This window comes from Callorhinus ursinus, unplaced genomic scaffold, assembly GCF_003265705.2.
Source record: "Callorhinus ursinus isolate GAN/ISIS: 27379988/994484 unplaced genomic scaffold, GSC_fseal_2.0 scaffold5, whole genome shotgun sequence".
NCBI classification, from domain to species: domain Eukaryota; kingdom Metazoa; phylum Chordata; class Mammalia; order Carnivora; family Otariidae; genus Callorhinus; species Callorhinus ursinus.
This window is the reverse complement of record NW_027397067.1, coordinates 73,779,583-74,067,940: the sequence shown is the minus strand read 5'-3', so window position 1 is coordinate 74,067,940 and position 288,358 is coordinate 73,779,583. Positions and strand designations below refer to the sequence as shown.

The 288,358-nt window shown below is 42.7% G+C and overlaps 4 protein-coding genes across 26 annotated transcripts in view; 2 read left to right on the top strand and 2 right to left on the bottom strand.

Annotated features, from left to right (window-relative positions):
- The window catches only part of TG (thyroglobulin), a 256,066-nt gene extending 187,758 nt beyond the window's left edge, over positions 1–68,308 (bottom strand). The window contains exons 1-27 of the mRNA XM_025870539.1: positions 68,155–68,308; positions 67,201–67,323; positions 65,380–65,488; positions 63,940–64,037; positions 62,606–62,809; positions 62,078–62,237; positions 54,634–54,740; positions 53,790–53,933; positions 53,443–53,628; positions 48,305–49,399; positions 47,285–47,872; positions 44,405–44,644; positions 41,272–41,409; positions 40,821–40,898; positions 40,141–40,253; positions 38,065–38,167; positions 36,841–37,035; positions 33,015–33,227; positions 31,334–31,488; positions 28,911–29,067; positions 27,240–27,464; positions 20,095–20,244; positions 15,393–15,563; positions 9,879–9,995; positions 9,252–9,367; positions 5,909–6,011; positions 966–1,157 (exon numbers count right to left, since the gene is read on the bottom strand). Coding sequence (XP_025726324.1) covers positions 966–1,157; positions 5,909–6,011; positions 9,252–9,367; positions 9,879–9,995; positions 15,393–15,563; positions 20,095–20,244; positions 27,240–27,464; positions 28,911–29,067; positions 31,334–31,488; positions 33,015–33,227; positions 36,841–37,035; positions 38,065–38,167; positions 40,141–40,253; positions 40,821–40,898; positions 41,272–41,409; positions 44,405–44,644; positions 47,285–47,872; positions 48,305–49,399; positions 53,443–53,628; positions 53,790–53,933; positions 54,634–54,740; positions 62,078–62,237; positions 62,606–62,809; positions 63,940–64,037; positions 65,380–65,488; positions 67,201–67,323; positions 68,155–68,308 — 5,434 coding nt within the window. The remainder of the gene's footprint in view (positions 1–965; positions 1,158–5,908; positions 6,012–9,251; positions 9,368–9,878; positions 9,996–15,392; positions 15,564–20,094; positions 20,245–27,239; positions 27,465–28,910; positions 29,068–31,333; positions 31,489–33,014; positions 33,228–36,840; positions 37,036–38,064; positions 38,168–40,140; positions 40,254–40,820; positions 40,899–41,271; positions 41,410–44,404; positions 44,645–47,284; positions 47,873–48,304; positions 49,400–53,442; positions 53,629–53,789; positions 53,934–54,633; positions 54,741–62,077; positions 62,238–62,605; positions 62,810–63,939; positions 64,038–65,379; positions 65,489–67,200; positions 67,324–68,154) is intronic.
- Positions 68,309–79,010: 10,702 nt separating this feature from the next.
- Positions 79,011–152,173, bottom strand: PHF20L1 (PHD finger protein 20 like 1). 13 transcript variants are annotated; one of them, XM_025871147.2, is made up of 21 exons: positions 151,889–152,169; positions 149,675–149,793; positions 132,325–132,496; positions 132,095–132,179; positions 128,554–128,642; positions 128,239–128,328; positions 123,601–123,814; positions 122,903–123,031; positions 117,407–117,489; positions 113,625–113,877; positions 111,325–111,513; positions 110,867–111,073; positions 104,885–104,941; positions 103,601–103,708; positions 94,007–94,171; positions 90,552–90,733; positions 89,458–89,557; positions 87,679–87,874; positions 83,854–84,220; positions 82,451–82,616; positions 79,011–81,084 (listed from the first exon to the last, which is right to left on the bottom strand). In XM_025871147.2, the coding sequence occupies exons 2-21, from the start codon at positions 149,755–149,757 to the stop codon at positions 80,942–80,944; spliced, it is 3,078 nt and encodes a 1,025-aa protein (XP_025726932.1). In that variant the 5' UTR covers positions 149,758–149,793; positions 151,889–152,169; the 3' UTR covers positions 79,011–80,941. The 13 variants fall into 13 exon arrangements, with proteins under 13 accessions (XP_025726932.1, XP_025726935.1, XP_073749325.1 ...); XM_025871150.2 differs by having other exon boundaries at positions 122,903–123,028; XM_073893224.1 differs by having other exon boundaries at positions 82,451–82,613; positions 122,903–123,028.
- Positions 152,174–162,791: 10,618 nt separating this feature from the next.
- On the top strand, positions 162,792–200,415 carry TMEM71 (transmembrane protein 71). 7 transcript variants are annotated; one of them, XM_025871141.2, is made up of 12 exons: positions 162,797–163,086; positions 164,506–164,577; positions 166,199–166,259; positions 167,011–167,090; positions 168,034–168,246; positions 169,765–169,937; positions 182,202–182,375; positions 186,157–186,232; positions 189,656–189,717; positions 189,819–189,879; positions 196,630–196,907; positions 198,758–199,252. In XM_025871141.2, the coding sequence occupies exons 4-11, from the start codon at positions 167,068–167,070 to the stop codon at positions 196,862–196,864; spliced, it is 1,017 nt and encodes a 338-aa protein (XP_025726926.1). In that variant the 5' UTR covers positions 162,797–163,086; positions 164,506–164,577; positions 166,199–166,259; positions 167,011–167,067; the 3' UTR covers positions 196,865–196,907; positions 198,758–199,252. The 7 variants fall into 7 exon arrangements, with proteins under 7 accessions (XP_073749322.1, XP_073749321.1, XP_025726926.1 ...); XM_025871138.2 differs by lacking the exon at positions 167,011–167,090 and having other exon boundaries at positions 164,506–164,587; XM_073893221.1 differs by lacking the exons at positions 167,011–167,090; positions 182,202–182,375 and having other exon boundaries at positions 162,792–163,086; positions 164,506–164,587; positions 198,758–200,415.
- Positions 200,416–212,479: 12,064 nt separating this feature from the next.
- On the top strand, positions 212,480–287,614 carry DNAAF11 (dynein axonemal assembly factor 11). Of its 5 annotated transcripts, XR_012378351.1 has the most exons (13): positions 212,480–212,611; positions 221,877–222,044; positions 225,996–226,073; positions 233,021–233,193; positions 235,365–235,567; positions 241,300–241,491; positions 244,185–244,262; positions 249,786–249,851; positions 253,394–253,463; positions 254,399–254,494; positions 273,890–273,975; positions 280,515–280,764; positions 287,485–287,614. XR_012378351.1 is itself a non-coding variant. In XM_025871523.2 (12 exons), the coding sequence occupies exons 1-12, from the start codon at positions 212,602–212,604 to the stop codon at positions 280,690–280,692; spliced, it is 1,398 nt and encodes a 465-aa protein (XP_025727308.1). In that variant the 5' UTR covers positions 212,480–212,601; the 3' UTR covers positions 280,693–280,912. The 5 variants fall into 5 exon arrangements, 4 of the variants coding, with proteins under 4 accessions (XP_025727308.1, XP_073749318.1, XP_073749319.1 ...); XM_025871523.2 differs by lacking the exon at positions 287,485–287,614 and having other exon boundaries at positions 280,515–280,912; XM_073893217.1 differs by lacking the exons at positions 225,996–226,073; positions 287,485–287,614 and having other exon boundaries at positions 280,515–280,912.
- The last annotated feature ends 744 nt before the right edge of the window (positions 287,615–288,358 follow it).

Below are 288,358 nucleotides of genomic sequence, written 5' to 3'. Positions count from 1 at the left end.
AGCATTTTCAGTAAACACCTTGTTTGAACTCTCAGCAGCATTCAAATCTGTGGACAACCTTCCTTCATCTTCCCACCCTCCCCACCACTGTTTCCATGATGTACACCCTCCTGGGACTCCTCCTGGATGTCTGGACTCTAATTCTCCATCTTCTTTGAAGGTCCTCCCCATTATGTAGGTGTTCACTAAGGATTACCCCCTCCCCCACAACCTTTTTACCCTGTACCCTCTTCCTAGGAAATCCCACCCAGACCCACAGCTCTGATACCACCTCAATGCTGGGAATCCTTGCATCTCTATCTCCCACCTGGACTCCCACTCTGAGCTCTGGATCTTTGTACCCAAAAGCTTAGTCCTCATCTTGTGAATGTCTTAAAGGCATTGCAAACTTGGCACACTGTAAATGGGCTCATGACCTTCCCAAATCTCCCTTCCCCAGCAGCAAACCCGACATCTGGTATCTTCCATTATTCACCACACAAACAAGCTATCCAATCAGGTGAACAAGCTGGATCGTCAAGAAAGGTCTTTGACACGTTTCCCCTTCTTCGGTCCTCTGGTTTTGCCTGCTGAGGATACCTTGAATCTGACCCTTTTCTCCATCTCCACCGCTATCACCCCAGCCCCCGCCACTCCCCCTCACCTGGACTGCAGAGGTAGCTCCTAAATGAACCCCACATCTGCTCCAACTCCCCACCCATTACCTTCTGCAACCTCAAGCCAATGCTTCAAAATTCAAATCTGATCATGTCATTCCTTCACTTAAAACTTTCAGTAGCTTCCCAATTATTCTTACAATAAAAAGCACCTGCAGGGCTGCATACACTAAGTGGTTACCTCATGCCCGCACCTCCCCATGCAGTCCCCACATTGCATATCCTGGCTTTGGCGACCGTGCTGGTTCCTTTGTCAGACCACGGGTCCTGGGACTGGAGGGTCCCGGTCCTCACTGTCACATGAATTACCTCCTTGCACCTGGGCAAGGATGAAGCCGTCACAGCACGCATCACGGTCACATGCCCGAAGACAGAAGAGATGAGCCCCCGTCAGATCGGCTCCTGAGGCTGGGAACACAACGGGCCTGTACATTCCGGAGAGCGTGTTTTGGAAACCCGTTTGCTCGAAGCTCTTCTGACTCGTTGTGGTGAACTCTTGGCCTAGGGGAAAAGGCAGAAAAAAATTTTTTTAAATATCTGAAAACCTTTCAGAGTTGACCACAGTTTACTGGTCATATGACAGTGGACCCTCTGGTTGGGCTAGAGGCAGTGTGAAGTCCAAGATGAGACACTCTCTACACCATGAAACTTCTGGATCGCCCGTGCATGGAGAGCATGGAGCTCCCCAGGGTCCTGACCCCAAGCGAGCAGACCTGGACAGACGCCCACCACACCTCTGATGGACTAAAGAGGGGTGTGTGGCGAGGTGATATTTATTATTATTTTTATTATTGCCAGAAAACATTTATTGAGCTCTAACTGTATACACAGACACAGTGACACATGCTTTGCCTACTTGACCTCAATTTGTTTTCACCGCCATGTGAGTTAGGTTCAGCCCGTTCTGCTACCGTGTGCGTTTCTGTGGTTCAAACTGAAGGCACATCGGTTGATGTATGGTTTTCCCAGCACGTCACTGCCTTGTGCCATCAAACAACAGGTGAATGCAGCACACACAAACACCGCGGAGGGCGGCAAGCTACAAGAAACTCGCAACTGTACACAGTGCTCAGCGGCCCACGTTCTTCCCCTGGCCCCAGACTGGCCACCTTCTCTGTCTTCAAAGTGACAACTGCAATTTTCCCCTGCCTAACTCAGCTGACTGCCCCCTTCCCAACAACCTCCTATGTCAAGCTCTGTGACTCTTTTACAAGTTACTATAACATTTCTTTGTGATGGATTCAGTATGTCCTTCTTAAAAATTCTGCTAGCATCTTAAATAGGATTGTGATCGCTGTTGTCAGTCCTCTGGCTAAAAATGGTGAGGTTTGGGTTTTGCCTGTCCCTAACTCTAGTTTTCCCATAAGCCCTGTTATTTTTAGAGCATCATTTTGCAAAGAGGAGATTTTTCCAGGGAGATATATATGTGTCTATATATATATATATATATATATATATATAGTCAAAATATTTTTTATATAGCCAAAATGTCTGTCCTGTTATTATGGCCGTTTCCCATGTGAGGACAGAGAATGAACGGTCATGCCTAGGTTGACACAGCTGGTGGGTGGCAGGAGGGATGTAGAGTCTGTGCCCTTCACCACCCGGACCTCCTCTCGACCCAGCTGTTCACCAGGGTTTAACCGACTCATGCACCTGGAAGTTGTGGAGAGGCTTACAGTGTGGGACCCAATAGGATGGCCTGCAGAATGAGACAGACTGGAGGGCAAATCCCTACAGCATCTCAGAGCCTCAACTTTTCCATCCGTTCAATGGGGATGATAGTATGTGATCCTCATGGATGTTGAGTAGATGAAAAGCTAGACCATACATTAAAAGGCTGAGCAATGAGCCTGGGATTTAGCTGATGCTCAGCAGATATTGTGCAGGTCTCCAGAAAGCTGTTTCTTCTCCTCCTAACATTGGCTCCCTCCACCCTTTCAGCCTGACTGTCCTGTCACTGACTATGCCTGCAAGGCCCCAGCCCATCCTTCACCAAAACCCAGCCTAACTTCAAGGGTCCATCTCCCCGATTTTTCCAGTTAGAATTCATTTCTCTCTCCCTAGATCTCAATGCTCTATCATCCTTCACCCTGTCTTTAAGCTACTTGAGTCAGTGTCTGCTTCCCCCACCAGCTTGAGATTCCCCAGAGCTATGCCCTGCTGGCCAGCGCTGTGGTCACTGGCCATATGTGTCTATTTCAATATCTGTCTCAGTTCACCGAAGTTCATGTTGCAGTAGCCACATTCCAAGTCCTGGTGGCCACGTGTGGCCCCTGGGTATCACTTTGGACAGCAAAGTTTCATAGAACATTCCCATCACTGCAGAAAGGTCCACGGGACAGCCCTGGACTATAGGGCTCTCTCTCAGCAGCCCCTGGCATCCTCCACATTGCCCGGCACGGAGGACCTCCTGCCCTGAGCAGAATCCTCCTCTTCCTTCGGTCTCAGTTCCAATATCCCCTCCTCTGAAGCTCCTTCCCTGACCCACCTTCCGCAATCAATGTTCATCTTTCTTTTCCTTTTTAAATTGTGATAAAATATATGTAACATAAGATTTACCATTTTAACCACTGAATGTGGATAGTTCAATGGCATTCAATACGTTCGCACTGCTGTGTGGCCATCCCCACCATCCAACTCCAGAACTTTTGCTTCATCCCGAAATGAATCTCTGCACCCATCAAACACTAGCTGCCCATCCCCTTCCCCCAGCCACCCCTCATAACCACTGTTCTACTTCCTGTCTCCGTGAACCTGACTGTTCCAGGAAGCCCATGTCCGTCTTTATCCCATGGTCCTGTTTCAGCCTCATCAAAGCACCTAAAACCCTCGGAAGTGATCTTATTGCTGGATCAATTCCTTCACCAGTCGGTGATTCTGTCTGGTGTGCTCACACCTGCATCCACAGTGCCTGCCAAAGTGCGTTATCACATGGCAGGTACTCAGTAAATAGTTATGAGAAGCGCCAATGCTGAGCAGATCCACACAATGGTCAAGTCCTAGATAATGGAGCCGGTCTGGGGGACATTTCAGAGCTGGGCGAGGTTGTGCCCTGAAGTCCCCGGTTCCACCTTGATGGAGCGGCAGAAAGACACTTCCTCTTTCTGGACCTCATCTGTGAAACGAGGGGGTTGGGCTAGGCAATCAGGAAGGAACCTTCCAGCACTATCTTCCTTCGAGTCTGAAAAATCACATGGCTGCTCGTCCATGTTCCAGGCCACAGATTTTTAAGTGGGTGTAGACAGGATGGACCTAGAAGATGGATCAAGGCGTCCTGTCTTCCAGATCACTTAAGGTCAGGCTGTGAATGCGTGTGCCTGCCTACCTCTACCATGTGCCACTGACACAGGAGGCTTTCAAAAACTGCATCTAGTCCTCTGCACCGGTGACATTTGATCCCTATCTCACAGCATGTAAACTAAAGCAGTGGTTTCCTGAGCAGAGATGGTGCTAGGAGGTAGGGAGGCAGGAGTCTGACCCTCCCTTCTCTGCTTGCTATCTTAGGATGCAGAATGGCTGAGTATGTGCATTTTCTGCTTAAAAAAAAAAAAAAAAAAGCAAAAAAAAAAAAAAAAAGCAAAAAAACAAAAACAAAAAAACCAAAAAAAAACAAAAAACGAAAACCAGTTCTGCATTGATTTAGTTTGGCAGCGAGGGAGCTTCTCAATTTCCCTTGCAATTTTTCCCAAAGTATAAACTTTCAGGAGATGAGAACAAATAAGAAAAAGCACTTCTAAGGAAATGGAGCTGACTTTTTCAAAAAATGTGATAAAAGGCCAAGGATTGGTTTTAAAGAACATTTGGGGGAGTGGTTACTTGTTTGATTTTGGTTTTCCTTTTTAGAAAAACAAAAATCTCTATGCTCTGTTATTATTTTTAAATGGTTAAAATAATAACAATAATAATTGGAATAAACACTGGGGCAGGAATTCTAATTCCCCTGGCCACAGATGAGAGAAATCCCAGTTCTGCCAGACGCTCCCAGGGGAGCCCTGCCCTCAGACAGAATGGAGGCCTTAGGTGAAGGAAGGGCCAGAGACAACAACCCGCGGGCGCTTGTCTCCGCCGTGGGCTGCCGACCGCCCCCAAGGCTCGGTACCTGGGCCGTGGAGCCCTCTCTACGTGCTGCCAGCTCTTTGCTGCCGTCTCAAGCTGCCGGGAGCCAGGCCACCTGAGCTACAGACAGTCCATGCCAACACCCAGGCCCTCGGTCCGATATGCCGGGCTGCCATCCTTCCACGGCCTTACCTCGGATCATGAGGAACTGTGTCCACCAGACGAAAACCGTCTCAGAAGTCTCCTGCCCTTGCCATTTACCCAACATGGTGCGCTGCTCTAAAAGCACAGGTAACCTCCCTCCAAATCTCCCACTCTCCTCAGTTCACTTGTGACTCTGATTTTACTAGTAACGAAATGGAAGCCCAGAGAGCGTCAAGGACCTTGGCCACAGCCAGTGAGTGGCAGAGCGGGGCCAGTGCAAGCAGGCCAGCTCCAGCACCCTCACCCTGAAACGAGGGAAGGAGGGCCCGGAGAGCAGCGACCAGAGAAGGTTCCCAGCTTGTGGGGAGCCTAGACGAGGCCCAGGGCTCGCGCTCCCGGCGCTGCTGGCCCTTCTCTTGGGCCTGATGGAGAGAAGGCAGGAGGCGAGTGGGCCAGGGCCGATGAGGACAGGCTTCCCTGTCCCCACTCCGTGAAGCCGTGCAGGGGAATTCAGACTCACTTAGGTTCAAACCCACCTCCCCAATTTATTAAGAGTATGACCCTGTGAAACTCTTCTAATCTCTCTGAGCCTCTGTTTCCTTATCTGTAAAACAGGGGCTATGAACCCTTTCTTGCCTTCCTCCGAGAATTTCTGTGAGGGTGGGCGAAGGCTGTTTGGGGAAGTGAGCTGTAAACTGTGGGATATGATCCACCCTTGTTACTCAAAGCATGGCCCTGGGGCCAGCAGCTTTGACATCTCCAAGAGGTTATCTGAAAGGCAGAATCTGGCCCAACCCTGATGTATTGACTCAGCTTCTGCATTTTCACAAGCCCCGCAAGTAGTAGACATGCACAGTGCAGCATATTATGCAGGAGGCCCTGTGCAGAGTTGGTGGGGTGGGGGGTGCTTGGAGATTTGGACCATTGTGAGAAGGCCTCGGGCTGGGGGCAGTGTGGCCCCTCCCTACACGTGCCCTGCTAGGAAGCAGCCCCAACACCAGTCAAGTTAAGCCACTGAGGCCCCAAGCCACCCAGCTCGACCAACCTACCCTTTTTCAGATACACAGCCGGAGAGTCCCCACTCCTCACCGTCACCTGACACCTAAGGCTTCCGAAACCGGTGGCCTCTGAGTTCCCCAATGTGTCTTGAAGCTGGAGATGGAAAGAGGCTGCATTATTACTCATGATGGCCAATTCAATTCAACCAACATTTATCCAACGCTAACCATGGCTAGACACGGGCTACAAAGATAAAAAAGAGAACATTCCTGCCCGTTTGTTTCTCCCAGTCTTTCAGAGCACACGGACATGTAAGCAATAAAGTCCAGCCTAGAGGGTCAGCTGCAAAGACACATAGAATTCCAGAGGAGGTCATTGTAGAAGAGGGAATGATTCATTCTATTGAGAAGGGGGCGCTAGAAAAGTTCCCCCGAAAAAGTGAATCTGGGTGGGTACTGACATATGAGTAGGAGTTCATCAGTTGGAAATAAAAGGAGGATGTTAAGCCAAGGATATGGCAGAAATGAAGCCAAAGAATTCTGTGGTATTTTGAGGACCAGAGCCTGTGGTTCTCAGAGACGAGAGAGAGGCAGGAATCAGCTCATGGAAGTCCTTACAGATGTGGTTTGTATCCAGTGAGGCTCAAAAGAAGTTTCGTAAGCTTGGAATTGAGGTCAGACGTCCAAAGGCCTTGCCTTCCTCGCTAATCTCCGATCTCTCTTTCTGACTCTTTCTAGCACTCCTGCTGTGTGTGTGTTGAGGGGGGGCAGGATAAATCTGTTTTTATCAATTTGTGTTTGGTTCCCAGTGTTCTGCCCTTCCCTCAAAGCTGCATAACTGAGTTTCCCGGCCGAGGGAATCTTCGAAGGGCAGGCGCTAAAACAAAGCTATCTGAAGGCTCTGCCCTTCTTCCGTTTTAGAAGACCTGAGCTCAGTGGGAGGGTGACAGGCTGGGGAGGGGAGAGGGCCCTGAGAGGGGGGAGTCCTGCACTTGTGAGAAGCGCGTGGGTGGCAGGTCCCAGACTAGAGCACCCCGCCCCCGCCCCGTGTGTGGTCAGGCCTGGAGGGGGAGAGGCAAGTGCCAGAAGGACCATACCCCTGCAGCCTACACCCAAAGCACGGGGTTCCTGCCTTGGTCGAGAGTCCCTTCCACACCCCAAACCTAACCCGGGCACAGGCGCGGGGGAGCCTGAGGGCAGCACCTGGCACCATCGCCTCAGCACTGGGTGGCGTGGACCTGTCACATCACTCACGATCCATGCTCGACACCCGACCCCCATGCCTCAGGATGGCACTGAGAGCCCCCGGTCCTGCAGGGAGCCCTGTGATGGCTGACACATCGCTAACAGCCAGGCTGTTAGCGATGCTGACAACAGTGTGACAACTATCGTAACAGTCACTGAGCTCGTTCTCTGAGGCAGAAACCGTCCTGTGAGCTTTTCTATGTATGGCTTTACTCAGTCCTCACAAGAACCGGGAGATACAGGTGCCACTCACGACCCTGTATCGTAGATGAAGATTCTGGGGAACCAAGAGACAAAGAGCAACCAGCAAGCAGTGGGGCTGGGACCCGAACCCAGGACAGCCTGGCTCCAGAGGCACCTCCTTAACATGCCCTGTGACAGGCTGTCTCTCCCAGGGTGGGGAGTTGGAGGGAGAGTTCATTCCCTTTTTGCCTTTTTTTTTTTTTTTTAATGAAGAAGTGTTTTATTTCTTGTAGACTAAAATCCATACTTACTAAGCAAGCAGTGGTCAGGGCATCAGAGGCTCAAATGACCAATAATCCAATAGTTTTGCTCAGAGAAATGCCAGGTGCTTATATGCGCTCAGTAAATGTCGGCTATTTTTGTTATTAATAATTCTATAAGCCGGATCTGATCCCTTAGGGAAAGAGAGGAGTAGAATTTCCTTGGGTCAGAGATTCCCAGTGTCTTGGCAGCTGTCCAGGGAGCAGTGTCACTGACTGGGACCTTAGACCCCCTCGACCACAAAGTACCTATGGGAAGTGTGGACAGAGGTGTCCCATCAGCAGAATCACACTGACACAGACCAGCCAAGGTGAGGTATCTGGAAAGCCCAGATAACAAATAAATCCAGCTGGTCTGCGTTGTCTAATGGCGTTAATGCTTATGGGTCCCGGCTCGCTGTCACCAGCCTGAGAGCCTAACCTCCCTCCCCACCCACCCGCTCTATCTCCCCCTGATAGATCTTAAGACAGGCCTCAGTCATGACAGCAAGAAAAAATAAAGGCACAGTCATCTTCCCCAAAACATTTTAACCTTTAAACTCAAAGGAGCTAACGTTGCCTCGATGACTGTGTGTTTTGTGTTAGCTTCTCCAATCCTCACCAGAAGCCTGTGAGGTCAAGCCTCCACGTTACAGACGAGGAGTCTGAGGTTAGGAAGTGGCACATGGCCTAACAGCCCCAAACTGACAGGCTTGGGATTCAGTCCAAGACCCCTCCCTGTCTCTTCTCTGGCTCCTGCAGCTACAGACCCTGGCTCGAATCCTAAAATTCAGGGGTCCACCTTCCATGCCCTTTCTGGGATGTCACTTATGAACACACACTCACACCCCTGCACAGGTGCATGTGCAAAGGGCATGTGATTCACCAGTGTTGGTGATGTTGCAAAACTGCTAACACATCTACATGTCCTTAAAAATGGGACATAAAGGGGCGCCTGGGTGGCTCAGTAAGTTGAGTGTCTGACTCTTGATTTTGGCTCGGGTCATGATCTCAGGGTTGTGAGATCGAGCCCCAGATCGGGCTCCATGCTGGGGGTGGAGCCTGCTTGAGATTTTCTCTCTCTCTCTCCCTTTGCCCCTCCTCCTGCTCATGCTCTCTCTCTCTCAATACATAAAATCTTTTTTAAAATGTGAAATAAATTACATACATCAGTAGAATGGATTGGTATGCTGCCATTAAAAAGAACAAGGTTCATTTTAAACATACAGAAAGTTAAGCATTATGTGAGAAAATCAAGGTAGAAAAGAATATGTATTATAAGCTATTAACATTTAAACAAACCAAAAAGGATGCTTATAAACACATAGACATTTTCTAGAAGTTTCCATGAGAAACTGGAAGAGTAAAACGAGATTTGCATGTGGCTAGGAGCTGGAAAGTTACGACAACTGCTTCTCTCTGCACCCTCTTCTGTCCTGATTCATGGTCACAGTGAAATTGTCAGCCTTGGCCCCAGGCACAGCCATTTCATGGGGTTCAAACTAATATTTAACATTTTCTTTTTAAGCTATAATCGTGTTCGCTCAGACGGACAGCTGCATCCTGAGCCTTCGCCGGCCCACTGCGGTCTCCATTTCCCAAAGCCCGATGTCCATTCAGTCAGAGCATGTCTGACCCTGAGCCCCCACACAGCTGCCAAGACTGACCTGAACCAAAGTCGTGCAGGCGATGTTGTCACTGGTCCAAGCATAGAAATTGCAGGAGACCTCTGATCCCGCCGTGGACACCGTGAGGAAGCTGCAGGCCTCGTCCAAAGCACAGTCTGTGGACAGCACGGGCACCTGTCTCTCTCAGGTGATACTGAGGACAGACGGACACATGCCCCCACGCCCTGCCCCCAACACACCCAAACACACACTCGGTCTGTAACACGGACAACGGTGAGCTTCCTAGACTGTAGGGTTATGATCTCATAACAATCCTTGTAAACCTACACGCTCAATAAATGAGAGTTTTTTTTACCCTTCTCTGGGTAATCTTGCTGTTGCTACAGCAGATAGCTCTCGAGACCAGGACAAATAAGGCTACAAGGAATCGATGTCTTTCATCTCTGCTCCCTTACGTTTGCCACTGCGTTCTTGGTACATTGTGGATGCATTATAAACCCTGACATGAAGTCACAAGTTGGATGTACATTTTGGGAATCAATTGATTTACCACGTGTTCTGATAAAGTGTAATTTTTCATCACGGTTCCAATGGTTTTATTCGATTTGTATGCCGAGGTCAGCAGAGCCTATTTCTGCATGCGCCCATCTCCCCACCACCCCTTACCTATGAAGCACTGCAGCAGGGGGGACTCAGAGCCAGGAACTTTGGACACACCCACCGCAGTGACATTGGCACCGAGGATCACTTGAGATTCTGGAGCCTTCTCAAATTTCTGCATCACTGAAAGGAAAGCAGATTGATCAAATCTGACTCTAAAGGGCAGAGGGCCTCTACAGAGAAGCCAGGAAAAGTGCCAGGTCAAGAAAGCCTTCCCAGCTCTTGGTCCCACAGAGGTCCCCAGGAGAAGAATTCCCTTTGAAAATAGTTCCAGCACGCTACATCGTATCTGATGCAGAGAGCTACGTGTTATCATGTCTCCTTCTGCTCCCTCATGGTCAGGAGGTAAGGAGAAAATTTAATATTATGTTCGTCCTTACAACTCATTTTTTCTCATTGATATGGATTTTCCATCCAAATTTATGTTTTCTTGTCCTGATCGTCGAATGCTAATTATCTTACAATTATTTTGTTGAAAATTGAAAATTTTCTTTCCATAAAGCAATTTTTGCTTCCTTCTGGAAAGAGATAAGTTATCTTTTTTTTAATTATGTTATGTTAATCACCATACATTACATCATTAGTTTTTGATGTAGTGATCCATGATTCACTGTTTGCATCTAACACCCAGTGCTCCATGCAGTACGTGCCCTCCTTAATACCCATCACCGGGCTAACCCATCTCCCCACCCCCTTCCCCTCGAGAACCCTCAGTTTGTTTCTCAGAGTCCATCGTCTCTCATGGTTCGTCTCTCCCACCGATTTCCCCCCCTTCATTTTTCCCTTCCTTCTCCTAATGTCCTCCATGGTATTCCTTATGTTCCACAAATAAGTGAAACCATATGATAATTGACTTTCTCTGCTTGACTTATTTCACTTAGCATCATCTCCTCCAGTCCCATCCATGTGGATGCAAAAGTTGGGTAAGTTATCTTTTAAAAGACAAATAAAACAGGCACAGGTGGGTTCACGTCAATCTGAGACATGTCCTGTGGTTCAGGCATTTTCATGATAGCCCTTGCTTAAGTGATATATCAGCATCTATTTCTCTAGCTACCATCAACATGCCTGAGTTCTTCTCTGGTAGGAATAACAGAGACACATGCTCATGGCACTAAACAGGGGAAAAGAAATAAATGTAAGATCTCAAGACAATAAGACTCAGAACTCATTCCTCACCAAGCGAAAAGTACTGCGGGTAACTCTCAAGGAATGAGACTCATTTTTGAAACCAAAAAAATGTCCAGGGTCATCAGTGGTTTGCAAATAACTATCAAAAACCAAGCTCCAAAGTACACCACCATTAGTTTTTTGCAGATAGAACTGCAAGCATGCACATAAGCACGCATTCTCATACACCTCTATTGCTGTGTAAAACAGACTTGTGTCTAGACTGGTTTTTATCATGTCAATAAGTTCAAGACCACCCAAAGCAATCTCTTCTCCATTTTCATAATAAGTGCAGGAAAAAAGTTTATTCCTTCTGGGATACATTTGGGAGAGAGGATGCTAATACAAGAGAAATAGCATGTGTTAAGCCTTCACAAATTCTGATATAGAAAAAAATTCTAATTTTACTAGGGATTCCTTCCATGTTGTTCACTGAAGTTGCCAAGTTCATGGGCTCAGCCCACACTCAACTCTTCTGTTCTCATCTTTCTCTCTCTCTCTGTCTCTCTTTTTATTTTTTTATTTTTATGCCCCTTACTATCTTGTTTGTAGAGAATGCCAGCGCCAGTCCAGCAGACACCAAGCCATATTCAGCTCTTTGTCCCTAAAGTTTAACAGGTATAGGCAGATGCTCACAACCTTGTAGCAGACTAAACAAAATTTGACAGGCCTTTCAGTTTCCAACTGAAGTCTTCCCAGAGGCTGAAAATGCAGTCAATTTAGCACTTCAGTTAGACAAACTGCTGGTTCTCGCAAAAGGGACACCTTGGTGACGAAGATCTTCATGTTATAGCATTCTGTGAGGAAGCTCATTGCCAAACAGAACAGAAACAATCCAGGCGCTGAACTGCCAATAATTCCATAGAATATTGTGTTGGCTGGCAGATTTCTACAGTCTAGTTGTGCAATTTCCCACGTGCCACATTTTGACTTAGCAAATATCTTGGGAAAGCACAGAGGGTCCACATGAGAGCACAGTCACATTTGATCACGGCTATTTATGTGCCCTTCTCTTTCCAAGACAAGGACAATGTTCTGAGAATATTTGAACACCCACTAGCTGGCATAGTGACAGAGATACTAGGTCCCTGTGCATTGGATAGATGCACTGAAGAATGAATGAATGACCGCCAGGATCATTGCAGCCCCAGAAAGCCTGGAGAAAACATTACAAAGATCCCAGCATAGCCCTCTGGGCATCTGACATGCTCTATGAAGTCTTGGGCATGGGTCAGCAAGAAGCAGAATTAGAAAACTGGATCTGGAATTAAAGGAAGATGAGCTTACAATATTTCCAGCAGCCAAGGTCAGTGAGTGAACGACTCACTCTGTGGGTAAACTAAGGGTTTGCTACCGGCAATATAGAGAAGATGGAGGGGAAAACGCCACAAAGGGACGTAGCATGTTGGGGGGGCATGAGCACCAGCTCACCGGAGTCAGCCCCCGGGCGAATCCCGCCACCGCCCCTCACCGGCTCTGCGTCCTGTCGCACATTTCAATCTCTGAGAGCCCAGTTTTATGGTTGCGAGGATAAAATTGAAGAGCACGGAAAAACTGGTACACGATAGTAATCCAGTAAGTGCCGAGTCCCTTGGCGCCCTGGGGGGACACCTGCCTCCTTATTAGAGCCCATAAAACTGGCTGCGGGAATTAGGGTGGTGGGAGCCTCTCCATCCCTGGTGGCCCTTAGGAAATAATTTTGAAGAGGCCCAGATAATTACAGGAACTCATTCATTCTGCCGACAAGTGCCAACGACCATGGGATAGAACAAAAAGTAAGATAGGATCCTAGCCCCAAAGGGTCATATTACCTAAGGAGGCTAGAACCCAGACAGGAGGGTGAGGTATGCGATTTTACTTTATCCCGAGAGCAGTACAGGCCCACTGAAGACTGGTAAGGGGCACTGCAGAAACAGAACTGTCTTGCAGAATGACTGTCCTGAAGCATCGTAGAAAAATTGTTGAGGGGCCCACACTGGAGCCGGAGGACTAGGGTGGGCCCGGAGTAATGCCTGTGGGTGAAAACCCAGGCCTGGACACAGCGGGTGGAAAGGAGGCAAATCCCCGCCACCCCCAGGTGATACAGCTGACCTCTACCCTGGGCTTTTTCTGGAGGACAAAGACCTCAAAAAAAAAAAGGAGTGCAGGCCCACTCCCAAAGAGGAAGCTCCTCTCAAAGGCTAAATCGATTGGATTCCAAGAAGGGGGTTACTGACATCCCAGTGGGGACCCAGCTTCTTAACATGGAAATCCTCCTGAATATCCAGAGAGGGAAACCAGCAACTCCGAGCTTTGCATAAGAAGCCAGAGACCGTGAGGTCCAGTCCGGAGGCTGTTTGTCAGCCAGAGCCTCGGGAAGGCATCACCGGAGTTGACACGGCTGGGGTGTTGCTCATAGACACTTCTGGACCACTGATGAAGCTGTCCTTTCTGCTCTGGACAAGCACAGCGCTGAACAAAGCCTGAAACGCTTTGCCAAGTGCAGATTCCAACCCTGGGCGCTGAGGCATTCATTCAGAGGGAAGCAGAGAGGAGTGGAGTTCAAAGGCAAGCATTTAGGTGATGATCCCCGAATAGCTAGGAGTCCCCAGGGCCTAGCCACCTGCTCCCCACCGTGGCCAGCAACTCCCTCACTGGTGAAGGGCACCTAAGGTCAGCCTGCCCGGTGGCCTAGAGCACCTTCAAGCTTCAACGCCCCGATTGCTGTTTCTGTCCAAGAAGAGGAATACCGGAAAGAAGAATTAGACTTTCCTTGGACTTGCAGTGTATCCAAGGGGACATGCACGCACACAAGCGCACACACACACACACACACACACACACACACTCAAGATTCGTTAGCGCTTTGCTGAGGAAGGGAATGATTACTCTGAGCATTGCAAAATGAAAATGCCTCACTTGGATTTTCTCAGGTGTCGTATGTGATCAGCTGCCTCCACTTCCCTAGAGAGCAGGTAGGCTACGCACATGTGTGTGTGTGTTTGTGTGTGTGTACAAGTGTGCATGTATGTGTGCAGGTGTGTGCTTCATAAGGGAGCAGATATATCTAAGCAGAAGCAGATTGGTGTCATGGAAAGAATGGGTTTGGGGGTCGGATACACACCAGTTCAAATTCTAGGCATGTTATGTCCTGATTAGTGAGGAAAGTAAGCCATGTAGATATTCTCTGCCTCAGTTTCTTCAGCTACATGATTGGGGAAACTAGTAGCAACCCGTCAGAACCACTGTGAAGCTCACCCATGACTGCCTGGCCCGGGGCCTGGCCTGGCACATAGTAGGCCCAAGTACATCAGGCCCTCTCCTTACACAGAAATCTGAGAGCCTAGGGCAGCCAGCATTGGCTCTGCCTGGTCAGGCGTGCAAAGGTCAGCCAGACCTCAGGCAGGAAGGACTGTGGGATGGTCGGGCAAAGCCCTGAAGACTTGGAGAGGTCAGAATGAGAGGAACCTACAGATTGCCCCTATCTGCTCCTTGCTTCACCGAGGAGGAAACGGGCCGCTAATATTCCTGAGGCTTCTCATCATGCTGACATGTTTATTATCTCTTTCAGTCATGTTCAGTCATGTCGTTGCTAACACGTTCCACTCCCCTGCAAGGCAGGCATGAACAGCCCATTTGACAGGTGAGGGAAGTCTTGAAGGTCAGTGGCTTGCTCAGACTACAGAGCTGCTAAAGGGCACCATTGAGATCACCATAGTTCTGACCCCACTCCTACTATTCTAGGTCAAGTGTCGGTTCACCCAGGGCTTTCCCACCCATCATTTCAGTGAATAGCTATGCCCGGTACAGGGTGGTGTTCAATGAATCCTCACTGTCCTCATTGGATGGCATTGGCCCTTACAGGGTCAGGAGGCTGCTGGGGTGACTGAGGATCAGAGAAGTTGAGCGACTGACTCTGGGTCGCCCAGTAAGTAAGTTATGGAACCAGGACTGGCATTCAAGTCTTCCCACAACATCCAATCGAGAGAGAAAAGTTGACCAGCTTATCAGAGGCACACTGCCCACAAGAAAGGGATACTCAGCTCATTAATTATTTTTAAATTCATGTCTCATACACACTGAAGTGTTTGGGAATGAAGTTTCCTGATGTCTGAAATTTACTTTCCAAAGATCAAAAATAAATGAGAGAGAGAGAGAGAGAAAGAAAAAGAAAGAGAAAATGCTAACGATTTTTGGATCTAGGTGTCAGGTTACTTGTTCATCCCTCTTTGAACTCCTACGTAGATTAAAAATTTCCACAATAAAAAGTCAGAGACAAATGCAGCTCACAGGTCTCTCCCCTTCTAGAAAGCCCCTGAGAGCCTGTGCCCTCTCCCCAGTCATGTGGCCGATTTCACCTCCAGCACCTACTCAGACACTGGGAGTCGGAGAGTGGAGACTCTGTCTCTGACCACGGCAGCCTCCGCCCATCGCTGTCCACGCAGAAGGCCTTCCCGCTGTCCCTGTCCCTCTGGCTGGCTCGGTACTGGCCGTCCTGGTCACAGCGCAGGCCCGCCTCACTCCTCTGACATTCCGTGACACCTGCAACCGAGACACAGACACCTCGTCACCAATGTGCTTCCGGGACCCCTCCCCCCGGGGTTCCCCCAGTACCCATTGTTGACATTCTATGTGCAAGTCACCGGTCTCACCCAGACACTCTCCAGCTCCAAACTCATCAGCGTTCCCACCCTTTGGTCAAAGGATGATGTCCAGGCGCCCTGTGGGGCCACTAAACCCTGAGATCTGGCTGCATGCATCTAATGGCCCACATGCCCCAGGGCTTCCACAGTCCACACTGCATTCAGTGCCAGGAGCGCTCCTTCTTCTTGGATGCACCGGATCTCAGACACAGGCTCTGTTCATGCAGTTCCACATCCTGGTGCTCGTTCTCCTCGGTCTTCAATGAGTTAACCCTTCACCGCTCATCAGCCCTTGACGCAATCCCTGCTTCCTCCAGGAAAGCCCCGAGTTGCCAACGTCTGACCGTTACATACTCCCATCCATCCACACCTCTCCTCATTGCTGCAGCACGGTTTTTATTTTCATTTGTCTGTGTGAATGAATGGTTTGACGCCTGCCCGCCTCCCCCTCCGGAGAAGCTCCAAGCCGGCAGGGACCTGATCTGGTTTTGCTCCCTAATGGATCCCAGGGTCTCGCTCAGTGTCTGACACATAATACAAGTTCCCCCACTGTGATACTGTGATTTATAATAAGAAATATATATTTGGGCTTCCTTTCATTTCTGGCACCCAGCCCCTGAAAACTCCTGGCATTTCCGAAGCGGTGAAAGCCATAAATGTGTCTTTTGTCACATTATAGAGGTCACTTTGGGACTGCTCTTAAGGATGGGGCCTGGTTGCCAAGACAACCACCCATGTGATCAGAACATTGAAACTTTCAGTCCCTCTCCCTTACCTCCGATCACCAATGGCCAGTGATTCAATCAAGCTTGCCTATGTAATGAAATGTCCATAAAACCACAGAACAATGGGGTTCTGAGAGCTTCCAGGTTGGTGAACGTGTGGAGAAGTGGGGAGAGCAATGTGCCTCGAGAGGCCCTGAGCATCTCTTACCTGCCTGTTTCTGAGTTCTATCCTGTTATCATAAACTGGCAATCTATTGAGTAAGACATTTCTGTGAGTTCTGTGAGCTGCTCTGGCAAATTAATCACACCCAAGGAGGAGGCGGTGGGAACCTCGGCTTTATAGCCAGTTGGTCGGAAATACAGATAAGAATCTGGACTTATGAGCCGCGCCTCAGTGGGGGTCGGTGGAGGGGGTCGGTGGAGCTTCCAGCTTATAGCTTGTCCATCAGAAGCCCAAGGTAGTAGCCTGGGCTTTCGACTGGACACAGGATGGGGACGGTGGCGTCGGTCTTTTAGGACTGAGCCCTCAACCTGTGGGATCTGGTACTATCTCTGAGAGGATAGTGTCCAAATTGCTTATGGTTCGTGTGGGGAAACCCCTCCTACACACACACGCGCGCACACACACACACACACACACACAGAGAGGAACTGGGTCCAGAAACACCCTTCTCAAAAAAAAAATCAATAAATACTAGCTGAATCCATGGAAAAATAACTCTATTCCTGTGCTTAAGCTATTTCTTCTGCCCAGAAGTCTCTCTTCTCCACCTGCCCCATGTTTAAGCCTCACTTGTCCAAGACCTGGTGCTAGCTGCTATAACAGCACATAACAATCATCTCCATTATATTAGTAATTACACACATTCTATCTCTATACTTACATTTCTTCTTTTCCTTTCAGACTCTAAACTCCCTGAGGACAGGGAATTTATCTCTACTTGTTTCATACATCCCATAAAAACTTAGCATAAAAAGGTACTTAATACATTTTGGACAAATGATATCAAAAGAGAATACCTTGACTTGGCTCTCCAGGGCTGGGAAGTAGGTAGAAAATGTTCTTTCATGCAGCCCAGGACTTGAGAACATCTAGCTTTCTCTCTTCTAAGACTATTAGTTATATGACTAACCATTGATTAATTACAACTTTTTGGTGGAGAGATTACAAAGGCTACTTTTTAAATAGGATGTTTTGCAGGCCACACATGCTATATATGAATTTAAGCATCAATAAGCAAACAAATAAACAAATAAATTGCTACTCAGTTATCAACAGAACCTCCAAAATCATCCAGTAGACTTGCAAGGTTAGGAAACAGAGGAGGAAAGTATTTGTGGGTGAGAAGAGTAATGTGGGTATCAGCTATGTAGAGGAATTGAGATTCTAAGAGCTAGCCTAACAGCAAAAAGAAACCAAGGAAATCCTATAGTCACTTGACATCACTTAAAACTTGGCAGACCCTCCTGCTTCATGCTTCTCTTTCATATGATTCCATCTAAGAACACAGATCAGGCAAGACAACAGGCAGAACGCTGATATTAATGAGTCATGGAGATGTTCTTAGATACATACATACCCAGAGTGTAGACCTGACCCTGGAGACTCATCCACTGAAATCTATTCTGTTACTCAAGGAGGATACCCAGGAGAGAGGTGATGATATGAGAGCCTTCCACTTCTGCATGGAGATACAATCAGAGCTCACCCCCAAAGCGGGATGGGGATTAATCTTATGGCTCACCTTAAATATTTTAATGGATTCCACTTTGTTGTGGACTGAATGTGTGTGTCCCCCCAAATTCAGATGTTGAAGCCTTAACCCTCAATGTGATGGCATCTGGAGGAAGGACCCTGGTAATTAGGTTTAGAAGAGGTCACAAAGGTGGGGTCCCCATGATGGCATCAGTGCCCTTATGAAAAGAGAAAGACACAGGAGGAAAGCCTTCATTCTATGCACACACCAAGGAAAGGCCGCGTGAAGGCATAGCCAGGAAGAGGGCCCTCACCAAGAACCTGACCATACCAGCGCCCTGATCTTGGACTTCCTGCCTCCAGAACCATGAGACATAAACATCGGTTGCTGAAGCGACCCCATCTATGGTAATTTGTATGTAGCAGCCCGAACTGATTAAGACATGCGTCATAACCATTGTATGGGTGAGGTATCATTGGCCCCATCTAATAGATAAGGAAGTTGAGGTTCAGAGAAGGAACGAAGCATGGCCTCAGTCACAGTGCCAGTAGGAAAGAGGGGGGGACAGTCTGGGTCTGCCTGGTGCCAAGCCTCAGGCTCCCCCTTGGGTCCTGCCATTTCTGTAGCACCCCTCCACGGCCACCCCAGAAACAAGGATCAGTACTTTGCATTGATCCCTTTTTAAGAAAGCATTCCTCTGGGGCGCCCAGGTGGCTCAGTTGGTTAAGTGTCTGACTTCAGCTCAGGTCACGATCTCAGGGTAATGGGATCGAGCCCCACGTTGGGCTCAGCGTGGAGTCTGCTTGTCCCTCTCTCTCTCTGCTCCTCCCCCTGCTCATGTCTTCTCTCTCCTCTCTCAAATAAATAAATAAATAAAATCTTAAAAAAAAAGAAAAAGAAAAACCAAAAAGCTTTCCTCCAGAAGTGTGATAACACTGCAAGGCATCTCAAACCTGTGACTGAATCAATGTTTGCAAGCTGAGGGTGACGTCTAGATGTCAGGGACACTCTGCATTCCTGGTGAAGAGTTTAATCTCCAGGAGGAGTATCAGACTCCTGGCCTATGAAATCCCTTTGGCTTTCTTATAGAATTATCACACTATTACCACTGCTCTCCTAAGGAAACTTACCAGAGGAGGTGACCTGATCTCTTTGGATGAATTATTTTAAAATTCTAAAATCTATTCAGATTTAAAGCATTGATGGTTTGCTTCACGTTAACATGATTTCAGACTGACATGGAAAGATGTACGCAACAAGTCAAGTTGTGGGTCCTTGCTAGGAAAAACCCAACAATACCCAGGTGACTATCAAGTAAGTAGGCCAAGTGAAATCACATGACATAGGGGAAGGCCACAGGTACACTCTGTCCTGACAAATTTGTCGGGCCAGAAAGGGAATATGAGTTATATACTTGTAATGACTGTGGGTGGAAAATATCTTCCATTTCTCAATCTGATAAAGTTGACTTACAAAAATCAGAAGTTTCAGAATCAGACAATGCCAAGATCAAACCAGCTACGTCACCTACTAGTTGAGTGACTTTGGTTAAATTACTGCTCTGAGCCTTAGCCTTCTTATCTGTAAAAGTTGGGCTAATGATATTTACACAGAGGGGGGTTTGATGGGATTTAACGAGCTAACATAGGTAAAAACATCTGGCCTAGATCCTGGCAGAGCACAGGCATTCAGAGGTTGGGCCCCTTTGATTATTTTGCTCTCTAACCAATGGTTCTCCGTGGTGGGCAATTGTGTGCCCCACTGAAGAGACACTCAGCAATGTCTGGAGAAAAGTTTGATTGTTACAACTTAGGGGGAGGGTGTGCTACTGACACATAATAGGTAAGGGTTAGTGATGTTGCTAAATAAACATCCTGCCATGCATGGGGCAGTCCCCAAAAGGAATGTTCTGCCCCCAAATTTCAATAGTTCTGAGGTTGAGCCTCTCTGCTATGTCCCCATTGCATTGTAGAGTTTCTTTTTCACACCAGGACCCTGCAGAACTTACAGTGCACGTGGCTGAAAGCCCCAGGGGAAATGGTCGTTCTGCCCATGGGACATGGGACGCAGGCCGTGCTCCCTGCCTGTTCTTGGTAGAATCCAACAGGACAGGGAATACAAATCTCCTTCTGAAAATAGCTTCCTTCAGGACACTTAACTAGAAGAGATAAACAGAAAAATGATGTTAAAGAGAAGACTCTTGCTTTGTAGTTGTAACCTCAGAACACACAGGGTATGCTAAATCCCAACAGCAGCACAAGAGCTCAGTTACTTAACCAGTACCCATTGAGAATCTGCTACATGCCAGGCTCCCACAATCAAGGCTAAGCTGTGGGAACCGTAGACAAGGTTCCTGCTCTCCAGGAGCTGACAAGCAAGTAGGATAAGGGGTGTCGAACAGAACTTCAGATATGGGTAAAGTGAGGCAGGAGAGGACAGCATGTTGGTGAGGAAGCCCTCGGAAAGGTGACACTTAACACCGAATGATGGGGAGCACCCCAGGCAAAGAACTAGGCGAGCAGAATTCCAAGCAGAGGGAACCGCAAAGACAAAAGTCCTAGGGTAGGAATGAATTTGGATTATTTTAAGGAATGGAAAGGAAAAAGCCAGAGAAAGCCAGCTATGAAGATAGAGCTTAATAGACAAAGGGAAGAATGGCATGAGGCAAGGTCGGAGAACAACCTGAAAAGTGAGGGTCCGTCCCTCGGTCACCATGGGAATGCTGTCGTAAGTGAGGGGCATGGCGGAGCCCAGCTGGGGGAACAGACTTTAGGGTCAGCCAGACTGGCTCAAGTCCCTCTCCCCACTATACCTAAATGACTTCGGACTTCTTGGAGGCTCCATTTTCTCCTCTCATGGGAATGCAGTGGTAATAATACCATCCCATGAGAATGCGGTGATGACGTACAAAAGGCACAGGTCATCATGCCAGACTCTTATGTGTGCTCAGTAAATGGTCATAATTTTTTAAGTTTTTATTTTAATTCCAGTTAGTTAACATTCAGTGTTATACTCGTTTCAGGTGTACAGTATTGTGATTCGGCTAATCCCTGCATCGCCCAGGACTTATCACGGCACGTGCACTCCTTAATCCCCGTCCCCTACTTAACCCATCCCCCCACCCAGTATTATCTTTATACTTGAGGGAGTCCTTCCTTGGAGCCAGCCTCAGTACCCACTCTGCCCAAACTAGACAATCTCAACAATGTAGCACCATCACCTTTGACTCATGTGGCCTCTCCCTATCGGTTGGTCATCAATGGCATCGCTCAGATCTGGGACCATGGTGAGGTGAGATGCCCGGGGCGCAGGACTTATGGAGGCTTTCACTGTCGGGTTGTTGGGTTTCTGATTTCCTCAGAAATACCAAGTGTGACCCTGAGAGTGAGGCCTCCGTGCGTCTTGCCCGCTAGATACCTCACTGGCCTCACCCCTCGCCTCCCAGTGCTACCTTGTTAATCTGCAGATTTTCGGAGCTTTCTATCCCTCTGACAGCCAGTCTTTCCTAATTTGCTTCCTCTAATATGACATGGGCTGAGAAACCAGAAACTCCAACTGGAGAGAGGCCTATCTCATAAGAGTTCCAAGTTAGGGTCCGGGAGCTCTGCTCTGAGAAAAGTACATGAACTTGGCCCACACTGAGTCTAAGGGCTCAGAGAAGGGGAGGGAAAAGGAGGTTCTTTCTTCTTTCTTTCTTGGTGCTGGGTTGTGTTCCCAAGAGATTGCCAAATGACTTCCAGAAGAAGTGAGCTGTTCCCCAGTGAAGGTGGGGCCTGGAAGCTTGTCCACTCTCAGGATACTTTCTCTGTGCCTGGCACCCTGCTGTGTGCTTCATGGACATGACCACAGCGTGCCCGCGAGTTAGTATTTTCACCTCATTTCGCAGATGAGGAGGCTGAGCCTTGGGACATGCATGCATGACTCCCTGGCACACTTTTCTGCAAAGGGCAGGGGAGAAGTAAAATTAGAGGCTATGCCAAGCATGGTGCCAGACTGTTTCAATGTGTCATCTCAAGGTCCTATGGGGAAGGTACCATCCTCTTTCTAGACTGGAGACAGCTGGGGCTCAAAGTCAAGGCGGACCAGGAGGTGAGGTGAAAGAGGTGGAATGTGAGCCCCATTCCCTGCAAACCAAAGCCTTCTCTCCTTCCACCAGTGCAACCACCTTCGCTTGACAAAGAAGCAAGCATGGACGTGTGGGACGTGGAGCCACTGTTGATTTAACCACAGCTACCTCAGTGTGCACACGCACTCGGCACATCTGAGTAAATCAGAAACTCGAGCACAGCTTGGAAACTGAGCAATGTGTTTTCCGGTCTGCCCTGAGGAATTAATACCCTCCCTCAAAGAGTGGGGTTTCATTACTCCTATGAGTCAGGTCACTGATCATCTCGAGTATTTTAACCCCAGGACTGTGACTATTTTTTCAAGTAGTCTCCAAATTCATTGCTGAAGGAAAACAAAGCCTTTTCTGCCAGCTCGAGGTGTCCTGCTTCCAAACCCAATGTGTGGAAGGGCCGAAGGGTGGAGGGGCTGAGGAAGAGAGCGGGAACTTTTGTCGCAAGCTCAGTAATTGGTAGGCCTTGAGACTATGCGCCAGGAACCTGTGTCCTGTTTCTCTCCACCTGTGCTGTCAAAGCCTTCCCACCCACAGGAACCCTGTGTAAGTCAGCATGAGGCAGAGGCTTGATATCCTCACCCCTCCCCTGGCAGGTGCTGGCTCTCAAAGACCCCCTCTGTCCACAGCAACAGGTTGGCGCTTATCCATCAATTAACTCCCCCCACAAACTCATCAGAAACCCCTTTGGTCTCAATTCCCTCCTTCACAAAATGAGACAATTTGGCCGATTTGAGTTTGAGAGCGTCAAAACTTCCAGGTCATGCTATCACTCCTGACAACCCGTCCCCATGGGCCCCCAACAATGACAGACACGTCTCTGCTGAAGAAAAACACCTGAGAAGAAGGATAAGAGTCCTTCACCCCTCAGCCTGCTCTGCTCAACCCCATACCCAGTCCTGTCACCCTCCAACGTGAAATCCTCCCCCGGCACCCCCTGCAGGCCACCCCTTGCGGACCCCAGGCTGCTCCCACCCTGGCTCCTGCTTATCTCTCTGCGCGTGCCTCCTGCCGTATCCCCACACACCCCACTCTCCAGCCATATAAGCCACCTGCACTGTCCCCTTACAGCCACACCTTCATGACTCCCTGTACCAATCTCCACTTCCGGAATGCCCTTCAGCACTGTAGTACCCTCAGCACGGGTGCACGCACACACACACACACACACACACACACACACACACACACACACACCCCACTTCTTGTCTGTTCTTACCTGAGCAGCGATTCCAAAGTGCCTTTCAAGACTTCATGCCGACCCTGCTTACCCCAGCAAGCCTTCCCTGACCGCCCTGACCGCGATGTCAAAGACTTTGACATTGACATTTAGCTGGCTTTTCATTTATCTCTTCCCCAACCAGACTGTGAGTTCTTTGAAAGCGGAGCTATGACCTTGGCCTGCCTAAGTATGTAACCTGGTGTTTAACACATAATTATGCTTTGAAGGCTTGGATGGATGGGTACACGCATAGATGGGAAGAAGGAAGGAAGGGAGGAGGGAGGAAACAAGATGTAACATCTTACTTTGGGGAAAAAAAAAACATGGAGAACTAGCTCTCTTAAAAGAACTTGTAGTGAATGAGTGAAAGTTAATGCTGTCCAGAATGGAAAATGGGAAATCCAGACAATTTCTCTGAGATTCTCCTTAATGGACCAAACTGGTATGAAGGCTGCCAGCAGGTCATTCTGAAGGGAAGTCACATGGTTGGCCTTGAGGCGAGAGGGTGAACATAACTGACCCCTTCAAAGCTACAAACAAAGCCCCTACCTCCCTGTGCTCTCCATTCCCTGGATGGAAGCTGCCATGCCTACATGCTTACATTCCCACTCACCCCCAAGTCACTGCCCTCCTGGGGGGATCATACAGATAAGCCCCCCTGAGATGACACACAGAAACCCTACTTCATCTCCACAGGACAACGCTCTGCTTGTAGCCTCACAGCGGTGTTCCAGATATGCCTCAGAAGGAAAAAAGAGCCAAGAAGAATAGATACAAGAATCCAAGGGCATGATTTCACTAAGAACCCCCTGTTGAGAAGAGTGATATATGATGCCGAGGACAAAGCATCTGGAATCAGCAGAGCTGAGTTTGGATCTCAGCATGGCCAATCAACAAGGCCATTTGTGGAGAGTTCACCACGTGTGAAGGGGTACACGCGCATTGATTACACGATGCTGTGCAAACCACGACCTCCGTGAAATAGATATTATTATCACTGTTTTTCAGATTACACTTAGTGAGGATAAGCAATGTCCCAAGAACCCACATTGAGAAGGCGCTGGAGCCAGGACTTGAACCCACCTGGCTTCCAAGAGCAGTTTGCTAATACTCTTAACTATATGTCCCTGGCTCCCTCATCCATACTATGGGATTAATAATACCTGACCCTCTGGACCAGAGAAATGCTAGCAAGGCCCAGCACATATTAGGAACTCAATAACAAATAGATATTATCATTGACACTGGAGAAAATCCAGAGCTTTCAGTGCTGCTTTTGTGAATTCCATTCCAGACCTTTCTAACTATTTGGAGTAAGGAGATAGGGCTGAATGGCATGATCAAAAATTCTTTTGAGTCAATAAAAAACTACAGCAGCTGAGAAATAGAATGTAGGTTTGTCTAGAGCTAGGATTAGCAAATTCCAGCCCATGGGCCAAGTGCAACTCACCTTCTGCTTGGCAAATAAAGTTTTATTAGAACACAGCCATGCTCTTCTCCCTACAATGGATGAGTTAAGTCACTGAGACAAAAACTGTATGGTCTACAAAGCCTAAAACACTTGCATTCTGGCCCTTTGTGGAACAAGCTTGCCAACTCTTGTCCTACAGCAAGTGTAGGCCAGGCAAAACCTTTTACTCAGTCCCATTTCCAGGCCACTCTGTGATTCCCACTCACTCTGAAGCCCTGCCACCCTGAGTTCTGGCCCCCAGTGCCCCCACCGCTTACCATCCTTCGGCCAATACTGTTGTGTTCCTAGCTCGGCTTCTCCCTCCCTCTTCCCTGTCAAGCTGGGATACCCATCTTGTTAGACATGAAATAATAATCTAATCATCAATGAAGTTCCCTAGAAAGAAACTCAGGATCAGATTTCTGGACCAGCACTTGATTTTATATGCAGGAGCTAGGCCATGGGAGAAAATGCAAAGGCAGAGCCAGTAAAGGGTCTCTCACCTGGCCCCTGAACAGCACCTGTCTCCCTCTCCTGCCCCTCCTCCTCTGGGCTCCACGCTCCAGGGCGTGCACTCAGGTGGGGGTCCTGGACCTCCTTCCCACATTACCTGGGGTGACTACAAAAGCAGATTCTTGCCACTGCTCCTCCAAATACACCCCTCCAATACACCACCCTTCCCCAACACACACACACACACACACACACACACACACACACACACACACACAAACACACACACGGCAGGAGAGCCCAGGGCTCTTCCCAGTAAGTATAAGAACACAGTGGTGGGTGTTCTGAACACCTCCATCACTCTGACCTTGTTTCACCCCACCTGGCAGGTGGCACCTTCCACTCCTGCTCCTACTTCTTATTCTTTTTATTTGGGCATCTCTGTGAGGTAGAAAGAGCATGAGACCTGGTCCCAGAGGACGTTGGGTTACGCACCCCCAGATGACTGGTTTCATGAACCTAAGTCCTTCCTTTGAGTCAGCCCTGATCTGGACACGACGGATGCATTATTTGATTTCATCTGAGCCTCAACCTCTTCATCTGTTAAATGGGCGAATGACGTGCCACCAGGGCACATCGTGAGTGGTAAATATTTGTGAAAGTGCATTATAAACTGCAAAATTCTCCGTAAATATTAGCGGGCAATGGGGCGGTGGGTGCATTTCTGGGTTTCTATGTTAAGATTCAGCTGCATCTTAAATCCAACGTGGAGTTTATAACTTGGTCTGGATTTCACAAGAGGAAAGGCCATGTAGTTCTTGTGTTGCAACCAATATAAATAATGGAAAAATAAATAACCAAGAAACATCTTCTCTTTCTGCAGCTCAGCAACAATGCTCCTCTGTCTCATGCCATGGGGGAGGAAGGCTTCTTGAGCGAGCCCTTGAAAGTAGGACACAGAAAAGACAGCCACCTCCTGATTCGCGGGAGCCACAAACATGGTAGGTTACACGGCAAAGGGAAATTGGGTCTAACCAGCTGACCGAAAGATAGGGTCAGTGTCCTGGATTGCCCAGCTATGTGTGACCCTTCCTGGGAAGGGTAAGACAGAGTCCGAAGGAGCTGTGACCGTGGGAGTGTTCAGAGAGCTATGGCCTTCGGCTTCAAAGATGAAAGAAGGAAGCCATGAGCCAAGACATATCGGCAACATCTAGACCCTGGAAAAGTCAAGGAAACAGATCCCCTCCGGTAGGAACACAGCCCTGTTGACACCATGGTTTTAGCCCCCCGAGACCCGACTAGGAATTCAACCCTACAGAGCTGGGTGATGATAAATGTGTATTGTCTTAGGACACAGAGTTTGTGGTGACCCGTGATGGTGGCCAAGGAGACTCATGCCACTGCCATTTAAGAAATCTGCAGCTGCATTCTTGAGGAAACCACTTCTAAAGCTACATAGGGGAAGGGCAAGGAAGGACATCCCAGTTAACCTTTGCCAGGAGTCACCTCCCCCGAGTGGTGAAGCCCTGGGCTGATCAATGGCCATTTGGACACGGTGATGAGCAACACATTGCCATAACCAGACTAAGAATGTTGGCGGGCATACAGGGCGGACATCAGCCTTCTCCCCAAAGACAGCACAGCCCAGACCCCAAGGTCCAAGCCTGGCAAGAAGTAAGAAGAAGGATCACTTCTGTCGTGTCCCCTGTGCCTCTGGTCTCAGCTACTGCCTGATGGGGTAATGACCACACGCCCACACAGGGCGGATGACTGAAAGGTTTTAGCTGAACAGCCAAATGAGTGATTCCCCACTCTGTATGGGCAGAGTGACCTGTCTCCAGTGCTCTGGTGGCCTTTTCCACAGCCTCACGTGTCTGAAACCAGCAGTCCCAGGAGAGGGGGTGGACCTACCGCACCCCAATGGGTCCTGAGTGGCATCACTGGTAGCCAAGACTCGGCGGAATCCTTCCAAGCACCCAAACCATGTCCTGGGAGAGGTGCCAAAGTGGTCTCCTTGAAGGAAGTAGATGGAGGTGTCTGCTGGGAATGTCTTGGAATCCAGATGAAGCTGGAACCCTCCACTCTGGATCAGATCTGTGAAGCGTCCAATGAGATCCTTGCCAACTAAGGCCTCCTCTGTAAGAAACAGGATGAGGCAGAAATGTCACTGCTGTTCTCTGCAAGGGCCGGGGGAGACCAAGGGACAGAGCCACCTAGAATGTCCGCACGGAAAGCAGTTGTAAGCATTGCCTGGTTTCTCATTTTACAAAGGGAGAAACTGAGGCCTACAGAAGGGGACAGATTGGCCCAAGCTTACACAGGATGCAGAAACATGACTAGGACTTTAACCCAGGTCTCTGGATCCTGTCATTTCTGTGGCATCAATATGATCCCCATTGGTACAAGATATTGTGTCTTCAGTCACTAATGTAAGGTGTCCCAACCTTTGGCAAGCTACAATCTCTGAGCCTCCATCTCCCCATCTGCAAAATGGGGCTGACAATGCCTCTCTTATAGTTGGTGAAGATTATAAGAACAAATGTGTATGCTGGGACCACTCAAAGAGAAGGTCTCATCTCTAGGAGGCAACGTGACCTTCCACTCAGTGGTTAAACACTGAAGAGGCCCCCAGCTGCTGATCCCTAAGTATTTCCTAGGAAGAGAGCAGAAGGGTGTCACATCTGGAGCTGGGACAGATTCCCGCACACAATGAGCATTCACGCTACAACAGGTTCTGGCAAGCCAGCCCAGGGCCTGAAACCACAGTTGTCAGCATGGACCCCAGGAATAAACATCTCCTCCTTTTGCAGCTTCAAACATACCTGAATCTTCCAAGCTCTTTCGAGAGGAAGAAGGACCCCTGATCCCTAATGCTGTTAGAGGGATATAATTGCCACAAGGACTGCACCATGACAGGGACTCAGTCTGCCCTCCGAGGTCACATTCTGGCAGCATTTTCCAGAAGCTTCCCCTTTGTAGAACAGAGGTCAAGCTGCAGCCAGCGTTGACCCTGGGTACTTGGCCACTGGATGGTAGGAGAGCAAAGGGTGCTCCCCACCCCCTGGTCAGCAATACAGATTATACCTACACTGGCTCACAGCACTACCACACAGTCCACTCTGCTCCTCCTTCTTGGATCCTTCTACTCTCTCAATTTATCCCCCACCTGCCCCGCTTGACACAGTGTAATAGTGAGCTTAAATAGTGTAAGCGGTCCGAGATGTTTTCTCATTGCATGTGTGCAGAACGTAAATTACAAACCAATTCAGATCCGCCAACCCCCACCCTCCCCTTCTGCACATCTGTCTCCCCATCTGTGCCCAGAAAACCAAGAGAAGGATTAGAAGCTATCCACAGAAGTGCGATCAGGTGATATCATTTGAGTTTCATAAGTTATGAGCAGGATGCTATTGATTTTTATATACGTTTTAATAATTGGCTCCTCTGGGGGCCAGGGCATAATTCTCATGCGAGAGCCTCACGGGAAAGCATTATAGGCGTCACTGGCTCCAACTGACTGATGGAGAAACTGAGCCTCAGAAAAGCTGCATAACGTCAAGGCCACAGGGTGGCCAAACATACCAATATCATGTAAATCAGGAAGAGAGGCCAGTGGGACATCCTTCAGCTGCACCTTCCATGTGACATTCACTCCTAAACGCTCCCCGGTCAGACACTCCACCTGCACCGTGGATCCGTCGCAGACAGGAATGGAAACGGGGGTCCCAAAAGTCTTTGCCTACATGGAGACAGACACCTTTAGTTCAAGAACACAAAGTCGGGGACGCCTGGTTGGCTCAGTCGGTTAAACGTCTGACTTTTGATTTTGGCTCAGGTCGTGATCTCGGGGGTCATGAGATTGAGCCCCGAGTTGGGCTCCATGCTGGGCTTGGAGCCTGCTTAAGATTCCCTCTCTCCCTCTGCCTTCCCCACTCATGCCGTCTCTCAAAAAAAGAAAAATATATAGATAGATTTTTTTTAATTTTATTATGTTATGTCACCATACAATACATCATTAGTTTTTGATGTGGTGATCCACGATCCATTGTTTTCGTATAACACCCAGTGCTCCATGCAGTACGTACCCTCCTTAATACCATCTGTTTTTTAAGATGTTATTTATTTGAGAGAGAGAAAAAGAGAAAGCACAAGCAGAGCGTAAGAGCAGAGGGAGAGGGAGAAACAGACTCCCTGCTGAGCAGAGAGCCTGACTCTGGACTCAATTGCAGGATCCCAGGATCACAACCTGAGCTGAAGGCAGACACTTGGACTGAGCCACTCAGGCGCCCCCTCCCCACCAAAAAAAAAAAGAAAGAAAGAACACAGAGTCAGGAGCCAACTTTGCTGAGCCCACACCAGGTGCCAGAACATGCCTTCTGTGACTTCCTTCTACCCTCCCTTCAACCCTACCCCAGAGGACAAGGCGCTACTACCCCACTCTCCCCTCTGAGGAACACAGGGGCCAGTTACCCTGGCACAAATCAAAGCTGAGTCCTGATCATGCTGGACTCCTTTTCCTTATTGCATTAGTATATTACTGATTAAAATCTGTCCTGACCAATTTAACTAGTGTCTGACTTTGTTTTATCTTTGACAGTCCTCACTGCCTAAAACCATGCTAGCCTATAATAGGCACACAAACATTTGTTAAATGGGAGAATGAAGGAAGGACGGAACAAACGAACAAGTTTGGTGTAATGAAAGTCTAAATGGACTTGGACTTAGCTCTGTGAAATCCTGGGCAACTTACTTACTCTCAGTGGGCTTTAGTTAACACAGTTACAACTCAAGGGTTACTGACGCTCGCTGACAGGATGCTGTAATAATTAGAGATCAGGAAAGTAGAGCTTCTAGCCTGGTGCCAGGAACACAGCCTGGGGCTCAATAATTAATACATATTACTGCTCGTGTTGTCAAGTACATTTCTTTGGATAAAAGGGGGCAATCTATGTTTCTATATGTCTTAGAATCACGACTCTCTGTATTTGGTTTTGTGAAAATGTATGTTCTCCAAAATTCTTAGCATAGGGGTTTAAACTGAGCTGCTCTATGAGTTACCAAGCTTTGAACAGAACAACTTATTTAACTGAATGACTTTCATTTTTTTAAGATTTATTTGAGAGAGAGAAAGTGAACGCACATGAGCAGGGGGAGGGGCAGAGGAAAGAGGGAGAGAATCCTCAAGCAGACTCCCCGTCGAGCGCAGAGCCCAACACGGGGCTCGATCCCAGGACCCTAAGATCATGCCCTGAGCCAAAATCAAGAGTCAGACGCTTAAACGACTGAGCCACCCAGGTGCCCTGAATTGAGGGACTTTTAAAGACTCCCTCTGTGAATACTTGTGATTTCAAATCACAGAAGCCTCTGCCTATTACAGAGCTAAAAACCCTGATATTGATTATTCACGGCACTAGGTCTGTCTGCTGGTATGCAATATCCTCCTTCCAGGGAGGATCCATAATGCCTTCTAGTGGGTTTGTCAAAGGCACATCTGGCACAGTGGTTCAGGGAGTACATCCTGGCATTTCAGTCTTCCTCCAGCTTTCCTCCATAGGTGGTGGTAGTAATCTGCGGGCGTTCACAGCTCTGTTCCCATGTCATCAGCCTGGCTCTAACATCCTTAGCTGTGTAACTCTGGACAATTATGTTAACCCTCCAGGCTTCATGCCCCTCATCCACAAAACAGGACTAATAATAGGATCCTCATGAGAATCGCTAATCCACACCAACAACACGCCGTGCCTGGCACATTGTGAGCGCTCAGCACACATCTGATTTAACAGCTTTATGCAGAAAGAATGGCCAGGGATGAGTATGGATTCCACCGGCGCCACTATGTGATTAGCCTTGGCCAAAGGACTTTCTCGTTCTGAACCTCACTTTGCCTATTGGTAAAATGAGAGAGAGTTGAACCCTAGGTTCATTGGGGCCCTGAGGTCCTCTGCCACCATGACTCTGAGCCCAGTCCAAGCCCCCAGCCATGCAGAATTTGGTCAGGCACATACCTGGATCTGACAGAAGCCACGGGCCACCAGCTCGTCTAATATGAGGACCTGGAAAGCGAGCCGCAAGCCCGCATAATCCGCGCTGCACATCTTGCCTGGCGGGAGACGGAGCTGGAACTGCCCTCGGGTCTGGAGGGTCTGCCACAGCTGGGGCCCTGCACGCAAGCAGCGGAGGTCAGCAGACACAAGAAATAGACCACTCAGATCCTTTTCTTTACTTTGTTTTTCTGTTTTTTTTTTTTCCTCTGCAAAAATCACCCTTCTTCATTTAGCTTAGAACGCACAAGCACTACCATCTTGCACTATCGTCCTCAGAGTCTAAACACTCCCTAGCGTGATAGCTTGTCTCTGAAATTAGCACCCTCACGGCAAGCTCAGTCCTGCCTTGGCTTCTAAAGCAGGCTGCTCTACATTTTGGGGGTCCTGGACATTCTTCTTGGAAAATCTTCCATATTATCTTGCATTTACACAGGGCCACTACATATGATTTTGCCAGTTAAGAGGGGACACCATAGACTATATGAAAGACATACTCAAAGATTGTTCAGGGCACAACCTACAGAGTCATACACAACAGCCCTGCACACAACACTAAGAGCTCAAGACCCATTCCCCTTTTCTCCCAAGTGCCTTGCTCTAGATCCTGTCTTGACTAGCCTGGTCTTAATTTCTGCTTAGGACACTTTGTCACCATCAAGGGGACAGACCATTTATTTGTCCAAATCATATTGAGTTTTTTCTGAATAACATTTTTTTTAGGGGGGAGAGGGGCAAAGGGAGAGGGAGAATCCTAAGTAGACTCCATGCTCAGTGCAGAGCCCAACGTGGGGCTTGATCCCACCGCCCTGGGAACATGACCCGAGCCAAAATCAAGCATCAGGTGCTTAACCAACTGAGTCACCCAGGTGTCCTTCTGGATAACATTTTCTATTCTAGAAATCTTTGCCACAAATACCGTCTTCTGACAGCTACCCAGAGCCTCATGATAGTCCCAGGATCTGGCCCTCTCTCTCAGACACCCCTCCCAGTGCCCTGGGTGGACCCAGTACTGGGTCCCAGCATCTTCTCCTGCCCAGCCAGGCTGTAAGTAACCATGGCCGGCCTCAGCCAAGGCAGATACACTCAGAGCTCAATGTTGCCTCACAGCCTCGTGGGCGTGCAAGCAGGCTCAGTGGGAGAGGAGGAGAGAGGATCTCTGCCGATATTCAGGGGGCCCAGACCCACAGCGATCAGAACTGATGCCCCCCTGGAGGGTCCAGGCCCCAGCTCTGCCAGGCATTAGCCATGGAACCTCAAACGGACCCAGGAGAGAGGTTCGTGAGTCAGCGTCACTCTCAGAGGCCAGACAAACAGCTCTAACTTGTCAACACCACAGTGACGAATATGGCCATCCGAACACCTACCTCCTGATTATACTCCTATATCCAAGAGATCCCAGGAGAGCCCGCAATGCTGGCAGTTCTCCCAAGAAGCAGATTGCTCCAGAGAAGCCCCAAATAAAGCTTAACCCTAGGAGTCTGTGAAGCACATCCGTGCCTTCTAGAAGAACATGCTTCTTTGGGCCCTCTCTCCTGCTCCTGAAGCCACCTGGCTTACTGTGGAAATGCTGCACTTGGGCGGGGGAAAATGCAGGTGCTCAGCCCTGAGAGCCGAGAGGAAGCAGGGTGCTGGGCAGACTCACGCTGGCAGGCCTGGGGCTGGGGTGCCCAGGATACCCAGCGTCCCTTCTCGAGGCTGCAGACCAGCGGCCCTGGCAAGAGGGCGCTCCGATAGCCCCAGCGGCACAGCAGCTGACACAGCTGGACGGGGGCCCCTCCTGCACCCGAGGCTCGCTCACACAGGATCACTCCACCAGCCACATCCGACGTGTTGAACGGCAGCGGGCACTGGGGGCCTGGAAGGAAAGAGGGCCGCCGTGGGAGCCACAGCCGCACAAGGGGGCTCTGACTTCTCCCCTTCCCCGACGTGTTGAACGGCAGCGGGCTCTCAGTGTCCCTGAGGACCCACTGACTCACCCTTCCCTCTCCCATCTTGTCCCCTCCAGCCCCTCTGCCTCCGCAGGGCTGTCCATCCCTGAACACAGCCTGCTGGCATAGCCCGAGCCCTTCCCTCTGCCTGCCCAGCTGCCTAGAGGGTTCCTTTTTTGACCCTGCATTAGCAGCTCAACATCTCCTGCTTCCTAACACCCTGCGTGGCTCTCTCAGGTGGACACAGCGAGCTCTCAGGCCTCCTGGGGTGGACCTCCATGTTGCCAATCCTCCCAAACTTACCATCTGCACTCTGGTCTCCCCGCCGCATGGAGCCAGGGCAGGAAAGGGGGTGCCTCTCCTCTGTTCCCCCAGAACACAAGCTCTGGGAATATATGTTAAATAAGTGGGCACACCAGTAAATGAAAGGACAGACACACTCAGTGGGATGCTTTCATACCCGACCAGAGTTTTAATTATCTGACTCTCGGGCACAGCCTAGCTGCATGCATGGGTCTGGTTTTGACAGCTGTGATCCACATGTGACTCGAGGGTGCTTGGGGGCCTCCAAGATGGAGGATGACCCATTCTGACCTCCAGGGCACAGCCCGGGCTTCTTTCTAATACCAACACTGGCATCTGGCCGAAGTTTTGCAGTAATCAGCCGTGGGCCTGGGGATTTGGTTCTCACCAAGTGCATGTGTCTGTGGGGATGGGGAGAGTCAGCCTGAGGGCTCAGGGGCCAGCCTGCAGGGCTTTAAATCCCAGCCCAATCATTTCCTTGCTGAGCCTCCTAAGCATGTTAACTAACTTCCCTGTGATTCAGTTTCCTCCCCCTTCAAACGGCGATGAGAGCAATGATGCCTACCTCCTAAGGATGATGGGCATCAAAATGAATAAAGGCATGCAAAGAGCTTGGAGGAGTTACTGGCACATAATAAAGTCATTAATGTTGGTCGTTATTATGAATAACAGCACAAAGACTACGTTACTGCCTGAGCTGGAAATTTTAGGATGTGAACTAACCCTTTCAGAACAAAGAAGGAGCATCTGGTACCCTACAAGGGTAAGCTTCCTATGACCATCATATCTGACAGTTACCACGAATTTTCGAGTTTGTGAAACTCTGTCATGATCAGCATTTAAGTGCACCTTACTCAAAATAAGCCCATGAAGTAGGCAGCCCTGACATCATCATCCTCCCTTTACAGATGAAGAAACTGAATTTTGAAGATTCAGAGGGACAGAGCCAACGCTTGGGCACAGGTCCTTTGAATCTAACTGCTACCCTGGTAGACAAGGGCTACGCTTCCCCCTACCGGCTGCTCCTCAGAGATGGGAACGCACCCCCCCGGCCCCCCACTGTCCTCTCCTCTGTGCTCCCTGGCCACCAGCATATCCTCTTCGGAGCCCTCACACTGACGGTTATAATGGCCCACAGATATCTCCAAGGGCCCGCCTCTATCCTGACTCAGGCAGAAGTCATCTCAGCGATGGGGAAAATGGAGACTCAGAGGAGCTAAGTGACCAGCCCAGGGACACACAGCTCGGTGACTGTGGGCTGGGGCTATCCTGCGTGCTTCCCCTGAACTGATTTTATCTTCGAAGCAACTCTGTGCGGGAGAACTGTTGTCACCCTCACCCCACAGGTGAGGTCAGTGAAGCATGGGGAGGTTAACCTTTCTGCTCTAAGTCTCAGGACAGCCAGGAGGAGCCAGGCATGGCCCCCAAGGCAGTGCTCTGAGCCACCAGGCTGAGAAGTTGACAGAGGCTATTTGAATGAATCTTAACAACCACTCGAGAAATTGCTACAGTGTTCCCTCTCCATTTCACAGACTGGGAAACCGAGGTCCAGAGAGGTTAAGGGACCAGCCCAAGGTCACCCAGCAAGGGAGTGGAAGAGTTGGCATTCAAGTCTGCCTGGCCCCCACATCTGGTTTTCTCCTCCACGCTCTGCAGATACACCAGGAGGAAGAACCTCTACCATTGAAGCTGGCTGTCCTGCTTGCTAGATGTGTGACTCTGGACATGCTCATGAACGTCTCTGAGCCCCAGTTTTGCCCTCCGTAATCTGGGGAGATGGGACTGTTCTATTTATCCGCATTGTTGGGAGGCAAAACTGAGCTAAGAGATGTGAAAAGCACCTTTTAGCAGGTAAATCTCTGCACACGGGAGCTCCTATCCTGGAATCCGGCAAGGCCATGTCACATAGAGTCTTCCCAAACCTTATAGGAGCTGTGCTCCCAGACCTGTTCCTGGATGAGACACATCAGTCTATGTCCTTGGTGCCAGACAGTGAGGGCCACTCTTAGACGCCGAGGAAGCTGGATGCTGACCGTTTCCGCCCTCACTAAGGCGGACACCGCACCTCCGCGGGAAGGTCACAGCAAGGAGTTCCGCCCATAAATACCCATAGGGCACCTTCCATGTTTCCTGCTTGGTGACAACTGCTCAGGGCCCCAGAGATGAGCATGACAGGGTCCTGCCTTGTCCAGGCCCTGGACAAAGGAGCATCCAGAGCTCGGGAGGAAAGGCGTGTGGGGAAAGGCATTGGCACACCACAGGAGAGGGAAGAGACAAAAGGGAAGGAGTCCCACAAAGAGAGGGAGCAGCTCTTCCTTCCACCCTGCTTTTGCAGGCTCCCCATCTCCTTCCAGATATAAAGATACATTTACAAATCCACGGCAATTCCTTTTACACATATAACCCACTAGGCCTAATGAAATGTCTCCCTAGCTCCAGAATGTTGCTGACAGACAACGAAATTTTAAAATAAAGCAATAAACCAATATGGGCAGCCAAGGAAAGGCAACTGCAATGAAATCGGAATCACAGCACAGTATTTCTCGATCCCACCAGATTCAATGCCCTAATTTGCAATAAATATTTTGCAGCATCTTCTTTACTGTCCTGAAATGGAATTCAGAGAGTCTAACCTACTTGCTCATATAAATTTTAAAATGACCATCATGTCCTGTGACTTGAGTATGTAGGAGAAATAAAAGGGAAGTAATTGAGAATCAAGTAATATATTTTAATCTGTAATCATGTGTTTTAATATTCTAATATATAGTTATCTGATAGATATTTCAATATTTGATACCAAAACAATTTTTTTGGACTAAAACTAAAAGTAAATCAATCAATGCCTCCACAAATTTCTGAAGCCTCCCAGCTGGGATGGACCCATCCCCACTGAGATCCTGCCATCAGGCCCCTTTCCTCACTCGAGGATGGGGAGACCGAGACCTGGAACCCCCAGCAGGCTAGCACCCCAGCTGCTGAGTTGCCAGCTCTGGGGATCCCTGTACAGACCCTCCTGGACCTCAGCTCCAAGGCTGAGCACTTTTAGGAAGTAGACACAAGTTTTGGCATCATGAGAATCAACTGCAAGCCCATCCCTCCAGCCCTTCCCCATCTCCCCTCCGGCCCCCACTCTTCTGGTGCCTTGGGAGTCCTTCCCAGCCTGAGTAAAGGAAGAGATGAGCAGCAGCCCCCTACGCACCAGCCCAGGAAACCCCTCCAGGGGTCACAGCTTACTCTCACAGGCTAGCTGGCTCCCGGCCACACGGGTCCCAGGCACCTCCTCTCCACTCTCCAGGACACACCAGCAGCTGCCCTGGGCCGGGTCACACTGCATGGGGGAAAATCCTTGGTCCTCTGCCCTGCACACTGGGGTATAGCCGGCTCTCCTGGACAGGACCCCACTCGAGAGTGCTTCACAGAGGCTCGGGCCTAGACACAAAGACAAGCCAAATGGGCCCCTGGCCCACATAGCTGCCACCACCCACTGCTCCCAACTGCCACCCACCGCCACCCACCGAAACCCACCCGCTGGGCCCTCCAGGGTCTGGGGTTGTCTTCCCAGTGGGGTGCGGGCTAGGCCAGGGCAAAGACTGGGCCTTGGTCAGATCCGTAACCCCCGTCCACACATACACACACACACACTTGCACGCACCCATGCACATGCTCTTTAACGTAGGGTCTTTAAGGAGCTTTAACAAGAGCGGAAGGGGGTTGTCGTGGAGAGTGATAAGGAGAGCACGGACGAGGTGCAGGGTAGTCTGGGAGCCCACCAAAATCCCTGCACTCGGCTCTGGAAGGGAGGCCTCCAGGACGTCCAGAAGGACTGATGCGTGGTCTGAGGGGGAATTAGGCAGGGAGGCCACGGGTAGTGCTGGCGGCTGAACCAGAACACGTGAAGGCCCGGGGGGCGGGGGGCGGGGGGGGCGCGGGGAGAGCGTCCTCCTTCTTGAAAAGTCGGACTACAGTTTATAACACCCGGGTCCTGAGAGCAGGGCACGGGACAAAGAAGAGAAGCAAAGGAACGTGCTGGAGCCACACACTCCCAGGCCGATGAGCCGCAGTGAGGTGCCTGGGCCCTGAGGACCCCGGGGAGGCAGAGGAGGGACATCAGCACCTTTGCACTTGAGGGACATCACTGTGACTTCACCGTGGAAAGCAGACGGCAGGGCCAGGCTGGAGGCCGAGGGACCCGGCGGGGGCCGGTGTGGCATCCGCGATGCACAGCTAGCGCCCCCCAGAAAGCGCCAGTGCCCCTCCAGCTGGGACCGCGCTGGTCTGCGCTCCTTGCTTACACAGCAGAGCCCAGTCCCCGCCAAAGAACCCACTGGGGCGAGGGAATACTGTGCCCATTTCACAGATGAGGAACCTGAGGCTTGAGGGGAAAGGCTTCCACAGCCTTGGGACGGGGAGCCAGTGCTCACAGCAGGGGTCAGGGCAACAGAAGAGGCAACCACTCACATGGGGCGCTGCTGTTCGTGTCGGGTGGCATGCCCGCCCCCGAGGCCGGGTCCACACACCAGCTGCCGGCCTCCGACTCTTGCAGCCTGGCAAACTGTCCTGTCTGAGACAAAGCCGAGGGCACGTCACCCGAGGGAAGATGCTGTTGCAGCCCACAGATCAGCGGGCAGACATCCGGAATGTTCCTTTCAAAACTACTGGTGATGGTTTCTCCAAAAAGAGAGGAAGATGCTATTCTGCTCCAGACCCCTGACGAACGTTCTTTGAATTGATGGTTACAACCACCCCATGAGGCCAGGTCCACAGTTCTCTTCTTTTAGGGTGGGGGAAACTGAGCCTCAGAGAGGGGAAGCATCAGAGCATCATCCCATAGGTGGAGAACAGCAGAGCTGGGCTGGGTCTAAACCCATCCGGCCCCAAAGCCCAGCTACTATCCTGCCCCCCCCCCCCCCCCCCCAGTTCCAGAAATGATTTTCCACAAGCATCCCTAGGAGAAAGGGAGTCTGTAACATCTATAACAGAGAATAAAGAAATCAGTAGAAGGCAGCTATCCAGACCATATGGGGCTGGGTCCTTCTCTCCCAGACTGTCCTGGACCAGCTGGGGAATACAGAGTGAGGCCCTTCAATCCACTGGGCCTCAGTTTCCCCACTAAAAGGAAAAGGAGGTAGGACTAGGTTGATGCTTGCACACACTCCTTCTAGGAGCTCTTGATGGTAGGAAATGTCACGTGTCCTACATCTGGAACAGAAAAGCGTAAGAACCAGCCGGAGGACTGCAGAAAACCAGCCGCCTGCCCAGCTTCCTGGCTGTCACTGAGTGCTTCCCTGAGCTTCTGCTGGCCACCTCTCATTTCATACCCTGCTGTGCCTTGTTCACATGCAAGAAATGAGAGTAATAGCACCCAACATTCACAGGGAACATAAGCATGAGGACCACTCTGTGCCAATCCCCCCCACATCCAGAGTGTCACTCAGTCCCTAGGAGGCAGGGACCCTACTGTCCCCTTTCTGCACAGAGAGGCCCAGAGAGGTCAGGTGTACACCCTGGTTGCATAGCTTGGAAGCTATGCAGGTAAAATTCAAGCAAAGGTTTGAGAACATTTTACAGGATAAAGGCTTAAAATTGAGAACATTCTAGTCATTAACTGAACTTCTCCTAGGGAGTTGGGTCAAAGGCACAGCCATCCGGTTGGGGCAGGGGAAGACTTGGGTCCTGTTCCTGGCAGCTGGGGCCTCCACAGGAGGCAGGCTGAGAAGCCACCTAATCGGAGTCTGCTCAGAATCGCTTTTCCCTCTGACAGAAGCTGTGGCTTCTACCTCTCCTTCTTCGTGGGCTGACGCTGGTACCTGGTACCCTGTTCCAGCAGGAGGGGGTCGTTTGCCAAGATGAAAAGCTAAAGAGGCTCATTTCTCTGTAAACTCAGGAGTAACTGGAATCCATGTCCACAGTGCACAACAGCAACAATAATAAAGAATAATAATAAGGAAATTTTGCTCAGTGATTTGTAGTCTGACTAACTTCTACATGGCTGATTTCATCCGGCTTCCAGAACCCACCGGGGGCTGAGCAGAGACTGCCATCACTCAGCAAGTAAGTGGTTAAGACTGCAGCACGAATCCTTTCTTTGGGGGTTTTGCATCCGTTCCTGCAATCATCCAGCAATCTGAGAATGGTAATATTATAATGCCTTCCCTTTATATTAAGAAACAGGTATGGGCGTAGCAATGTGGCCAAGATGACTTTGGGAAAAGCAGAGCAGCAAGCATGTAAGTGCAGCTTATTTTGCAAAGAGTTTTCATGGAAGGGCCTCAAAACAATCCTCACACTAGGTAGGATAAAAATGCGGCCCAATCTTAGGATCCAATAAAGCAAACTGGAGCACAGAAAAGGTAAGTAAATTGCCCGAGGTCACACAGCCAGGGCCTGCCAGGGTGAAGACGAAAGCCCAGGCCTAGAACTACCTGTGAGTTTTTAACTGAAACAGGCTTATTGAAAACTAGAAAAAGCATCCTCAATGTATGGGAGAAAGTTCTGGCTCCCACCTCAAACCCTCCTGGGCCTTCAGAGCCTTACCTCTAGGCAGGTGGGGATGAACAGGTCTTTTGGAGATGGGTTTCCCTGGGATGCAGCCTGTTTCCAACTGGAAAGCAGCCCACTGGCTTGAGATGTCTCACAGGTGGTGGGGCCTGAGAGAGAGAGTGAAAGTCTTAAATGACCGGCCGTGGGTGCCTGGGGAGAGCAGGTAGCCCAGGCAGGTCCTGCATCGGGGTAGATGGAGGTGCCCTGCACAGACAGCTGGAACCTCAGAGGAGAAGCAGGCCGTGGTTCAGGGACAGAGACCGGGGTGGGGGGTATCATCCTTGAGATGTCACGTGGGCCTTGTGACATGGGTCCAAGCCCCAGGAGGGAGGCTGGCTTCTGGGGCAGCTGTGGGATGGTTGTCAGGCTGTCGGACTACGGAAGTGGATGAACGTGTCCTGGGAACAGGTGGGAGGAAGGGGATTCTGGGCTTTTTCTCCATGATCGGTGACTATCTCCACCTAGGAAGCTAGGTGCCCAGATCAGGCTCGGCCAAGAGGGTCTTCCAGGCTTGGGGATGTGGGAAAATGTGGCCTGGCTGCCCTCAGGGACTGGTCTGAAGGCTTCGGGGACTGACCCATGAGCATCCCTAGGTTGGGTAACAACAGCTGTACCACCGGCCTAGAGTGCCCACCACCAGGGGCTGGGGAGGGGGCTCCTGGGGCTTCACTTACACTGGGGGATCTGTGGGGAGCGGGCAGTCAGCGAGGCGGGGACGTACTCTCCCTTCCCATCCACACACCAGCAGTACCCTAGGAAAGAGCCAGGCTCACAAGTTTAGGAAGTGCACCCCCCATGCACATGCCCCCAAACAACTTTCCTTCCGCACATTCACAGCAGTACCAGCAAGGCCTGCATCCACTCCCCACTGCCCACCACTGTCCACAATCACACACCCTGCTCCCTCCCGCAATGAGTCCCTGGACCTTCGGGCTGGCAGGTCACAACTCACATTGTACAGATGGGAAAACCGAAGTCCGGAGATACTAAGGGATTTGCCATCAGCTGCCAAAGAGGGGCCTAGAGTCCAGCTCACCAATCCAGGCACAAAGCCCTTTGCTCTCAATGAAAAAGAGGGTGTCACTCCACCCCCCCCCCACCCCAGGGGGGCCCATCCCCGCTCACCGGTCCCAGCATGGCACTGCACGGGCTCCCAGCCTCCCCACGCATCGCACTGGGGCATGTAGGGGCCAGACTGCAGAAGGGTGGCTGCGCGTGTGGAATCCCCCAGGACAAAGCCGCGTCTTTGATAGAAGTCAAGGGCTGCAGTCAGGAGAGAGGGGGGCAGCAAGGTGAGCCTCCAACCTGGAAGGGCCTTGGCAGTGCCGGCTCTGTGGCTGACAACAGCCACGCACGCCCTCGTGCCAACATAAGGAGGCCTTCTTATGGACGTGACAAACACTGCCACCCGAAGTACGGCAGAGGCACCTTCAAAGCGGATCAGCGCTCGCCAGGTTGTCCTTTAAAAATAAAAAGGTAGGGCAGCGGTGTGAAGCAGTCACTGCTGTCCTCTTGGAATCGCTTTCATAGGGCACCGATTAGGTCAGTGGCACGCCCTCCGACATGTGAGACTGTGGTAACCATAGATGACATTTATGTAACATTTACTACGTGCCAGGCATGATCTAAATATGTTTTAGCCAATGGGATCCTCACGGCAACCCTCTACGAGAGGTGACATCATCCCATCTGACAGTGGTAAACTGAGGCACAGGTGATGCCACTTACCCAGGCTCACGGTGGGAAGTGGAGGGACTGGCTCTGCACACCAGAAGCCAGTGTGTGACAACCTGCCTCATGCCCTCCCTGCCAAGCCCTTCAATCTAGTGCTTTAGCGCCTTCCGAGGCTTTGGTCCCCACAAAATCCGATCTGGTCTTCACAATAGCCCAGGCAGTCTGCGCTGTCACCCCAAGATGCGGGACGAGGCTCAGCGGGGCAGGCTATGTGATGCACAGAGGGTCACCCGGCCTTCAGATGGCACCGTCAGAGGACGGCGCTCAGTGTCCCTGCCTGCCTGGCTTCCCCCACCACGCTCCCCACTAGGACCGACCAGATATCGTATGTGTTACTGGGGCTCACAGCTCTGCCACCCCAGCCTGATTTGCCCCCAGCATCATCTTCCTCCTGAGTAGCCAGGAACTGTCCCCCAGACCCTTTCTCAAGTCCTACCTCCTCGACCACCTCTCCGCTCCTGCTGGCACTCGGAGAGGGCTCGTGGGGTGGGAAGAGGTGCAGCCACAGGGTCACATCTGGGGCAGCCCAGCGAGCAGAGGCCAGCCTCACATTGGAGCACATCTCCTGACTTGCTCCTCTCAGAGATGGGCTGGTTCGCGGCTCCCAAGGACACACCAGCAGCCCACGGTCAGAACCCCGCGAGGAGACCAGGACCCCAAAAACTGGCCTGGTGTGTGAGACAGGACTCATGAGTCTGATTAGCCTCTGCCTGAATCCTGACCCAGCACCTCTGGGTTATCGTGAGTGATCTTACCGGTCATGAGCAACCTCTCTGAGCCACAGTTTACCCATCGATGAAATGGCTCTAATACTTACCCACTAGGGTAAGTGTGACATTTATATCAAAAGATCTTGAGCACCAAGGTCATGCCTGTGTCCCTCTCTCACCCTCCTTAAGCCTGAGGACGCTGCGACCATGTGTTGTTGGCCAAAGACACTCGGTGATCCTTCATCTCTTTTGGTCCTGGGCTCTCCATCCCCAGACCCTGCGGGTCTACACACAAAGAGCTTTCTCTCCTTTGCAAGATTAGAGACACCTCCTCTCATCTTGAAGGATTTGAGAAAAATGAGCACCCCTGGTCCTTCTCTATGGACCCTTCCTCTTTTCATTACCACCTCCGCATGCAAAGTCAGAGCGTGTTGCTTGGTGGAGGGGAACTTCCTTAACTTGACTTCTGAAGAAAATGCCATTGTGCCGTTCAGTGACTAAATCTCTATGGCACCAAGAAATACTTCTCTCCTTCCTCTCAAGTCCCCTCCCTAACCAGTGCTCACAACCTCAGGAGCATCAATCCCACAGATCCCTCTGATGACAGTAAATCTCGTCCAGGGACAAAATGGAAAACAACTGGTTTCTTGCCAAAAGCAGAAATCCCCATGTCTCTGAGGAACAGAGACAAGAAGTGTCTGAGTGTGGGGAAGAGGTGGGTGGGGGGAGGGAAGAGAAGGAGACAGGGGACAAAAGAAGCAAGAAGGATGGTTTAGCAACATGTACCAGGCTCCTGCCATGTGTCAGTCATGCACTGTGCTGGGCCCCGTGATATAAAGACCAACAAGATGTGGTGCTTTGTGCTCCCAAAAGAGACAACGGGCACGGCAGCGAGGCAGGAAACAAAGATGACGCCTGGGAGATTCTCACTGGGATCCGGACATCCCAGGCAGCAGCAGCAGACATCCCTAAGGGAGGAAGCAGGGAGGCCCTGGCCTGCAGGAGTCGGGGGGGCTCTCATCTTGGCATGGATATCGTCAAGGGGAGCACCACTTTGCTGTTGTGTGACCCAAGCCCAGAGAACCCCAGATAGGGAATCCACTGGGATCATCTGACAAGGAGCGGGGAACTCGAGATGCCTGCATTAGAGGAAGTGTTTGTCCCTGTCCAGCTGGTGTGGGGTCAGTAAGAGACCTGGGAGAGGGGTCGGACCCTCCTGCCAAACTGGCCGCAGGTGGTGGAGGAAGAGCAGGGGCTCTGGGATGAGACAGCCCCAGGCTCTGGGCACCAGGGATCAGCCGGGCAGGGGACAGAGGCTCGGGGCCCAAACCATCCAGGTTCCGCTAGCCATTCATTGGGTTAACTTGAGCATGTGACTGATCCCCAGTCTCTGCATTTGAAAAGAATCACAGATGGTGAGTGCGGCACTGATCTCATGGAACTCCTTTTCCCCCCGCAGAGAAGTAGAGGGAAGCTTCAGAACAGACCATGAGCATTTCGGGCTGGGTCCCGTCCCCTCACATTCTAGCAAGAATGTTTGGCTACACGGTAGGCTGTGGGCACCATCTGCAATACAAGATGTGGAGACCTGCCCCCAAGTGGCTGTGCTGGTGGATTCGGGACTATACCGGAGAGATGCACATTGTGCCAGCTTTGACTGGTACACAAAACCACTTTGTCTTTTCTTTCTGAGGGACCCACTAGCCTGGGAAAACCAGGGCCACAAATTCCTGAGGAGGACCGAAGAGCAGACAACTCAAGCCCTTGCCTCCCCAACGAGCGGGAACAAGAAGCCAGAAGTGCATGACACTCACTAGACTGAGCTGCCAGACGAATGGCATAATCGTCCCCACTCAGAAACTTCTCTGAGAAAGTCTCCCGGGATGGAGACAGTTGAGGAAGGGAGAGCTCCTCGTCGGTCAGCCGGATTCCTTTGGCTACTAGGAAACTCTCTCCCAGAGGGAACCAAGAACTGTTGGAAGCCAAGACAATCTCTTCCGTTTCCTTAATGAACTGCAGGACACGAAGCTTCACCTTCTCACAAGAGCCAGGACCTGGGGGAATAAAGACATCACGGCTGGACACTTCGCTCCCTCTGAGGTACGTGTGCATATACATATGCACACATGTCTGTCACAGCTGTTTCCTTCACCCATCGCTTTTTACAGCCTGGAATGTTCCTTCTGTTTCACCTCCACAATTTCACTCACTCACCTTTTACAGAGGACCTGCTATGTAAGAAGTTGAGCAATAGCTAATGTCTACTCCATACCAGATGTCATACTAAGCACATTTACACAGACAATCTAATTTAATCTATACAACAGCCCAATAAGATAGTATCCCGGTCTTACAGATGAGAAGCTGAGGCATGTGACTCTGGCCACAGAGTAATAGGCGTTAGAAACAGGGCTGAAGACCCTAGTAGAACCAGCACCGTGTCCTCTAGGCCAGCCCTTCTCAAGCTTTCGGGGGCATCAGAGCCTCCTGGGGAGCCTGGAGAGAGGCAGGTGTCAATTCATCAGGTGGGATCCAAGATTCCAAATTTCTAACAACTCCCCAAAGCGATGGTAATGCTGCTGAACCACACCTGGAGGGTCAAGGCTCCAAACCCCTGGTCTTCAAACCCTTTGGATCATATGCCCCATCAACAAAAGAGTTTGAACGTGTGCCCCCAAAACATGCATATTTCTTTGTAAAGCTAATACACATATGACTATACTATACAAGGTATAGTTCGCTCAGCTGTTCCAGCTATTAGAAGTATTCATCGCAAAACCAAAAGCAGAACTTTAGAAGGAAAAGATAAAGCACTTCCTACAGGTGGAAGCTCTAATACTTGCTTCCCAGCGGATTATCTCGTACCCCTGGGGAACAAGATATTGCGTATCTTCTCCACACCTCTTGGGATTCACGGGAAAGGCCTGCAGATTCTAAACCCCATTCAAATGCATTGCCTGGCACTCAGGCCAAGGCGAGCAAACTGATGTGTATTAAGGAGGGCACGTGTTGTAATGAACACTGGGTGTTATACGCAAACAATGAATCATGGATCACTACCTCAAAAACTAATGATGTACTGTATGGGGACTAACATAACATAATAAAAAATTTTTTAAAAAGTTGCAATGTGCTATTGGTCTCATCAACTCGGGCCTCAAAAATCGGATGCAAAGAGGACCAAATTCAGTGTTAAAGCATCTGAAATTATAGGAATGTACTCCTGTGGGAGACCTGACCGTTGGTATAAAGAATCTCAAAAAATGAAGGAGACTTTTTATACGACAGCCATGCTGATATCGATGCATTCACTTGGAGGGTCAGCCTATTGTTGGGACTCAGCACTTCAATGGAGAATCCTAGCCAGGGGGTCTCCAGGCATTCAATATGCCCAGGGTACTACTGTTCTCACCGCTTGTTCCTATGACCCAACATTCTAAAACCCACTTGCTGCTAAAGCCTATACTTTGGCTAAAGTCAAAATCATCTGATTGATGTTAACATGATCCGGAAAGGTGTGGACAATGTTAAACATTGCAAAGAATGGATTGAGAGATTTCTTTGGCCTTGAAGAGCTATAATATTACCTGTACTATTAGCAGTGCTGGTTAGAGAGGTTTTCATTTGATAATAAGTGTTGAATCTGTGTCATTATGCTTTCAAGCTTCCGGCATGGCCACTTGGTAATAAGACATTTTAATTTCAAACAGAGTCAACCTCATTCTGCTTATGCCTCAGATACCACAGCTTTCCTATAAGTCCACCTGCCACAGAGCTGAACTTATCAACCTTCTTCAGCTGCTCTCCAATCAGTCCTATAATTAAACTCCTCAAATAAATTGAAGACACTTTGAAGGCAGGAGCACTGCCTGAGGTCCGGGGCACCTAGCCTGTCCTTGTGAGTAGAATCATAATGTGTGTTGGTTAATCAAATGGTGCACCTAATTTATATGAGATTACAGAGAGGCAAGAACCAGGTCATATCCACTTGATAGCCTTCATCCATCCTAAGATCATGCTTTGTACACAGACGACATCCAGCTCAAATCTGAGGCATTGGTTTAAATAATCAATCATAAGAACACTCTGGTTTCTCTTCAGATTGCATAAATCATACGAACATTTAAAAATGAACTACATTAACTTTGCCAACACCTACTGCAGAGGTGTAGGGAAATCACTTCCTTTCTATGAGCCTTGGTGTTATGGTCTGAATGTTCATGTCCCCCCCAAGAATGTATGTATTGGAGCCCTAACCCCAAAGCGATGGTACTTGGAGTTGGGACCTTTGGGAGGTGATGAGGTTTAGAAGAGGTCATGGAGGGTGGGGCCCGCTGGATGGGATTAGTATCTTTACAAAAAGATGAAGAGCCCAGAGCTCTTTCTCTCCACAGCGAGAAGGTGGTCTTTCACAAGCCAGGAAGATGGCTCTCCCCGGGAGAGGAATCTGCCGACACCTTGATCTTGGACGTGCACCCTCCAGAACTCTGAGAAACGTCTGCGGGTGAAGCCGCCCAGTCTCTGGTATTCCCTTAGAGCAGCCAGAGTTGACTAATGCGTTTGGGTGCCTCAATCACGGAAGACATGTACCTGGCCATATCCGAACTCCATGCCCGCTCTGACACCCAATAGCCCCACTACCAGACACCCTATTTTAAAAACATAGATGGAGCTCGCCACATGGCTTAACTCACATGCTGGGACCTTGCCCGGCGCTGTCCACGTGCCTTCCAGTTCTTGACCAGCTTCACTCACACACCAGCAGCTCCGAAGGTCCAAGTGTGCCAAAGGAATGCTAAAGTCAGAGTAGGGCCCTGGGTATCGGCTGAGCTGGCCATTTAGGATCTGCCAGAAGAGGTAGGGCTCCAGGAGGACATTCCCCCCAGGCTGGGTCAGGTTGCCTTCCATCACCGCCAGTGGGACATCTTGGAAAGAAGAGTATCTCGCCAGCCCTGGGAAGATGCCCTGTTGGCCAGCCTCATACAGACTTTGAATAAAGAGACGGAAGTTTCCGGAAGCTGCTTCTCGATAGCTCAGGATCTTCCTTAGCAGCTCGGCAGGGGTCCGCTCCTGGCCACCGTTGTTCTGGGCCCCCCATTGCTCGTACCACTCAAAGGCTTGCTCAGGGGGCCCGTCGCATTGAATGGGCCTCCACTGCCCACTGGGGCTGCACTGTGGGACGTAGCTGCTGGAGAAGGAGGGCAGCATGCTGGAGTCAGAGCCCAGGGCCCACGCTGCCCCAAGGAAGGCTCGCTCGGCCTGTAGCTGACAGGGCGTGGGGCCTGCGAGGAACAAGGAGCAGGTGTGTCAGATGAACAAGTTCCGCGAGCCCAAAAGACCAAGATGAAAACCCCGGACCGTCCAAACCCTGTCTAAAACCTTACACAGCCACAGAAACCCCATCAACCGTAAATCTGGAAATAACACCTAGACCGAGAGCCTCCCCGTCACCAAACTGGCACTGTTGTGATGGGCTGTTGTCAGCTCTACGGAAACCTTTGAGCTCCTGGAGGCCACACAAGTCTCCCTATTCACTCACGGGAATGGTTAACAGTATCAACCCCTTTCTGGACAATTTTTAAGTGAACTGGCAAATTTCGCCATTGCAACAGTTGGGACGTAAGCTACAACGGAATCCATTTTTTCTGCAATGCACCGTGTCAGGGCCCCAAGAGAGAATCGGGATCTGTGGATTGGATACTCAAAAGACTTACATTGCTTGGGTTCTCCGGGCACGCTTCGAGTTCCAGGAATAGCCTGACCCTCGGCGTCTACGCAGTAGCACTCTGAGTTGAAGCACTGGACGGGTAGGAAATGCCCCTCGCTGCTACAAGAAGGGACAAACAGGCTGGCCCCAGCGGGCAGGCTGCCTGAGAGGCTTTGCATGAGAGCCCTTTGCTTCTCACACTCTGTGGGGCACCTGGGCCGTGAACCTCTAACCCTGGAGCCAGCAAGTTCTTTGCCCCGGGCATCCACACACCAGCACTCTCCAGCAAAGCACTGGACATCCTCGTAGTTTCCTTCTGCCGAGCACAGTGGGACGAAAAGGCTGCCGGGTGTCTGCTCACAGCCCTGGGAGCTGAGAACCATTTCCATCACGTCACCGAGATCCCTTGCTATGTCTTCTGGCACTGAAAGAGCCTGCTGCAAGAAAAGAAGGAATTCTGGAAGCTCCAGGAGAGATGAAAGGAATGTCAGGGCATTTTGGTTCTCTTGCAAGTTGATCTCAAAGCCAAAGCTGCCCACAATCAGCCTATTCATAGCAGCTCCCTTCTTAGAGGCTTCAGGGGGTTCTGTGGCAGGATTTGAATCGAATCCCAAGGAGAGGGGTTTGGCTAGATAGGTCCCTCCATTCTGGAAGCCTGGGAGACCAAACCGCTGGAAAAATTGACTGAAGTTAAATGTGCCTTTTGCGCCAAGGGCTCCAGACAAGTTGAACTGGCCAACATTCACCAAAAATTTCCCTCCAAAGAGGTTTTGCTGGAGGCGCTTCGGGTCGGTGGTAAACTGAAGGGCAAGACGAGCCAGCTCTCGGGAGGGAAAAATCGCTCCAATGGCTTCTCTGAGGAGAGTTTCTGAGGCAGAAAACTGTTTATCCTGCCCGTCTACCATTGGGTGGAGAATCCCAGAGTCCACAAAGAGCTCCTTGATCAAGGGTGTGCAGGAGGTGGCAAATCTGGCTACTCTCGGAGACACCTGCCTTCCCTCAGGAGCCAAGAACAAGCTGTTCTGGCTGAAGTAGCCTGAGGGCCCAAAGTGTAGTCTAGACAGGGCCTGCCTCCTCTCTGAGGTGCAGAATTGATCTTCAGCTGCATAAGACAGAGCAAACAGGAGAAATGGTTTTAACGTCAGCAAGTAATCCTGAGACCACCCCACAGATCCTTCTGGTAGTAAGATGTCAACAATTTCAATGAGGAACATCGACATTTTGTACCTCTATCTCCTCTATCCTATTATTTCTTTATTTTTCTTCCCCCCGCCCCCCGAGCAGCATCTGTGGCGGCCATTTGGGGAAGTGAGTGTTCCAGTTGACATGACTCCCTCTCCTACCTTTCACTGGAGGGTGACCCCCTTCTAAGGCAAGGCTCATGGGCACCGGCCCCCTTTCTGAAAACCTGATCACACACATGCACCAAATGTACTAGGCTGAACAGTGTCCTCCTTGTCTCCCCAGCCCAGGATTCCTATCCACCCAGAACTTCAGAACGTGACGTCACTTGGAAGTAGGGTCTTTGCAGATGTAATTAGTTGAAATAAGATCACACTGGATTCAGGTGAGCCCTAAGTCCAATGATGGATATCCTCCTAAGACCATGTGAAGACACAGACACTCAGGAAAAAGGGCCTTGTGAAGGTGGGGGGCAGAATGCAGCTACAAGCCAAAGAAGGCCAAGGGTTAAGGGCCACATGCACCCCAATGTTCATAGCACCAACGTCCGCAATAGCCAAACTGGGGAAAGAGCCGAGATGCCCTTCAGCAGATGAATGGATCAAGAAGATGTGGTCCATATATACAATGGAATATTACTCAGCCATCAGAAAGGCTGAATACCCAACTTTTACATCCACATGGATGGGACTGGAGGAGGTTGTGCTAAGTGAAATAAGTCAAGCAGAGAAAGTCAGTGATCATATGGTTTCACTTATTTGTGGAACATAAGGAATAGTCATGGAGGACATTAGAAGGAAGGGAAAAAAGAAGGAGGGGAAATTGGAGGGAGAGATGAACCATGAAAGACTATGGACTCCAAGAAACAAACTGACGGTTGTAGAGGGGAAGGGGGTGGGGGGATGGGTTAGCCCGGTGACGGGTATTAAGGAGGGCACGCATTGCATGGAGCACTGGGTGTTATACGCAAACAATGAATCGTGGATCACTACATCAAAAACTAATGATGTAATGTATGGTGACTAACATAACATAATAAAATTTAAAAAAGAAAATTAAAAAAAAAAAAAAGAAGGCCAAGGGTTGCTCCAGCCCCTGGAAACTGGACAGGCCAAGGATGGATTCTTCCCTAGAGCCTTCAGAGGGAGCTCAGCCCTGCTAACACCTTGATTGTAGATTCCTGGCCTCTGGACTGGGAGGGAATAAATTTCTGTTGTTTGAAGCCACCCAGTTTGTGGTAATCTATTACAGCAGCCCTAGGAAACTAATACACCAACAAATTCCCATTTGTTTTTAATGAAATGTTTTTTTTTCTTTCCCAGCATTCTCTTGTTGGAATTTTTCATGGACTTTAATGCTTCATTATATGCTCTTCATGTGGCTGACTAATCCCTCCTTGAGGGTAGGCTTGTCTAGGCTAACTAGTTTATAGTCTCTTGGAGGATAAGAGATACTTTAAATGCTATTATTATTTCCTATAATAAGAAATATTTTCCTATGGTGTAATATATAATATAGAATTATATTATAGGAAATACCTTATTCCCTATAATATAATATAACAATGCCCATGCAGCAAACACACTTAGCACATTTTTCTAGGTTTCTTGACCTTTCCTTGAAGTTATTAATTAAACAGTGATCAGCTCAGTCAACTTCATGCATGAATGGTCAGGTCATTCTATCTGAATATTCTAGGTTGACTGAACTCACATTAAGGAAAAAGACTTTAAATTCAAATTCCAAGCATCTCCATCACACAGGTAGAAGTAAGTAAGCTCCATGTTTCTCCATCAAATCATAAATCTTAGAGGTCCTTTTCAGCCAGCCAGCCACCCACCCCCACCTTTTTTAAAATAATTCTTTCCCTTCAGTTCACACGGATGCCAAAAAGGAAGTCAGCCAATTTCCCTCTGTAACCAGGCAACAGAAAGAACTGGAACATGCCGTCAGAGAGAGAAAACAGACTGGCAACATCCGAACCCCTAACACATCCCTCAACCAGGCCATGGCTGCCTTGAATGGAAGGTATTACAGGAAGGTATGGGAGAAATAAAGTTCACCGCTCTGCTTATTCTGTTTCCAAATTAAGGGCATATCCCTTCCGTTCATTTGTTATGTAGTGTTACCAAGGCAAAAACATTCAGATATTGCTTCCATGTGGCATTCGTTTGCATGGAAATAGGACAGATACGCCAGAGAAGAGAAAGTAAAAATATACGATCCCTGCATTTGATAGCATTCTGGTTTTAATTTGGAAAACCATAGTTCTCCATTTCCACCTGGAAACTGGAGGACACAATATTCTCTAGGTTTTAGGAGAACGACAGTGTAGTCATAGATACCTTCAAGGCAGAGCTTCAACATGTTCCCCTTCTGCATTCTCACAGTTGGCAGATAGAATACTACCAAACACCACGCAGAACACTCACAATGTGAAGCTGGAGACATCAATGACTTCACAGGAATTGTTGAATGAACATGAGCACTGATCTCTTTCGAGGCTATAAAAAGACCAGCCTACCTCCTTCACTGTTTGCCATCTTGCAGAACCCATCCAGCTCCTGGGTTCCTCCCTTGCCCTCACCCCTAACCTCCTTCAGGATCTTACTGGTGAGATGGAATAGAGTCTTACTGGAGCGTCCTGCGACATTTCTCATGTCCACACCCCTCTCCCCAGCCCGTCGCTTCTACTTTTGTATCGGTCCCTGTGCTGGGTTGAATAGTGTCTCCTCAAAATTCACATTCTTCCTGGAACCTCAGAATGGGACCTTATTTGGAAATAGGGTTATTGTCGATGTAGGTAGTGAAGACAAGCTCATACCAGAGTCGAGTGGGCTCTTAATTTTATATTACCAGTGTCACTACGAGAAGAGAGGAAGAACCACAGGTCAGACACGGAGGCAACACAGCCAGCTGATGACGAAGCGGAGTTTGAGGCCACGTTGCCACAAACCAAGGAATGCCAGAGATTGTCGACAACTATCAGAAGCCAGGAAAATGGCAAGGAAGGAGTCTCCCCGGAAGCCTTCAGAGGGAGCATGGTCCTGCTGACATTTTGACTCTGGACTTCTAGGCTCCGGAACTGGGGGAATATATTTCTGTTGTTCTAAGTCCCTGAATTTGTGGTCATTTGTTACAGCTGCCCAGGGAAGTAATATAGTCCTCTCCTCATTCTTGAAAACGTTGCAATGACCTTCACCCTGGCCCCAGGGCCTGCGGTCTAATCCTGCTTTCAGCCCCCACTTCAAGGTGCCTGGGTGGTCTTTCTTACACACAAAACCAGCATGGAACTCTCCAGGTTAAAACCCCTCAACGTCTTCACCTGACTTCCGGGATGAAGTGCCCACGCCTTTGCTTTGGTTGGAAAGACCTCACTGTCTCATCTCTCACTTTAACCCCTGGGCTTAAAGTGCATTGTTCATACTCCAACAATTTGTTTCTCTGCCCTTCTTGCAGATTCATTGTCCAGTAGCTTATCCATGCCTATTATTTATGTCCTCATAATTTGATTCTCCCGCTCTGTAGTCAGAGAACACCTCTCCTTATTTTCCTCCTTCAGGAAATGTCTTTACTTAAGAAGACTCTAATCAAGCGTCACCTCTTCCGTGAAGCCTTCCTGAACGTCTCCTCTTCATACACTCTGCAAAATGGAATTGACCCTACCCTCTTTGCCCTGCTTTAGTGACCGGTACACACTTCTCTCATGGCACAAGTGAACATAATTCTCTTTTTTTTCTTCTGAGATCACTGAGAAAGCAACTATGTCTGACATAGGAGGAGAAAGATGTTGGAAGTTAATGACAATAAATGGGTTTTCCATCATGCTGGGCTCGAAGGGCCTCTGGGGTACACTCAGGAGGCAGTGGAACGAATGGGTTCTGGAGTGGTTGGTCTGGAGAAGCAGTGAAAGTCATATAACTTGATGAGAACAAAAGAGAAGGCCCCGGAGAGGCAACCCACCACAAGATGGCCGTTGGCCTTGCAGCCGAGTTCCATGGATCTCCTTCCCTTGGGCGTCCACACACCAGCATGGCCCTCCCCTCTGGCACTGCACTGCCTCGTAGCCCCCATTGCGGTGGCAGCTCGGAATGTAGGGGTGACCAAAGTTGCTCGCTGTGAACCGCTCCACTTCACATTTTGTAGGGCCTAGGAGAGATGCGGGCAGGGAGAGCACAGCGTGTAAACAAGGCTGTGTTGACAGCAATGCATTCTCCTTGCTTTGACAGTGTTTTAAACCCTTGCACCCACTTCGGGAGAGGGTTCCTCCAAGCGGAGACATGCACATGTGTCACCCACCCGGTACTTACATCGGAATCGGCCAGAGATGACCAGCTGAACCGCGAGGAACCGTCTCTGCAATATCCGGTACAGGGTGGTTTCGGCAAAGGTGGAAGCAAGGTCCAGGCCAGCAAAAATGGTGTCATAAATTTCATCAAGTAACAGTTCCAAACCTGGGTGAGGACAGAAGCGTTTCAAGGGCCAGGGGCATTCAGAAAGGACGTCCTGACCTGGCCGATCAGACAGACATTAGGGGGGCCAGCACCTATGCGGGCATCACTATGCATCAGGTCTGATCAAGATTTTAATGGTTTCGGGGACACCTGGGCGGCTCAGTTGGTTGAGCGTCAGACTCTTGGTTTCAGCTCAGGTCATGATCTCAGGATCGTGAGCTCGAGCCCCATATCGGGCTCTGGGCTGGAGATTCTCTCTTCCTCTCTCTCTCTACCTCCTTCCCCCAGTGGATAAATAAAATCTTAAAAAAAAAAAAAAAAAAGATATAATGGTTTCCAAAGCCAGGGCTGCTCTGTGCAGTTGTGCAGGTTGTACACAGCACAAAGGAGCACTGCTTTCGAGAATGAGAGCAGATTAAAACGCATCCTGTGTTCCACTCTCCAGGCTCAGAGCTGCATCTGCCCAGGGTGGAGTGCCTCCTTCCAGTGCGCACAAAGTCTCCAAATTTTGGAGCTTGGTGCTGTGTTCAAAGCACTGCAGATGAACATTTGCAAACTGTGGTGTCTTCAATACCCTGGGCAGCCTAGCAGGGGGGAGCAGGCAGACACTGCTTTTTCTGCTTGGCAGGCAATGATACTCAGGCTTTTGGGTTTGGGGGATGCCTCTCTCACCCCCTCCATTTGTCTGAGGTGCGCTTACCTGTCTCAGCCAGCTCCCGCCCTTGACTGTCCACACAGTGACAATACCCAGACACCTCGGGGAACTTGCTCCGGAAGGCACTGAAGGTCACGAATGCATCTGGAAACCTAAGACAGAATGAGATTTATGGTCACTGTTTCCTAAAGCACAAGTCTTCACAAGCTCTTCTCTGTGGAAATAAATAAATGTGGTTTCATCTCATCTGGGGAGAAGGAATGTCTGTTTTGTTGGGTTTTTTTTAAAATCTCATGCCATTTGTTCCATGTTTCTTTCAGTAAATATATTTCTTTTCGAAGCTGGTTTTACCTGGCCAGAGCCAGGCTGGACAAGTGAAAATGAAGCTGTGCTCAGCTGTCACCTACTAATTAGTCATCTCCCTCCCTTGTGGCATTTCACCAGTTTGTACCCATGCATGTGCCTCATAGGATCAGGCAGGAAATAGGTGACGAACCTCACATTACTGGAGTATAACTTTACTAGACTATAACCCGAGGGACGAAAGTCCAAGTTTGCTTGACAAACATATGGTACATTGTAGATGATCTCATTTGGGGAGATCAAATGACTCCAGAGCCCTTTACAGCTTTTCCAGAGCTTGAAAAGAAGCCAGATTCCACCATAGGAAATTCTTAAGGACACTTCCCAGTTCCATAGTTGAAAACACATGAAATCAATATGACACCACTAAAAGGGCTATGCGTCCCTTTCTACAAGTGCGGGGAAAGTGTGCCCAAGCCACGGTCGACCTGGCAACTGCCATCAGGAGCTAATCGGCTGGGTTCCCGATCCTGGAAGTAAGATGAAGCTAGGTGATATAAAACCATACAGAAGAGTTCTTCCCGTGTGCAATGATTTAGCAACCAGAAAGGAATTTTTCATCTTTATGCAACATTGAGAGATTTTTTTATGCCCTACAGGCCTAGCACAAGAGAACCAAGCATAATGTGTCGGTTAGCACAAGCAACAGCTGTTTTGTCCAAAGAGACCCACTGCTGCGTCAAAACAACCTTAATGTCCGATGATAGGAAAATTAAGAAGTAAATGATGGTAAATTTCCTAAATGGATATATGCATAGCATTATATCAAAAGGGTAGAATACAACACGGTCTGTCTATACACTGCAATTACCACCATATAAGTGAACCAGTATTGGAAGGCAACAGATAACACAGGAGTTGCTCAGAGCCTGAACAGGGGGTGCAACAAGTATTAGCTAATTTGCATGAAAATGAATATGCAACAAAAAGCCTACAAAAGCACTACAGGATTATGGATTTTTTTTCCATATTGTTGGTCTTTTATTACGTACCTGTGAGTTAAATAAAAAGGAGTGCTAGAGTAAGCGAGTACGCATAACAGAAACTAAAAACTCACTTTGCCCAGTTGCCAGGGATAGGAGTGTATATAATAAAAATTCATGAATTGAAACCTGGGATAAGTCAATTCTACAAGCGCTAATAATAGTGTAATAATCACTTCCATTTATTGAGCACTATCTTGTAAAAGACAATCCGCTAAATGTTTAATATACATTGACTTGTTCAATGCACTTAACACTCCTAAAAGGCAAGTGGTATTTTTTTGTACCCATTTTAGAGGTGAAGAAGGTAAGGTGTGTTGGCCAGCATCCTGAAACAGCAGTGGGAGATAGAGTTTAAACCCAGGTCTTACCGCCCACGTGCTGCCTACATCTGCCAGTGGTGTTGTTCAATGTATGTTGGCTGCGCCTTGTTCCTGTCTCACATTCTGTCTCACTCTGTTTTGTTCGGACACTCTCCTCTGCCTCCCTTTTCCCGATATCTAATATGTGTGGAAGACACGTGTGCGAGAGAACACATGGATGGGGCACCTGGCTGGCCCGAGGCTCTGGAACCCATCCCAGCATGAGGCACAGGAAGTTTCGATCACTCTAGACCCATGTTCTGCCAATTCGACCCAAAGGCCCACTTCAGGGTCATGTCCCAGGACCAGTGCAAGCAGCATGACTTTGGGGCCATCTTCATCCCACCACTTTAGAGTCAGGCTCCTCCTCTCTGCCTTTACGGTCTCATGAGCTACCCAGTACCTGGGACTCTGTGTTTTTAGCAAGGACCTCATTCCTGATATGAAAAGAGCTCAGGTCTGGAGCCAGACATGTCAGAGCTCCGGCCCTGGCCTAGCCCCATGGGGTCACTGTTGATCATTACTACTCCCGAAAATAATAACAGGGGGGCATGTTCTGGACAACCAGACACTGCACCAAGAACCCTCTAATATCACTGAATGCTCACAACAACCCTTCCAAAGCCGCACTTCACAGATGAGAACCCTGAAATTCTGAGTGGTGAGCTGACTGGTCCAAGATCACCCAGCCCGGACCCAGGGAGTGGTGTCCCGAGTCCATCGCACCTGGTCTCTCATCAGCAGCAGCTGGTGGGATGGGGGCTGCCTCGGAAACAGAGCACCCCACCATTAACAGGAAGTTCAAACTCTGAATCTTCCTCGATTTCCTTTGTTCCCCAAGTCCACTTTGATACAATCTGGTTTTGGTGGCCGATTTCTGAAACGGTATCACCACTCTGAATTCTGGAATCTTCCTCCAGCCTAGCCATGGGCACTAGGATGGTTTAGTCGTGGCTTCTCCATTATCATTGGTGCTCTCCTGTCTGCCAGGATGGGAGGGCCTCTGTCATGCGTACAACTTCCTGCTTACCAGACCCCCACCCTTCCCGGCCACCCCAACAAAAGTCCAACTACTGAAACTGAACCCAAGAGGAAAGGGGGGAAAGGCTCCATCCTAATACTTGGGCCAGCTAGGTTTGGAACCTGGTGTACAGTCAAAGAATGCTCCCAGAGCAGGTGAGTCAGGAGTGGGATTCTGAAGCTAAGAACAAGGATTTGGCAAGGAGAGAATGGAGAACGTGTCTAGAAGGATCATTAGCACGTCTCCAACTTCAAAACAGGGGCAGAGGACAACAGTGTGGGCAGAAGGAAAAACTGAGAGGCTGGGGGAGGCACAGGTCTGGTGGAGAATGTCAGGACGCAAGCATCTCTACCACGAACACACTGTTCCTGAAAGCTCCACGCCCACTCTCCTTCCAGGCACGGGTCTTAGGAAACGGACCATTTTGTTAGCAGCAGGATACGGTCGAGCCCTGTAGGACCCTATGGCATATGGCATCATCCCTTTCATGAGGATCAGAGGAACAAAGACTTCTCCATCTTCAATAGAAGAAAAAATTGCGTTTTTCTGAAAAACAGGTTTACTTTTATCTGATGGAAACCAAATAACTGAGAGTGTTTGCTCCTCCTCTGGTTATAAGGTGCTGAGAGACAAATATGCAGCCCCTTATATTTGTGAAAAGAAAACTTTATAGAATGAGTGGTACGTAGCAACTTTTGTCTTGTTTTATTCTTATTTTCTACCCTTATTTTGCCTCCCCTATGATCTCCTCTATTTCCCATTTCTATCCCATTCAGGGCATGTCAGAAGAAAGGAGGAAGAGAAAATCAGCACAAAACCTTAAAAATAAAAAATGATGTATTTCATCTAGTGGAAAAGGATGTGTCCCTTCTGTTAAATTAAAGCAAAACCTCAGGAGGATCGTAAGAAAGTTCTCAAGAAAGAAAATCAGAGTGCAATTTTAGTATATGTGCTGCCGAAGCGAGCACAGAAAATCAGAGTGCAAGGGGAAAGAATGGCAGTCCTGAGTTGATGCTCAGACTGTGGCCAGCCCAGAGTTAGAGAAATCACAACTCAGGTTCAGTAGAATACAAACTGTCAGGCCCTGCCAGGCACCTGGTCCTGGTCGCATGCAGAACAGCATCCATGCCCTGGGCTCAGGTAGCAGACCCCACTACTCAGTCAGATTCTCCACTCCACCCAGAGACAGTCCCTCCAGAAGTCTAACCATCAACTAATAAATTAGCAATTTAGGTGCCCAGAAGAGCGCTCCTTCAAGTAGGAGGAACTGTCATGGATGTTTCCTTTGAAGGTAACCGATGTCAGTCTTCAAAGATTGCTCCACATGTTCTGTAATGATGTCCCCTTGCCACACATTAGGATGTCTGATCCTTCTCACTGGATTATCTGATTTGCATGGGTGGCCAAGGATCTCAAGTAAGACTGGTTTCTAAGAAAGTTTGAGTTTGCCTTAGTCACTAAGGACAAGAGCTGATAAACCAGTTAACTGAGTTTTAGCATGGACCACAAAGACTTGGCAATGGCATCAGCTCTTCAAACCTTGACCTCCAATCTGTTTAGCCAGAATGCGTGTCTCTATTAGTGGCTGGGTGAAGGCAGTAGGGAAGGTGCGGTAGAGCTGGAAGAACCAGCAAAGCTTACTCCACACCACAACATGGTTTTCAAAGTCACCAGCCAAACAGGTGTCGTTAGCCATGGCCTTCAGAAGGCAAAAAGGACCTGCTTCAAATGGCAAACGCCATGGCCACGTTCAAGTGCAAATCATCACCAAGCCCATGACAAACCCACAGCAGGTTGGCAAATGAGCTCGCCATAGATTTCCGGCCTCCCCTCCAGGCCCCATGCAAATAAGTCAGCTGCTTCATGCTCTCCACTTGAATGTCCCAAAGAAAGCCTCTCAGATTCAGTATTCCAAAATCAAACATGCAATTTTCCTTTTCAAAACTCATCCTGTACCATGCACCTAGAAACCAGACGTGGGCTTGACTCTTCCTCTCCCTCACCCTCCACCTTCACCAGTTGCTGTGGATTCCACCTCAGCAATGTTTCTCTAGCCCTCCCGTCCCCACACAGCGCTCTCCATCATGTGCTCTCGGTCCATGCCAACATGGTCTCTCACCTGGACCTGAGCCTGCAGACCCCACAGAGCTGCCTCCCTGCACCCCCTCTGCGCTTCCCCAGCCAGGCCATGCTTTCCTAAATTCAAAGTATACCCAATCTTCCCCCATAGGCTCAAAATTCTTGATGCAATCTCGGGGACATACCAATACTAAAAATTACCCCTTGCTTATCTGAAATTCAAATGTAACTGGCCATCCAGTATTTTGTCTGCCACCTTAGGGACGAAATCTAGACTCTCCCCCATGCCCTGTGGAACAGCGGAGCCTGGCACTGCCCAGGTCGGCTTATCAAGAAACCCCTGAATATGGCTGGGCTTCCAGTAACCAACCACCCAACCCTTCCCATGACCTTCCTAAATCGGAATTCCCCCAGAGACATGCTTGCTTACAAAAAGGAAAGGATCCCATTTCAGGAGTAAATTTTTGTTGTTGTTGTTTGTCTATCTTAAACAATGGATGCTTAGTCTGGAACTTTTGCATTTAACTTGACTGCCCTCTCATGGAAGGAGCTGTGAACTGTGCCTCAAGCTGGTACCCGCAAAGAAGTTCTTGAATGCACTGGTGATAAGCATAGACTGCAGGCCTACTGTGCACAAGGCTCTGTGCTGGGTGCTGCAGGGAAAGACACTTGAATCAAGGTTCTGTGGGATAGTAAGCGGAGCCAGGCAGTTCTAGCAGCCACTGACTCTGCTTCCCAGGGTGAGTGCCTTAGCCTCTGTGTTTCAGATTCCTCATCTGTCTGCTAGAGAACATAATTATTTTTGTAAGGATTAAAGTAGGCAGAAGGTTGTCAAATTGCCTGTATAGAGTAAGCACCCAGTTGAACTTGAACTGAGCACACACTGGTTTGCATCAATGAATATCAGTAATTTGGGCTTTGGGGAAATTCTTAGGTGCACACAGGCAGGCTATTGTCTAAGCCTGGGAGGGAAAAAAAAAAAAAAAAAAACAAAAACCTAATTTATATTTGTTGCAGCTGGGTGATACAGGAGGCATTCCTACGGATGCATAATAATTTGCATTTGTCTTAGTGGTTTCATAGATGAGGCCTCATTAAATCCTCACCAGGACCTAGTGCACAGGGAGTTGTCCCTATGCCCCCACCCCAAATTCCAGATGGGGACCCTGGGGTACCGGGACACAGAGAGGGTAAATGAACAGGTCACATTGCCAAGCAGTGGCAGAGTTAGAATGAGGATCACAGGGGCAAATGCTAGGGGGCCAGGCAGGTAACACGGACGGAAGGAGCAGGCAACAGGACCGAGAGGGACCCGGAGCGCTGGAGCGCTGGACCGTGTCTGATCAGTCCAAAAAAGAACAGTTCAAGGCCAGCTTCTTGGGGCCATGGGGGAATTCAGGAATTCAGAATTTTGTGTATTAAGTTAAACATAAGAAATTGCTGATGTTCAGCTACTTTTACCTATGCAAACAGAAATTTCATGGAGTTAACTTGAAATGCTCCAGTTTTTAAAATAATATACAGCTCAAATAAGACTTGTCTATGGGACAGCTCCGGTGGCCAGGCTGTGAGCCTGCGACCCCTCCCGGCACAGCCCATGGGAATCGTCTCTCTTGGAGAAGGAAAGAAACGGGTGACCTTGGAAGCCAGCCACACAGAGGCTCAGGTTTTCCAAGAGAATTCCCATCAGCATTCACAGACTAATACTCTTACTGATGTCACTCAGGGCGATTCAATCATGTCTGAAGTCTGTGCTGGCCCTTTACATTGACCAAGTGGCCATCTTAAATAACCAGAAGCAATCTGATTATTGGGGCCAAGATCTATCATGCATGTCCCTTTGTACATTTGTTACTCAAATCTTTACGCTTATTTATAGGTGCCTACATGCAAGCAATTTACAAAAATGCATAAATGTGATCATGCCCATGCTTGCAAGAACGCCATCTTTTCTCCTTCTCTGCTGACTCCCTCCTCCCTACCCCTGTTTCTCCACAGCAGCTTGACCCTGCTGATGGCCAAGACGGTGGTATACCACCCAGTGTACACTGATTCATACCATCCCCTGTGTTCACCTAATCCTGTCCCGACACAAGCAGAATCGTATCACCCTCTATGCATGTAAAAGGGTGTGTGCTTATTTGTTTTGTAAAAAGTAAATCATACAAGTGCCTTGTATCTTGTATCATATTATCATAATATATGCTGCAGCACCCTCTCCAAATCAACTGGTAGAGTTCCAAAGCATTCTGTTTAACGGCTACATAAATATTTAGGGTTGTGGCCCATTTATCCAGCCATCCACCTTGAGTCTCTCAGTCACTTTGTTCTCCGTTTTCGGCTACAGTGAGAAACAATGCAGTAGACATCCCAATACATACGTCTTCGCTCTCTGGTCTTTTTATTTCCGTGGGCTGCCTGGCCCAGGGCGGGGGGGTGAGGGGGGTTGGGTTCACCTATTTTTAATTCGAATGGCTGTTGCCAGCTTTCTTGTTTTGTTAAAAATACTGTTGTTCCTTCAGATGTCCAGCAGCTTATGAGAGTGAGGCCTCTCTCAACCTCCACCAGCCTGTGCCCCTGAAACCCCAAAGGCCCCAGCCCCGGCGTGAGCATGAGCTTTGGCAGGGGATAGGAAGAGATGGCCCAGGATTGGGCATACCCCCAGAAGCCGGCTCCCTTACCTGTTGTAGCTCTGAACCAGGTCAAAAATCATCATGTCTGTGGTGTTGACAAACTTGCACTGGACAGGCATGAACCCGCCATCTGGAGAGCACTGTGGTGGTGACTTGTCTCCCACCCCGTGGAGGAGACGGCGGTTTCTTATCTCACAGCTCCTGGGACCTAAACATTTCCGAGGAAAAAATGTCAGAGCTTAGGTACAAGTAGGTGCCTACGCTTCTGCAGTCCGGATGCAGACGTTCATCCTACACACGTGACCCAGACCCACACGGAGACAGTGTCCTACGCGGGGGACTTGCCAACGCTCGCTGCCCTCCATGCTTATGTTTCTAACAACCAGCCAGCAAATCCTGATTGTCCACCACGTGGCAATGTTAGCAGCGATAAAACCTTCCTAAACTGCCGTCAGTTTCTGTACTGAGGGCCAGGCCCCCTGCCTTTGGTCAGGGAGACCTGACGAGGTCTCGGTTCCGTGTGGAAAGCTGCGCACACCGGGGAACGTGTGGGCTGCCGGCGATCCAGAGACTTACACTGAGTCGGCCTCCCCGGCTGGCGCGTCCCGTACACCTCCATCCCTTCTGCGTCCACACACCAGCACTGCTCCCGCCCCAGGTCACACTGCACGGGCGCGTAATCCCCCGAATCCTGACACTGGGGGAGGTAGGCTGCGGTCGTGCCGTTCATGTAGCCGCTCAGCAAGATCTGCTGCTTCTGTATCTGGCAGAATGACGGACCTACAGGTGCAAGGAGCAGGGTCAGACGGTGCTCCAGGAAGAGCATCAGGCTCCCTCCCTGGAGACAGGGATGTGTCCTTCCCACCCCAGGCAGAGGGAGCGACGGGCCCACGACCCATGGATCCTCAGAGCAGGCAGAAAGCTCAGGGCCAGCGCTCCAACTGTCCAGCTTTATCCCAGGATTGCTCCCAGAGCATCCTGGTGCACCAGGTCAGGCAAGGGCGGCCTCCACTCTGGCCCATCGGTCCACCGGACCCCCCATAGCCCGGGCACTGCAGAGTGGAGGCTGGGCACTGACAGAGCTTGTCCGATCGCATTCCCGCACCCCTGCCCACACCCTCGTTGTGGAACCCTCTCTGCACCACTCTGGGCCTCCCTCCTTATCTATAGGGTCGAAACACAACCACCCTCCTTGATGCATGAGATTAGTGACCTTGACAATCACTGCCCCTGCTGAATACCTACTGTGTGCCGGGGTTTGATATGTGAGCAGATCCTACATTCCTATAACAGACGAGGGACCACAGCTCAGTGAGGGCATGGGACCAGGCCGGAGTCATTCAGCCGGAGCGTGCTGGGAGCCAGCCTGCTCCCCAGGCTCCCCAGGCTGGCCACGAACAACCCCGTGCCCCAAACAGGGCTTTTCTCCTCAAAGGAGATCTTTGGTTTCAGGCTCAAATCACCATTTAAAGATGACCAACTTCCACTGACCTTGGTTTTAGGCTTAGCTCTGACATGCTTTACAGGGGGGCTGTGTTTCTTTGACTACTCATGATAATAAGTATTTTAACAGGGAAATTTTCACCTAAGTCTCAGATTTTAGAAACACCTGAGGCGAGAAAACACTAGGTGTGTCCGTAGCCTAATTCTGCTCCCAGAGGCCTTGGATGTCTGGCCCCGTGGCTTCCTCGGCGCCAGGCAGGTAGCCCAAAAGCGGGCCAGCTCGGCACCTGTTTGCTGAACAAATGACTTGATGGACCCACTGAATGTTCACCGCAGTCCTGCAGGAAGTAGGGCTTCGTGTGCGGGACTGTTATCCCAACTGGAAGAGGAACGCCCAGCAGCCCAGAGGGAGGCCTGCTGGGTCACAGGGACCCTCCTTCCCCCAGACACCCCCCTCTTGCACTCACAGGCCACGGGCCGAGCAGGCTGCCTGCTGCCTGGCACCTCCCGGCCGTCTGCATCCACGCACCAGCAGGCGCCCCCATCATTCTGACACTGGATTGTCCTGCAGGCGGGAGAGACACACCACACGGACGGCGTTACTGGGGCCCCGAGCCGCACCCCAGCTTAGTTTTCCTCTTCCTTTTGGGTCTTCCAAGTTTTGTTTCAATTAGGGAGACGTGGAGCGGAGAGGGGTGGGCGACGTAGCACCAAAGCTGGCCTTTTCCCGTCTCGCTCACCCCTGCGACATCTCAGCCATTCATCCTCTGGGCATCCCACCTACAAAGTCTGTGGCAAACACCCGCCCTGCTGTGTGGCTGCCACACGCCTACAGCAGGGGGGAAAGGCAGTGCCCTTGTGGCCCAGGGGCTGGCGAAACATCGGTGAGGTCTGGGCGATGGGAGAGCAGAGCCGTGGGCGTGGGTTACACAGGGAGGTCACATTCATGGGTTGCCCGGGGCAAGTGGTGAGTGCAATGGGGCCTGCAGGATGATCAGAGGTCCTACTAGGGGCAGAAGGAAGTCAACAGCGCTCAGGGTGAAGAGAAAAGCACAGGCAGGCCTCCTGAGGAGGACCAGAGGGGTTGGAACTGCAAGTGATGGGGCACAGCAACATGAATAAGGGCCACGAAGGGGAGCCGCCCCCCACCTCCTGTGCCACTTCTGACTCCCAGACGCCCAAGCAGGGGCCAGACCACAGGGTCTCTGCACTCTTGGGAGTGTGTAAGGTGCTGCTGCGGGCATTAAGAGCACATAGAAAATGAAGGTAGGCGGCGATATTTCACAGGGGTTTCCCAGAACGAAGTCCATGGACAGGGTTCCCCCGGTCAGGCCCACACAAACGATTCCTGTGCCGGAATGTTCTGCCAGGGAGTTGTTTAGATTCTTGCTCCATTCTATAGGGAGAGTCCAGGATGCACATTCACGTTAGGGCAGCCAAAGCCCCCTTCCAGAGAGGAGCTCACGGCAGGACACAGAAGCTCCTGGCCCAGATCGCTGGGCTCAGCAAGGCTTGGAGGTAGGGCCGCAGGCCTGAGTCCAGGCAGCTTGGGCATCCCCTGACCTCTGACTTCTCAGGAGCACCCACCGAGGACAGGAGGCACCAACGCATCAATCCCCCCACACCTTTCATTAAAGCAATTTATGCTGCAAGTTTTGGCTGGAGAAGAAGGGAAGTCCTTGGTCCCGCCTGGGACGAAGCAGGGACCGGGGCTCTCTGGGTCAGATTATCCAGTGTCCATCAGCCTAAGGAACAGACCTGGGAGGCAGGCACCCCCCAAGTGACAGTGGCCATATGTCCTGGATGCGGGCAGGGGAGAGTGAGGGCACCGCGCAGGGTCGAGGGGATGGGATAAGCTTTAAGGTCTCTTAGGGCCCCGGGAGTCCACGGGGCTCAGGAAGCCTTACTGGTAGCTGCCGTCTTCTGCGCACTGAGGAACGTGGTCTGCTCCCTTCAGAAAGGCCTCCTCCCTTTGCAGCTCACAAGGACGCAGGGGCTGGGCGTCCACCTGGTATTCTGGGGAAAAGGAAGCAGCTCATCAGGGAAGAGGGTGGATGGGATTCCGGTAGCAAGGAGGGGCTCCCCAAAGCTCAGATGCTCTCCTGGGTTGTATTTCTGGAATCATCAACAATCACCTTCTAACTTGTAATTTGACAGTTATTCACACGTTTCTAAGTGTGTCCTTGGCTCTTTTAACCCCCAGCCTCTCCTGGGAAGGGAGGTCTGCATTTTACCCTTGTGTCACTAAGATGGTGACAGGAACCTGCTCAAGGTCACATAGTTGGCAAGGGCAGGATTCAAACTCAAACCTCAAGCCCCGCGTTCCCCTGAGCCTCGGTGGAGTTAGGTCTGAAAACCAGAAAGAAGGTGTTCTTGGGTTTATCAAGCCACCCCTGTGGGCAGGACACCTTCTTGGCCCAGGTCAGGAATGCAAACGAATTAGTAACTCCCACGTGTCTTCTCCACTGAGAAAGCATGTGACACGCAGGAGCTTACTCCGTTGGGAGGGAGGTGTCACTGGCTTACTTTTCCAACAAGAAAACTGAAGCTTAGACTTCTCCAAAGTCACCCAGCAAGTGGCCGAGCCACTGCTGGAACTCACGTCTATTTCACTGAACAGGTGGATTTGTCTTTTTCACTACCTGCGGGCTACTTCTCAAATGCCTCACAGGGATGGCCTCGGCCTAAGATCACTAAGGGAATAAAAAAAAATGCCAGTGCCAAAATTCACTAAAAGGGTGGGGTGAGCCAGAATTGAATTAGGAAGGTCTGATTTCCCATCTGCTCTCCACCAATCCCTGGTTCTGTGACCTCAAGGAAATTCAGTCCACCTTTCTGAACCTCTGTCTCTTCATCTGAAATCCCTCCTTGGGACATTGTGAGGACTGAATGAGAGCCCAAATGTCCCGAGGCACTGGGGCCGAACCTGGCCGACTTTGGAGCTGCGGCCTGAGAGCTCCCTCCAGACCCTCTCCTCCATGGCCTTGGGCTCATAACTCACCGAAGATGTTGGCCGACACCGAGCAGGCTGAGCCCAGCAGACTGAAGACCCAAAAGGCCAGGGCCATTTTCATGGGCCCTTCTGGGGATGAAGGGGTGGAAGCCACTGCCCACCCCCGGCTCTGGCCAGGGAGGCTTTATAGCGCTGCCCCATACCACCCACCCCGCCCGCGGGCACTCAGCGGAGCCGAGCCTGCCCTGTTTTCTCTGCTGGTCACAAGGGGTCCTCCACCTGCGTCTGCTCCCTCTGAGGACACTTGTGTGGCCAGTGGGGGACAAGACTCTTCTTGAGGCTCTGTGGAGCAGAACAGGGCGGGACTGGCTTTGAAATTCATCTTTAAAGCGAAGGCCAAAGCTCTACAGCGATGGGGGCAACGGGCTCACCCCTCCCCCCCCGACCCCGGGGGGAAAGAGCATTTCTTCCTCCCTCCTTCCCCCTCACGTCCTTCTTCCTTCCTTTCTCCCTTCCTCGCTTCCTCTCTCCTTCTTCTCACCCCCTTTCTGCACTTCCTTCCTTCCATCAATATTTTCTAGAGCCCCCCCCACCAACAGACACTATTCTAGGCAATGAGAATATGGCAGGGAACAGGCAAAGTCATTAGTATAGAATGTAAAAATTTTAGTGAGGGAAGCCAAAAACACACACACATTCCTGTTCATACTTATTCTCCTCTCCCCTCTGTCCCAGGACTTCCGATTCCCCAACCCGGAGGCAGCAGGAACTGTACCTTCCACGCAGAGACTATAAAGCAGGATGTTTTCTCTTAGTAAAGCCAGGCTCCTTCCTTTACTCCTCTCCCTGCGTGACCATGGAGAACCCACCTCATCCTCTTGAGCACCTGCCTCCTTCTCTAAAAAACAGAAGGAATAGGAGAATAATAATGTGTACCTACTTGCTAGGGTTGCTGTAAGGGACTAAATGGGACATTGAAGAGTCTGTGCTCAAGCTAGCAGTTAATATTACTGATTCTGTCATTTTGCAAATGACACGGTGCCAGGGAGTGACAGATCCGCAGAACACCCCGCAGGGTGAGGGGCTGGTGACAGGTGTGGGCAGGGGTGCTGGGCTGGCGGGGAAGACCCTGCTGAGCATGTGGGAGGGAGGGTTGGCAAGAGTCTGGAGGGATGCTACCCCAGGGCGGGGGGGGGGGGGGCAGGATAGGCTGGGGATGGAGCACAGTTTGCACCCACACCAAAGATGAAGGACCCTAACTGCAGAACAGTGGGCTGTTCTACCCAGGAGAGATGCCAGGAGCATTACCAGTGTTAACGCCGGTGAAGTGCTTAAAACAGCCCCCGCTTGTCACTCCCCAACATTGGTTACCTTCATCATTATTATGCTCATGATACAAAGTACAGGAAGTAAAACTCAACAGTTATTTTAACTGGCAGGGAGTGGGATTAACAATGGGTGAGAAATTCTGTTCTGTACATCCTTCCTGGGGAATCACACGTGCTCTAGGCTCTAATATCCCTAACTCCAACTGTAGCTCTAGCTTAGCCCCAGCCCCAGGCCAAGCCCCAACCCCAACCCCAGGCCCAGCCCCAGGCCCAGCCCTAGCCCCAGCCCCAACCCCAGCACCAGCTCCAGCCCCAGCCCCAAGCCCAGCCCCAAGCCCAGCACCAGCTCCAGCCCAGGCCAAGTACCAGCTCCAGCCCTGGCCCCAGTACCAGCCCCGGACCCAAGCCCAGCACCAGCCCCAGCACCGGGCCCAGCCCCAAGCCCAGCACCACCTCCAGTCCCTGGCCAAGTACTAATTCTAGCCCCAGTACCAGCCCCAGCCCCAAGCCCAGCACTAGCTCTAGTCCCAACACCAGGCCCAGTACCAGCTCCATCCCCAGGCCCAGCCCCAGCCCCAGCCCCAGCAACAGGTCCAGGCCCAGCCCCAGGCCCAGCCCCAGCTCCAGCTCCAGCCCCAGCCCCAGCACCAGCACCAGCGCCAGCACCAGCGCCAGGTCCAGCCCCAGGCGCAGCTCCACCTCTAGCCCCAGCCCCAGCCCCAGCACCAGGCCCAGCCCCACCCAGCCCCAGCTCCAGCACCAGAACCAGCACCAGCCCCAGCCCCAGCTCCAGCACCAGGTCCAACCCCAGCTCCAGCCCCAGCACCAGCACCAGCCCCAGGCCCAGCCCCAGCACCAGCCCCAGCCCCAGCCCCAGCCCCAGCTCCAGCACCAGGTCCAACCCCAGCTCCAGCCCCAGCCCCAGCACCAGCCCCAGGCCCAGCCCCAGCACCAGCCACCAGCCCCAGGCCCAGCCCCAGCACCAGCACCAGCACCAGCCCCAGCACCAGCACCAGCACCAGCTCCAGCCGAGCTCCAGCACCAGCGCCAGCCCCAGGCTCAGCCCCAGCCCCAGCAGCAGCCCCAGCCCCAGCCCTAGCCCCAGCCCCAGGTCCAGCCCCAGCACCAGCACCAGGCCCAGCCCCAGCTCCAGCTCCAGCTCCAGCCCCAGCCCCAGCCCCAGCCCCAGCTCCAGCCCCAGCCCCAGCCCCAGCTCCAGCCGCAGCCCCAGCTCCAGCCCCAGCTCCAGCCCCAGCACCAGGTCCAGCCCCAGCCCCAGCACCAGGTCCAGCCCCAGCCCCACCACCAGGACCAGCCCTAGCCCCAGAACCAGCACCAGCACCAGCACTACCACCACCACCACCAGTACCAGCTCCATTCCCAGGCCCAGGCCCAGCCCAGCTCCTGCTCCAGCCCCACCCCTAGCACCAGCCAGAATTGGTGGTTAAACTTCAAGTCCACTCTGCCCTGGTCTGCTCCACAGACATTTCAAATTCAACATGTTCCCAAACAAGCTCCTCGACACTTCTTCCAACACTGTACCTCACCATGCCTTGCTATCTCTTTAATGGCAAAGCTGAATGACATCCTAACCTCTCCACTCACCTCTCAGCAGCCTCCAAATCCTACCAGCAAGCCCTCATTCCCATGCTTTGGGCCTGATCCTCCTCACTGCCTCGACCTCCTTGGGCACCCAGCTCTGGACTAGCCACTAGCCAGGCCCCCCACCCTGGTCCTCACCAGACTGTTCTCCAGCTGCAGGGGTGGAGGATGGACAGTCACTGAACAGGTATTCTGAGGTCAAGACCATGGGTGGCTCCTGAAGACCACCTAGCCCTGGGGTTCGAGGGCGTGGGAGGGGATTACTAATAACGGGACTTAGATTTCAGGCAAAGATGATGTGAGAAGGTGTGTAGATATTTACTGGAAAAGGAGACATGACAGGAAGAACTCCCCCACCCAACCCCCCTGACACAGGCCAAGTGACACCCTTCACTAGGGGGAACCAGCAGCCCCTCTTCCGTTCCAAGACCCCCAGGGGATGGCTGAACCTGCAGATAGCACCAAACCCTCTATGTACAGTGTTTCCCCCTATACTTACACACACCTATGATAAAGTTTAGTTTCCGAATTAGGCCTAGGAAGAGATTAACAACTAACAATAAAACAGAACAGTCGCAGCAATAGCCTGTAATAAAAATGTGGGAATGTGGTCTGTCTCTCAAAATATCTAACCATGCTGTGCTCACCCTGCTCGTGAGGATGTGGGTGACAAATGCCGATGGGATGGGACGGAGTGAGGGGGTGACGTAGCACTGTGACGCACTGTGACCCAGTGTGAGGCTGCTACTGCCCATCTGACACTGGTCAGGAGGAGGGTCGTGTCTTCTGGAAGCATGGCTGACCTGCCCACCGGAACTGAAGCCCGAGAGTGAAGGCTGGATGAGGGGCCAGCGCGAAGCCCAGCACCGGGCCATGCTGAGTCACTGCTGCTGGCCCAGCCACTGCCCCGCTCCACTGGGTCTGGTACAACCCCGGGGGCTGCAGGGGTGCCCACGGGGAGCACAGGAGAGCTGCTTCTCTCCAGCGGGTAGCAGAGCGCGGAGCTGGGGCCGGCGCCAAGCTCTTCGCCCTTCTCATCGTGACTCAGCTGCCCCCACTGTGCCGGCTGCGAGCTGGGGGACTCGCAGGGACACGCAGGCCTCTGTGGTGACACCCGCTCAGCTCCTCTCCAACCCACCCGCGCCTGGCTCACAACTGGGATGCTCAGGCAGACCCCAAATGTGACCTCAGAACCCTCCTTGCAGCTCCTCGCTCCCCTGATACTAGAGTGCCCCAAGATGTGGGGAATGGAGAGTAACCCGAATAAAGAGGAGGAAAAGGCTGGAAAGCCAGCATCCTCTCCAGCTGGAGCCCAAGACCTGACTTTGACTGCCTACCTGCTTGTCCCCACCGACCTCTGTCCGACATTTTTCTTAAGCTCTTCTTTCCAGTTTATCTGTCATCTAAGACAGAAGACCCCAAGATAGGAACAGAAACAACTCCTGGAGCAGTAAGGACTGCGCAGACCATCCAGGCCAGTTTGAGCTCAACCCCCCACTCACGCCTGCGCAGGAGGGCCCTGGAGTGACCCTGCAGTGACCCATAGTTACCACTACCTCATTATAATGCTAAAATCCCCGCCCGTGGAGGAGCAGGAGCCTCATTAACATAACATGCAATGTATGGGCAGGCATGCTTCCTTAAGGCGCATGCACGACCTTATGCCCGCCCCACATACAATGAGGAGGCTTCCCTAGCTAAATAATCACCCTAACCCTAAATAAAAGGAACCCATTCCCCCTTGCTGGGGAAGTCACATCTTTGGAGGTTATTCCCGGTGATCTCCTTATTTGCTGGAAATAGTTTCCTCTGTGTGACAACTCTACCTGGTGTCCTCTTTAACTGTAACTCACACCAAGGAGCAAACTCACATTAGTTTAGTTACAACGTCAGATGTCCCTGTTTCTGACATCCATCAGCTGCCGCCCACCACAGAGACTTACTTCCCAGCCGCCTCTCCCCTAAGCCAGCCTGCTGCCATGTTGCTGGGTACCATGCTACTGCCTAGGACAGCTTCTCCCCGCCTCCCCCATACCCAGTGACTCAGAGTCACAGCCCTCCTGCTGGGTTGCAGAGAAACACCAGAATTCCTGAAAAACATTTTCACAGTAATTGCTCTATTCCAGCAAGCCTCGCAGAAAAGAAAAAAAAAAAAAACCCATCTCTAGCTCCATCCAAGCTAGCAAGGGCCAGCTGGGGACCCTAGAATTCGGTCTTGGCCAAACTGTGAGGAGGCTCCCCATGCCCCCTGCCAGGATGGGGACAGAATGCTCATGTGGGGAGTGGGAGTTTCACCCTGGCTGGGCAGTAATGAACCCCCTCCCTCTGTGGAGTCAGTGGTTCTTTTTTTTTTTTTTAATTTTTTATTGTTATGTTAATCACCATATATTACATCATTTGTTTTGGTGTAGTGTTCCATGATTCATTGTTTGTGGGGTCAGTGGTTCTGCACTTATGCTTCTGGTCCTGTCTTCTCACATGGGTCTAGATTCTCTGTAAGCATCCCATACAGGGGCCCATTCAAGCGATGCTTCTCCCTCACTCTTACTATGAGGTTTCCATTTGTGGCTCTAAGATGGAACTTGTCAATAGTCCCGTGATTCTAGTCCTGTCTCTCTTTGGAGAAATCCAACAAGAGCGCCAAGATCTGAGTACAGCCCGGTCCAAGCTTTTCAAGTCTGTTGCAATTGGGTAACAGTTAAGATCCTTCGCTTTCTCTAGTGCCTCTTTTCAAAGCAACGGCCTCTCTCATGGGGCTCCTCTTCCTGCCTCATCAGCCTGCTCTGGCCTTCAAGTTCCATGGTCTGTTTGAAATCAGGCCAGTCCACCTTCTAAGAGCTCAGCCTTTCACCCACACCATATTCTCTTGTTCTCCTATCTTCTAAAGTTTGTTTTCAATCCCCCAATGCTCCTGTGCTGATTTTATCAAAGCATACTTTTCTAATGACTGCATTTCCTCCTTGATTTCCTGGGCAAGCCTGACTCCTAGAGACAGTATTTCAAGGATGGAACTCTAAACTGCCTGTGGGTTTGTAATAATTTCACTGAATTCTTTTCTCAAACTACAAAGATAGCACATTATAATTATCTTCTCACATTCTTTTCTCTTCCACTTTTTAAAATTTATAGTAGGCCTTACAATTTTAGATTTACAGAAAAACTGAGCACAGAAAGTTCCCATATGCCTTCCTTCACACAGGTTCCCCCGTTACTAACATCTTGCATTAGTGTGGTGCATTTGTCACAATTATTGGAGCAATATTTATACATTAACTAAGTCCACAGTTTGCATTAAGTTTCATTCTTTGTGTCTTAACTTTTTTTTTTTACTTACTTTGAAATAATTTTTTAACTTATCCAGAGCTTGAAATAGTGGTACAGTTCCCTTTAATCGATTTCACTGAATGTTAACATCTTACACAATCATATTGCAATTACCAAACCAAGAAACGCTCATTGATATACTATTAACTACAGACTTCGATGAATTTCACCAGCTTTTCACTAACGTCCTTTTATTGTTCCAGGGTCCAACCCAGGATCTTACATTCCATGTACCTATAAAGGCTTCTTAGTCTCCTCCTCAGAAAATATTAAGGAATATACAAAAATTCGAGGACTAATAAGTGAGTTTAACAATGTCATGAAGATACTAAAAAATCAATTGTGCTTATAATCTAGTAATTAAAGATCTGAAAATGAAATTGAAAAAAACAATTCCATTTACCATATTAAGAATTAAATATTTAGAAGTGAATCCAACAAATAGTATAAAATCTAAACACTGAAAACTATAAAACATTGCTGAGTAAACAGTACAGAAATCCTGAACTGAAGCAGAAATAACACCATGCTCTTGGATCAAAAGACTCAAGTGTTAAGACGGTAATTGATCTGTAAATTCAGTGCAATTCCTGTCAAAATCCCAGCATGTTTTTAAAAATTAAAAAAATAATAATAAATAAAAATCCTGAATTCATAAGAGCAGAGAGCAGAATGGTGGCTGCCAGGGGCTGGGGGAAATGGTGAGATGTTCAAAGGGTACACATTGTAGGTAGAAGTTCTGACAATTTAAAGTGTACTGACTGTAATTAACATACTGCATTACATACTTGAAAGTTTAGAGAATAGATCTTAAATGTTACCACCACACACAAAAAAATGATAATTATGTGAGGGGATGAAGGCATGAACTAACCTTATTGTGGCAGTCATACGTGTATCAAACTAACATGTACATCTTATATGTGTTATCAATCAATAATGTCTCCACAAACTTGGGGGGGAAAAGCCCCCCAAAAATTAAAAATTAAAAAATAGTTGAAAATCTGATCCTAAAATTTTTATCAAGAATCAACAAACCCAGGATTGTCAAGAATAGTTAAGAAAGAACATAGAGGAATTATACTGCCTGATTCCAAACCTTACTATAAAGTTGTAATAATCAAGACCGTGTGGCGTTGCTTAAAGATAGACAGATCAATGGGAAGAGAATACAGAGTACAGGTATAAATCTACATGATTACGGTCAATTGATTTTGACAAAGGCACCTAGGTAATTCAAGAGAAAATAATATTTTCAACAAATGGTGCTGGAGCAGTCAGATACCTACCTGCAAATTAAAACGAGATAGCGCTGTACACCTATTAGAACAGCTAAAATACCAAACACTAGCAAGACCAAATGCTGACAAAGATAGGGAGCAACAAGCTCTCATCCATTCAACTGCCCATAACTTTTTAGGTCTCTTTCTGGATTCTCTATTCTGTACCATCAATCTATATATCTCTCTTTGCCATCTCTACACCGTCTTAATGACTGTAGCTTTATAATAAGCCCCCTAAACAGAAATTGTCCTTTGTTCTTTTTCAAAATTGCTTAGGCTATTCTAGGTCCTTTGCATTTCCCTATGAATTCTAAATTCTAGAATCAGCTTGCTAATTGCTGTCTCAAAAAGTCTGTGGGGATTTTACTTGGAATTGCATTATACCTACTGGTCAGTTCTGGGAAAACTAACACTTAACAATATTGCATCTCCCAATCCATGATCTTGGTGTATTTTTCTATTTGTTTATCTCATCTTTATTCTAGGCATTGTTTTGTACTTTTCTGTGTACAGGTTCTGCACATATTTTTTCAGATTTACCCTTGAGTATTCATTTTTGATGCTGCTGAAAATGGTATTTAAAAAAATCCCATTTCCAATAGTTTGTTGCTAATATGTAGAAATACTAGTTCTAGTAGCATTTTGGTAGAATCCTTAGACTATTTCATATACATGGTTCTTGGAAATGTTTCTTTCTTCCTTTCCAAGTAGTAAGCCTTTTATTTTTCTTCCTTTGTTGCTCAGTGACAAATTATTGCACTAGCAGGACCTCCAGAACAATGTTGGATAGAAGTGGTGATAGTGGACGTTCTGGCCTTCTTCCTTATCTTAGGGAAGAAAGTATTCATTTATCATTACTTTAAGGGTAAGTTTCTTGGTCATTGCCTTTTATATTAATGCAATTTCCTGTCCATTCCTTTTCTGAGTTTTTAATCATGAATTCTGAAACATAAAATGCTTTTTCTTATTGAAATGAACATATTTTTATTTTGATGACATACATTTTTTAGTATTAAACCAAATCTGTATTCCTGTCGAACACTCAACTTGATCTTGATACATTATCCTTACAATGGATCACCGGATTCACGTTGCTACTATTTTGTTGAGGACTTCTGTGTCTATTCAAGAGGACCATGTATTGGTAATTTCCTTTTCTTGTGGTGTCTTTTCCTGGTCTGGCATGAGGTCAAGGTTGGGTCTCCAAAAGTTAAGTGTTCCTTTCTCCTCTATTTTTTGTCAGTGTTGTGCAACATTGAGATTTCTTCCTTAAATGTTTCATAGAATTCACATTCAGGCCTGGAGTCTTGACGGAACATTTTTAATTACAAATTCAATTTGTTTAATTTATTTTTGAGTCACTTTCACTTTCAGTAATGTGTCTTTTGAGGAATTCTTCATGTAAGCTGTCAAATTTTATTGGCATATAATTTTTCATAATATCTTTAAAAATTGTTTGTTGGACACATGGTAATGTTCCCTCTTCCATTCTAATTTTTCATCAGTCTATGTAGGAGTTAACCAATTTTATTGGTTTGCTCAAAGAATCATTTTGGTTTATATGGTTTCCCTATTGCTTGCGCATTTAGTAGGTCATTAATTTCAGCACATATTATTTCCTTCCTTTTCTATTTTAGTTTTAATTTTTCTAGTTTTTAAATTTTAGATCAGTGATTTTGTACCGTTAATTTCCAGTTTTTTAAACTGAAGTATGATTGACAAATATTAGTTGCAGATACACGATTTGATATCTGTATATATATCTGTATATATTATGAAATGATCACAGCTGTCTAGTTAAAATTTCCAATATAAGCATTTCAATCTACAAATTTCCCTCTAATATTGCTTCAGCTGCAGCCCACAAATATTAACATGTTGTTTTTACTTTCAATTAAAAATGTCTTCTGATTCTACGTGTGACTTTTCTCTTTGACTCATGGTTATTTTACAAGTATGTTAATAATTTCCAATCATTTGGGGGGGTGGTTTCCAGATACCCAATACAGATTTCCAGTTTAATTCCATTGTCATCGGAGAACATATTATGATTTCAATTATTTTAAATGTATTGAGACCTGTTTCATAGCCTAGTATACTGTCCATGTTTCTGAGTATTCCATATGCACTTGAAAAGGAAATTTCTGTTCTCATGTTGTTGGGTGGAATGTTGTGTGTCAATTAGGTCAAACTGTTCACATTTGTTCACGTTCTATATCCTGATTTTCTACTTGTTCTATCAATTAGTGTTAAAGGAGGGTTGAAATCCTGAATTCTAATTGTAGATTTTCCCATTTTCTATTCAGTAATATTACTGTTTGCTACATGTATTTTGATATTCTAGTAAGAGGCCTATAAATACATTTTTTAATTGTAATTTAATTTTTTTTATGGACAAAAGGGAGAATGATAGAGACCTGTAAGTATAAAGGCAGGCAACATTCTATTGGGAAGTGAAATGGAAAGGCAAAATAGAGAATGTAAAAATATGTGAAAGTTCCCAACTTCAAGAAAAAGCTTGCTCCTGTATTTTGAAAATAGACGTTAAGTAGCAAAACAACTGATTCTATTACATACATTTAAAAAAATAGGTTGATTTTGATATGCCAGTATTTACAAACTGGAAATCACACCCTCTGCAATTGTTTAAATTTATGATGAACAGTTTCAAATGGCAAAATCAAAGCTCCACGGCCCACAGCAGTGTCCTCAGCTGTGTGTAACTGTACTGGCCTTTTCCTCCCCTCCCCCTCTTTCATCTTCCTCACTCCAACTTCCTTGGATGATCTCTTAAACACAGTAAACATACTTAAGTTTTGTCTTCAGATCCACTTTTAGGGGTACCCAATGATACAGGTTATCAGGAGCAGATAATTTTCCAAAATCCCTACAGAGGTCAAAAAACATTCAAAGACCATTTTTTGGTTACCGCACATACTCTATTTCCCCCAAGCCCCAATACCTACAAATCTAATTATCTTTCCATGCTTTTGCCTCTCTGGTTCCTTGTACTCTTCGATATCACCCATCTCTGAAAAACACGTTTTTTATCTTTCTATTAGCCTATAGACTATGACCTGATTAGTTCTATATCCAGCCACATAACCTGATGGCTGGCACACGGATGACACTCTATGTGACCGCTGCATTTGATTTTCAACTTCACAATTTAATCAGAGCTTCCAGGTACTTTGCTTCATTTAAGTCTCAACACAGTTCTGTTAGGAATCATTCACATTGGATAGATGAGGAAACCCGAGCTCAGAGAGATCACTGCTGGTAATCTGCCAGAGTGAAAACGTGAGTGGCAGAATTGCAAAGCTCATGCCTGCCCCACTAAGTGCCAGGTGCAGCACTCCCTGATGTCGCTCCTCATTGTTCCTGCTGAGGAGGAACGACATTAGGGAACGCTGCACGCAGGAACAATGCAGGGTACAAGAGGAGCCCTTGGATATGGAAGAGAAATTGAAGCTTGAATAACTGCCAAGGTTCGTAGAGACACAACAAAGGAGAATCTTCCAGAAGAGGGAAATGTTAAGGAGGCAAGACATGGAAACAAGCATAGTCTAACAGTGAGGCTGTACGTAAATGAATTTGAGATCCGGATGACAAAGAACTGATTTGAAACAGTGAGTCACTAGCAGTTTCAGAGAAGACAACTGAACTGACATCAGTTGAAACGCACCTCTGCTAGGAAAAGACCATGAGCTTGAACAGCACAGCGTTTGCATCTTGAACCTGCCACTTAAATCTTACTGAGGACATGTTTCTAAATGTCTCTATACTTCAGCTTCCCCATCTTGGAAAACGATCTTGTTTGACCAACTACCCACACCAGCATCAAACGGGATTCTGCAGGTAATGTACAATACTGGCACAAAGCAGGTGCTCAGGAAGCGTGAATCTTCTAGCCTGGCAAGTGACCATTTTCATGAACTACAAGGAAGGTTAAAATTTCAGGAGGCCAGTATTAACACCTCCACAACATGATGTGATAAAAAACTAGAGATGGCAAAGGGGGCAAGCAGCATGTTTTGAGCAGCCTGCACAGGTGGTGATGGGACAGATACGGGGAGACTATGAGTTTCAAGCTGGGGCTCTCAGTGTAATGTCACAGCAGAGAGTGAAGGTGGAGGAGGTCCAGGTGACTGGAGGGGATATAGGGTGCTTTTTTTTAAACATGTGGAATATGAATAAATGAGAGCAAATAAGTCAGTGAAAATAAGAGTGCTAGGAAATTATGAGAGTGACTGAATTCCTTTAAGGAAAGAGTGCATTGTCCTTAAGTTTGAGAACAGTCAGTAGGACCACGCACAGGTATGAGGAAATACAAATTACATTTATCAGTACCATGCTAAGGATCCCTCCCACTAGTGCTCATTTGGTTCTGTCTGGGTAGCAATGAAAAGTTATCTTTTCAAGAAACACCCTCTCTAGTTTATTGCTTATACTGACATATATTTGTTAAGAAAGATTAAGTGGAAAGAAACTCATCTGAAACCTCTCACAATGGACTTACTTCTCAAAAGCCAATTTATACTTTTAAACAGGGAAAGGCTCAGCTTACTTCAACCAAGTGTTGATATACTCTAAATTAAATGGGTATGTACATAAAAGTAATCTGACATAGATTTACTTTAAAAATCTAAATTAAAAAATTCAGACTTTCAATTCATATGCATAAAACCTGAGCAAAAATTTACTAATCTAAATATTAATGGAACTTCTCATTTGTTGGCTGCTAACAAACTAATCTGATTATAAGGTACTACAAGAACAATGCACATCAACCTGTGGTCACCAAGGACAGAGAACATGAGTATTACTAGGTAGAAGGGGTCTTCTGTGTATGTGACAAGAATCTAGGCAACTCCACAATTCATAGGTTAAGGATGCTATTTGCTCCACTCTGAAGAAGAAAAAAAAAAAAAAAAGATACAAATTCAATGTCTGGAATCTAACCACAACAGGGAAAAGATCAGAGCCATTATTTTTTAACACAAATGAAAGATAATACAGACTTTAGGAAGTTTACGCCACACATGGAATATAGGCACTATTTTTTTTTTTTACTTTAATATACAAATTAAAGCAAGTACCCCAATCACCTCTACTAAAGCTTTTCATTTCCCAGTAAGATCTCTGATAAAGTTAATGTATAATAAGTAAATACACAGGACCATATCTTATGTTTGTTGATCTTTGGCACATGTGTCAAGTTGGAAAATGTCAAAAGGCAATAAAAATTTCTAATGATGGTTTTGTACATTCTTTTAATCATCTTCACATCAAAATATAAGGCCGCAAAAAGGCAAGCTGAAATATTAGGATATGTGGAATAGTTTTAATAAAGAGTTTTACATACAGTACCTTACATATAGAACAGTGTGTTTGCAAATTTAAATAATATCTGAATGTACAGTGGCATGTATTCTTATCAAAGATAAATTCAAGTTTACTGTGTATCAGTTCTAAAATGCATTTACACAGATCGCTAGAACTGATAAACAGAATGAGGCATAAAATATTCAAGTGTTATATCATCAAATAGCCTCCTCTGAACAGTCTTTTTCCCCTTTTTAAAAAAGTTTCAAAACCTGTACATACATTTTTAATTTTTAAAAACTGTCTGTTAAAAGGTAACATTTCATGTTAACCACCAACTCTTATGGTCTATAGTAATAAAACTAGATATGTGCAGATATAAATATGTGTAGGATATGTACATATGTACGTTGAGTGTTTGTTTCAAACAAGCACACACACTTACGCATACCTGCGTATGGAGCATGGCGGCGGCACGCAACTCACAAGAGCACTGGCAGACAGGAGGACCTGGGCCCAAAATCCAGCAAGAGCTAACTCAGCAACTTAGTTGCCTTTGGTTTCAGAAATCTGTCCATTTGTGATCAAAGCTAAAAGTTTTGAGTGCGCATGTATTTTTTAAAAATAAAATTCATCTTCAGAAATGAAGCTTTTCCAGTATTCCACTACCAGCAGTCAAAAAATCCACAGCCACAAATTATTTTGATATTTTTGTCACTCCTCATCCCAGCTGAGGTTATTTACAATTTTTATCTGAAGGCAAACACCAAGCATACTCAGGATCAAACTGTATGCTGATGCCTGAGTCCTGAATTCAACTATATATAGGACATACATAGTCTACATGACACATCTATGTTTCTGATGGGCTGATGGCATCCGCAAGACCTGGGAGCGGAACTCCCATGACATTTAACTTTCTCTCTCCAGCAGTGTCATCATCATTTGGCACACTGACCCTTCTGCAAGCCATTCTGTTTGTAATGAGCTTAATGCCTGCAAGAAATTCCAATTATCTGGCATTTTTAAAAATATATAATCATAATGAAGTCAGAATTCCACAATTGTTTTTCCTCAGAAGTGAGGCTTCCACTGTCAGTTTTCTGATTAAGAACATTCATCACCTAAGAAACAGCTCATGATCTCATGAAAGTTTAAATACTCTAAACTTCAGTGCAGCTGGATCAACTGCAGTGAAGACAGTTCGTATAGCAACCTTATAGAACTCTCCAGAATTTCCTTGCCTCTACAATTTTGCTTTTGGCCAAATGCTGGTTTATTACATGGATCTTTCTACTAAAAATTATATAAACACACCATATTCCTTTCTACACATATCTCGAGCTTCATGTAAAGCAACTACTGAAAAATCCTGCCAACTCAATTTCCTTGGTATAAATTATATTCAACTTCATTGATCCCTGGCATATAACACATTATCATGTAGCTTGCTCATAATCTTTGTCTAATATTAGCTTCCTTGAGAAAGGTTGTTCTTCCTTTTCCTTTCCAAGGTGCCATCCTATTGATGTCACAAATCAGTAAATGACCAAACATCACTACACTTTTTTAACTATCCACTCAGCAATCATGTGGATAATAAAGATTATCAACTGAGGAGACCCACATTCTTTTCCTTAGGTTTTCACTGTTGTCATACAGAGCAAAGAGTTGCTATTTGTTGTACTTTGCCCACGTCAATCAGGAGCTGTTTGAGATGGCGTTTCAGTTGAGGCAGTCTTGCAAGAGGGTCAGGCGGCTCCAGCTCTCCTGTGAAATCGAGCCAGCTTTCCAGAACTGAAAGAGAGAACAGAACAAACAAATTGAAATGGCAACTGGAAGAAGTCATAACATGGCATAACTGGAAGGCTGGACAAGGATGGAGACAGAGTTCACATTCCTTTCTCTAGAAGGCCATAAATATACTCAAGCCATTTCGGAGAGGCTTTAGCATCCTTTATATTATATCTTACCCCACAAGAGCTCTAGTCCTTCTTGGTAACTTCTGTTCTTATTTTAGGTACTTTTTTCCCTTTGCAGGCATAAACTAATTTCATTTTGAGTATCTCCTTCTACTCTCTTCTGGAATAGGGAACAGTTTCCTATGCCTGCTGAAGCTGTCTTATTATTTTAGACTTAAATCATCTCTACTTCATTTTAAATAAAACTTAGCTATTCTAACCATTCTTTTTTTAAATCAGGAAGTTCTTTTTAACAAAGGAAAGGAGGTGGCAATTTCTTAGCTTCCTTTTCAGTCCCACTATTTTATCATTACTTTAAAAAAAATGTAAGCATATTAGAAGTCTAGGCAAAATGCAATTAGTTACTCCACTTTTTATTAATAATAAGGGATAGCGTCAAGTTGCATTTTTTTCCCATCAAAAATCTACTCAAAACATTAAAGTAACAAAAAGCTAGCTTAAACTAAATGGAAGTTGCTTTTGAACTCAGTTTCCATTTCCTCTTTTCTCAGGGAAAAACAAAGCAGTAGGAGCTCTAACTTACTGTGGGGTGAAATTAAAAAAAAGGGGGGGAATACAATTTTATGTATGAGGTTAGAAAAAAACCCCACTGGATTAGGAATCAGGTAATCTTACTCTATTTTCTCAACTATAAAATGGGGATAATCTTTCCTGTCCACTCCTCAGGGCCCTGTCTGATAAAAATGAAAAATATCAAAGAAAACCATTTGAAAATGTGTGTGCAAACTTAAGGTTTATCTACTTGAGCTTGTGGGAGTTTCTTCTTATTGTTAATTTCACTTCCTACTGACCACAGTGAGAGCAAAGATACAAAATGTTCTCCCCCATATTTTTAATATGCTTAAGGCCCTTACACTGACTTCCAAAGAAAATGAAGTTCAATGAAACTAATTAATATTCCATATGCGCTCTATAGTGCACCCAGCAGATGGGCAGTATTTAATAAATATCCACCTTTAAGAAAAATGAGATAATATCCAGTCATATTGTTTTCAGCCTAAAAGACCCCAAACACCAGCTTTATTAAATGCAATGTGAAGGAGCAAGATGCTCTAACAGTACGGACAGCATCTACAGTTCTCATCCCATAATTTAAAACACTTTACATAACGTCTTCATAACAACAATAAACACACTTTACATGCTATAATCACTGTATTTTAGTTCTTTCTTAAAATTACCATCAACTTCTTTTTCTATTAGGTCCATCCTGCTGGTAACTTCATTCTGCACATTCTCTATGTGTGTAAGGAGATTGAGCTGCCACTGAAGATGTGAGTCTCCTGGGTCTTCAGTGCCCTTTTTATCATTATAATTAAATACCGTATTCCTTTCAGCTGGATTCTTCTCCAAAGAACCATTGGAAGAAAACAAAATTGGGTGAAATGTAATGTCATAACGGGAAAGATACATGAAACACCTCATTACCACAATGATCAGTGAAATCCAATTGGACTCTTAGAATATTTTAAAGGAAGTGCTAGCACGTAATTAAATTATATCTGATGGTCCTTAAAAGAGCAGATATGCTTGCCATGTCTCTCCACAAAGCCTAGCATGGGGCTCCACAGCGTGGAGAGCATCCAACAAGACATGTAAAGAAATAAGTTGCTACTTATACTCTGTAATGAGAAAGCCCAGCTCATTTAGACTAACCCCCTCTATAAATGACTCTAAACTAATGACATAAGTGGAGTGAAGGCAGAAAGCAATGATGGAAAAATCATGGAATCTGACAAAGGCCAGTTTAATTAACTGCAGACTGTAATTAACTCTTGCAGGTAAATCAGTAAGGCAAGAGAAAGATGAAAATTTTTTTAAAAACTTAAGAAGTGCAAAATGCTTTATACATACACAAAAAATCTGAATTCAGACTCACCAGAAAGAATTCATTTCATAAAAAGGATGTTAATTTGACTAAATCATTTGCCACAAATATCATGAACTATAGACTTCCCAAATTTATTTGTTTACAGTGAATTCCTTGATAAAACAGGCCCGAAAAATAAAGAACTAATTTTAAAGTGGCACTGCTAATTGAAAATCAATGAAAAATGAAACAATATTTCTTAGACAATCTTTATGAACAGGAAAAAAGTTTATAGAAATTCAACATCCAAAGAGCTGTAAGAATTCAGCGTATCACATAATGGAATTGATACGCATAAACAAGTATGCTAAAATTTCAAAAAGACAGACTGGAATGCCACCTTTTATCTGAAACACATACTGTATTAATATATACACACCCACACACACTTTCACATTCTCACACACAGACATCTTCATTTGGAAAAAAGTGTGGCTCATAGTTTTCGGAGGAATCTAAGTGTGCTTATAAAACTGAAACCGTGGTTGGGGCAAAAGTTCACTGAATTACTACAACTCTGAATTAGGGGATAATTCAGTGTTCAAATGGCCAGTGTTTGTAATAGAGAAAGCAAAAACTGTCTTTACCCAACAAAATATTTATGAACTTGGAAATATAAACATAATGTTGCTGGGAATTCAGTATGTTTTATTTCATAAAATTTTCCTATGGTCTATCATATTTTCCAAGCCAAAACAAATGAACTAGTTATACCTTTTCAGGCATTCCATCTTCTTTCACTGAGTATTGTGAACGTTTTTTATCTTTTGCGTGGAATTCTTGTTCTTCTTCAAAACTACTAACATCATCATCATCTGAGCTCCCAGGGTCTGCGAGAGCTTTGCAGTCTTGACCAAAATTTTGTGGCTTTTGGTAACTGTGCTCACTTGTTATGTAAGTTCCTTCCATTTTTAGGGGCCAACGAGGTGGTTCTTTATGGTTCTGCACATGGTATTTCTTTTCCTCTACATTAACTGTTTCTTGCACTGCTACTTTTTTCTCTACCCCAGCAATTCCTTGATCTTGGTCTTTTCGCTTCCCAGAACAAGCCCAGAGATGAAGGTCAGGATGATGTTTATTCCTTAAAGCAAAGTTGGAGAAAGAGGAATTCAGGGAAAAAAGAAAACAAGTTTAGTGCCATAATAAATTTCAGAAAGTAAAATGATACAGATAACCCCTGGTTGTCCGTGCCTTCTGTTCAGTGAGTGTGCTGACTCAGGCAGACTGATCCCCACTTCTCTGCTGAAGACCTAGACTCACCAAGACAGCCAGGCTAGAAGGAGGGCAGGGGCTCAAGACAAAAGCAGAGGTATTCTTTAGGTAACTTGCCCTAGAATTTAAACCGAAGTCTGAATTCTCACTATTTTATAGAAATAATACTCGGGTAGAAAAGCAATGATGAGAGGCCCCTAGATGGCTCAGTGTGTTAAGCATCTGCCTTGGGCTCAGGTCATGATCTCAGGTTCCTGCTCAGCAGGGAGTCTATCTCTCCTTCTCCCTCAGCAACCTCCACCCCAGCTCGTGCTCTTTCTCTCTCTTAAATAAAATCTTAAAAAAAAAAAAAAAAAAAAGGCAGGGACAGGTGGCTCAGTTGTTAGGCATCTGCCTTTGGCTTGGGTCGTGATCCCAGAGTCCTGAGATCGAGCCCTACATCGGGCGCCCTGCTCCGCGGGAGGCCTGCTTCTCCCTCTCCCACTCCCCCTGCTTGTGTTTCTGCTCTCGCTCTCTGTCAAATAAATAAATAAAATCCTAAAAAAAAAGGCAATGATAAATGTAATTATCTTGATGGTTCACATCATTTGTTAGATGCATTTCTTTTCCTACTGACTTTCACTGTATTTTTTAAAATTGTACAACACAAAAAACTTTTATATGAGCATATTTTAAAACCTTCATTCAATCAAAAAGTGATACTTGCTCATGACAAAAAATTCAGGCAATAAATGCATACAAGGTAAAAACCTCCCTACCATGGCAATCATAAAAACCTGAGGTATAATCTTTCAGACGTTTTCTACACATATAAAATTATTTTTTAAATGGATAAGCACATATTTTCTTTTTATACAAATGGGGCCCTCAGTTTGCCTTCTTGAGAGATAACATACATGGGCATCTTGTGCCCTCAGGACACAGACGTTTCCCTTTTACTCTAGTAGCTGAACAGTACTCATATACAACAGTCTGGGTTCACCAGCCCACTTGCACCTACAGACACGTGTGCGTGTTCATGTGATCTCTGCACACGAGCGGGGATATTTCAGTCAGGTACGGAGCTGCTGGAAAATTGGTATACATTTTAAATGGGACAGTACTGTCCAAGCAGCCTCCTAAGAGGCTGCACTGATTACGCCCTCACCCACAGTCTATGATAATGCCCTTTTATCGCCGTCCTTGCTAAACGTGTGTGATATTACACAGCTAATTCTAGTCATTAAAATTCTGCAGTGAGTGAAACCAGAATTCTTTCATCAGAATTGATAAGAAAGGGAAATACTCAGGAGGCATAAACCTTTCAGAAAGCTCAATAATGTTTGTGAATTAATTATTTCCAGGTTAGATAAACACCCGGGGGTCAAATTAGTTTTCTTCTAATAATAACCAAGTATTGTTCTGAAATTATAAATTTTATCTTTTGGACATCTAATATCAGAAAACACTAAAATTCTTTCACAGTAAAGGCATAGCAGAAAGCTAGTTTTATAGTCTGTCCAATGGACCAAGTCCTGCTCTGTCACTGAGCTTAATCAAGTAATTCTCTATCTTTGACTACCCATCTATCAAATGAGAGGAGATCTATTTTTCAGGCTTATTTTAAGGATTAAGTGAAATCTGATACTAAAGCACTAACTTCTGGCATGAAGTAGACTTTCTTTTTAATAAGTTAGCTCCTTCCTCAAGTTTTAACATTTGCATGCCCATTTTATAAAGAAATTCATATTCAGATTTATGACATTCAACAGAAGCGAATTACATCCAATAGTCACTGAGTACTTATCCCTACACTAGGCACTGGGAACAAAATGATGAATAAGACATAAGCCCTACCTTAAAGGAACTCATGGTTCAGTAAGGAGAGATGGACATGAGACAACAAAGTGCACCGAAGTGCCAACATCAGTACATAAGGAGTTTGCCAAGAAGGGTGTGTGATCATCCCTGGTCAGGCAAGTATCACGAACAGGCATCTGCTAAAAAGACTAGTGATAGAAGGTTGTTCTAAGTGTGAGTAAAGGCTTGTAACTATGATAAAGCAGGCTTCGCTCAGGGATTATGGTTTGGTAAAGTTGCGACATTTGGGGAAAACAACTGCGAGAGGGAAGTAATGGCAACAAAACAACAGAATATATAGCAGGGAAGGACTCAAGAGCGCATGCTGCAGAGCCAGGAATACACTGTGGGATATGAAGCTGAAAAAGAGACAAGCTCCTATTTATCTTTTTTTAAAGATTTTATTTATATATTTGAGAGAGCGAGAGCAGCGGGGGGGGGGGGGGGGCAAAGGGGGAAAGAGAAGCAGACACCCCACTGAGTAGTGAGCCAGACATGGGGACTGATCCCAGGATCCTGGGATCATGACCTAAACCAAAGGTAAACACTTAACCGCCTGAGCCATCCAGGTGCCCCAAGCTCCTATTTATCTTTTACTAAAATCATACTGGCAACAATAAGAAGGATGAACTCCAAGAGTACAAGACTGGAGTCACAGAGAACTAAAAAGGTGTGGCAATGGTTCACGTGAAAAGAACAGCCTGGGCTGGGACAGTATGAAGGAGACAGAAACGCACAGAACAGTGTTAAGGAATTACAGTGGATAGGTGTCTTGGCACACCAGGCTGAAGTGAAAGGTGGACAGACAAGGATAGAAAGAGGGGAAAGGGCAAGTTTCTGGCCCAGGCAAGTGAGTCAAAATGAAGACAATCTTGTGAAGAACCAGTGAATCATCCTGTTTTACATAAAATATTTTTTTAGGAGAAGAATTCTAGCCAGGGATTAGGAAGAACTGAAAACATGGGCTTCAAGAACACTCAAGACATGTTACTTAGGGAAGCTCAGGTTGGGTTTTTTGTTTGTTTTCTTAAGGGAAAAGAGTCTGGGATGACTAAAACCCATTCGGTGCACAGCAGAGGGATGGATTCTATGACCTGCTCCCTTCAGAGTCCATCTTAAGGTAATTAAAAAATACACTATTAAATCTACTTCATCTGGACACTATTCCGGCACAAAATACCAGTTCACCAAGCAACTGTACTTAATTTTGTGCATACAGCAAGCACACAAAACAGCTGGGCAGGGACTAACATTTGTTGGAATGGCAGAGGTGGTAGTGACCTTCAACCATACTTATTCATTCCAGGACAACAGGCAGTAAGCAGCTATTCATCCAAAAAGTTTATTAATCCTGCCTATTTTTAAAAGTTATAATGTATTCAAATATCTCTTCTGCCTTCCAAACTGCTCATCTGAACCTTCAAAAGGCTGCCTGATTACTGTGAATTAAAGCGCACGCCACCCGTGACCCTGAGGCTCCTCACTTACTTCAGTATGCCGATCTTCAGCTGGAGCCCGTGCAGGACTTCCGTGACACCACAGACATCAGCAAGCAGGTGGTGTGTGGAAACTATCTTTTTGGCATTGAGATGAGAGTAATTTTCTTTTAAAAACGACAACCCACACATTCTCCCATTATCCAACCAATCCTTATCATACCGGTATTTTGCACTCCACCTCTGACCTGTAGATGAAGGTGACATTAAAAGGACAAAGGATTCCACTTATTCAGATTTCCTTCCACTGCCATCTTATTGACACTATTCAGTAAGCAAGGTGAGCTCTGGTACTAAGAACACACTCAAAAGAAGAGCAAGACGGCGTTCTGAGGAGCTGGTGTGGAGAGAGCCCCTCCAACCTCGGGGTCTCCGGCCTGCTATGGAGAACACACTCCATTAAGATGGGCTCAGGGCAGAGGACACCTGCAGAGGAACCTTGAGAGCACGGCTTTGCATTTCTGATGTGTCTGTCATCTGTCCTGTAGAAAGGCTGAGAGGGCTGGACAGAAACTAGACGGGGTACCCGTTCTCTCACAAAATTTGTTTTGAACTGGACGAAATAGAGTTCTACTTAAGCAAATAAGGACCCCTCTCCAGGATCTCACAGGGTCCTATATAATCCTACCAATGTCAATACTATGTCTATTAAATTAGTTGCTTATGTGTCTGTGACCCCTACTATGCTGAGACAGTGGAAGGCATGCTTAGAATCAATCATCCTACCTCTTACCAGCATTTGGCAAACAGAAGGCATCTAATAAAGACTGCTGAATGAATAAACAAATGTCTATATTCATATGGGTCTGAATCATTCTCCTGCTTCCTAATGTTACTGTTTTTCTTTCTTTCTTTTTTTTTTTTTTTTTAAAGTTAGACAAGAGGAGGACCCGACAGGCTTTTATTTGAGAATATCTAGTTATTTTCTACCTGGGTAGCTGAAAGTGTATACAATATGCAAAACCTTGCTACTCAAAGAGCCTCTGGCATGGAGGAAGGCACTGGACAGGGAGTCAAAAGGGACAGGTTTTCATCACAGTTCTGCCATGTCTACTATTATCCTTGTGCACAAGGCATGAAACCCTCCGTGTTCCAGTTGTCTCATTGGTAAAATAAAGGGACAGACCATGATCATCGGAGATCCCATCTAGCTAAAATGAGCTGGATATGCAACACAGTCAGGAACTTTCTTAAAACCACATCATGAGGGGCGCCTGGGTGGCTCAGTCATTAAGCATCTGCCTTTGGCTCAGGTCATGATCCCAGGGTTCTGGGATCAAGCCCCGCACAGGGCTCCCCGATCAGCCAGAAGCCTGCTTCTCCCTCTCCCACTCCCCCTGCTTGTGTTCCTTCTCTCGCTGTGTCTCTCTCCATCAAGTATATAAATAAAATCTTAAAAAAAAAACAACAACAAACAAACCAGGAGTTACATTCAGAATACAGTTCCATTCAAATAGCCACACATAAACCTATTTAGAAATCAACACACAGGGACACACTACGGGGCTAATTCTTCTCCAGGAAAAAGACATATGTAACTCTGTCCTTCCAGTAATGTAGTAGTTACATTAATGAAATGAGGCTAATGTTCTGGCCTAGGTAATTAACACGGAAAATAAAACTGTAACAAACAATGACAACTATTGTAAAATGTCAACACGGACACAGAATTTAACTGATGAAGTAACAGTATCCTACACAGCAGGTACGCTAAGGAATTGGTAACCAGATCTTCAGGGGGCCCGACAGTCAGCATGGGGAGGAGGCTTACCAGGAGGGTCCCTGCAGACGTAGCAGATGTACTGCTCGGGGATGCTCTCCTCCAGCAGCCCCATGCACACGCTGTGCTGCCAGCAGAGGCACTCTTCACACTGCCAGAAAACACAGGAGTGCTTACAGTCACAGGTCTGCTCACTAGACATGACCACAAATCCCCTTTCAGTTAGCCGTGGCCATCTCCTGCTGCCACCCACAGCTCCATTCTTATTCCACACAACAATGCAAATGCCGATATATGATGAATTTTGTATTTGAAAGAGTCGGCTACTTCAAGAACTTCCTCTTGGTGCAGCTATTAAAATGTGCCTTGACAGATTACTTAAATCACACACACACACACACACACACAAAACTATTGCTCTCATTTATTTCCCACTAAATTTTAGGCCAACACATCCTTAAAATAGCTTATGAAACTGTGGACATTTAAAAAAAAAAAAAAAAGACAAGTTCATAGGAATGCCTGTAGCAGTGACTTCTTAAAAGTATTACCTGTGTGGTGACCCTATAAATTTGCAGTTCCCTTTTTTGAGAAAATCTTTGAAAAGGGGGAGAAAAACATTACTCTTTCTTCATTCCTGTAACATTTCCAAATCTTCCAAATGTCATCATAAAATGTGGGTTATGCTTCTTTTTTCTTAAATATACCCTTCCTATAGGGAGAGGGGGTTCGTAATGCTTAATCCTTGCAACAATTTTTGACACTAGTGGAAACATTTATTTCCATATCTGCCTGTTTAAAGGCTACAAACAACAGGGATCCAGGCCAGTAAGAGAAGGGCTGCTAAGCTCTACCCTTCAATGTGGATGCCCGCCCACCCTAATGGCTTCGAAGAATGGATTCCAGAATTTCAGCTTGAAGACCTCAAACTCAACACTCTCGTATGGGGAAGGGGGGATCCTTAGGTGAGAGAGCAGCCTACTTCATTTGAAGAGATTTTCTCATCATTACTGCTGGGATTTTAAATGTGATAAGCAAGAGACCTGTTTTCAACAGGACCATGAGTGACAAAAGAACATGGAAGCCCTGATGTACTTGCTGAGCACCTGAAATAATTATTTGCTATGACAGGGAAGACTGGTTACCTGGATCATGAAGCCGTTCTCCTCATCCATTTCACAAATACACCGCACAATCTCGTTAAGAGCATCATCTTCATCCTGAGATTCCTCAAAATTGGTTGAATCAAAGTCCTGATTGTACTCATCCCCACTGAGAAGCAAACTCTCTGTTGAAGAATCATCTAGGAATTCCACATCTGATAAGTCTAGAATATACACAAAAGTATACTCAGCATTTATTTTCCTATGTTTGTGTCATTTTTCCAGATAGAAAGGAGCTAAAGGAAGTGAATGTAAGCTATTAAGTATTTAGAAAGGAAGGCCAAACAAACGAGATTAGAGTAGGTCTCTGAACAAAGAAACAAATGATTTTTGAAGCTTAGGTAGTTATGATCGACTTTATTTACATCTTAACATCTACACTATTACGAGTAGCTTGGAAAGTATCCCTTAGTCTTGGTGCTTATCGAGGTTATGGCTAAGGTTGATAATAATTCAAATCTGCATAGTTTTCAAATGCTTTCACAAATGTTAGTCCTTTTCATCCTCCCCAGAATCAGGGGTCGTAAAAAGAACGGGTTTTGTTCTTTGTACCACAGTCAAGGCACTTCAGCGAAAGGAAGGAGATTGCCTGGAGTCTAGTATCAGTATTACTATTCTTAACGGTGTCAGTATCTACAACCACCAGTGCACTTACTATGCAACAGGTACTATACTAAGCACTTCAAATAGAAGACCTATTATTTGCTCAAGTAGTGCGGCCAGCTAGCTAATGGTAAAGCTGACTGCATAGCAGGACTACCTGACTCCAGAGCCTATGTTCTCAATGATGTCACCACTATTCCTTAAATTGACATCAGAAGTTCCCTAAGGAATTTACAAATTTTCAAAATTTCACTTTGATTAGAATCTTCTAAAAATAAGTATATTCTAGAAATTAGATCGTATGGATGACCACTACATATACATCAACTTAAATGCCAAGTTTTAGGTTTGTATTTGTACTAGTGTTGATGTCAAAGGCGACAATTTAGCCCAGGCCATTGAGAAAAAAAAAAATCAAGGCATACACAAGGAAAAATTTATTTATGACAAATGACAGGACACTAAAGTTCAGCAGGAGTGTGGACAGAGGAAGGCGGGAACCGCATGGTCAAAGACCTGCCAGCTTCTGTGAGGCACTTGGAGGCCAATCCACGGAGACCTGAGCAACAGAGGCGGCTCCTTCTCCCTTAGCCTCTAGCCACAGTCTGTGCCACCCCTTCACCTGCTCCTTACTCACCTCCCTCTGTAGAGTATCAACAGGCCGAGGCAGGAAGGGCTCTGTACTACTGAATGCTCCACAGCCAGTGCTTAGAATGAAGCCTGCTATACATAGTAAGCCGCTCCAGAATGCTTCTGGAGGAGCCAAGGAGGGAGTCCATAGCCAGAGAAAATTCTCTTTTCAGACGATCAGACCAGAAAGATGGCCAAATGCAAACTAAAAAAATTTATGCTGTTTATATTTTAAATATTTCAAGACTTAATGCTTCTTCTACTAGCTTCTAATCTGATTTTTTTCCTGTTTTTGAATGTTTTATTTTTGACTTATGAAAGGTTAATGTTTTACAGGAAAATAAACATTTTCTTTTCTTTAGGGTCTTAGGACATCTTGGAGAAAGTGAGGTCAGTAGAAATGGTATTAGAGAAATACAGGAAATTTTCAAGGTGTAAACAATTAGGCATTATAAAATCCTTCTAATAATAATATGAGTAGTCTTGAGAACCTAGAGGGGAAATTTCATTCATTCATCTTAAATCCAAAATCAGTATTTTCTCTTGGGCCTTTGGGAATGCAAGTTCATGTTTCAAAATGGCACACTAGAACACAAATAAACAGTTTCAAACATTGCTGCAGCATTTATGTGGCGTTATATGGATGGTAATCATAACAGAATTAATAAAGTTAAAACTATTATCATTAAAGGAATCAGTGTGTGTCTCACATATGCTTTCATGGCCAAAATAACCAGGTTTTAAGGTGTTAGAATGCAAATTTAACATATTGGCCAGAAAACCTAGTTTGAATAACTAATTCCCAAGCATCATATAAATGCTTGGCTGAATTCTAGGGGCTGAGTAAATGGGTCCATAGGTTCAAAGTTAAAAAGAAAAGAAAAGTTCCCTCTCCTACCGAAATACCACATGGACAACAGCTCCAACTGAGTGGCCACAGGAACACCATTCTCTTCCAACTGTTACCCCTTGAACTACCTTGCTATTTTCCCACATTCTCTAAGTGTGGATTCTAAAACAGCATCATGTGCAAACTCATTAGGCATCAGGCATTCTGAGGATGAGGCCCAGAAAGGTGTTTTAACAAGCTTTCCAGGTGGTTCTGATGCATGCTAACACTTGAGAACCTCTGGCCGAAGACCTGCGCCCTGTATCAACACCTGTCCTTTCTCCCAGCTCAGGGCTCAGTCACACACAGGGCAGGACGGGGGGGCACCCACCCGTGACATCCCTGCCACCCCCTCTCACACAGCTAGTTCCAACGGCACTGCCAGCCAGATATCCCCTCCGTTCTCCAGCACTCTGTGTCAAGTGATGACTTTCCAACCTCACTGCCTCCACCAGGAAGGTCCTGACGTGATTGTCAACCCAAAGAATCACTCAGAAATTCCATCTACCCTCCTGGAAATCTCATTTGGGCTCTGCAGCACCTCTGGATTGGTCATTTCAAAGCATCACAGAGACAGTTGTCACGGACACCTGGGGTGAAGAGCCACTGACCCAAAAGGGAACACAGGACCTGTGCTTGTTAGAAGAGGAATTTTTTCCTCCCTCCCCTCAATGTTTGAAAATGATAAATCTCAAAAGTGCCATGTGCTTATTTTAGGAGAAAGGGAAGACGACGCTTTTCCCCACAGTAGGCTAGACAGGAGTTGGGCCTGTTAGAATGCAAGTGGTGACCGTGAAAATGAAAACACATCACCTAGGACCTACCACGTCGGGCCCTCAGAAGAAAGAAGGCCGGAAGTGAGCTCAGCCATCAGTATCCCTGGGGTTTTACGTAAGATGAAGACCCCGTCCCTTATTCTAGTCTCCAGCCACTAACATCAGGGTCTGCGTGGGGAGAGTCTCCCCCCACTGCTGAAAGCCCCGGAAGGTGAGCATGCTCAACCCCGCAGCCGCCAGGATGGCCGGCAGGGCAACCTGACAGATTCTGAATCCGCCCGTAAAACACCCATAATCATCAGTACATAGGAGACACTAGGAGCTTCCTCACCATCTGTCCTACAGTTAATGATAAAAGCCAATTTTACTTTATAGAAGTTAAAGTAGCTCAACTATCTAATGCTGAGATGTTCATATTAGTTTACGGGATAACTTCTTAAATGGTGTAAACAGATAAGCCCTCACTGAAGGATGTTTCCAGCTCAGTTCCCCATATAAGAATCTTAAGACTTGTTTAAGCATTACATGATTACACATACTTTCACCACTAAGATCAACTGACAAAATTGCCCTTGGGTATTGATATGTTGTATTTTTCTCCGTGAACATGCTTCGCAGAGCCAGAGAATTCCCAGAAGATCGAGTTAGTGGAGAAGAGCACCTTTCCAGAAATTCTAGAGAACTGTCTTCATAGTCTGAATAGTCTGTAACATAAGATACATAAAGAAATATTAATAAAGTGTCAGATCATCAGGAAGAGTCACTATAAAAACTAACAAGAAAGTTACATTTTACAAGACATAAAATAACCATGCCCCCCTTCTCTTACCCACAAACAGCTAGCTAGATGGCGGTGTATCTGATAAAGTGGGCTGGGCAAGAACACCTGGGGAACTGTACCCCAACAGTACACACATACCACCAGGGAGCACCATGTTCTAGCTGGTACCAAAAACTCTTGTTAGCCAGTCCAGACGTGAAAAAGGATTATTTCTACAGTTTCTCTCCATTATAATCACAGCTATGTTTACAGTAAGATGTGCAAGATGGAAATTAACTTTGTTTTTGCAATTTGTAAAGAGGTGCTCATAATGTGTCGCATGTCAATCATTACACTGATAATTCAATTAATACATTTTTCAGCAAAAAACATCTGAATGAAATTAATTGGTCCTCCTGAAAAAAAATTAATCCAAGTCCTGTCTTCCTCAGCTTAGCATGCATGAGTCCTGCAGACGGAGGACAGGGAGGAGCCACCTGCAGCTTCCAGGAGAGCAGGGTGTGATGACAGGGACAGACAGGAGAGGGCAGGATTCGGGGCCCTGGGAAGGCTCTGAGGCAGAGGAGAGCCTGGTACATCTGACAATCTGAGACCGTGGCTACAGCACAGTGAGGGAGAGAGAGAAGAAACAAGGCTAGAGGGGCAGGAGCGGGTCCGGTTAAACACGTTCTCATTTTCAAGTTTTATCCTAAATGCGGCAAAAAGAGCGTGACACAAGTCTGACTCCGGTTTTCAAAGCCTACTGAAGCTATGGAATGAGGAAGGGGGCAGGGAGCTGCAGGCAGGAGGCGCCAAGGCCTGGCCTGGGAGGAAGGCAGCTGGCCTGAAGGCTGACAGGCAGAGAGGCAGTGACCTGCAGATCTCAAGACTGCAGAGGGGGGCTGGCCTGGCGTCAGCAGGGCGGTTTCCAGGCTTCTGCTTGAACTACCAAGAGGCTGAAAGAGCGGCTCTGAGATGGAGCTGAAGAGTAAGAGGGAGGAGAAACCAGAGAAGGAATGCAGGTCTGGAGGAGGTTGATTATTTTATTTAAAGATTTTATTTATTTTAGAAAGAAAGAGAGAGCCCAGGGCGGGGGGGAGGCACAGAGAAGTTGGGAGAGGAAGAGGGAGAGTCCCTGCTGAGCTCGGGGCCCCACTCAGGGCTCAGTCCCAGGACCTTGAGATCATGACCTGATCCGAAACCAACAGTAGGACACTCAACAGACTGAGCTACCCAGGCACCCCCAGAGGAAGGCTTTTTAAAGATGGGCGATCCTACAGTTCGTCTACAAAAATCTAAAAATGAGGGGAGGCAGGGTGACAAGTGTCAGGATTTTAAGAACAGAAAGACAACTGCCTCCATTATCATAGAGGCAAAGCAGGAGATGATGGATATACATAGCTAAGCACATAGTTGTGGAAAGATGAGCAAGCTCTCATCTGGTGGCTTCTATTTCCTCAACTGAGTATGAGGCAAAGGATATCTGAGGCAAGTTAGGGAATAGAAAGAGGCGGAAAAGACTGGAAGAGGTGCAGGAAAGGTCAAGAGTAGGAAAGTAAGTTTCCAGGAGAAGAGCAATACCAATGCTGGTGTGCAGTGAGTATCCATCTAAAGTCGGTGTTTGTGGTGGACAAAACAATGGTCCCCAACGACGTCCACAGCCTAATCCTCAGAACCTGTCACTGTGTTAGGTTCTGTAGCAAAGGGGAATTAAGGCTGCAAATCTGCTGACCTCAAAATTATCCTGGATTATATGGGTGGGCCCAATGTAATCACAAGAGTCCCTAAAGGTGCAAGAGAAAGAAGAGTCAGCATTGGAGTGACGTGAAGTGAGAAAGACTTGAGTGGCCACTGTTGGCTTTGAAGATGGTGAGGGGGACATGTGCCAAGACACGCAGAAGCCTCTAGAAACTGGGAAAGGCAAGAAAATGGATTCTCCCCTAGAGCCTCCCGAAAGGAGTCCAGTCCTGCTGACACCTTCATTTCAGCCCACCGAGACCCGTGTTGGACTTGTGACCTTCAGAACTTGAAGATAATAAATTTAGGTTGTTTTAAGTCCCTGATATATAGTATTCTGTGACGGCAGCAACTGGACACTACCACAGCACTCACCACTGAATACTACAGCACAGCCGCATCTCCTGGGTGCCCCCTGTGTGCTAAACATGATTCTAAGTGCTCTAATCCTCACAGTTAATAAGGAAGCTACAACTGCTAGTGCCATTTTACAAGTGGAAGAACAGAGACAGAAAAGGTTAAACTGCCCAAGAAGACATAGCTATCTTTACAAAGCCAGCCTTCAAACCCAGACAGCCCGACTACAGAGCCTTCCTCTTAACCAAAATGCGTTACCAGTGGATTTCAACGCAAACTGGAAAGCTTGTTAAAGCAGATTCCTGGGCCTCACCACCAGCAGGTCAGGAGTGGGGACCCTCCCGGATGCTGCGGACGGTATGAGACTGCAGAGCGATCCTGGAGTGGCACGGGGCTACTGTGCCTCTCCTGGCCCCAGTCTCTACACAGCTTGCCCCATACCCTGTTACTTGGGCACAGGGTGGAAAGGGCAGCTGCTGAATGCTAGCTAGCACTGTGTTAAGTAATTACGATTACCTGATTGAATCCTAAAAATGAAGCTACATAGCACAAACTATTATTACCATTTTATACGTGAGGAAACTGACATTTACACAATTTAAATAACTCACCAAAGGGCACCCAAGCTATAAGCTTTGCAGTGACGATTTGAACCCAACGCTCAGCTTTGAAAACTGCCCTTTTATCGATGACATGCTATATCGCCCTCTTAGCAAAGTAAATGCACAAGTACAGCCTGAGTGTAAGAATAACGGTGGAAGTCTCAATTTAGCGTTACAAATAAAACAGGCTGCTATATAAGCTCTCTACGGGGTATCAGCAGCAGAAAAGAACTCGGCACTCTGCACCACACCTGCATTCCCCATGCCAGTCCCTGGAGCTAGTGGGAATAAAGGTCTGCTGCCGGCTTCAGGGTTAGATCAATTGTAATCTGCCATGTAAAGCCCCTTCCTTGATCACTCCAGCTTCTCTACACCACAGACAGAACTTAGTTTGTATCACCGTTACCTTCCCAGTAGATATTTGCGCGCGTTTATCACTCTTACGATATGTTGATAAGGCTTGCCTACAAGCTCCTGGAAGGGAGTGTCTGTTTTCACAGCACAATGCTCTAGATTCTCCTTGCATTTCTCATTCTAGTTCTTTTAAATCTCTGTATGCCTTCGTTTTATTAATATTTACAGACACAGGAAAGACAAAGAGATGACGTGACTGGCTCAAAGGGACAAAGGGAAAAACTGGCAAAGATGTCACTCAAATCCCAACATGGCCATTTCTCGTATGGACAACTGTCAGAACTTACTATGCCAGTAGAGACAAGTAAAACCTGCTAGAGGGAAGAATGCACAATCTAGCAAACACTCTCTAAGGCCCAGGAAGTAACAGAACGGAGCATGATGGTTCAAGCTACAATTAAGACTGCAGCCAGACTGCCCAGCTTTGAATCTGCTTTTCACCACTCAATAGCCGTGCGAGCTTGGACAACTCTATTTGTTTCCATTCATGGTTTCTAAAATGGGTATGAGGCTCCACTGTAAAGCATTAGTTAATGTGAAGATTAAATAAACCACTGTATATAAAATGCCTACAGCACGTTTGGTACATAATAAGCACCAGCAGGATATCCAAAATAAGTGTTAAGAAAGAATTTTTAAAACTCCCTGGTGGTAGTAAGTGTAGAATAAAATGCATATTATATTAGGAACCTCAAGTAGGAATAATGTGAATGTTTTAAAATTAAGACATCTTTGAAATTTTAAAGTTATTTAAAACCCCCTATTTCCAGCTTAAAGACCCCTCTTCTATTTTAATCTGGAGAAGTGTCACTTCCAAGATGAATGTAAATAACCCAGAATAAATTCTCAAATGTAATAATTAATTGCAAAGATGCCTGTGATTACCAAACTCCACACCTGCTGTGTATAAAAAGCAATGCTTCTGTGCATCTTTAAGTATTTGCTAGGATTCTGTTTACAAAGTTAAGATTTTCATTTATAGGTCTGATTTTAAAATGTAAACAAGATATAAAACTCTTTTCATTCATAAAATAAAAATATATTAACATGTTTTAAAGGGTTAATGGCTCTTTAAAAGTAGGGGCAGCGTAACTCGGAACACAACTCTGAGGGGCCAATTTTCTCAGTAACTTTTTCTCTCAGTCTTACTAATCCGGATCGCCCTCTTTCTTCCAAGTTGCCAACCACCGCCTCCTGCATTCTCAATGCTCTCTTACTGTGCCACCAAGGGTGGCCTGTTCCTCATCTGTTCTTGGTCAGCCCCTCCCTGTTACCTTCCCTCCGCTTGCAGGGGAGCTTAGCACACTCCGATTTGGTGTCTGCTGGTGAGTCCTGGAGCAGACCTGTGTGCTGCCGCAGCGGAAAGGGACCTGAACAGCCCGCCCTTCCTGCCCTGAGTCCTGGCCGGCCCCGCTGCGGTACCCGAGTCCACCAAACCCCCTCAAGCCTCTGGTCACTCGGGAGTTCACCTGGCAGTTTTACCTGTGGTTTGAAGCTTCTCAAATCTGCATGATGATACACCCTCACAGGAGGGTATTCACAAATCAAATGCATTTGTGATTAATGGTTTTTGTTCACAATGCTCCAGAATTTCCTGACTTTAGGTTCTCTGGAGTCTGGGCCCCATGGGGCTGTGTGTGAAGGAACAGGGTGAGGGGAGAACGGACAAGGGGCAATGCAAGCACACGAGTGCACAGGTATGTTCAAGATATTCTCTGGAAAGTAGTTTCAAGCTTTTCAATCCTCTGTTTGACCCTACGTCAAACGTACGCTGGCAGCTTTAGAGAGAGAGAAAATGCAGAAACAATGAGAGAGGATTTGGGGCCTAGTGAGAGAGTTAAAAATCTGAAGAATTTACCATCAATTACTGACTCTGAAATTACCCAGTTGACTTTAGTTTTTAAAACTCGTTTTTAAAACAGCAAATCTTTGCCTCTTATTACCATCTGTTTTAAAGTCTACTTTGTGATAGAAATAAGGCTACTTCAGCTTTTTTCTGGTTTCCATCTGCATGGAATATCTTCACCTTCTGGGACACCTATAATGTGAAAGTTAGTCCATTTGGTGTTGTCCCATCAGGCCCTTATCTATCCTTTCTTTTCATTCTGTTTTCTTTTTTGTTCCTCTGATTGGGTGAGTTCGGCTGCCTTGTCTTTTGAGTTCACGGATCCTTTCTTCTGCTTCATTTAGTTGCCACTGAACCCCTCTCTAGTGTAATTCTCTAATTCAGTCTAGTCAAATTTTCAACCTTTTCCTTTACAATTAACACTTTTTGTTTAGAAATCCTTCGCTGCCCCAAGATCATAAAGATGTTTTCCTATACTGTCTTTCAAAGTTTTACAGTTTTTGTCTTTCACACATTTCATCATTAATCAACCTGGAATTGATGGCTGCATATGGTGTAAAGTAGGAATCCTACTTTCATTTTTTTCTTCACCATGTGGATTATAAATTTCTTATACCATTGACTGAAAGGTTTATCCTTTATCCGCTAATCTAAGAATGCCAGCTGTGTGTAAACCGAGTTCTGATATATGTATATGCTCTGGACTCTCCTATCCTTAAAACTTCTATTCTTCCAAACGCCTCACTGCCTTAAACTATAGTTGAATAGTAATTTTTCTCTTTATTCTTTAAGATGGACTGTATCATTTTTGGCTTCTTACTCTTCCACTGTAAGTTGTAGAATCAGTACTGAATCTAGAGATGTATTTAGCACGAAGTGGCATCTTTTCAATATTCAATCTACTAACCAGTGAACATGAATTGTCTCCCATGCTCTAGTCCTTCTTTGTTTCTAAGAAAGGTTTTATAATCAGCTAGTCATAATGTTTTTTTCTAAATATAAGGAAAAATGGATGTATCAAATGATTTTTGTACATATATATGGATAGTAATGTTTATTGTCCTTCATCTGTTACTGTGGTGAGTTTCACTGATTTTTTCAAGTAATTTTTTTTTTTTAATTAAAAAATCTCTACCCTCAATGTGGGGCTCAAACTCACAACCCCAAGATCAAGAATCGCCTGCTCTCCAGACTGAGCCACCCAGGGGCCCCTGATTTTCTAATGTCAAACCAACTTTGCATTCCAACCCTCTGTGGTCCTATGTTTTAAAGCATCACTGGATTTAATTCTGTAACACTTATTTATGGGTTCTGTATCTATGTCCATAAATGAGAAAAGCCTATGACTGTCCTTTCCCATACTGTTCTCTTCTGATTTTGAGCAAAGTTATTTAAATAATCTAAAATGAACCTGGAGTTGCATTAGTTTCCTAGGGCTGCTCCAACAAATCACCACAAATCTGGTGGATTAAAACAACAGAAGTTTATTTTCCCATAGTTCTGAAGGCAAAAAGTCCAAAATTAGGTGTCAACAGGCCGAGTCTCAAGGGGCAAATCCTTCCTTGCCTCTTGCAGTGGCTGGTGGCTTGAGAGCCTTGGCTTGCAATGCAGCACTCGAATCATGGCCAGGGCCCCCACATGGCATTCTCCCCTGTGGGCTCCAAATCACCCTCTCCCTCCCAAGATACTAGCCGTTGGCCTTAGGGTCCACTTTACTCCCAGATGATCTCATTTTTAATCACATCAGCAAAGATCCCATTTCTAAATGGGATCTAAATTCACAGGTACAAGAGTTGGAAGTTGGACATGTATTTTTGAGGGACATCATCCTTCCCACTGCAGGAGTGTTCGCTCTTTTTCTAAATTCTGAAATGATTTAAGTTTGGCATAATCTACTCCGTCAGTGTTTGGTAAAACTTGGCCGCAGAAACTTTTGGGGGCAGGACTTTTCTTTGTGACAAGATTTTAAAATACTAATTAAATTTCCTTCCAGGTTTGAAGAGTATTCAGGTTTGTACCTTCTTCCTGAGTGAGTCTGGTGTCTGGCAAATGTCCATATGTTCATCTAACCTCTCAAGATCATTGGCATAAAGTTGTTTATATTTTTCTTCTTTTTATATATGGAACGTCTCTAGTCATAGTCTCTTTAGTTCCTAATACTATTTGTGCATTTTGTCTTTTTTCCTTAACCAGTGTTCCCAGACATTTGATTTTATTAGTTTTCTAAAAAAATTAATTTTGGCATTTTTTATTTCTTTCTAGTATATTTTTTTGTTCACTAATTTCTACTCATACGTTTATTATTTACTTCTACTTTTTTTGAGCTTCCTCATTTCTAACTTCTTAAGCTGGAGATTTAGCTGATTTTCAGCCTTCTTTTCTAATATAAGTATGTATGGCAATGCATACTCTTCTTATAAAAGTGGCATTTTAACTACATTCTCAAGTTTTGGTATGTATTTTTTAATATCTTATTTACCTTCCCTCTGGTACTGGCTCAGTTGGTTAAATACCCAACTCTTGGTGTCGGCTCAGGTCATGATCTCAGGGTTATGAGATCAAGCCCCACCACCGGCTCTGCGTTGCGCATGGAGTCTGTTTGAGATTCTCTCTCCCTCTCCTTCTGCCCCTCCCTCCTGGCTCACGTGTGCACGCTCTCTTTCTCTCTCTCTCTCTCAAATAAATCAATCTTTACCTTCCCTTTGGTACTGTTTTCTGATCCATGAATTATTTAAAAATGAGTGGTACGATTTCCAAACATATGGGGTTTTTCTATTTATCTTTTTAATATTGATTTAACTATACTGCAGTCAGAAACTATAGTCTGCATTATCGCAATCTTTACAATGTGTTGAGATTTGCTTAGGGTGGCATCGTGCAATTTTGGCACGTTTGCATCTGAGAAAACTGTCTGCTCTGCAGCTGCTGAGTTCAGTGTCCGTGAGAGGTCTGTGAGATCACGGGTGCTGCTGCCACCTTTCCTATCCTTACAGAATATTTTTGAGTTTTGTTAATTTACTAATTACTAAGAAAGATACTGTGAATTTATTCAGTTATAAAATTTAAAATTTTAGGGGAACCTGGGTGGCTCAGTCAGTTAAGCGTCCAACTCTTGATTTCAGCTCAGGTCATGATCTCAGGGTCATGAGATCGAGCTCTGCGGTGAGCCTGCTTAGGAGTCTTTCTCTCCCTTTCCCTCTCCCTCTGTCCCTCCCCTCCCCCGCTCATGCACATTTTCTCAAAAATTTTTTTTTAATTTTGTATCTAGGAACTTATAAAGTGAGTTGAACCTTTATCATTATACATTAGCCTATCTCTAGGAATGATTTTCCCTTAATGACTATTTTATTTGATATAAATACATCTACTCCAACTTTCCTTTTGGTTTGTATTTGCTCACATTTTTTTCCATGCTTTTATTTTTCAACATTGCTCTGTCCTCTCCATCCTTATATTTAGATTTATCTATTGAAAATAACCTGTAACTGGATTTTTTAAATCAATTATGATAATCTCTTACTATAATTACAGATATATTTGGATTTCTACCACCTTATTTTTTAATTTGTATTTTTCTTCTTTTCTATGTTTTTCTCTTTGTATCCACCTTCTTTTGGATGGTTTTTTCATTACATTTTCTTACCGTCTATTTTGGAAATTATACCCTAAGCTTCCATTTTTAGGATTCATGTTAGAAATTCTACAAGGCAGATTTAACTTGTTAGAGCCTAAAAGCAATGTATTTCTTTTGCTCTTCCACAACAATACAAGACCTGAAAAACACTGAAATACAAGCATGCCTCTCTTAATTTACAAGCTATTACAACGGTCACATATTTTTGTGCTCTGCCATTTTGTTTTTCCCCACAACTCAAAATGATTTATATAATCAATGTTCAGACTTATCCACATATTTACATTTTCTTTGCTCATCCTTTCTTCTGGCATCTCAAACCTGCCTTTGTCATTGTTCTCCTTCAGCCTTCAAGTACCGGACAAGGATATCCTTTAGACGGGGTACTGATAAAAAATCATTTTCTTTTTCAAGTTCTTCTAAAAATACCTTTATTTCATCCTCATTTTTGAAAGCTACTTCAAGGGACTGTAATTCTAGACTGAAAAGAATTCCTTCAGTAGGGGAAGCACACCTGACAAGGGTATCCAATCCACCATGATGATGGAAATGAAAGTCTCTAATCGGCTGCAACAATTAGTGTACAGATGGATTAATTTACAGACTATAGTAAACAAAGTTGCATATTTTCTAAATCAGCAGGACAAGGAAAAGCTACAAGCACTCTTTAAGTTCTCGACGAAATGGGGATCTTACCCTGTCTTCACTTTGGTGGAATGCACAGAAAAACTGAAAGAATCTGAGAATTTTAAAAAACAGGAATCACCATTTTAGCATACTTACCATGCTGCTTGGATTTCTTTTTCTTTTTCTTTTTCTTCTTCTGTTTTGGTTTGTAATGATCTTTGTCTTTCTTCTCTTTTCTCTCCTTATCCTTCTCTTTTCTCTTACCTAAACGACACAAGTGACCCAAGTTAGCCATCATGACCAATCCCGAGTTGTTGTTCTGTGGTTAACCTAAAAGCAGCATTTATGTTTTAATCAGCTATTCCAGTCACCTGCCCAGTGGATGGATTCAATTAAACTGTTCCTGTCATGAGTCTGGAACTCCTGATTAGCTTATTGGGCTCTAAGAGGGGGTCTTCATTAGCAGTGTTGAGAAATCCCAACTCCTGACACCTTGAAGTTAACACAGACAGTAGTTAAAATCTTAAATGAGTAATATACTCAGTTCCCTGATGTGGCAAGAAATAAACTCCACAATTTCAGAAAAACCTAAGAAAACTCAGTATTTCCACACAGAATTTAATGAGAAAATATATTAGATTTAAAAAAGAACTTAATGAAATTTTTTCCTTTGGAAAAATAAAATCAATCCATAAATAATTCCTTCAGTCTTCCAATACTTCCCAGTGTGTACAACAATGAAGGTGAAGAACACAAAGCAAAAAACTTATTTCACTAAACTGATTTTTCCCCAAATTTTAAAATACCCTTTTTTCCCCCAAATATGTACTTTAAAGAAAATGAATGGATGTTAAAGCAGCGCCCCAGGGTACTTTACTTAAAATTGGTTCATCACATATACTCAACTATTGCTCCAACTCAGAATGATGTAGCCTACAATATGTCAAACATATTTAAACAACTTCAGGGACCCAAGCTCCAGTGAGCTAATCTACAGACTATTTAAGACTATCATCAATTATTGCAAAACTGTTCATTATGGTACAGAAGACAGAAAAAAAAAGCAGAAAATTCAGTAATTTTTTATAAAGTCGGTTAAAGAAGAAAGTCTGAAAAAAAAATGACTATTTTAATTCATCATCCATTCCCTAAGTCTTAACAATATTAAATGGTGGCTTATTTTTAAATAGCCGTAACTGTAAAGATGTTCAAAACCACAAAATTCTCAGCGAAAGCCTTAGACTCCCTTGACAAAAAAAATACACATAAGATATGTGTTTAAGAAATCATGTATCTGGAGCTGAATAACACTAATAAATACTAAAACAGATGATCACTTACACCTAAAGGAGCACTAACAGGTAAAAAGTAAGGGACAGACTATGTCCTCCCACTGCCAAGCCAATAGTCTTTTGCTTAAAGATTACTTTCTGTTCATACCAAATGCTGTTGAGCTTTTTTCTTCCAATTTCACTTTTTTTTCTGTTTTCGATATTCCTGCAGGTTTGGGGGGAAAATAGGTAAGTTTAGTCAGAAAAGGTTTAAAACTATGGGACAATGTTTTGTATTACAAGTGCTCACAAAACCCTACTTAAGACGCTTTTCTCCTAAAGGTCTACATATTTTATTTCCTGAACTAGTGACAAAGAAGTGGGATTTCTTACTTCAAAAGACTGATAAATTAAGAATGATTTTTGTTCCTTCAGACTACCCACATTAAAATCCTGGTTCTACCGGCTAATAGCTGTTTGGCCTTGAACAAACCATTTAATCTCTCTGTACTTCAGTTTCCTTATCTCCCTAATAGGAGTGACTCTCTACCTCATGTTACGAGTATTATATGAGTCAAAATACATAAAATGTCTAGACCAGAGTAAGAGTAATAATAAGTGCTTTTTTTTTTTTTTTTCACATTCTCCTCTGTGGTGTGATAACTGAAGACTATACCATTTCTAGAAATAGCATAAACACGGGTCCAAACATTTAAAAAGTTAGATAAATGTACTGGGCAATCCATAAAAATCTATTCTGGCACCAGAGCCTTTGGCAATCCAGATGCTGAAATGCACCCTAGTGGTAGGTCTGATGTAATGTGTCCACTTCTGTGACAACGTGAATGCTATTCAGGTCATCCATATGAAATATTAAAGTATATTGGTTTTCAACAATGTGTATATAATTTTTAAACTAATACTTAATTTCTGTTGCCTGAAATAAACTTGTACTTTTGAACTCCATCATAAATGTGTTGTTAGGTAATGATAAAAGCCAAAATATAATCATTTTACAAATCACTTTTGGTCTTTATCTAAACGTAAAATACAAAAGCTCATTAACACATTAAAAATATACACCTTCATGACATTTGGGTACTATTAATAGTCCAAAATATATTTTTTAAACCAGTACACCTCAGTAATGGTGTAGCTGACACACATACATTTAACCAAGCTTCTCAACTCATACTCAACCATTTCCAATGCTAATATCTTATGTGTATCTAAGGTTAATCTAAGAAAAATATTACAATGCATTTAAAATACAACTTGTCTATTACGTTTTAATACAGCCACTCATAAGGTTAATTTTTAAGTCACTCCAATACAGAATATTTTATATAATTTAAGCTTAATAAAAATACAAAAATACCACTCAAGTTGAATTAAATGTTAATAAGGCTCTAATAAGTTTCAAATTAAGTAAGAATATTGATAGCCTCTGACAAAAAATCTCTCACAATAAAAAATGAAAGGCACATCAGCACAAAGAGAAATATAATTAAATAATTAATTTAAATTTCCATATTATCAAGACTATTGAATAAATGCAACATTTCCTTTATTTTTTTTACTTCTATTTCTTTTTTAAAGATTTTATTTATTTATCTGTCAGAGAGAGAGAGAGCACAAGCAGGGGGAGCGGCAGGCAGAGGGAGAAGCAGGCTTCCCGCTGAGCAGGGAGCCTGACTCGGGGCTCGATTCCAGGATCCCAGGACTGTGGCCTAAGCTGAAGGCAGATGCTTAACCGATTGAGCCACCCAGGCATCCCACAACACTTCCTTTAATAGTTACTATTTATTAACTGCTAATTACTTCGTGAAAATTCCACATTTGATGCATTTTTCCTAAAAATAATGAGGCATTTACAAGAGGAACAATGAGAAAGCGGCTTCTGAGTCCTCAGTGGTAGCAGACATGTTCAGAAGCAGCCCTTGATTGTGATTATTGCCTTGCAGATCCCCTACCCTATGGAGCACTGAATCCAAGGTGATTCAAAGGAAAACTGCCTTACTGGGCTGCCTTCACTCACTGGACCCTGTGGGATCCCTCAGGTACTTGGAGGACAAATAAAACCTCTATGAACTGCTCACTGCTCCAGAACACAGGTCAGCACACAACAGAGATAATCACTCCCAGAGTGCTTTCAGAAAGGACTAGGTCTAGATACAGTTTTCACGTGTTCCAGTGGTCCCTAAACCTTTTGATTTCTTGACTGATAAATTTCAGAAGTAAAACTGAGGGACTGACAAAGGGTTGTCAACATTTTATATAAGGATATTAAAATAAATATTCATCCCTGCAATGACAGGACTTCTAAAAACACACCTAAATAGAAAAATAAAATAGACCTATTTGAGAATTCAACGAGAGAAAAAACTTAGTTTTATAAGAAGTTCACTCCCTTATGCTTCTTTCACCATGTGCTGGAATTTGGGAGCCAAGGAACGAGGATATCAATTTATTGAATAGTGATTTTTAAACTAAATTTTATCAACAGAACACTTTCTTCAAACAAAATATTACCCGATAGTCCAATACATAATATAAAAACCAAAGAAAAGAACAATAAAAACAAACAGAGCTATGTAAAGAGAGCGAGGTCTCTGCACAGCATCTGCTTGCACACAACATAAAACCCAGCAATGCAGGGGATTTCTCAAGCCTCTTCCAGTATGCTAACTATCTGTAATTCCTCTGGCTAAAAACAAGGCTATTCCCTGAGACTCTCCATGGAAACCCCAGGCTCTGTAGGAGCCATGAACATTTGGTGTGGGGGTGGAAGTAGATTACGGAGTCCCTGGTTGTAGTTTTGTTTTGCAGAATTTTGGGAAAAAAAAAAAATTGAAAAACACTTCAAAAGCCTTTTTAAAAGTAAATGCAAAGTTGAGGTAAGACATTGGACTAAAACCTATCTATTTAAAGTGCTAGCACATGGGGCGCCTGGGTGGCTCAGTCATTAAGCGTCTGCCTTTGGCTCAGGTCATGATCCCAGAGTCCTGGGATCGAGCCCCGCATCGGGCTCCCTGCTCCACGGGAAGCCTGCTTCTCCCTCTCCCCTACTCCCCCTGCTTGTGTTTCCTCTCTCACTGTCTTTCTCTCTCTCTGTCAAATATATAAATAAAATCTTTAAAAAAATAAAATTAAATAAATAAAATTAAGTGCTAGCACAGTGCCACAGCCCAGGCAAGCAGCCCCCAAGTCAGAGCTTCTGTGATTATTACTGGCTCACCCTTTCCTACACTTCCTTATCTTTTTAGCTTACTTATCTTTTTAACTCCTTAAAGAGGTAAGAGCAATTCGGTGTTTGTTACACGTACATTCAGCAGATAAATGAGCAAATGAGCTAACATTTCCAGATAGTACCAAAACTAAGGTTCTATCCTCACTTAAAACTCCTTGGCTGTTAGATAAAGCACTCTATTAATAAAATGAAAACAAAGGCATCAATTTTTACAAGGGTACCAATGATTTCTTTGGGGAATGGGGGCAGCAATAGTATTCTTCACCTCGATTAACATCATGTTGGCATGGTTCCCAGTAAAAGAATGTAGAAGGATTAGTGCGAGCTCGTTATCTCTACAATTAAAAATAAAATTTTAACCTGTTAAAGAACAGGTGTATATGATAATTTGCATAACCTCATCAAACCTTTACCACAATTTTTAAACTCAGCAATGTGCACATCTCTTCGACACACAAAAAATGAAAACCTAAGTCTATTAAACTATTTTACAGCTCATGACCAACATCCTCCTCATTCTAAACACCCCAAGAGTTTCAATTTGACAAAAATACCCCCAGAAAATGTCTTTGATACAAGTTCGGGTAAATAACGCTTTCTACAGATGTTCTAAAAGTCAAAGGTAACAAAATTTACTTTTATAATGAAGACGGAAACCCACCAACCAGCAAAGCAAACACACATGTATTATAGAAAAAAAAAAAGAAACAACAACAAACACCTGGTACTTTGTACATGAGTACAGAGTCCTTGGGAAGCAGAGAGAAGTCCAACAAAGACTGCAAAGCAATTGAGAAAAGTAGATAACAAAAATGTTAGGAGAAAAAAGCATGCAAACCATTCAGAGTTTCAATGCAAGTCAGACAGGCTCACAAAGTTTTAATAAAAAGGTGTCCAATTAGAATATGACCTGAATTCCACTGCTTTCTCCAAAAATAAAAAATTAAAAGGGGTAATAGAAATAAATTAGAATCCCCATCACGCCACATTCAAACACTGTGACTGTGTTCAACCCTCTAATAAACGGACTTTCAGTAATTAACATTTAAGCCATGCATTTCCTTGATTTAAGCAATTAAAGTTGCCAGTCGTCATCACACACAGAGGATCCTCACTCTTCAGCACATCGACAAATTTATCATTTTATAAATCTAAACCCTCTACCATTCACTTTTCCAGAAAACTGTCTTACTACTGTGACTTTATCAAAGTTATTTCCAAGACTCAGAAACAAAAAGAATATTGTGCCTTCTCTCTCCCCAAAAACATTTTAACTATTATGAGAAACAAGGACCACACCCCAGTCATAATTAGCAGTATGTCCACAAATATGGTAGAAATTCTGAAAAAAGACTAGGCTAATACTCTGATTAGAAGCAAAATCATTTCTATCAAGAATTTCCATTCTGTATGCAATCACTACTTGGACATTTCAGGATATACAATCTAACATCACTCTTAGTTATTATATAGCTGCTTATATTGGTCTATGTTTCAGTCACATTACTATTAGAATATATACATATTTACTTCTATATATATTTAAAGAGAATACAATATTTTCTTTACAACATACAAAATATATTTAAAGAAAATACAAATATTTTCAAATGAAATAATTTCCCCAAAAGACGTAAATTATAACTTTAACATATTTTTCATATAACCAATACCACAAAAAATTACAGATTATTAAAGAGCTGGAGAAGACCTTCATCAGGAAAAATATCTCGAAAAGTCAATGGTAATTCAAAAATTTTGTGGGGAAAGGGAAAAGAAAAAATTAACTACCCTATGGATAGAAGGGGCTTGGAAAAGGAGTCAAAAGGCAATGGATCAGATTCGGGAAATGAAAAATGTTTCAAAACCTATAAATCTTCAGATTTCGGCACTGATTTTTTTTCTAAACAAAATATAGAAACAAAGTAACTTTAATCTTTATTGGTAAAAATCAAACTGTGGAAAACTGAGTATTTAATATTATATTTTTACTTCGAAAGAAGATAAAGGCAGTAATCTAAAAAGTAAGTTACTTCAATCATTTTATTTTAGTATGTGCCACCACCAGAAAAGAGCAAGCTCTATTTTATACTTCATCTGTTGAGTTGGTAAATAAAGTGACTCTAGGGAAGGTGCTATTAAAACAATCACTCCTAATGTTCTAGGCTGCAGATCAAGAAACAGTCTTACATTTTTCTTCATTTCTGGCTCAATTCAGACTTCAATCATCCATCTAACTCCAAATTAGTAATTTACTAGAAGAACATTTGAAATTAGTATTTGCCTTTTTCATAAATCATGTATACTCTTTGGTTGAGGTTAAAATTCTATAAAACTTCCAAATAAAACAATGTAACCTTATCGTATGTTACAGTATCATAAAATCATCCACTAACCAAATGTTATTGGCTGATTTTACACATTAGACTCCCAAAATAACAGTATAACAAATCACATTTAAATTTGGGAGATTCTGACCCCAAATGTGGGAGTACATTTAAGGTATACAGTTAAAAGTTGAGCCATATGTTTCTTAAATATTACATTCTATTAAATCCTTAAACCAAAGTTCTGATCCCATTAAATATTTTCTGGCTTCAAAACCAAGAACTCCTGTAATTATTTCTAGCTCTAACAATTCCTATTTTTAGTTGAAATAGGATATAAGAAAGAAGCAAGAAGGAACTCTGATTAAAGTGACAAAACAGGAAGTCAGTCCAAGGAAGGTGATGGTAAATGGTCTCCCAAAAGAACTTTTGACAGAGAAACCCTATCTCCCATAGAGGTTACATAAAAGTATCTCTAAAGAGGAATTATATATTAAAATAATGTAATTAAACATTAAAATGTCTACACCCTCTAACTGCAAGCCTAGCTACTTGTAAAATGAATCTTTTTTACCTGATGCTGTTGGAGCTCCTCTTCCATCAGCTATTGCTTTGGAAGAAGGATCTGTAAGCATCTGTGTGTCTTCCTTTTCTGCCCTGGGACATTCATTATGGTAAGCGGGATCTGAGGCTAGCGGTGTTGAAACTTCTGAACCACGACTTAAGTCAAGAGGGAGACAGGGTCCCAGCTTCTCAAGTGACAAATGTGCAACATCAGGCACTATGCAAAATAAAGAATGTAATTGAGTATTAACACAGATAAACTGGCTCCGTTAATATCAATGTGGATTAAAATGTTATCTAAGTTAAACAGTGCCTGGCACAACAGAAGGCACTCAATAAATATCTGTAGAGTAAACCAAGTGCTTGTAAATCCAAAAGATGTAAGAAGGAAAAAGAAGAAAATTCTTAATGTTTTCATAATCTTTATCTCTTTTATGTTTGGTTCTATAGGAAATCAATATACATTACCCTCTGGTACTGAAGACTCTTGCTGATTTTGAGAACTGATGGACAATACTTTCCCATCAGTGGCTGGAGAGGGAGGAGAAACCTTTTCTACGGAATCATCAGGCATGGGCAAGGTGGCTAAGCGCTGAGATCTTCTTCTCCGCTCACTATGCTTGAAAGGTCTAGGGGGGTTCACAGGCTGTGGAGAACCTAGAAAAAGATCTTCAATGTTCACGAAGCAGACACATGCCAGGATCATCTTATAATATTTAAGGAGATAAATGGGAAAAATGATTCAAATTCTGCCCTCTGATGTTGTAAGGTATCCACAAGGAACAGCATGTTCCAAAAGTAATCATAGGCAAAAACTGTGCCCTCATTCACAAAAAGTTAAATCAAAACTTCTAAAATCTAAAGCCTATCAGAACCAAAAGAAAAAAAACATGGAACATTGATTTCAGGTAGTTTCCCAAGTGACAGACTACAGTTAATTCTCTAATTGCAGATCATTGTGTTAGTTGTTATTCTTCCTTTGGGAAAATAGTCTCTGTACAGCCGAGATTTTTTAAAAATTAAAAAAATATATATATATTCCTTTTGCTACATTACAAATCTAGAAACTCGAAGGGAAAAAAAGGCAGGGGGCATAGGTGACAAAAATCTGACATGCATTGTAGAGTTAGTGCTTCACTTGCCAAAATAAAACTAACGTAAATAAGTTTATCCCACCCTCATTCCCACAAATGGATTTTTATAAACATAAGTTTGGGCCTGATTCATTAAAAAAAATTGAACACAAACAACTTGAAGTACTTACAGGCAAATAATGAGGACTTTAAAAGAACAGAACACTATTCTTGTCCTCATGTGTTTGTTTTTTATAACTAACTTGGTAGGTCAATTAAACATCTTCTAGCTATGTAACACAAAAGTTTGGAAATTTCTGTGTTTTTTTTTTTTAACCTTTAGTTTTCTTCTTTCTACGTGGCATGTAAACATGTTGGAAGAATTTAGAATAGGCAGGATTACACAGGCCAATACGCTCATGTTATCTTAACTCAGGAGGAGGAAATACGAGTGGTCTAAAGAGGTTGATGCTTTGGGTATTTAAAAGTAATTTTACAAAAATCAAAACAAAAAAAGACATGGTGATAATTGAAAAAAATGAAAGAATAAAATTCAATTGCTGTAACACTGTGGCTATAATACCAAAATACAAAACAATTTCAAAATAAAATACTTATCAATGTCACATGACATTGTGGTGACTACTAATGACATCATTTCATGATAAATGCCAAAATGAAATGAAGCTTCATGAGGAAACAACTGAGCTTTTCTGTTCCCATTCTTTCTACCCATTTATTAAAAAGAACAAAACCAAACCAAAAAAGTACCAAAGCCTGCTCAAAAATTCAAAAATATGGTTTGGTAGAAAATATGGCAACTGAATGGAAGAAGAGGTGACTGTATCTGACTGCTAAAAGTCTTCTCAATGCCAACATTTTTCATTGTGGAAGATATGATATGGAAGAGTTCATAAGAAAATGTGTCACATTCACTTACTAATCAGGATACTAATTCACTTGGTGTATAAACTGCCAAAGGGAAGTAACTCTTTATCCAGCGCCTTCCCATGTAACGGTTTTTCATATGTCTCTAACTTAGAATACTAAACTAACAGGAGAAACACAGGGTCATCTTCTTTTATATATCCAGACCCATGACGGGAGGCTATTTTATAAAGACTACTAAGTTAACTACCCTGAGATTAGTGGTATTGAAACAGTAAAATCTTTAAAAATAAGATCAAGGAAGCATTCTTCTTCCTTCATTAGTAAAAATAAATTGAAATTTGTACTCCAAATCCCAGAACAAGAATGAATAAAATGTACTGCAGGGGGATACAGACAAATGGGGACAATAACTAGATCTATCCATAAGAATAGCCTTAGGAGTTGAGGAAAAAATATCCAGTGTGAGTCTTTCTCTCTCTTTGTTTTGTTTTGGTTTGGTTTTTTGTAATGAATCAGGCCTCTCATTGTGCTTGGATTATTATTATTGAGGACAGCCAAACTACAGTTAAGAGTTTGCGTTATTAAATGGTAAGGTTTCTCAACCAGTTACAGTCTCTGTACAATAAATCAGTCAGAAATGTATATGCTTTTTGCCCCTGAAATAGTTTTAAGCCTTCCCTATCATATCCACTTAAGTTTGAATTTGTAAAAAGCAACTTCATAAAAATACAATATAACTACAATCAAACTGTTTTTAATGTATCTTATAGGATAAGTAACTATTTTTTAAAAATCTGTGCTCACTAGTTTTATTTATCACTGAAGAAGAAAGCTGAGATACAAGCGTCAAATCCTCGACTTGTATTAATTCTGGGGAAAGTGGTGATTTAGGGGGTTTTATACACCCAGAAGAATCTCCAGATTCATGTTTGCATTTCTTGCTGCGAGCCTTCCCTGAAGACAAAGTTGAGGATAACAGTGCAGGTTTCTGAGTGTTGGCAGAACTGCTAATGTCAGCTTCATTTTTTTTCTGACTTTGAGGTTTAGGTGAAATCGCCTGAATAAATAATAAAAAATTGATATTTTTATTTTGGTTTCTTCATTTTTGTTCTTGTATTCTATTTTGATTGTTAAGCAACTTTAGTATCCAAAAACATTGTTAAGCAACATATAACATTTCTATTACAAATGAAAAACCAAAAAGAACCCCACAAATTATTAACTAAAAGTTGAATAGGCTATCTTTAAAGGGATGCTGTCAACTTTTAGTCTAAGTTTGACTATTTAAAAATATATTATTCCTAATAGTCTCAGAATATAAAATTTTATCTTGATGGACAAAGATTTTCAGAGTATTACACTGAAATATATCTCATTTAAAACCATAATTACCAACTACCTTAATAACAATTAGGTAAATAAACAGCATTTTCGTTTTTTAGGGCAGTAGAGGAATACATTTAAGCTTCTGACTTGTAGATGTTTTCTTATAAAACAATCTCTTTTATGAAGTTGAATGCAGAGGTCTAAGTAGACAGTTTCCCTTTAAAGAAAGATCTCAACAGGAAAACAATGACCAAATTAACGAAACATTATCTTTAACTCATTTTAGTGCTGAAAGCTAGAGTTTCATAAGCATAGTGCATCATGAAATCAAAGCCACCAGCAATACAGAGTTAAAAGACTAAAAAACAATACAAAACAAGCAACAACAACAACAACAACAAAAAAAAACCAAGGAGTAAAACCAAGTGTAAGTTAAAAACATTGGATTTAAAAACAAAATACGTCGCATTCTTAGATGAGAATTTTTACCTTCCTCCTGCCAACTGATACTTTTAAAAAAAAATTAGAACTTTGTCAGTTCTTTCATAAAGGATATCTTTATTCATTTGGCAGTAAAATTTCCTACCTATGTAGAAATAGATGTGAATGTGTCCGAAGACAACAGAGAATAGCCACATTGGATGGATTTACAATCTATGGTGTGGGAATGCCTATGCTGTATCTCTTTCTGACACATGTATCTGAGAGCAAAAGAGGAGATACACTTTTTTAAAAAATCCATACTAAGATAGGCCTCTATAAAATAGAATCAAATTGCTAGCACTATGAACAACATGCCTGTCCCCAGGAAACCTTTTTACTTCCTGATCTTTTGTGAGGGGTGACCATCAGGTCAGCAGTCTGCAGTTCTCTGGAATATGAAAGATCATTGTCTGGGGACCAAACAGCCTTCTGTTCCCACTAAAATACAAGGCACTCAAATTTTGGTGTGCAGTTGGTATTAAGTAGGGCACCTTTGGATGCCCTATAGATGGCATGTCAGACATACCACATAAAAGGGCTGGTGTCAAGTGTCCCATTCATTCAGTTGTCATCATTTCTATTCTTGAATTTACTCATTAAACATGTGTATAAGTGCAGATTAATCATTTGAAAAAGTACTCCATAAATGGAAAGGATTCCTAGACTTATCATAAAAGGTGTTGCCAGAAAAGTAATTAGAGCCATTACTTGTAAATAAACAATTTTATTGTTCATCTTCACATATGTGAGAGACATCACTACAGCATCCAGTACTCTCAAGTTACAAAGTTATAAAACAAGATTGTAAAACTTAAATTAGTATCTTGATAAGGTGCTTAACTTCTAAACAAGGACAAATTAACATTTTTAAAAACTTACTGAATTATGCATCTAATGCAGGTGTTTATCCAAAAGTAAATATAACATGACAATTCCCTAATACAATTAAATAATCTATAATTAATATCTGAGAATTGGGGTTCAAAACCACACTTTGAATTTTTTAAAAGTGTAAATAAAGGAAATCCATTAGCACAGTAAGTTCTGGCTATAGGCCTGTTATCAATCTATGTCATGAGCGACATTATTTTACTCATTAAGACAACAGAGGTTAGTGACAATCAATACCTCTCCGTTAAGTCTGGAGCAGATACCAATACTTGTAATTGAGAGTTTTATAACTCGGCTTTTTAACTTTGAAGCAGGGCAAACAGCATAAAAATTAAGAGTTTGGTTACAAAACATTTTCACAATGATATCAATCTGAATGACAAAAAATGAGGGAACAGCACTTATGTTCCTTAAAAATCTAAAATAATTTACAAAGTTTTCAGTAATGATTATTGGTCTCTTTGTTACAAAACTGGCAAGGACTCTCAAAAATGTGTACTTATGCAAATAGAAACAGCCGAGTTACTCAATTTTCTTTTTTTTTAAACTCAATTTCAGAATATTGTTGTCTGTACTTATCTCTGAAATGGGCACTGCCCTTTACGCTAACTTCCACATGTAATAAGTAATTTTCACAATCACATTCACCGCAGCAGGATTGTGTATAATGAAAGATTGACATTGTAATGAATTTTCCAGAAACATTTTATTACCCAAGTCCCTGATTTATTGCATTCTGAGAATACCATAAACAGTGGTGAAAATACAAAATACTGTTATATCTGGGACGTTGAATATAGTAATACAGAGTAAAAAAAAAATCACTTAAAATTTGGTTGATATACTGACAGTAACGGCAAAGACTTAACCGCTTGATGATCACAGAAAATCAGAAGGTATGATTCGCTGACATATCAATTTAAAAGACCATTGGTTTAATACAACATTAATGGAGGCACCAAAACAATGCACTGTTATCAAATCAGGCCTAAAATAACCCTGAAAAACTCAATACAATATCAATTAAATTTGGACTATTTTTTTTTTTTAAACGCATATAGAGAAGAGCAAAAGATACTCATTTTAAAGTCTTCTTTATTAGGCTACTAATAAAGAAAATTAAATTAATACAAAAAGGATATATTAAAACTACATTAAGGCTCAGATTTTAAAACAGGAGAACCAAGGAAATCCATTTATGGCTATTACTGTGTTCTTATAGTCTTACAGTGCCCAAGAAGTTAAGCCCTTAGAGAATGTAAAAGCATGCACAGTTCATTATGTACAGGTACTGTGGGAATCTGAAGGTAGCCGAGGCAAAACCTAGCAACTGCAACCTTCGCTTTTAAATTCCTCTATTAGGTGGTTTAAAGACAGACCCTTCATAGTTTTTTAAAATTTTTTTTGTAGTTATTAAAATATACATCCTAGCAAAAATGTATGGCTCATTGATCAATTCATAAAACACATAGTCAGTCTAACAACACCAACTGTTACAATATAAAAGAAACTTCTTACAAAAGAAGCTTTATTAGATGTCAAAAACCCTGTTTTAACTCACAAATTAAAAGTATTTGTGTAAGGGTCTTTTTGTAAGCTAGTTAAAGGTGGTCCAGCTGGAAGCTTATACCCTGGGATGCCTGTCTCCGGGCCTTCAAATGTCGGAGACAGAGGCTTTAATGCCAGTCTACTGAAAACAAACACTAACGAAGTCTGTAGTTTATCTGTATACCTGGGAGAAGGCAGAGTTAAAAATATATCATCCATTAATTAGCTTCCTATTCCCATATCTGATCACAAGGGCAATTTCAATTACGTGGATACTCTAGCTCCGTGACCATTCCAGTTGGGAACCTTGAAAACAATCAAATGCTACCGTTTCATACCTGCTCCAGCATTGGAGCTGTTTCAGTGCAGTCTTCCTTTCTGTCAGCACCATCCACCCCAACAGCTTTGGATGCCAACAAACCTTGAGAAAAATTGTACAGAAATGGCTCATTAGAAAAATTAGTGACTTTCACTCTAACTTCCCCAAATTTTAGTAGCTGAAATCCCCCATCCTTCTTACTATATAGGAAGCAAACATTCTCAAAAGTTTACTTGTTAAAAATACAAACACCCGTAAGGGACGAAATCGGAACTTGAAAGAGGCTTATACAATTAGTTTTCTGGAAAAATATTACTCCTAAAGATTAAAAAACCACACTCATACAGATTTAGTCTGTAAAAATTTTAAAGTCTATGGCTTAACGTCTAGAAACCTAAGATTACTTAAATACTCATAACATGGGCTTTGTCTGTACAACCGAAATATAGAGTTAATATTAAGATCTGAAAAATCCTTCCAACCATCTAGAATGTAAGATTTTGTTGTTGTTATTAGCTTAAAAAAAAAAAAAAAACTCCCGATTTTTAATTCCACTTGGAGCTTTTGACCTAAGCTTTATGGGTTTATCCCTACATCTCACTGTACCTTATCCTCTTACAAAAGTGCCAAAAACACTGATGGGTCTGTTTTATGTTAACAGGAAAAAAGGGCAGACCCTTCCTACAGTTGAGCTTAATAGTACAGCCTCATTCTACAAATGATGAAATAATTTAGGAATTCCAGTTTTCTCCAATGTGTATCAGCAATTCTCAATTTTAGAAGACAAAATATTTCATCTGAAGTATATAAAATAACTTTGCAAGACATTAAAACTCTGCCTTAATTTATAAATTAAAGGCATTTACATGGTCAAGATTCTTTGCAAAGCACCTGACAGATACCTTCAATGAAGCCAAACTTGTATAACAAGTATGTCTTTGCTGATGACGACTGGCACATAAAAGATCACCAAAAATCACCTCTGTCATTTCAAAGTTGGTTACACAAAAACTCTGCTTCAAAGGAAGTAATTTTAACAATCAATGACATAACAGTGAACTTACTACAACAATTATACCACCTATATTACTGAAGCAGTCTACAGCAGACTTAATAGGAGGAAAAAAGTGCCTGCAAATGCCACGTAACATCAAGCTATCCACGTGGCAACATCTCTTGACATTTTCAGATAGCAATCTCATAGATGTTAAGTAATCTAAGTATGAATTCAAACATTAAAATCATACCCTTAAAGTAGTATCAGAACCAAGTGGTAAATTAGGCAAAAAGCACCTTTCCTTTATTGGGAAGTTGAATATCCAGCACCCGGAATTAATATTTAAGATAGAAAAGGCTGAGTGTAAAACAATGATTTTGATACATTACTGGTATTAAAAAGGATATTTGGTCTAGTTTGATATAACAATCTATATAGTTTGCTCACACAATATTAAGTATAGATTTAAATGGGGGGAAAAACCCAATATAGAAATAATTTTACAAAAAGCTTACAAACCATAAATTCAATCCTAATCACATTAACAGCACTTCTGAACGTATTTTTAGATGACTGAAAGAGATATAGCATGGTGTATTTCCTTAACATTTAAAACCACGTTCACTAGGTTTTTCTTCTCCAGCTAATATTTTTTGAGAATCAATACTACTGAAATAAAAAGGGAAATAGGGAATCAAGTTCTTTTGCAGAAAACTGAGTAGAGGTTCCACATCTAAGGTTTACTCAAACAGGACAAATATTTTGCTCTTCAGTCTATTAAATATATCTTACTTTTGCTTCCTTTCATACAGGTGCCAGAAATACTTTTTAAATCCCATCAATGCACAGAAGAGATCTCAAATTACAAAATTAAAAATAAGGTACCACAAGCTTTAAAATAAACAAAATAATTCAGACATACTTGTGAATTTAAATTAGGATATTATAGACCCAATTAATTAAAAGCAATTCCCACCTAATGGTTTGTGAATGAAAAATAAAGCTTTGTAATGTTCTTATAAAAAGTAATGGGGCATTTAATAAGAAAGTACTCAAAATTAGATTAGAAAATACAGTACGTGGCATCCTGAGAATTCAAATGCGTCCAGTACAATCAATAAAAGCTTTTCATACTTTATATACATGCTATCTTACAGAAGAGGTACCAAATACAAACAACAAAAGGGGACAAGATTAAAAGTCTTTGACAAGTCTCTGATTACTGCTGCCTTAAGAGACTGTCCAAAATCTGTTTTCTTGGCCTGCGAACATGCTGGGGAGAAATGCAATATCCTTAGAAAATGAGAAGAGTTAAGTGAAAGGAAAGAGATACAAATGAATTTTAGTTATCTGTAAATACTTATTAATTATCAATATATCACTAACAGGTCCTCCTCCAGAAGAATGTATCTGTAATTATCTTAACAGAATGCATTATGCAGTTTCGAGATTATTATGTAAATATCAGGTAAAAGTAGAATATCAAATATTCATGAGTCACACCCACAAAGTCACAATTTCTCAATACTGTACTTCATCTACAAAAATACATAGTTGTCTCTCTCTGCTAATAGGAATGAACAGAACAGACGCCAGAGTACCCTGGAATGGCAAAGCAGAGGAAAGAAAAAGTAGTTAAATTTGTGCTCCACTTTTCAACCAGGGATTCCAAAACACAACGTTCTTGCTGGGAATAAGAATCAAATACTCTTGAAATTATCATCAGTAACATGTACTGGCTCATTCAAACCTCTGGGTTTTTTTTAATTATTTTTAAAATTCCTTAAGCTGCACACACATATCTAAACTGGCTGAAATTCTAGGAACTCCTAGAACTAGGAGAAACAGACCATGCACCAATTGCTGATGTTTCTTCTTTTTACTCCCCTGACAATCTGTATTTTAAAATCTACTCAAATTCCCCTGAAGTTTGCTTGCAACTTTGTCTCAAAGTATGGACTCTGGAATCTCCCTGTAAAATTAATTCTAAATCAGCATGCGTAAGGTATCTAACTATCAATAAGGTACATTACATAATGAAAAATAAGTCTCTGAAGAACATATATATGCTGTGTAACTATCATTTCAAATATGTACTTACTTGGAAACTTCAAAAAAAGCCATCTTACACCTACCATTCCCTAAAGAGAAATCAGGCTTTAGAATCCCTATAGGGTGTGTATATGAGGGAGGAAACAGAAGGAGAGTGAATATATCAATTAAATTTATCCAGTGGCTGGTCCACGTATTTCCAGCTAGAATGGTTTCAAAAATATATAAAATGGATTATGGGGGAATACATCAGGGCAGGCTAAGATGCTGCCATGATCATAACCCGATCCCTCTCAGTAGTAAAGAGGCAAAAAGACACATGTAAGTGAGCTTGATAAATTTAAAATACACCATAATTCCATAACAAAATCACTATTTTATAGTAGTTTTCATCTCTTTTTATGGTCTACAAATGAAATTTACTGCACAGAAACAAGCCTGAGTTCCAACCACTGAAGACAATCTTGTTAAGATCTATTATCTTTTTGCATGATATAGCTGCAAGGTGAACACAGAAATAAATACAGAAAGATGAACTATTAAAAGGATTATCATACATTCAAATCTTCTGAGTAAATAAAGGGAAAAATCATAATGACTTCACATCTGTAAAATCTTACATTTTTCTACTGCTGCCAAACTATCACTTGTTCTTTTGAGACTCCCAAGGGGACGTGAGGACAGAGTCCCTCCACACAAGGTGCAGGGTGTTACTAAGCAACCAGTATTAGAATTTCCTTGAGGCACATGGTAACATGGTTTTCCCCACTATTGTCTTTTCAAGGCCATAGGTAAATAATATGTTGTTGTGCACTGAGCTGTCTTCTTCTTTTATTTCTTTAAATGTTGGGCTTGAACTTCTCAGTAAGGCACCTGTGAGAACAGACTGCCTGAAACTAAAAGCAGATTATCCAGACTACAGGAAAACCCTTGAGGCTGGTAAGTTGGCAGTCACCCAGCGTCAGTGTCACGTCCATCTCCCTTGGTCTTGGCCCCTCCAGTAGCGCTCTTTCAGTCTTGTCTCACAGGAGCTAGAAGTGCTCTTCCTCTTCTGCCACAGTATGCAACCCTAGTTTCCACTCTGCTAGGGCCAAACCAAGCTGCCATCGTAACAATCACCCGGATAACATTTTGACTTTCTCCAAAGCTAACAGTTTCTAAGGAAAAGGTGGAATGGGTGAATTCATTTGAAATATTTCCTGTTCTGGGGCCAAAAATATCCTTTATCAGAAAAAGGCACAAAAACAACATTAACAAATGGAAAGACTAAATATTCTCACCTGTTGAAACCAATTATAATCACTTAAAATGAACACTATAATAAAACAGTGGTTGTAAAGAACCCTCAGCTGCAGAGTCATTTTTCAATGGGCTTCTATTCTTCAGAAAATGGTCAACATGTCTAATTTCCATTTATTCTTTGATCTGACAATGAAACCAAAGCTTCTTCATATTATTTAAAAAGAATGCCAACAGAGGTTTATATAGGTTTATTAGGCCAAAGACACTAAAAAACACTTTGTCCTTAAAATAAGAAGATATGACTAAATACTTAAAGTATTTTAATTCCCCTTTTAACATGTATTCAGAAAAATTAAGTATGTTTACAATTTTTTTAAAGACTAGAATCATTAGGCTGAAGAGGTCTTGCAAGTGAGAGGGCTAGTATGACTAGCCCTGCTTCAGATACTTAAATCTCTTCTCCTGTGAACACTAACCAGGCTAGGATTTCCAGAGTTTTCATCATCCTAACACCCTACTTCCTAAATTACAACAAAGCCCAGAAAAATAAGACGAGCTTCTAAGGACCAACCTGAAGGTAAGACATTTGAGAAACTTATAAAAGTACTTTTACTTTGGGAATTAACATATTCAGGAACTAAATTTAATTCAGCATTCATCTTTCCAACCATTTTTGCTACCATCTTTTTTTCTTTTTTAAGTTTTTATTTTTTCAAGTAATCTCTATACCCAACGTGGGGCTTGAACCCACAATCCCAAGATCAAGAGTTGCATGCTCCACTGACTGAGCCAACCAGGCACCTCTTATTTGCTACCATCTTCAATGAGACTGGGCAAGAGTAAGAATGTTTATATAATAATATTTAGAACCACAGAGATTATGTCACCACAGGTTGACAAAGGCAGATAATTCAGTGGTTATAGAAACTACTCCTACCAGGTGATTTTAAAACTATGGAATTTCATGACATTTGATCCTATCAATCCTCACAACAACCCTGTGAGGTAGGTAGAAAATATGTTATAGTTTTCACATTTCGCAACAGAAAAAGCTGACAGTGTTGGAGGATGTTGACCTTGAAGAACCGTAAAGTAACTGTCTTTTCTTGTTGACCAGCTTGTTACACTAAACCACAAATACATTTCACTTTATTAAAAGCAGACTACTCTAAAATCAAACCCTCCAATCCTCCCCCCGACCCCAAAAGAATCATTGTAGTTTACCAGTAATCTTGTTAAGTCGGGCTCTCTTTGCCTGAAATGAGTTGCCTTGATTATTTTTCCTCTTGTTTGATAATGTGCTCTCTGGCTGTGGAAAGACCATCTTTGGAACGTTCTCTACATGAAGTCCTACTTTTAATAGAATACATATATGAGAGTTTATCTAGAATCCAAAGTTAAAAAACATGATCTTTTTTTTAAATAGCAAAATAGTAAAAATGCTTTGCACTTAATTTTTTTTAACCTACTGCTTAACATAGAACTTTAAGAAACACAAATTTCTCGAAACTAATATATTAGAAATAAAGAACTATTAAGCAGTTATTCTTTAGGAAAGAAAAGCAGGAAGAAAATGACACTGCTTTTTCCATATTACATACCAAAATACATGCAGAAGCACTTAAAAAGTTAAAGAAAAAAAAACACAAAACAAATACCCCAAAGCCTACTAAACAAGAACTTAAAAGTCAAAATCTGAACTCATTTCTATTCAAGAATACTGAGGTCACCCATCAACCAGTACCCATATTAAACCACTAAACTTCAGCTCTGTAACCTGCTACAGAAGTTAACCATTCATGTGAGGGACAAGCCCAATCATCCGACCATACCCTCAAATTGCAAGTAGCTAAGGGGTCTGGCTTACTCTCTAAGCGAGTTTACCCTGCCACAAAGAATGAATGTAAGAACATATTTTGTACCAAATGTTTCACTAGATGTGGGCAGATCTTCCTTCTTCTCAACTTCTGCAGAAGCTATAGAAGTTGAAGTCTCTTCCTTCTTTGAAGGTACTTTAAACCATTTCCTCTCATCTTTCTCTTTCTCTTTATTGCTGTTGGCGCTGGTGCGAGGCTTGCTCCCTGTTTTATTCTTGGCTGCAGCTGCAGCAGCTGCTTTGACTAAAGCTATCCAATCCTCCAAAGGAAAAACACAAAACATGTGAAGTATTAAAAATTAATCAAAATTTAATTACACTAATGAATAAAAACATGTCTCACATTTTCAAAGCTACCCTCACACGCAAATATAAAAATCAAATTAATTATATTTACAAGATAAATCAACATGGTGATTATGAAATTTAATGATCTAATGGGTTAGCTGGGTTGTATAACCTTACATAAAATCGGAAAATATTCAGTAACAAATATTTCTCTGGTATGTTTTCACAGGAATAAAATCTAAAATAATAGAGGCAACCCTCTAACAAATATGGAACACTACATGATGCTCTTAGTACTTTAGATTCAAGTGGCAAATTGCATTTCTTTTCTGAATACGACAAACCTTAAAAGAAGAGAAAAATGCTTTTGTTGCAATTCTGTGAAGATTAAAAGAAATGTATTTCCACTGAATAAATTACTGTTCCTCGTTAGGAAGAATGTACGACTCACAGTATGGTCAATTTCACAGAATTCAAGGTATGATTTTATTAATTTTTAAAGCTTTGAAAGTTTGGACACCAATTTACTGCAACAGCTTAACATTACTAGTGAAAGAAAAAGAGCCACTTGATTTGCTCAAGGTGAAATACATGCTGTCAGGCCTCAGAATAATTTCCCTCCCTCTTCAACTTCCTAGGATTTGTGTTGATTACCATTCTTCTGAGATGCAAATATTTACTCTTCCTGTGTTTGTAGCTAAATAATTTTTAATATTACTATTTTATTTTTAACTAAAAATGCTTATTGTAAAAAATATGAAAAGATATTTAAAAAGTGGTACTAACATTTAAATTTTCACAATAAAAAAGATTTTTTAAAACACGTATTTGTAGTATCTCTACAGTTAATATTCCACTGAGACCACTAAGCTGCAGACCAACTCAAATACAACCAAAATGGGTAATACATTAAATTCTTAGCCCACATAACTAAAAACTACTTCACAACATCAAATGCATTTACTTCACAGGTTACATTAACAAAAGTCAATCGTTAGGTGATATAGGTTGATGGCTGCTCAGTCTTAAAAACATACGGTGAAGACAATAAGCCATTAAAAATAAACCAACAAACAAAATCTGTCTCGTTCTCTCCCCCATGATTAAAATGAACTAAACTATCATGTGATCTCACCTAACACATTCATTCACCCAATTTTCTATTGAATATCTTGCTACATGTGCCAAGAAGCATGCTAAGCATTCATGAGACAATTTATAAGAGATGCTGCCTGCAAGGTCCTGGAGTGACCACACCTTTGCTCCTGCCTGGAAGATGACCAGCACCTAGCTTTTTCAGTATTTAAACTGTGTCCCCAGTACATGTATTATTAAAAAGTGAATTAAGACACAGGGTGCCTGGGTGGCTCAGTAGGTTAAGGTCATGATCCCAGGGTCTTGGTATCAAGGCCCACATGGCTCCCTGCTCAGCAGGGAGTCTGCTTTTCCCTCTACCCCTCTGCCCTGCTCATGATCTCACTCTCTCTCTCAAATAAATAAAATCTTTAAAAAGACACAGTTGTGAAATACAGATTTATGTCTCTAGTTTGTAAAAAAAAAAAAAAAAACAAAACAAAATTAAACAAAACAAAACAAACCAGATAAACCAGTACTGTCCAATCCCAGGTTTACTTAGAGCCATGTTTTTTGTTGTTACCTATAAGGAATTGAAAGGCAAATAAAATTAACTATAAGACAGTGTGATAGAAGAGGCAGTGGAGGAATAAACAAAATACCATGGAAGAAAACAAAAGATTAATCTTGATTTAAGAGAAAGGCTACTGGAAGGCTTCAGGAAACATGACAGATGAGGTGAGCCCTGCAGCAGGAATCTTCCAGGCAAAGGGCAGAAGGAAAGGAGTCAATGGGCACCACCAGGGAGAGGAAAACCATTAGACAAAGCCACGGCAATCAGAGTGTACACAAACAGGCACTAGGGGCAAGGAGCGGTCTGAGTAAGTCAAAGGGCTACAGCTAAATTGAGCCTTGAGACTGACATTAAGTATTAGAGAAAAAAAGCACCACCAATGAAATTGACAGAGAGTAATCAACAAAGCAGAAAGAGAAACAAAGTACAGCCCAACCAGCAAAGTGCCAAATTCAGCAGAGATCATACCTGTAAGGTCTTATGAAGAGCAGAGTGCTTAATTCTCTGTTCCACATTGTGGGGAAATTTTTAAGTTGTTAGAGAAATGCTGAAAAATGCCAGAGGTAAATTCCATCCCCACCTCTTTTCTCTCTCCAATGAACAGAAAACTGGGAGAGATTTGTACTGTTGCTCTTAAAAGTGCAATCAGATTTTTTTTTTCTAAAGTTCCTGATCACATGACTTGTTAATCATGGAATCACTGCAGTGATGTCATTAAAAAATTCTCCCATTATATTGCCCTTCTATTTTTAAAAAGAGATTCACTATTAAAAATAACTGGTGTGATCCTTTCATGAATTAGAACTAATGATCTGCTTCAAAGCTCCCTGTAGACAAAAGAGCAATACACAATAAAGAAATCGGATTGAGTTCAGAGTCACTCTGTGCATTACAGTTATGCAAAATTCTATGTCAGTCACTCAATTCAGTAAGTTCTGAATTCCTCAACTGTGAAATAGAAGTATCAGTCACAGCTATGTCAAAGAATTTGCTATGAGACCCCAATTAAATAATGTATGCAAAAAAAGTTTTAGAAACAGTACAGGACCTTAAGAGCAAACCTTTAACATTAGTGAGTTTTAGATCCGCACACTTGCAAAAAGAAAAAATAGGATAGAAAGAGCTACAGAAAGTTTAGAGAATGTATTTCCAAACTGCATCTATTTATCCTAAAAGAAATTTATTCTATATCTTTACAAAGGAATTCTCAAAGTACTCAAAATTTTTAAGACACACGCAAAGATGGATTCTCTCAGCACTGCCCACCCAACACCTGACTTAGTGTATTTCCTACATGAAAACAAGTCAAAAACTTTTTGGGAAAAAAAGACATTTACAAAATGAGGCCATTTTATAAAAAACAATTCTACAAATATTTTAGTGTGCTAGTAATTAAAAATTATGAAGAAAAATGTAAATTAAAAGAAATAATAGCGTTAACTCAGGGTGCCTGAGTGGCTCAGTTGGTTAAGCTTCCGACTCCTGATTTCAGCACGGGTCATGATCTCAGGGCTGTGAGATCAAGCCCTGCGTCATCTGCTCCCACCACCCCTCACCCTAACCTGGCTTATGCACCACACTCTCAAGCTCTCTCTCTCTCTCAAAAAAAAAGAAATACAGCGTTACTCCTATTTTCTTTCAGTAGTTTATATTTTGGCGTTGATTTTCATGTTAATATACATCATAATGTAACTATTTACTAAAAGTAAACACCCAATACATCCCATAAATTTTTATAACTTGTAATTTTACCAAAATTGGCTGTCTCACTTTGGAAAAAAATGAAGTTTTAGGGTTAGTGCCATCTCACAAACATTTGAATAACTGGAATAAAATAACAGCTTTAAAGCAAAAAATAAATAAGTAAATAATTTTTGTTTAATTAAAGATACATATTAAACTAAGGTCCCAATGTTTTAATCAATCTTTCTACGCAGTAATCAAGAAATCACACCACTGAATGCTCAAAGGAACATTTTATTTATACGTACAAGTAGGAAGACACAAAGCAATTTCCTGATCAAAAGCACTTCCATTTTAAATTGCACTTCCATATTAACTGGGGGAAAAAAATCTGCTAGCTGAGGACTGCAAAACTAAATTTTTGAAAACCAGGTGATTTAAAACAATCATGCTTCTCAGAAGATATCAGGAATCATTTTTTTTTAATGCGGTGATGTACATTTCTAGATTACTAAATGTATACATTCGGCTGGAGCTGACCAGATGATTTCAACACATTTCAGAATGATACTTTTCACTGCACAGTATGGAACAAATATGTAGCATATTTCCATATTAGACATTTTTATAGATTACTTTCAATTCTTAAAATTAATTGTAGGTCCAGGTGCTGAAAATCCCAAATAACAGCAGAACATAAAAGAAAATATTTTAAATTTCTACTGGCACCTTTTCTTTCCAATCTTTCAGGAAACATATTCAACCAATGGAATCATGGTTTTAACTTCATCCCAGATTCTCCTTTAAATGCTTACCGTTCTTTCTTGCTTTGAGCAGTGACAAAGCATGTAATAGATTGCTTACATCCCATGACTCAGAGAGCCCTACCTGAAACAGCCTACAGAGTGTCAGGTAAGCGCCTTTTGAAAGAAGATTAATGACTATGATTTATAAAAGGAAAGAAGAAGATAAGAAGCTCAATATAAAATTTTATATTAAAAATTAACTTTCTAAATGATACTATATACCAGGAAAAACAAAATGAAATTAAAAAAAGGCACTTACCTCACTTCCCATAGACTGGTTACACGATCCAGCTGGGTCGAAAGGACAACACCAGCTTAGTGGATGCTGGGATTTCACCTGGAACAGAAACTAGTGACCTATAACTTTAGCAGGTCTAAAGCCAAAGAAGCAAAAATCAAGTGTATAATTTATCTTACATTCTAAGCTTCTTTTTCTTGCTGCTATTTGGGGCTATCAGCACATAATCCTACAATTAGTTCACTTTAAAATATATATATATATAAATTTTGTTTTGATTGGTCACCATTCAAGAAGACATCCCTTTGGGTAGCTAGGAATGCTGAACACCCTTACCTGCCCCTTAGCATCCTCGGGCATGGCCTTAATGTGCATTCTTTTTAAACAACGAATTACTCCATCATAAAACTGAACTGTGAATGTTCCTGGAACAGGAGCAAGTCAGAATCATTAGAAAATACAACTGAATCTTACAGCAACATTTGAAATCTAACAAGTAATGCCCTGACAGAAGTATATATACTGTAATTGCAGTAACTGCAAATGCATCCGTTAGGAACTCCATCAAGTGGGTTAAAGTTTATTTTCTCTTTCCCTCTAATAAAATCATTATTTACAAACATAAATAATATTTCTATAGGAATTATCCTTTGCTCTCTTTGAAAGTTTCTTTTTAGAGAAAGAACTGATATAGAGACAAAAAATCATTTACTCAAGGAGAGATCATTCCGTTCACAGTATTAACGAACTGGCAAATAAGAATCAGATCCACAGGCTTCTAAGCTAGAAAACAGTTTACAGACCATCTAGGTGAAAGTGTTGCTGTGCAGACAGACACTGAATTCCAAGAGGCTGAAGGCTCCATCCACAGCAGTCCCCTAAGCAGCAGGACAGCCATAACTATGCCCCCATCCCCAAGCCCTCCCCACTCACTTATTCTGCTCTTAGGGTTTGAGACCCTGTTTGCGTAACAATCACAAAGTATATTCACTTTGGGTTACAGAGGTCATGCTTTCAAGTTAACAAAAGTCAATACTACCACAAAATGTATAAATTACAAAGATTTTCTACTTAAGAAATTTCAGTATTTTTCTATCCTGTACAAATGAGGGCTGAGAGCCACTTTAAGTAAACAGACACTTGACCTTTACAAAAGAAGTATAAACAGTAAGTATGATGATTACTATGATTGGCTTAGAAGTTGGCACCAAAGCCAGATATGTAAGTACAAAGATTTTCCTTAATTTTCTAGTTTGAACATCATTTGATTTCATCTTTTCTATAATTAGCATAATTCACAATATTGAAGATATAAAGATCTAGACCCAAGTTACTGAAAAAACCTGATCCATTGAGTAGCAAGGATATAAAAACACTGGGAAAATGTTGAGAATACCAACCCATACGTACGCCTTACACTACCATCATCCCTGCAACTGTTCTCTTCCTTCTTCATTAATGGCCTTCCAGAGGAAAGCAGGCTCCACACTACACCATTCATCCCTCGCCACTGTTGATCACACTGTTTCTGCTCTCATGATGCCTTTCTCCTTTCTTCTCTCCAACCTACTCTTCAAGGATCAGCTCTTTAAATCCCACCCATAATATGAACACTTCCTCTGTTCTCTCCAGTTTACAAATCTGTCCCTCCTCTTCAACTTCTCTAAGACATATTTCAAACACCTAAACGTTCATTTTTGTTAGTTCTGTTTAGCTTCTACAGTGAACAGAAAGCCTCTTGAAGGCTTCCTTTGCTTTGTTTTTCTTTGGGGGCATGGGCTGGGCAGGCTCATCCACCATGTGGGGCATATAGACATCACAAAACAAATATACCTCCAATGGAGATTTTTTAAAAAGAAATTACATCTGCCAATATTTCACTAAGGGCTCACTTAAACTCCTGAAATGGCAGAGACTACAATAAGTGTCTTCACTCTTACACTAATACAAATTTAATTTTCTGTATTCTATGCCCACTGACAAACGGGGTAGGATAAAATATGGGGGCTTTGCTTCTGAGTGCATTGCATGTGTGTGTACACATGGACTTGTATATGCTATACTCCCAAGGAGCTTTAAGCTTGGAGGCAAGTTCTCAAAGCTCTCCACTCTTATTAAAGGAACTGCTCTTCCTTAAAATAGAGAATGTTGTTTAATTGTAGTTCATATTCTTTTATTTTGGGTAGGTCCATTTACTATCCAACAGAATTGATCCATTACCTCCTCCTTTCCTTCCACAAGCTGTTATTGACTGCCTATGTGTTAGGCTCTGGACTAGAAAGCTGGGGAGCGCACATGTGTAAGACACAGGGATATGGGCTCTCAAGAAGTCTAAGTGCACAGTGAAATAAAGGCCAGACCAGAAAAGGAAAAGTAACCGGCAAACCTGACAACGGAGATGCCCCTCAACTCTTCCTGGAGTAAAGTGACTAGGGGTAGGTAGCAAAATCATAGCCATATTTGTTATTTCCATTCCTTAAAGCAATAAATTGGAATAAGCCTTTATAAAGTTATATCATAATTTCTAGCCAGACGATTTACTTTTCCACACCTACCATTCTTTAATATATCTCTTTTTTTTAAAATGTTTTCCCCTTTTATCTCCTCTTAGCTCCCACTTTTTCTCAAGTGTGTTACTTTAAATCTCCTCCATTTAAATCCCTTTCACGGTTCCTTCCCATCACCTCCAAATAAAATTCAAATTCTGTAACAAGACATTGCATACACAGATCCTTGCTTCTCTCTCCCACCTCTTCTGATGTTCTATTCCCTTTAAAGGACTCCTTCATTCCAGTCACACCAAAGTCTTGCAATTCCTAAAAAATGACAGGCCTCTCTTCTGTTCTTCTGCAATATACCATTTCTTCTGTCTGAAAAAGCCTTTCATTCCTTCTTTATCTAGCTGACTTGTCTTTCAGGTTTAAAGGAAGCATCCCCTTACTTAAACGCTCCTCTTGCAAAAAGAAGCTGTCACTCAATGTGTATCTCTTCAGTGAAAAGAATGAATGAGTGGTCAAGTTTAAGAAATTGTTATAGAAAACTAATGTATTACTGACTTGAAATATACACTTTTTTGTAAACTATTTTACAACTTTTAAAAGTGAGTTTTAAATAAGAAATTTAAAAAATAAAATATTTAAGTATATTCCTAATACTAATTTAAATACTAATTCTCAAGCCTTTCCAAGTTAATCAGTCTAGAAGTTCTGTTTTTTTCAATATATTATATGCCCAACAGATGTATTTGTCTTCGGTCACACTAACATACTTGATTTCTGTGTTATTTTCAACCCTTGATCAGTTCGGTAATTTTTGCTCAGTATCATATTAGATACCACAAAGGCTATTAGAAAACTTAACTTTCAATTTTATCTATAGAAATGAAGAAAACAGGGGCAGGGGAAAGATGCAATAAAGGAAATCCTCAAATGGATAAATTTTCACACTCTTTCCTCAGAAAACGTAACTGTACAGTATTTTACTTCCAAGTTGACCTGATTTGAATTTCCTTGTATCTTTAACCTTCCCTCACATTCTGGTTGAGCTACTCATAAAAATAACTTAGCCGACAAACTAGAAACAGAGAAGAAATAAAATGCATATAATGTAAGCCTGTGAACTGAATGCTGCACAATTTTAACCAATTATCTACTACTCCTAAAGTTTATTTAGGCAGTAAGTAGATCAGGTGTCATGTTATTCTATATTTACAAATGAAATACTCCCAAAAAAGAATATTAGCAGGAAATTTATTAAGTCTGAAACAAAGAGAAGTAACAACCATATGTAACAATTACATAATTAATTAAAATCAGAAATCCAGTTAAATTTTACCATTAAATTCCATTATAAATCTCAGATTACTTCAAATACATACCTTCTTTGTTAATTGCTTCAATCTTGGCAGGGTAATAGCGACAGTCTGTCCAGCGAGCCAGAACTTCTTCTCCAGCTTTAAAATCCTATTTTAAACAACTTTTAAGATCAATACCATGTATAATAAATAAGCATTTCCTTTATAAAAAAAAAGCTTTTGTAATATTTAACAGAATTCATTCTGAAATGTATCATTACACAGCTAGCAAATGGAAAAAGCTGGCTACTTACAAAGAAATCTTCCTCATCTTTTAGCCCTTCTTTTCTTAATGCAGGTCTCTCCAGCGGTCGCAACCTATTGCTATCCCAGTAAATCCACTCATCATAACGATGACTCCAACGCTCAAAATGAACCAACATCTTGCCCTCCTCATAGTCAATTTTTTCAATTCGTGATGGATACCTCCAAAATAAAAAGGAGCTTCGTATCAAGAGAAAATTCTTACGTTTGTTTACACCAAGTATTAAAAAGGATAATTTAACTGAAATATTGCTTACCATGAAAACCATGAACAAAACAATATGGGTCCGGATTTTTAAACTACTGAACCAACAAAGTTTGTTATTTTGGTTTTTTTTTTTTTAAATGATTGGTCTCAATACCTAGTGAAAGAAATACTTCAATACACTCCCAGTGGAAATATAAATTACTTGCAGTGTTTTGGTAAGTAATTTGAAAACATGCTTCAAGAGCCTTAAACACACTTACTTTTTGACTCTATCATTATAATTCTGGAACCACATATACAAAATATTTATGATAACAAAGAAAATAGAAACCATCTAAAAATTTAGTTAGAGAAACTGGAGACTGTATAGACAGCTATACAAACAATGGTATATCCACTGAATGATATGTTATATAGTCTTTAAATGTGGTATTTACACATGAGGAAAACACAATGTGGAAAATGGAAAAAAGTAGCAGCCCTGTGTTCAGTAGAATTATAAGTATGTAAAACAAATTTGTCTAGCAAAAAATACCAACATGTACATTTGTCTCTTTATGGTACAAAACCACTTTGTCTTTTGTATTTCTCTACACTTTCCAGTATTTTATAATGTGCATCAATGATAGTAGGGAAAGCTCAGTTAAACTTTAAATTCTAAAGTATAAAAATAACATCACATTGTTCTGTCTTTATGTGTGATGATTCTCCTACTATAAATTCCAAAATAGAAATTAGTTAACTCGAAACTTTTAACATGGAAAATTGCTTCATCGCTCCTAATGTACCATATAAAATGTTCACAGATGACTCAAAAATTTTTAAAAAGTATCATGAAATAACCTTAAGAATTCAATAGCAGCACAGGGTAGATGATTCAGCCATAATAGTTTCATATTTTTGCTAGTTTTTGATAAATCTGGAATTTTTCTTCTCCCTATAGAAAATTGGCTTTCACTATGAAGCACGACAGACCTTATATAACTTCGAATTTTAGGAACTGATTACTATGGGCTTTATACATCACTCATGCTATTCAAGGCTTCTTAAACATTTCAAGGGCCCTGAATCCTTCTCTGGTGTATAGCTTCTTTCCCCACTTTGGTTTAATGATACTGAACTACTTGGGGCTTCCTCAAAAACACCGAGCTCTGTCAAACATTTGTACATTTGTACACTCTGTTCTTTCTGTCTAGCCCTAAGCTCTATCCCCCCCTTCCTTTTCTACTCCTCATTCCAGGCTCGGTTTAATGTGGAATCCCGTGTGTAAAGACCTCCCAGGTCCCTGCCCCAGCTGCTCTCACTGCACCCACATGGCCAATAACCATCTCAGGGCAGGTTCCCAAACTGTGTGCTGCAGAGCATTTACAGCCTTGCAACTTAATTAATACCCATGACCCACAAAAGGGTCTGGCAGTTAAACAGCGTGGGAAAATACCGGATAACAAGTCACACTGTTTTCTTTATTGAAAGGCTTCTTGGTCCTGTCAACGCGGATAAAACATTTACCATTACCAAAGTAAAAGAAATAGGTAATCCTTTTATCACAAAACTTTTATTAACATTTCTCATGGTAGCAGAGATCGAAGGGACAGGCTCGGGCCTGTGAGCTTCAAGGAATAACAGAGTCATGTCCATCCTTGTATCGCTCGTCCCCCAACATCTAGTCCAATGACAGACACACACCGGCCACTTGGGGGCTGCTCAGGACAAACAAGAAGTGATGTTAAAGACGATCTGTACATTTCTTCAGAACTAAGAAAGCTGTCGACGTTATAACCTTAAGTTAGAGCTTACTCTTCCCAGCCTTTTTTGGGGAATGAGCATGGATGAAGAAACGTTTTGTTAAAGAAAAGCATAAACAAAAGAAAACCCAGGGAATTAACATACTCCCCCAGGTGAACATGCCAACCCCACCCCTGAGCATCAATGCTTTAATGACTGTCTTTTGCAGTGTTGCTCTGATTGTATGTTTTTGCTCCTCTGGTTCTTGAAACATAAAAACTGGCACTAGCACTGAGGGAAGCCTAAAGGTAAGAATGCCCTTTGGTTTATTTTCCAGCATTCGATGGCCACTTCACCATAATAAACACATTTTCTATCAATTATAAAAATGGATAAATTTCTAATTCCACATGTTTATTATCACATCTTTTTTATTTTTGATCAAAATATTAGGGGTTTATTCTCTAGGTTCCTTCAAATTCAAATATAAACAACTCCACATGTTTAAAACATTTCTCCAAGTGAGAATGGTCCACAGTAACAGAGTTAAATACATCTTTATTTTCATACCTTGACTGAATTTGGCAAAGAGTCAGAATCCAAGTAAGTTCAAATCATTTATATCTGGGTTGCATTTTTAAGTAACTTAGAGTTTTGCTAAAATATTTCAAATTCCGTTCACTGACAGTATGTCTGATGTAACAAGCAGACTAAAAATTGTATTTTGGGGAACTGCTTCATAATAATCTATAGCATGTTATATACACTTTACATAAATATCTAGAGATTGATAAACTTCGGATGAAGGCCAAGAATTAAGTAACACAAATAACCAAGATTATCTCTTAATTTTTATAACATTTACTAATCAAATTTTGAACCTTAAATAGAAGTGCCATAAATACTACCATTATCAAGAATGAATAAGTTTCTGTTCATTCATTCCATATATATTTGGGCATCTAATAAGATTAAGGCACTTGCTAGGCACTGTTATTATATCATATATGGTAAACTGGTAAGTATACACAAAAATTTTACAGAAAATGCTATTAATAATAGTTCAGAGAAAATTGGGGAATTCACTGAATGTTCTTGGGAGACATTATCTATGTTGGTCTTGGTAACGAACTTCTAGGATTTAGACTTAATGAACAAGGTACAAAAAAAGGTAAAGTGTACACACTTTCAGTTAGCCAATCAATGTTCATTTACTTAAAACCAAGTTTAGGCAATCAGCCAGATAATGAGGATTCAGAGAGAAGTGGAATGAGGTTTCTGTCCTCAAGAACCTCTTGATCAAAGATTGGAGGGACAGTTCAAGGAAACCTGTTCCTTTTGGCTAGACCATACAACAAGCAGTATGGTGAATAAAAGAGAATAGTGGGACATCAGACTGGACTCATTAGCTAGGTTCAAAATGAAGGGCTTTGTAATAGCAAACTAACAAAATGCCCTGTCAATCTATAAACAACAGGAAATCCCTTACTTTGGTCATCACTGACACCTCAGGGAAAAAAAAAAAACCCTACATCAAAATCTTTGCTATACATGTAAAATGAACAAAATGGCAACTTAGCATAGAGTCCCTATATAGTGAAATTATTTCCCTATTCTAGCAAATGGCCCACAGTAATAACGCCTTGATACACACAGTGAATGAAAAATACTGTTGAATAAATGTATTCACAAATACCTATCTTGACCTAGAGCAACATTATTTTGATGCACAATTTATTTTTTATAATTGAGTATGAATGGAACATAACATTTTTCTTAATGAATTTGGAAGATCTAGTGAAATGTTTTTGTTTTGTCATCTTTTTAAAGGCTAAATCATGGAAAACTGTTAAAGTAAAGAACTTAGTCCCAGAAACTTATGACTGATTTGGGCAAAGATCTGAGAAGTGGGAGTCTGGGTGGGGTTTGAGAGCTAAAGCAATGAGGGATAAGAAGAAAAGGAAACACCGTGGTTGGCATTTCTTAAGGGTTCAAAAGAAAGAGATGGAAGTTTGATTCCTCAGTGTGAGAATTCTGCACAGAGCTCTCTTACCCCTTATCATCTGTTACTTCAAAATATTATAAAATGTTCACTATCGACATCCCCTACTATAATCCTGGTCTGAAACTCATGCCTTGCTTAACTGATATTTACTTGTGTGGAAAACAAGGGATTGCCTTCATTGTTCTAGGTCTGCCTAGGTCTAGTGTCTTTTACACTTGATTCCAAACAAGTGTAATAAACAAACTTAACAAGAAATATAATCCACCCTAAAACTGGTTATTAGGCTTAATGGAAACAAATAGCATTCAGAAATATTGAGAAGATTTGACAATGATCTTTGCTGAATTTCATAGAATTTTCATACATGCAATTCTATCATCATCATCTGTCAATTGATTCCTCAGGACCCTTTCTGAATTAGTGTGGTCAAAGTCCTGTAATGGTCAAGTTAAACTGTGGCTATAATTACTGAGAACAAATCCATTACCAAGAACAAAAATTATTTTCATCTTCTCTGAACTCTTATAATGCTTTATTGCCTCATCTGAGAATACCAGCATTTTTAACACTGTTACTGGTTATCTCCCGCTTATACAAGACTGTTCAAAGTAGCAATATCTATGGATTCTGGACCAAATCCACAACCCATTAAGAACCAAATACTGACCAAAGAGGTTGGTTATACACTGAATATACTGGATCAGTTCCCTACAGTATCAACTCTTGAGTGTTGTCAAAACACAAAGAGAATATGAGAAATCTAAGGTGGGAATTACCATTACAGATGAATTGCTATATTAGCTCACTTGTTTTACATGGGCAGGTCCTGATTCACTCACTACATCAGGAGACCACAATGCCCTGAGACTGTATGCAAAATGCCATGGTTCATGTAGCTGCGAACCAGTATTCTCTTGACGGGGAGTTACCAATTTCAATCAGATTTTCAAAGGGGTCCATGATTAAAAACAAGAATCTTTCTGGAAGGCAAGATTATCTATTAACACTCATAAAATAGGTGCTCCATTATCCTTGGAAGGAAAAAGAAATAATGGGCATGCAGCTATTAAAAAAAATTATATTCAATATATTAACACTAAAACAGTTAAACATTATTTGAGCTCATTCTGATCTGTCATCTATTTTGATATATCCAGATCTTTACTGGTATTGATAAAGAAAAGTCAACCATGAGGAAATGACAAGAGAAATTCCTTGACACACTTGTGGCCTAGGACCTCCTGCACTTAAGCCACCAGGCAGAGTTGTTAACTACTCGTTGATAGGTGACAATCCACTGAACAAGGTCAGACAACATTATTAATGTCCTAAAGACCATCAGAATTCACTCTGAGAAGTAAGTGCCACATTAATCAAAAAGGCAAAGTATTTTATTTTTTTTAAGACTTATTTATTTGAGAGAGAGAGAACACAAGCGGGGATGGGGGATAGAGGGAGAGAGAAAATCCTAAGCAGACTCAATCTCATGACCCTGACATCATGACCTAAGCTGAAGTCAAGAGTCCTATGCTTAACCAACTGAGCCACACCGGTGACCCCCACCCCAACAAAAAGGCAAAGTATTTTAAAAATCTGTCCCTTGGGGCACCTGGGTGGCTCAGTCGTTAAGCATCTGCCTTCCGCTCAGGTCATGATCCCAGGGTCCTGGGACCGAGCCCCACCATCGGGCTCCCTGCTCAGTGGGAAGCCTGCTTCTCCCTCTCCCACTCCCCCTGCTGGTGTTCCCTCTCTCGCTGTGTCTCTCTCTGTCAAATAAAAAAAAAAAAAAAAAAATTGGCCCAACAGTTATTCAAATTATGTATTTTAAATAAGTCATTTGTTTATATTGATAGAATAAAATTTCTAAGATACGTAAATTTAAAAATTGACAGTTCTTCATTCATTTAACCCAATAAACACTGAGTCTCTAATTCACTATGTGCCAAACACTAAAGTAGGAATAAAGCTACAAATAAAAGTATTATTCCAATCAATAAACTCAAATTCAGGAAGGAGGGTAAAGAAAAAGAGAATCAAATAAGTGAACACAATTACAATACAATGTTATAGCTCAAAGAGTAAAGATATATTATAGTAGTACATAGAAAGAATACCTAAATTAGATGTTCTCCTAGATAAAGTAGGTCTCTAATTTGTAAATAGTGAAACACACTTGATATCTGACTTACACATAATCTAAATGTTAGAGAAATTTAGGGAGTTAGGATTAACAACTCAAGACACTTCTGTGTATAAGGACTTCATATGCAAGAAACTAATGTGTGTCATAAAAATTGACTAAAACACATTAGAAGAACTAGAAATACAGAGGTAAGAACTCCCTCACATACAAATGTCAGGAGGAGGATTATTTGCCGAATAATAAAAATTAATGTAGAATGTAATCCAAAACAAACATAATATTCTTATAACATAGTAACCTTTTAAAGTTTTAGCTCCCTGGAAGCACTTTCAATTTATATTACGCTTTGTAATTTTCAAAAGCATTCTCTCACCCATTCAACTTACTGATTAAACTACAAGAACAATGTCATCTATTATTTTTATTGTATTTTTAGAGGACGTGCTTTTAGGTACATGTTAATTTGTTTCACACTTGAAGAACAACATACTGAAAACAAAACTCTTTTGATTAATTCAAACTTGACATTCCAAAAGGAAGTACAAAAGAATCCAGACTTTCCAGAACATTCAGATAATAGCTTATATGTCAAAATCACATCTTCTCCAACACTGAGTTCTAAGCATCCCATGACATCATCCCTCATGTCCTCTTTTCAGGGGCATCCACCCTCAGGACACATGTCCAGTACAAGCTGCCAGACCACCCTGCTGCCTATCTGTTCACAACCTTTGCAGGAAAGAACAGGTAAGATCTGAGTTAGCCACGTGTTTTCCTTTAGAACCTTGTTGCCGCCACCTTTCAAACTAAGGTTTCATTTCAGATCCCTGGATTCAAACTCCTACTGCTGTCTACCTCCCTAGCACCTCAATCTCCTGCCATGCCTACAATCATTCACAGTCAGTTCTAACCAATCAAAGTGACTACACCTACCTTTCTACTCATTACCATCTCCCACCATAAGAATCAATTAGACTATCAAGAATTCCTTTCCTACTCTATCCAAAAAATGCCAGTATATTACCAGAAGTTTGTGTATTTCATATACTTTGTTCAGACCAACAAAACCAAACTCCTCGTTACTTAATTTTGTCACAAAACTCTGAACTCTAGCAGGCTGACATCCACTTAGTTTCTATTCCTGAATATTTAGCACTTAGAAAATTATTTTACTACTACAGGTAGTTATAGGTGTTTATATACCTATTGATTCAAGTTTTAAGGATTTACACTGACTCCTCTCTACTTAAAATAACCAATATTCATGCTATTATTTAAATTAAAGCAAACATTTACTAAGTGCCTCTGATGTGGCAAAAACCATGATAAGCTTTTAATAAGCACCATCTTGCTTAATCCTCAAAGAACCTTTCCGAGTTAGGTACTATTATTGCTCCCAGTTATTAAAGAGAGGTCACAAAGGCTCTGAACAGTTAAGTAACTTGCTCAAGTAAAAGTAGGTATTTAAGCAGATCTCTGAACTGAGGTTTGTCTGTCCTTAAAGACTGTGCTTACATTCAATATATATTCTGCATCTTGCCAACTGATGATTTTCAGCTCCTATCATACTTACTGCAGTGTTTCAAACATAGGGTACTCTTACCAAGAGGTACTGAAAACAAAAATAAGATGAAAGTCAGATTATATCATGTTTTTTTTGCAAATTCAATTTTATATAAGTGCTTTTGATACAAAATGCCTAAAGTTGGTTTTTGTTAGCCCAAGGAGTATAGAAAACAGATTTTATTATACAAAACAAGTATCTCCCTATACATAAAGGCTTTTGATTTATTATTAAAATTTCTCAAAACAAAAGGTGTACTGTATCTCAACTGTGCTTAAGTATGAAACATCACATTAAAATGAAAGAGTCTGAGAAAAGAAAGTAACCTGGGGCGCCTGGGTGGCTCAGTTGGTTGGGCGACTGCCTTCAGCTCAGGTCATGATCCTGGATCATGTCCCAGGATCAAGTCCCGCATCGGGCTCCCTGCTCAGTGGGGAGTCTGCTTCTCCCTCTGACCCTATCCCCTCTCATGTGCTCTCTCTCTCTCAAATAAATAAATTAAAAAAAAAAAGAAAGAAAGAAAATAGCCTAACTTTTAAGGTGTTTCAAAATTGTTATAAAATAAATTGAAAAATTAAGATAGGAATCAAGTGGCAGCTGGGTGGCTCAGTTGGTTAGGCATCCAACTCTCGGTTTTGGCTTAAGATCTTACAGTATTGAGATTGAGCCCTGCATGGGGCTCCTTGCTGAGTGTGGAACCTGCTTAAGATTCTCTCTCTCCTTTCCCTCTGCCCCTCCTAACCCCCAAATATAGGAATCTAGAGTATGATTTGTTATAGAACTAAGAAAAACACTAAGTGACTTTAAAAATAATATTTACTAATCTAGTTCGACAAATATAATCCTATACTTAGTTTTTGCCTCATAAGTCACAATTTATTTGCCAAAATTTTCTAGAACAGTAACCCCATCTCATGATATCCCCAAAACTTTGGGTTCATTCTTTACCAACCTGCCAAAATTCAACAAGCTTTGCTGCGTATCCTTAGGAATAAAATCATTTCATGTAAGCAGCTTTGTTACCTTACCTAACCATGATGAACTAGAACAGATTCATTTTTAATTAAAGAGGGTTAGCTTTTTGGCAATGAAAAAAATACTTTTAAGACACATCGAGTATTAAATATCCAAATTTTCTTTAAATTCACTGCAACAATTCTCTCAAAGTTGAGTTAATTATAGTTACTGAAATAATGTAATAATGGTATATTAATTTCCAATTTAATAAAAAGAAAAGTTCTACTTGTTGACTAATGATCTATGGAAGGTGATAGTAGGGATAGTCAATAGTTCTTCAAAATAAAAAGTCATACAAAAATACTAAAAACTAGGAGACTTATGAAGAATAGCAAAACTAAGCTGTCTTTTCAATATCAGTTAGTTTGTTTTGAAATTTTATACTATGAGAGACTATGGACTCTGAGAAGCAAATTGGGGGTTCTAGAGGGGAGGGGGGGTGGAGGGATGGGTTAGCCCAGTGATGGGTATTAAAGAGGGCACGTATTGGAGCACTGGGTGTTATACACAAACAATGAATCATGGAACACTACATCAAAAACTAACGATGTAATGTATGGTGATTAACACAACATAATAAAAAATGTAATTAAAAAAGAGAAAAAAATTTTATACTACTGATATTTAAAACTTAGTATTTTCTTCCTCACTTAAAATATCAACTAAAAACAAAATTAAAAACTTTTCAGCAGGGCGCCTGGGTGGCTCAGTTGGTTAAGCAACTGCCTTCGGCTCAGGTCATGATCCTGGAGTCCCACAATCGAGTCCCGCATCGGGCTCCTTGCTCAGTGAGGAGCCTGCTTCTCCCTCTAACCCTCCCCCCTCTCATGTACTCTCTCTCTCTCTCATTCTCACTCTCTCAAAATAAATAAATAAATCTTTAAAAAAAAAAACTTTTCAGCATCTGTAGATATCAATTCTGTCTACTCCGCAAAACTAGAACTGCTAAACATTTTTTAGTAGAGTTGATTACCACCACAGATAAATTATTTCCCAATTAATGGCTCTGATCAACTCCCCATCACAAAATAAAGCATCATATACTCTGATGTGGCAAGTATAAAATCTCACAATACACAGTGATAAAATTTAGCAGGAACAATGTCATGAACAGAGTTGGATGCATGCGATATACAACCACTGACCTTCAACCAAATGTCAGATAAGCAAATAAAACCATCTTCTCTTTCAGTCCAACCCGCCATTAAATGAGTACACGCATGCACACATGCGCATGCATGCACACACACACACACACACAATAAGCCCGAGGTTCCTGAACTTTACGCTACTATACATTTGTGAAGAGGCTAGGAAATGATCAGCTTGAAAGCTTGATTTGAAGGTGAGCTTAAGAAGGAGAGTTTCTAGGACAGACAGGCCAGAAATTGACCTGCCTTGCAAAAGCTAATTCCACAGTATAAGAATGACACAGGCATGCTGGACTCTCAGGGCCCTTCTAAACACCAGATAGATACATATCACTAGAGAAAGTCAGGAATTAAGACAGCCTATGAACACTGAGCCCATTTACTCCCTGAAGCTGAGGCTCAAACTTCAGGGCATCCATATATGAGGCAACAGGTTATAGTAACGAGGGCACCAGACTTAAGAGTCAAAAGAACCTGGATGCCAGATGACTTTTCTGACTTTTACTCCAGATGAACTGGAATAAAACAGTTAACATATCCAAACCTCAGATCTGTCATTTCTAAACTGGTAAAGATCATCCCACACATGATGGGCTTCTTATAAAATTCAAGTGACATACTGAGTATTTCCTATATATCAGGAATCATTATAGAAGTTACAATCTCCCAATAGCAATCCATAATTAACTATAACCAGGAATAGTCTTTTTCCCACCCTTAGCAACAAGGATCTAAATCCCAACTATCCAGCCATGTAGTGGTGAGTACAGAAATTTGAAGAGCAAGAAAACTGAAAAATATCAAAGTACATGTAGGTCAGTATGCTCTATTTTACTGAAAATCAGAAAAAAAATATTTTGAATCATGCATCACTTTGCTAAGTAATTACATTTTACTTCTTCTAACTAACATAAGTAAAAACGGACTATAAATTCAAAAATAATCCTGGATATTTCCATTGCTATCCAACTCAAAAACTTTATCTTTGGGTTAATAATTCTGTATACTCTAGACCAGTGGTCCCCAGACCAGCAGCATCAGCATCACCTGGAAACTTTTTAGAAAGGCAAACTACTGTGCCCCACTACACACCTACTGAATCAGAAATTTTGGATGTTGGCCCAGTGACCTATGTTTAACAAACCTTTCGGGGTGAATCCCAGGAAGCTAAAAAGTTTGAGAATCACCTTCTAGACTTCACCTGAATCACTTTCAAAATGACAGCATCAATGAACGTTGTAAAAGAATCAATTAGTGAATTGTTACCACACAAACAGTTAGGGAGTTAGAGCATCCTACTAGTCAAATATACCTTTCTAACCAATAGTCACGATTCTAAGTAATTTTAAAATTAAACAATGAAAGTATTTAAATGAGTGGGAGAGCAGGTTGGAGAAAGGATAACAATGTGCCCAATACCACTATACTCCAACCTTCAAAACTACTATTTTTGTCCCAACTAGATTCACCTTTCTCTACCTCTTCAACTCATTTTTTCTCAAAGTTCTTTCAGTTACCAGCAGTTCTGAGCAAACTATGTCTGACTTCTACATTTTTTCTTACTTCTGCCTCAAGTCTGTGTTATTTACCCATCAAAAATGAGATTAAAAAATCTATCCTCCCTGAATACATGGAAAGTAGATAAAAGAAATCTGAGTTTCTAATTCAAGGGATCTGAAAGATTACCTAATATGTCACACCCTTATCTTAAGGACATTAAAGCAGAGAACTCTCCGAAGTCACATAGTTCATGGCAGAACAGCACCTAAACCCCTATCTTCTGACGTCCAGTTAAATTTACTTTTTCCAAAATTCCTTTTCTCTCACCTTCCAAGAAAACTAAGGTAAGCAAAAAAACTGAGCAGAGAAGAAAAAGCTCTATAGAAAATCAATCAATAGAACAAAAGGAAGAACAGAGTTAAGAACAAGAACCAGGTGTGTTTTATAATGAATACATGTACTCTGACCCACGTCTAACCTTGCTTTCAACATTTTTTGAGGGAAGAGGAGGGAGAAAGATCTTTACTGTTAAAAGTTTATAGGGCTCTTATTGGTGAAAATTTTAAAAATTAAGTAACTACAGTGTTTGTGCACTGATGCAGACCTGCTTGATGATTAAACAGAGCTCACTTAGATCTTAAGATACAAAATTTGTGACTTTCTCGATGTAAAAAAAAAATCTCAGAATTAAAAAAATAAACACACATCATAGAGATTTCAATTTGAAATTCTCAGCTAAAGGAGTCCTTAATCTGGAGTCCATGGATAAGTTTTCTGTGGCTACCCATAATATATAATTCAATATTTCTGGTATATAAATGTGATTGCACATTTTTCTGAGTCTACAGCTCTAATTAGATTTTCAAAGGTAGGTAGTGACTCAAAATAAGAATCAATCTTTTTCAAATATAGTTAGGAAAACCCAATATACAAAAATTTTATTCATATTAGCAAAAGATCTCCTATTTTAAAAGTGTTCACCTAAGGTTTCTACAAATCTCAAACTTGCCTAATGTAATTTAAAAATGAGACTGGTTTTTAAATTTGATCCACATACTATTTTTCAGGAGCACTCTTCTACTCCAAATATAGATAACACAACTTATTTCTATTAATGTTTGCCTTTGAGTAGCTAAATTCAATTAGAAAAAAAGCAACCCTTTTTATTCAGAAAATAGTGTACTTTTACTCAAATTAGAAAGCATTTGTACTTGCTACAATCTAAATTTCCTCAAATTTCCCACACTATTATAATTCTGGTCATGAACATTTTAAAAACTCACATTTGCAAATGTTCCATACAATTCAAAAAAACTCCCAGAAAGTATTTGCCAATTCAAATTTACACTGTTCTATCCAACTCTGATACTTGGAGACATCTCCCCTTTTTTTTTTTTTTCATTTTCCCTTTCTTTAGATCTAGAAGAGAATTAAATAGAACTATTCCCAAAAAAAGGTCAGAAGAGCATAACTCATCTGAATATTTTAAATTAACTCTATATTTCAAATTTCACATTACTTGATTTGTTTTGTTTTCGTAACTAAGTCACTTGCTATTGAGTAACTATTTGAATTTCATTCAAAAGACAGAAGTTATATCAGTAGTCCAAATCAGTCTGATTTGATCACTTTTCTCAGTGAACAATATTCAGAGTGATTAGATATAATATTTGCAAAGCAGAAAGAAAAAGATTTTATCATTACCTCAAAAAGATGGTTTATAGCGGGTTGCAATGACATGATTTTCCTTCTACATTCCAGGCCATTCTCACGTCAATACTAAAGCTACGTTTAAAAACTTACACACTTGAGTCTTCAGATCCTCAAAGATTTCTTTTTCACCTCTCCCTCTTCCCTTGCATTTACCTCAGTGCTTTATACTTATGTACTATTTTACAGAATTTGAAGCAAATTTAAATACATTATTTGATCCTTGAAATAATCCCCTAAGTAAAAGCCAGTAACACTGCCTCCATTTTATTGATAAGCCAACCGAGGTCCAGAGGTTGCCCATATTTATAGGAAGAGCAAGTGACAGTCTGACTTTGAACCTGCCTCTTTTGTCTTTAGAATCCACTTACAGTGTCTCCAATAGAAATTCAACTCTAAACTTTCTCTTTCCCCAAATACACTACTGTATCAACAATCTGTTTCCTTTTTCAATCTTATGATGTCCCTGCATTCAAGAGATTATAAATGTGATATGTCATCATTTGAAAGACAGGGATATGACAGAAAATATGGAGGTAAGATCAAAGATGGTTGATTATGTTACCTGTAAACATTAGCCTATTAAAAGTCTTTTGAAAGACTTTCAAAAAAGACTGTTGAGAAAGAAATTAACCAGTATGTTTTATTTATTTATTTATTTTAAAGATTTTATTTATTTATTTGAGAGAGAGAATGAGAGAGAGAGAGCACGAGAGGGAAGAGGGTCAGAGGGAGAAGCAGACTCCCTGGCGAGCAGGGAGCCCGATGTGGGACTCGATCCCAGGACTCCAGGATCATGACCTGAGCCGAAGGCAGTCGCTTAACTGACTGAGCCCCCAGGCGCCCTAACCAGTATGTTTTAAGTAAAACTACATTTTTAAAAATTAAGCAAACCGCCCCCCCCAAAAATAAAATAAAATAAAAACTAAGAAACCTACACTACTTAGCAGGAGTTAGGTTTAGTCAGTATAGGAAATCCAAAAACCACATATTGGACCTGAAGATGCCTGGCCTCTCAGGGGCTTCTTAGAGCCCACATTCATTAGTTATAGGTAAATAATCAAACCATCAATGAGTTTTCTAGCTTTCAAGTGATTTTGAAGACAAAAAGTAATAAATCACTACTTTAAAAAATGTACAGTGTATTTTCAAGGATGAAGTATCTTTCTGAACTCTGAAGAATATATCATATGGTTTGCTCAAGCAGTAATAATGTCCTTTCCATAAGAAAATTAGATTGCACATGCCGATTAAACCAAATCTACCCCAAATCTGAAAGTGGAAGCTTAACTTCAGTTTATTTCGGCCCACTTAAGAGTTTACCCTTTTCTTTCCAGGGCATACAGTAAAAATTCTTTTCCTTTTTTATAGAGGAAACATCTTTTACATATAGGACAAGTTGACATTTTGAGTTCTCCACTATCACAACTTTCCCTCTGCCCTTCTCTGTAAAAGGTAAGCTATCAACACATGCTGTCGTTTCCTTCACAACGATCTGTGGCTTACTGGCAATGTCCTGCGTGCAGAGACAGTAAGCACCATCTGCACTCCGGCTTGTCCCTCCCTGCTCATTGCCTATAACAGTTCAAAAAACATTCATGTCAAATAAGAACTCAATACTTTTCCAACTGTACTGAATAAATGTGGAAGTTTAAGCATTCTTTATGGATGCAACAGAAGAGAATAGGAAAGAAAATGGGGGGGGGGAGAAAGAAAGGAATCATTTCAGTTATATTTTCAGTGATTAACTATTTTGCTCCTCACAAAAATAGTAAAGTTTCTCAACACTCGAATAATCCTTCTACACTTTTACCTGATATTAAAGAAAAGATCTGCAGCATTTATGTGAAATACAGAATGGCCCTTAACAAATGTAATGATATGAAGAATATAGTTTATTATCTCATTTAAAAGTAAAACTTGTTAACAGTACAGTGTCTCACAGAACTTCCCTTGTGCCCACACAAAACGAAATAAATCTTAGTAATTGATTAGTTGTCCTACAGTAAAGTACTTTAATACTAAATGAAAGGGATTGCTCAAGACTAGCTAGTTCTTGAAACTACCGACATTAATAAACAAAGTCATAATAAAAGAATTATTTCTTTCAACTACCTAGAATATGTATATACAATACTCTTAATTCCTTAATTCCAACTGTAGGAGGATATTAAAATCTTCATATAAATGAGCTCATAAAAATCAAGTTACTGACCAGTTTCAGTGATTACCATATGTGATTATTTTGGCTGATGTTACCTTAAGGAGACCATCACTACTAGGGTCATTAAAATGAAAGCTAAACTTCATTAATGAGTATAGATGCCTGTTACCACCCTACCTAAGCACTTAGAAATTTCCTTAGTGTGAAGCATAAGACAGTGAAAAAACTTCAGCTACAACTATCATTTTTTCCTCTCAAATTCCAAATACTGTAAAAGCACATTCAGTCTTGATTTTTAAAGTAGTTCTCTTTTATAATCTTTTTATTTTAACTACTGGATCATCAATTTGACAGCTGTTGAATCAGAAAACATTTCACCACCGAAAGCAAATTTCTTACTAATACCAAAATTATGTTAATTTCCCTTTAAACCTCTAAGAAAACTAATAAACCGTGTTCTCCTGCAACACTGGAAGCTATTTCAATTGCAAGTGTGTCATTTTGGAAGCCTAAGAAAATATGTTAATATGAATTAACTAGTGATTCAAAAGCCAGTAATTAAAAAAAAGATTAAGATTAGCATCAAAGAAGTATCATTTCTCAAACCACACGGAGATTTAACAGTGTGCCTTCTGAGTGAAAAGCTTCTTTTGGTCAAATGAGAATCCAAGATAGCCAATTACTGACGAAACCGGCATCTTTTGCTGTATGGTCTAATGCAGCGCTTCCCTATCGGGAGCATGGGTACTCCCCCAGTGAACACTCCACCACGTCTGGAAATAATTTTTAGCGTCAGGACTACGTGGGATGCAACTGCCTGGTCCCAGGTGCTTCCCAAACCCTACCTGAAGTACTATGTACACTCTCCACCTGATGAGACTAACAATTAAGTCCCCTAAAAAGAACTACCTTCTGAGATGCACATTATAGGCATAGGGCCAAACAACTGCCTTCCACGTCAAACTGTAGTTTCAAAATGTCCCAGAGCAGCGCCCAGGACAGAGCCCGTTAACCGGGGTATGGGGGACATGTGCAGAATTCTAAAGCCACATACTAAGAGACAAAACCCAGACCAGTCTAAAGTCAAATATCATGACTAAACAAGATTTCTCTGCCTGTCATTGCCAACACAGGAAGTTGACTTAATGCAAATCAATCAAGAGCAAATTTGCAAAATACCCACTGTGTTTTTAAAGGAGTTGTAGTGAGAGAAAATGTCAAAAAGCCTGGTAGATGAAGTCCTAGAGTCTGAAGCCCGAAGCCACCAGATCACTCATCAAAATAAATGGGCTTCAGGAGAGCCAAGACAACCCCACACTCCCCAGAGAGGAACTCTCAAATGTCCATCTCAGGTAGGGAGCTAAGAATGGCAATAAGAGACTTCCTCCCAGGGACAAGGACTAGAGGGCAGTTAAGGGGAATGAGAAAAGCATTCCCTAGGAGAAAGAGGAAATCCTTGTCATTCCTACTGTGGCCTGGTGACCCCTGTGTTGTTGTTTCCTCTTCTCTCCTTTCCAGGTGGTGGTTTTATCCCTATACTATTTATTAGGCGTATATTAGGAGCTTAGATTCACTACTTAACACACATGGCCAGAACAGAAGAAATAAAAAAAGGTCTGAAAATACTGCCCACTTAGTATGGGACAGTAACAACCTGCCTTTAGTTCACTATCCCCTGGGGAAAGAGGAGGTAAACTAGTTTTTTATTTTAGACGGGATAGTGAATAGTGACTGTGCTAACCATCAACATACTCTGTATTTTGAAAGATCACCTCTGACACAGGCCAAGAAAACAGATTTATATCAAGTTTTAGCTAAATCTTGGGAAGCTGGTTATCTAAATTAATTCCCTCCCTCCCACCACCACTCTAGCTCATATTAAGTACACAAGAGTATTGACACTCTCTTTATACCTCATATTCTAGATAATTATTTTCAGTTCTCAAACACCTTAAAATGATTCTGAAAAAATAGCTTTGAAATGCTAAACTTACAGTCTGCTGAAGAGCAGGAAAACTAAAAAACAATGTCTATGTGTATTCAAAATGTGAATACATTAAAGTTTCTGCCACTGTCAAAAGAACAGCAACTGACCAACATGTGTAAGACTACCAATATCGTGGTTTCGGTCAAGAGCTCCATATTCTCCATACCATTTTTGTAAGTAGTCCAGTGCCTCCAAACGAGCACCGATCTCAAAAGTGATTCCAGGACGATTTGGGGGCTTTTTACTCATCTTGAGATCCTATCTTCAGTATTCTCTTTTCACTACCTCAAGAGGAAAAAAAAAAAAAAAAAAAGTTAGATTCTAATGCATAAAATGCATAGGGAATAAAACAGAATTTTAAAAGCATTGCATGAGAAGTTAAAATAACTTTCAAATTTTAAAGAAATTTGAATGATGATTACAAATATCTGTATGTAAAGTACTATATACTTTGCAAGCAATCTTGATCATGAATCAAGGAAAATGACATAAAAAAGAACTACTTGAAAAGAAGAACAGCTGGGCATTAAAACTTGCTAATGGCTAAAATGCTTCAAATTTTAACTTGAAAATACCCAAGAAAATTCTCCACACCAGCTGAAAACAGTTTTCTGTCTCTGAAAAATCAAGACACCTGAGTGTTCTGGAATATGACTATTGAAATTCTTAAGAGCACAAATTAATGAAGTTTTTCAACCAATATTTGAGTGCCTCATAGTATACAACACTAGATAAGACACCAAAGAGCATATAAAGGGGCAGTAGACACTCCTCTGCCAGCGACAACATCAATAATTCTTGTGAGTAGACTTTTTCATTAGCTATGATTTCCTACTTTGGTATCAAATGATTCAGTAAGTTTAACATATAAAGTTACAACAGAAATTTCTTCCTTATACTTCACAGTCAATAAGTGGATTTTTTCAACTGCAAATTTATTTCTACTCTATTTCAATATAGTCAGTGCTCACACTGACAAATAAAAGTGGTCGTAATATTCAAACAAACAAAAAACTACAAAGGAGTATCTATTCCTCTCTACATCATTGACACGCACACTCCTCACTCTCCTTTTGGCCACACTGGACACCCAGAACACCTGAGGTAGCCTTTTTCACTGACTAGTACTTGAGGAATAGGAATGCACTTTAAGACAGGCTAAATCAAAATGTAACAGGTAATCAGGAATGCAAACCTACTGTTACTGGGGGGAAAAGAGCGATCCCTGAAACCTTTTTGATATTTAGAATTACTAACACGACTATGCTCTCTCCCGGGTTAAAAAAGAAAATACACAACTACAGCATTTTTTTTTTAATGGTTTGCTCACAATTCAAAAGGGACAAAACATAACAGGAAAAATAAAAACAAACTGTCCTTTCCTCTTTGAAAGAATCTAATTAGTAAGGGGTAAAAATAACACCAATACTTGCCATAGAAATATGTAAAGTCAAACCCAAATACTCATGGGGGGTTGGGGGGACTATTCTCTGGCCATGTCAAGAACAAAGATCAGTTCATTAAAGTTAACAGGACGCTAGGCCAGAGGGTATTTCGTGTAAAAGGAAAGCATGAAAAAGTCTGGTCTGCGTGTAACATATAAGGCAGTTACTTAAATATCTGTGTAGAAATCTAACCAAACTTTTCTACTTTCTTCACAAGAAGAACTTAGTAAGAGGTGTTTACCAGTTACACTATTTTCTATAATCAAACATCGAACCCATAAATGTGGAGTTAAGACATATAAACTCCCAGTGATACTTCGGGATGTGGCACAATTTCCTTTTCCCTGGGTGGAGAAAGGAGAACGAACAGGGATTTGAATTAAGGAAAAGGCGAAGTAAGACAGTCTGGGGGGGGGGGCACTTCAAGCAAAGAGAAAAGGGGACAGAGAGAACGCGGAGGAACATAAACAGAAAAGAACGCAAACAAGAATGGCAAAAAATATATCTGGATGGTTAACGTTGCAAGAGATGGTTAATGTTGCAAGAGATGACAACTAGAAGGGAAAAGAAAATTAGCAAGAAGACGCAACACCGAGAAAGTGAAGAAGAAAAGGTCAGAGAATGGCCCCGGGGCCAAAGAAGGTAGGGGCTTGATGCGGGGCGGGAGGGGTTGGCAGAGACAGACAGGAAGGGCTTAGACCAGGCTGGCCGGGAGCGGGAGAAGCCTCCAGGTTTGACAGCCGTCCGGCCCTCGGCAGGGGGGAAGGAAGGGAGGAGGAGAGGGAGCGACTGCGCCCAGACAATAGGGGCGGCGAGTTAAGGGGAGGGACGCGAGAGGGGTGCGGGCCGGAGAGAGACACCAGCGCGGGGGCGTCCCGGGCGGCCAGACGGGATCCAGGCGGCCTCCAGGCCCCGCCACCGCCGCCGCCTCTTACCGACTCGGCCTCTTCTCCGCACAGCAGCCGGGCCGTCCGGGGCCGAGCCGGGGCACGAGCAGGGCGGCCAGCCCGGGCCTCCGCCTCCGCCTCCGCCTCCGCCCAGGCAGCGGCCGGGGAGGAAGCAGGAGGGGAGCGCGCTGGGACCGCAGCGCCGGGTCGGGCCCGAGGTCGCGCGGGAGCTAGCAGGTCCGAGCCCTCAAGCCCGCTCAGGGTCCGCTGCCATTGCCTCCGCCTCCACCGCCGCCGCCACCGCCGGCCAGCCCTGACGCGACGCCGGGCCCAGCGACGTCAGCCGCCCGCGACGCGCCGGAAGCGGGCCTGGTCGCGTCACGTGACTGACGAGGGTTGGGCCCGGGCTGCGCAGCCGATTGGAGAGCTGCCCTTGGGAGACGGGGCTTTGCAGCAGTTGGCTGATAGCTAGCGGGAGGGGCGGTGATTAGCAAAAGAGAGAAAGCTGGCTCCAGGAGTCCATTAGTAGTTGTGAAGTGTTTGACCTTTGAGAGATGAGCACAGAGCTCACTGAGTATTATTATTGTCGATTTGATAGGAAACAGGCTACCAAAATTCCTCAATCCCAGCACCTTGGGCAAACTTGTAAATGCACGACACTCTTTCTTAGATATCCAGCCCATTTCATAATAAGAATAGAGCAAATGGTTATCGCCATAGTCGACAAACAGCTATGGAGCGGGCGCTTTGTGGAAGTTACTGTGTTGTTAGTACATTACATGACAACCACATTCACACAATTGCATTGCTATTTCATGAGATTCTTACAGTACAAAAGGCACATATTACTAAGAGGACTGTGTGTTGTGCAGCTAAAGAACCTATGGGTAAATGGATGTGACTTCCCCAAGACGACCCAGCTAAGGATAAGGGAGCTACTGTTCTTGTATATCTACCGTGTACCAAACTCTGTACTAAGCACAGGAGAAAGTGTCCCCACGGTAGGGGAAACCAACAAGTGAACACATTCAAAGCAATGTTGAGATGAAAATCTTTTTCCTCTCTCTCTCTCCAATGTACCACTCTGGATCTCAAGCTTTCCAAAATGCAACATTGCATACAAATAACACTTATATTTATCATGCTTTACAGTGTGGAGTTAAAATAGCAAAGTATCTCTCTTTAAGCTTTAATTATAGTGAGATTTGGTAATTTAAACAACTATATTCATGTCCTTTTATTCCAGAGACATTCATTCAGCACTTACGATGTTACTAATAGCTACTGAGCTAGACTGAGCATGGCGATATATAGAAAAGACATAAATAAGACAGTCTCTAGTGGACATTTGTCTTGTACTGGAGTTGCCCAGCATCTGAACTCCTTACCATCATGGTTGTCATTAGTGTAGTACTCCATATATTTCTAGGATCTTCTGAACACAAGACAGGATTATACTTTCTGCCCTCCTTAGAATTATGTGTGACCATTTGATTTGCTTTGGCTAGTAAAATGAAACTGGAAGTGAACTTTGTCATTGCCAGCTGGTAGTTTTAAAAGGCAATTCACCCAGATTTCTGTCTCTAGCACAGTGATAAGCAATATTTGAGACAGTAACTGCTCTAGTTACTGAGATTCTAGACAGATCGTGATAAGCCCAGAACTCACTGTTAATCTACAACTGATAGGTAGTATAAGGAGAAAAATAGTCATTCTTTTAAGCTTTTGAGTGTTTGGAAGTTGTTTGTTATGCAGCATAACCTAATACAAACTGACCGATACACCCACCTTATGAGTATTGGAGGCAGATTCAATCTCACACTAAATAAGATGAAAATGTCAGAAGCTCCCATTCTCTGTCTCCCTTCCAGCAAAAGTGCTCTTCTGAGCTACACTTACTAGTGTAGTGTCCCTGAAGACTGTATGAGAAGCTGCAGATGATGTTCAAAATAAGGAAAATTTTCCCCAAAAGCAGTGACGGTACCAGGGACCAAATTTCTGATTTTCAGCCTAGAGCTAACTAACTGAACGCTGGCAGAACCCAAGCTCACCCATAAGCCAGTGAGAAAAAAATAATATGTGTTGTTAATGTCAGTGAAACTGTGAGATTGCTTGTAATTTAAATAAAGTGTATACATAAAGGATAACATAGAGTCTATCCACTCTCCACCGTTTGTTAAGAATTCACAAATCTACCCTGAAAATATGATTCTCCTATATTAATTTGTACTCCAGCACAAATTAATTGGGACTTATTAAGGGACCCTACCAATAATACAGCTTGAAAGAAAAAAAATGGAAATGAATTCTTATGTAAATGATTGCTGGTTTGTGAATTGTGCAGGTGAGTATTTTCAATGGGCTTAACACTATCCGCTAAAGGACACTTTGGAAATGGAGAGGGAAACACTTTTAGTTGTCACATGATTGGGGTAGGGCACTGCTGCAATTTAGTGGGACAGAGAAGGGCTGCTAGACATCCTAAGACAGTCCAGTCCCATATCTTGAAGAATTGCCCCAGGTCATGCATGACTTTGAATGTCCCTCCAAACATTCATGTAGGTCAAAACCCTTTTCATAATTGTCTAAGCCCTGAACTCAGTTTTGCACCAAAGCACAAATTATTTTGCAAGGTTTTAATACATACTCAACTTTTCCAGGAATGAAGTAACCATGTAATATGAGGGAAGATTGTTCTTTTTTACAAACATGTCCAAGAGTTTATCCCATTTTTAAAAAATCGTGCCACCATCGGCAAAGCTACTCATAGTATTTGAGGCACTGATAGAATGTACCTGTATCACTCTGCATCCGTAGCTGTTACATTCAAGGTAAATCTAAATTTTGATGCAAGCACTTGACTACTACATTATGTCTCTTTATGAGTCATGGCTGAACACTTATGTATTGAAATGCATGTTATTTTTATTATAAACTATCTCCATAAAGTTTGTTCTTATGTTATTGTTATGTCATTATATTAATTTTTTAAACATGTGTAGCTTGATTTTACCACTTATGAATTTAATTTCAGAAAAGTCCTGAGGATATTACATAATATTAACTCACAAAGGGGGCGTTAAGTTTGATAAAACTGAAGAAAACTCATATAGGCTATCTTTGCTTCTTTTGACCATGTAGAGTCAAAGGTCAGGATTGGGGCAGGGATATAAGATGTAGAAAAGTCTAGAGATGACTCCCCAGCCACACAGCGAAGCTCTTCATTGCTGTGTCCCCTCCCCTCTCTCCCACCCAACACACCCCTCATCCAGATGGTTAATGTTAGCCATCAGTCACTTCATTGCCAAATATAGAAAGAAAGAACGTACAGCTGTGTTTGAGTGGAACCAAACAAGCAGTGAGCAAATTATCTTGAAACAACCGTCCTTAGGCAGAAATCACTGAACTAAATTCTTCCAACATTAAAAATATAAATATGAAACCATTCTATCTCCTGGAATATTTGACAATTCTATATACCTATTTTAAGGGAGGAAAAAGTTACTGCTAAATATCACATATTCTTTGTTACATATGACACACAAGAAAGCCTTTTTTGTGTGTGTTTTCCTCTAATCTTATAATCAGCACCAAAGAAGAAAATCAAAGGAATTCAAAAAAAAATTTGAAATATACTAGTTGAATAGATCTGAACTGTTGGAATAGACACCTGTGGCAACTCTCTATTCCAGGTGCTTAAAAATCTTTGAAAATGGCACTAGTCTCTCTTCCTTCCCAATAAACCTGCTTGTCTTATCTGTCACTCTATCCCTTTTTCAACTGACCAGAAGTGGTAATTGTTCCAGAATTAATCTCTTGCTGTTGGACCTCTAGGCCATGTATGAACAGAATGGAGAGATACATCTCTCCCTTATGTCCACACAGCATCCTGTTCACATTTCTAACATGATTCCTATTGTGATGTATGGGTTTATATGCTGCTTTCTTAGAATGAGTTAACCCTAAAGATGATCAGATGTTATAAACAACTTTGTTTTATTTATTTACTTTTACTGGAAGTTCATATGCTACTCAGAAGCTACCTGGATTTCTGAGATTTTTAAGAATTTTTGACTTGGCAGTAGTAATTTGAAATATCTGTCTCCTAGTGAAGGTCATACAATAGAAAAAAATATGTTTCACTTGGCAAAAGCTTAAAAATTCAGCAAGAGAACTGAATGATAAAGAAGTCCTTTTTGTACAGACTGTCCTGAAACAATGAATGGACTGACCATGATTTTTTAATCCAAGCCTGGACACTTATGAGAGTTAAAAAAAAGTGCTATTATAATTATACCAGAATAACAAGTGGATTCCTGGAAAGTCCCAGACAAATTGAGACATTCAATCATGCTCCCTAAAGCAGGAAGGAATAATAAAGAGAAATAAAGGTAAAGATTCCCTACCTGCAAAAGCACTGAATATGGAAACAACCCTTGATTCCTCAGTGGATTTTTTTCCTTGCCCTACCAGGACAAAAGATGGACTTTTCTTTAACTTTCAGCTTCTATGTTGATTTTTTGTACCTCCTCCGATTGTTGTTTTGCACTGTTAACACTTGCATTAACTAAGTAGTATTTTCAAGCGTTGCTCCACCAAACATCTGCATTAGACCCACCTAGGCTCTTTGTTAAAATGCAAGTCCCTGGGCCCTAAACCTGTGTCTTAGATTTGGAGATTAGCAATCTGCACTTTAAAAGCCATCCTAAATGATTCTTAGTGTACATGAAGTTTCAGAACTGTGGTATGTTAGAATTCGTTTGGTTGCACGTGACAGAAAATGTAATACAAACAGGTATAAACATAAAGGGAATTTCTCTTTATGGAATCAAGAAGGGATAAATCTGCCTTCTGGGGCAGTTGGAGTCAGGGATCAAATGATAACATCTTTTATTCTGCTTCCTGTGGGTTGGCTTGACTCTCAGAATCCACATGTAGGCCCCCAATAGCCTCAGCCTTGTCATCACAGCATCTTGATGAACAAAAAACAAGTCCTAGAAGTCATCCTTTCATTGGCCTAAATTAAATCAGGTGCCTGCCTGTGAACCAAGCATGATGGCCATGGGAGTGATTTGGACTGACGTGATGTGGATCTGGGTCCCATCCCCAATCAGGCAGATTTGGTAGCAGAGACTGGCCCAAACCTCATAGACTGAGAGATGGGAATGAGTGCGTCCTTTAAAGAAAATTGGGATGCTGTTACTTGAAAGAAAGGGAACAGAAGCTGGCCAAAAGAACAACTAATATTCATTGCAACTGGCTTCTACTGACTGTGACTCCAAATTTCAACTTACAGCCATGCAACAAAACTGAGAACATTCTTCCTGGTTTGCAAAACTAGAAAAGCAAGCCAAATGAGAGGCAAATCTAGTGAGAGATTGACATAACTTTCATGTTCCTGATTCCTTAGGAGTTTGCTTTTAGAGGCAGTTTCAACACCAAAGAAACACATTGCTGGGGATTGTTAAAACTGGAGGAGAGGGCGCTTGGGTGGCTCAGTGGGTTAAACGACCTACTCTTGGTTTCAGCTCAGGTCATGATCTCAGGGTCCTGATAATTGAGCCCTGCTTAGGACTCTGCACTCAGCACAGTCTGCTTGAGATTCTTTCTCTTTCCTCTTCCTCCCCCGTCCAGCCTTCTCACTCCCCCCCACCACATTCTCTCTCTCTCTCTCTCTGTCTCTGTCTCAGAAATAAATAAATAAATAAATAAATAATAAAATCTTTTTTTAAAAATTGGGGGAGGAGAGGGTAGGCTACAGAACATAGCAAGTATACAGATTAGTAGTAACCAAACAGCAAACAATTTTAACCTCTTCCTGATCATTACTTTCCTTGAGAATGGAGCTAGCCACAATTCATTGGCATTCTCAGATAAGGCAGACAGCGTGCATGCATCCTTTCATCATTCATTGGCTTGTTTAATCACTCAATAAACTTTTATTGAAATTCTCCTGAGTGCTAGAAACTGGGCAGTAGATGGTAAGAGAACAGGAAGAAAAATAAGACTAGGTATCCAATTCTAAGGTGACTTGCCATGATGGGAAGATGGACACAGAAACAACCAGGTATAATAGCAATATTAATATTCAGTTAAATATTAATCCATTTGAAATAGGCATACATTCCTGTGTGTATTCTGACTCAGCAAATCAAGGAAGACTGCATAGAGGAAGTGGTATTTAAAAAATGCTTTGAGGACGAGTAAGCTTCAAACAAAGGGTTCTGTGCAGATTCTAAAATTATTATTGCCCTATAGTTCTTTATAGTTTTGTTTCAAGCTTTTACAGATAAAAAATATCATTCTACTTCCATTTCCTTCCCATAAGCTTTTGTTGAACATCTGCAATGTGCCAAGTACAGTGCTAAGCCCAAGGAGCATAGTGATAAATGGGCTTAATTCCTGATCTTGAGGCATTTAATGGGGCGGTCAAGTAGACCAACACACAAAAAGGGGCTTTGGGTACAATGTATGTGTCAGCACGCATGGATGTGCAAGGTCAGAATATGTGCTCTAACTGGTCACTTGTCACTGGTCTAAGTGTCTGTCCTCTTGGTTGGGACCAGAACACAATACCAACATCTCCAAAGTAACTGCTTGACATTCCGATGAAAAGGTGCCCCTCTGGGGGAGGGAATGGGGTTGGGTAGGGGCAGAGAACTTGCCTGCACAAGCATTGCCACAGTTCACTGTTTTGCCTCAGTAAAAAATATTGCAGCAACACAACTTTGTGGTCAGGTGTGGGATTACTTCCTCTTTTGTATTTTTGCAAACATTCAAGAGAGCCAGTTTCACCAGGATAAGGGTAAACACCATCTGATTTTCTTTCTTTTTTTTTTTTAACTCTGAAGATCATAGAAGACTATAAATTTAAAGAAAATAATTGATGCATTAACTTGTTTCTTGTTTTTTTTGCTGTTGTTGTTGTTGTTGTTTTTAAATAGCAACTTAGGGGCACCTGAGTGGCTCAGTTAGTTAAGCCTCTGACTTTGGCTCAGGTCATGATCCCAGGGTCCCGACTCCCTGCTGAGCAGGGAGTCTGCTTCTCCCCTCCCTCCTGCTCATGCTCTCTCTCTTGCTATCTCTCTCACTCTCTCAAATAAGTAAATAAAATCTTTTAAAAATTAATTAATTAATTAATTAACAACTTAAAATAATGAAGAGCTAGGGGTTTGGAATGAGACCAGGAGTTGTAAATTAAACGAGACACTATTACCAGAATGTTTGGGAACTAGACACATCTCTGATTCTCCTTTCCTCACATAGAAATGGGAATATAAAAGCTACTTCGCAGGTTTGTAATGAGGATTAAACTCAATAGAACACGTCTTACATGTTTCACCAATTATAATTGATATACAAATGTCAGGTGTTGCCTGATGTTTCTTTCTCACCAGTCACAGGGACACATATTTTTAGTCATTGTAATCTCTGAGGGTGGTCTCAGTTTCACTCACTGTGATTCCATGAAAATACACATCTGAGGACTTACTTTGCATCAGCCCTGTATCTGCTGCTGTAGATTACAGAGACCAATAGAACCCGGTTCTTGCCACCAAGAATGCAGGCTCCTACTTAGACTTTATGATAGGGTTGTCATGAGCTAATCGGTCTCTTTCCATTCCCCTCCTCTGCCTGCCTCCCACCCCATGTCTCAGTCTGTCTCTCTCCATTTCAATCTCTTAAAAAAATTATTCCCAATGTCATTCAGATATGAACCCTGAACAAACGGTAAGGACATATCTAGAGCATTTTTGAGACAGGAATTCTAGCTGCAAGAAATCTTACATAAATCCTAAAAAAAACCACACATTACTGAATTCATTTATGAGTTCTAACAGTTTTTTTTAAGAATCTTTAGGGTTTTCTATATATAAGATCATGTCATCTGCAAATGGATAATTTTACTTCTTCCTTTCTGATTTGAATACCTTTTATTTATTTGTCTTGCTAGTTGCTCTGGGTAGGACTTCCAGTGGTGAGAGCGGGCTTAAATTTATTGCTCACCCTTTCCCTTTCTGCACACAGGACCTCCGTTAATAGTGGAGAATTGGATCTTCCTTGGGACATCCTTTTAAAAACACTGATTTCTAGCATGCAGAATAAAGGTGCTAAAGTCAGTTCTGCCTAGATTTTAATTCAGTTATTCATTGATTCTACAAATATTAATGGATAACCTATTATATGGCAGGCAGTATTCTTGATACTGGGTCTACAGAAATGAAGAAAAGTGACCAAATCCTCTGCCTTCATCAAGCTTACAGTCTGCTGAGGAATATATTTATCACTACAAAAAAATAAATGCTGTGGTATGTGATACAGTGAGAAGTACTAAGGAGGAGAATAAAGCGGGGGGGGGGGGGGGAAGAATAAGGAGATTGTGTGGGAGGCAATTTGGGCAATTTAGAGTGACCAAAGCAACTGAGTCAAGAGCTAAGGGAGGTGAGGAAGAACACTCTGTGACTATCGGGGATATTCTGGGCAGAGAGAAGAGTGAGCACAAAGATCCTGGGGCAAGCACAAGTCTGACGTTTAAGGAATAGCAAGGAAAAAGTGGGTCTGAGGAGAGAGGAGCAAAGGGGAAACTGCAGGGCTGGAATTCTGGCTCTGACACTTTGTGGTGCTGACAGAATTATGTAAGCTCCCTACCCCTCCATCCTGCATGTGGATAATATTTCCTAGGGCTACGTGAGGTTTAAACAAGATTGCACACATACAGTGTTTCGTACAGTACCTGGTTCGTAGGGGATGCTCAAACACGTTTGAAGTGATCGCGATTGCTTACGGGTTGAAAATCCAAGCTTAGAACCGTAGCTCTGCCAGCTCACCCTTTGCTGGCTCTGTGACTTTAGGCAAAGTGTTGAACTCTCTGTGCCTCAGTTTTCTCACCTGTGAAATGAGGACGGTAACAGAGCCTCCCTCATGGAGTGGGCATGAGGATTAAATGTGCTAATATATACAAAGGAAGCGGAACAGTGCCGGGCAAATAGGAAGGGCTCCATAAAGTGAGTAATGACTATGATCATTAGTGAGGTCCCAATATGTTTCAGATCAGTAAAGGAGTAGACCAAAAAGTAAAGTCTTTTTGATGTCAGCCTTTTGGGAAAGGGGATTTGTGGACATAGGCAGAGCACAGGGTCTTTGAGGAAGTCAGAAGGATTTTCTTGTCCTTCCTCCTCTAGAAAACATGAGCCAGGGCTGGAGGAAGACGATGAAAATAGAAAGAATAGGAGAGACGGGAAAAGGATGAGAAGGAGGAGAGTTATGGATTACAAGAAAGAGGGTACCAGACTCCCGGGACAGCTGGAGAGCGGAATGGCTGTCTGGCCAATGTAGGCAGAGGTGACCAGACCCAGTCTGGAATAAATGTGCCTGTATTCGAAGGATGCCACTAAGGCAGCAAAAGATCCTGACAAAATAGACTGCAAAAACAAATGGCTCAGAAAGTAACACGTCTGAGGACTATGTACTCGTTCTCTCTCGTTGTGTAAGAATGACCCCAACCCTTGGTGCCGTAAAACACCATTTATTATCACATAGTTTCTCTGGGTCAGAAATGTGGACAATGCTGAGCTGACTTCTCTGCTTGAGGGTGTTCACAGGCTGCAAACAAAGTGTTAGCTGGAGATACAGTCATCTCAAGGCTCAACTGGAGAAAGATCCACTTCTAAGCTCACTCACGTGGCTGTTGGCTGGATTCCCAGCATTGGACTGAGGGCTTCAGTGCTTCCCTGGCATTTGAGGCAACCCCTCAGATTCTTGTTTGTGTCCTTCTGCAACATGGCCACTTGTTTCATCAAATTGTGAAGCCTAGAAGGTAATAGAGAGGCCAACAAGGCAGAAGCCATAGTCTTTTGTAACCTAATCATGGGGGTGACCACCCATCACTTGTGGCATATCTATGCAGGAGAAGCAAGTTACTTGCTTCAGCCCACACTGAGGAGGAGGGGATCCCACAAAGATCTTTGAGGGCCATCTTTGCAAGCTGTCTACCACAGACTAGATGCACTCTCCCCCAAAAGCTTCTGCTGCTAGGGGCGTATTCTACAGAAGATCCGGCCTGTGGCATAACCTCAGGGAGAAAGGGAACCTCAAGAAAGAAGGAGATTGACTTTTCTGCCAGGCTGACCAACTGGGGCTTCAGAAGAAAAACTGATCTACAGAAAACAAACAAAGAACACATCTTGCACATCGGAGCTGATGATTCACTTATTTCTCATTTCTTTGATCTCATTTCATTCCCCAAGGCATTCTGCAAAATGTATATTATTACTCGTAATTGAAAGAACTGCAGCTCAAAGAGGTTAAGCCACAAATCCAAAGTTACATAGCTGGTAGGCAGACAGAGTTTGAATCTCAGTCTGTGTAACTCCAAAACCCACACCCTTTCCATATCCAACGCACCTTAGTGTTGCTAGAATGTATTTTTTTTCTTTTTATCATTTACAATAGCAGAGATTTTTAGGAACCCGCTGACAGGAAATTCTTTGAGCTCAGCTAAAATATAAGCATAAAATGTAAAATGCCACCCATAGAGTTTCCTGTAAAGCTCAACCTTTGGTGAATCAGCATATTGCCACTACCGACATTTCCACAAAATCCAGTTCCTGGTATTGAATAATATTCTGAATTTCTATAGCATCAGTGCATTATCACCAATAAATCTAATTGATTTGGAAAGAACACAACTATGCACTACTATACTGAAAAGGCTCAGAGGATGACAAGCAAGAAGTGTTGCTTCTCCAGAAGTTCTTCTTATGTCCTCGCAGTGAGGGTGATGAGGTAGCTCAGAAAAACATCCCTCGAGTGACCGTGATGTATCCAGCTGGCCCGATTTGTGTGCTCCACATCCCCTGCCACTGGTCCAGGAAACTATTCTGAGTCTTCACCATACTCCTGGGTGTGAACACCACTGATGAGAGCCCAACAGGAAGTGTGACCTCATCCTGCCTCTCAGTCTCTGGTTATGCAGGCTGTTTTTGAAAGAAAACAAGAGCAGTTATAAAGCTGACTTTCTCAAGAACTACATGCCCTTTTATTCTAGGAAAGAGCCAAATGAACAAGAGGCCACTGAAGATAAAACTCTGCACACAGTGATGTGTGCATGCCTCTGTTAGAAGGAGGGAATGGATTTCCCTTTATTACAAGACTTCTCGGCACCTGTTGACACTCTGACATTCTTTTCAGCTGAAGAACCGCTAAGTCCTGGATTTCTCCACTGTCGCCCAGAGGAAACTTTGCACGTCAGTAATTCTTCTATTTATCAATAGCAGGGAGAAACTGGGAAGTCCCTTTAGAAGGAACATGTATGGACAGATTATTTTGCAGAATGGATGTGTTACTTTGATTGGACTGGTAGACAGAATCTATTTCTTGAAAAGATTTAGAGCTGTTACTGAAAGTTTTTTCAGTGTTACTAATACTCGATTAACTGTTAGTATACTGCCTGTAGCTTGATACAAATATTTGTGAGATATAGCAGTAAAACCTTGCTTTCTGCCACAGGACTTGTTGGTTTAAAATTAAACTTAAAGCTTGGGGAAAGCTAACATGGTATAATTTGGGCTGCACACTTCAGATGATACTGATCAAAAATCAAAAGGACAGTGGCAAACTATTATATTACGGTGCAAACAATATTATTTTATATTCCAAACAAAAATCTATGAATGTGTGCTTTGATTTAGAGACTTCCAAGGAATGCCAGAAAGTTCTCCTGACTTCTCTAAAGGTCTCTATAGGCTAGGATCTCTATTTCTCTAAAAGGTGTTGCATCTAATTTATTGAAAGAATCAATTTTGGAGCTGTAGGATTATCCTGGTTTGATTTAATGTATGACAGCTACAAAAGCAATCCATTACTAGTGATCACATTTTAAAAATGTGGATAGGTGGTAAATCAGAAAAGAATTTAGTCCTACCTTGCAAGGCTATTAGGATAGCGATGTGTAAAAAAGTGTCATAGTCTACAGCAGGTAGATCTATGTGATGAGTGGTACATGATCAAGGTCTACATAATTTACACACTTGGCTATATTTTAAATTTGTAATTGAGAAAGCAAATTTATATGTTCATGAGAACTGCGATTTGAAATATGCCTGGTGGTAGGCTATTTTTACCGAAACGCTGCTTGTGCTGCTTGGGAATGTCCAGGCTGACAGCATCTACTAAAGACTTTCAGTCTTCACTATGACTACCTGTCAATGGTTCGAGGTGTTGCACAAAAGACCAACACCAATCCCCAGGTATTGCTTGAAACTTGATGAAGAGGGCGATGTGTGTTAGATGACAAAACTACAAATACACTTATTTAGAGGGCTCTGCAGCCCAATCTTTTTTTCTGATTTCTTAACCAAATAATTTGCTTGCATTGTTTATTTTGATGACAAATCAATCACGTAAATCTAGGTTTCCCAAATGAAATGTTCTTATTTACAGAACAAGATTATTGGATGCACTCAGCCAGACAATGGGAAATAATACAAAATTGTACACGCAGACACAGCCTCAGTGGTCATTCGTTCCAGTCTCCTCCTTCAGTCCTAAATCTCTGTGTCATTCAGTAAACAAGTCTGACTGGGTGCAATTAGTAGATGCCATCTGTTTTGGCATCATTTTTCTATTTTTAAGATATAATCCACCTTTTTTCATGGCTCTTTCAGAAAATCTGTGAAGTTTGAACAAGCAGCCTTCCCAAGATGTACCGAATATCTCAACTGATATCAACACCAGTGGCAAGTAAATGTAGGAGAACTGCTATGCGCAATTATCTTTTGAACGATTAGACTTCTTTTAGCAATTTCCTTGCTTTGATTTTGCTGATACTCATACCATTAACCATCTGTCAGTAGCTTGTGCTTCGTAAGTGCCAGTGTTCACTTTGGCAATGATTTTGACTTCATTTCTTTCCTTGAGAGAAATGTGGTATTTGTCGTTTTAGTAGAAAAAAAATCACTGGTTTTTTAGATGCTTGTGCATAAATGTGAAAGGAGATTGTTTATCAGCTACTATTAAGATGCAAAACTGTCTATAAAAAATACTGAATGATTTTGATAGCTACTTGCAGGAAGTAAGGGCGTTGTTAAAACGGTAGTGGTTTCAAGTTTCTTCCTTCCTCTTGTCATTTTCTCTCCAAGTCCTGCTTCTAACCCCTCCCCCCAACACACATACACCTATAATTTACTCCTTACAAATCAACCAGCCCAATCTGAAAGCCTAAACTTTGTCTTAGATATTAATCGTCCACAGTGGAATCAAGTTTCACTGAGCCTATTATAAGTGTTCACACATTAGTGTATAAAATCCTGCTTTAGAGTTTAGAATATTAATTAACTGCACTTTCCCCAACTGAAATCTGTTGCTATGCCTTTGGTTAAAGTGGATTGAATGGATGGATGATTTTTTTTTTTTTTCATTAAGAATATTCACAGGCAGGGCGCCTGGGTGGCTCAGTCGTTAAGCATCTGCCTTCGGGGGCGCCGGGGTGGCTCAGATGTTTAAGCGTCTGCCTTCGGCTCAGGTCATGATCCCGGGGTCCTGGGATCGAGTCCCGCATCGGGCTCCGAGCCTGCTTCTCTCTCTCTCTCCCTCTGTCTCTCGTGAATAAATAAATAAAATATTAAAAAAAAAAAAAAAGCATCTGCCTTCGGCTCAGGTCATGATCCCAGGGTCCTGGGATCGAGCCCCACATCGGGCTCCCTGCTCGGCGGGGAGCCTGCTTCTCCCTCTCCCGCTCCCCCTGCTTGTGTTCCCTCTCTCGCTGTGTCTCTCTCTGTCAAATAAATAATAAAATCTTAAACAAAAAGAAAGAATATTCACAGGCTTCATACATTGGAAAATCATTTATATAAAACAAAACAAAACTTAATTTATTTTCCTCCACTAATGTCTTCTGCTCATTATTTTACAATAGAAGTGCCTTAAAATTCCCTAATGAGAGACAGTCTAGGCAGATGATTAAATTCTTCAAATTACTGAGTAAGCTAAGATAACTAGCACATAGGGTCATTGATTTTGGTATTCCACAGCTTCACACAAGATGCTTTCTTCCTCCTTTTCATGATGAGTCAGTTTGATGCTAATGGTTTATTATTGCCTCATCCTCCACTAAGAAACCTCTAAAGGAATGTTGAGTGAGAGAAGAAACAGAAGATAGAAGCCCTTAGATTATTTCTGGCTCCCCATAAAGGCCTGGTGACAAGTCATGTTAGTCCTGATTCACTGGATGGCTGCACCAGTTGGAATCTCTGCTGAGCCTGGAGCTATTCATACCTTCTTTGACGCCTCCATTAAATGCAGTCATGCATGCTGGGGAGGTGGGATAAATTCATACTTCTCTCCTGTTTGCTGATGCAGGTTCTTCTGGCTCTGAGACAAGATATACTGGAGAGCCGTCTCCCACATGTGTTTTTCCAAGGTATTCCATGGGACTTTTCTCAAGACAAGTTAATCATGTTTCTTCCTATGTGTCTTACTTTGTTGTATTCCTGGTTTAAAAATACTGGTTTTAGCTATCATCCAGTTTTGGTATGGGCATAAATCTTTAGTCCCATGTACATACAAAATAAAAACTTTCCTAACCTAATAATGGAATTTGAGGGGGTGGCTGTGAGTGTGGGAGCAAATGTGAATTGTTTGGAGAGTGGAGAAACTGCTGGATGCTGATGAATAGTTACTTTTTCTCAAATTGATGTTCTCCTAAATACGCTTTACTATCTTACTTTATAAGAGCAACAAGATTCTACACCAATGCCAGGCTGGCCGAATTCTGTTCCCCACAAAAACATGTAGAGTCTACCATTTTGTTCAAGTTCTACAATGAAGTCTCTCCTTTTCCTTCCTTCCTTCCTTTTTTTTTTTTTCTGTCTCTTCTCTCTTATTCCTCATGCAGGTCTCATTGATGTTTTCTCTAGCATTTTGTAAAATGTGCCAATGGTATAAAGGAATCATGCATTGGTGTTAGAACCTGCTCTTATTTGTAAATTCTAGGCCTCTTGCTACTATCAGATGAATCAGCCAAGGATGAACAAGAAGGCCATGAGGAACAAGCACATGCTTTAGAGTCAGATAGACTGGAGCTCGAATCCTAGCTCTGTCACTCATCAGCTATTATAAAATGTCCAAGATCTTTGTCCTTCTGCATCTCATGTTTTTTTTTTTCCCTACAGTCCAATGAAGACTACAATACTTAGCTTTTGGGGAGGTTTGTGAAAAGTAGATAGAGCATGAAGTATGAGCCAGGCTCATAGTAAGTTTTTAATAAATAATATCCATTTAAAATAGTATTTTACTAACTTTAGTGCATGTATTAATTGTGTACAGGTTTCTACATTTAAAACTTTATCAGAGGGCTCAGTAGGTTAAGTGTCTGCATTTGGCTCTGGTCATGATCCTGGGCTCCTTGCTCAGTGGGGACTCTGCCTCTCCCTCTTCTTCTGATCCCCACCACCCAGTTTGAGCACAACCCCCAGTTTGTGCTCTCCCTCCCAAATAAATAAATCAAATCTTTAAAAAAATTAAATAAAACTTTATCAGAAATTCAGTAGAGCTTGTGGCATGAGGTGGCCTTTCAATCACACAGGCATATGATTGTTTATCAAACCTAAGGCACATGGAGATTTTTCCAACTGAATAGATTTCCCTGGATACCAAATCACAAACTACAGGATCATTTGTACAGCTGACCTACAGGGAAATTGGCAAAGGCCAAAAAGATCTCTTTGACTGCTTGTTCACCCTATAATTCATCTGTGTCTGGTGGCTGCATAGTTGTAATTTATCAATCACAGGGAAAGAGTAAAGATACTGCAATTGGAGGGCTATTCAAAGAAAGGGGGTGGAGACTATAAGCTTCCAATATCCCAGATAGGCTGTTTTGCAATTTTTCCATCCAAGAAAATGGATTAATGTCAAAGATGTAGTTGCATCATATGGTGAATAGACTGATTAACCATAATGTTTTTATCAACATGTTTAAAACAGAAAGAGGCACTAAATACCTCGTCGTTTAATGCTCTCACTAGTGAGAAGATGAAGCCCAGATTAAGAGTGACATTCTTAGGGTGGCAGAAGTAACTGGTAGCCATGAATGCAAAAGAGGTATTTTCCTTCACAGTGGCTAGAAATGTGGTTTTTGTGGGACTGGATGTAGTGGTTAGAGATGTAAAGGACTTTCCTTCTTCCCTCTTTAGTTTTGCCTATGATTTCCTAGATGGTGACACTTCCTTCGAATGCTGCTCTGTAGATCTCCTGACAGCCTCCCACTTTGCCTGTCGCCGAAGTCCCAGACTCCTCTCCAATGGCTACTACACTTGGACAGAAGACAGTTTCCTTTGTGACAAAGATGGCAACATAACTCTGAGCCCACCCCAGACCAGTGTTCTTTACAAGGAGAATTTAGTTAGGTAAGTAGAAGATACTACATAAAAGAATCTGAAGTCCAATCCACCCACTAGTTATTCATTCATTCATTTGTTCATTTAGCAGTGATTTCTAAGAGCCCATTACTGCTCCAGACTGTGGAAGCACAAAGACTGATATGGGGCAAGGACAGCTGACATGAAAGCAAACAAACGTGATGAAGCAATATGGGTGTGTGGGTAGAGGTCTGAACAGAATGCAGTGGAGAAAAGGAAAGGAAGCCTATTTCATTTGGGAAAACAGGTTAAAACAAGATTCCTAGAGATAATGAAGATTGATTTGAGTCTTCACAGATGTAGGATGTTAGCTAAAATGAAAGTAGCAAAGGAGACTTCCAGAGAGGGAATGGGCATGGGGCGCTGGGAGACCCTGTGCCATTTGGGACATGGCAGGTGGTTTGGCAGAGATACAACTCAGGGTGGAAGGGACAGGAGAAAAGACTGAGCAGATACAGACTGAACAGAGAAGCTTCAAGTCCAGCTGAGGGCATTGATTTTTGTTCTGAAGGTAGAGAGGAGCCATTGACAAATGACAAATGACCAGATTTATCCTTAGCACATTAACACTGATTACAATGTAGAGGATGGGTTGCTGGGAGTGTGGATGGGTGAGTAGCCAAAATCTTTCGGAAATGGAAATCAAATTATGTCATCACCATGCCCCTCCCTTGACATACCCAGTGGTTTCCCTTTGCTCTAATATCAAATTCCAACTCTTCACATAATGTTACAATAATGGAAAACCATTCAAGATTCTTTATTCCCTGCCTTAATTTTACCTCTTCCAGCCTCATTTCCTAGCATGGCCCAATATGAGACTGACTTGTTCTTCAATAAATAGGACAGATCATCCTATGCAGCCCAGTGGTCACCTATCCTCAGAAGCCTTTCTTGACTCCTGATCAGCAATGCCCTTCCTGGTGCTCTCAGAGCAGCCTCCAGTTAATTCTGTCAGAGCACACATCCCCTACATAGCATGGTAATGCAGGGCAGAGACTATGGAGCCAGCCTGCCTGGGTTTGCATCCCAGTTATGACACTTACTAGATGTATGACCTCAGCCAAGTTACTTAACCTTTTGTGCCTCAGTCTCCTGATCTGAAAAATGGGGTCACAATAGTACTTCCCTCATGGGGCTGTTCCAAGGATAATGTGTTACTTTATGTAAACCACAAGGAAAGACATCTGGTGTGGGATAAGCTCTATGAAGTCATTAGCTTCATCTGCATAGTTCTTGTCTCTTTCCTGTACTGGTTTGTGAACTTTTTGTACCAAAGGTTTTATCTTGTATCTCAGTATCTTTGATATTGATCCAGGCACCTGGAACACACAGAAATTTAAGGACCTTCTGTGGGATTAACAGAGGGAACAAATGAAGTGAGCTTTGCAGATCTGAATTACAGAGATGTGTTCTATGCATCAAATCACTTCCACTAAATTCTTGGTTTTGAACCAAAGGTGGCTGCTATTCATTATGCATCATGCTACTTTCATTTCTCTCCAGAATATTTAGAAAGAAAAAGAGAATCCGCCGTTCCTTTTCTAATCTCTTCAACCTCGGTGCCTCTAAATCCTGGCTGCATGGAAACATCTTTGGTGATGTTGACTCTTCCCTAAGTGAGGACACCTCGTTAGAGGGGGTCAGGAGGCTGGACATGTACCATTGCAATGAAATCGGTGAGTTTGAATCTCCTTTTCCACGGTGAAATATCATTCACAAATGGGCAGTAGCAACCATGTGGTCCTGGACCAATTGCATAGAAAGGATGGGCCACATTTTTAAAAATCACCTAAAGTTCTCTCCACACTACTTACATGATCTAACTACATATGTATTCATGTCGTGTGTTATGCAAAATAGCCTAACTTAAATGTGTAAATTATTAAGCTGATAATACCTGAAGAATGTATTTGTACATCTTCAATATGCCTTCTCTATATGGGATATAGATGGAGAAAAGACACTGAAGTTGGGGTCCAAATCCCAAGTAACTTAGGTAGTTACTTAATTTGGCGATGTCTCAATTTCCTTATTTTCAAAACAAGATACATATGCGAGTATAATAATATATATATGCCTGTTGAAATACATGCTATATATATTAGATATACGTGTATATCGTATATATACACGTAGACATATTAAATATACATGATATTGTTTAAACATATTACACAATACACATAATACAATATTAATATATGTAAATATGTGTGTATAGATACACATATATGTACATAAACACAATGATGTGGACTCAAAATATATCTTAAAGGTTAAATGGGACGTGAAAGTCAAGCATAGTTCAATCCCTGGTACTCAGTGATTTGTAGTTACAATTATTTTTATTACTAGAATGGAAACAATGGATATTTATTGGGCACCTACCATCTGCCAGGCAGTGTGCTAGGTCTGGGGACATAAGAGTAAATACAAATAACATAACCCCAGTCTTTAGTTTGCTGGGGCAGTGGGGTGAGGTTCAGATCTTTGTCAAATAATTGCACAAATAAATATAGAATAATTATGGTAAATGCCATGGAGAAAAAGTATATGATGTAACAGGACACATTACCCAATCAGAAACTCAGGAAAGTTGTCCCCACGAAAGTGGCATTTGAGCTGTTTTCTACAAACTGGGAAGGGCTTCAATGGGCAAAGGGGGAAGGTAAGAGCGTTCTGGACTCAAGAGACAAAACGACTAGGTCTGAGGAATCTAGGGAGTAGGTTTGCTGGGTGAGGGAAGACCACATGCATGGTTTGGAGCATGTTGAGTTTAAGTTCCTTTGGCACATAAGGGGCAAGTCAGTCTGGAGCTCCAAGGGACAGTGTGAGATAAAACAACACATCCGTGAGTTGCCTCGCTCTAGGTGGCCCCTGAAACCATGGAATGGGTGAGAAAGATTAGGAAGAGGGTAGAGTTGGCAAAGAGGGAGTCTAGAAGGGAGCATTTTGAATGGGTTTAATAGAACAGGAGTAGCCTGCAAGAGGGATTGAGAGGAGGCATCCAGAGAGGTGAGAGGAAAACTAAGTGTTGTGAAATAAGAATCAAAGGAAAATACTGCTTCAAGAAGACTGGGCCAGTCATCAGGGGCACATCATGCCCAGGGGTTAAACAAGATGTCAACCGGTTTCATCGATCTGGAAGTTATGGATGGTGGAGTGATGGAGGCAGAAGAGAAATAGGAGGGATGCCTGGGTGGCTCAGCCGGTGAAGCGCCTGCCTTCGGCTCAGGTCATGATCCCAGGGTCCTGGAATCTAGCCCTGCATCGGGCTCCCTGCTCAGGGAGGAGTCTGCTTCTCCCTCCCCTGCCCCCTCCCGCCACTCGTGTTCTCTCTCACTCTCACTTTCTCAAATAAATAAATAAAACCTTTAAAAAGAGAGAGAGAACCAGAGGGTAGAGGATGAAGAGTGTGGGAGGTAAGGACATAGAGGCATGGGGTATTGCGGACCCTTCAGGATGTCTTCTGAGAAGGGAAGGAGAAAGACTTGGTCCCTCACACACACACACACACATTCCACTCTGGTCACACTCATCCACTCTCAGTTTCCTGAATGGACCATGTTCTTCCACACTTCTGTAGCTGTGCTCATGATGTTCACTCTTCTGGAATTCATTCATTCATTCATTGGGAAGATTTTATTGAGGGCCAGCTGTGTACCAGGCACCTTTTTACACACTGGGACATAGTGGCAAACAAACTTGTTCTCATGGAACTTGCATCCCTGTGGGGGGAGACAGACAATACATAAGTTACATAGCACGTTAAAAGTGGTAAGTGGTGTGGGGAACAACAGAGGAAGAAGAGATGGGGATTGCAGGTTTAAGTAGGGTGATTAAGATGGCCTCATGAGAATGACTTTTGAGCATTGACTTAAAAGTGGGACTAAAGCATCTAGGAGAGGAACAATCCAGGCAAAGGAAATGCCAGCACAAAGGTTCTGGACTAGGAGCATCCCAGGGCTGAGTGTAAGGGGGAGAGAGAAGATAGGATTGAAGAGGTATGTGGCTGGGTGCAAGTGGGGAAGGACAGGGACAAAGGGAAGCCAATTCAAAAGCTTTGCCTTCTACTTTGAGTAAGAGGAGAACCCACTGGAGGATTTTGATCAGAGGAATAACATGATTCCATTTACACATTGACAAGATATCTCGGGCTGCTGTGTTCAGATTAAGTGTAAGGTACGTATTGCAGAAGAAGCAAGGAAACCAGTTAAGAGGCTGTTGGAGTGACTCAGTGGGGAGAGAATAGGAGCTTGAACGAAGCAGGTAGAGGTGAGAAGCAGTAGGATTCTGGATACATTTCAAAGATAGTGCCAACAGGAAAAAAAAAAAAAAGAGCCAACAGGATTTGCTGATGTGGCCTTAGAAAAAGAAGTCAAGTGTATTTATTTATAAGCTAAATACTTTACATTCTGTCCTGTTTAAGTATATTACCTTGTTTATATACATTATCTTGTTTAGATATCCCCAAACCCCCTCGAAAGTAGGTCATATGATCAGAATTTTTTATAATTACAGTGAAAGTGAGGCTCAGGGTTAACTGACTTGCCCAAGTTCATTTAGTTTATAAACAGCAGAACTGGAATCCATTGTGGGTCTGTCTGGTTCAAAAGCCCAGTCTTTGCTCTAGTGCCAGTAAGGATTTTGCTTTTCTTTCCAAGATGAAATCCAACATATACCCCACAGCCCAGGCTCAAACAGCAAGCAAGGGAGTCATATAATACAACAATATAATAATTTAACGGTTTGGTACTTGCATGTCTTACTATTTTTCTCATTCTGCTTCCTGGACAGAGAACACAATGCTACATTCATTTTTTTAAAAAAACTTTTTAAGTTGTGGGAATTATAGATTCATGAGAAGTTGCTAAAAATAGTACAGAGAAGGCCTGCATACTCTTCATCCAGATTCCCTCGCTGGTTACAACTTACTCAACTATATACAGTCATTATCAACACCAGGAAATTAACATGGACACAATATGATTAAGATTTCACCAGTTTTTAAATGCACTTGTGTGTGTGAGAGTGTATTACTACATCAATTTAAAAACAGAGTAAGTACTTGTTAAATGAAGACATAATTCTTATACAAACAAAAGATTAATGAAATGGAGTGTATCCTAGTTTCCACAATTACAAGGATGTATAAACGGGACAATGAGAAGAGAAGGAGGCAGGGCGGTGGGGGATGAGCCTGGAAAGATAAACTGAAGTTATATTTGGAGAACCTTCTGTGCCGTGTTGAGGAGCTTGTATTTTATCCTACTCGATCAAAAGTATCTTAGAAGGCTCTTGAGCAGCGCGATAACATAATCAGATTTGAATTTTCAAAGAATACCTTGACAGTAACATAAAGTGAAGATTGGATGAAGGGTATCAAGTGGGAGCTCAGGGGCACTTAAAACCAACAGGCAGACAAAGTAACATGGATCTGGAAATAGAGAGGAAGGAAGAGATTTAACAAATATTCTTCAAGGCAGAGTGGACAGGTTGGTGAACGACTGAATGTAACTATGAGAAGTGGGAAGAATCAAAGCACGCTGAGGATCGGCAGGAAAAGTTCAGCCATCATGAAGGCCTGGAAGATAGTACTAGCAGAGTGATGAGGAGAATGGGCGTTTGAGCTGAATGGGCCTGAATTCAAGTCCTGAAACCATCTTTTCCAACCTGAGTGTTCTTGGGCAAGTTAATTAACCCCCCCTGACCTCCATTTCTTCACATATAAAGGAGGATAATAGTAACACATAGAATTATTGTGAGGATGATATGCACTAATTCATGAAAAGTACATATTAGCATAGGGGCTGGTGTTCTGCTTGGGACTTATTAGCTCTAAAGAGGCAAAAAAAAAATGATTTGAGTCAAGAAACGAGACAACAAATTCTATTTCACATGAACGGAATTTGAGGCACCAATGGGAAGTGGAAAGATAGCCAGGGGAGGTTTGGAAACCTAATAAAAGCATTGCAGAACAAGAAAGGACCTAAAGATATTCCTTTGGAAGCCAGTAGGAGAAGTTGTAGAGGTCTCTGGAATAAAGGGGTTTACCTATAGAAAATGTGAATGAGCAGAAAGGGGAGTTAAGAAAGGAACTGAGGAGGTCAAACAGAAGCTCCAATCATTATTTCCCCTAACAACAATGAGTGTCATGGGCCAGAGTTATCCCAACCAATCCATATATCTTTTAAAGGTTTTATTTATTTGTTTGAGAGAGAGAGAGAGAGAGCAAGTAGGGGAAGGGGCAGAGGGAGAGGGAGACTCCCGCTGAGCAGGGAGCCCCACATGAGGCTCAATCTCAGGACCTCAAGACCATGACCTGAGCCAAAGGCAGATGCTTAACTAACTGAGCCATCCAGGTATCCCCCAACGAATCCATATTATGTACATCCCCTCTCTCCAGTGTCTGTGAAGGAGTATTACTCGTGTGTGTGTGTGTATGTGTGTGTGTGTGTGTGTGTGTGTTAAGAACACTCAACATAAGACCTACCCTCTTAGCAAACTTTTGTCTACAACACAGCATTGTTAGCTGTAAGTTCTGTGCTGTGCATTAAATTAGTAGGACTTATTCATCTTGTACATCTGAAACATGGACTGCTGAAATCACATAGTATTTCTCCTTCTGTGCCTGACTTATTTCATTTAGCATAATGTCCTTTAGGCACATCCATGTTGGTGAGGTTGTGGAGAAAAGAGAACTCTTGTGCATTGTTGGTGGGAATGTAAATTGGTTCAGCCACTATGTAGAGGTTTCACAAAAAAAAAAAAATTAAAAATAGAACTACCATATGATCCAGCAATCCCACTTCTAGGCATGTACTCAAAGGAATTGAAATCAAAATCTCAAAGAGATATCCTCACTCCCAGGTTCACTGCAGCATTATTTACAGGAGCCAAGATAGAGAAACAACCCAAATGCCCATCAATGATGAATGGGGAAAGAAAATATGGTATATACATATAATGAAATATTAATCGGCATTATTAAAAAAGGAAATCCTATCATTTGCGATGAGATGGAGAGAATATTATTCTTATCTCCATTTTATAGAGAGGGAAAACTAAGGCAGATTAGACACTTTCCCTGGGGCCACACAACTAATAAGTAGCATAGCCCAGATTCCACCCAAGAGTCTTGAGTACATGCTCAGTACACTATACCCAGGCAAAGTTCTCTGGGGAAAATTTCTCAGACAGGGAACCAGAAGTGCATGTCATAGAAGAGGAGAATATAAAGAAATGGCTAATGGTGTACAGCTTAATAAAGAAGTCAATTCAAGTGTCCTATCGTCCTGAAAGTTTCTGATAAATAAGTTATGTAAGGATTCTTTAATCAGAAGGCAACATAGGGGTCATTTTACCTACTCCTGGCATCCCTGGCAGATGGGCACAAATGCCTACAGGAATCAGGAGCACTCATTACCTTTTAATTGAGATATATTCACATATCTACCATTTAATGTGTACGGTTCAGTGATTCTTAAAAATATATTCACAGGGTAGTTTGTGCAACCATGATCACTTTTTTAAAGATTTATTTTAATTCCAATATAATTAACAGTGTTAAATTAGTTTCAGGTTTAGAATACAGTGATTCAACAATTCTCTACATTACACAGCGCTCATCATGATAAGTGTACTCTTAACCGTTCATCTATTTCACCCATCCCCCACCACCTCCCCTCTGATCACTATGTTTATTCTCTATAGTTAAGAGTCTGTTTTCTGGCTTGTCTCTTGGCTGTTATTGTTCATTTGCTTTGTTTCTTAAAATACACATATGAGTAAAATCATATGGTATTTGTCTTTCTCTGACTGACTGATCTCACTTAGCCTTATATCCTCTAAATCCATCCATGTTGTTGCAAATGGCAAGATTTCATTCTATTTGACGGCTGAGTAATATCCCGTTGTGTGTGTGTGTGTGTGTGTGTGTGTGTGTGTGTGTGTGTATACCTCATCTTCTTTATCCATGCATGCATCAATGGACACTTGGGCTGCTTCCATATCTTGTCTATTATAAATAATGCTGCAAGAAACATAGAGGTCCATGTGTCTTTTCGAATTAATGTTTTTGTATTCTTTGGGTAAATACCCAGTAAAGTGATTACTAGATCATAGGATAGCTCTATTTTTAATTTTTTGAGGAACTTCCATAGTGTTTTCCACAGTGATTGCCCCAAGCAACCATGGCCCCTTTCTAATTCTGGAACATTTTCATCACCCCAAAGAGAAACCCCACACTCATTACCAGTCACTCCCTATTCCCCGTCCCTCCTTCCCAACCCCAGCCCCTTACAACCATTAGTCTGCTTGCTGTCTTCATGGATTTGCCCATTTTGGACTGCCATGACTTTTTAAGGCTGCCTCTTCCTCTCACTGGTAATGCTGCTGCAGTCTGGCTTGCCTATGTTGACCCATCAGGTAGTTTTGAAAGTTTCCATCCCTTGGTTCTAGGCTGGTTTTCCTGAGTACATGGGGCAAGTCTCTTCTCAGTTCTAAAGCAACATTTCCCAAAGTGTGGGCTGGGGTGGCAGACACTGCTAGGACATAGAAGTCATGAACACTGGGGCGTCTGGGTGGCTCAGTTGGTTAAGCATCTGCCTTCTGCTAGGGTCATGATCCCAGGGTCCTGGGATAGAGCCCCATGTAGGGCTCCTTGCTCAGCGGGGAGTCTGCTTCTCCTTCTTCCACTACTCCTCCCAACCCCCACCTGTGTGCTCTCTCTCTCTCTCTCTCTCTCTCAAAATGAATAATAAATCTTAAAAGAAGTCACGAACACTGAATCTCACAGTGACAGAGAAGCTGCGGTCCCTTTTCCAATTCTCTCGGTCCTTCTGGCATAACCAAGGAGAAAGTCTCAGTTTAGAATTTTGGTAGCTTTAAGGCTCAAACTCTTGCTAGTCTTTTGTTTTCACCAAATTCTTTTAACAAAGAACAGGCTCAGAGCTTTCTGGTACAACAGTATTTAGGGCAAATTAAATAAAGTCTCATTTTCATTGTACTCAGTTTTACATTTACCTTCTCTTTATGGTATTTAAGTGATTGACATGAATTTTCCTTCAAAGGGCAAGATTTAATGAAACAATTTAAAGAAAATATTAAAAAAGGCTGAGTCGGCAGGCTCTGGGATACGACAAAAATCAGGAAAATGATGCTTGGATCCTGGAAGTCTGGGACTCAGTGTTCTAAAGGCAATGTTTCACATATTCGGAAATTAACATCTAGTTTTCCCATAGTTGCCTCCTGGAAACATGTCCAAACAATTATAAAGCAATTGGACCACAGCAGTGCTGCACGAGTATGAGATATCTTGCTAAAATTCCCATGGTTTCCAAATATCTTCTAAATATAACAAATCAAACCACCCCCCTCCAAAATCAGTAATTAGGCAAACCGGGTGCACACAAGACTTTGAAATCCCTCATCTCTGCTGTCAACTGTAATCAAATCTTCCCCAGAATTCTTGTTTTCCGGATTTACCCAAGGCCCTGTGACTTTTATCAGCAATTTATTTTTCTCTGGAAATGTTGCCTCGTTAGAAGACTCAAGAAGAATTCAAAATTAAATTGTTCTGCTGTTTTCTCTCTGGGCAAGGGATGCAATCAAAACTTACTTCCCCTGACTTTCTCGTGCCTCGTTTTTGAGACTAAAAAGGATTTTTATTGGTTGCCTATTTTATCCTCAGCTCACCCCTTCTGCAGCTGTGTCTAGACACCTTCCTCATCAGCTGCAATTCATTTTTCAGCCATGGCATTTTGCAGCTCCCCAGACCCCCAGACTGCAGTTCGGGAGACATTCCCAGGGCCTGTGAGTCATACTGAAAGAAGATAAAGCGTTCTTGCAGGGAGGACTGATTAGGACTGCCCACTCCACTTCTGCCAGTCCGAGGAAAGAAAGGCAGGATAACCTCAGGCAAAGCTTCCCAGCCTGAGGTCTGTGGTTTTCTCCAGAGCTAATGCCTCTCCTATAAATATCTTTGATGGCAGCATCTGTATGTGGCTTTGTGTTTCCCTCCACGGCAAACAATAATGCCCATTTTATATGCAAGGATATGGAAATACGCTTAGAAGAAACACACCCTTTTAAAACAGAAGTAAGCTAGATTGAATTTAAATAAATTGGGAGAAACAGAATAGAATTAATATCTTCAAATGTAATACAAAAGAGCTGTTTGCTGAAATGTTATCTGCATTAGGATCCTCTCGTTTATTGTTAAGGTTGGAGACAAAAATTAAATGTCAGTTAGGGAAAGTGTACATTTGGGGACAAACCATGTCTTCCCACAGATGAAAATTCCTTGATCATTCTTTAATGTTAAGATTTTTTTTGTAGTTTCCTTCTTTAATGCCATCTCTTCTAGAAAATTCTGCATAATAGTCCAGTACCCCACATAGGACACATTTTTAGTTCATCCAGCTCCCAGCACAAAGCTCTAAGTTCTACAAGGCAGCAGAGCACAGGGACATTTTGATTGCTCTCACATATCTCCCAGCCACAGCTCTGCAGATTTTAGTTAAGCATCACTCTTCAAGAAATAATCAGCCATGAAAGTTCTCAGTTCTTTCTCACTTCCACGTGAATTTGACCGGATAGGCTTCTCTCTCTCTCTCTCTCTTTTTAACAGATATAACTGATTTACAAAGAACTATACATATTTAATGTGTAAATTTGATGAGTTTGAACAGGTGCAAAACCTGTGGCACCATCACCACAATCAAGGCATTAGGAATATCCAACCACTCCAGAGTTTCCCTGTGTCCCTGTGTGTGTGTGTGTGTGTGTGTGTGTGTGTGTGTGTGTGTGTAGTAAGAACGATTAATATGAGATCTACCCTCTTAACAAATGTTGCAGAGTACAATACAGTTGTTAAATATAACTACTATGTTATTTAGTGAATCTCTAGAACCTATTCATCTAGCGTAACTGAAATTTTATACCCATTGAACAGCAATCCCCCATTCCCCGCTCCCCAGCCCCTGGAAACCACCCTTCTATTCTGTGTCTCTATGACTGACGATTTTAGGTACCTCGTGTAAATGGAGTCATGCAATATTTTTCCTTCTAGGACTGGCTTATTTCACTTAGCATAACGTCCCCCAGGTTCATCCATGGCATTGCAAATGGCAGGATTTTCTTTATTCATTCATCTATCGATGAATGCTTGGGTTGTTTTGGGAGCATGGCCATTGTGTATAGCGCTGCAGTGCACATGGTCCAGGACCTCCTCTGCAGCATGGTCATTACTGGATGATCCCTACGTTTCACTTTCTGCTGTTTCCTTTCTCTATGGCAACCAGCAGAGATGCTTCTGCAGACTGCGTTTTGTCAAGCGGCCGCAGGTTGTGGGTGGGATGGTGGGAGGGAGACTGCAAGGTTGGCAGAAATTCCCTGGTCCAAAAGCACCAGCTCATTTGCTCAGTATCCAGGCTGAGTGGGAGGGGAGCACCACATGCAGAGTCAGCCCACCAGCCTGGGCTAGGAGGTGACTCTTCCTGCTTAAAGCCTCAAACTCAAATCAGCTTGAGCCTCCATAAAGGTGAGCACTGACCCCTGTCTCTATGGCTGTGACTCTGTTACAGTGGCCCAAGTTGTTATAGCAGCTTCTCATGTCTCATCCCCCCTGCCCCCCTACCAGAACTCTCTCTTTATTAACATATCTTACTGAACGCTAACAATACATTCCGCATTCTTGCTGGTGTCTGGGGCTGGGGCAGGTCAAGTGTACTTTTTTTCATGGTGCTTCTAGTCTCGCAAGGGAGGTGGATATTAAACAAAAATGACACAAATTACGTATTATATAGTATGTGTTTATATAATAATTATGACATCATAAATTATGATTTGCCCTATGAAGGCAGAATGCAGGGTGTTTTGACAAGAGTAAGGGCAATCAGGAAGATATAGAAAATGTAGGAAAATACAGATGTTCTGTGCTTGTAAGTGCTTACCAGAGTTGCTGAAAGAGCACTAATGATCAACATTCCTTCTACACTTGGGTCTGCTCCCTCTGTGACAGGGTTTCACAACCTCAGCATTATTGACACTTGGGACTGGACAATCCCTCATTGTGAGGCTGCCTGTGCATTACAGGATGGTAACCGCATCCCTGGGCTCTATTCACTAGGTGACAGTAGCAACTCACCCCCCCCACACACACACACCAATTTGTAACAGCCAAAAACGTCTTCAGACATTGTCAAATATCCCTGGGGGCAGAAATCTCCTCCAGTTAAGAAGCACTGCTATATGAGGACCCCATGTATTTTGGGGGGTTCCACAGTCACTTCCAGGAGCTGGGAGTCTCTCATTGCTGAGCAAGCACTTCAACACAGAGCAGTCCCCACATTACACTCGTGTTCCAAATTGCCTGGGAATATATCGTAGCAACTGAGTGTGACCCATGAGGCCCTTCATGACCGGACCCCTGTTTAGCAGTCCAGCCAAGATCACTTCCTAGGAGTGCCCACAGTCACATGCTCCCCTATCTTGGCTCATAGGAGAACTCGCTCTTCAGGGGACACGCTCCCCCATGTTCTCGCATGGTTAATGTCTTTTCTTCTTTTCCTCCTCTTCTCTCCCTTGTTCTCTTGCTCCTTCCTCCACTCCCCTCCTAGTTATTCTGTCTCTGCCCTTCCGTCTTCCTGCTGTCTCCCCGGAAGAACTCCTACTCATCAAGTTTTCACTTAAGTACAATCTCATCTGTGAAGCCTGCCGGGATTCCCCTGATAGACTCAGACACTCCTTCCTAGACTCTCACTGGGTGCCTTCTGCTGCCCTTCATGGTAGCAGTGACCCCACACTGCATCCTAATTGTTGGCATGTATGTCTATCCCTCTCCAGACCACAGCCTCCTTGAATTAAAAAAAAAAAAGCTAAGATGTTTATTCTATTTTATCCAGCATTTTAAGGTATTTTACAGAGGGAGAATGTCCTTCACAGCTATTATCTTTCTCCCCCACCAGAACATAAGGCACATGAGGGCAGAGACATCATCTTCACAATTGTATCCTAGCAGCTGGGTCAACTTCTCATATAGAATCACATCCAGTAAATGTTTGCTGCGTGAATGAATGAATGAATGAATGAATGAGAAATAGAAGGACTTGGCTCTGCTATAGTTTGGTGCAATAAAGATGAGAGGCGGGGGCACCTGGATGAATCAGTCAATTGATTGTCAGACTCTTGATTTCAGCTCAGGTCATGATCTCAGGGTCCAGAGATCAAGCCCCGAGTCATGCTCCTCACTCAGCAGGGAGGCTGCTTGGGATTCTGTCTCTCTCTCTGCCCCTGTACCACCCAAAATAAATAAATAAATCTTTTAAAAAGAGAGGCTCATATACTCATCACACATCTCTCAAATCCATCTGTACAACCCCCAAAGCACTCAGGGATTAAGAGTGAGATATTCTATACATGAGTCTTCTTCTATACATGAGTCTTAGGCTACTAGTTCATGATCAACAAAGCCACACAGATTTTACTATATACCAAAACCACATATTACTTTATCTACCTGAAAATGCCACAGAAGTGTGCATGTCCAGTGGCACCCTCACCCAGAGCCACTCCAGCACTCCACTGTCTGCAGCATCAATTCCAGACTCCTCTACCAGGAAGTTGGTGCCTCCTGTGACCCACCCTCAGTCTCACTTTCCAGCCTTATGTCCCACCGGGTCCCTTTGCTCTAACCACATTGGAATGGGCCTCCTTCACTACATTTTCATGCCTCTGGCCTTTGCTCATCTCTGCACTGAAGACTCTTTTCCTCTGGGGCCCTTCAAAGATGAGGACAAATTGAAATACCACCCGACCTGGAGACCCATCTCCCACTGGACTCCAAAAGCGTTGCAATGGGGATGACCTTTGGCTACTGCGCCTGGAGAGTCAGTGACCACACACCCACACACGCACACTGAACCCTTCTCCTTTTCCAGGAGGGGATTCTGACCGTTCCCTGACTGATGCCTGGGAGTCGGAGCAGCCGAATGCAGCCTCCTCCCCCAACCATGCGGCGTCTCTGACTTCAAGACAAAACTCCCACGATGGGCTTCTTCAGTCTCATGTGATGGCTTCTGAACATTTCCCGGGGAACATATTGGATCATGCAAGTGAGTTTTTTTTTTTTTCATCTTTGCCACACCCAAAGAACTCTTCCTTTCAGGGCCAAAGAATGAGTTAGAGATGACTAAGGTGCACTTGGGAACAGGGTCGGCCTGTGGGAGCAGGGGAGGACCCTGGCGCTGCAGTGGTGGGTGACGCATGCACAGAGGAGGTGCCTGCTTTCAGGGTGTCATCTTAGAGACACCAGAAGGACTGGATTTGCAACATTTTATTTCTTTTTTAAAAACCCCGAAGACATTTGGCAAAATGTTAAGCTTTGCTAAAGCTGGGTGATACGTACACAGGTGTCTGTGATTTTATGTTTCATACTTAGCTGTGTGTGTGACATATTCTATAAGAAGAAAAAGAAAGGAAGGAAGACAGAAGCACCCTCTAGTGCAATGCCTCTGGCAAGGAGAAGTCGAAAGATATAAAGGTATTGGTATTTCCTGTCAAGAGTAAATCTGAAATAAATTCAACAAGCACGTTCTTCAATCTCCAGTTTGCCAACATCGGATTAATCATGTATGCACACAGTGTGGCATCAAGGCTCTGTCCTCAGCTTGCCAAGGTTCAAAGCCCAGCCCCCACTTGTTAGCTGTAACTCAGAAGCAGTTCACCGAACTCTCTAAAACAGCATTTTCCTCTGTAAATGGAGCTATCATAGTTCCTACCTGGTCATGACTAAAATAATTGGAGGAAAGCACTTAGCATCATGTGTCCTGTATCCTAAGTACTCAAAATGTATGTGAGATTATGATTACATAAGGCTGAGGTTAAAGAGAAAAAAAAAAATCTTCTCTTTGTCTTCACAAAACCATGAATATGCACCTCACTGACCATCCTTCCTTTCCCAAAGGCCACTATCGCCCCACTCCATTTTGTTCCCAGGAAAGCTACCAGGTAAGTATTCAAGGCTTTTATAGTTCTCTTCCAGGTGCTGGGCTGACAGAGAAAGCAACTTTTATTGTTTAGACAGTTTCCATATGATCCACAGCCACCTCCTTCAGGCATCCCACCCTGTTCTCTGGAGGGAGGGGGTTAAGTGACCCTTTTATGTGCTCCTCTAGCTTTCAAGGTTTCCCTCTCTTATGCCCATTTCCTGCACTGCTCTTGCATATTTATTTCTGTGTCTTGTCCACCAGGCTGTGAGCTACTTGAGGATGGGCAGTATGTCTCAGTCATCTGTGGATTCCTACCTGCCCACGTAGCACCTGGTACAGAGCAGGTGTTCCAAAACTGGTGGGCAAATTAGGTGTGCTATCTCCATTTTACAGATAAGAATAATCAAGTTTAGACAGGTCAAGTAAGCCTTTGTACATGTGCTTTGCTGTGTCGTGTCTGGAATGTGTCTCCAGCCTTCTGTACCTGGAAGAACCTGACTCCTTCAAGGCCCAAATCAAAGAACACGTCTGTGGGGTCTTGTCTGCCCCCTTCTTGGCTGGTGGAGGTAACACTTGCCTCTGCTTCCCTAGCCCTCTGAACGTATCTCTACCGAAAAGATTTTCCTCTTCTTCTTCTGGCTATGAAGCCCCAGGGGGACAAGTTCTACATCTGATTCTATTTTATCTCCTTCACATGTAGGTTGTGAGTGCACAGTCCAAGTGATGTTCTACCTGCTAAGGATATAGGCATGCCTGATATCATCTCTGTCAGTTAGGATATTTTGAGTTCCACTGGATGGAAACCCAACTCAGATGAAATTTATTGGTTAATTAATGAAAATTCCAGGCATAGATTTCAGATTTCTGTCAGTCTCTACTTCTTTTGTTTCTTGTCTTCTATGTCAGCTTTACTCTTTAAAAAAGCTATGATTACTTTATGGTGGTTCTTGGTGGCTTTATGCCTGCAACTTCCCAGATTCTAGTCCAGCGGAAAGAGATTATAGCCTTCTCGAGTTATAACAAGAGGCCCAGTTTCAGTGGTTCTGGAAGGGTCCCATTTACATGGCAAAACCAATCACTTTGTCGATAAGTCTGTGAAGCTCCAAATGGCTAGAAGTGGATTGAATGCTGGGAGGGAACTCAGTCTCCAAGTGAACCATGCACTAAGAGAAGGGAGAGGTGGCTCCCCAGGGGCACCACCCCAGTGCCACCAAAGAACAGCAGATAGATCCTGACTATTTTCAGTGAGCTTGCAAGCAAGTGGGGAAATCTAGAGAAAGCAAACAGCAATTTTATTTATTTTTATTTATTTTTAATTTTATTATGTTACGTTAGTCACCATACAATACATCATTAGTTTTTGATGTGGTGATCCACGATCCACTGTTACAAACAGCAATTTTAATTCAATATGTTAAGATTGCTGATGGAAATGCATGAGGGATAATGGGGGTACAGAGAAGGAGCAGCTGAGGGCCACAGGGGAGTTGAAGGAGTCAAGGAGGGCTTCTTGAAGGAAGTGACAGTTGAACTAAACCAAACTAGATACTAAGTAAATGGCTACTGATGCAATGAACTAGTGAATACCTTATATCAAATCACACAATCATATCTTTGTAGAATTTGAATTTAAACCAGTCTCTGTTCACTGTTCAAGTCTAACGATTTTAGCAGTTTGTCAAGCTGGACTTGTTTCTGTAAGGAAATATTTTCCAAATTCCACATCAAATCAGAGTCAGCTAAGAATACAAACACACTTTAGAAGGATGGTTGAGTGTTCAGCTGAACCCACAATAACTTACTGAATTCACAGTATACATGAAATACTGTACATTCGCAGTGACATCATTCACAACTGCTGCTATATTTTGCATTGCCAATCTTCAGTACTCCACCCACATTATGGACTAAGTAGGTTTTGTTAGCTGACTCAATCTTCATTCATAGCAGAAATAGAAGAAATAAATACATTCACAGCACAGAGTCATTCCAAGTTTTAAACAACTGCTGCAAAATTGAGCTTTTGAATCATTTGGCAGAAATTAAGTTGAGGTCTGTTTATCCTTTCCTTTAGATCTTTATGTGATAGTCCTTAAGCCAGCTCTGATTTCTTTTAGGTGACTTGAGTAATACTCAGGTTCACGATTGGTTTAACTCCTATGATTATAATTGCTGTAGGATTTTGTGTCATTTCCACTGTGGCTCTATAACACTGAAATATTTTACCAATAGCAGAGTTTTGCAAGGACAAATAGTTCATAACATATGTTCTCTTTTTTGCCCTCTAGAGACACCCAGTATGCAAAGTTGCAATTCTCTTTCCCTGTCCCATTTTAGGCAAAACATTGTGTTCTGGCTAGACATGGTTTTTAAATCTTGGCTCTGACACCTCAGAGCTGAGTGACCTTGGGCAAATTTCATCATCTCTCAGTCTTGGTCTTTTCGCATGCAGAGCAATGACAGGGGTCCCTACCTCCCTCACAGTTTGTTGTGCTGATTCAATGAGGTATGAAGACTCTTTGTGAATTATAAGGCACTCTACAAATTTTAGGCATGATCCTCATCATCACCAGAATGAGAATTCTGACATTAACATATATTCCACAAAATCTTTCCCCAGCATTACAGTAGTAAAAGGCAAGCCCCAAACTGTTTATGTAGCATAATCATTTCTTAAAGACAGAAAAAAATTTGTTATTTGCTAAAATTATCTAATGAATGAATCTGTACAACATTTGATAATTTTATCTTGTTACTTATGGCAAATTGCTTGAACTGACATCCATTTGAAAATGTGTTTTGTGGGGTTTCTTTGGTGTGTGAAAAAGAAATGTTATTACAATTTTGTTGTTCCAAGATTATCAGCAATGGTTTCTAATTCATTTATTTTTATTTTTCCTATTAGAAACCAGTTTGTGGCGAGAGGTCTCCTTTCCAGCAATTCTGCTGGCTGTGTGCTTCATCATCTGTGCATGTGCAAGGTAATTCAGATTTTATTTTCATACAGCAGTGTTTCTTGATTAATAAAGCTGTAATTGATAATTTCCTCACCTGATTTGACAATGCATTTTCAGTAGCTCCGTGGTTAAGATTTATTCATTTGCCTGTGCCCCTTAAGTGCCCCTTTTTCTATCACTTCCCCACTCTCATTATCTCACAAAGTGTACAAAAGACAATGGATCTTGCTAGGAATTGGATTTTATTATATATGGTCCTTCAATTAAATCCTCAGTGACTCCCTGCTACAAATAAAACCTGAGTAACCCTGCTTAGAGTTCAAGGGCACTTGAAGTCCCAGTAAGGGCATGTGGAGTCCCCACTTGCACTCCATTTTCTCATTACATTGTTATATCCTAACATAAAATATGTGTTCCAGGGAAGCCCACTCAGCATCTCAGATCACATAATGCTCTTGCCTGAATATAGGCATGTTTCTGTTCTACCCTCTGTCCAGCATGCCATTCTTGTTCTTTTCTTGCCCAAGTCTCTGGGGCAATGGTCAAGTCCCTTCTATCCTATATGCACTCATGCCTCAGGGCCTTTGCACTTGCTCTTTATTCTGCCTCGTACAGCCTTCTCTAGAAAGCCTCATAACATGTGTCCTTACTTCTTTCTGGAATGTGTTCAAATGTCACATCATCAGAGAGACCTTCCCTGACAACTCTGTATACCTGTAAATAGCATACCACTCTCTACCATACACGCCTAGCTTTACTTTTCTTCAGAGCTCTTATCACCACATGACTTATTATATGTTCACTTGTTTAAATGTTAATGATCTATCTCTCCCTGCAGGAATGTGAGCTCCATGAAAGTGGAGACATTGTGCGTCTCGTTCACATCTGTATCCCCAGTGCCAGGGGCTCATCAGTATTTGTTGAATCAATGAAACAGGGATAAATGGTTCAGACCTGGGGTTTTGGGGTGCTTGAACTCTGATAAGCAAGTGTTGCTTGCTCTCAAGTCCCACCTCTTGAGGGCCAAATACCTCACATCACTTGGGAGAGTTGTGTTTTTAAATACAAAGTCCTGGATCTCAACCCTTGAGATACTAATTTAGATCTAGTGTATTCTAAAACAAACATCCCAGATAATTAAGAGTTTTAAGTAGTATTAAGTATTTTTAGATCACAATGGGACCCAAAGAACAAAAAGTGGGGGAGGTCCTGTGGTTAAAAATAAGTTTGCAAAACTCTGCATTGTCTATCCCAAGTCAGAGAATCATATGTGCATTAGCATAATATAGGCCCAGTGAAATAACATAGTGAAGAAACATGATTAGCTTTATTTAACTTAGTGTTTCCCAACTGTAGTTGATCATGGAAACTTTTATTTCATGGGACTAATTAATGAAATGTTCCTCTTAGGTTAATTCCTGTAGACACTACTCCCCCCCCCCAAACTAAGAAAGGGCTTAACTCCCCATCCATTGAGTGTGAGTTGCATTTAGAAACTTGCCTGCAAAAAACAGAGCATGGAAAAGGGGAAAAAAGGAAATTTACAGACGAAAAACCTGGCAAATATGACCTCAGATGCTCAGATGGTCAAGGTGAACATCAACAGGGTTAAGTTATACTGATACCTTGTACCCTTGATACAATGTAATGGTACTTTGCCTCTGTGGGCTTACAGACCCCAGTCTAACCAGAGAAAAACTTAAATTGAGGATGCTCTATAGATTATCTGACCAGGACTCCTCAAAACTGTCAAGGTCATCAAAACCAAGGAGAGTCTGAGAAATTGTCACAGCCCAGAGGAACCTAAGGAGACATGACTGAATGTCATGAGGCATTCTGGATGGCTTCGTGGAACATGGATAAATTAGGGAAAAACTGTAAAGTCCAAAAGTCGTGTGGAGTTGAATGTGAAGTACCAATGTTGGTTCCTTCATTATGACAGTATGCCATAGTAGTGTAAGATGCTAATCCTCAGGAAAGCTCGGTGAGGGGTAAATGAGAACACTTTGTGCTATTTTTGCAACTTCTCCATAACCCTAAAGTTACTCAAAAAATTTAAAAATGATTATTTAAGTAAGAGATTGGTTAAGAGAAAAATTATTGATATGTGTAATAGCATGGATGAATCTGACACAAGAGTCTATATGATTACAGATACATGTAAAATTCAAGAAAAGGCAAAATGAATCCATTATTATAGCTATAAGAATAATGGTTAATGGGGTGCCTGGGTGGCTTAGTCAGTTAAGCATCTGATTCTTTATTTCGGCTCAGGTCATGATCTCTGTGTTGTGAGATTGAGCCCCGCATGGGCTTCCGCACTGGTCATGAAGCCTACTTAAGGTTCTGTCTCTTCCTCTTCCTCTGCCCTTCCCAACACCCTCTCTGTCTCTCTTTAAAAAAAAAAAAGAAGAATGGTTAATTCTGGGGAAAAGAGTAGGAAGGATGGCAAAGGAAATGTTAGAACTGCTGGAAATATTCTATATCTTGATCTGGGTAGGGAATACAGGAGTTCAGGTTTTTTTTAAAAAAAAAATCCAAATGTGCAATTTAAATGCATACAAAGAGATGTTTAAAAGGGTATTCATCAACATCTATTAATGGCTGCTTTAGGCCAATGGAGTCTTTTGGTGATATTTTCCTTTCCCTTCTGTATTTATTTATAATTTCTTTCAGTGATTCATGTTTTGAAAATAAAAACAATAAGGAAATTATTCTTTTAAAAAAATGATCCACCCTGTGGGACACCTGGGTGGCTCAGTTGGTTAAGCGTCTGCCTTAGGCTCAGGTCCCGATCCCAGGGTCCTGGGATCAAGTCCCACCTTGGGCTCCTTACTCAGCAGGGAGCCTGCCACTCCCCCTGCCTGCCACTCCCCCTGCTTGTGCGTACCCTCTCAATCTCTCTGACAAATAAATAAATAAAATCTTAAAAAGAAATTCCACCCTGTGAAACAATACCCATCAGATTGGTAAAAACCCAAAATTTTAACACACTTTTGGGCAAGGTTGTAAAGCAGTGGGCATATGGATTTTCTCCTTTGTTTCTTCTAGACATTTGATACTTTTGTGGTTACATTTCAGAACTATGACTCATTTTGAGTTACATAGTTAAATTTTGTGTTGAGGTGTGATGAATATGAGGTGTTACATTCATTCTTTTGCATGTGGGTATACAACTGTTTCAACACCATTGCTGAGAAGGCTATCCTTCTCCATCAGACTGATTTTGCTCCTCTGATAAGACTCAGCTAACTCTATCCATATGGGTTCACTTCTGGTCTCTCCATTCTCTGCCATTAACCTCCATGTCTATCCTTTGGCCAATGCCACACTATATTATTGTAGTTATAGTAATTCTTAAAGTAAATCATAAGCCTTTAGTTAGTCTAAAAGAATGTTGGAAATGCATAATTAGTTTGCTAAACCTGAGAAATCCTGTTGTTTCAGATGGTTTCTGGGAGGAATAATAGCCTGTGTCTTCACATGCTCATTGATGATAACTATTGCCTGTAAGTAACCACTTCTCAAATTATTCCTCTGATCCCTGTATTTTATTCCAATTCTGGTCCTTTAAAAATAATTCTTAAATATTTTCTCTTTCTTATCCAAGACACTGTCAAGTCATTATTTCTTGGCCTTGCCAGCTATGTCAAATCCACCACCTATGCTCAGTAAGTATTGACTGGATGGAGATGACTATAATCTGTTCTCGAGAATGCTTTTTGCTGAGTAATAGATGGCAATGACTACATACAGGGAAGGTCCTGATCATTTGCCCTAAAGAATACTTATTGTTCATGCTAAAATCTAATAGCATTATCATCCTGTCTCTTAGATTCCTACAAATTCCTCAAAATAGAGAATTAAGCTTTGAGGTGGTAGGACTTAATAAATAACATGAATTTAAAAATTTTAAATTGTTTCAAAGTGCTTTTATAGATTCATAGCACTGCCCTTTATAAATACCTCCTACTGAGAGGCCTTTATCTTATAGTTTCCCAAATAGCTGGCAAACTGCCCATGAAATGGTCTCCGTTACAAAGTGTGGTTTCTCTGCTATCTCTCACTCACTTAACGATCCCCCTGTGTGCTGACTGCCATGGCTCATCATATTTCAAAGGGTTACTGGGGTCTGGGTGAGATGCTCACAGAATTTCAAACAGTCTGCAAAACACCATATCCCATCACAAGATGGATTGTGTTAATTACCTTCTCTTCAATATGGCTGCCAGAGGCCAGCTCCCATAGCTTGGAGACAGATGGATGTCTGTAATTCAAATTAGTTTACTGGCCTTTGCTCTTGACATGATGTTGCCCTATTTATGAAATCATTGTGTTAATTCTGAAATCACAATGGGACTTAGGGAAGATTGATTTTGTTTAGGACTCTAGCCAATATTGATTTCCTGACACTCTGAGTGATATTTCCTTTTGTTTCCTGGCATTCCAGGTTTCTGGGGGGCAGGCATTGATATAGCTAAGATTTGTTTAACCTCATAGGTAGAAGAAAAGTGGGTCCTGAGGCCACCCAAGAAATTCTTACTCTTTGGGCCTTGTATAATAATGACATGAACTCCTCTAAGATACTCACTTCCTTTTCCCTCTGGCTACAGGTCACTCTCTAGGTCTGCGGAGACTTAGGAGTGCACCTTGCCTGGCGCTGATGACAGATTCACATGCACACTCAGTTTTCTGGGCTGAGATGTCACACTCTTCAGGACTGGACTAAGCAACAATGTCTAAAGGGCAGATTTTCACACAAAGCCATTTTGTAACTCAACTTTCAGAAGTAAAAACATTGTCATTGCTTGTCAGATGGTGCAAATTGTTCAAATCCCTTCTTTTTGGGTTTTAAGATGAACTTGTACAATTAATCAGAAAGACAGGTATCACCTTGTTAAGAACTCTGTAATGAGAGCAGAGTTTTTCAATGCATGGCCTGGGGGCATCTGCTCTAGAACCAACTGGAGAGCTTCTACCATGATTTCAGCTCTTCTGAATCCAAATTTCCAAGGGGCCTTCATTTTTAACAACCTCTCTAGGTAATTCTTTGCACATTAACTGTGAGAACCTTGGAAAGATGGTTAGTAAAATCTTTACCCCTTGATTTCTAAAGTGGCATCACTTAACCTACTAAATCTTTGTTGAGAACTTACAATACATTCTATGCTATAGTGAATGTCCAGTTCCGCTCAACAGAAATTTATGCTCTCTCCTAATGGTCAGACATTGCCTCTAGGTGCCAAGGTTGCCATGCCAAGGCCTTGAGATTTCAGAGTCTAAAGAGATATGTAAAGGGCAAGGTGAAGTCGCATTTAGTATGGTAAGTGCAAGTACAGAGTTAGCACAGAGGCTAGGGGAACACCAGGAGGGAGGTTTTGCCAGACTGGGAGAGATGGGGACATGTGAGAAGGGAAGGCTTCTTTGAATGCCAATATCTGACCTGTAGGGGAAAGTGTCATCTGTTGCTTTCAGAGCACTTCCCCCTGTTCTGAGCTCCTTGTTTGTTCTCTCCTAAAATAAATTAGATCAGGATTAGGATGATATTTCTATCCTATACACTCTCATCTGCAGCCTCAATAAGATCCCTCCTTTAATTATTTATATACATACTTACCTTGTTCTTCTCTTGTTTCCTCTATTTTTGTCCCGTTTGCTGCCACCTCCCCAGCTTCTTGTACACATACTGTTGCATTTAAGACCTGTGAAAACAAGGACTATTGACTTCATTCTTGTATCCATCTCAATGTCTTGAGAATAGTGGATATGCCATGAATATTCATTAATTTGAATGTATTTGCTGCATCATCTCTTAAAATACTTCCTTTATAACCAAGAGCTCTGTGTCTGTATATTAAAGATTTTGCAACCCTCTCCCTCACACATAAACATATCCAGAAGCTAATAAGCCAAAGACATGGTTATTAACATCTAGAGGCAAGGATGACTCATAATGCTCCTCTAGCAATCAAGGATGAAAATCTAAGGGGGTGGAGTGCAAGCACTTAATTCAACTCAACGAACATTAATGGAGCAGCCGTCCCACGCCTGTCCTGCCCTGAGCATTGTAGATTAGATTAGATTAGGGGTCTATTCTTTCACACTTTATACTTCTCAAGTCCATCTCTTTTCATCCCATGATGCAATTTTCATTCAACCACCTTCTTTGTTCAGTTTAAAGCCTATGAGTTTGGGGACTGTCTATATGGCTCACCACTGGCCCAAGTGTCTCTTTCAAATGAAGGTCATCACAGGTATCCCATGTTACCAATTATGTGTTAGCATCAGCAGGGTGCATTTTGCACATTTATGACTTCATAGTAAGGTAAAATCTGTTCCCTCTGCTCTTACATGTTGGAATGTGTGTCTCTATAGTTGGTGAATGAATGAATAAACTTTAGGGAGTAGAAATATGGGGAAAACCTTGTAAGGATTTCTGTTCTAGAGGAAGTGGTGCAGGTGGGGAAAGAAAACAATAGAAAATAGTGGTTAACTAAGTACCAAGCTGGGATAAAAATAAAAGTTACTCCAAGTTGAGGCTCCACTCTTCTTACTTATGATTACTCAAGCTAGTGTGTGTGTGTGTGTGTGTGTGTGTGTGTGTGCATGCGTGCACAGTGATTGCAGTAGTTATCATATTTCCTGTCTATGTGGATGAATCATGCATTTCTTTTCTTTTATCTCTGATCTACGTTTGCCAAAATTTGACAACCATTTAGGAGTGTCTCTGATGAATGCCTTCAATCTGAATATCCAGAAATTGTCTGATTTGCAGTCTGCTTGGAATCAACTGCTTTATTGGAGGGGAGTGAGGAACTGGATAATTGAGAAAAAACATTTTTATTTAGTTATGTGTTTTTTTAAAAAAATCTAATTTTTGCCCTCATAATTGTAATATGCTCATGAAAATAATTTTAATTTGTCTCCTTTACAAACACTAGCAGTTGAAAGGGAACAGAATTGAAACTGTGATAGAGAACCAACCACCTGGGTAGATGTTTTCTTTTTTTTTTTCCTTAAATGTTTTTATTGTTATGTTAACTGGGTAGATGTTTTCAAACATTAATTTTCATTTAGAGAATTCTATGAGGCACTTGTAACAATGCAGATTCTTGGGCCTGCCAGCAAACACCTCTCCCTTACTGAACTGCTTTAATTGAATAATGTAAACAAGTTTCTATAATCAATACCAACTTGAAAGTAAATAAATCGCAGTTTGCACATAAAATACAATGTGGAAAAAAATTCATCATCCTCCCCAAAGAGCAGCTGGATGTGGGTTGGTGTCAGCAGATGCAGGTTAATGGAAAATGGGCAAGAGAGAGCCTTTCTTTGGGACAGCACATTCTTCTTTTGAACCATTTTCTTTACAAAGTTTTCAGCCTTCTTGGGGCTCATGATTGCCTTTCACTTAAGTGCAATTAAAATAAAGATATAAGAGAAAAAAATCTTTAAGGGCCAAAAAAAAAGAAAAACACCAGAGTGCCTTGAAATGCATAAAAATGGCACAGTCACCCAGCCGGCTGAAGGGTTATAGAAGACGCTCCCTATCATTGCTCTTGCTTGGAATATGTTCCTGAAGGAAATGTAGCCTGCAATTCAATGTTGTTCTGTATGATGTTCCCCAGCTGGACACCTGTGTGGAGAAAATTGTCTTTGCTTAAAATGGTAATATCAAAATATCACTCTTTATGTTATTTGTATTTAGTTAATTTCATTTGAAAAGAGTACTATACTAGTAAATAAATGAATTCATCAGCAAATTATATCTATGTATCTGTCATCTATCTATCTATCTATCTATCTATCTATCTATCTATCTATCTATCATCTACCATCTATCATCTATCTATCATCTATCTCATAAGAGCAATCATGGTGGCAAGTCATTAATTGAACACTGTATTAGTTTGCTATAGCTGTTGTAACAAATTATCACAAACCGGTGGCTTAAAATGACACAAATTTATTGTTTTATATCTCTGGAGTCTATAATCAAGGTGTTGGCAGCACTGTTTTCCTTCTGGGGGCTTCAGGGAAGAATCTGTTTCCTTGCCAGTTTCAGCTTCTGCTGGCAAGGTGGCTCCTTCCTCCAGCTTCAAAGCACACAACTTGCTTCCAGCATCACATCACCTTCTCTTCTTCTGCAGTGAAATCTCTCTCCACCTCTCTCTCAAAGGACACATGTATTCATCTATAATTATGATATCCCCCGGAGCATCAAAGACTATGTGCATAGAATAGGGCACACGGGAAGAGCAGGGAGGACGGGAGTGTCAATTACCCTCACCCCTAGAAATGATTGGAGGATTACTGGCGAGTTAATTAGTATTCTGGAAAGAGCACATTAGAGTATCCTGGAGGATCCTGTGGCAATGGCCAAGAGATATAAGGCAAATAAACTGAAAAAAGAAATGAAAAAAAAATGGGGAAAACCCAAGAAATTGTATCATTAATGTCTATGTTGAAAAGTGATAACAGCCTACTTACAGGAGATTTCAAGATTTTTTAGAGATATATTATTTAGGATATGTGGAAGTATTGGAAACATGCTGGCAATATGAAGAGACTTGACTGATTCTTAAAATAATAGTGATTAAAAATGTATAATTCAATATTTTATAGTTTCTTTAATAAAGTCAAAAGTATTTAAAAAAATAAAGGACACGTGTATTTACATTTCAGTTCCACTCTGATCGTCCAGGGTAATCTTCCCATCCCAAAAGCCTTAACATAATCCGGGCTGCAAATCCCTCTTGCTTGCTCTAGAAGGTAATACTCACAGGTTTCAGCGATTAGGACCTAGATGTCTTCAGGGACCATTAGTCAGCCTGCCACTATCTTCAGCTTGGGATAGATTTGCACAATGATTTAGTAGATCTGGGTTGTGTCCCATACATTTGTCCTTTTAACAGGTGGGGAAACTGATCAGAAGGTGGTCCCAAACCACATTCGTGGCGTGCTTTGAAGAGAGATTTAATGGGGAGCTAATTGCATAGAGAGCCTTTCATTTTGATGCTCTATCAGGAGAGCACGCCTTGAGAATTGCTTGTTTCCTATGTTCCTGTGTTGTGTACACGTTTATACAGGGTCACTGTATTTACATGATTTCAAAGTTAGATGAGGAAGTAAAAATAATTAGGGTGCCTGGGTGGCTCAGTCAGTTAAGCGTCTGCCTTCGGCTCAGGTCATGATCTTGGGGTCCTGGGATCGAGCCCCGCATCCTGCTCCTTGCTCAGCAGGGAGTCTGCTTGTCCTTCTCCCTCTGCCCTGCTTGTGTTCTTTCTCTCTCTCTCTCTCTCTCTCTCTCTCTCTCTCTCTCTCTCAAATGGATAATAAAAAATAAAATCTTTTTTTTAAAAGAAATAAAAATAATAGTTTATAATTATGTCAATTTTATTTTTTCCAGGACCTTTCCTCTCTAATTATATAAGATTCCTATCACTGCTGTAACAAGTTACCACAGACTTGACGATTTTAAAACTAAACAAATTTATTATCTTACAGTTCTGAAGGTCTGATGCCCCAAAAATGAGTTGTAGGAGTCTACAGTCAAGATGTCAGCAGGCTGTGTTCCTTCTGGAGGCTCCAGAGAAACCCCAATTCCTTGCTCTTCCAAATTCTGGAGGCTGCCTACATTCCTTGGCCCTCAGGCCCTTCCTCCTCCTTCAAAACACATCCTTCTGTTTCTGCTGTCACATCCCTTTTTCTGACTTCGGCCTTCCTGCCTCTTTCTTATGAGGATTTTTGTGATTATATTGAGCCCACCCAGATAATCCAGGATAATCTCTCCATTTTAAGATCCCTAACTTAATCACATCTGTAAAGTCCCTCCACCATGAAGGTAACATTAACAGGTTCAAAGTACAGTTGCTACTGAATTCATATCGCTTCTGCAAAAATCCTAAGACAAACCATTGTAAGTCAGGACCAGTCTGTATATACATCAATATATATCTAGATCTACATCTAGATCCATCTAGATCTACATCTCTCTCCCTCTCTCTATCAATCATACATCCTATTGGTTCATTCTATCTATCATCTATCATCTATCTATCTATCTATCTATCTATCTATCTATCTATCTATCATACATCCTATTGGTTTACTAGCAGGTATTAAAACCACCATTTTATAGCTAAGCTTAGAGAGGTTTGATAACTTTCCCAAGCACAAAGAAGGCCAAGTAGGAGGTCTAGATATCACACCCAGGTTTGTGTGACCCCTCAGTCCTTGCTCTCCTCACTATTGATTACTGCTGGAAAAATGACAAGAGAAGGGCATGGCACCTTGAAGATCAAATACTGCCCCAGTCACTCTCTCCAGAAGTACTAACTCCAGAGAAAGCTTTCCATGAGGCAAGAGCTTAAGTGAAAAGAGTCAAACTGTGACCTTTACCTTCTTTCTTGTACCTTAAGATTCTCAAATCTAGTTTGTCGGAGATTTTACATGAATGCGATGTCACAGGAGAGAGAAATCACCCAGCGCTGCCTGGTCTGCTTGAGGACCTCTACCTGTAGGGGCTTCTATTGCCATACCCAGCTCATGGAAAGACCTGCCATTTTGATGGAGCATCTACTTTGTGCTAGATGTTGTATCTGCCTTATCTATAATTCCCTCCACGGTCCTGCCAAGGATTACTTCATATTGTAGCTGCTGTAACAGGCAAACCCACGTAATGCCTGATGTGGACGAGGTAGGTCTCCATTATCTTTTAAACATGCCATTGGCTCCCAAGATCTCCCACTTAATTGCCTTGGGCTGGAAAGTGACATGTCCCTTCCCTTACACTCTACAAATAAGGATTAGGGTCACACAACTATGTGGGGAAAGCCGGGAAATGTAGGGGAGCATGTGGATATTTGGTGAGCTCTAGCAGAGTCTGACACAGTCACATTTTAAAGATGAGGAATGGTGGATCTCAGAATGCATCATGCTGTCGTCGCACAACTCATAATTGGTGAAGCCCGGATTCTACTCAGGTCATTAAAACTCCAGTGCCATTTCCCCTCAGTGCTTCCCCAAGTAAAATCTACTGTAGTTACTTCAAAACAACTCAGATGCAAAATGATCTGCCTGTGCCGCAGGGGATGCCAACCACCCCCCATCCTCCCCAAAAGGAATCCCTCTATTGCTCATGCAATACAGCAGAGCAGACACCTGCTAACTTGGCATACTCTGCATCAATGCCACATTTCCCTACCAGGCCTTGATGAAGGTCTGATCATGTATTTTTAAAAAAATCTATCCCGCTGTGATGGCTGTATCCCCTCCATCTGTCCCATGCTGGGTGAAATGGGCTACAGCTGCAAGCTACACCTGCCATGGAGCCAGACGGGGTACCTAGGGGGTGGGCAGCAATTTAGCAGGTGGATACTAAAAGCTGGCAACCACTTTGCAAAATTTTTTTTATCCTTTTGTAGCCTTAAAAGAAATAAAAACAAAGAAAATGCAATACAGGAGTGTGTGTGTGGGGAGGAGGGCGGTTGGGACAAAGGCTGGTGCCTCAGGACTTTTATTTTCAATGCAAAATGTCCTTTTTCATTTGCATTGTGGAGAGAGAAGGTGGCCCATCCTCCACCCCAACCCAAATTGAGATGGCACACTTTTGCGTGGGTGAAACTCAAGCTGAGTCTGCAAGGGATCTGCTGTGGGCAAGGGGACAGAGCTGAAGCTCAGTGCTAACAGCTCCAGTGCTTCTTCTCGCCTTTCTCCTTCTCCTTTTTAGTGAAAGGAAAAATCTAGAAGCATATCTTAGAGCCTTCCACCTTCCCATCTTCCTGGTTTCTTTGTCTGCAGAATCATATCCTTTGAACGCTAACTAGCACTAGTACAACATGATATTTGGGCTGGAGGAAGACCAGAGCTGGGGCTGGGCTCTGTTGTGTCACTTTGGACAAGGTATTTCATCTTTCTGAGCCTTAATTTTCCCACCCATAAAATGGGATAAAATTATTACCTAATTCACAGCATTTTTTTTTTGAGTAGTAAATGAGTCCACATGCAAAGTATGTAAGGCTTAATACAGTGCTAGATATATGTAAGCTCTTCCAAAGTGGAGCCATCAATATTATTACTACTAATAGTAGTAACAGTAGTAGTAACAGTAGTAATAGTACAAGTCGTTTTTCTAACTTCCTGGACCATGTGAATTTTTCAGTGATGAGGTAAGTTGGTAGACTGAAGAGGTAAGCCCTGGTCTGAGGCAAAGGCTGAGCCAGTCTGGCTGAATAAAAACTCCTTCCAGTGGTTCATGCCAGGCAGAGTAGTGGAAAGACGACACGAGTTTTGAAGTCAGACGGACAGAGTGTGACTTAGCTTCTCTGCCATTTATAGCTTTGTGATATTGGGCCTGTCCCTCAGCCTCTCTGAAGCTCATCTATACAGCAGACCTGAGTCCAGGCCTTGTGGTTCTCTCTCAGGTGGCGGGGACTATCACTTTACTGTCATGGAGAAGACCAAGCAAGAGAAAGTGAACTTAAACAGTGGCATGAGAAAGGAGTCACTTTCATGAAGTGACTAATTTGACTTTTCTTTATTTTGAAGGTGATTCACCATCGTTTTGTTTAAACAAAAATAAGAACGTCCAAATAAACAAGAGAGAACGTTACCCATAATCCCTCAACCCAGAGACAGCCACTGCCAACATCTTGGTGTTTATCCAAGAAAACTGTCTTGGTTGCAAGGTTGATGAGATATGAAAACAAGCCACCCAGTGAGAAGGACTTGGGGCATGGAAACAGCCACCAGCTGGGGTCAAACGTGCGGCCATTGTCCTGTTGGAAGCAGAGGGCTTGGCAGATGACAGGCCCAGCCCCCTGCTATGATTTATTGAAAGGGCAGCCATCAGCTGTCACTCTGTAGGAAAGTCACCTGACTCCCCACCCCCAGTGTGGAGTTGAAGATGGCCACAAAAAAGTTAGCTTTAAAGACGCTTTATCAAAAAGGAAGCAGGACATAAACTAAAATCTAGTGTATCAGTTTATCACTGTGCCCTCCCCTCCCCCTCCCTCCCTCCTCCCCTCCCTTCCCTCCTCCCTCCTTCTGTCCCTCCCTCCTCTCCCTTCCCTTTTCTCCTTCTTTCCCTTCTTCCTCCCTCCCTCTCTCCTTCCCTCCTTTCCTTCCTCCCTTCTTTTTTTTTTTTTTTCCTCTCAGCCCCTGTGTTAGTTCTGAGCTCCGTGAAGCCCAGGGTTTATAGTCTAATGAGTGATGTAGGCAAAGAGGCAGTGACGCCAGTGTGATGAGCAGTAAGACAGAGGTGACTCCAGGTAGCCACAGAGACCTCCTTAGGGAGCGTGTGGTGCTCCCACCTCTGCCTGGATTACAAAGAGACAAACAGAAAACCTTCCCTGGTGTCCTCGGTACTCCATTGCACAGCATTCTGCCCACTGGGAGAGAGCTGGTGACCGTCTTTCCCCATGACTACAAGCCCCAGGAGGTCAGAGACAACTTCCATCCCCAGCGCCCAGGCAGTGCCAGCTGGGGAGATGCCCCCCCAAACACTGACGAGACAGATGCTGTTGAAAGAATGTACAAGCTGAGGGGTGTTTCTTATGACTTCTATTGTCTTATTCTGCCTCATACCCCTTCTTCCCCTCTTTCAAAGACCCCTCCCTCAATCTGTGGGTTTTGGGAGGGCTATGATCTCAAACCCAGACCACACACCCTGGGGAGCATGGAGGCATGGGGCACAGCTTGGCCAATCTCTTTCGCTCAGGGACAGGGATGATTAGAGGAGGGGCTGGAGCTAGCCTGGGGCCCGGGCGGCACTCCGCCTGCCACCAGCTCCCCCCACAGCCTGGTTGTCCAGTGCTTTTTCTGGAAGCCTCTGAGGGGAATCAGTGTCTTTCCAATAGATCCTTCCTTCTACCTGAAGTTAGTCGGAATACATTTGTCCTGCCTGCTAGAAAAAATAATCTAATATACGCTTTTTTCCTTTAAAATTTTTAATTGAGGTGAAAGTCACGTAACATAAAATTAAAGTGCATAAAAATATAAAATAACATAAACAATAAAGTGGCATTTAGTGCAATCACAGTGCTGTGCAGTTACCACCTCTATCAAGCTCCAAAATATTTTCACTACCCCGAAGGGACACCCCGTAGCCATTGAGTAGTCAGTCCCCGTGCCCCCTCCCCCAGCCCCTGGCAACCACTGGTCTGCTTTCTGTCTATGGATTTACCTTTTCTGGATATTTTATATAAATTGAATCATACAGTACCTGACATTGTGTGTCTGGTTTCTTCTACTTAGCATGACGTTTTTAAGGTTTATCTACATTGGTTCCTTTTATGGCTGAATAATATGCCATTGTATGGATACACCACTTTTGTTCCTCCATTCGTTCACTGATGGGCATTCCCCTTGTTTCCACCTTTTGGCTATTGTGCATCCTTCTGAAATACTCTTGAAGAAGGGGTATGAGTTTGGAAGATGAAGAAAATGGGAAGGGACATTTGAAGACCAGGGAACAACTTATTTCAAGGCAGAAATTTTCCTACCTGGCATGTTCTATTTCCCATGTTCCAGGCTACAGCCTCGTCTCCACACAAGAGCTACAGTGATCTTTCTAAAAGGTACATCAGATCATTTCACTTTCCTGTTGAAGACGCCTGTCTCACATTACATTTCCTTCTGCTCACCATGCCACGGTCACATGCTGCTCTCCTTTCTGTTCCTACAATATACCAAGCTCATCTCCAACTCAGGGCTTTTGTACCTGCCACACTCTAGCAGGAACACTCTTCTCCCTGAATTTCTCAGGGCCAGCTTCCTCTCATCAGGCAAATACCACCTCTGCAGAGAAGCCTTTACGACATTTCTAGGAATGTTCTCCCCATCCACTCCCACCACCCCCCAGAAACTGAACTGTCTCATTTCCCGAAATGATCTTTCTTGTTCATTTGTATATGTAGTTTATTATCTGCTTGGTTTGGTTTTGGTCTTTGGCTTCCCCTTGCTCTGGCCTCTTTTCTTCCCCAGAACAGAAGTTCCAAGAGGGTCAGGAATTCTTTGATTCCTCAAGGCACAGAGGGTGTTTGGAATTTAGAAGGTAATCAATAAGTAATTGTTAAAAGAGCAGATGGCTGGACATGATCCAACACAGAACTGGCAAGGAATATGGTGTGGCTGGTGCAGAGAAAGAGGGCAGGACGGCCATGGGTTGTGGTGGAAACAATGACTATATCTAGATTTTCCAAGATGCTTCTTTATACCAGGCTTATTCTAATTTAGCTTTAGAAATTCTCTGATTTGATTATTTCTTGGCACTGCAGAAACAGAATGTTTACTTATTATTTCCATCTCACAGTCAGCACAGAAACCCTAGAGGGGTGTTATTGCTGAAAGGAGGCTTTGCAAAGGGGAGGCAGCATAGAGGACCGGAAGAGTCAGGACCCTTGTCTTCTCTTTAAGTGCTGTATGGCTTTGGACAAATCACTAACCTCTCTGAAGTTCAGGTTTCTCAACAGCAAAAATGGAGAGTACTTGAAGATAATAGCTCTTACTATGAAATGTGAGATGGATTTATAAATACTTACTCTTGTTTCTCCCTCAGAACAACACTGTGAGGTTGACAATGATTATTATTCTCATTTTATTGTCGAGAGTCCAAGAGGGTAAGTTGAGGTCAACTACTAACCACTGGTGGAGCTGAGACTAGGGTCCCAAGTCTGGCTCCAAGTCTAGGATATTTCCCTGCAGACTTCCCCAGGCTATTGTGGTGATTAATTATAAATTATAAGCATATACATTCAGTTTTCTCTCCCAGAGTCCTCATATCATTGAACCTGGAAGTAGGGTGGGTGTCCTCCTTGCTTCTCATGGCCACCTCTGGATCTTTGTCCCTCCTCCCCCAAAATCTCTAATTTTGGAGTTCATTTCATCAGACTACACCGTCTGCTGCCATTTCTTGGTGCAGCCAACTACCGACCCCTCTTTACTCGAAGATGTTAGCACCTCCCTAGTTGTTACTCACTCCAGAATGATTCCTGTCATTCTTCCTAGCGATTTCAATATACACATATATATCCCCTCAAATGCTTTGGCCACCCAGTTTCCTTCATTCTTTTATTTTTCTTTTTTATTCAAAAAATCAACTGTATTGAGTTATAATATACATCCTATAAAATTCACTTATTTGAGTAGATAGATTTCAATGACTTTTAATGAATTTATAGAGTTGTGCAGCCATCACTACAGTCCAATTTTAAGACATTTTTGTCACCCCCAAAATATCCTCCCTGTCCATTTGCAGTCACTTCTCATTCCCACCCCTCAGCTCCAGCCAACCCCTAATTTACTTCCCTTATCCATAGATTTGCCTTTGCTAGACATTTCATATAAATAGAATCATACAACATGTGCCCTTCTGGGTCTGGATTCTTCCACTTAGCACAATGTTTTCAAGGTTTATCCATGTTGAAGCATAAATCACTACTTCATTTTTTAATGGTAGAATAATATTCCATTATATGGATATAGTACATTTTGTTTGCTGATTCACTACTTAATAGGCATTTGGGTTGTTTCTGCTCATTGGCTATTACGAGTAAGGCTGCTGTGAAACTCACATACAAGTCTTTGTGGGAATATATGTCTTAATGTCTCCTTGGTATATAGCTAGGAATGGAATGGCTAGGTCATATGGTAAATTTATATTATCGTTTTAAGAAACTACCAAATTATTTTCCAAAGTAATTTCACCATCTTATATCCCCACCAACTGTGTGTGAGGGTTCCAGTTTCTCCACATCCTCACCAACACTTGGTAATGTCTATCTTTCTGATTACAGTTATGCCCTAGAGGAGTGCAGTGGTCCCCATCCTCGGATAGATTTGCATTTCCTGATGGAGGATGATGTTGAGAATCTTTTACGTGCTTCTTGTCTGACCACTCACTTCCTTTACTGCTTCTGTGCTTCTAATCTTGTCTTCCACCTTAAAATAGTCACACACCATCACAGTCAACCCTGGACCCTGTCGTTACTTCCTTCACAATCTCAATTTTGGACTTTTAACCATCACGGTTTTTCTGGCTCACCACCTCTTCACCTCTAACAATTTTTCAGTGCTATCAGGATCAAATTCTTTTAGATTCCATGAGCTGTCATTAAAGTCATTCCCTTGTACCTTTCTCCATTCATTGTACTTTCCTGGTAAACCCACAACTCTGGTTGCTTCGGAAGGTCCATCTGTTATGCAGTTCACCACACTCTGAATGTGGCTTGAGAGAAAACACACAGGAGACCTTTCTTTACCTTCGTAACCATAACTCTCAAGGTATGATGATGATGCCTGGCAATCATCTTACCCTGTTCTCTGTATTCACTCTCCCATTCCCCAGGTGACCATTTGCTACCTTATCCTTTCTCCTCAAACCTTCAAGACATCATTTCCAAGCCTCATTTTTAGCTGATGTCCTTGCTTCCTATTTCACTGAGAAAATAGAAACACTTAAGAAGACACAACCAGCCATTGGCACCATATTTATCCACCTACAAGCATCTGTTCCTACTCTCCTTCCTTCCTGTTCTGTGGATGGAAAGTCCTTGCTGCTATCTAAGGCCGACTCACTACTCATGATTGCAGCCCACCCCCTCTTATCTATTTATGGAGATTCCTCCAGGAATTGCCCTCTCTTCTACAGTGGTAGCATGCCAATGTGCTATAATAACACCTGTCTTAATTAAGCCCTCTTTGGATTCCATATCCCTTATAACTGCTCTCTTTCTCCATTGCTCTGCTCCCAGTAGCAGTGAAATTCCTTGGTAGATTTTTCTCCTATAATTTTTGGCCCCCGATTCATCTCTTCCAAGTCTTTCTCGAACCTACTCCCATCAGGATTATAACCCCACCATCCACCATACCAGTCCTTGGCAGAGCTGCAACAACCTTCAATGATGCTTACCACAATGATTAATTGTTAGGTCTCATTTGACTTGACCTATAACAGCATTTGACATAGTTCATCAGTCCTTCCTTCTTGGAAGCAATTCTCTTACTTGACTTTCCCTCCTACCTCACTGGTTTTATGTCTCTCTTGCTCATTTTTCCACATTTTGCCAACTTTAAATTTTGGAGTATGCTCAGGCTTAGCCCTGGGATCTCTTCTCTGTCTACACTCACTTCTAGAGTGTTCTCATCTATGTACATGGGTGTCAACACCTCTATTTAAAAACAACAACAACAACAACAACAACAACACTCCAACTAAATCCCCAGCCTGGACCTCCACTCCACATTCATACACTCAAATTGCCTTCTCAAAGTTTCCACTGAATGTCTAAAACATATCTGAAAATTAATATGCCCAAAACAGACCTCCTAATTCCTACCTCCTCCAAATCCGACCCTCTACCATCTTCACCATCTTAGTTCATGGAAATGCCATTCTTCTAGTTTTCCAAATAAAAAGTTCAGTAGTCACTCTTGGTTCCTATTATTAGTTTTCTAGGACTTCTGTAACAAAGTGCCACAAACTGGGTGGCTTAAGTGACAGAAATTTGTTTTCTCATAGTTCTGAAGGTGAGATGTCTGAGATCAGGTGTTGGTAGATCTGGTTCCTTCCGAGGGCTGTGAGGGAAGGGCGTGTTTTCTAGAGTCTTTTCCCTGTGTCCTCACATGGTCTTCTCTCTGTATGTGCTTGTATCCATCACATTTGGAGTAATAACCTGTCTCCTTACAAGGTTCTACCTAGTTATTTGCCGCTGACCTACCCCTTAACATTTCTCTGTGCATCTGCCCCATCATACTAGCTGCCTTATTCTGTCCTTTAGCAGGCCAGCCTCTTCCTAGTCTGAGAGATTTTGCTTTTCTCTATCCCTAGGAACAATCTTTCCTTAGCTCTTCACATACCTGGCTTCTTCTCATGCTCAGGATTCACTCCATATGTGACCTACTCTGATTGTCCAAAGTAGCCACCCTCCAGACTAAATTTACCACCCCATTTTTCTTTCAAAACACATATCACATGCAATGATCTTATGTAGTATTTATTTGCTTACTTGTTTGCTGTCTATTTCCTTCGATAAGTATATGTGTTCTGTCATGGTCAAGGCCTTGTCAGGCTTGGTCACCACTCTACCCCAGCCCTAAGGGCTCGATACATGTTTGCTGAAAGAGAAAAAAAAATGAGTAAATGGGTTAATGGGACCCTGAAATGCCCACTGAGATTAGGAATCTTTATACCAACTACATCATGCTCTTAAAACAATTATTTGGCTATGTGTGCACACGCACTGGACACACACACACATCCAGATAGAGGAGACAGAACAGATAGAAGATCAGATTAAAAACAGAGTTTGGAATAGACAGTGTCAGTCCTCTTTGTTCATGTAACCAAGTCTTAAAAATACTACTTTTCTCCAGATGAAACGGGAAGCTATGAATTCTAGAGGATTTGGTAGGGAAGGCCTCCCTCTGCCTTTGGACAAATGGTGCCCAGCCAAGCTATGTGACAAGGAAGGTGAGATCATTTTCATCAGCTGCCACCAAACTTGAAAAGGGTTGATTGATATGACAAAATCTTTTCACAAAGAACATAAATCAAAGAAGATGACTGACAGCGAAGTAAACATTTTAGATCTAGAGTAATTAGGAATATATTAGCAATTAAAATAAACTTATTATCATTAGCAAAATTGGCAGTTACTTGCAATTTCCCCAGGGGCCTCATTTCAAGTTTATCCTTGTCGATTATATTAAGGCAGGATTAATGTTTTTAGAGATACAGTTTTAATTTTTGTGGATTTCATTTTCTCACGTCTCTGCCCATAGTTAGTAGAGCTCAGTGCTTCTCAAACAATGATTGCGTGGTTTTCTATGAGCTGGACCCAGGTGTTCTAACACTAAAACTGAACAAAGCTGTTGTTTACCCTGTTCTCAGAGAAAATTAAATTAGTGGATATAATTTTTTTTTTTTTTAGTTTTTGCTCCTATAATTTTTTTAGGCCTCAGCACCTGTTACCACTTGTCTTCCAGGAAGTGCTAAAAAAATGACAAAATGCCTGAGCTTGAAACAAATAAATAAACTAATCAAGGGAAAACTAATCAGCAGCCTTCTGAGATCAATTGCATCTTCCTCCAGTGGAAATGTGTTCTGATGGGTCTGGCTCTTTGGATGGTAACAGAGGCAGGACTGACCCTTGTTAGTCTAACCACCCACTGGCTGTACCCAGTGGTCTTCTTTGAGACAACCTCATTGCCTTCCACCTTTCCTCACACATAGTGATAAAAATGGAGTTGTATCAAGCACTTACTATAGGCAAATACTTTACACATTCTCTCCTGTAAACCCCACTGAGACACAATCAAGTAGGCACTTTACTTTTCCCATTTTATAGATGAGGAAACAATGAGGTCAAGTAAATTGTGTTAAGCCCCAGTACTTGAACCCTTACTGGGGGAGTAGGATATCCTGGTAACTCTCCTCTGAGTATATTCAAATTAGTAAAAGCCTTTCCTAAAATGCCAGCTCTTAATTTTTATTTAAGTAGATTCTGCACCCAGTGTGGAGCCCAGCACGGGGCTTGAACTCATAACACTGAGATCAAGACCTGAGCTGAGATCAAGAGTCGGACACTTAACTGACTGAGCCAAACACATGCCCCTCAACTCTTACTTTTATTAACCTAATGGGGATGGGCAGAAATTTGGAGGCCAGGAGCCTGAGGTAGCCCTACTGCCTTGGCGGCCTATGTAAGTAAACTAAAACCGAAGCCAGAGTCAATTCCTATAATGACTCAAGGTGAAGAAGTTGAAACCTAGGGACAACCATTTGCAGCCGATTAAGCTTTCCCAAATAAGGCAACTGCTTAAGCTATAGCCAATCAAATGATTTCCTTTCTTTGCTTCCTGTCTTCTCCATAAAAACTTTTCCACTAGCTTCTATGAGCGCGGCACTCTTGACAACTCAGATTGGCACTGCCTGATTCAAATCCATGTTTGCTCAAATAAACTCTTGAAAGTTTTAATGTGCCTCAGTTTATCTTTTAATAGATGAATGAAGAAAACAAATGAATGAAGAAAATAAAAACATTTAACACTTGATTTTGAGATGTGGTGTTGTACTTTCATTTGATTATGGGAGTGTCTCATGGTTGGGGGACATTAGAACATTATCTACTTGTCCTATCCCATCTCTTTTCTCATTTCCTGTCATCAGGTGCCAGCTGGGAGAAGTCATCCCTCAAATGGATATAATAGGCCAATTTAAATAATGCTGTCCACCTCCAATCTCCCCTGAGAAAAGCAAAACTGTTAAGTCTGATTTTGTTAGATCTTTTCCATTGGGTTGATTTAAAATAGAGTTTCCTCATCTATAAAAGGGGGTAATAGTAGTACCTACTTTAGGATTACCATCTATGGAGGAGATTATTTTGTTTTCAAAATATGAATAGTTAACCCTTACTGAATGCTTCTTACATGGCAAGAACTCTTCTAAGAACTTTACATATATTGTCTCAATTACTCCTCATAGTGCCTGGTATGTGGAAGGCACTTGAAAATATTTGCTTATGGATGGAAGGAAGGAAGCAAGCAAGCAATTGATATTATAGAGGTGCTGGTAAACTTGGGAGCTTATTTACTTGTCATAAAGATGCAATGGGAAACTCTTCCAAAGGAAAATTAATGCAAAGCACATACAAATTGTAACCGCAGTATTAGTTACACATCATAAAAGCACTAAATTATATATAATAGTGAAAATAATAAGAAACAAATAGCTTTCTAGGTCAACGTCTCTTGAATTTATCCAGCACAAAAGAAGCAGGAGGATTATTTTGCTGTTATTGGAAATTAAAAAAAAAAAAAAAAAACCTTTTTGAGATTTACCTCTCTTACTTAGAGACCAAAAATAATGTAGTTGTTTCCCCACGATGCCCCACTCACCTGGTTATATTTCAGGGAGCCAAAGAAACTAGTTTGTTTTGAATAATGATTTGCATAAATAGGCACACACCATGACTCTAAACAACTCATTCAGTTGGAGTAAAATGAACTTCACTTTACTTGGAGCTGTCACATTGTGATTTATTTTTCCATTCCCTTCCATCAGTGGACTGTAACGATCACAGCACATTGTACGCCTGTCCTTTGTGCCCCATGGGTCTTTTGTTTCTAAGAAACACAGTGATTGTGATGTTGGGTTGAGGAAGAACACAGCATAATCAGCCCAGCCTGGCCCATGAGAAATTATGAAGTAGATATTCCTGGTTTCTCTGTTTTATCATCTGAGGCTCTTCTCTGTTCCACCAGAATGGTAGAACAATTGGTCAAGACCTTGCTTCCCAAAGGAGCTCTTATCCTAGATTTTGGTGAAAGGTCCTAAGACAAGGAAATGTCCAATGACCAAAAGAATGGGACATTCTTCCTGGGTAGCCTGATAGATCCCCTTAAAATATAGACACTTCCATGGTGATCCTACTTAAGTCATGAGATGTATCCATCCAGGATGCCAAGCTCTTGGAGAGATTGACTCACTGACTTATTCAATCATTCAACAAATATTTATTAAGCACCTAGTGAGTATCAGGAATTGTGCTGAGAGGTAGGATTCAGAGATGAAAAATAAACTCCTTCCCTGCCTTCAGGTAGCTCTGCCTCAAAAGTAATGCAGTATGGAGTGCAGTTTGGGGCATAAAATTCTGGTAATATAATCTCACTGGGCCTCAGTTTCCTTATCGACAATATGTAGATGATAACATTGTCTATCTCCAAGGGTTAATGTGAGAATTAGTTAAGACTTACAAAACACTAGGCCGTGTTAAGTACATGGTGCTTAAAAACATCCTAGAGACTTTTATGCAGTAGAATGACAGCATTGTTTGTTCACTTGTGTATAAATGGATAGAATACCCCAGTTCCACAGATATTAAGTTTCATAGGAAAAATTCAAGGCCCTTTAGACCCCTAGAGAGTTTAACAGTGAGGTTGAGAGTTTATGAGTGGGGCTTTCTGAAGGTGAGGATAAAAGTTCAGAGCCAGCATACCAGAAACCTGGGTTGCAATTGGTCTTGAGAACTTTCTAGAGTCCCAGACTGTCTCCTTTTGTCTCTTCTGACCCAGAAGCCAACGTCCTTCCTACTGGTCCTGACTTCATGTCTCTGTTAGCTCAGAAACTTCCACTTGGATTATTCCCCAGTACCAGCTTCCTGCCAGAAATAGATCTTTTTTAGGCTTGATGAATCTCTCACTGTCAAATGCACAAGTTCAAGCATAGGCATATTTGCTAAACTAGCTGCTGCTGAGGGCATGCCATCTCCTACATAAGTAATCAGACACCAGCACACAGATCTCTCAGTGGCATAGCCATAGATTGCCTGCACTGTCAGTTCCACGTGGAAATGGGGAGGTGTTAGCTCTGGAAGGTGGAGTCATCTGTCTGATGCCACACAGTGACACACCTGTGGATTTGAACCAGGTCTCCAATGCCAGAGTTCACACTCTTCACCCCACACTGTGTTGCTTCCAAAAAAAAAATAGTGAAATGATGAGAATGAGGCTTTTGGGCAGGAGCAGAGGATGTCACCTAAATTTATAGTTGGAGTGCCTTTGGGAGGCTCCTTGGAATTCCAAATAGTTCTTTCACAGTGGGGACACCGTGCCTGAAATCCCACCATTCTAGTTCAGTTCCTTTGGCCTGACATTTATGGCCTCCATTATCCCTGATCTAATCACATCCATGCAGTTGTTTCCATTGCCAAACTGACTGGCTTCCCAGCCCCTCCTTCACGCCACCCTGTTCAGCTTTCCTGCCTCTCTGTCACAGTTCATGCCCTTGTATCCACCTGACAAACACTAATAATTTGCAATGGTAAATGCTCAACAGGTGTCTGCTGAAAGAATACATTTCCTCAATACATTACTCTATGAATCTTCTTTTAAAGTTTTATTTACTTATTTTAGAGAGAGAGAAAGAGTGCACAAGCAGGAGGAGGGGCAGAGGGAGAGGGGAAGCAGACTCCATGCTGAGCAGGGGCTGGAAGCAGGTTAGATCTCATGACTCTGAGATCATGACCTGAGCCAAAACCAAGAGTCAGATACTTAACCAACTGAGCCAGCCGGGCGCCCCTGAATCCTCTTTTATAATGTAAACATAACGCACATATGAAGATAAAAACATGGACTTTGTACTATTTACTGTGATTGGGATGGGGGATGTTTTTTAAAAATATTTTGCACATAGCACTTTCTCTTTTTTTATTTCTTGCAAATGGATGGAAGGCGAGAATTAATTTTGTAATAATAATACATTAAAAACAAAACCATAAAACTCCTAGAAGAAAAGATCAGGAGTAAGTTCCTTGGTAATGATTTTCATTGCGGCAGGGAGAGTTTGACACCAAAAGCAAAAGCAACTGAAGCAAAAATAAACAAGTGGGACTACATCAAACAAAATGAACACGCAATCTACCGAATGGGAGAAAATATTTGCAAATTATGTATCTGATAAAAGGTTAATTTGCAAAATATGTAAAGAACTCATGCAACTCAATAAAAAATATTTTGTGACTTAAAAATGGACAGAAAATCTGCATAGATATTTTTCCAAAGTAGACATACAAATGGCCAACAAATATATGAAAAGGTGCTCAATGTAACTAATCATCAGGAAGATGCAAATCAAAACCCCAATGAGATATTACTTCATACCTGTTACAATGATTCTCAAAAAGACAAGAAGTAACAAGGGTTGGCGAGGATGTGGAGAAAAGGAACCCTCTTACACCGTTGGTGGGAGTGTAAATTGGTGCAGCCACTGTGAAAAACAGTATGGAGAGCCTCAAAAAATTAAAAGTAGAACTTATCATATGATCTAGCAATTCCCCTCCTGAGTACTTATCTGAAGAAAATGAAAACACTAATTCAAAAAGAGATCTCCACCCCCATGTTCTTGCAGCATTATTTACAATACACAAGGCATGGAAGCAACCTAAGTGTCCACCAAAAAATAAAGGGATAAAGAAAATGTGATTATACGTAAATATAATGAAATACTATTAAGTCACTTGAAAAATTATATGTATATTGAAGTACTATTCAGTCATCAAAAAGAAGGAAATCTTGCCATTTGTTACAACGTGTATGGAACTTGAGGGTCTAATACTAAGTGAAATAAGTCAGGCAGAGAAAGACAAATACTGTAGGATCTCACTCATATGCAGAATCTAAAAACCAAAAAACAAAAAACAAAAAACAAACGAACTCATAGATACAGAGAATAGATTAGTTCTGGTTGCCAGAGGCAGGTGGCTGTGGGAAAATGGGTGAATGTGGCAATAAACAAACAGACAAAACAACTTTTGGGAGGTGTCATCCATTAAACCCCTCATATATGAACATATAAGGATGAATGAGGATGAATTAGTGATGTTCTTCCTAGTCCAGAATTGGGTAAAACCAATTAGGCACTTTTGGGGAGGGGTCTGGGGAAATGCGAGAGGAGTAGTGGGAATTCCAGGAGATGCACTTTCTATTCTTTACGGCTAAGAAAGTGGTGGGTAGGGAAAGTGGATGGAGGGTAATGTTTTTGGAAAACTTGTTAGCAGGAATCCCTGTTGGGCTCCGACTTTAAGGACATGCAATCCAACAAGGCAACTACCCTTTGTATGGAGGCTGTTTTTTAAAAATGTCTTTCCTGAGATGCGTGGGTGGCTCAGGCGGTTAAGCCTCTGCCTTTGGCTCAGGTCATGATCCCAGGGTGCTGGGATTGAGTCCCACATCAGGCACACTGATGCTCCACCTGCTTGTGCTCTCTCTCTCTCTCTCTCTCTCTCTCTCTCTCTCTCTCTCTCGGACAAATAGATAAAATCTTAAAAAAAAAAAAGTCTTTAGTTCACTCAAATCATCTCTTTAAAAACATTCACAAAGACCTTTTGAAGTTATTATTATTCATCTTACAGATGGGGAAACTGGCTAAGGAAGTTTAAGGTCACCCGACCAGCGAGGCGAGTGGCGGCACACCCTGACCCCCTGGCTCGGGAGGGCGTTAACTACCCAGACAAGGCAAAGTGGAGGGCAGGATGAGAGGCATGCCTGGCAGGCAGATCCACTAGGAAGCGAGAGTCCTGTGGTGTTTAGCCTGGCCAGTTGATCTGGGGAAAGGGAAACAGTCTGCGGAAGGTGGAGTGGGGACGGGGAAGAGGACTCGGTGTCGGCGGGAGCCTCTATCTATGCTACGAGCCCTCTCTCGCGGAGTCTCTCCTTCCTGTTCCTCCTGGGCGCTGGAAACGCGGCGGAGCCTGGCCCCGCGCGGCCGCCGTAGAGTCCCCGTTGCCATGGTTCCCAGGGTCCGGTGCGGACGCACCGAGGCGTGACTGGGAAGCGCGAAGGAAGACCTCAGGGTCCGGGTCTTGCTTCCCCCGCCCGCGAGCCGAAGAGGTGCCATGGGCCGGAGTAAGCGTCCCCTCCCACCTGCCACCCTCGATTGTGCCCCTTCCCGGCGTCGTCCCGGGTCCCAGGGGACACAGACCACCACCGCCCCTTCCCGGCCCGCGCACCCCGGCCCACTTGGGCCCTCCGCCCTCCGCAGGCCCGGCTGTGCCAGCCTCTCTGCCGACCAACCCGGCGGGCAGCTTAGCTTCTGCGAGCCTCAGGTTCCTCATCTATAAAATGGGGTAGGCGAGAAAGGCACGCGACTTCACGATAGGGGGTGGTGGAAGGCGCAGGGCTTGGCGTCAGACGTGCCGGGTTCGGGCCCGCGTGTAGCCCTGCTCGCCCTGTGGTCCTGGGCGAGTCACTCTCCGAGCTGCAGCCTTAGCACTCGGGGATGGCAGTGTACGTGGTGGGGGAGGGAGCCCGCTCTGGAGCCCGCCTCCTCCCCCTTCCAGCCTGGAGACTTCGAGCCAGTGGCTTCACCCGTCTGGGCCTAAACCTCATCTCCAAAAGGAAGGCAATGACAGTATTGTTTTAGAGACCTGGCTAAGTGTTGTCAAAGTGTTTGTTTACAAATACACCCACAGAAGGTGCAAATGATGGGATTAACATTTATATTGGATTGAACCATTTACCTACCAACACAATTTCCGATCTTACTCTCATTTGTGACAATTTTGTACAGTTCAGCCTAATTGCTCACTTACCGTAAAAGTGTCATAATTAATATTTTTAAATCAAGAGACTGTGCTGGGGGATGGGGTTTCTGCCCTGGAAGAGCTGACGGGTTGGTGGAAGGGGCAGGTGATTTGTAAATAGTAAAAGCCCCATTCCTAAACCACTTACTGGTATTCCCTCTCTAAAGCAATAGACAAAAAAAATTAGACCAACAGCAGTAAAAATTAAAGGAAAACTTTGTTTCCCACTCATGTAATCCTTAGATATTACAAAAGAAAAATGAAAAGCTTTGTCCACACGGACTTTGTGTATGAACATTTATAGCACATGCTTTCATAGTAGCTAAAAAAGGGAAACAATCCACATATCCGTCAACATTTGTTAATGTGAGCTGGACATGGCATGATTCCATTTATTACCTGGCCCCCAACATGTCCCCACTCTGGTAAGAATACTTGGCAATGCTTTGTGTTTCCAGATTAATGACAACTCAAATCCTGTGTCCAGCAGGCGACAACGTGATTTGGTATCCCCCCCTTCCCCAGTGTATTGTTATTCAAGTAAATGGCCAGCAGTCCTTTTGGAAAGGATTGGATCAATCATTGCCATGTACTCTTGGCGACCCAGCCTCTCTTTTAGTCAGTGGGTTGTCGGATAAAAATACAGGACACCCATTATTTTTATTTGCTAAATCTGAAAACCCTAGTTTCAGGTCCAAAAACTGACTGAGGTCTGGCAACTAGGCAAGAGATTGTGAATTTTTATTGAGCCAATTGTCCTTAGCCTTCCGGTCATCAATCCTTGTTGTATTTTGATTGCACAGATTGCATGGTACCTTTGTTGGCTGCTTGTCTATATTGTTCTTAGGAATGTCATGTTCTGTTCTCCATCTTCATAGCCCTCCATGGATGTGGACCACTGGCCACCACTCCAACCTTGTCCCTCATTATGGCATCTGTCCACCTAACTTCTAAAGTTAAATGTCCCTACTTGGCCTTCATTGTTTCAAGAGTCTGTCATCCCAGTTTCTATCAATTAGCCCACCTCTAGAACAACATCTCCCCTGGTTAGCCTTGGCCTTGTATTTGTCTAGTTTGGGACTCAGGTTAAAGCTGGCCTTGTAGAATTATCTCAGGAAGTATTCTTAAATTCTTAAGTTCTCTTAAATTTTAGAGAAACGTTTATGTACAGTGGGTATTATTTTTCCTTAAATGTTTGGTAGAATTTATCAGTGAAGACATCTGTGCTGTGGTTTCTTTGTGGGAAGGTTTGAGTTACATATTCAATTACTGTAGTAGATACAGGGTTGTTTGGTTTATCTGTCTTCCCACGTGAGCATTGGTAGTTTGTGACTTTTAAGGAATCTTCCCATTTAATCTAAGTTCCTGAACTTATTAGCATGAAGTTCTTACTAGCCTTTTAATACTATATAATCTATATGATGTCATGCTTTCATTCCCAATAATGGCAATTTATGTCTTTTCTTTTTTCACTGATTGGTTCGGCTAGAAGTTTACCAATTTTATTTTTTAAAGCATTTTTATCGACTTTTCTCAATTGTTTCTGTTTCTATTTCATTGAGTTTGGGTATAATCTTTGTTATTTACCTTCTTCTGCTTACTTTGGGTTTAATTTATTCTTTTTCTAGTTTCTTAAGGAAGAAGCTGATGTTTGAGACCTTTTTCCTTTCTTTAGGTATTTAGTGCTCTAAAATTTCCTCCAACTTATGTTTTAGCCATATCCCACACATTTTGATATGGCTTTGCATTTTTTGTTCTGTTCAAAATACTTTCTTATTTCCCTTTGGATTTCCTAATGTCCAGTTTTTTTTTTTTTCATATATTCTGGATTTTAGTTGTTTTAGGCTGAAAGTTCAATCTTGTTCCTATGACTCCATCATGTCTGGAACCTGAAGTCCCTGCTCCTCTTGTGATTAAGTCCCGGTGCTGGTTCTCTGTCCTCTCTACCCTCTGATTTCAGGAAGCAAACCTCTTTAGATGCTGCCAGTGTGGTACTCTGGCTTTTTTTAATGTCCAACTAATCACACCCAGGCTTTCCTTATCCAGCAGCAGCCACCCAATGCAACTGTCTTTGAGTTTTTAAGTTACGATTTCCCCCATACTTCTCTACTGCCTGATGTGTCATGTCACACTTACTAGTGCATTCCCTTCCATTAGTATCTTATTTGCTATAGGTTGAATGTTTGTGTTCCCCAAAATTCATATGCTAAAATCTCTTTCTCTTTTCTTTTTTCTTTTCGTCTTTCTCTCTTTCTCTCTTTCTTTCTTTCTTTCTTTCTTTCTTTCTTTTTCTTTCTTTCTTTCTTTCTCTCTCTCTCTCTCTCTCTCTCTCTCTCTTTCTTTCCTTCCTTCCCTCCTTCCTTCCTTCCTTCCTTCCTTCCTTCAGAGAGGGTGGGGAGGAGGGGCAGAGGAAGAGGGAGAGAGAGAATCTTAAGCAGGCACCACGCCCAGCACAGAGCCCAACATGGGGCTCCATCTCACAACCCTGAGATCATGACCTGAGCTGAAACCAAGAGTCGGTACTTAACTGACTGAGCCACCCAGGTGCCCTTCATATGTTGAAATCTTAACCCTCAAAGTGATGTATTAGGAGATGGGCCTTTGGGAAGTGATTAGGTCATGAAGGGGGAGCCCTCATGATTGGGATTATTGCCCTTCTGAAAGAGGCCCCAGAGACCTAGCTTGCTCCTTCTACCATGTGAGATTCCCATCAGTGGGGAAGCAGGCTCTCCCCAGACACCAAATCTGCCCATGCCATGATCTTGGACTTCCAGCCTCCAGAACTGTGAGAAATAAATGTTTCTTGTTTGTAACCCACCTACTTTATGGTATTTGTGTTATGGTATTCCAGATGGATTGACACTGTTCTCTTTGCAACGCAAGTGCAAGTGTTAAACATCCCATAGCCACCTTGTGCCAGACACTATCTGTGCTCCACCACCCACCAGTGGGGGTATCCCCATTGCACCCCAGGCAGCAGACTCCAACTCTGGAAGCCCATCTTGGTTAGCATCTGCCTTCACGTACCACTTTTGGTATCCACTCTTCCGGGTTGGGTTCCCCAGGAAGCAGACTTTTCGATGGAGATTAGCATGCAGGAGGTTCATTAGGGAGTGTTAGTGGAGTGGGTAGGGAAGGCAGCAAGACTGGACAGGGAAGGATGTTGGGCTGTGATGGGTTTTAACAAAGGACGTAGCTAACCAACCTGGAAACTTGGAAGGACCTCTAAACTGGGAACGGACCTTTTGATTTTCCCAAGCTGAGGTGAGAGGGCTGGGCCATTAGGGCCCCTAACAGCCAGTCATTGGATATGGGCTTTCCTGGGAAGGGGCACGATGTCAGTTGAGGTGTCTCTTCAGCCGAGTGACTTATGAAGAAGGTGGGCATCTGTGAGCAGTCTGCTGGCACAACTCCCAGCAGCTAGAAGAACTGATCATTCAGTTTTGAAGGAGGGAACTGGGCAACACGGCATCTACCATAGGCCGGAGCACCCCTTCCTCCTCTGTTTATCGGGCAAATACCTACTCACATTTCAAAACTCAGCTCAGGCTTCTTCTCCACGATGCCTCTTTTGACCTCCATCCTGTCACTCAGTAACACTGGTCACTCCCCACTCCTTGTTCTTTCTGTGTTCTGTCACTGCCCCAGAACCCTTCACTCATGTTCTTTAAGAGCACTCTCTACGTGAGTCATTGGCTTGGGTCTAGTATGGCTAGCAGTGCTTGTTATCGTGACCCCAAGCCAGTCACAAAAGGCAGGGCAAATGAGTAATTCTGTTTTTAAAAGTGTCCATTGAAAACAATTAAAAGTGTAAATGCTACAAGAGGTGACTTTCTCCTATTTGTCACCCCTTCATCTCTGTTACACTTCTGTTTCATAGATGTATCTGCTAGGTGTTTCAAGATGTTTACAAATTCTGCTGAAATCTGCCCTAAACATATACTATCGATTTTATTCTAATCCGGTGAGATATAGAGGGCTATTTACAAAACATAGTATAAAGCCTGAATGAATGAACACTTCGTTATTGGCCTTGGGAGTTTCTAGAACTTTGCTCAATACACTGAAAAACTTCGTAGAAACAAACACGGCCTGACAACTGCCAGTATTCCAGAAACCTTCTCCTTCTGCCCTTCGCCTCACCCCTACCCCGAAAGAGTCATTTTATTGACATTCTCTCAAGTTATTGAAAACCCAGTCATCCCACGGCATTGAAAAGAAGCGTAGGCTGGCCGGTGAGTCTTCGTTAAAACTTTGGATTCCTCGGCAGCTTTCCATTAGTGAGATAAGTCTGAATCTGTGTTTTAACTGTCCGCGTTCTTCTCAGTGCCTACTGCTCCACTCATGCAGGTCTTGGCTAGCGCCCTCTGTGGGTGAGACACTTCTCAGAGCCCACTGGGTCCCAGATTTTGCTGTTTCAATTTTTCCAAAATAAGGAAGCGAAAGCACTGTGTTTCATAGAGTACCTGGGCATGTTCTTCTACCACTGGGTGGTAGGCGTGGTAGTACTGTCTCTCTGGAGACAGGGTTAGGGTAGACATCCTAACGCTTCCAAAGCAGCTTTAAATCCCTGGAATGATTTCTTGTCATTGCAGTGCTGTATTATTTGGAGTAGGACTTTCTAAAGGTGAACAATGCTCCTGGGAGTAAACGAGGGTTTGGTCTAAATGACATAGAGTGTAAAACTACAAAATGCTTTCCTGTTGAAAAGCGTTGGAACACTGTTATCCCCAAACACGTACATACTCTTTCACGTTTCTTCTTGGGGACTCTGGTTTCTTCGCTGATGGTTGCCATTGCAGGTGGACCAGCATTGTATAACAGCAGTTTCCTGAGTGCTATAAAATGGGGGGCCATGCCCCAGTTTGCTTTCCATAGAAGAGCTCAGGAAAGGGCCGCTGGGTGCCCCAGACTTTTGCAGTACTGCCTTCCTCTGTGATTCTCCATTTTTTCATCTATCCCAATTGCGTAAAATCGTTGCTGTTGGACAGGCTTCCCTATGGTGCTGAATCAACCTTAGACCCCCTGTGTGTGTGTGTGTGTGTGTGTGTGTGCACAAATGAGTTATTTGTGCAAAGGGAGTTTCCTCTACCCCCATCCCTTTCAACTGATAGTGATTTTTATCATCTTAATTCTCGTGGTTAGGAGATTCAGATCGACGTAATTCCTTCCTAATATCTACCTGCCTCTGAAAGGGAGGAGTTGACAACTGCATGGAAGTGATCAAGTTCACACAGAAAATAGCATTGTGAAAAGAGTTTCTTAATTTTAAGAAAGGTGTAGCAAGAGAACATGGGAAGGATATTTGGTATCTGGAGAGGAACCCGCGGGTCTTTAGGGTTCGACAAATCGGAAAATCCTCTAAGGCTGCGGAGCTGGAGTGGCCCGTGATCCCTTTAGCGTTTCCAAGGCCCAGGCCGGCGCCAGTGGGTTGTGCAGATGCTGACGTAGCCATCCCAGACCAGACACCATGGTGCTTTAACAAGACACTTTTAGAATTCCCCTGACCACATTGGACTGCACCATACTTATAGATGACAGCTACTGTGGGATCCAGCTTGGGTTTATATCTTTAACATGAATGTTCCACTAAGCCTTCCAGGGTGACCCACGGAAAGAATATAATGGACGCTCATGTGTCAAGTTATAATCGAACTGCCAGATAAAATTCATTTTCCTCTCTCGACAAGAGTATAACAACCCAGAAGGCTACATTTAAGATGTTTCTCAAGCTCCTCGGGTTCTGTGCCAGCGCTGGGGAGGAGGAGGACGTCTGGCGAGAGCGGGCTCCCCGGTCCACCCCTCCCTTCTCTTCCTGTCCCTGGCTCCATCCTTGTCCCTCAGGCCCTGTGTGTGGCGCATACTCCAGCCTACATATCTATTCGCATCTCCAGAAAAGAGCTGCTCCTTGGACACTCCAGGGGATAGGGGTGTCTTCGGGAATGAACCTGGAGAAGTGGCCAGGGTAGGGCTTAGAGGCAGGCTTGGGGCCCCTTGGGCAGAGAATTCTAGTGTTCTGCCTGGGACAGGCTCTGGAGGGAAGGGCATGGGCCCTGGATGGGCACATCCTCCTGGTCCCTTTGACTGTAGGTCTGATGGCAGCAAGGCCTCCAAAACCCAGCCCCCCGCTCCATGGATTGATATAGTTCAAGTTACACATACCCCACTGGTCACTGAGGGTCTTATTCATGGTAGTGAATAATTCCCACATTTCATTAGGGTAGCTGAAACGACATTGGTTGTGTCATCCCAACACCTCGATCCCTGTTGCATCCTTACAAAGAGAATTCTTGGAGCTGCTTACAGAGACAGCTGATACATTTGACTTTACACAGCAGCTTCGCCGTGTCCTCAACTTGGCTGCACCCATATATTCATTATCAGTTGATTTTAGCTGTTAGAACCAACTTCGGTAGTGGGATGTGTGGAGAGTAGTTTTAATGCCCAAACCAGGCTTGGTTTTTGGAAAGTCCTTTTCTGCTTCCATCGGCTTGCCTACTAGCTGTGGCCTCCAGAGACGGCAGAAAGCTGTCAGCGGCAGGGACCCCGGTGAGCTGGGGCTGGCAGGGGCTGCCCTAGTAGCCCCCTTCCCTGCTGCCTCTTTGGCCTGACCCTCCCCAGGACCTGTCTTGCAGCCAGCTCTGCCTGGCCAGTTGAGCCAAAGCTTAGAACAGCAGGGAAATTCCCCAGGTACAGTATTTTAATCTCTGGACATTTACATTTCCCTTGTCTTTCTTCCAAACAACTGTCATGGCAAGCAACCCCACCTCCTTCTACCAGAAATAGCAGGGGTTCAGCTAACTGCACACAACTGATCGAGTTCGAACCTGTTTTCACATTTTTTTAAAAAGGCCAACTCCTGGAGGGTGTTATGCTGAGTGAAATAAGTCAATCAGAGAAAGACATGTATCCTATGACCTCACTGATACGAGGAATTCTTAATCTCAGGAAACAAACTGAGGGTCGCTGGAGTGGTGGGGGGTGGGAGGGATGGGGTGGCTGGGTGATAGACATTGGGGAGGGTATGTGCGCTGGTGAGCGCTGTGAATTGTGCAAGACTGTTGAGTCACAGATCTGTACCTCTGAAACAAATAATGCAATATATGTTAAGAAAAAAAAAAAAAGATAGCAGGAGGGGAAAAATGAAGGGGGGGAAATCGGAGGGGGAGACGAACCATGAGAGACGATGGACTCTGAAAAACAAACTGAGGGTTCTAGAGGGGACGGGGGTGGGGGGATGGGTTAGCCTGGTGATGGGTATTAAAGAGGGCACTTTCTGCGTGGAGCACTGGGTGTTATGCACAAACAATGAATCATGAAACACCAGGTCAAAAACTAATGATGTAATGTATGGTGATTAACATAACAATAAAAAATTTAAAGAAAAAAAAAAAGGCCAACATCCCCTTTCAGGATGTGGTATGGAAGTAGGGCAGCCGAGGGGCCTGTGCAGAACTCTGTCTCAGCTAGGGGAGCCTGTACCATTGAGGAGGCCTGAGATGTCTTGCGAGGCTCTTCCTTGCTCCTGTTTGGGGCGGCGTAGCGTGGTGGCTAACAGCCCACGGTCGACGCCAGACTCCTACACTCACAACCCGGCTCTGGCACTTACCACCTAGACCTTGGGCAAGTTATTTAAACTCTCTGTGCAGATGAGGACATCTGCCGAGGGTAAATACTCATACGTGAACACACGCAAAGCATTTCGGACAGTGCCTGGCACTTTGTAAGCGGCAATAAATAAATCTTTATTATCTCTCAGGCTGGACATGCAACGTTCCACTGTCCACCTAAAATGTGGACATTAAAATGGATTATTGATGTTTTTAATAGCACTGGAAAACACAACGATTTGTCCATTGTCATCACGTCTTTACCTTGAGTGTGTCTCATGAAGGGGATTCCTGTCTTGCTCTTGGCTCCAGGCTTGGACCAGGGCATTGTCTCCAGCCCCTTGGTGCCCCCGTAACAGAGCAGCCCCCCATGCTGCAGGGCACTCCTGTCAGCGGGCCAGGGACTCTCCTCACCCTCCTCCTGTGAGCGACTCCTTTTCTTCCTCCCAGAAACAGACCGCAGGGTAGCTGCCTTGTAAGATTACAAGGCAACATCTAGGGTACGCCTCTCACTTCTCTTCAACTTTAGTAAAACTGATAAATGTCAGTGGAATGAATGGACCTTTCCTTACGGAAATGGTGGGAGGTGCTTTCCTGGTTTTACCCTCTGGCAGCCAGACCGTGCCTCTCAGTCTGAGTCACCCTGTCTTGGTCTATTTAGTGAGTCTCATCCAGTTCAATCCCATACCACCATGGGATTCCGTATCAACATTCTCACGGTCATTACCCTCCCACTCTGTCCCCATCCAGACAGCAAAATGTAGGTAGACCCTGTGCAAAAAAAGACAAAAAGCTCTCTGACTCATCACGGTGTCAACCAGCAGGAGGCAGCACCTCTCCGTTCTCTTCCCTTTTGAAAATCGCTGGGGCCTGGAGGACTGACATCAAACTGGGAAGAAAAACCAATGCATTCGTAATGTAATAACCTGATGATGAGCACAGGGATGGAGATGTAATATGTAACAAATTTTCTTTCAGTCACAGAAGATCTTATTAGACGGAATGCTGAACACAATGACTGTGTAATTTTTTCCCTGGAGGAACTCTCCTTGCATCAGCAAGAAATAGAAAGGCTAGAACACATTGACAAATGGTGCCGGGATTTAAAAATCCTCTATCTTCAAAATAACCTCATTGGAAAAATTGGTAAGTCTTCAGGATTTTGTGCTCATGGTTTCTTTGACATTTTGAATGGGAGAACTTTGGGGAGAGCAGTGTGATTCTTAGAGGAAGACAACATGGGTGAAAAAGAGTCATACAGGGGAAACAGACACGGCCGGCTCCTGGGAGCTGTGCGTGGACCCTCTCCCGGGGCTCCCACGGATGCCATCGAGGAATTGCAAGGGGCCCTTAAAGGTGGGAGCATACTTGTTGACCTGCTCATTTATAGCCTGGTTTTGTCTGTTTGAAAGGAGAATAGAATCCAGGCGTTCGTCATAGTTTTGCATCACTCCATAGAACTGAAAGGGTTGTGTGCAAGTTGAGCAAACGCTCAGATTCCCTGGGGTGGCTGATTCTGCCCTGGTTATGGAGAACGTGGATGTGCAAGGCATTATTCTCTGTATTGGCTATCAGAGGGGTTCCACAACTACACCCTGCTCACTGCTCCAGTTTGTAATGGGAATGAGAAGTTGACAGATCAAAACATCAGCATTATAACTGACAAAACCTTTTGGAGAAGGTGGCTTAGCCTTGTGGCCAAGCGGGCTTCCTAAAACTGCCCTCAAATTCCATCCGTCCACCTGGTCTCATGCAGGCTGGGCAGTACGTGGACCTTGCGTAGGGGACGAGAGTGCGTACTCTTTGCTGGCAGGGAGACCCCAGCAGCCAGGGGGGTGGGGGGACTGTCCATGCCCAGTTCCTTCTCCCACTTCATCCATCAGCTAGGTGGGCCTGCCCCACAATCCCCTGGGGAAGAAAGAGTTAAGTGGCAGAGAGAAGGGAGGCCTGTGGAGTCACTCTGAGGGGGTCCTGCCACCCAGAAACAGGAGCGCCCCCCACACTCAGAAGAGCAACCTGTAGTTTAGTGGCAAGAGGAGGCACAGGTCCTGATGGGCTTGGTCCCTCCCTCAGCCAGTGAAAATTGTGTGAAATTAGGTCAGGTCACTTAGTCTTGCCGTGTATACGCCAGGGACTGCGTGAAACAGTCACTCAGATGCTAGCTGCTACGGTTGCTGTTGACGTTGTCATTTACCCAGGCTAGCCACGTGGAGGTAGGGGCAGAGGTGGGGGGAAAGGGATGCTTAGGGTCCACAAGGCAGAAGGAGTGCCAACCTCTGTGGGCCGTGGTGCCAGAGCCAGAGGTCGGCTTTTAGGTTCTGTTTGAACTTGCCCTCGAGATGTGCCGTGGTTCTCAACAGGGGTGTTTGGCAACCTCTGGAGACAGTTTTGGTTGTGACAAGTGCATGCAGGGCAGGGGAGCACTACTACCACGTATAGGGCACAGAGCCATCGCTAGCCATCCTGCAGTGCACGGGACGGCCCCGCAAGAAAGGACTCCGGGCCCACAACATTAGTATCCCCGAGGGCGAGAAACCCTGCTGAGGTGGTTGCCTCTGGTTTGGTGGATATTTGAAAATTGGTCCTCGGGTTGCAAAAAGCCTAGATTTTGCATTATTTTTCTTTTTTGAAGATTTATTACAATTCTTTATATTTCTTCAGATAATTATTTTCAACATCTTTCACTTTACCAGAAATTAGAAACTCTGGCACATTGTTCAATTAAAAAGGCTGTTACAGAAAACCACCAGCTTTTGTGCGGGGCGGGGCATTAACGAGCCGTCCTAATTGTACAGATCTAAAAGAGTTCCCGAAATTTTAATCTCCACAGCTGGGTCCATCACAATTACTAATTAGTAGCATAGTATTTCAGGCCTTTTCAGAGCTGTGAGAAAGCTTAAATTTTTGCTTCCAAAGTATTCTTAAATTAAACACTCTTTTAAATCCTAATAATGGGATTTTTCAGTGCTGCTCCACCCATAGGAATGTAGGCGCTTATTTAGCAAGCAAAAGTATTTCTCTAGGATTCGCACTTGCCCTGGTGCCATTGAGGTAGAAGTTTGCAGAACAGTTGCCTCTCCTAAAGCTCTGGTCCTCGTTGGGAGATACAGATGGGCTCGGGGCGAGACTGTGCTGAGCGTTGACCCAAGTGTGAGTCGAGGACCTTCCAGGGTCTTGTTAAAGTGGGGTTCTAGCCCCATCCCAGACTTCCTGACTGAACCGGTGGGGGTGGGCTCCCCAAATCTGCATTTGTAACAGCTTCCCAGTGAGCCCAAGGCCTAAAGGTAAGAGCGGAACCGCTTGTGCTGGGGGATGGCTTTGGTCCACCACAAGTCTGTGGGTCCGGTGGTAGCAACTGGTGAGAACTGCTTCCGGGACGGTTTGGGCTAGAACCGTGGTTTTGCGGACTCCCTTCCTGCTGTCCAAGAGGCGCTGCACATTTTTATCCGTAGAACCATTTGTTTTTTCCCTGACCAATTTGGCTCATTATGCTGGAGGGATAATTTAAGAAATCCATCCCAAACAATTTTTTTTTCCTACCAGAAGACTCTTCTCACATTTAGAGGGCTATACATATAACAAATGTGGGGAAGGAACAAGTCTTTTATTGTAGGCTGGCAATTTTAATGATAATAACATAAAAATGTAGGTATTTTTGTTCAGGATACAGATTGCACACTCTGTTGGTCATAGTCCTGGGCACATAGAGCTCCACAAATCTGTTGACTATTGAATGCTCAGATGTTGCCTGGAGAACCTTCTAGAAACATCAGTATTACTTAAAATCATCTAATTGCTGAGAGAAACGTTAGTAATTTATTCTAAAATCCTCATTTTAAAAAATGAGTCAGCTGAGGCTCACAGAGGTGTTATTCTTGGGTCTACATGAACAAGTACATGGTATTTTCTAAATTTTAAATGAAATGCAATGATCGTAAGGGTGATGATGACCATAAGCCATCATGTTTGATCTTCCTCATATCCATGGAAAATGGGCAGAAGGAGCATTATTTAAGTGAGGAGTCCCCTCCATGCACATTCCCTGGCAGGGTTCCCCATGTTCATGTCCTCTTAGAAAGGACTGTTCTTTCAGTGTAACAATTTAGTGCCAAGATCTGGAGTCAAATTTCCTGGCTTCGCCATTTAATCTTGAACAAGTGGATTAAGTCTCTGCACATTGGTGTTCTTATTTATAAAAGGGAGCCAACAGTAATTTTTACCTCTTAGGGTTATTACGAGGATGAAATGATATCATATATGGAAAATGCCTAGGAAAGTACATGGCAGATAATAAGTCCTTGACAATATTAGCTATGCTAATATTAGCATTTTTAAATGTCCCCATCCTACAGCAGTTCTCTGACTCATATATGCTTATTGTTCTGCCTCTCTGAACTTCCATATTTATTAAAATCGATAATCCTGTGTGTAGCAGGGTGAGCTTGATTTCAAGTAAAGGAAAACCCAACTTAGTGTGGCTTATGCAACTTTAAGTCTAGAGACAGCGCAGGCTCCAGGGTTGGGTGATTCCTTCTTTCTGCTCCACCGGTCCCAGTGTGGGCTCCATCCTACAGCCAGTTTCGTCATGGCTGTGGGATGACTCGGGTAGCAATCAGGATATCACTTTCTTCCCTTTTCACATCCAGCAGGAGAAAGAAAAAGGCAGTCCCCCAGCATGGAATGCAGATCTTTGCCTCTCATCTGACTGGGCACAGTTAATGTGCAAGTCCACTCCTCCATCACATAGCTGCTAGGAGATGGCCGTGGGCTAGTTGGCTGAAGCCTAGGTTCCTGAGCTGTCCTTAGCAAGGGACCTGTTATTGCTACGCACTGGCCCAGCTTGGTTAAGTCAAACTCCCTGGAGTTAGAGCTGGCTAGAGACAAGAGCAGACGTGGGTTCTATGAGGAAGGACGGAGGAAGAAATGAGGCTGCATTTGGCAACCAAGGATGTCTAATGTCCAGGTATAGACATGAAAAAGCAACATGGTTTTGATAAGCATACTAATGCTTAGATTCCCATTATAATTTTCACAGCAGATTATGTAAAAATCGCTTTTATCTTGAAGGTTAATTAATTACATTTTTGTATATTTCAGAAAATGTTAGCAAACTAAAGAGACTTGAATATTTGAATTTAGCTTTAAACAACATCGAAAAAATTGAAAATTTGGAAGGTAAGAATTTTCTTCTTATATTTTATTATGAATTAAAATTGAGACTTACAACTAAATTTAAACAGTATCACTTAACCAATAGGCACACTTTTCAAGTTAGCATTTTACCTAAGTCTTGTGTTTATTAATTATTGTGATAAAAATTCAAACAATAACGAGGGACATAAATTTGAAAATGGAAGTCCACATCATCCCCTCCTAAAACAGCTTCCTTCCCAGGGATAGAAGGTAGTTTTGTTTCATTTGCTTTCTATTAGTGGGATCATACATGCGTATTCTTTTGAAAATTGATTTCTTCTATGAAATTACCTTGTTCTTTGCTATCCAGGAAATGTGGGGACTCTCTACCAGAATGGTGGTACACTGATTTATCTCCCAGTTTGTCTGCAGATGGACATTTGGGTTGTTTCCAGCATTTTGCCATAATAAGCATGGCCACAATGAGGGTTCTTTTACATTGCACCGTGTGTATGTGTACATTTTTTTATAGGACAAACACTTAGACATGGAATTCCCGGGTTTAAATATGCACCGTCTGAAAAATATTGCCAAATTGTTCACCAAAAAGGTTGTATCAATTTACTTTTGTACTGGTAGTCCATGTGAGTACACATTTTTACACAAGCTCACTAATATTTTTTATAAGGAATCTTTTTTTAAAAATGGGAAGGCATTGTTATCAAATAATTTTTTAAATTTGCATCTCACTTACGATTATTGAAAGTCCATATAACCCTTCCAATTTTTATTGAGTATTTGTATTTCTTATTATGTGAATTACTACTTCATATTCTTTGGTCATTTTTCTATTGATTTATCTTTTTTCTTTTTTTTAAATGTGCTCTTATACATTCCAGATGTTAATCCTTTATGTATGGATGGATATTTTCTCTTGAGTCGACTACTTTTATTTTGTTCCAATTATGACACTAGTATTATTCAGAAGTCTTACATTTTAATATACTCAACTTTATCAATTTTTTTCTTTATAGTTTCTGAATATAAATATATTCTATATTCTGGCTTTAATGATTGTATTTTTTACATTTAATTTCTCTAGTACATCTCACATTTATCACACAAAAAAAGGAACCAATGTATTTTTGGGATAAAGAAAATGTGATAGACACACACATGTACTCAGGTACACAATGGAATATTACTTAGCCATAAAAAAGAATGGAATCTTGTCATTTACGACAACATGGATGGACCTTGAGGACATTATGCTAAGTGAAATAAGTCAGACAAAGACAAATACCATATGATCTCACTTATATGTGAAATATAAAAAGCAAAACAAAACACCAAGCTCAGAGATAAATAGAATAGAAGATTTGGTGGTTGCCAGTTGTGGGGGTTGGGGGGTGCAGGCAAAATGGATGAAGGAAGTCAAAAGGTAAAATTAAAAAAAAAGGCACAGTGAAAAAAAGGTACAAAATTTAAAACTATAAAATAAGTCATGAGGATGTAAGGCACTGCATGGTGACTATAACTAATAATGCTCTGTTGCATATTTGAAAATGCTAAGAGAGTGGAACTTAAAAATTCTCATCATAAAGAAAAAAATTCTGTAATTCTGTAAGGTGATGGATATTAACTAGACTTCTGATGGTGATCATTTCACAATCTATACAGACATCAAATCACTATGTTGTATATCTGAAACTAATATAATGCTGTATGTCAGTTATACCTCAGTAAAAAATAAAATAAGGTAAATGTGGAAAATTGTATTTTTTTCTCAAAATGTCTCTTACTTGAAATATTTGAACCATTTATTTTGTAATTGATATATAATTCACACCATAAAACTCACCATGTTAAAATATACAAGTCAGTGGTTTTTAGTATATTCACAAGGTTGTGTGCCTGCCCTTCACCACTATCCACTTCCAGAACATTCCATCACCCCATACAAAACCCTGTATCCGTTGGCATCCACTTCTCATTTACTCCTTGCCTTGGCCCCTCATTTACTCTTTGCGTCCATAGATTTTCCCATTCTGAGCATTTAATGAAAATGGAATTGCAGAATATGTGGTCCTTTGTGCCTGTAGCATAATGTTTTCAGGGTTTATCTGCGCTGGGGCACGTATTGGTACTTCCTTCCCTTTTGTGGCTAACATTCCATTATGTGGATGCACAACATTTCGTTTGCCCGCTTGTTAGCTGATGAGCGTTTGGGTTGTTTCCACTTTTTGGTTATGAATAAAGTTACTGTGAACATTAATGTACAAGTTTTTGCATAAACATGTGTTTTCAATTAATTTAGTATACATCTGGGAATGGAATTGCTGGATCATGCAGTAACTCTCTGTTTAAGGTTTTAAGGAACTGCCATACTGTTTTCCAAAGTAGTTGTACCATTTTACATTCCCACCAACAGTTTCTGAGTGCTCCGACTTCTCCACATCCTCACCAACACTTGTTATTTTATATTTGTATTTATGTGTTTGTTTTTATAGGCGCCATCCTGATGGGTGTGAGGTGGTATCTCATCGTGGTTCTGATTTGTGTTTACCTAATGACTGATGAGCTTGGGCATTTTTTATGTGCTTATTGGCCATCTGTATACCTTATTTGGAGAAATGTTTATTTAGAACCTTTGCCCATTTTCTAATTAGGTTATTTGTCATTTTACTGTTGAGTTGTAAAGCCTATTTATATATTTTGGATACTAGAATCTGGTCAGATACATGATTTGTAGATACATTTTTTTCATTTTGTGGATTTTCTTGTCAGCTCTCTGATGGTGTTCTAAAGAAAGCTAAAAAAATAGCTTTCTTGAGATATAATTGATATACAAAACCTGCACGTATTTAATGTAAACAGTTTGTTGAGTTTGGATATATGCATACCCTGTGAAAGCCATCGCCACAGTCAAGGTAATAGACATACCCATCACCTCTCATCTCCCCTAGAACTTCTTTAAAAGTACTAGATTGAGCTTCCGTTTCTCTTGCACTGTATTCCTTTTACTTAAACCTCTTTGTCTTGTTATTCTACATTCTGGAAGGTTTCCTGTTTCACTTTGCAGGCTTCTATTTTGCGCTTTTATTTTATTTTTTTACATGCCTGGTAACACTTGGTGTCTGTTCATAATCACGACGGATTTGGCTGATTAGGTGGCTGGCGCAGGCTCATTCTGTGCTTGTGAGGTTCTCTTTCCACATCCGGCCTCTCACTGGGCTGGCAGGGCTACTGGGGTCTCTGTGCGAGTGAGCAGGGCATGGCGACTGGCAGGCTTGACTCCGGAGTACAGGGGCACGGGGCAGAGGCGCGCGAGCTGCTCTCCCCACGCCGCTCCCATCTGCCAATAGCTAAAATTAGGAGGACTTTACTTAGGGTACGATGGATTTTAGCCTGTTTGCCTCCTAGTGTAGAAATGGGTATTTTGGTGACTCTCAAGGTTATAGAGCAACAAAGACATAAGTATTCATCATACGTTCTGAATTTTCATCCTCAAAACCCAAAATACCATCACAATCGAAGGGCCAAAGCCATCCTCAGTGCTGGAACTGGGAAGATTCTTCTCATCGTGGGCATTTTTCTGCATTAGAGGTGGAGTCATCCCGTTCCTCCAGCTGCCACACTCTACAGCCCCGTCGCGCAGTCTCCTGTTAACAAGTGGCATAACAAAAGTTACTCTGCATGCATGTTTTGTGATAGTAAAATGTCAATCCGTAATGTCAGAGAAGTAATTAAAACTCTCGCTCTCAGTTGCCATGTCCAGGGCTTGTTTTTGTTAAGAAAGGATCTTGGAAGGACTCGGAGAGTTGTTTTTCTGTATGTTTTGCTCATCTGCCACAAGAGGGCAGCATCACCACTATTGTCTTTTTGAGCTTTGGGAACTGTAGTCCACAGCCCTCTGCTGACCTCTACCTGGGCACTTCTTGAGAGCGCCACCTTCCACCTCTGAGGGAGGCACTGGGTGCAGAGTAGTTTGAGGATATGTCTGGGGGATGGGCAGTAGGGAGGGAGGATGCATCATATCGGCTGGTAAATATGTACTCTGTTTAATTTTAAAGGTTTGAGGTGAGAGGAGGAAGACAGATATACATCCCTCAGCCCACCTACTTGAGTTAATGTCAATATCATTTTAAGCATAAGATGGACTTTTGCTTGTTTATTTTTATGTTTTGCTGGATGGCAAAAGCTAGCTAGCATACCTTTTCCCCCCTCTGTTTTGGATTCACTGGGATCTAATAAATTGCCTTCGTTTTCCAGCCCTATTCCTGACTCACTCTAACCTGGAAGGAGAGGTGGGGTTTCTAATAGTGTGAGGTTCCCCCCTTGGGAAATCAATGTTGTCAATTTTAATGACCTTCTCACCCCCATGAGCCATCGAGGTGGACCTTCGAAGAACAGATGGACAGTGGGACTCGGTTGAAGGTAGGAGTGCCTAACTCCAGAGAGAGGCTTTCTCAAGCCTGGCTAGTTCAGCAAGAATTGTTCATTAGGATGGCAGATGTGCTTTACTTTCTTTTGGGTAGGCCAAGTAGGACAATTAAGATTTATCATTTTGGAAAATATAATGAATATTTGGAGGGTCCTTCATCAACAAAATTACAGCAAAATAAAAATTATATAGATTTTTGAACATGTTGGAGTCTTTCAAATGTCACATTTTTCTTCCTTTTGTCCTTCCTTCCTTACCATTGATGGAGTGGAAAAGTCTATAAAAGGGACCAGGAGTAATAAGCTGCATTATAAAAGTGAAGAAGGAGAGAGTAGTATCATTGTTTCCGAGACAATTGAGACATTTCGGAGAGGATTCATGGTCAGTTAAGAAGTGCACTTGACATGATGAGCAACAGGTGATATATGGAATTGTTGAATCACTATATTATACACCTGGAACTAATATAACACTGTTAACTGAAATTAAAACAAGAACTTAAAAAGAATTTATGGTCAATCATGCCAAATGTGCCGACTGTTTAGTGACATAATGGGTTGAGAAGGTCTGTTAGATTTGTCAACATGAAGGTCTCTCTCATCACCTTTAGAGGAGCAAATCTAGTAGAATATTGAGGATGGAAGCCAAAACCAATGGGCTGAACAATGACTGGGGATGGAGAAAGAACCAGTACATATCGATTTAGGCTGGCTTATAATATAACAATGGGCATTGCCTACTTCTGGTTCTGCCTGCTTCTTCAGATTCACTTCTTTGCCCCAAGAATTTTTTTTCCCTAGAATGCATATCTTTTCTCTCCTTTCTCCATTATTAGACATAAGCTTGAGGTGAAAAGCCATGGATTTTTTTTAACCACTTTATCCTGAAGACCTGGCTCAGTAACTTGGTCATAGCAGGTACCCGTGAACTCCTGGATGAATGAATGAATGAATGAATGAACGCATGGAGGGATGACTCTAGGGTGACACCCTACATTTGGAAGCACTAAGGTAGAACTATCTTATTTGGAAGATTCTGGTTTGGGATATGATTATATTGGAGGAAAACTTGGAATTCTGGACATGACAGAGTCAGATGCTAACATCAAGAAAGGGTAAGGAAGAGAGAACACTAGCATTTAATGAAGCTCGTTCCAACATATAGCCTTCAGCAATGAGAAGAACCTTGCCAAAGGTGACACGGTTGCAGAGCTATGAACCCAGCTGAATCAAATCATACTGGTGAGGTTACTATATCAGGAACCAAAGCTTGCCCTAAGTTATATAGCCACGAAACAACAGAAAAGCAAGATATAATCAGGAAGCATAGGGGAGGGCTGGAGCAGGTAGATGTTTGAAGCAATGAGGGTACAACAAGGTAGGGCTGGGTTTTCAGCCGGAAATGGCTCTCTAGGTATTAATGGCCACAAAATCTGCCAGGTTGATCCAACAAGCATGAACCAGCCACAGGGGGGACAGCCTTCTACTGAACCTAGCCCACAGAGGCTGCTGTATGAACCAGGTCAACTCTTCCTAAGTCCACAGCAAGGAACTGCAAACTCTCTGCTCACAGGAGAGCAAGCATCCTTCTTCCCCCATAAGCACATTGTTCAACATAACCCTAAGAGTGCTTATTGGGTTATTTCTCATCCTAGCTAGTGTTTACTGAAGCTCTCTAGGTGGCAGGTACTGTGCTAAGTACCTGACATGAATCATCTTATATTGTCCTCACAGCAACCCCTGATTGGGTACCAATGCTCTTATAATACCACAGAGGCAAAGGCGGAGGCTCATAACTTATCCAACATCACATAGCAAGGATGTGGCCAAGACAGAACTTGAACTCCTATCTGCCTAACTCTAAAGTCTGCATTCCTAACTAGCAAGTTCCCATGGGACGTGAGTGAAGGGAGTTGATTGAAATTTCTGTAGCATCCAGCCATCTCTATAAACCATCTTTGCATCCGTGACTCACCCTTTTTCTATTACTCCTCTGAGGACCCAACTCTTAATATTTGCTGGTACCTCCAGTGCAGTCCTTGGCGGTCTTGGAGTCATTCTGTCTCTTCGGTGTGACTTTGTAAATATTAACTCCGATGCCTGGGTTTTACAAACTGCCTTTCCTTTTGGGGACCCCTCCCGCCATCACCCTTCATGGCAAGATGTGTCCTACCTACCTGACAAAATTCTCAGAACAGATTGCAGGTGTCCTCTCTAGAGGAGCTTTGTTTTGGTGTCGTGTCCACCCTTAGCAGCGCATAGTGACCAAATCCGTACGTTACCCAGCCCAGGGCTTGCAGATATGGACAGGGAAAGTGATTTTTCCCCGGCTGGAGGGGTGAAGGGGAAATGCTCATAGAGAAGCGAGTCAGGGCTAAACCTTTGAGTTGGTATTTCTGAAAACCCACTTCTTGGTAAGCCAGGCAATTAATCAGCATACTTAAAAATGTTGTAGTTATTGTTCCTGCTATGAGCTGTTACACACATTTCATTACCAGTGTGTTTTTTTTTTTTTTGCTTTATTTTCTTTTTACTTCTTTCAACAGGATGTGAAGGGCTGACAAAACTCGACCTGACCGTAAATTTCATTGGAGAGCTGAGCAGCATTAAAACCCTTCAGCACAATATCCACCTGAAGGAGCTGTTTCTCATGGGTAACCCATGTGCTGACTTTGATGGTTACAGGCAGTTCGTGGTGGCGACTCTTCAACAACTAAAGGTATGCTTATTTTAATGATGCAGAAATCTCAGAGAAATGAAAACAAGCAACTGCAATAATGCCTGTTTATTCACAGCATTGTCAGGGAATGTGTGGAATATTCCAGAAAATCAGAACTAATCCTTCGATTTACTGAAACTTTAAAGTTATTTTAATAGCTTTAATAAACTTTTGAAAAATAAATTCAATACCTTTCTCCTTTCTCATTTAGAACACAACAGAGCTTAGCTGAACTGTTACTTGATGAACACGAATCATAGTCTTGGAGGGCACTCATCATTACTAATGGCAAACCAAAACTTAAAAGAGTTTTTGAGATGATGACAGCTAGATACCTTTGTGTTACGTTGTCTTTAAACTACTGTGCTTTTATAAATTCTTTTCATTGCTTTCTCTTAACTCATTCTCTGTGTTAGTGGTTCTCAGACTTTGCTATGCTTTGGAATTCTTGGGTGGTGTTTGCTGGGCGACACCCCAGAGTTTTGGATTCACAGGTCTGATGTTGGCACCCAGGATTATCCATTTCTAATAAACTCTCAGATAGCACTGATGCTCCCGGTCCAGGGACCTCATTTGAGAGCCTTTGCTCTATGTGTTAACCTGTTATGCTCTATCTCCCTTCAATGTTTTTGAAACCTGGGGAAAAACAGATGGTTTCTAGAGAAATCATATACCCAATTATGTTCAACTAGTAATGTTAAATTTTCATGTAATTCCCAGAGTTTCAGACCTGCGTGCAGCCCCATGCTTCTGCAAAAAAAATGCAGGGATGCATTGGCTTCGTGATAGGCATTTTCTTTTATTCTCAGAGGACATTTGTTTTTAGACTGCTGTGTTCTGCACAGTCGAGATTGCTGGATTTATGGAACACATTTCTTCTAATGTAATTTTTTTTTTTTGATTAAGAGAATGAGTGACTCAGGTAATTGAATCTGGAATACATATTTAGAATAAAATGATAAATTAGCTCAAGCATAACCCAAGCTGATCATCATTATACAATGACGTACTGAAACATTGAACTGATAAGGACCAGCATATCACAGAAATGGATCCTGTAGCACACCACTATGAGCCACTTCCCTGGATGGGTGCTGGATCCCCTGTTGTTGCTGTGCATTCAGGCTGGAAGCTGTGACAGCTGTTGGCCAGGTGCCGGAAACCTGCAGCCCGTATGAGTCCTTATATCCAAAACGTACTGTAAATTATTTTTCCAAATATCCACATTATAATTTTGATTTATAATTTTACTGATCTTGGTAATTTTTTAAATTTATATTTTAACCAACCTTTGTGTGGTTTTCCTTTTGTGGTTGTTTCCTATTGTTTTGGTAACGAATTGCCACAGACATAGTGACTTAAAACAACACAAATTTGTGCTCTTACCGTTCTGGAGTGAGAAGTCTAAAATTAAGGTGTTGGCAGGGCTGTGTTCCTTCTGCTGCCCTCAGGGGAGAATTCGTTTCCCATTTTGAGCTTCTAAAAGCGCCTGCTTTTTTGAGCTTATAGCCGCTACCTTTGTCTACAAAGCCAACAGTAGCATCTTCTAATCTCTCCCTGACTCTGACCCTGATACGTCCGCCTTCTTCTTTCCCTTATAAGGATGCTTGTGATTACACTGGGCCCATCCAGATAATTATTTTAATATTTCAGCTTGGAAAATCACCATAAAAACACCAGATATAAACAATGACTGTAACAGTTAACAGTGTAGTGTGTGCATCTTTTTGTTGAAGGTAGAACATGTGCCCATTTGTACTAGAGCCCAACTTTGTGTAACGTACAAGGCCCTTTTTTGTAAAGAGCATTTGCAAAGTGTCATTGTTACACTTTGGAGCTGTGGTTTGACTTGAGGCTTTGACGTTCTTCATATAGTGAACAGTTATAAAATCAATATATTTTGAGAGCTTGTCATTAATAATTAGTTTCAACAGAAGACCTACTTATTTTTTTTACCAGTAAAGATACCTTGTAACTCTGTTAATTGTATTAAATAAATGATTTTGATCAAAGTTCCTGATGTTTCCCATTAATTACTTTGCTTTTAATTCCGCATCACTATGGTGCATATTGTTTCTAAATTCACAATATTCCAATCAAAGTCAACTTGGGGCTGATTCAAATTGTGACTTTTGAATAATTGCACCATGTTGGTTGTTTTTTTATTCAAGTGGTTGGACGGTAAGGAAATAGAGCGATCAGAAAGGATTCAGGCATTGCAGAATTTTCCAGTAATTGAACAACAAATCGGAGAGCAAGAGAGAGCTTACTGCCTCAGACGAGCCAAAGACAAGGAAGAGGCTCAGAGGAACCTGCGAGAAGAGGAGGGAAATGAAGCCAAGGGGAGAAGTTACCCAGGCTTTGAAGGATGGAGGTACGCAGACATCAGGGGCTACTCTACGCACAACCAAATTACGAGAGCTTACTTTCTACTCAATTTTGGTTAAAAGCAGCAAACTATTTTCACTTCCCAAAGTGTTCGCGGTATCATATTTCAGATGGTTAATTTGAAGAATAAATTGTGATGTGAATTTTGGAGGAAAGAGTAGGAATGTCTCATTGTTTGGGTCAATTCTCTGAGGCTTTCCTCCCTTAGGAAAAAAATGCCTTTCCAAGCTAGCAAATTTAATTTGCATCTAAAATTATGCTCAGACAAATCTCTATAAGATGCACAGGAAAGATGAATTGACATGTGTACTTTGATTTAAAATAGTGGAGATATTTTAGAAAAGTTAAATGTAAATCACATTATTATAAGCCAAATAATTTTGATTACATCATAAAATATTCTGTTTTGTGAATTATATAATGAATACATTTTAATGTGATTAATAAGCCTCTAAATTGGTCTTTTATACAAGCATGAATTTTTCAAGCTTGTTTAAGTGAATTGCAGCTATAGTCAGTTGATTTGATTCCATACAGTGAAAGCTTTAAATATTTTGAAAAGAGAATCTCTTAATCTTAGAAAATAATAATTATAAAATATTTGAGACATACACAAATGTTTTAAAAATCAGTAGACACTATAGTTCTACCTGGATTTAATAAGTATCAATAATTTGCATCTTTGCTTTGGATCTTTTTAAAAATAAGAAATAAAATATCCCTGAGAGTCTGTCCCATTCTCCTTTCATCTTCAGTGGGTCCGCCATCCTAAAAGTTAAGTGCATATTTGGTATATGTGATCCCATCCATATATACATTTGAAATATATTTATGATGAAATTATGCCTCCTAGAACAAGAGTGGCTGTATCTTTTTTTTCTCACAAACGATGTCTTTCTACAACTTTGCTTTCCATTCAACGTTATGTTTTTGAGATTTTTACATATAAAGACAGGTAGAGCTAGTTCATTCATTCTAACTGGGGAATAACATTCCATTGGGTGACTAAATCACAATTTATCCCAGAGATGATGTTCAAAATATCTAACAGCTGGTGACTCATTGGCCCTGACGGATCAGGATGTGCACCAGCTCTCACAGCCTGCATGGCCCTCCTGGTGGTTGCCAGCTGGAGATCAGCCCTGGCGCAGCCATCCCTCATTGGATGGTCATTTAGATTGTTTCCCTGCTTTCATTTTCTTTGGACAATGTTGCACATGCCTCCTCATGCAGGTATGAAAGTTTCTCTAGAGTGTTCAGCAGAGACATTGCCACATCATTAATTAGGAACGTTTTTTTCCACTTTATATTCATTGCCCAATTTTTTGAACAGCATTAATTTATACTCCTATATCAACAGTATAGAAGAGTTCCTAATCCTTGCCAACACTAGATAGTATGATATTTTAAAACATGGGCCAATCATGTTGGTTGTTAAATACCACCTAATATTTTATTTAATTTGCATTCCTAGAATTACTAGTGAGTATCCGTAACTTAGATGTCTGCTTCTATTTTTATTGGCTATTCATATTTCTTCTCTTCAGGTCCTCTGCCTTTTTTAAGTAAGTTATAAGGTTTTTTTTCCTTATTGATTTATAGTTCTTTTGTATTCTAGGTGCAAATTCTTTAGCAGTTATGTACCTTGCAAATATCTTCTTCCAGCCTTTGACTTATCTTTAATTGTTATAAGTGCTTTAGCTTTATAGAATTCAAAAATATAGTAATGTAGTTAAGTTTATTTTTGTGTTTTTTGGGGGGCGCATTTATGACATTTTTCATTATTCCAGTGTCGTATCTGTCTATAGGGAATTAACCTTTGACTACAGTGTGGGGTGGGTTACCAGTCATTTCCTGTATGGGTAGCCAATTGTCCGCACCATTAGTAAGATGCTATTATTCTGATCTGTGACACCACCCTTACCATGTACTCTCTCCTTGTGTACTCATGGGTCCATTTCCGGGCTCCCTAGACTGCTTCACGGATGCACCTTCACATGGTTTTAATATCTGGAGATTTATGGTAAATCTTGATATTTGGTAGGAGGTATTCCCATTTTTCAAACTGATCTCAGCTGTTCTTAGCTCTTTACTTTTCTGTAAGAAGTTTAGAATCTGCTATTCAAATTCCCTAAAAATCCCTCGTGTAATTTTGATTGAAATTGCATTTAATTTATATGTTAATTAGGGGAAAGTTGACGTCTTCGTGACTTTGATTTTTTCCCTGCTGAACTTTGGAATAGCTTTCTCTATTTATTTAGACCTTCTTCTGAGTCCTTCAATAAGGTTTTGTAATTTTCTCCATAGAGGTTTTACACCATCTTTTATTAGATTATTTCTAAGTATCTTGTAGAATGGGATTTTTAAAATACTCTTATAATTGGTTCTTGCTGTTGTATAAAGAGACAAATGATTTCTGTATTCTGATATAGTATTAGGCAATCTTGCTGACCTTTTTAAAAAGATGTGGTGTTAGTCTATAGATGATCCTGTGTTTTCTATATAGAAGAACACATTTTTTTTTATAAACGGCAACTTTAAAAAATGTTCCAATCCTTATGCCTCTGTTTTTTTATTTTCTTTATGGTGCCTGCTAAGGCCTCCAGTATAGAGTGGGGTAGCCGCAGTAAGAGTGACGGTCTGCCTATAGCCCTGACTGTGTGAAGAATGTTTCCAATCTAAGGTGTTTGCTGTGGGGTTTTAGGTAGAGCTAAGCAGGTTTCCTTTGATTCCAAGTTGATGAAGAGCTTTTATCATCACAGATACTGGATCTTATGAAATGCTTTTTTTGCATCTATTGAGATAGCCATGTGTGTCTATTAATGTGTTAAGTCACATGAATAGATTTTCCAATATTAAGCCATCCTTGAATTTCCAGAATAGATTCACTTTGTCCATGGCATATTTTTAATAGATTTCTGCATTCATTTTGCTAATATTTTATTTATAATTTTTAAACCTGTGTTCGTAAGTGAGTTTATGCTGTAATATTCTTTTTTCATTGTACTTTCCCCAATGTTTTGCATCAAAGTTATAATAGGCACATAAGTTGTGTTGGGGATAATTTCTTCTTCTTGGCTTATACACATTTACAAATGTTTAAAATTATCTGTTGCTTGCATTGAGTAGAAGCATACAGTTGGGTTTTTTGCAGGTGCTTACTTGCTTCCCCCAGGACTGACTGGCTGGTCCTGCAGCCATTGCTCCTCTGACTACATTTCACCTATTTGAACAGAAACCCAGACATTCTGGAGGAAGGTCATCGAGATAGTGAATCATTGACTTAGAGAGGAGTAGGGCGCTACTCCCCTTTCAAGACTGCAAGAAGAAATACCATAAAGATGCCAGGGCTGCAAGAAGGGGAGACAAGCATCTCATCCCTTGACTAGATCCGAAGCCTGCTTCCAGTCTTGAGAATTGAAGAGATGAGATGTGTCCTGGAATAGCCTAGAGCAGAAGGGTCAGGAAAGTGGGCATTAATGGAATCGGCTTATACTTCAAGCATCTGTCATGGCAAGGGTTTGTGAATATCCCATGGGCCAAGTACGTATGGTAGAAGGAACTGCACTTGAGCTGTCTTTGAAGGGCTACTGCCCAAGAGAGTGGTGGCAATAAGAGACCATGGGGTGGATTGTCAGTGGCAGAAGCTGAGGAGTTGTCACACACAACCAGCTGGGTAGTATGTTGATCAGTCTGACAGAGAACAATGGACTTGGAAGGCTATTGCAATATCTCTAAGAACCAATAAATGTGCTCACAAGAGAAAGCCAGTAACTGGGCATTAGCCCTAGAGAGGGAGCCAGAAGCCAAGGTCTAAGAGCATCTGTCTCAGAAGGTGTTTGCTTCCTTGTCCCCATCCATTGTCCCAGGCCCAAACTTCTGAAGTCAGGGGGACCTGAAAAAGCCAGTGAGGTGAGAAACAGAGGGAAGGAGTAGATGAGCAATGAGAGGTTGGAGTAGCCCATCCCCTCTCCCCACGCAGAGCCCAGTCATGAATTGGGAGAGGGGAGGAGGGTTTGGAAAGGGAGGGGTAGGGCTTCAGTTTGGATGTAAGTGAAGTTTTATTTGAACTGGAGGCCTTTAATACCTTTAGCTGAGATGGGACTATTTTTGGGACTGTCGGGCTGTGGGATGTGCTCACGAGCGGGAAGAGAGTTCTGAGAGCACAGCTTTGAAGGAAGTGGCTGAAGAGCATATTGTTTGTTCATATCCTAATGAGCTCAGTCTGCTTCATCACCCAGCTGTGTGCATTTACATGCATTTTGCTTTCGGAGACTTAAGTTATTTAGCTGATATTTCTATAGTTTTTCTGAAGTGCAATTATTTTTATGTTTATTATTACTTTTTTTACATTGCAAAAGATAAAAGTGAACCAACTAGTCACTTTCCAGCAAAAACAAATTCTTTTAACTGAAAATGGAACCAATTATTTCAGTGATGATTACCTAGAATGTTGGAGAATAGTATAGATCCCCTTAATAGATTGCCTTTTCAACACCATAAAGACCTGTAGCTATATGGCAAAACATTCGTTTTCAGCAATTTGCATGATTTTGCTTATTAAACTATCTAGTTACATTTTGCAATATGTAACAAAGTGTAAGCAGAATCTTACTCTGTGTTCTGTTTATACTGTTTAAATTTCACATTCTAGTGTTTTTGGTCCATCCCTTCAAAAAGCATCTTATTTGAAGGTCAACTAAATGAGCCTTTGGTGTCATCTCATTTCTGTACCATCAATAAAATGTACCATTTAATGAGTACCTACCATTTGCCATACTTGGTGCTGGAGGCTTCACGTGGATTTTTTTCATGTAACGTCATTTTGAAAGAGAGTGTATGTTGCAGGGAGAGCTGTGGGGAGAGAAGCTCCCAGTGTTTACTGTTTGAATGCTGTCATTTTTCCTCTGCTAGAATAGCATCTCCTGAAAATAGTGTCATTGTCTGTGCCTGGCACACAGAAGATGCTCAATAAATATTTCTTGAATCCACTGAATGAATGTCAGATAACCCTTATGCCCATTTGATGTCATATAGAGACATCATTTAACTCTCTGACAATCCACAAAACATGAATAAAAAAGAGAACACAGCACTGTTACCATCTAAAGCTATGACATCAGAAGTTATCCATAAAAGACCATACCATGGAAGATCTCATATAGCTCACTAGAGAATTCTGGAGCTAGAGGATCATTAAAGAACCTGGACATAATCTGATCTAAGTTGCCTGTTGGAAAGATTCCCCTGGGAGCAGTGTGGAGGATGGAACTGAGGAGTGCCAGAATGGAGGTGGGCTGATTGGGAAGGCCCAGTGGTTCCTGAGTTTGACCATCAGAACCTCTTGCAAAATATCATAAAACACAGATCCCTGGGCCCAAGCCCACATCTACTGCGTAGACTTTCTGGTGAGAGCTCAGGCATCTGTGCTCTTCATAAGGCTCCCCAGGTGACTCTCATCAGCCAGGCCTGGGGGCCCTTCCGTCTGCACTGCAGTGTGCCCTGTGTTAGATGATGAGGGCCTACCCCAGTTGGGGCAGTACTTTCATCCACCTTGGCTTACATAGGCTCTCTGATTTCAGAGATGTCTTGTCATTCAAAGGTAAGAAGATAACCTAAGAAAAATGTGTAAGAGATTTAAGGGGCAGCATTGAGCATGAAACTCAGTGACACCCAGCATTGGTCTTACATGCTTTGGATCTATTCATTCTTTCCAAGCCCATTTTCTGTAGAGAGCAAAGACCACATCCAGGCACCAGAAGGACAAGAAGGGGAATGCAACCAAAAGAAGTTCAAGGACAGCGAAGATGACCTGGAATTCTGGAACAAGCCCTCTTTGTTTACTCCTGAATCTCGATTGGAAACACTTAGGCATATGGAAAAACAACGGAAAGACCAAGAAAAATTAAGGTATTTCATTTTTTCCAATCATTGAGAGAGATACAACGCTCTCCTAGGGATTATATATTCATGATTGCACATGATTTGGCTCCTTATGTGCATTCAGTCTTTGCTAGCCATCACGCATTGACTTTGCTTTCTTCTAGGTTCAGCTTCCTGTTGCATTGTATCTACTAATGTTTGTTAATATCAGACTCCATTCTTTAGGATGTCACGAATGATGGCATTTTAGGTAGTGTTGTTTGGATGTCTTTAATTTTTCAACAACTTTCAGCGAATCAAATGCAAGTATGTCCTGGGTTAGAGATACTGATTTTCATGCCACCAAGAAAAGGGATGAGTAAATTCCTTTGTGTCTCGTAATTTGCAAAATTAGAAATTAGTTTCACTAGGCATTATATTTTCCTAATACAACTCTCTTGGACATTCCCTAGTATGCTTTCACTTCTGAATTGTTTAGATGTAATTTGATGATTTGTTAGAAGCTGGAATGCTTAAACTGTTATTTTCAGAGAGGCTTTTTAAAAGCTAAGTTCTGTGTCATTTCATGTCATTGCTCAGGTCTAGCATGTAAAATGTACCACTTATGGAAATACTTCTAATTCCTGTGCTTGGGAATGGGATCATTTAGCTCTGATATACCGCTGTCTGCATGGAAGTCACGAGAGTGAAGCACAGTGTCTTTCCCTGTGATTATCGACTGAAAGCAAGAACCTAAGAGATTAAAAAAGACTATTAGCCACCATACAGTACATCATTAGTTTTTGATGTAGTGATCCATGACTCATTGTTTGTGTATAACACCCAGTGCTCCATGCAACACATGCCCTCCTTAATACCCATCACTGAGCTAACATAACATAATTAAAATAGAAATAAAAATAAAAAAGACTATTAGCAATCGCTGCTGCTTTCATGCCATTTTATTCATCAGCTAGATGACAGGGAGGTACCAAAATTGAATTTTATCCAAAATGCTTGTTTGTAAAATGTGGTAGTTTGTACACAGAGAAGCCACCCCATGCTTTGGGGAGAGCATTGGAATAGCATCTGAAAATGTGGGCTCAACGTGACGACTCTGCCACTTACTGTCTATGGGATGCTGGCAAATACCTAACTTCGCATCTGTTTCCTCGTCTGCTAAACAGAGATTCTTGTCCCTGCCTTACCTCCCCCGCTACGTTGTTAAGACAATCATAGGAGCCAATGTGTAAAAGTACTTTGCAGACTTAAGAAACTTCTGAAATGGAAATTCGACATGTTTTTATATAATATGTATCGTTTTTCTGACATATATGCAATGTACACGCATATATACACATCATATGTATCTATGTTTACATAGATAAAATGTATATATAGGACAATATATTGTGTGGTACATTGTATTGAGCCTGAAACCAGGAAACATTTTTTTTCTCTCCCTAACAGCCAAAATAAAGTACAGCTGAATTGGGGAGAAGTCCAAGTCACCCCATACAGTATGCTCTAGTGTACCCAGTCCCATGCGTCCCTGAGATGTTTGCCTCTCCTGGATGTCCCTTAATTGTCCTGGGTCATGGAGAATAATGCAGTACAGGGACATATTAACTTATTGGACCTGGGGACCCAGTTTAAGATGCAGAAAAATGTGCATAAATTTACATTTCAAAATAAAGTTAACTGATACAAAATCGTATTAAAAGAATAGAAATCCAAGGCAAAGAGTTGCCTACAGTTCCATCTTCTAAACACATTTCTCCATCTGGTCTTCCAGTGCTCATCCATATATGCCTTTTTAAGTTTGTATATATCTTCGTTACTGTTTAAATAGCTGGAACTTAACATTCTACATTTTTCTTTCATGCTATCCCATGAACCTTTCCTCTCTGCACCGTTTCTTTTCCTCCTGTCTCTACCCCCTCCAGGTAATGAGTGTTAACAGGCTGGGGTCAATCCCACCAGAACTTTCTCCACCCTCTACAATCGTCTAAATCATCTCTGCAAATGGATGATTTGGGATCTTTTGTAAAAAACAAAAATGGACTTATATTTTATGTGTTTGTGCTCGCTAAATAACATCATCGACATTTTCTATCACTTTTGAGACCAATAGGTGAAGAGCAAACACATTTTTTAACAACTGCAAACTATTTCATAGCATGAGCATACCACAGTGGAGCCAATGACCCCTCCACCGATGGACATTCATCATAGTTCCGGGGTTTTGCCGCTACTAAGACTGTGATAGACATCCTTTTATGTAGATTCTTATGTACTGGTATTTTTATTTCTATAGAATAGAATCTACTTGGTGTTTTAAAAATTATCATTTTTAACTAAAGCAGAGGCTGTATACACAAACGGGGAATTGACAGTTATCTGGCCAAATCATGCATAAAATAGGCTAACTTAAACATTCATGGATATTTCATGAAAAGGAAGGATCTCCTCCCCCCCCCCCATTTGAATTATTTGCCAAATTGTCTTGGTCACATTTTTGCTTTACAGCTATAGATACAATCATAAAGAAATCTGGCTTGATTGTCAATTCCCAGCATAGCATTAAAAGAATGGGCTTCATAACAGTGAATGGTTGATGTATTCAGATACCTGATCAATTTTTTCTTAAACTGTTTCACAAAAATATTTCTTTTACATTCCCTTTGTTTATTTTTCTCTTTCTCCATTGCCGCTTGTTCCCATCCACCTCCAATCTTAAGTGAAAAGAAGAAGAAAGTGAAACCACCCAGGATTTTGATCACTAAAGATGGGAAAGCCTTGAATGTAAATGATCCCAAGTACGTGAGGCCAAAGGGATACTCGAAGAAGCAGAATGTATGGTGGTGGTCATTACGATGGTTTTCATTTGCAGGTTTGCTCTGTGGAGAATATATCTAACTGCTCTTAACAAGCCTGATGAGCCTAATAGGAATGTCATTGTGTGCATATTTGAAAGCAGAGCATCTATGATGTTTTCTCGTACATGATGTTATATTTCATTGTCTTGGCATTCAGAACATGATCTTGACATTTGGAAATCCTAGTTATTTATATATCCCCTGAAACTTTGGACCATATACAGTTTTCTGCCTGAAAATTCCAAGTGCATTATTGTTATGTTTCTTAATGTTTAAAGCTCTGCCATGAACAAGCTGGCTGAGAATACTGGTACCTCTCCCTTGTGTCTGTCTACTTAACACTCTGGGACACGTCTACAAAGCCCTGGAGGCCCAAGGAAGGAAACTGATGTAGATACTTCAGTGACATTAATGAGAGAGGGAAAATATTCAAACCAGAAATCCTCAGGGATAACCATATCTACCCTGTCGGGCTGTCTTAAAATTTAAAACTAGAAAGAAAACCAAAAAAAAAAAAAAAAAAAAAGGTCTTTTGTAGCCAAAATACAGACCAAAAAGCCTTTGGACTAAATCTTGTTGGCTTCATTTCATTGCTCAAAGCCTGTTTGTTTCCCTTTCCTTTTCTATGCCAGGACCAGGAGAAAGGGACTGTCTTGATCATTCCCAGTCATCATTCATTCCATCTGCCTGGCAATCTCATGTGACGGGCAGTATTTGTTTCTCATGGGTTCCAAACCTGAGCTTGAGAGAGGTGGAGTGACTTGCCCAGGCTAATGGATGGTGTGTCTGACTTGGTCAGGCGAACCCAGTTCTAGTGACTTCCATGATCAAGTTTATATCTGCCACACAGCACATCCCTTCTTTATCCTGCAGAAATTAAGGTAGCCTAAGACCCGATGCCAGGCATGAGGATACAGCAGTGAATGTGACAGGTGTCTGCGTTCGTTGAGCTCGGAAATTTGGGGGGAAGATGGTCTCTCTTCAGCCTATGGCAGGGCCTGAGGGAGACCCTCAGGGCTCTCTGGGCCCCTGGGGAGACCACCTCTCCTCACACCACACTGACCACATTATGGGCCCCTACTGCTGACTCTAGGGGAATTCCGTGAGGAACTGAATACCCACCACTTGCCCCTACCACCTACTTTGATCCTGCTGTGGTCACCCTTCCTCACCCTCCAGGGTCATCTGTCACCACCCAGAAAGTCATTCCCATGTGGCTCTGTACACCTCCTAATCCACCTCATTCCCTTCCTCCTCCCTGACCCCTTCTTCCCTGCCACCGTGCCCTCTGGAGCTTGTGCCTCGCCAGCAAAGCCTCTGTTCTCAGCCTTTTCTCTCAGGGTCCCTCTTATCCTCTTTCATGAATGGAGACTAAGAATTCTGCCTCTACAGCTGCCCTCCTTATTGTCCCTTGCAGTGTCTACCCAAGGAAAACTGTACCTTATAGCTACTTTCAGACCATTTCTCTTCCGTTTCCCTAATCGTTCCCAGCCCCCTTGGAGCACAGGCCCTCTAGATACACCACCCTTGTCCTTCTGCAGTCATGGACTCACCCCTGCTCAACCCTCACGCTCGCCCTCTGCCCCACGCACTGCAGAAGACTGTTGCATGCCGACCAGCGTCTTTGTCTCTGCCTCTCCTCCCATCATCAGTTGTGGGACTTCATCCTCCATGTCGACCATCCACCCCAGCCTTGGCCTTTCTGGCCCTCCACCGCCTCACTCCCCACCATCATCTCCCCCTCAGGCCGGCCACACAATCCACTTTTATTCTCAGATTTGCCATCTTCTGTATCTCTTCCACATCCAGAATCTTCCCTGGAGTGTCCCGCTGAACACCATCCCCTGTACTCCCGGGGAGCTCCCTGAGCTCCCACAATCACCTGGCCCATGAGGACCAAGAATCAGTTCATCTCCTGGTTTTCTGGCTGCCCCCTGGCCCTCATATTCTCCCCTTCTGTCACTCTGCTGTGGTTTTATGGTTCATCACAGAGATCCGCCCTTGACATGGATCTTCAAATCTTTTGTCCTTCTTTCCTTCCCTTATGTTCATTCTCACATCCTGCTCTCAACCCTATTTCAATCAAACACGCATTTCTAGACTTGCCCTCACGCATGCCTGGAGGAAAACACCCGCATCTACTTGCTGGTCTACTGGAAATTTATTACCCTGTATCTCAAGTGGACTTCCGCAAATCATACTGCATTTTGTTGGGTAATTCACTCCTCCAGTCTCCCACAGGCTGCTTTCACCCCTTTTGCTCCCTTATTACTTCTGTTCGATGGTTCCAACTGGGGACCTTATTTCACACTCCATAGAGAAAACAGGAGAAATTAGAAGTTTTCTCATCCAATTTATCGGTGTCCCTGGACCTGTAGTACATGTTCTCTATTCTCCTGCTGCAGTGGGTGACCTTCCCCTCCTGAGTAGCTCTCTCTGTGGGCATACTGATCCCCACCCCTCTTCCTGTCAAGGACTTGCTTCTGCAATGACCCTTCTCTTCTGCATCATTTCTCTCCCTCCTACTAGATCCATCTCATCAGTTTATAGACACTGTGATATCATCCATCTAAAAAAAAAACAACAAGTAAGCCCCCTTTCTCTAGTTTCCCTGGCAGCTACAGTCCTATTTCTCTGCCCGCTCTAAGTAGCCAAAGTTCCCCGTGGACATGCTGGACTCGGTCACCAGCTCCTCACTTCACTTTCCTTCTTGAAACCATGTCTGCATATTCTGTCACCTAAAACTTTTGTAGTCAAATCATTTCTGTATGTTCGTATCCTTTCTGTGTTCTATGTTTCTATCATCTCTCTTCGCTGTTCACATCGCCTCTCTGTTCGGTCACATCATTTCAAATCTCAGGCCCTATGTACTTGACCCAGCAAATTTGACCAAATTGATCATTACCTTCCTTCTTTTTTTTTTTTTTTTTTAAGATTTATTTGTTTATTTTAGAGGGGAGAGGGGCAGAGGAAGAGGGAGAGAGAGAGAATCCTCAAGCAGACTCCCCACTGAGCACAGAGTCCAACACAGGGCTCCATCCCAGGACCCTGAGCTCATGACTTAAGCCAAAATCAAGAGTCGATGCTTAAATGGACTGAGCCACCCAGGTGCCCCCATCATTACCTTCCATCTTATAGCAGTTTCTTCCCTCTGCCTCTGACTCTCTGACCTTCCTACTTGTTCATCTCCACAGGCTTTGCCTGAGTCTCTTTGTGATGTACCTCAGCACTCCCGGGCCGGCTCCTCAGCTGCCTTGTCCTTTCACCTTGACTCTGTGGGGCTCTCACCAAACCCCATGGTTTTAAACACTTATCTTTACATTGTAACCAGACCAACCTCTTGCCTGAACTCAAGACTTGGATGTTGAATTAGCTATTTGTCCTCACCGTGTGAATATGAATTAGGTATTGTAAGCTTACCATGACAGAAACAGAAGTCCTAATTCCCATGCCCACTACCGCTTTCCCTCATAACACGCTTGTCCCCCAACGTTCTCCAACTCAGTAGCGAGCATCCGCCATTTAGCAAGACCAAAAATCTTGGATCCATCCTTGATTCTTCTCTCTGTCATATTATCAGTGACTCTGGGATCTCTTCCTTCAGTATCACCTGAATCCAACCGCTTCTCACTTACTCCACGCCCCCCATCTTAGAATACGTCATCTGCCTCTTGCCTAGACAGTTACAACAGTTTGCTAAGTAGTCTCTGTGGCTGATTTCTTGGCCTCCCATAATCTCTTCTGTTCAGTTGGGTGAAGAAGAAGAGAGGGAAGAAAGGGCACACACTCTCTCTCTTTAGGGAAATTCCTGGAGAGCACCATAAGGTGCTCTCCTTCACAGAGCTAAATCACACGACCATATCCAGCTGCAGGGGAGGCTGGAAAGTGTTGTCTTTATTCTGCACGGCCATGTTCCTTGTTAAAATCAGGGGTCCTATTACTATAGATAAAGGGGAAGTGGACTGTGGGGAATGAATAGCAATTTCTGCCATAGAAAACCTCTCCGAAATTACCTTTCAAGTGACAAATGAAGGGAGAGTTCAAGTTGGCTGGCTGGACAGTTGGGGAATAAGCAATCAAGGCAGAGGGGGCCCGCCCATAAGAAAGCTCCTGACATGAGATCATGAATGCATGGGTCATTTGAGCAACCGAAGGAGTCCCGCATGGCTGGGTTGTTGAAAGCACAGAGAGGGACGGCCACACAGACATTCTGCTGACGGCCAAATCGTTCCAAACAATTTAGCTTACACTCTTTAATATTATCGGATTATATATTTTACAGAATAATATGACAAGTGATGTGCTCAAAATAAATCAACCAAATAATTCTGAATGGTATGTTGCCACTACGGAAGTTACACCTAGGAAGTTGAAGGATGTAGGACTTTGTTTTTGCTTTGTTTTTTTTAAAGATTTTATTTATTTATGTGGTAGAGCCCAAGCGGGCGGGGCAGCAGGCAGAAGGGGAGGGAGAATGAGAAGCAGACTCCCCGCTGAGCAAGGAGCCCAATGTGGGCTTCATGTGGGGCTTGATCCCAGGAGCCTGGGGTCGTGACCTGAGCCAAGGGCAGACGCTTCACCGACTGAGCCACCCAGGCGCCCCAGATGTGGGACTTTGAAATCGTGCCTCTCCGGGCTCATATGGCCTCTTTCCCAGCTGGGTCAACCTTTCTGAACCTTTGTTTCATCATCTGTATGGAGGTGATAGATCATGGGCAGTGTCTCAGCATTTTCCGGGGCGATGCAAAGGTCAACAACGAAAGGAGAGAAAGAAAGATTGCAAGGAGAAAGAAGGAAGACAAGACTATTTAAAACAGAAGGGACGGGGCGCCTGGGTGACTCAGTTAAGCGTCTGACTTTTGATTTCCGCTCAGGTCATGACCTCAGGGTCGTGGGATGGAGCTGCGCATTGGGCTCTGTACTCAGCACGGAGTCTGCTTTCCCTCTCCCTCTGCTCCTCTCCCTGCTTGTGCTCACTCGCTCATGCTCTCGCTTTCTCTCTCTTTCTCTACCTTTAAAATAAATAAAATCTAAAAAAACAAAAACAGAAAAACCGAAGGGATAGAATCCTGGATACAGGGAGGCAAACATAACGTTTACTTCCCCATAAATCAGTCCAGTGTTTTAAGTTTGCTTCTAGCAAACTTGAATGAAATAGAAAAGGAAACTTTAACCACCAGATGTCTCTGTATCTGCACCAATGCTAATTTTCTGTATGTTATTTACCTTAGGATTCTCACATGTTAACAATGTAAACAAATAATTGATGAATATATTGTAGATTTCTGTTGAATTTTTTTTAAATGTAGACATTTTATTGTCCACCTACCAAAATAAGTTTGTCGTTGGAGATTATTATATAATTATTACCAAGTTTACTTGTGATAATGGGTTGGGTTATCTATACAGTATTGCTAAAGACATCGTCTTTTTTTTTTTTCCCCCAAATGGATTATTCCTTAGACTTGACTTCTCCTTGAAAGATGATGAAAAACGTAACCAGATCATCCTGGACCTTGCTGTCTATAGGTACAGACGTTTCATTACGGACTTATTTAATGTCATTTCTTTCTGTTTTTGTTCTCAGTGCCATCTCTTGAGTTCTGAAGTATTTTGAAATGGAATTTGATTTGCCAAATGAAGGCATCCTTCTTTTTTTAAGACCGAGAACGTACTGTAATTTGAAAAAGCATGAAAATTAAACAAAGGCAGAAGTAAATAAACCCACAATCCCAGTGCTAAGAACTCTGTGATCTCTTCTTCTAAGGCAGAGTTTAAATAATTCTCAGAGCTTTACTGCTTCCTAATGCTGATACCACAGGCCCCCTCAGCTCTCATACTACCACTGTACTTTTTATGGTCTCTTTCTTTTTTCTAAAACATTTTGATATAATAGTAAGCATCAGGTGGTGCCCCCCACCTTCCAGTCCCACCTTAGAGACCCAGGGGTACAGCCTGCAACTTTTTTATCTCCAGCAGACACTTTTCCCCCAGCTGTGTCCTACCCTGCCTCATTCCTTCAGGATTTTTAAGTTTTGGCTCACTGTCCTTCATGCTTCTGACTTCAGTGACCACCTATGGGGTCTTTCTAATTCTCCAGTCCTTTGGGACCCCCAGTGCCTCAGGATTTGCACCCATGCATCCATCGGCCTGTGCCCCTGTCACACTAGGCGTCCATGTGGCTTGCTGCCTCATTTCCTGCGGGCCTCTGGGCAGAGGTCACTTTAGTATAGAGGCCTCTCTGCCCACCATCCGATCTAAGCGCATATCCCTGCTCCAGCACTTCCTTCCACCTCTCCTGCTTTTTGATTTCTACCTGACCAACCATACATTTACTTGTGTTTCTAAAAATGTGCGGGGCAAGGCAGGAACTTTGTTTTGTTTGTTCCTTCCTCCTTGTCTCTCCAGCACCCACACCAGCGCCTAGCCCCTGGAGCTCTGTGAGCTCAGGAATGAATGAATGCCTGAGTGAGTGAATGAATGAATGAATACCGGTAATGGGAGTCAGAGGACATGTACAAGCATGAATGATAATAAAGTCCTTTCTCTTTTGAAGGCCTATTTTGTGTGCTCTGTCTTATCTAATCTCCCAGTAAACCCAGTGGAGTATGAGGGGTTGTCATCCTGAAATTATCTAGAAGGGAGTAATTTTGGAGGGTAAGTCTTGTCAAAATAAATACTGACGGGCCGAGGGCCAACTCTTTGTTTTTTTAGTTGTTATTTTAATTTAAATATACATCACTTAAAATTTACCCTGTCAGCCATTTCAAGTGGAGATTCAGTGGCCCTCAGTGACTCCACCATGCCCTGCAGCCTTGCCAGCACAGAGCCCCAGGACATTTTCATCATGGCAAAAAGGAAACCCCATACCCATTAAGTACTCATTCCTCATCTCCCTTGCCCCTGGCAACTGCAAGTCTGCCTTCTGTCTCTGTAGATTTTGCCAATTCCCGATACTTCATATAAGTGGAATCAGGCATGCCTCTGGGTCACGTCTTCAGGGTTCGTCTGTGTTGTGGTGTGTCAGAATTCCCTTCCTGTTTGTGGCCGAATAATATTCCATTGTATGGCTGGGCCACATTTCTGTTCATCCGTTCATCAGTACATGACATTTGGTTGTTTCCACCTTTGGCTCTTGTGAGGAAGGACTAGTTCTTAGTGTGTACGTTCCTCCTCGTGCTGAACCACCCCGTTACGCCTCCTGTTAAATCTGCTGCCCCCACGCTGCCCGCCCACCTGCCTTTAAAAGGCTTCTAGCTCTTCTCCAGCTGATCCCCTGTCCTCTGTCCCTGCAGCAACCCAATCTCCCTTCTGCTGTGTTTCATTAAACATCCAGTTTCATACTTTTAAGTCCTCCTTTCCATGTTTAGGCCATATTCCTGGAGTTTAATGAATGTGTACCCCTTTCTCTTTGTAGCTCGCTTGGCTCCTTCACGTTCAGTCCTCAAATGAAAGCTTTCCCCATCCGCCCCCTGTCATGTACTTTTTCAAGGAGTGGTGAGATTTCTCCTGTCTAGGTAGTAAAATCCTTCCCTTCCCATGATTCTGTCTGCACTAATGACACTAAAATTCCTTGTTAGCTTCACTGGCATGTGGATGTATGAAAATTAAGTTCATTCATTCATTCATTCATTCATTCACATATGCTTCCTGTCTTTATCCAGCAAATATCTATAGAACACCTACTATGTCTCAGGCACGGGGAGACCGTAACGGGCATGTTCGGTTTACAGTCTCTGCTGGTCCTAGAGCTTATGGCCCTGTGGTGAGACAGACGATAAACAGGCAGGCATCTAAATACGTAATTACAAAGGGAGAAGCGTGCTGTACAGGAAGGGCCAGAGGTCAGGGGTGGAGACCAATGGCGGGCACAGTCTGGTGGTCGGCAGCGTGGGGATGGTCAGGGAAGCTGCTGACATGAGCTGACAATTGGAGGGTGAGAAGCAGTGAGCTCTGCCGAGAACCAGCAGAGGATTGTTTCAGGCAGAGGACACCAGCACAGGCCAAGACCTTGGACGTAGGGGCAGATGAACGCTTTAGGAGACTGTACACATTGGACAAGAAGATGTGATCCATTAATGCGGTAGCTATTCAACATGAGGTTTTAGGAAACCTTGCCTACACTTTTTACTCTTATAAGAATTTTTATTACATAAAATAGAACAATGCTGTGTTCACCCCAACTCTGGACTAGGCGCTCTGCCTGCGTCTTCACAGCAATCTTAAGGGATAGGCACTTCACATCATATTTTACAGATGAAGAACCTGAGGCTTAGAGCAGTTGAGGAACGTGGTCCAAGGAGCAGGAGGGGGTGGAGACCCTTGCTCACAGTCCGTGTGACTGAAGCCTGTGCTCGTCGCCCTGCTGTCATCCGACCTGTCTTAACGTGTGTGACTTTTGAATCATCCCTGCATTTGCTAATGTCCGCGATCAATATTGTTAAATGTACAATGCTACCATGTCTGGTTATTGGTCTAAACAAGCGAGATGAAGCCTAACTCTTTCGTTTGTTCCTTAAGTCAAGGAGAACTGTCACCCCCTGATCCTGGGGTCACTGCCGTAGATGGAAGGCTTTGCTTGTTCAGCAGGAGGGAGCTTCGCAGGCAGAAGCAGGGAGAAGCAGAGCAGGATGCTGTGGTGGCAGCTGCGGAACAGCTGCAGGGGAGGGAGAGCGGCTCGGGAAGCGGGAGCGGCTGCTTGCAGGCCCCAAGCGTCGTGGATTCAGCTTTCCTGGCTATTCATGTCAGGCGCAGGGGCTTAAAATAAAATATTCATGAAAGAACATGGCAAGCTGTTTTTCGCAAACCTCTGGTGTTTCAGGCCGCAGATATTTTTAGGTTAGGGGCAATCAATGCCAAGAGTACTTGTGGGTCTAAAAATGAAATTGCTGATATATTGAATTTCCTTTGGTTTAGGGATTAATGGAAGACAGATTTCTTAAGACCTGTTGAGCATGGAAATTGGAAGCTTCTTTCATTTAAAATGGTTCCAGAAATGGTAGTTTTTATTTGCACTTCTTTTAACTTAATGTTTTTGAAAATGGTAAGATTTGGTACGTTTCACGTTGCAGGTATATGGACACCTCTTTGATCGATGTTGATGTGCAGCCGACTTATGTCCGAGTCATGGTCAAAGGAAAGGTGAGCGGTAGACTGTTACAGTTTCAAACGCCAAGCCTCAAACTAAGCTAGGTTGCCTCGAAAACTGTCAACATAATATGAAAAGAGAAGAAAAGGAGCCCAATCAGAGAGCTATTCTTTAGACACATGATTTTACACAGTGGGAGTGGTATACAGCAGGATTGGTTGTTGACTAACCACTGTGTAGCTCCATAAAATTAGCATTTTTAACTTGTGTCTATTGTGTTAGTACTTCTTTCAGATCTGATAAGGTGATTATATGTATGATAGCCTATGCTTGAACTTAGATTGAAATAATATACCCCCCTTTAAATTGTCAATGATTTCATTCATAGCAACTGTAATTTTACTATTTTTGAAATAGTATTTTTTTTGAGAGAGAGAGAGAAAACGCAACGGGGAGGGGGGCGCAGAGCGAGAAGGAGCAGGGGAGAGAGAATCTTAGGCAGGCTCCACACCTAGCACAGAGCCCAGTGTGGGTTCGATCTCACAACCCTGAGATCATGATCTGAGCTGAAATCAAGAGTCGGATGCTTAACCGACTGAGCCACCCAGGCACCCCTGAAATAGTATTTTTTGGCTGATTACGAGCACTCATAGGAGTCATATGAAGGCTTTAAAGTGGAAATATGTTGATGGCTTATGACAAGAAGTTTTATCTATGAATTCTTTATTATTAGCCATGTTAACATAAATGGACCAATGACTGTTTCAGTGTTTGTGATTGATGACTGTTCTTTAGTCCATTCACTAAAATAGGTAAAATAATTCATGCATATCAAGCATAGCCCAGACATTTTTTTTTTTCTACTAAGTCTAAGCATGTTTTTAAAAATGGAATGGTGAATCTTGAATTGGTAATGAAAATACATCTTGAAGTAACCCTCTCACATAACATGTACTCCCTCTCTGGGACACTTCCTGTTTATTTTCAGCCATTCCAGCTTGTCCTTCCTGCAGAAGTCAAGCCTGACGGCAGCTCTGCCAAACGATCTCAGACGACAGGGCATTTGGTGATCTGCATGCCCAAGGTAGGCAAGGTTGCTTGGATCAATTTCAAGTCTGGGTGTGTTGGTTCCTGAAGGCACTTGACCTGTCAGGGCTAATGATGACTTCTTTCGGTTGAGAGAACCAGAAAATCTCCTCGCCCCAGCCAGGCAGGAGAACCCGAACCTGTGAGAACAGAGAGCTGAGACTAGGGTGCCTTTGGGAACTGTGGGGGCTCATCCTGCCCTCAGTCTGCCCGTGGTTCTTGCCTCTGCAGCCAGAGTGTCGCGGGGAGTTGGGGTCTGTCAGTCCCATCGTTCTTCCAAGTGGGGCAATCACCACCAGCATGCCTATCACATGGGGATCAGTACTTTTAACCATAAAGAAGTGTTTGATCTCTTATAACAAGACATGAGAAGGTAGGACGGGCTCAGACAGGGGAGGGTCAGGGCCTTTCCAATATGTTAGCTGGCTTCCTTCCTGAGAGGCGCACGGGCGGCCACTGAGGTGGCATGCTTTCTTGTCCTTGCCTTGCACGAAGAGAGACAAACAGAGAGTCAGGGAAAGACACAGAGAGAGGAGCTTTCCCATCACTGTGGAATGAAAGTTCCTCTGGACCGATTAGCCAATTTAGCTGAAACGCCCAGTAAGTCTTGACTAGCTTAACCTTGCGCAATGAAACCAGTCTCTGGCCAAAGGGATGGGAGTCTTTTGTTTGGTTTCTGTCGTTTTATTTTGGTTACTCTTGTCTCCTCTCATGACCTGGGGTGGGGTCCGCTTTGCCCCAGTCACTCAGGATTCAAAGGGGTAGCGTGGAGAAGCCGGTCAAATGGGGCTGTGCTCTTGCAGGAGAATGGGGAGAGGAGTGACTGCCACTGAGAATAAACTTGATTAACCAGTAAGTTTCTGTAATGATTTATTAATCCTTTTCCCATAGCCAGATTTGTAACAGATTGATTATGGGTAATCGATTATGTATTTTTATTCCAAGTCAGTAAAACAGCAAATAAAATTTGCTGTCAGACAGTAAAATAACAAACACAGCTGTGAGAATCACAGTGTCCTTGGTGACTACAGCAAATTAAGAAAGTGCTTGTATGCTAATTAGAATAGCCTATAGGGGAATCGAAGAGATAACTTAATTACCCAGTACTTTGATTGACACATTGGTATGACACTGTGATCAGCAATCTCTTTTTTTTTAAACTTATATTCTAACTAAAACACCAAACTTTAAATGATAACTGTTATTTCCTAAAAGAAAATCAAGATCTATGATTTATGCACCTTCTGCAGGGTGCCAGGCGATTGATGAGAAAGCCTCCTCTGTCCCTGCTCATGGATCTTTTAAATACATGCAGCATTCTATTTCCATTATCCTTTTTGTTTTTGTATTTGTCTAAATTTGTCATGTTAAATACACATGAAAAGTACAAAAAATGGCTCATTAAAGAAAAAGTATTCTAGGAATGCGTGGTTGAAGATGAGATCATTTACACAGAGGGCCTCAGACTGGTTCTACTTTTTTTTTCCTCGATAATAAACTATGAATAACATTTTCCCTTTGAGGTACATATTTTTAAGGTTTTAGACTACTATGCTAAAGTAACATTGATGTTATCTCTGTCATTATTTCTTTTAGATTATTAATTACTAGATGATTTCCTCTTGCCATTCCTTTATGTATCTCTATCATTATCACTTTTAAAAGACAGATAGGGGGACCCTCTTGGGTTTCCCCAACACCTGCTGTTTCCTGTGCTGTTGACGTGAACCAGCCTGTCAGGTGTGGGGTGGCATCTCATTGTAGTTTTGATTTGCATTTCCCTGAGGGTAAGTGATGATGAGCATCTCTTCAGGGGTCTGTTGGCCATCTGGATGTCCTCTTTGGAGAAATGTCTGTTCTTGTCTTCTGCGTATTTTTTTAACTGGAGTGTTTGTTTTGGGGGTGTTGAGTTTTATGGGTTTTTTTAAAATATATTTTGGGAACTAACTCTTTATTGGGTATGGCATTTGCAAATATCTCTTCCCATTCCATAGGTTACCTTTAAGTTTTGTTGATGGTTTCCTTTGCAGTGCAGAGGCTTTTTATTTTGCTGTAGTCCCAGTAGTTTATTTTTACTGTTGTTTCCCTTGCCTCAGGAGACGTATCTAGTAAGAAGTTGTTACGGCTAATGTCAGAGGTTCCTGCCTGTGTTCTCCTCTAGGATTTTAACTATTGAATCACTAAATTGTGCACCTGAAACTAAAAGATAGTCATGAAAACAACCTTTGGAGAATAATTTCTTGCCCCAAATTAGTTGGTTTTCATTCATGAATTAGATAATTGCAAGGACTCTAAAGTTTAAAGAACTTTTTTCTGATTTTCTTCAAAATCAGCAAAAGTTAAAAAAATCAAAACTTTAATTTTACTTACGCTTATTATTAAAAGTATGTATTACTGAAAATTAACATCTTCATAATTCCTAATGATTGAAACTTTCGAAGTACTGAAGTTCAATCCACTGAGCTATTTATATGTCCAGGCTTCTCACTTACTGTAGAATTGTCCGAGTCTGGCCTGCATTATATAATTACTGAAGCAGCATCTTGGAATTTTAAAGCATCTTATAAAAATCAGGTAAACACTTGGGTACAATTTTGATTCATTCATAAAATAGCATTGTCAATACTTAACATACTGATAGCCTAGTACTTCCAGAAATATCTACTGTGGCCCTTCAGTAGTTTTTAATATTCAGATGAATTAATGAAAAGAAGATCAGATTTGATATTTAGCTCTTCCCTTTTGTGATAATGTTTGTAAAGAATACTGCATAAGAGCTGACCTATTTGATTGAGTCTGTGCTGTGCTGATTATATTGTATTTATTTGTGGAAATTCAAGGGTGAGCTTCGTATACATATTCCAAGGACGTAACATTTATAATTGAATATACATTTATGTACAAAGTGCTAAAATATTTATTAGACACTTCCCTCAGCATTTTGTCATAGAGGTCAAATTGAAGGTTTTTTTTCTCTTTTCTTACCCCTAAATGAGGCTGGATCCATGCAGACCAGGAGCTATTAGGCAAGTTTCACCAAGTCTGCCCCCTGTCACAGGGGTCATGGCAACATTTTCTGCTGCTGACATGCCAGAGGGTTCTCCCAGCTCAGCTCCACATTTCCAAGAGGCTTTCCCCTCATGCTATATCTACAACGCCAGATGCTTTCCAACATCTGCCACTGAGTCCAGTTCCTGTGGATTGATGTAATTAATACACAAATATCACAGCCCCTAGCACGCTGCTAAAATTCCTCTGTCTCCACCCACCATTTGATAATCTAACTTGTGGGTACCGTGTCTCCCAGAATGCCATCCCTGACCCTACCTCCTCCACCATGACTTCAAGGGTCGATGTCTCGGTTAGCAGTGATGAGTGGGATAGTGGTTGAGGACGTACTCCGGCTCTCTCAGAAGGGTAGCATCAGGCAATAGAAGATCAACTGCCCAGGTAACAGCGGAGTAGGAAACATTCTGTTTCATGAGGTTTTTCTCCGTCCTTTCCACTGTCTGGTGGCATTTCTTTCTCGCTGCTGACACTTTTATTCACTAGTCTTAGCTCTGGGGAGTGGTAGAGAGAATCTCAATTCTAGTGTGTGTAGCCTCTTATCACATTAGATGTATCCAGTCAAGAAACATGGCCCCTGGGTGTCATCTATCAACCAGGACCTCACTTGTTTTTGGAGAAGGGTTAGTAATTCCTTTTTCAACACAGCAGCCAGAATGATCATCTTATAATATATGTAAGTCAGACCAAGTCACATTTCCCATTTCATTCAGAGTTAGAGGCAAAATGTCCTGATAACCTCCCCCTGCTATTATCCCTCTGACATCGTCTTCTACTATTTTACCTTCCAATCATTCCAGCCACATTGGCTTTCTTGCTATTTTACAAATAGGGCAAGCATCCTTCTACCCCAGGATCTTTGGACTCATTGTCCCCTCGGTTGGAATGCCTTTCCCCCAGACACCCTCATGGTTTGCTCTCTCAACTTTTCCATGTTTCTCCTCAAGTGTTATCTTATCAATGGGGTCTTTTCCGACGCCCATATTTAGAAAGCATCTCCTCCTCTACCCCAGCATTCTCTATTACTCCTACTGCTGTATTTTTCTTCATAGTATGTATCATGACCTATAACGGTCTATAATTTGTCTATTTCTTTGTCTGTTTCCCTCAACAAGAATTTAAACTTCATGGGAACAGGGCTTTTTGTCTGTTCTTGTCAGTACTCCGTCACTGGCACCTAAAGCAGAACCTGGCAAAGGGAAGGTGTTCAATAAATTTTTGTTTAATGAGTGAATACCTTGAATGTATCTTTAAAATACATGTTAGGGGCACCTGGGTGGCTCAGTTGGTTAAGCCTCTGCCTTCGGCTCGGGTCGTGATCCCAGGGTCCTGGGATTGAGCCCCGTGTGGGCTCCCTGCTCAGCGGGGAGCCTGCTTCTCCCTCTGCCTCTCCCTCTGCCCCGCCCAACCCACTGTTCTCTCTCTCTCTCTCTCTCTCTCTCTCTCTGTGTGTGTGTCTCTCTCTCACTCTCACTCTCTCACTCTTGCTCAAATAAATAAATAAAAAATCTTAAAAAAATACATTTTAATATTTGGAACATGAATCTCCTCCCTGATTATTCTCTCCCCCAACCATTTCCTAATTATTTTTCCATGCATATTATTCCAGGTTAACTTGAAAATAATTTCAGGGTGCCTGGGTGGCTCAGTCACTTGAGCATCCGGCTCTTGATTTCGGCTCAGGTCATGATCTCAGGGTTGTGGGATTGAGCCCCACGTCAGGCTCCATGCTCAACAGGGAGTCTGATGGAGATTCTCTCTCTCCCTCTCCTCTGCTCCTCCCCTGCTTGCACATGCTTGCTTTCTCTGTCCTTCTAAAATAAATAAATTAATTAATTAATTAAATAAATAAATCTTAAAAAATAATAAGTTTATCTAATTCTGCTTCCAAAAACGCTGTTGGGATTTTTGTTGTCATTGCAATTTAGAAGCAGGGGAAATGATTAAGGGAAGGGGCTCTGGAGCCAGAGAACCCAGGTTAAACCCTGGTACTTCCACTCAGCAGTTGTATGTCTTTGGGCAAATTATTAATCCTTCTATGCCTCAGATTCCCTGTCCATAAAATGATATTAATAATTCATACCACAAAAAGTTATTTTGAAGATTATGTACCTTTGCATACGTTAGAAGATCTTGGGACATAACACATACTGCATTCCTGTTTATTGTTAATTTGTGTTATTCATTGTTCCTAGTGACTAATGTTGTTGCATTAATTGTGTTCCTTCAACATTTTTTTATTATTGTGATTTCATTGAATTTATAGATTGTTATGGGAATGAATTCATATATTTACATAATCAAAACTGTATTTTCAATGATGTACGTTTTTCCACTTATTATTCTTATTTTATGTCCGTCAGAAATTTTTTTTTTTTTCTTGGTAGTTTTCTCTCCAGACCTGCTATGTATTTTCTGAGGTTTATTTATGGGTACCATACATATGGTTCTCATCCTATTTTGAGTGGAATTATTCCCCATCACATTTTCTATGAGTTTATGCTTGGTCTTCAGTATGTTTTCTTAAATGTGTGGTCAAACTAAGTTATACGTACATAAACAATCTTACCACCATCAGCCTTGGAATATTTGGCATATGATGTCATTACAGTCCAGCTTAACAAGATTTAACTGAAATTTTGTATTCACTGAGAAGCTTGCTTCAAGTCATTAAATTAAACTCCCATCTAGACTCTCAGTTGACAAGTTACAGGAACACTCCAAGAATACACTTCATGATTTCCTTTGGGTGTTCTTTCAGAATAATTAACTGAGATTAAGGAAGTTGCTATCTGAACTGAACAGCAAATTATATTTACAGCTTCAGTTGGTGAACATCTTCCTTGATTCTGCTGTATTGAGCCCTGGAGGTGAAGGTCACATATTAAGGTCAACCTTACAGATGACAATCCTAAGAAACAGCCTCAGATTCCCTTCTCTTTATTAGTTGGACATGTAGTTCTCAGCACTTTCTCTCTACCCAAACATACTTATGATATACTCAATATAAACTTACTTTTATTCTCTGATTATTAAGTTCAAATGGGTCTGTAGTGAGGGCTCCCTGCTCATCTTGCTAGGTTTTCCTGTTCCATTCATACTTCTACTTCTTCAGAACATTATTTCTTATCCTTAGCTCATTTCTCAAATTTCCAGCACGGAAAAAACAGGAGCAAAAAAAGATCATTTCCATATACTCCAACCATCACATCTTCCCTTGCTTGGCCTCCTTGGCCTTCCTGATTCAGTGAACCAGCTGTCTGTGATCTATCCAAACTCTCCAAGTATGTGTGGGATCCCATTTCCACAGGCTCTTGAAAGACCTTCTTCTTTCTCTCTGACGAATTTCCCTTCTCTCTACTTGTTCATTGAATTTGTCCTTTCTGCCTCTCACGTTAGAAAACATGCTAACACATCTTCCTTCTTCAGAGCAAAACAGTACAAAAGAAGAACATCCCCCTCTAGTTAGTGCCCTCATCTGCTTTACAACAAAACTCATGTAACAGACATGTATTTGCTGCTTCAGTTCCTTCCTCATGATGTCTAAAACCAGCTCCAACTAGGCAATCATCCTCCCTACCCCCCTTCCGTGGAAACATCTCTTTGAGGTCTCCAGTCACCTCCATGTTACTAAACCCAGCAGTCAGCCCTCATCTTCTGATTTGTCCTTTCAGAAGTGTTTTACACCATGATCGGTCCTCCATCTGTGAACACTTGTTCACTTCGCATTAGATACACCGCTTTCATTTGGTTCTCTTCCTGTCACTAGATTCTCCTGCTCACTGGATGTCCTCTGCCACGGGCTGCTGCTTTGTGGGTTCTCTCTCATACTCTGGCCTCGGAAAGTTGACATGTCAATCCTTCAGTTCTGGGACCCCTTCTCTTCTCTACATGTACTCATTCCCTACATTAATTTCATCTCAGCTCATGACTTTAAATGACATCTAGAGCTACATCATCTGCTGATTGCCAACAAGGTAATCAGGAACAATTGAGCAAAATTAGGAGGATGGACTACGTATTTTAAACATCTTAATGGTATAATACCTAATATGATAATGTATATTTACATTACAAAAGGAATGGCTTTCAATTGCCACACAGAGGTGAGAAGAAAAAAGTCCAGGTCCATTTGTGGGGACTCTAGTAAACCACACCCACTTTGGGTTGTGACTCTGAAGGACTATAACCTAGGAGTAAGGTGAATAAGAAGCTAGCCAATCCTCAGAAGATCTAGCAGTCTATCCCAATGGCTATTGAAATGGCCCTAAAACTGAGCCTTGAACTTGAGTGAAGGTGGTCTCGGATGAGAACCATGCCTGGGTATGTGTGTGTGTGTGTGTGTGTGTGTGTGTGTGTGTGTGTGTGTATGTTTTTATAAAATAAGTATCAAGCACGCAAAGATAAATTAGGCACACACAGAGACCTGAATGGGATCCAGTACAAACCCCACCAGTGTTTTGGAATCTGGTTATGCCATATTGCTGCTTTTCTTCCTTGAGGGGAACCTTGTAAGTGCCACAGTTTATAGTAGATATTAAATTGTGAGACACAGATTGTAAAACACTATTTATTTATTTTTTTTAATTTTTTATTGTTATGTTAATCACCATATATTACATGATTTGTTTTGGTGTAGTGTTCCATGATTCATTGTTTGTTCATAACACCCAGTGCTCCATGCAGAATGTGCCCTCCTCAATACCCATCACCAGGCTAACCCATCCCCCCACCCTCCTCCCCTCCAGAAACCTCAGTTTGTTTTTCAGAGTCCATCATCTCTCCTGGTTCGTCTCCCCCTCTGACTTACTCCCCTTCATTCTTCCTCTCCTGCTATCTTCTTCTTTATCTTTTTTCTTAAAATATGTTGCGTGTAAAACACTATTTAATATGAGATCTCCCAGAAGTGGAACCTAATATAGGGATGTGAGTGCAGCAGTTTACTTGGGTGGTAAGGGACTGTGGTCAGGAAGTAGGGAAGGGAAGGTAGCCAATAGAGAGTGTTCTATCAAGCTAGCTACCTCAGTGGGAAAGCTCTAGGAGAAATTGCAAAACACACCCCTCAGGATAACTCTACCTAAGCAGGGGAATGGAACTAGGATAGTACTACACCAAAACTGGGAACCTTTGGTTGATGGCTGTGCCCCGTGATGAGGGCGGGTGGAAGGGGGTGGTATGAACACCCCAGCTTTCTCAACCACTGCTGGCAAGAATAACCATGAACTCTTTCATGTCAATGGAGGATATTTCCCACTGAGACTATCTCTAGAAAGATTGTAAAAGGGTATTTTCTTTTCTTTTGAAACATCATTATCATCCTTGATGTTTGTCCTAACTTAATAAAATATCATTTTCAATTTTAGGCTGTTGTGTGAAGATGATCATCCATGGGGAGCTGTCAGATAAGGTTGCGTTAACAAGTATAAAAGAATTTTGGAGGAACCATTTGATAGTTAGATTTATTCTACTTTTATTTCAAAGCCATGTAACTGTCTTATGCAACTGTCATATTGATTTTACATATAAATGTCAGTAATTGCACCTTCTAAAATTTTCCTCAGATTACTTGGGTGTCTTTGGAATCAAAGCCAATATTCTTATCCTTCTTATTTTTCTAATCATTTCTCCCCAAATTTAATTTCTTTTTACTTTTTTTGCTGCCAGGTATGTCTTTGTTTGAGATAGAATATAGTTCAAAAATGTTTAACTTATACAGGTATTTTCATCTGTTCAAACATTTTTAAATAATATGCCTCTGGTAATTCATCTATTTTCTAATATTGTGGATTAATCATCTTTCTTTAAATAGAAAAAAGATCTTGTTTTCTTTCAAGAAATCTTTTTCATTAGACTCAGTGAATTACATGCTTCTCTTAGGAAAGTCAATCAGAGCACAGTAGAGAAACAAGTTATTGGAATATCAGCAATGAATCTGGATATATATATATAAACTTCCGCTAACGCTAGAGGAACATCAGAAATTATATTGATTCTAAAGTTTTATATTAATAACATTCTTTTTCGGGAGACTGAACCTCACATTTTCAAATGTTTACTACCAGAATTGTGGCTAATTAATCAAATAAACATCAGAAATATGTAAGAAGGTAGAGAATTTGCAGGTGACCCAAATCCTCTGTAGTTGGTGTAAGAGTGGTAGAGGATAACTGTCTATTTCAGTCATAGGGCTGGGCCTTGTTGCTAAGTACTGCTCACTCCATAACTGGACTCAACTCCCCTCCCGTCCAGATCAGACAAGTGGCTCACATCACCACGGGTTGGTATCTAATGGACTTAGGCAGTTCAGAAATTGCTTATGAGGCACGCGTGAAGACATCGCATGCATATACTTAAGTACAATGCTGGTAGAGAAAAGACATACTACATCCATAAATAAATTATTCGGAAGTTATTCTTTCAGATGAGGGAAGGATTAGTCATGTGTCTGTTGCCACACGTGGAAGTAAGGTGCTAGAACTCAGAAAACTTTCTGCCAAATTATGAAAAACTTTAGACAATTACTGAATTATTAACTAATCAATTAAAATATTTATTGAATTCATCAAAGATTTATTAAGCACTTAGTACGAATAAAGCACTGTGTGAATTACTATGAAAGAGACGAAAAATGAAGTGGGTCTCCTAGGGCCCTCTTCCTGTCTCCTCCCTGCTGAATCCACTGACAGTGACCTCCTGCAGGCCCAGCTCTGCCCTCACCCCAGTTCCTGAGTCTCAGTTTCAAACAGGTTCAGATTCTTCTTAACTAGCTTCTCTTCCCTTCTGCTTAAATTTCAAATTCTGTTAACAGCTCAGAGACTAGTGTCATATCTTCTTCCATTCAGTAGGTTGCCTTTTAATTTTTAATTTTTTTTATTATTATGTTATGTTAATCACCATACATTACATCATTAGTTCTTGATGTAGTGTTCCATGATTCATTGTTTGTGCATAACACCCAGTGCTCCATGCAGAACGTGCCCTCCTTAATACCCATCACCAGGCTAACCCATCCCCCCACCCCCTCCCTTCTAGAACCCTCAGTTTGTTTCTCAGAGTCCATCGTCTCTCGTGGTTCGTCTCCCCCCTCTGATTTCCCCCCCTTCGTTCTTCCCCTCCTGCTATCTTCTTCTTCTTTTTTTTTTTAACATATAATATATTATTTGTTTCAGAGGTACAGATCTGTGATTCAACAGTCTTGGTTGCCTTTTAATTTTGTTGGTGGTTTCCTTTGCTGTGCGAAAGCTTTTATTTTGATGAAGTCCCAATAGTTTACTTTTGCTGTTGGTTCCCCTTGCCTCAGGAGACAAATCTAGAAAGATGTTGCTATAGCCAATGTCAGAGAAATTACTGCCTGTGCTCTCTTCTAGGATGTTTATGTTTTCAGGTCTCACATTTAGGTCCAACAGTACACTGTGTTCATGTTGAAATTTAATATAGGTATTTTCAGGGAAAGTTAGTAGAATTAAAATATGTAAGTTACAAAGCATTACAGAAAATAAATGCAAACAAAAGTCAACAGTTAGGAATAGAGGAAGGAAACATAAAATCAGAGAATTTGTAAGAAAGTAACATACATAAAATCCATTATGCTATCCAACTCACAAGAACACACTGAAACTAAAAGACCCAAGATATATGTAAAGAAAAGAATGGACACAGCTCTAATAAGTGAATGCAAGCAACATTTACAGAGTACTTATGGCAAAATGAATATCAGACACGATAGAATTTAAAACAAAGCATAAAATGGAATAAGAATCATTCTAGAGTAATAAAAATGTTGCATAAAATAAAGATCCAATTGCCTTATATTCATTAGATTGTACATTAAGTGTGTAAAGCACAAGGCCTTATAAACACAGGGCAAATAGAATCAGCTCCACCAGAAGATTTATGACCAATTTCTTTTTTTTTTTTTTAAAGATTTTATTCATTTATTTGACAGAGAGAGACACAGCAAGAGAGGGAACACAAGCAGGGGGAGTGGGAGAGGGAGAAGCAGGCTTCCCGCGGAGCAGGGAGCCCGATGCGGGGCTCGATCCCAGGACCCCGGGATCATGACCCACGCTGAAGGCAGACGCTTAATGACTGAGCCACTCAAGTGCCCCAATTTATGACCAATTTCTGTCTTTGATAAACATGATCAACAAAAAGAGACCACTTATTTTTTGAACAATATAATTAAGGTAATTTTAAAAGTTCGTAATAGACAAAACCTTGTGAAAACCTCATTTTCATTTCCAAAAGGAAATCATGGAAATTACATTTAATTACTAGTCATTAAAAATAATATTAAGCAGGGGCGCCTGGGTGGCTCAGTCGTTAGGAGTTTGCCTTCGGCTCGGGTTGTGGTCCTGGGGTCCTGAGATCGGGCCCCACATCGGGCTCCCTGCTCCGCAGGAGGCCTGCTTCTGCCTCTCCCACTCCCCCTGCTTGTGTTCCTGCTCTCGCTGTCTCTCTCTGTCAAATAAATAAATAAAATCTTTAAAAAAATAATATTAAGCATAAAATACAGAGTAAACCAATAAATAAATTGAGAAATTCAAAATACTGTCCTAAAATGCTATTCAACTTCAAAGGAAACAAAAAATATAATTATTATTTGGAAAATAAAAAATGTAAACATTAGCAAACTGTATAGGTTTTGAATCAAAGACTATTTATATGTACCTGTCAACTGACAAGCCAAACCGAATGCATAAATCAGCATGACTAATTTCACATGGCCAAAGGAACCCCTAATTTCTTTGTGCAGACTTGCTCCTCCCATAATTGTCCCTGTCCTAGAAAATGGCACCATCATATACTTAGTTGTCCAAGTCAAAGATTTGAAGATGTCCTTGACTTACCGCTTACCTTCACATGTCCACCTGGCCCGCACTACTGCCCAAACATGCTGAATTCTGTCACTCACCTCTGTCTCCCCACCTCACCCTTGTCCACGCCCGTGTCATCTCCCAGCTGGACCACTTCAAACGGGCCTCTTCTTGTTTCACTACTTTTGTGCTTTCCACCTTTTGACTCCTTCCTCATATAAAAGCCAAAGTGACCTTTTTAAAACATAAATCAGATCATTTTATTATGCTTAAAACCCACCAATGGCCATCTTTCTCTATCATATCCCATAAATGTGGCTTGTTTAAATGAATCGCATCCAAAAAAGCCTCAAATCTGCGGGATCAGTAAGTCTGTTTTCAAAACTTGCCTGATCCTAAGAATCACCTGGAGAGAGCTTGTTAAAAAACTAGATTCCCAGACCACTATCTGCAGATTCTAATTAGATGTTGTGGAAATGTGTGTTGTAACAAGTACCCAGAGGTGTGAGAAACATGGAGTAAATCAGTTAAGGGTCTAATGAAAAATCAGGAAACACTTAAGTACTGAAAATGTATACAGGAAATTTATACAGCAATGTACCTTATAGGAGTAAATCAGGAAATGTATTACATGGGTAATAGAAGATCTAGGATGCCAAAGAAGGGAGAGTAAGACCACCCAGAAACCTAGAACATCAGATGGCTACCTCCTCTCCCAGGACAGAGGGAGGAGGTGGTGTTGGCGAAACCATGCACTAGTGTCACCTGGAAGAAACCAGACCTGCAGCAACCTCTTGGGCAGCCACAGAGTAGACTCTACCACTGCTGGAGAAGTTGTTCTCGCAAATAGGGCCTGTGGGAGAGGCACCTGGAGCCTCTTTCTTAGTCTGCCAGCTTCCCTCCAGTGCTTCCCATTCACCACACCCAGCTGGAAGCCGCGTGACATGGGAAGCTGGGCAATGAAAACTGGAAGGTCCATATCCTGGAACTCTATAGAGCAGAAACAGGGCAACAAGGGCATGGAGCAGCAAACAGGCTCAGTATCTGTATTGTGAGTTTGGATTCCATATCACATCCTCATGAAAATACCACAGAAGCCTCGCCTGAAGAGTGTGAAAGTCAATTATTAACATTAAATTCTTTTAAGGGCCAATCTCCATTTGAACTTCCCTATTCTCCACACAGGGGAAATTGTGAGTAATGGATTGTGCTTCGTGCAAATGATGCCTTCTAAGAGGATGTAGAAGTGCTCAGTGATCCTGAATGCAGAGTCTAAAACCTCCTTCATGGTGGACAGCAGGAAGCTAGAGAAATGTACACACATCTGGAGTTGACAGGCAAACAGGAGCCCAGAAGAGCAGATTAGTTAGCCAGTAATTTACATGTCAGTATTCTGACAATAAGTTTGATGACCAGGACACACATTTACACAGTTCCCAACAAAACTGCATGTCATTAGTACTTTCAGAATAAAGTTTGGGGTGAGGAGGAAGCAATTTAACTGTAATAGTAAAAAAAAAAAAAAAAAGTTTATCCTTACCTCATGATGAAAGAAACACTTTCTTTCAAAAACTACCACTCCCCTGGACTGAAACATTTTGTTAACATCACACACTTTGACTAATGAAAATAAGAGTATATTGAGAATATTGCTGTTTTGCTGAGTTGAGGAAAAAAAAAAAACTGCAGAGAATTCCATCACCTCCTGTGCAAAGTTCAAACACCTTAAAATAAAGTCTCCTGAGACCTGACCTCTGCCTCGTTATTCACCCTTGTTTCCAGCTATTATCTGCCCAATATTCTGTCTAGTTTATGTGGTCATTTACCTTCCTGTCTCTGTTTAGGCTTTCTTTCTCTCCCTGGAATGTTCTTCATTTTCACATAATCTCCATCTTCTGGCAAACTCCTGCTTATTCTTTAAAGTTCATATCAAACCTCACGTCCTCCAGGAAGCCTTCCCCATGCCACCAGGATACATCCCTCCCTTCCCTGGGCTTCCATACTAGTATACACATGTATCTATCAATTGCACTTTCTCCAGTGTGTTTTAATTGCTTGTATGTCTCTCTCTCTCTCCTGAGATGATCAGGGATAATTTTTCAATCTATCATTCCCTATCTACCACTTACTCCTATGTTTGGCACATAGCAGATGCTCAGTAAATATTCCTTGAGAAAATTTAATGGAGGTAATAGGTGAAATTATGGTACAAAGTGAAAATCCAAGAAAAGAGAAATTTACTTCTGATTTTCCTGAGGACTATAATTTAAGAAGACAGGGTAAATTCACAAGAAAAAATTAAAAGGTTGATTGTTTTATATTTTGTTCCTCAATAATTATTTCTAGTTATATTCCTTGTTCTTTGTCCATGTGCTCTTTTAATTTATCGTTATAGCAAGTCTTCATCTGTAGTGGAGTGACTGCTCATTCGTCTTCAGCCTCATACAAATAACAAGTTGAACCATGTGAAATCACTGTTTTGTAGGGCAAAAATAGTCAGGTATTGGTAATTTCTATTGTTCAGCCTGAAGATAAGGATCGAGAGCTGGGTCTCTCTGCCTTGTGTCTGTTTATTGAATTTTACCCAGCACACCCAGTCTGGGTTTCGTTGTCTTAGTGATTTCTATAGCTGGGAAAGCAATCATATACATTTTGTTAAAGTAGAGGTACAAGGAAAAAGCCAAGACAATCATGGAATATTCCTCAACCATGAAAAAGAATGAAATCTTGCCATTTGCAACGATGTGGATGGAGCTAGAGGGTGTGATGCTAAGCGAAGTAAGTCAGTCAGAGAAAGACAAATACCATATGATTTCACTCATATGTGGAGTTTAAGAAATGAAACAGATGAACATAGGGAGAAAAAGAGAGAGGCAAATGGTAGAACAGACTCTTGCTATGAAGAACAAACTGCGGGTTGCTGGGGGGGGACGGGCTGGATGGGGGATGGGCATTAAGGAGGGCACTTGTGATGAGCGCCAGCTGTTGTATGTAAGTGATGAATCACTAAATTCTAATCCTGAAACCAATATTATATTATATGTTAACTAACTGGAATTTAAATAAAAACTTGAAACAAAAAAATAAATTACACTAAAAAAAGTAAAATAGAATGTGAGGGTGATCTGACTAGGACATCTGTCACCCCACTGATTGCCAGCATTGATTGGGCTGATCTGGCTGGCCAGGCGGGTGTCCCCTTCCTCTCTCCCTGCTCCATGTGCGTCCCTCCCAAAGCTGCTCGCTCAGTGGAAAAGGATGACCCTCCCTGATAGAGGAGGACTGTTCTTCTGTCAAGGGTAGCTGCGCTATTTATTCAAGGTCCTCCAAACAAACTCAAGGTCCATTTGTAGGAGAACATAGGGTAGTCAAGTTTCCAAGACTCCAGACACATCTAAATGAGGTGCTGCATGTGGCAATCTGCCTTTCTTTAATAAATAAAATAAAATAAAATAAAATAAAATAAAATAAAATAAAATAAAATAAAAAAGTAAGTAGAGGGAGATTGTCTCAGTGCCAGGTGCTGCCCCAGGAAGTCATGAGACTCCATCCCAGGGTAGGAGTTCAGCAAAAGCTGGAAAAGTCATCTGCCAGGAAAGCCTTAGAAGGGACATTTGCCTTCCATAGAAAAGGGACATGGTTACTACTTCCATGTTCACTCTCAACTTTGAACTGCATGCAATTGCATGACTCTATGAGAATTAAAGTAATATCACATCATTAAAACGTTAATTTGTACCTTTGTGCCTGTCCCACAATTGAATTTTCAGGAAGCTGATTACATTTCTTTCTATGGATTCAGGAAACCATTATTCCCCGTGATCTAATTTATTGAGCATATTTTGGCCCTTACAGCTTGCCCATCAGTCATCCCTAAACACACTTAGTACAGATGATTAAGATGTTTAGTGTTGATGAACATCACTTCCTAGAGGAAGAGCACTGCTAGTATTGTATAGGGAAACAACCAGCAGGTTTTCAGGACCTGAACCTGCGATCCTCTGCTGGGGAAAATCAGATCTCATCAGAAGTGTTTTACCTGCTGTTAATATATAAATATTGGTGTTAAGATGAATTTTAGTGTTAATATGAATGTTGGGGTCAATATTTTTCTTACTGATTTCTTAGTTCCTCCTAACTTTTAAACTTAAAAGAATCTTTGGAACTAAATAAGCTGAAAATATCGTTTAAAAATAAGAAACACATTTAGATTCTGGTGCACAGCAAATTCTCTGTGAAGAAAAGTTCCAAATTTGTGATTCTATTTGCATTTCCATAAACACAGTGAATCTTTGTCTGAGCTTATTATGTGACAAATAACAGTGTTAGAAATGGGATGTTTTAAGACTCTAATTATGCATATGCTCTCATTCTTGTTAGTGCATTTACAACGCAAAGCAATACAAAATTTGTACTTTTGGCTCAAGAGCTTCTTTCTTAAAATTGACAATTTAATGATTTTTTAACTAACGTTGGCCTCATTTAATGTAATTAAAATATTAAAACTAAAAAAAAAAAAAAAAAAAGCAAAGTTGCCACTGCTCCCTGGGAACAGATCTGAGATGGAAAGGAGCATGCACCATGTCTGTGAGGGCGCGCTCTCAGGACAGCCACCTGTGAGGGGGAGGGAAGAACTGAGCCAGAAGCAGGATCAGTGATCAGAGAGTTTGGGAGCCAGGCCCCAAGTTCTCACACTCCCATAGGGGTCCCAGGTCCCAGGTACGCTTGGGAAGTTGAGGAAGGGCCAGAGACTTCCAGAACTGTAAAGGCCGTACAGTCAAGGACCACAGATGAGTTAGGGGTAACTGGTGTGAATGGAAGTCCTTCACCCTGAAGAGGAGTCAGGCAGCCCACACATACATTTGGGGCTCACCATAACCATGTTCCCTCCTCTCTGACTTGGTTAGCTAAAATTACTTAAATTTAAATAAAAGTAAACCTTTAGTAGCTCAGGTGTGCTAACAGATGTTTGGGAACCCCATGTTAGACTGCACAGAGCATTTCCATCATTGCAGAAAGTTCCAGTGGACAGTGTTGCTCCACTCAGCAGTGCAGCCATGTGTCCCAGAGGTCCTAATGCCTCCCTGAGACACTGCAGGAAGAAGGGGCCAGTTCTCATTACCCTAACATCAGCAACCTCACCCTCTGCTCCCCTCAACTGGACGTGTCCCTGTTTAGTCCCCTCAGTTGTATCTTTTCCTTCATGTTTGATATTAATATGGCTTAATAAAATAGAACTGGGCTCAGTAGCTACTAAACAGTGTTTCCATGTCCTCAAGGATAGGCCAGGAAGGTGGGGGAAATATTTGTATTCATCACACTAGTTCAGTTAAAGAAAAGGAGGAAAACTCAGTTAAGTTTTCATATTTAAGTAGTGTAAACACATACCTTACCAACATTAACATCTGAAAATATAACACCAATCATTAGCCAACAAGAAATTAATGGAACACAAAATTATGACATTAATATATTTTAAAGTGTAGCAAATAAAACACGTTAGAATCAACCTCCTCCAAAAAACAAAACAAAAAACCCATGTTTGATGATAATAGAATCTGCTTCATTGGGCAAACCTTTCCATGAGTCACCTCCTTTAGTTATTCAGTAAACATTGCACTGGTAGCTTTAGTTGCTGATTCTTCCACAGTATTCTTCTATAAGTTTTGTTCTGCAGACTCTTTTAAAACGCTTCTGAACAAACTCTTCCAGACTTGAAATGTAGTGTCCTGGTCCCTGCAGTATTCACTGCTCTTTCCTCCCAGGGTCTCAGCACAAGTCTGGCCATTGCACAAACCATGTGAGGTACTTACAGGTATTTTTCCCAGTCAAGTATTCAGTAGACACACTGAAAGGGTGGGGTTCCAGCAGATCTTTCCTTTCTGCGTCGTACAGGGGCCCTTCCATGAGGTCTAGGGGAAGGGAAGGGCAAACCCTATTGCATCTGCCTCTGCGTAGGAGCTGCATGAAATCACACCCACAGATGGATTGAATTGTTGTCAAATATAATAAATACACAACTGCACTGTCTAAAACACTGGTTCTATACCACAACATAGAAGGATTACCATCAAGGGATGGCTATCCATCAGGCATTCACCTCCCCAGATTTGATTCTACCGTCCCTCAGATTAGGATTCATTACTTTATTTCTTTGTTCACCATTCATTTCCTTAAACATTCATGTGACAAACAACGGGATAGGCTTTCTGGGGCTCTGAATGTTGGGACATACAACCAAGAATTGTTAGTCACATGGGAAACAGATTACCCCATCTAACAATTGGATTAAAGTGGACAGCGCTCTGATTCGGAGGTTTGGTAAAACTTGGATTGGAGAATCTAGCTTAAGATTGAGACTACCTTGGGGCTCCTGATTCCCTTCCCTGAGCCTGCAGATGGGGGTGGGGATGGTGCCCAGACCCTCAAAGTCCAAGTCTAGTCTGTTTCTTCATGGATCTGACCACTGCTGTGCAGTAAGTGAAGTCTCAGGCCCAAAAGAGAAAGGGCAGGGATGTCCCTCACCTGCAGAGGAGTGACCCTGCCCACCAGTGAGATGTGGCCAGTAAATGAAGTACTTCTTCCCCAAAGAAAAATGATTAGGGTGGAGAGGGGAATGTACACACTCCAGACATCTCTCTTCCCTGGAAACAAAAGGCAGGAGCCCCCATCTTGGTCAGTGGATGAAAACAAGGATGAAGTTTTAAAGAGGAGTTTTAAAATTCCTTCTCTCTGCCTACAAATAATCCTTGTCTCATAGGAATACTGAGAGTTAGGGGTTAAATAAAACAAGTGAACTGCCTCATATTGGCAGGCATATATGTCCAGCGTGGTGTCTGGGTCTAGTAAGTGGCCCCATGTTCTCTTCTGGCCCCACACTCTTGTACCTTTGAGCTTCCTAAGGGAAAGGTGCTGGGTGTGAATAATCTTTGCTGTATGTTTGTTGGATTAAATCAGTTTTATTTATTGAGAACTCAACATCCTTAGCACTGAGCTTATTTGGTTTAAAAGAAGTGGAAGAATTACAGAATTTTTCATACCAGAAGTGGCCTTCGAGCTCATATCTCATGGGGTGCAGTGTGCTGGGAAGGTTGGGATTTGGGCTTCCACCTTGGTGTGCTTCCTGCTGCAACACGCATGCGGAGCGGGGCAGCTCAGAGGCAATGTCTCCACCACATGTCTGTTCCCACCCCCCGCCCCCCAAGCAGTGTCTGGCATGTCGCTGGCTCTCAGAAAATATTTGTTACATGAATTAATTCACTGTATTCCCCTCGCTGGGCCTTTGGCAAATGAAGGATAGCTTGTGGCTTTGCAAGAGTATTGTGCCCAGATAGAATTTGTGATATAATTTTCTCATACCACATACAGGGGCTTATAGTTAGACTCTTTTATGGACTGTGTCGCAAAAATTAAAATGTTTTAGCTTCTTAAAAATATATAGATAGTGTATATTTTTGAGGATATATCAGAGAGTAATGTACCACTTAGTGCGTGTTGTATTTTGATTTCAGGTAGATGGAGTAATCACAGGTTGGAGACAAACATCAAAGCCTGGGGAAAGTACCTTGGACAGCAGCAGAGAGCACACAAACCAAAGGTACCACCTCTCCAGCTGTCTTGAGCTTTATTATAGTTCTCTTCATGGTCATTTGGTATCTAGAATGTACCTTCCCCAGAGATACAATTATTTAAAGTTTATAAATGATTCATGCTGTGAATGTTAATGTTTATTTCCAAAATGTAGACTCTCGATTTGTAGGGCTCTTGATCCATAAAAAACCAATCTGTGTATATACAGGCCCCAATTACTTGTGACAATAATGGTAAGAGTGGTGATGTCAGCACCAGTGACCACTAACATTGACTGAGCACTCACTTTGTATCAGGCACTGTCCTGTGTGCTTCACGCACTATTAACACACTTTGTCCTTCCCAATTTCATCCTCAGCTTACAGATGGGGCAAATGAGGGAGAGAAGTTTAGGATGTCTGAAGGTTGGGTAGCCGTGACCTGTTGGGACAGCTCTGCTGAGCCCTGTTCATAATGCTGCTCACGGCCCGTCTGTCACTTCATAGATCCTAAAACTCTCAGGGATGCAAGGGCCAAGGGGCCCCATCATGTACCCTCCTGTTAACCTCCTACTCACAGGTCATCTTCAAGCCTCTGCGTCAACCCCTCTCCCACCTGCTCCCTCCCTGCTCTCCATACTCCCCAGTGGCAGGAAGCCTCTCCTCCATTCCCCACTGAACATTCCAGCTCTGTAGCCTGAACACCCTCAGAACAAAGCCCAGCTCCTGTGAGCAGTGAAATCCCTTAAAGTATTCTGGACAGAGCTCTCCTCATTTCAGTTCTTCCTTAGAATGCACATCCCAGGCCTTTCGGCTTTCCTTCTGCTTGTCATGATTTCCAGACTCTTACCACCCAGATGGCAAAATCTATTTTGAACCCAGGCAAACTATCTTTGTGATACAAATGTATATGCTGAAATTATCATCACAAAAATACCTGAACAAGAGCTATATTTACGTCTTGCATAATACAAGCAGTCAGGCATTCCTATATTCTGAGTCAACTGTGGAAGTTTTGTGGATTTTCCATCCGGTTTTTTCTGAACAACAGGTGTGGAGTTGAATTCCTTCTGAAAGGTTTCTGTTTTTAACCTTGGAGATCCACTCTCATATTTCCTAGTTTAGTGGCCTCCATGTCAGATATATGTGGAACTTACAGAGATTCAAGGGCATTATGCTATTACGAATATCCATGGTCATAATTGACCCCCAGCAGCATCCACACATGTAAGGAGTGTGAATCCAGTTTGTGAGGGATTGCAGGAAGGGGAAGCCAAGTCATGGCAAACAGCATGGAGCTGGTTTTCAGACCCCGGGAAGATCACCATTATAGTGATTACTTCCTACGTTACATTTGCAAAGCCTCCCTTGTTCATTGGTATTGCTGAGAAATAATCACCTCCCAGCTATGCATAACATATCTATGTGAGGGTTGTTCCTGGCAGCACTCCTTAACCACTGACAAACTTCACCAACCACATCACCTCAGCCTCTGGCTGGGTGATCCCATGAACCAAACAGCTGCCTGTGGAAGCTGCACGTGGGAATGAGGTCAGGCAGCTGTGAGTTTGAGGGGGAGGAGGATGGCAGACCTAATGATAGACCTCTCATAGCCAGAGCGAGCCTTTGCTCTTGCTATGCAGACAAAGTGACTGGAGGGGGAAGATCAGTGGAGTAAGGTTCTGTTCACTGGGACCAGAGAGGATCATGTTTTGTGGGAAGGTAACCGATGCTGGGAACTCTTGTGGTTCCGTGACACTGTCTGATCAAGGAGGACACATAACTTGCTCAGAATGGTTTTACTGAGTGTGGAGTGCCTAGTCCTTGTTCCATGATACTCTCTGTCTCTCATCTTCAAAATTACTGTAAGAGAAATTGGGTTATTCCTAATGAACTGAGGTTCAAAGAGATTAATTTGCCCAAGATCACAGAGTTGCTAAGTGATAGTAGAGCCAGAATTATAAATCTTAGTCCATTCTTGGGCTTGCCTTCCTACTATATTCATGGTGTCTTTTTCTTTTTATAGACATTTTTCTTTAGAGCAGTCTTAGGTTCACAGAAAAATTGAGTGAAAAACACAGAGATTTCCCATAAGTCCACGGCCCCCACTCATGCACAGTCTTCCCCGCTGTCAACATCTACCACCAGAGTGGTACATTTGTTACAGCTGTTGAACCTACATGGACGCACATCATTATCACCCAAAATTCATAGTTTACATTAAGGTTTAAACTTAGTGTTGTTCATTCTGTGGGTTTTGACAAATATATAATGACAGGTATCTACTGTCATAATATCATACAGAGTAGTTGCACTGTCCTAAAAATGCCTGTACTTCACCCATTCATCCCTCTCTCCCCCACCCCCACCCCTGGCAACTATTAATCTTTTTACTGTCTCTCTAGTTTTACCTTTTCCAGAATGTCTTAGAGTTGGAATCATTTAGTATGTAGCCTTTTCAGACTGGCTTCTTCCACTTAGTAATATACATTCAAGGTTTCTCCATGTCTTTCCATGACTTGATAATGTATTTCTTTTTAGTGCTGAATAATATTCCATTATCTGGATGGACCACAATTTATTTATCCATTTGCCTACTGAAAGACATTTTGGTTGCTTCCAGTTTTGTGAAATTATGAATCAAGCTGCTATAAACACAGTGTGCAGGTTTTTGTGTGGACATAAATTCTCAACTCCTTTGGGTAAATACCGAGAAGTGCGATTGCTGGATTGTATGGTTAAGGGTATGTTTAGTTATGTAAGAAAACTGCCAAACTGTCTTCCAAAGTGGCTGTACCACTTTCCATCCCTGCTAGTAATGTATGAGAGTTCCTGTTGCTCCTCATTCTTGCCAGCATTTGGTGGTGTCAATGTTCTGGACTTTGGCCATTCTAATATGCATGTACTTGTATCTCCTTGTTGTTTTAATTTGCAATTCCCTGATGACATATGGTCTGGAGCATCTTTTCATTTGCTAATTTACCAGCTGTACATCTTTGCTGGTGAGGTGTCTGTGAAGGTCCTTGGCCCATCTTCCAATCACACTGTTTTCTTATTGTTATGTTTGAGTTCTTTGTATGTTTTGGATAACAGTCATTCATCAGATGTTTTTTGCAAATATTTTCTCCCAGTCTGTGGCTTGTCTTGTCATTCTCCCAAAATTGTCTTTCATGGAGCAGAAGTTTTTAATTTTAATGAAATCCAGCTTGTCAACTATTTCTTTCATGGATTGTGCCTTTGCTGTTGTACCTAAAGTGGTATCGCCATACCCAGGGTTGGTTAGCTCTTCTCCTGTGTTCTCTTCTAGGAGTTTGACAGTTTTGCATTTTGTGTTTAGGTCAGTGATCCATATTGAGTTAATTCTTGTGAAGGCTGCAAGGCTTATGTCTAGATTCATGTTAAATATACCCATGTTGTATTAATTTTTAGGTGTATGGTATTTTGATGCTATCATAAATGTGTTTTTATTGCTAGTATATAGATTTGCAATTGATTTTTTTATCGTGGTAAAATACATATAACATAAAATTCACTGTCTTAAGTATCTAAAAGTATACAACTCGGTGGCATCTATGGCAATAATTTACAACCATCACCATTATGTAAGTCACTTTTGTGTTTAATTTTGTACCTGGCAACTTCGCTGATCTCTCGTATGATTTTATTAATTTGTTGGTCCTTTTGGATTTTCTATATATCTACAGAGAATGATGACTTTCTTTCTTCCTAGTCTTGTATCTTTTATTTCTTTTTCATGCCTTAGTGTGTAGGGAAAGGCACCAGTACGATGTAGAATGGAGATGAATAGCAGGCATCTCTGCCTGATTGCCAGTCCCAGAAGAAAAGTTCAACGTTATGCTATTAAGTCTGAAACATCTTATTGGTTTCATAATTCATGCTTTCATATTCAAAATCTGAGGTTGTTTCTATTTGTGTTCTTACTGCTTCTGCTTGTTCTCATGCAAAGTGCCCCTTTTCCTTGGGTGTTCCTTATTTTGATGGCAAGCTGCTCCATTGCCTTAGGAAATAGTGTGGGGGCTTCTCAGAAGCCTGGGAGGGGCTGAGCCTAGGAAAAAAATTGGCATGTGCTTTGGGGCAGACCCTGCCTGAGGACACTGCCAGTTTGGAACCACTTCACTCTAAATTCAAGACTGATGGTTTCTAACCGTGGCTTTTCCAACACAGCCATTCTCTGTCCCACTCTTCTCACTGTCCCCAAGGTGGTGGGCGGAGTGGGTTTACTTTTCATTTACTCTTACGTGACAGAAGAGCCTTCTGGTAGGTAGGGTGTCCTGTCAGACTGCTCACCTGGCACACTCGGGGCCTTGACCTCTCTTCCCAGACTCCATAAGGCCAGCGAGACCAAAAAGCACCACTTTAGGGGATCGGCAAAGTCCCTCAGGGCAAAGGTGGCTTCAGGGATCCACTTCCTCCCTCCTTCCTCCTTTTCCCGAATTCTGCCCTTAGGGTTCCTTATTATCTTATCACATCTTTCCTGACCTCCCTAAAGTTTTTAGTGGGAGGCAGGAATCTTTGGTCCAAACATGCTAGCCTTCCGTATTATCAGAAGCAAGTTCTTTCCTTATGTTCTTTAATAAAAGGAATCAATCTCTGATGTGTTTGATGCCTAGTGATTTTAGACCTTTTCTTTTGCTTTCTTCCATGGTGATAAAAATATTCATTTTGCCTTCCAGTTATTCTTAATTAGACTCCAGAAGTTCTGGTGCCGACAGTCAGTGGGTAAAACTAAACTGGTAATGGGCATCTGTTGGGAGTCTGACATTGAAGTGGACAAAAGCCCCTCGCCTCTTTATTTTGGGATTAATGTGATCCACAGGTGCCCCTGGCCTATCCGCTCACTGTCCATTACCCAGAGACTCATGACCAATTAAAGTCCTCCATGCAAATTATTCCTCACAACATCTGAAGGGGGTGAGCATCTGGCTGAGTTCAGTGTTTATTACTAAGATCCAGAAGTTGTGGCCCAAGAGGTATATGCCTGGAAGTGAGACAGGCTGCTTTTCCTCAAAGTCAACATAATTACAATAGACGAATTTAGGTATTTACTTAATTAAGTCATAGGTACGATAGCCTTTTAAATAAGAGCATGGGAATTAAAATGTAAAGCTATACTTAATAATGACTACATAGTTTATAGTGTACAGTCTGGGTCTTTGGAATATTTATGCTTTATATTCTTTGTATACATTACACTTTCCTTCAGCGGGTCCATGTGTATTAGTCAAAACACAGAAAAATAAAAAACTCAAGTGCCTTCAAGGGCTACTCAGCCAACAGGAATGAGGGGGGAAATGTTACAAGAACAACAGAGGGTTTACACTCTCCAAAGAAAGTCAAACCTCCCTCCCCACCATACACGGTGTCTGAGGACATCAGTATGGGGCTCCTGGATGAAGCCAACTGTGATTTTCTGTAGGTCAAAGATGTCTTATTTAATTTCAGGATTGCACAGTAGTATAATGTTTTTTCATTTATTTAACATGTATTCAGTAAAGCTATATACCAAAGATACAAGATGAAAAAGACAATATAATTGCTTCAAGAACGCTGGTCTAATAGGGAGAACAGACCAATAATGAGACAATTACATGATAATGTGATAAATGTTCTATTCAAGCTCTGTGCTGTACTGTTAGATGCTACTAGGAAACGTGCCTATTTGCACAGACCATAGGATGGCTGGGGGCTGGAGTAGAGGCACTTAGTATATTCTGTTGAATGACTGACGGGATGACCAGTACAGTGATTCCAAAATAAGTTGATTATCAAAGGCTCTGGGGGGAACTTGATATAAATACAGAGTACTGGGCCCAACCCCAGACCTACAGATTGAAATCACCAGGGAAGCAGCCCAGTGACCTGTGGTATCTAGAATTTTCTATATGATGGAGGCATGGGGATCTCTCTTGTTCTGTTTTCACATAACTGTCACCAGGAGAACTGAGTGCCCGCAGCAAGAGTGGGATCTTGTGGGGGAAACAGGTGGACAGAGCCTTCTAGGCACCCAAATGTATATAAATGCTCCTGCATGCAGGCCGGATCATCTAAAGCAGCAGGGTCCAGGAGCCCGATTAACTACATTCGGGAGTAAGACCTGTCCATAGTGGCTCTGTTATTGATCCTGGCTGTGGGGTTTGCCTGCTGTATCATTTAAAGATTCTCAGGTGTGGGGCACCTGGCTGGCTTAGTCAGTAGAGCATGCCACTCTTGATCTCAGGTTGTGAGTTCGAGCCCCATGTTGGGTATAGAGATTACTTAAAAATTAAATCTTTTAAAAAGTGAATAAATACAGATTCTCAAAGGAACAGAGTCTCCTAGCCTACCTCCCCAGCACTTTACTTCTCCACTCTTGCTCCTACAAGGCTCTGAGCTTCCTGAAACCAGGGACAGTCTCTTATTGGATCTCTATGCTGTGTGTTCTAAAAGCATCTCTATTCTGTAAGGATAGAACTTGCCGATGTTTGCTGAATGAATGAATGATTGACTCTGTTTGAAATTTCATTTAAAAAGGCATCTCAATTTCCTTTTGCCTTTTTTGCTGTTGTAGAAGCAAGCAAATTGAGAAACTAGAAGTAGATCCTAGCAAGCATTCCTTCCCTGATGTGGCTAACATAGTTCAAGAGAAAAAACACAGGCCTCGAAGAGTTCAGTCTGAACCCAAAATTACAGCAAGTGAGGAAGATCCCGACTTTGAAGATAACCCTGAAGTGCCTCCATTGATTTGAAACATCAGGCTGCATCGATGGACCCACCAGACCCAGTTCTGTTCATTGCAGAGTGTGCGCAGACCATTTATGGTAAACACAGAGTTATTTATCAATATTACTACTCCAGTGTTTTAGCTTCTACTTTATACAGTAATATTCTTAAACTAGTTTAAAATTCAAATGTACACCTTAAAATGCTATAACTCATTTGTCTATAATAAAATGCTCCTAGTGCAAATGTTCTGTAAATCAAAGAACTATTACATTAAGATGTTGATTTTCAATCATAGGACTGGCTGCTAATGCAGACAGATGAAGTCAGAGATAAAAGGCCTGATTATTAAATTGGTACTTCAGCAAATTGGTCAAGCTCAGAAGTTAAAACTGTAATTTCAGATCGAATTGGAATGCTTTAATATGATTTTAGCAGTGTTTCAATTTTCTTCTCATGATTATTGGTGGTAATACCTTGGAATGATGAAGAGGAGAGCGAGCAGGGGTAGGAAGGGAGAACCTCTAAGGCTGTAGATAGAGGCCTGACATCCGCAAAATGAGGGGAAGGAGGTGGAGGGAGGCGGATGGAGGATGGGCTAAATGGAGCCTTAGGAGACAGCGCGGCCCTGAGAGCACTCCAGCCAGCCCAGCGGGAGCCCTAGCATAGGGTTGTCCACAGAAGACGAGCCTCTTGGGTCAAGATGACCGAGGCCAGCTACCCCTGCCATATTCAGGTCTTGGCCGGTGGCTCCCTGCCCTGACAGTGGTGGCCAGGGCGGGAGGCTTTTGGTGCTCTGTACTCCTTGTGTGGGTTCTCTCTTGGGGAGAGCTGAGCTGGGCACCTCTGTCGTGCCACCAGGAGGTTACAGAAGCTCCGCCAGCCTTGAGGAGGCTGTCCTGAGGGCTTATGGGAAAGAAGAAAGTGCTCTTCAGTGCTGGGGGAAAGGAGACCCCTGGACATCAAGGAGGAAAGGTTAGCAGAGCTGTTGCCTGGGGTCACATGGAAACATTGTAATGTACCTCCTGCCTGAGTAGGTGTAGGGAAAGAGATTTCCAAGGAGAATGCCAGAGGACCACTAGTGCTTTTAGCTCCAAATCAAAAGACACAAATAATTGGTCCATTTTCAAGCAGCATTTAGAGAAAATATAAAGGAACTAAACTGGCTAGGTTCAAAAATAAAACTTTTTCATCCCAGTCTCTCCCAACTGAAATAAAAAACAGCCTCCCCCTGACTGTGAAACACATTGTTGTTTTGGGTCTCCCAGGAACTACCAGCAGTTTAGAATTGGTGTCTAGTAACCCCTGAAAACTCTGTTTATCAATGTACAGTCATCCAGGGTAAGTGCAGGCCTCTTTACAGAAGCCTAGGAGGAAGATTTACAGGATAAAATCTGGGCAGTGTACCAGGGATCTCCAACGAGGTCCAACCATGAGGTAGTGAGCCATGTGCATACCTGGGGGAAGAGTGTCCTAAAAACTGAGAACAGCATGTGCAAAGGCCCTGAGGTAGCACATGGTTTCAGGAACAGCCAGTAAGCCAGGGTGACTGGAGCAGGCTGAGCAGGGCAGAGTATCAGAGAAGGGGTGGGAGAGCTCATGGAGAGGCGGCCCTGACAATGCTTGATCTAAAAAGGCAAGCCTACCACTGGGCAATCATATTGCTCCCAAAAGAGTGTCTTTGGATTTTGTAGCACTTTTTTTTTTTTTTTTTCCAAATATTTTCTTATACCCATCTCATTTTTGATCTTAGGAGAAATCCTCTCAACTAAGCATTTGGTCATTTTTCATTCAGTAGGAGTGTGCCTACCGTGGACCAAGTGCAGAGAGTATAATGGTGAACCCAAAGCAACATCTCTTGGGTTTCACTGAGCTTATATTTTTGTGACGCAAACAAATGTGGATCAATTATACTAGCAAACTGAGCTAACTTTTCTGAACCCACTGTCATGTTTTACAACTGAGACTCCCAAAGATCAGGTGGCTTGCCCTAAGATAGCACAACAAGATGTTAGAATGAGATTCTCATTAAGTCATTTTTGACTGGGTTTCTAATATGAAAGATTTTTACCTACCAAAGTGAATGAGATGGTTCACATGACAATGTTTTCAAAGGAAATGCACGAACTTACTTCATAAATCTTAAAAAGACTCACTCCCTTTGGAAATATGAAAAGTATGAGGGTAGAGGGGCTTTGTGGGGGATGATGTCTTTGGGGGTGAAGATGGATGAACACATGTCTTTGGAGAGAGCTGTTACCTTTCTGTGAGCTCCACCTCCGATTCGGGGCTCTTCCTCTGTAGCCCAAGCTTAGTGAGAGGGCCTTCAAAGCCTTGAACCAGGGAGTTTTGGAGAGTTTCCTGAAGTTTGGGGACACACAGGCTGGTGCTTGACTCATGCCTGAGAAACCTGAAACTGAAGGTGGGCCAGAGTCCCATCCTGCTAGGGGAATCATCCATGGGACCAGAGAAAAGCTGTGCCAGAGGAGCGGAGAGTGTGGCCCCCTCCCACAGCTGGCTGGGGACAGGGAAGCATGAGACTTTTCCAAGGACTAGATGTGGGTTGTCGTGGGCTCTGTCCATGTGGGCCGTCTGCAGGGGTGAGGAGCCCAGGGAGGAGCTGGAGGCGTGCCACTGCACACGGGGCTGAGGAAGGAAGCTCAGAGGACTGCCCAGGACCAGGAACATAGCTGAGGGGCAAACGGGGAGCCTCTGAAGAGTCCATGAAAGGGCCTCACGAAGGAGAATAGTCAGCTTCGTTTGTCCTCTAGGCTAGCAGAGCAAGAAGCCTGGCCAAGCCAAGTGAGGACCACCTTACCTGTACCAGTCAAGGTCCTGGCAGTTCCTAGCCTTGGACTTGAATGGGTAAAGAGAGAGAGTGGTCACCCAGACCCCGAGAGACAACTGAAGACAGTAGATAGCCAGCAGGAACTGGGACCTTCTTCCGGGGATGCAGCCCACAGGGACGAGCTGGGGGAATAAACCTCATGACCTTAATTTCCTCCTCCCTCCAATCTCTTGCTAGAGTTTCCCCCTGGCCAAACCTGACCAGAAGCCGGGGGCAAGGGACCCTGTCCGTGTGGCCATCAGAGGTCATGCTCCCAGGGTCCACAGCATGGTAGAAGGTGGCAATGGATGGAGTGCACACACTCCCCCTCACCTCTCTCCCCTCACCTGCCCCTGCCCTCCTGACTCCAGGGTGGCCCAGGGCAGGGGAGGGAGAGGAGTGGAGACGGTTAAGGCCAGGGTGGTGACTTTACTGAGCAGAGACTGGGAGCACTGAAGGGCCTCTATTCCCCAAGAGTGGGAGGAGACGTCCGTAGGACCTGCCTACATCTTCATTCGGGGCAGGGCCACCCTGTTGAAGAAAGGCGAAAGGAAGCATGGGAGACACAAATACGTTGTTTTAATCACTTGCTGCAAGGTGAGCATTCAGCGTTCCGTTTATGCGAATAATACCCTGCTTCCAGAATCCGGTGCTCTGGCTGCTCTCTGTGGGTCCTCCCTGCGCCATCCTCCTTACTTCTGCTTTGGCCCATTTCTTGCTTCCAGAAGGCTCATTGCTTCTGCGCCCACACCAGCACCTCCAGGGGCAGGAGAGGCCCCAGGAGAGAGAAAAATCTCACTGATGTGATGCCGGCTTCGGGTCCTGTTGCCCAGATGCCCTCAGGTCCACAAACTTTTCCTCCTGCTTCTCTGTAGGTGGTGTTGAGCAGCGACAACTGTCCTTTCTCCACCATCATGTCCCCTCGTGTCCCACACAGCTGTTTCCATCTCTGCATCCCGCTCCTGGCAGTGGGACCCTCGCGTGTGAGTGGCCTGTGAACGACATGAGACCACTGACCGTGGCAGTCACAGGGACGGGGCGGGGAGTGCTGCTCTAGCTCCAGGGCCTGGGTTGCAGTGCCCCCCTTCCCCCCCACCCCCCCCGTCCCCACAGAGCAAGCCTGCCCTCCGCCTGACAGCAGGGGCCGCGCCACGCAGTGCATGTCTGTCACCATTTGCAGTCTGTCACAGCTTGCCTGACACATTTGGGTGGAAAGTGCTAGCCGTCTCCAGTTGATGCCTGTCAGGCCAACGTGTCTGACACTCCTGGAGCAGACCTCAGCCAAAAGTAGCTGTTCTTTTCCAAATTCACTCCCTAACTTTTGCTCCTCCAGTTTGGTCTGGTGTTTTCCCTGTGTGAGAGATAAACTTCCATTGGCCCTGCGGCTGGGTCTCTTCACCCGGCAAGCATTTCCTGAGCACCTGCTGGGTGCCCGGAGCCATATCAGGTGCTAGGGCAAGTTGTCTTCTGAGAGCCCACCCTCCCAGTTCTTGCCCTCTGTCCGTAACTGCCTCCTCCATCCTTCACATACGGCCGCCCCCCAGGGTGAGGCCTTCGGCCCCATGCTCTTCTCCGTGGGTACACTTCCCCTTCCGGGGACACTTGGGCCCATTCCTGGGGCTCCTGCTGCCAGCTCTTGGCTGATGCCCCCTGCAATCCCCGTTTCAGGCCTTTGATGCTTTCCTAAAGTTCACCTGACTCCTCCTGGTCCAACGCCTAGGTCATCCATCAACTTCTCTCTTCTTTTCCTGCCCCTGCACCTTATTCTGCCTCCTGTCCTCTGGCTCTTGTTTTCCGCCTTCACTTTCCATTCCCGCATATTGGAAAACACCGTCACTGCTTCCTGTGCTCAGCATTCATTTGGTAACGAAATCCTGGCTGTTCTACCTCACGAAAAGCTTCTCCTGTCTCCTTTAAACCCATTTCCACTGCTTGCATTCAATCTCCCATCACCCACTTGTCAACATGACCGCTACCTCACCCCTCCTCGACCTAAACACCCCCTTGGACTGTTGCCCAGAGGACAAGATCTGGACCCCATCCTGCTGTGAGGCCACATCTCCCACCACTTGCCCCTGAGCCCCACCCTACCCATGACACCAGAGTTATCACCATTCACGGGAGCCGTGTGGGGGTTACCCATGCACAGACGCTCTGTCGGCGGTGTCACTGAGCTGAGGCTGGTGACGCGCTGGATCTGAGGGCTCATGTGAGCCCTCTCAGGGTTGGATGGGAGCAGGGTGATGTTGCCAAGGCCCTGGGACAGAGTGGAGGCCCTGCTGGTGAGGGGGGGAAGGCAGGACCAAGCACACAGCATCTCTTCCTTCACAGGAGCCTCAGTTGGGGCCCATTTCAGAGAGAAATTAAGACCAACTTGACAGGCCATCATCTTGCATCAGCTGCTCTGGGAAAGTGCACCTGTTCACGGTCTGTTGAAGGGAGAAATCACTGACCAGAGTGACCCAGGAGCTCCCCTGACATCACTCAGGGTTATGAAGAACTGGGTTGTAGAGTCTGCTTACCTCCACCACCTAAGGGAAAAAATCGGAATGCCCGTTCTGGTTATTATTGCCACATAACAATCATTCCATACTTAGTGACATAGAACAACCATTTCATTATGCTCCCACTTTCTGTAGATCAGAAATACAGACAGACAATGGAGAGAGCTTGTCTCTTCTCTCTTATGCTGGAGATAACTTGAAATCTGGAGCCTGGAATCACCTAGAGGTGTCTTCACTCACACAACTGATAGTTGATACTGGTTTTTGACCAGGACTTCAGCTGGGCTGACAGCCAGAACACCTGCACATGTCCAGCTGGGCTGGTCTAGCCTTCCTCAGAGCATGGTGTCCAGGTTCCAAGAGTGAGCATCCCAAAAGAACCAGGAAATGTATGGCAGCTTACTTCTGCCATACCCTGTTGATCGGGGCAGTCATGGAGGTGGTCCAGCTTCAAAGGGAGAAGACTCCATCTCTACATCTGCTGGAGGAGTGGCTAGCTTCTGGAAGAGCATGAGGGAAAAGAGACATTGTTAGGAGGATAGAATCTACCATAGCACCTTTCCTCCTCCAAGGAACTCAAGTTCTTTTAGGCAACATTTCCTGCTCCCAAAGAAAACAGGAAGTGGCTCCTCTCCTGTTCTATGAATGAAAGATAGGGGCAATGGGGAAGGGGACATGTATTTAATTTTACCTGAGGACCAGTGTCATCACACACGCCACTGACTGCTGCTTTCCTTGAAGGGTTCTATAAGTAAAAATACTTGTCAAGTCAATACGTATGGCCCAATGAAGATTCTTGGATGCACTCTAGAAGGGTTATGCAGAGTTATGAATGATATCCCATTTAATGTTCCTTAGGCCATGCAGAGAACAATAGAAAAGAGGGCTTTTAAAAAATTTCCTTTGGCCAAGGGCACCTGAGTGGCTCAGCCGGTTAAGCTTCCTGACTCTTGATTTCGGCTCAGGTCATGATCTCAGGGTCCTGTGAGATTGAGCTTGACATCCGGCTCCACGCTCAGCGGGGCATCTGCCTGAGATTCTCTCCTTCTACTCACTCACTCTCTCAAAATAAATAAATCTTTAAAAAATATATTCTCAGGGCACCTGGGTGACTCAGTCGGTTAAGCATCTGGCCTTCAGCTTAAGTCATGATCTCAGGGTCCTGGGATTGGGCCCCACGTTGGGTTCTACACTCAGCAGGGAATGTGTTTCTCCCTTTCCCGGTGCCCCCCCCCCCACTCATGATCTCTCTCTCTCTCTCTCTCAAATAAAAACTTTAAAAATTTTATTATTAAAAAATTCTCTCTCCCCTTCTGCCCCTCTCCCTGCTTGCATGTGCTCATTCTTTCTAAAAATAAATTAAAAAAATAAATAAAAAGATTTGAAAAAAATTCCTTTGGCCATATTTCTTTGAGAGCAGCAGTGAACTGGGATAATTGTACTTGAGCTGCTCATGAGTGACTATTTTTCTGGCCTTCCCTTTGCAGCCTTCCCCAGGGCTCTGGTCGGGGACTGATCTCAGTGTGAGCTGTCAAGCCATCAGAAAGGGGATCAAAATCATAAAGATGAAGCTAAAGCAATGCTTAGAAGAAAAAGTATCACTTTTGTTAAAAAAAATTTTAAAAAAATGTAAATCTATAACTCCCTTATGAATATAAATAAATAAATGTCAAAGATTGTACTTAACTCACTAATGAGAGAAGCAATAGGATGTCACAACCCATCCCGAGGAGAACTTGCGAATCAGTAGCAGAGAGGCCGTAAGGACCACTTCCATGAATTCACAGACAGACACAAGATGGGTCTTGCCACAGGGCGGTGGTCAGTCGCAATCCACCAGACACAACCCGCAGGACTCCCAGTTGTAGATCAGACGATGGACAGGAGAGATGGCACAGGAAGGTGTGCGGGCAGACCACCCAGCAATCTGTATTTGCCCCATTCGGAGCCTTTCTCAGTTTTTCTTGACACTTCGAGTACATTTATCGAAAAATGTCAATGTCCAGGAGCAAGATGGTGGAGGAGTAGGTGATCTAAATTTCGTCTGGTACCAGGAATTCAGCTGAATAGGGATCAGACCATTCTGAATACCTACGAACTCAAAAGGAGATCAAAGAAAAGAATAGCAACAACTCTCTGAACAGAAAAGCGACCACTTTCTGGAAGGTAGGACGTGCGGAGAAGTGAATCCGAGGCGATATTCGGGAGGATAGACGGCGGGGGAGGGGCCTCCGTCGGCCGCTTCTGGCAAGTGCTAGAGCCGCAGAGCACAAAATCGGAAATTTTAGAAGCCGGCTCCGCTGAGGGACGTCACTGCAGTGGCTAAGTGGGGGTGGAACCCTCGCGGGACAGTGTGGTCTC

Coding starts and splice junctions, on each gene's coding strand:
- PHF20L1 (XM_025871147.2), bottom strand. CDS start 149,757: ATGAGTAAAAAGCCCCCAAATCGTCCTGGAATCACTTTTGAGATCGGT. Junction 111,514..113,624: donor TTCAGTGATAAATAAAACTA/GTGAGCACAGAT, acceptor ATCTTTTTCTAG/GTTCTCCACAGCCTGTGAAC. Junction 90,734..94,006: donor AGTTGATCTTAGTGGTGAAA/GTATGTGTAATC, acceptor TGTATATTCTAG/ACTTATCAGATGTGGAATTC.
- TMEM71 (XM_025871138.2), top strand. CDS start 164,542: ATGTACCGAATATCTCAACTGATATCAACACCAGTGGCAAGTAAAT. Junction 166,260..168,033: donor CCCACATGTGTTTTTCCAAG/GTATTCCATGGG, acceptor TTCCCTCTTTAG/TTTTGCCTATGATTTCCTAG. Junction 189,880..196,629: donor AAATCCACCACCTATGCTCA/GTAAGTATTGAC, acceptor TTGTACCTTAAG/ATTCTCAAATCTAGTTTGTC.
- DNAAF11 (XM_025871523.2), top strand. Junction 233,194..235,364: donor CGACTCTTCAACAACTAAAG/GTATGCTTATTT, acceptor TTTTTATTCAAG/TGGTTGGACGGTAAGGAAAT. Junction 241,492..244,184: donor AAAGACCAAGAAAAATTAAG/GTATTTCATTTT, acceptor TCCAATCTTAAG/TGAAAAGAAGAAGAAAGTGA.